General features: G+C 37.7%; 2 protein-coding genes across 3 annotated transcripts; one reads left to right on the forward strand and one right to left on the reverse strand.

Annotated features, from left to right (window-relative positions):
- Positions 1-27,367: 27,367 nt before the first annotated feature.
- Positions 27,368-186,760, forward strand: LOC114648332 (inositol-trisphosphate 3-kinase B-like). 2 transcript variants are annotated; one of them, XM_028797310.2, is made up of 8 exons: positions 27,368-27,612; positions 35,374-36,648; positions 163,776-163,875; positions 168,663-168,876; positions 175,982-176,186; positions 179,006-179,107; positions 180,935-181,006; positions 183,589-186,760. In XM_028797310.2, the coding sequence occupies exons 2-8, from the start codon at positions 35,566-35,568 to the stop codon at positions 183,799-183,801; spliced, it is 1,989 nt and encodes a 662-aa protein (XP_028653143.1). In that variant the 5' UTR covers positions 27,368-27,612; positions 35,374-35,565; the 3' UTR covers positions 183,802-186,760. The 2 variants fall into 2 exon arrangements, with proteins under 2 accessions (XP_028653143.1, XP_028653145.1); XM_028797312.2 differs by having other exon boundaries at positions 27,368-27,603.
- A 13,273-nt stretch (positions 186,761-200,033) lies between these two features.
- Positions 200,034-233,236, reverse strand: ccsapb (centriole, cilia and spindle-associated protein b). Its single transcript, XM_028797314.2, has 3 exons — positions 232,824-233,236; positions 202,270-202,568; positions 200,034-200,442 (listed from the first exon to the last, which is right to left on the reverse strand). Exons 1-3 carry the CDS (start codon positions 233,140-233,142, stop codon positions 200,275-200,277), a joined length of 786 nt encoding a protein of 261 aa, XP_028653147.2. The 5' UTR covers positions 233,143-233,236; the 3' UTR covers positions 200,034-200,274.
- Positions 233,237-277,862: the final 44,626 nt, after the last annotated feature.

Here is a 277,862-nt window from a genome sequence, read left to right on the forward strand (position 1 = left end):
TTGGTGATGCTAAATTGGTCCTTAATGTGTGTGTTCCCACTGTGACGGGCTGATGCCGTATCTGAGAATTGTTCCTGCCTTGCACTTGATACTTCCTGAGTTAGGGCCTGCCATGGATAAGTGCATTTAGAAGATGGATGGACTGAAGTCCTATACTGTAGAAATAAGGACAGACCAATTTTATTTTATACTATCTATTTTCCTGTATACTCATTCAGTTCAGAGTTACAAAAAGATAATAGAAAATAAATAAATGGAAATCATGTTTTATTTTGGGCGGCACGGTGGCGCAGTTGTAGCGCTGCAGCCTCGCAGTTAGGAGACCCGGGTTCCCTCCCCGGGTCCTCCCTGTGTGGAGTTTGCATGTTCTCCCCGTGTCTGCGTGGGTTTCCTCCGGGTGCTCCAGTTTCCTCCCACAGTCCAAAGACATGCAGGTTAGGTGGATTGGTGTTTCTAAATTGGCGTTTGTGTGTGTCCTGCGGTGGGTTGGCACCCTGCCCGGGATTGGTTCTTGCCTTGTGCCCTGTGTTGGCTGGGATTGGCTCCAGCAGAACCCCGTGACCCTGTGTTCGGATTCAGCGGGTTGGAAGATGGATGTTTTATTTTTCAGTCAGTTTTATTCCTTTTTTTCAATTTTTTTATGTTCTACTGCTTTAACCCCCCACACACCCAACCCCCCCGTTGCTATATTTCTGATTTTTTTTTGGTTTTCCTCATTCATTGTTTTATGGTTGATTTTATTCTTTTATGGTTGGAGGGATGTAAAACCTAATATACCCTCTCCTTGAGCAGGTAATTTAAAAGTCATAAATTTACCTCTTTATCAGTGAGTAATCAAGGAATTTGATGTACTGTACCAAGTGAGAAAAAATATCTTTGTAGTGTTCTTTACAGATAGTAATAGAAGCAATAGCAGTACTGGTAGTATTGTAACATGTACAAATTAATATTAGAATTCTGCAGTTCTCTTCACTGATCCTGACGTATAGATCTTTGTTAATGCTTTACTGATGTATGGATAAAAATAATCTATCCATTTTCTACATGAGTTTATTTCAGTTTCAGTGTTAGTGTATGTAAAGCCTATTCCAATAATATCTGAGACAGGGCAGAAACTAACCATGGACAACATCACAGACATGCCCACACACACCACATGTGTAGATTTGTCTGTTAATTGGAATGCGAGGACGAAACACAGACATACATAAGGAGATTCCAGACAGACAGTGACTGGGTCACAACTGGAATCCAAACACCTAAAGTCATGCCTTTTGGATGATCCTCAGTAGTAAAGTGAGTGCCCTGAAAAGTTCCCAGTGTTTGAGTGTTTGGCCAGAGCAGGAGTGGATCAAGTTATCATTGTCCATACTAGAGAAAGTGACATGGGTAAGGACAGGCTATCAATTCAGCAAGATGAATTCATAGATTTAGACACTAAGCTGAGGTAAACACAGACTCAAGTTATTCCAAATGCAATGTATGCATCTCTCAGTTTTCTCAATTTTCTATCGCATCACCAATGATACCATTCATGTAAGATGTCAACCACAGAAGAAAAAATTCAGCAGGTAAGGCTGAAGTGGTTTTGCCATGAGTGCAGAATGGGCACAAATAGGCTACCACACAGACTCCTCTAGAGACTGCGACCAACCCAGAGGAGGATATAATGGACCGTGCCCAAGAAAACATGGACCAAACAAGGGGAGGAAGTTCTGAAGATCTGATGACTCAACCTGAACAAGTCCATCATGGGCTGTAAAGCATGGGAAAGCATCATGAAGTGAGTCTAAAATCCTGTGGCACCCACAGCAACATACTAGTAGAGTGGCCAACTGTCTGCTCCAGCCACCTGTTAGGGATCAGAGAGAAAAACTCTAAGCTGACGAGCAGAACTGACAGGGTTGTCTTCTCTAAAGTTCTTCTGTTCTATGCACCAGTGCAGGGGGTACAGGTTTAATGCGTAGCTTAAATTTAACACATGCTCCCACCCTCTCTCTCGCTCTCTCTCCCTTTCTCTCTCTCTCTCTCTTAAATTTAACTGATATAGCAGCACCTTTTAAGACAAGAGTTTTACTGGCAGGAAGGGTTACATTTGAACAGGTGAAGCACTGATCTATTGAGAAGGCATATGAGGTAGGTTAGATGAGGATTGTTTAAACAGGGAGTTAGAGCTAGCCAGATATAATGGTTTATGTAAATTATTAAGCAGTAATATGGGCAGCAATAAAAATACAACTCTGAAAAGCAAACACAAAATCAGAAATAGACTGCAAATTGTATTATTGCTAGAAGTAACAGATACAATAACATGCAGTTCTATAAAGTTGCACATACAGTGTAAATATGATTCCCTTTTCAGTTTGGGCAACATTTTTGCAGGAAATATGATCTTAATGCAACATTTACCATGTCATACAGTGTTTTGGCAGAAAATACAAAAAAAAAAGAAATAGGAATGACCAGTGCTTAAACTGGGTCATTGCTCACTGGGTATAATTACAACCTTTCGGCACTATTAGTCTTTCAACAGACCTCTATCTCCTGGTAATTTTAGTGAGGGGTAAGGGCATCCCGCCAGGTCTTCAAACTTTAAATCTATTCAATAGGAAACCTCAGTAAATATGAGGGATGACTGAGCTGAAGAAGCCATCTCTAACGTTTTTTACTTAAAGCACTGGAAATGTTGATTTGTAGGAAAGAATCATCCATGCTGTGTTATAGTCAACTTTCTTCTGTGCTGCAAGTGGGAATTCACTGAGTACATGTCTACAGGCCTGACTCTGGGTCACAAACTCCTTTTGACTGTGAACTATTGAGGTGTGCTTTTAGAGAAGAGACAACCTATAGATGGAAGGAGAATGTGAGGAGAGGTAAGTTGGTATGAAAACACATCTGTCTTCTAAACTTAAATTTAGGGGGTAATGCACATTGTGATCTTAGGCTTCCATGCAGCTGCTTGGCCATAGAAACCCATTTCATGAAGTACCCAATCCACAGTTCTTGTGCTGATGTTGCTTCCATACCCAGTTGGAACTCTGTTGTGAGTGATAAAACAGATAATAGATGTTTTAATGCGCTATGTGCTTCAGCACTTAGTGGCCTCAGTTTGTGAGTTTGCATGGTCTACCACTTAATGGATGAGCTGTTGTTGCTCCAAACGCTCCCACTTCACAGTTTGAGTGGGGGCAGATCTACTACTGCAGAAATTTCATGTACTGACTTGTGGGGAAGTTGGTATCTAATGACGGTGCCATGTTTAAAGTCATTGAGCTTTTCACTATCATTCATTCTCTTGAGAATGTTTTTCAATGGAGACTGCATGGCTATGTTTTGTGCACCTGTTAACAATGTCTGCAAATTAAACACCTGAACGCAATCATTTCAAGTGTGTCTACATTATACTATACTATTGACAATGTAGTGTATAAGACACTCATGGAATGTGCATAGTTCTCAGTCGAAAGTAAAAAGATTTTTTAAATAAAGATGATTTATTGTGTCCCCTACTTATGAGGCCTAGTTGTCTTTTGAATAGACACCGGGGTCAGATATATAGAACTTCTGTATGCAGAAAAAGAGGCCCAAAATGTGTGTATGCAAATTTCCATTCAATTGTTCTGATTTATATAAAAGAAAAGAAACTTGACAGAAGAACTTGTGTATATTTATGGCAACTCTGACCCATCTATATGTAGATTTTGCAGGAAGCCTGAAAATGATGACAACCTTGGTAAAGTAAAGAAATGTATCCAGACCAGTTAAATGACAACTCACACGCATAAAAATTCATATCACATGCTAATATTATAATATACTTTGATGTGACAAACCTATTAATCCTAGAAAAAGATTAATATGATCTATAGACTCTGTTTAAGTTCCCTTCTATGAGGACAAATGCTGTATATGTCACTGAAGAACATTTTTGGTTTTTCCTCAGTTTATGTGGGCTACTTGTTGTTATATCTCAAGATTAGAAACCAATGTGATCACTTGTTGTAAGTAATTGCATTAAGTAAAGTCACAGCTGTGATTTACTTCATGTGTACAGAAAGTTATAAATATCTCCCTATAGTGAGAGTGTTCAGCTCCAATCCTGGAGGACTGCAGTGGCTGCAGGTTTTTATTCTAACAATTTTCATTCTAAAAATTTTCCACTTCATTTAATTGACTTATTGTTTAAGACTGTGTGACTTTTATGCTTCCAAAACCTGACACATACAGACACAAGGCCCAAGTCCGGCACAACACAGGCTTTTATTTACATGGGAAACGGTTCCCAAATCATTCTCACAACACCAATGTACACAGCACAGTACAATAAAAGCACTCAGCCCTTTCTTTTCTTCTTCTCTCCTCCTCTTCTGTCTCTCCTTCCATGTCCACTCCTCCTCCAGCAAGCTTTGTCTTCAACCTCCCGCCTCTGGCTCCTGGAATAAAGGCAGTGGGCTACTTTTACATTATCCCCGGAATTATTTCTAGTGTTCCCAAAGCTTGGCCTGTGAGCACTTCTGGGAAGTAGGACTCCCCAGACCCTTCAGCACCCCCTGGTGGCACCCACAGAACTCAACATGGCTCAGTCGAAGAACTCCAATTCCCATTGTGCCCTGCAGGTATTCGTGGTGCTGTAGCAACCCTGGGAGGCTGCCATCTAGCGATCCCAGGGAGATAATGCCCTGTGCATGCTTTCTCCATTGCTCCTTTCATTATAGGTAAAGGCATTGGCTGTCCGCCACAACTGAGACTCCTTAATGATTTCATTTTTACCTTAACTGGCCTCCACATGATAATGAGGCACAAAATGAGACAACACAATACCTGTTAACATGTATTCATCATTCAGTATCTGAAAATAAAGGTAAACCTCTCAGTAATATTAATCTGCATTTTGACATTTCTCTTAGGAAAGAAGAAAAGCAACAGTTTTGGAAGTGTCTGCTGTAGAAGAATGAGAGCACCAACAAGCCACCATCAAGCCATAGAATTAAATAATATGTTTAATTAACAAGAACCAGGTTCTGATCAAGAATCTGGTTAAAGTCTGAGGCCCCGACTTAACTGGTCATCTGTTGGCTCACTTCATATTTAATTTTTGTTTGGCTCACTGAAGGCTTTGCAAATGGTCCTATGTGGAGGGAACGAGCTTTTAGCAATTGACAGGATTCTTTTGTATATGATGATGATTGGCTTATAAGAAGATTTAGGTTCCCAAGTGTCAGTCTGGCATTTTAAAGTCAGACAAGTTGCATGAAATCATACCTGCTTTCCTGGAAGCCATAAACTTACCGACGAAGAACTATATTCATTTTCTGTATGTAGTGGGTCTATAGGTAAATATAAAAAGGCAAATTAGAAGCAGTGTCTGGTCTTCCTAACATAACCCACTTGCACACATCCCAAGAAAAACAACACAACACTTTCTTTCCTCAATTTCAATTTTTTATTCACTTTCAACTTCTCACAAAACTGGGTATCTTCTTATCAGTGAGCCTTATCCCCATCCTTCCAATTATAGACTCAACTATTTCTTTGGCATAATGTGACTTTACACAGCGTACTCGGGTCATTTTTAGTCAAGCCCCAGAATGTAAACCTTTAATACAAATATACCTGCAAAGGTATGATTATTATTGATATTGTTTATGACCAGCAGGGGACACTACTACTACAGTACAGAATCTGGAACAGGCCAGAAATTAATAATAACAAAAAACCTTTATTAATGTTTTTATCTGTTCTCCAAGTCACCAAACAGTAGGGTAATGTAGCCTTGCAAGACTACTAACGAGAACACAGTCAGTCTGGTACTTCCTAGTCCAATATCTTGGCAAGCAGGAACACTTGATACCTCTAGTGGAAACTTCTCAAGGGTCTGGAAGTACTTGTACAGGGTTACTGCTGATGTATTTCTGGCTGCAGACTAAACCTCTTCCGGCCAATTTCAAAGAGGGATTGGGAAGGTGATCAAAGAAAAGTATAAGAGTGGATAAGTGAAACAGCCACTCCTACAAGGCAGATAGGGTCTATTTGTTTTTGTTTAGGTAGGCCAGAAGGCCTAGGCTTTGTTAATCTATCCTTGTGTTTATAGTACATGTTACCCTTCTCCATTTATTCCTTTATTTTGTTATAAATTCCTTTTTTTTGTTACTTTGATCTTATTAGTTATCATTTCGACTCAAGTTCAGCAGTAGAGCATCTCTTAAAGTCCACATTTATAAACTGAAAATAATATTATTTGACAATATGAATATAAACCATACCACACAGTTTTGTACACCCATTTTACAACGTTATGAATTAATACCAAAAATATGGACAGAATCTTCTATTTGCCAAAACAGGAAAGCAATAAACAATTTTCCAAGTCCAGAAAAATCTGTAAATTCAGAAAGATCAAATTCCTATACAAACATAACTTCTCAATATAGAGTTGCTTAAATGTTCTATAGCTAAAACTGAATCTGCATTAGTTTGTCTTAATCCAAGGTTTGACTGTCTTGTTTCCAGAACCTAAGCATTGCCTTTCCCAGGGAGGCAGATGAGTGTAACTTCTCTATACACACAAGGGGCACCCTCTCCAGTCCTCCTTTTGAAACCGGGGCCCATTGCTCCAATATCAGGTCAGTCCCATTACACATTGAATCTTCACTTCCTGTTTGACAAACAGGATTAATTCCTCTTTGGAATTAAGGTGGGGGTTGGAGTGGTGATTTTGGAGTCATCCGTGAACCCCGATGCCCTGCACTAATGCAAGAGGTTATTGCCTGGTGACATTAAACAATGGATTTAGAAATATGTAATGATTAACCGTAGGACAAGGACACTCAAAATGTAATCTGTTTGCGGTAATCAAATGGTAAAAATAAACCAAAATAAAGTTCCAAATGAGAATGTACCGTATATACTCGCAGATAAGTTCTCCCGCGGATAAGTCAGGACTTGATTTCATCGAATAATTTCTGATATTTTATAATGTCGGTCGTATAAGTTGAAAGTGGCACACTCATGCTATTGGTCCAAGAGATTATGATATGCTAACGCCCACCTGAGAGAGTAACCACGGAGCACACTGCTTTTTTTTTCTATGTGGGTGCGGCAATGCGCTGTATCAGTGTGCGCTCCTAACCGCTCTCTCTCTCTCTCTCTCTCCCTCTCTCTCTCTCTCTCTCTCTCTCTCTCTCTATCTATCTCTCTCTCTCTCGTGCCTACATGACCACACAGTAATACCCAAACTATTCCGTACCAACTTTTGCACTGATCTATGTTTTTTGTATCTCACACCCTCATACACCTTTATCGTAAGAGCATCCCTTTTCTATGATGGAGCATTTGCTCAGAAGAAAATATGAAGCTGGTTTTAAATTAAACGTCATCGAAGTAGTGAAAGAAATTGGTAAGTGTGCTGCTGCAACAAAATTCAATGCATCTGAGAAACTGATGTAAGATTGGTGGAGGCAAGATGTAAAAAAAAATGTAAGTGTCGCATTTTTGAATGGGTATATACGTCGGGTCTGATTTTATGATCTTTTTTTTGGTTTAAAGATCCAACTTATACGTGAGTATATACGGTAGTCAAAAAATACATCATTCAAAAATAATCTCAAAAATATCTGAATGCTAGCACAATACTTTGGCAAAACATATTTAAAGAACACAGAAAGTGATGAAAAGGAACAATGATACTAGAATAGGCACTGAAACTTAGAATATAAAGAACTCACTAACTGAGCACTAAGGGATAATCAGGAAAATGTTTAAATAATAAGATTACTGGAATCTTCTGGTGTTTCAGGTCTTTCAAGGACATACATCGTCTGCCAGGCGATCCAGCTTGATCTGATCAGACTCAAGGTTGTGTCCAGATGACAAACTAGCTACTCTGCTTCCCATGGCTTTCCTCTCTTGAGCTACAGCTGCCTCTGCTGTGTCAGCAGTGATGTGGATAGCGCTTCTCCTCCTCTCTGCCTCTGCTAATGGCTCTAAATAGGTAGTGGGATGCAAACCCTCTGGGCCCTGCCTCTATTGGCAAACATCTTGCTCTCCAACCACTTTGCCAACATCCTCTAAGTAGACAGTAATACTTGTTGAACTTTCTTTCAAATTCCTCATCCAGGTAGTCTTGACTACGTTTTGTTTTTTTTTACTTTATGTTTACCTTTATAGTTTGAATCTTTGTTGTCAGTCTGAGCTGTTTGTGTATTGACCTCTGTTTTTTTGTGTGGTGGCCTTGTCCTCTTTTCCATGGAGTGGGATATTAGACTTTTACTTTACTACAATCCCCCACTTTAGCCAAAATGTGTGTTTATGTGTGGAACTGCTTATCTGTGTAATATAGAATATGGACATCTACCTGACAAGTCTTTATCAATCCTCATTGAATAACACATGTTATGGCTCAGACACATCTGGTCTTGTACTGTTTTGATCTGTTACAAAAATGGCAATAACTCAATGTTTGCCAATCTTATTATCAATTAAAAGGTTATGTTTATGTTTATCCAAGAAACCAATGGCAAAATTCAAACTCCTTCCTTTATAACTCAGTGTCACTATTTTCCCACTCTGTCAGCAACACTGAAGCCTTGAGTTTAATGTCTGCTCCACAGAAGAAACCCTATTACCTAAGGTAAAAATTGCGATGAAAGAATGGGGTAATCCTTATCTTACAACTGATAGACTATAAGAGTGGAAAACATTTTTAGAGTTGAATGTGAGTGCCACATTGAACTTGGCCTAGCAAAATGAGGACAGGAGGCCATGCAGGTGAGACAGGAAGCAGCACATTCGTTTTGCTCAAACAAAGCGTTCACTCAACCTTGTTTCCTAGTAGATGCAACTTATGCTAGCAAAAGAGGACTTTAGTATATGACCATCCACCATATGGTTCAACCAAAGCTAGGGGAGAAAGAGAGAGAGTGAAAAGCATCTACATAAATGTAAAGAATGCACTTCATCCTCATCCTTCACCTTCCATATGCACCAGTGAAAATATCTCCATGGGCCCTGAAAAAATCAGGACAGAGTATTGCTTACACTCATTGAGATGAGCAGAACCCAATAAAAATAAATGTATATTAAGTGCATATTATTATAGTCTTTGTTTCAAGATCCATATTTCTTTTAAACACCAGCTAGGTTAAAACCAGTGGACTATTACCATATGTATTTCTGGTTGTTTGTACATTCTTTCAGTAAGAATGTCTTATACCTTACATATAACGCTTATTTCATGTTTCCCAAAGAACACTAGCAGTGGTGTTTCTGAATTAAGAGCAGGTGGGACATTATCTCCTAACCCCAGTAGATGGCACCGTTGCACAAAAATGAAATAGGTAGCAACTTCACCTCAAATAATTTAATGCACTGTATTATTAAAGCAAACTTGACTTAGTGGTTATAATAATTTTTTTCAGATTTTCCACAGTGCCCTCAATCCAATTTCTTTTCATGAAAAATATAAAATTTTGTGCTATGTTAAATTTTCCTTGAGACTGGCAATAACAGCATGTTTCCAGGTTGCTGGGACAGGCCCTTTGACTGTACAGTGTTCTAGACATACATTTGAGCAGCCTGAACTTTTTAGTTCTGTCTTGAAGCTTGAAGGCTAGAGCCCTTTTAAGTGACCCATTGTCAGATTTTTGTGATGTATTTTGAACTGTTCATGAACTTACACGTCTCACTATTTCACAGCAGTCATCACCATTATCATTAATAAATTTAATTACTTATTTGTAATATGATTTAGCACTTCGCCCATTCATTTGGATTTCTCTTTTTGGTGTTGATGTTGAAATATATTTTAATACTGTCCATTGGGGGCTGTACTGAATGACAAAGTATTACTGTATATTGATAGGTTTTCATTTTGTGTGATTTTTCTACAGCTGATATTTTATAATAAATGGTGCTGGTATCTTCTGAAACACAGTGTCTCTCCCTCTTTCTGTCATGTAGGGTTTAATGGCATCTGCCTCTTTCTTTGGCTGAGCTCCAACACTGCTGCCATTGCATCTATTTTTTCCTACTTCCTTCCAAGCAGTTCCAATTATGAAGATTTTTCATGCCAAAAACTCCACTGAACATTAATAAATATTAACTTTCAGTATATTTTTAAGTGTTCATGTGACAAGCTTGTCATTTGCAACAGCTGTCCACTTTCATCTAATCAGCTTAAAGTCAGCCTCTGACAAAATAATACAGAAACAGTATGAACATAAATACAAATCTTTAATAACAATGTACTTCCAATAAGAATTTATATGATGAAAATGTATTTATTCCAAGCTTTGCATGCATTCTTGTCTTTTTTTCCCTTTGGACAAGTGATTTTGTATATCTTAAAGGTGAATGACCATCATGGAGTGAAAAGTTTAATGTGCTGCCAGGACCAACATAAACTCTGTGACATAACATCAACAGTATTTTAAAACTAAAGCAATAATAGCATTATAGTTAATTTTGCTACATTTTTAATTGCACATTTGTCAACACTGAGTGAGCTTCTTACTTCCATTTTCTCATTTTCATTCATTAAAAACAAGTTCATTATTGGCTTACAATGTAGTACACTACAGTGTAGTATAGTATCTAACTTCATAGATACACTATACATTTGTTATGATATGTGGCATTGTTCTTAAACTAAAACCATCTGTATCTAACGACTGTATGTATGTATATATATATATATATATATATACTGTATATATATATATATATATATATATATATATATATATATATACTGATGAAATAAGCTCACCAAACAAAGCATAAAGGTTTGGGGATTAGCCCCTTGTAATAATTTTGCTGGTCAAGATGATAGATTATGAAATTTGTCAGACATTCGACGACAGTTCTTGTTTCTGTCGTCCTTTATATAACACAATACAACAAAATGGCTACAGGAAATCATTAAAACAGGAAGTGATGTCATCAATGATGGCCAGTCGTGACGTCATCACTGGGGGACCGGAAGTGACGTCATCATTAATGGCCGGTGGTGACGTCATCACTGGGGGGACCGGAAGTGACGTGGTAAACAGGAGCCGGAAGTGTTATGGATGTTGAAATACGTTCGGTATCTTTGTCTGTAAGGAAACTTATCTCAGGTAGTTCATTATTTTTCTTCTTTATTTCTGTAAGGTCAGAAAGAGAGGCATTAATACCATCATACAACCCCCCATCTGATAACCATTCACTCACCTCTGGGCCTTTTGATTGCCTCCTAAGCACACGTGTGTGACATGACCCCCCCTCCAGCCCAGACCCATCGGGTCGGGCGGCCTTAACCGAGAAGTCGAAGGTCCGGGAGAGAGCATCAGCGTTGGCATGAAGAGAACCACGTCGATAAGTGACTCTGAACCTGTAAGGCTGTAAATCCAAGAACCACCTGGTAACACGAGGATTAGACTCTCGATTCAAGGCCTTCCACTGTAAAGAGGCATGATCCGTCACAAGAGTGAATTCTTGTCCCAACAGGTAGTATCGAAGATGTGTCACAGCCCACTTAATCGCCAAAGCCTCTCGTTCCACAGCCGCATACCTGGTCTCCCTATCCGCCAGTCTCCGGCTAAGGTATAAGATGGGATGTTCAGCACCATCGATGCATTGGCTCTACACAGCCCCGAGTCCGGTATCCGTTGCATCGATCTGGAGAATAAAAGGAATGGAAAAGTCAGGAGATTTTAAGACAGGTGCTGAAGTAAGGGCCAATTTCAAGTCACGAAATGCAGCTTCAGTAAAAAGATCCCATACCACTTTAAGAGGAGCCTTTTTCTTTGTAAGATTGATAAGAGGTGCAGCCCTCTCGGAGAAACGAGGAACAAAACGACGATAGTAACTCGCCAAACCCAAGAAAGCCTGAACTTTCCTCTTCGTAATCGGACGGGCCACTTGATAATGGCATCAATCTTAGAACACTGTGGCCATACAGACCCACCACCCACCAGATAGCCTAAATATTTGGCCTCATGTAACCCAAAAAAGCATTTCTTCGGGTTAATACGAAGTCCGGCTTTAGCTAGTGTGAGTAGGATTGACTGCACATGAACTACATGATCCTCCCATGTGCCGGAATAAATGACTATGTCATCCAAGTAGGCAGCACTATATGAATTGTGGGGCCGTAACAGTTTATCCACCAGACGTTGAAAAGTAGCCGGTGTCCCGTGCAATCCAAAAGGAAGGACCCTGTAGTGCCAGTGTCCACTAGGGGTACTAAAAGCGCTTTTTTCTTTAGCAGAATCTGTTAAGGGAATTTGTCAGTACCCTTTTGTCATGTCAAGAGTAGTTATAAACTTGGCATTCCCCAACCTCTCAAGAAGGTCATCCACTTGAGGCATGGGATATGCGTCAAACTTAGAGACCTGATTGAGACGACGGGAGTCATTACAAAACCTCCACGACCCATCAGGTTTAGGAATTAAGACGAATGGACTAGACCACGGGCTGTAACTCTCTTCAATAATGCCCATGTCTAGCATTCGTCTTACTTCCAACTCAACTTCAGCCTTCTTTGCCTCTGGAAGTCGATATGGTCTTTCCCTAACAATCCATCCAGGTTCTGTGACAATGTCATGCTCAATCAGCATAGTACGCCCTGGGATCTCACTAACCACTTCACGAATAGACTGGATCGTTGTACCCAACTCCAGTTTCTGTTGTTCTGATAAATTATCACCGAAATTAAGGGGTTGATATTCTACAAAAAGCGAGTGTGGCTGACTGGCGAGAGACGCTAGGTCCCTGTCCTTCCAGCGTTTCAGCAAATTTACATGATAAACACGCTCGGCAGGTCGGCGATTTGGTTGTTTAACCAGATAATCGACCAGCCCTTTTCATTCCTTAATCTCATAAGGCCCTTGCCAATGGGCTAATAATTTAGAATGCGAAGTGGGTACGAGTACCATAACACGATCTCCCGGATGGAATTCCCGGATGGTGGTGTTACGATTATAATAGCGTGCCTGCGCTGCTTGAGCCTTATCCATATGCTCTTTTAGTACAGGTCTAATTTTATTTAATCTATCGCGTAACTGTGCGATATATTCTAATATATTCGAGGAAGAGAGGATCTCCTCTTCCCATTCTTCTTTTAACATATCCAATAAACCTCGAGGTTGTCTTCCATAAAGGAGTTCAAATGGGGAAAAACCTGTGGAAGTCTGTGGAACTTCACGGTAGGCAAAGAGTACGAGGGGGAGCAACTAGTCCCAGTTCCTTCCATCCTCGCTAACTACCTTACGTAGCATCTGTTTAAGCGTCTGATTAAATCGTTCAACCAGCCCATCAGTTTGAGGGTGATAAACCGACGTCTTCAGATGTTTAATTCTGAGTAACCTAGCAATTTTCCTGAACGTTTCTGAAGTGAAGGGAGTTCCTTGGTCTGTTAATACCTCTTTGGGAATCCCAACACGCGCAAATATCCCTACTAATTCCCGTGCGATTGTCTTAGTATTTGCTGAACGTATAGGGACAGCTTCTGGAAATCGCGTGGCATAATCTACTAACACCAATATATATTTATGACCTCGGAGCGAAGTTTCAATGGGTCCAATGAGATCAATTCCCACTCTTTCAAAGGGTATATCAATTAGGGGAAGAGGAATTAAAGGAGCACGAGTCCGTCTAGGAATCTGACGAGTCTGACACTCTGGACAAGACGTGCAGAAACGTCGGACCTCCTCGTTAATTCCTGGCCAGTAAAATCGGAACTTAATTCGTTCTAAAGTTTTTTCGGTCCCCAAATGGGATCCGAGTAAATGAGCATGTGCCAATTCACACAACTAACGACGATAGGTACGTGGAGCCACGCAATATAACAAATCATTTTTAATAACAAAGTAAGGCATTCGTGGCATAGGTTCATTAGGCTCATGGCCGTTAACTGAAATTACTGCATTTCTAGCGAATTTCAAGGAATCATCGTTCCATTGCTCTCCCGTTTAAAAGAGGAAGGGGTAAATTTAAACTGAGAAGTCAAATTACTAATGGGATCTTGGGCAAGCTCAAGGGGTGGAGCCTCGGGCACCAGGGGTCCTACAGGAGGTGGGAGGGCCCTCGTAGTACCTGAGGTGCCTTCGTCTCCACTATCTATAGTGTCCGTTTCGCTATTTTGGGAGCTATTACACAGCGTGGAGGCAATCGGAGTAAGTTGTTGACCTTCCATTATCAGGCCCTCATTTGTGACCTATCTCTTCCCAATATTACGGAATACGGAGGATCCGTCATAACCGCCACTGTTATGCTGTTCATGACGTCTCGTACTGTAATTACACAAGAAGCAGCTCTGTAGTATCGGGTATCCCCGTGAATACATTTTAAGCTGATCTTATGATGCAGCAACTGTCGGCCAAACAAAACGGCGAGCAACAATAGATATGTTTCTCCCGGAATCAAATAAGGCCATCAAACTATATCCATTCAAAATTACTGCTCCGGTACATGGGGAAGATAAGGGGTTAACAACAGCACAATACCTCTCTCCCTTTCCAAAAGAACAATCCATTGGCTCCGGGGATGGACACGCAGTGAATAGATGACCCAGGCCTCCACATTTGAAACAACGCGGAGGTAAGGCAGTTTTTTCTTTCTTCTTAACAGAGACATCCGGAGTGAATCGGGTGGGCTCGTTATAAGGCACACGAACCTGTCGGGGTAGGCGAGAGAACCGTTCTGATCCGCCTGATTTACTGACCGCCCAATGTCGATCTACTACCTCTACTAGACTATCCATAGAGGACACATCTTGTCTGCGGACTAGCTAGGCGAGATTGCCAGGTAATGCGTGAATGAATGTCTTGATAGTTAACAACTCCGCCATTCTTTGGGCGCTATTTACATCTGGCCTTAACCATCTGCCCACTTTTCCCCAGACCTCGTACACTTGTGTACGTACGGATCTATCGGGGTCAAATTTCCACTCACGCCATTCCCTCGCCTGTTGAGCCACTGATACGCCATAGCGTTTATATATTTCTTGCTTTAAGAGATCATAATTGGAAGCCTGCTCCTCTGGCAGATCATAATAGGCCCTCTGCGCTTCCCTCTTCAGATAAGGGGCCAGAATGTATGCCCATTCAGATTGTGGCCAGGCATTTCATTTGGCATTCCGTTCAAAAATCAAAAAATAGGATTCTACATCATCTCCTTCAGTTAAATAGGTTAACAAAGGTGGCACTGACTGGGATGTCTCTGTTCTCACCGCAGCAGCTGCCCTTGTTTCCGATTCCGCCAAACGGGTCTGGGTGTCTCCCAACTGAATCTTTACTTGTTGCAATTCTGTCTCCAAAGTGTTCAGGACTGCATTCAGGTCTTGTCCTTCAGTCATGATTAGACAATTAGTATCCTGCCGACTACGCCAATTGTGATGAAATAAGCTCAAGAAACAAAGCATAAAGGTTTGGGGATTAGCCCCTTGTAATAATTTTGCTGGTCAAGATGATAGATTATGAAATTTATCAAACATTCGACGAAAGTTCTTGTTTCTGTCGTCCTTTATATAACACAATACAACAAAATGGCTACAGGAAATGATTAAAACAGGAAGTGATGTCATCAATGATGGCCGGTCGTGACGTCATCACTGGGGGGCCGGAAGTGATGTCATCATTAATGGCCGGTGGTGACGTCATCACTGGGGGACCGGAAGTGACGTGGCAAACAGGAGCAGGAAGTGTTATGGATGTTGAAATACGTTCGGTATCTTTGAATGTAAGGAAACTTATCTCAGGTAGTTCATTATTTTTCTTCTTTATTTCTGTAAGGTCAGAAAGAGAGGCATTAATACCATCATACAACCCCCCATCTGATAACCATTCACTCACCTCTGGGCCTTTTGATTGCCTCCTAAGCGCATGTGTGTGACAATATATATATATATATATATATATATATATATATATATATATATATATATATTGAGGAACATATGTATTTGAACACCCTGCGATTTTGCAAGTTCTCCCACTTAGAAATCATGGAGGGGTCTGAAATTCACATTATAGGTGCATTCCCACTGTGAGAGACAGAATGTAAAAAAAAAATTCAGGAAATCACATTGCATGATTTGTACAGAATTTATTTGCATTGCACTGCTGCACATAAGTATTTGAACACCTGAGAAAATCAGTTTTAATATTTGGTACAGAAGCCTTTGTTTGCAATTACAGAGGTCAAACGTTTCCCGTAGTTCTTGACCAGGTTTGCACACACTGCAACAGGGATTTTGGCCCACTCCTCCACACAGATCTCCTCTAGATCTGTCAGGTTCTGGGACTGGCGCTGAGCAACACAGAGCTTCAGCCTCCTCCAAAGATTTTCGATTGGATTTAGGTCTGGAGACTGGCTAGGCCACTCCAGAACCTTGATATGCTTCTTACGGAGCCACTCCTTGGTTATCCTGGCTGTGTGCTTCGGGTCATTGTCATGTTGGAAGACCCAGCCACGACCCATCTTCAGTGCTCTGACTGAGGGAAGGAGGTTGTTGCTCAAAATCTCACAATACATGGCCGTATTCATCCTCTCCTTAATACAGTGCAGTCGTCCTGTCCCCTTCGCAGAAAAGCACCCCCAAAGCATGATGTTTCCACCCCCATGCTTCACAGTAGGAATGGTGTTCTTGGGATGCAACTCCTCCTTCTTTTTCCTCCAAACACGGCGAGTGAAGTTTAGACCAAAAAGTTCTATTTTGGTCTCATCTGACCACATGACTTTCTCCCATGCCTCCTCTGGATCATCCAGATGGTCATTGGCAAACTTCAGACGGGCCTGGACATGTGATGACTTGAGCAGGGGAACCTTCCGTGCAATGCGTAATTTGAAACCATGACGGCATAGTGTTCTACCGACAGTGACCTTTGAAACTGTGGTCCCAGCTCTCTTCATGTCATTGACCAGCTCCTCCCGTGTAGTTCTGGGCTGATTCCTCACCTTTCTTATCATCTGTGATACCCCACGAGGTGAGATCTTGCATGGAGCCCCAGTCCAAGGGAGACTGACAGTCGTCTTTAGCCTCTTCCATTTTCTGACAATTGCTCCAACAGTTGATCTATTTTCACCAAGCTGCTTGGCAATTGCCCCGTAGCCCTTTCCAGCCTTGTGGAGGTCCACAATTTTGTCTCTGGTGTCTTTTGACAGCTCTGTGGTCTTGCCCATGCTAGTAGTTGGAGTCTGACTGACTGTGGGGTGGACAGGTGTCTTTAAAGAGCTCAGACAGGTGCTACTAATTAAGATTACTAAGTGGAATAGAGGTGGACTTCTTAAAGGCAGAGTAACAGGTCTTTGAGAGCCAGTATTCTTGCTGATTGCGAGGTGTTCAAATACTTATGTGCAGCAGTGTAATACAAATAAATTCTGTACAAATCATACAATGTGATTTCCTGAATTTTTTTTTACATTCTGTCTCTCACAGTGGGAATGCACCTACAATGTGAATTTCAGACCCCTCCATGATTTCTAAGTGGGAGAACTTGCAAAATCGCAGGGTGTTCAAATACTTATGTTCCTCACTGTGTGTATATATATATATATCCATTCTTAAGAAAGTGACTATTGGAAAGGTCAAAGGTTTTGATAACACCTTGATTAAAAAGTCATCCAGGTCTTTGGAGCTGTGGGACTTTTTTTTAAACTTTTCTAAACTTTGTACATTTTCAGTGCACCATAAGGGAAAATATAGCATAAATACCTTTTATATTAGATCACAATTTTGCTGGCCTTGCATGAACTTTAAAGACTTTAATTTCCAGACATTTCAGTAGCAAATGGAAGTGAATCAAACAGCTATCCTGAGGACTTCTGCTTGGTGTTCCACAATTTTTCCTGCTGTTTCCTCAACCACAAACTTAATGATAAATCCTTTTGGACTTATTTTTATCCTTTATGTGTAGATTTCAAAGTGACATCCAATGGACATACTTATTAAGCATTATTAAATCTGATTCCTTAGCATGATAATAGTTCTGAGTTGGATCTTCTTAATGAAAACAAAACAGAATATTCAAAAATCAAAAATAATTTGAACCACCTTTGGTTGGAAACATGATCTTCATATATTCAATTCAGTTTTCTAGTCATGAATGACAGATCAATTCTGAAATCATGTTTTGCAATTTATGAAGACAAACTAGCTAATAACCCAAAATTCAAGAGGCATTTAATTCAAAACATCAAGAAATGAGTACAAAGCCTTTAGAGTGCCTTGAAACAATGTTTATTTGAAAAGCAATCAAAATGGATTTTCAAAATTTCACACATAAATACTTCTTATAGAATAGTGGATGTAATTGCAACACCTAAAAACCACATAAAACTTTAGAGAACCAGGATAAAGTCTGTATGTAAGAGGTCTACTTGGAAATGTTAGGCAAGCTGTTGGGAAAGGAAGTCACTCAGGTGCAGCTTTCAAATTACACTATAGCTCAATAAATCCAATATTCAGGGATAGGATATGGAGGATAACCTCATAGATTGAGATAAATTGACAAAATACTTTTTCTTTCCAGCTAGTTATGTCTTTCCAGATGCAAGTCCATTGACTATCTTGCTGTGGTTGTGGTTGGTCTTTTAAGATGGTTTCTTGTAGGACGAGGAGGGTCTAGGTTGCTTGAAACAGAAGTGACACTACAGCTTGTCATGCCGCTCATCATCCATTCTGAAGGTAAAAATAAAGAAGAGGCACTAAGAGACAGTATCAACCCTCAAATCAGGGTGGAATTACCATCAGATGAGCTCTGAGATTGTCTCACAATCACATGTGACAATATCGTGTTTAAAGCTGTCTAAAATGAATCCAAAATCATAATTTACCTTGTTAGATCAAACGTTTTTGGCAAAACTCGCATCAGTTCAAATATCTGTATACAGTATCTGACAGACAGCTTCAGATCTTAAGTAATTTCTAATTTCCTAGCACCATTATTTTGAGTAATGTCAGATGGAGTAACATTATGCAGCAGAAAATATCTATATTGATATTCTATACAACTGCTCACATGAATACTCATTTTGCTTAATGAAAGAGCCCTACATCAACTCAGCATTCCTCCAACTGGGAAGAGCGTTTAAATACTATTCTAGAATATGGATGCCAAATCTCTTCTAAACCATTTTGGCTGTCTTAATATATATGACAAACTACTTTAGATTTGACTCTGTTATATAGCTTTCTGAATCAGGTGGGGAAGGTAGGGGAAGGGGATTGAATACTGATTTTGATAGAAATTTTTTGTGACACAATGTCTACATTAATGTATTGATGATATCATTTTCTGAACTGTGTTTTACTGTTTGTGATTTGTTCTCTCACTTAAATATGGCAGGCAAGATTTAAACGATAACTGCTGCTCTATTAGTTATCAAACCAGAACACAATTAACAATTGTTTTCGGAGTATGGCGCCTGATGACCCTGATGCTATTAGCTCTCTGATCCAATGTCTTACTTGTATTTCTAATTGGATGATTAGTCATTTTCTCAAACTAAACAAGTAGGAAACAGAAATCTTAGTGATTGGCAAACATGGATATAGCCAAGGGTATTAGAAATACACTTGCTCCCCTAGGTTTAAAAGTCAAGATGGAGGTAAAACATTTAAGAGCTATAATTGATTCTGACCTAAACTTTAAATCACATATTAACCAGAATACAGTGTCTGCATTTTTCACTTAAGGAATATAGCAAAGGTTAGACCTCATATAACTTGAAAAATCAGTACATGCATTTATTTTAGTCAACTAGATTACTGTAATGCACTCCTTATAGGACTACCTAAGAAAGACATGAATCAGTTGCAATTAGTGCAGAATGCAGCAGCCAGAATCTTAACAAGTTTTAGTATCGTTACATTGGTTATCTGTATCAGAATTGACTTTAAAATACTACTAATGGTTTACAAAGCCTTGAATAATCTTGCTTCATCCTATATTTTGGAATTCCTGTCCCCTTACACCCTAAGTTGTAACCTTAGATCTTTGTGTGAAGATCTGCTTATAATTCCAAGAGCCAAATTTAAAAGAAGTGGCGAGGCAGCCTCTTGCTATTATGCACCAAAAATCTGGAATACTTTAGGCTAGTACTGTGGATCATTTTAAAAAACTACTAAAAACCCATTATTTTAATATGACTTTTTAGTAGCTACACTTTAATTGTACTTCCTGATGTGGGCATAGAATTATCATATTCTTCAAGGTTCCTCATTCTGTACTAATCTCTACTGTTCTCTGCTGTCTTTTCTGGTTCTTCTGTGGTAGCGATCTGCGCCACCACCACCTTATCAATGCATCATGCAGTCACCTGTGTTGATGGATTGAAGGGGGTTGTCCCAGCTGTCCACAAGATCTACATCATCAAATACTTTCATGTGAAGTGTAAAAACAACGAGGACTGATTTATGACCATTTATTTTAAGGTAGAATGCCTAATGGGGGCTGAGTGGTCTTTTTGGCCTTGGGACCTCTGCAGATTTTTTTTTCTCCAATCTTACTGGTGCTTTTTTTTTATTTCTTTCTGTCTTTCTGGCCATCTGACCTTACCCTTTTCCTTTGTTACTTATTCTTTAATATTATTGCATAATCTTTTTTGTTTTTCATTTCATATACTGTAACTATCTTTTTGTCATCTTCTTAAGCACTTTGATCTACATTGTTTCTATGAAAATGTGCTCTATAAATAAATGTTATTATATGAAATTGGATTAATAAATATAGATCTTTTCTAAGAATGTTCTTTTAACTCTATACACACTACACTTGACACAAAGTAAACTTGAACATACCTGTAAGTCAAAAGTTAGTGGAGAAAACCATACGATTAAATATTAAGATGTAACTGTGCATGTGGCACAGAGGTAGCGTTGTTGCCTTACAACAAGGAGACCAGGATTCACATGCTCCTTATATGGAGTTTGCATGCTCTCCCTATTGTCACATGGATTTTCTCCAGGTTGCCCCAGTTTTCTGCCACAGTCCAAAGACATCCAGGTTAGATGAACTGGTACTGCTAATTTGGATTGTGTGTGTGTTCACCCTGCAATGGACTGGCACCCTGTCCATGGATTATTCCTGCCTTGTGCCTGAAACTTGATGGGGATAGGATGCCGTTTCCTCACGACTCTGCCTTGGATAAGTGGGTTAAGAAATGGATGGATGAAATTGTGATGATTTACGCATGAACAACTAATGCCGACTAACCTCTGATAACAGGAAATTAATATTTATGGAGACTTCAATTTTTCTGTACTGCCTGCAAATAGAAAGGTAGATGACCAGTAGACTATTATTTTGGGCAGTGTTATGTTAAAAGATTAAACTCAAACAATCTAACCAACACAAACATGGTCAAACTCATTAGTAAACTGATTTAGACTAGGAACCTTATGAGTAGCCTGGAAACCGCTTCCAAAGTCAACATGGAAAGAGTTGCAGTCTAGTTTTTAGGCCTTTAAAATATGAACTATGCAGTGCTTAGAATGAAACACCTTTGATCATTAATTTTGTAGATTTTGTAATTTTGTAGATTTCAGCAATACAGCTGGTAGTTGTTTTATTCAGATGGGTATCCCTTGTTTCTTTAATGCTTCAAGTACACAATGTTCTTTATGCATGATGGGGACAGAATTATAAAGAGTGGGTATGGCCTAAAGGAAGTCAAGCATTTGAGGGAATAAACAAAACAAAAATATGTGTTGTTCATAGGAACTCTCTTAGAAGATACTGCACACTTACAGAATTTCATCAAATGTTTTCATGACCTCCAGGATATTTTATAAATACTTAGTATTTAGTTTAAATAAGAACAAAACTGTCTTGAATGTTTCCCCATGAAATCAAGAAAGGCATGCAGTGGAGCATTTGAAATATATCAAGTAGTTTCTAAAATATATAAAAAATAAATTGAAAAACATGTACAATATGGTTAACACGTTTGTCTAATTCTATAATTAACACTTTATTTTGCTCGGTAAGAAAGATTTGTTTCATGTTTGCTGTTTTTGGTTTGCACAGACTCTCAAGAGACAGTTTTAAACAGGCCAAAACCAACCTGTAAAAAGAATAGAAAGGCTCATTGGCTTTTTTACCGATCTTAGAAGATCAAAATTTCATTTCTGTTGTTGCTTCCACACAGAAGTCATTTTAGAGTACCAAAGGTACAGAAGTACAAAAGCACTCACTTTTACATTTTTTCTGCCTGATAGCAAACAATATAAGTCAGATTAAAGACAGAAAATCTGCTTATAGTGAACCTGAATTTGTTATTTCATCACAAGGAAAATTACTCTAGGGCGGCACGGTGGCGCAGCGCTACCTCGCAGTTAGGAGACCCGGGTTCGCTTCCCAGGTCCTCCCTGCGTGGAGTTTGCATGTTTTCCCCGTGTCTGCATGGGTTTCCTCCGGGTACTCCGGTTTCCTCCCACAGTCCAAAGACATACAGGTCAGGTGGATTGGCGATTCTAAATTGTCCCTAGTGTGTGCTTGGTTTGTGGGTGTGTGTGTGCCCTGCGGTGGGCTAGTGCCCTGCCCAGGGTTTGTTTCCTGCCTTGCGCCCTGTGTTGGCTGGGATTGGCTCCAGTAGACCCGTAGGATATAGCGGGTTGGATAATGGATTAATGGATGGAAAATTGCTCTACCTATATGACCCTATTTAGGAAATTTACATTCAGAGGTTTAAGAACCCTGGACATCAGATAATATACACCCCAGCTCAGTGTTTAATTTCAAAAGCACACACACCATTCTTGAACTATTTGTCATTGGGATAATATTTGCCTCAATGATTTAATTAAAACCATTTTTGGTGGCTTATTGGATCTGAGAACATAACACAACATCTACTGTACAAATATATAATATAAAGTTGAGTTGCTGACTGATTCACTCCTCTCTCCTATTTAGTTAAAAAAATGAAATTTGGCAGGATTGTACAACTTGGGAAGTAGGTAACTGCTAACAAAAGATACTTCGGTGTATCAATATATATAGGTAAACCCCTCCTACAATTGGAAAACTAAATACTCTAAAATCTAAAAAGTGCTTTGTCTGATTTGATTGAAACTTGTTGACGTTATAGAATAAAGAAAATTAGCTAATCCATGTTTTTTATTTGTTGATAAATTTTGTATTTGTTGATATTTCTTAATATTATGGTAACATACATCCTCTGTGTTGTGCATAGAGCAGGCTTTATGCAAGCAAAGTATGGAGCAGAAGCTATTTACAGGCCAAGCAAATTTCACCACTAGCTAATAGGGTGGACAGACAAGTGAAGAAGAGGCGGTGTTCTGGACAGTAAAAAAGAGATGTGATGACGTTTGATGTGTAAAGTCAGGTGTGACATTGAATGAGAAAGTTTGGCAAAGCTCAATTAAGATGCAAAGCCCAATGGTTAGCAAGCACTCTGAAGCTCCAGTGAGGGTGTCAGGGACTGTGGCTGGGAGTTTAGGTGCAAAGGGAGGTAGGGAGAAAGAAACTGAGGCAGAAGTGGTGTCCTCAGATCCAATACAAATCTGGAGAAATGGCATCAGTTTAAACTTAATGCCCCCCCTCAAACTATTCCACAGCAATATACATTTGTACCTATGGTCTTTGAAAAAGAACCTCTACCCAGCCCTCTGAAATCATTTACATTCACATGCATGACTGCTTATATTGTACAGGGATCCCCCACATTTGCATCTCCATACAACTGATGAGAAACACAAAAAGAAATATTTGGGTGTACAACATAAACAGATCAAAATAATACACATCTAATAATGATAATAATATATAGTATAATCAAATTTTACATTATTCCTACTGATGATCCATTTCAATTCAAAAGAATACACTTTCCTGTAAAATTGTGTAACAATATTGTTATTACTTATTATTTGACTGTTGCTTGTATCCAAGGTGACTTGCAGCATTTGAGATACAATTGCTTACATTTGTTTTTGTCTTTTATCCAGTTGTAGTGCAGGCATGTGAAGTGACTTGCTCATGGTCACACAGTGTCAGTATCAGGATCTGGACCCATACCTTCAGGATTTGAAGTCCTGAGTCAAAATATTTTATCCTCTGCACCACACTGTCTGCCACTAAAATAATAATTTAAAAAAACTACAGATATTGTATACTGAAAAATGTTTAATTAGTTACAGAGTACTTCTGATACATCTGATTGTCTCATGAAATACTCCAGGCAAAGCTGGGTAACACTCTAGTACTATATAAATATGTAAAATAACTTATTGCTGTTGTACAGGTCTTCTGCCCTACCACAGAAGATCACAGCCTTTTTAGATTTTATTACTGACATTCTAGTTCCTTATATTAGTACTGTGCTATCATTTTAGTTGTTTTTTAATTATCCTACGGCACACACATCAAAAACATTTTCCTACAGCATGTTTATAGATTCAATGAGTTTCCTACATCCATTTTCTTGGCAGAGTTCCCCTATTTCTCTCATGATTTTAGAAGGCATTTTTTTCTAGGTATGAGGATCTTGGAGGTACGTTGTCACTTCTTGTATTAACAGTATATAGAGTACTGGTTATATAGCTTTGTAAGAATACACTGAAATGAAACAAATTAGTATTTATTGTTGTGATGGGATGCCCACATCCCTTACACTGAACATCACACACTCTTAGGGTCTTGTAGAATAATTTAGGAAGTGTAAGAATGACATAAGCACAAATCAAAAAGGGCTGGGGCATGTTTGTGATCTCCATATATTCTGAGGAAAAACAAGTGATGAGTCTTTTCAGACCAAGATCAGACTGAGGTGATGTGGAGTAGGAGGTGCTTACATGGGATCCAGGCAAGAAGACATTTGATGGAAGTGGCATCAAAGGTGGAACAGGTGTAAAGCTTCCATCCTGCAGAAAGAGATGAAGAAAAGGCATTAGGCAGCGGTGACTACCTCCTAGCCTAGAGGAAAATTACCATCATCTGAGCCCTTCAGCTGTCGCAGAAACACATAAATGTGACAGAAGTAAGATGTGAGGCATATGCTTTTCCTCTAATATGTTTTCTACAGGTAAAACTTCATTCCATTATTTACATTACAAAAGTGTGACACAAAAATTCTATTGTAAGTTGCAAAGTTATTCTCCACACTTGCTTAGAATACTACGGATCGGTCTTCTAAATTGTCTCGTAGCAAGAAACACTAACATCAGGAGTGGGCAGGAGGAGGAGTATAGGGACCTAATCAATGACTTTGTTAAATGGTGCGACTCAAACCACCTACACCTGAACACCAGCAAAACCAAGGAGCTGGTGGTGGATTTTAGGAGGCCCAGACCCCTCATGGACCCCGTGATCATCAGAAGTGACTGTGTGCAGACAGTGCAGATCTATAAATACCTGGGAGTGCAGCTGGATGATAAATTAGACTGGACTGCCAATACTGATGCTCTGTGTAAGGAAGGACAGAGCCGGTTATACTTCCTTAGAAGGCTGGCGTCCTTCAACATCTGCAATAAGATGCTGCAGATGTTCTATCAGACGGTTGTGGTGAGCACCCTCTTCTACGCGGTGGTGTGCTGGGGAGGCAGCATAAAGAAGAAAGATGCCTCATGCCTGGACAAACTGGTGAGGAAGGCAGTCTCTATTGTTGGCATGGAGCTGGACAGTTTGACATCTGTGGCAGAGTGACGGGCGCTCAGCAGGCTCCTATCAATTATGGAAAATCCACTGCATCCACTAAACAGTGTCATCTCTAGACAGAAGAGCAGCTTCAGTGACAGACTGCTGTCACTGTCCTGCTCCACTAACAGACTGAGAAGATCGTTCCTCCCCCAAACTATGCGACTCTTCAATTCCACCCGGGGGTGTAAACATTAACATCAAACAAAGTTATTGTCTGTTTTTACCTGCATTATTATCAATCTTTAATATTGTTTTTTGTATCAGTAAGGTGCTGCTGGAGTATGTGAATTTCCCCTTGGGATTAATAAAGTATCTATCTATCTATCTATCTATCTATCTATCTATCTATCTATCTATCTATCTATCTATCTATCTATCTATCTATCTATCTATCTATCTATCTATCTATCTTCTTATCTATCTATCTATCTATCTATCTATCTATCTATCTATCTATCTATCTATCTATCTATCTATCTATCTATCTATCTATCTATCTATCTAACAGAATAATGGACCTACAAGCCCATACCTCCCAGCAGTTACAGTGGAATTTGATAACTCATCTCCTACCTAAAAAGCCCTGAAAGTGAATGTTCCACATTACACAAGAACATTCTTACATCAAGTAAAATTGCAGGCCAACTGGAATCCTTCAAATACATCCATTTTAAAACCATTCTGCATTACCCATATTAAGCATATATTTGGTTTCATCTTTGTGAAGAGGTCTCTGATAAATCAGACTGAGTAGAATCTAATAACATAATATTCTTAACCCCACTGAACCGAATAGGGGCAGAAAACACCCATGGACATAACCTCAGTCCATCTCACACTCACCCACACCCACAAAGAGATAAACTTAAATTGTGGGAGAAACACATACGTTAATGCATGGTGAACTTGCAAACACAGCAGACTAGATTTGTAAGGCAGCAGGTCTAGCCAGCATACCTCCCTACAGAGAACAATACTATTAAAAGTATATCCTGACTGCCTAAATCATGAACTGGGCAGGGAGTTTTGGATATACAATACGAAAGGCTATTCATCTGTCCATTTTCTGTACTGGCTTATTCCGATAAATCTATTCCGATAAATTCATAGGGCAATCTCACACTCATATTCAAGTCCAGTTACCTCCAGTTGTGAAGTAGCATCACTAAACACTGCAGGACTATTCCATCCTTTACTCAAAAGCCTGCAAACCAGTGAAAGCAATAGCACACATGGGCCAATTTAGATTTGGCAATCAACAGAACTTTATGCCCTGCAAGCCTGCTCTAGATAAGAAGGTTAGAAGTGCGTATATGTTAGGTCCATGTTTTTTCTAGTTTAGGAGGAAATGGAAATTGCCTTGAAGGTGTCCTAGTCATACCAAAAAAATAAACACTTTCAAATATGCCTAATCCATTTCAGGGTTGAGCATAAATCATGCTTACTTTCATACAATTACTCAATTTTAGTAAAAGTTTATAGGAAATTTCATACACTAAACTGTTAAAAGTACGTTAATAATAAATAACGATAATAAATATATACAAGAAAATTGTCATAACTTCTAGATTCCGTTATTTGCATAACAGCAATACACGCGCAGTCATTTATTAAATGTATTATGTCTTCAAGGGGTTCCCTTCTGCCAAGGAATAAAAAAGAAAAGAAAAGAAAAAAGAAACCCTCCTCTTGTTCCGCTCGATTCAGCCCTGCAGATATAGTCTAACTTCCTTCCTGCAGTTATTAAACAAACAAGCAAAAGCTACTAGAAGCGATCTGCTGCGAGGTGAAGCAGTGCTACAGAACTGAGAAGACAGACGGACGGAGGTGCAGAGGGAGAGGCACAAAGCCCGCTGCCCTTTCCGGATTCCAGTCCGTTGCTGAAGCTCAGACTTACAAAGGCTGACTTAAAGAAGAGCGGCGCTTCGTTCGTTTTTGACAGAGCTTGTCTCAAAGATCGGAGGTGACTGAGGTGAGCTTCTTAACTCACTGAGTTGAGCTTCTTTATTCTGAATCACAGACGATCACGCTGTTCTTACAAAGTTTTTGCGGCATACTTTCTAGCCTACAAGCGAAACAGAACAGTAAGAAAGAGCGAGCCGAAAGGATGCTTTACAGTGGAACGAGTACTTTGGGTCTTTTTCTTGATTGTATGTGTGGGTGTGTGTTACTATAAGTGAATCTAGAGTTATTTAACTTGCAGCAACAGGGGCTAAAGGTCCACAGGCGTGTCGAGGCTTGAATGAGAAAAAATGCGATCAATGTGCGTTTCGCTAAAGGTGTTTTTATTATAATCACCTTACGTTTATCTGCCAGCTGCAAAGGTAAATGACCAGATGTTTGCAGTGGCTCATCCAAATCAAACAAGCAGTAATTGAGCGTTTGAAGGCACTCGTAGCTCTCATCAGACACCGTCCGGCGCGACCTGCCAGTTTGTCAAACCATTGAACATTTTTATTACTTTAAAAAAGTACATGTTCTTTAAAGGGTCTGAAGTTAGAATAAAATAAGCAAAAAATTATTATTTAAGTCAGCAGAATCGTGTCTAGCTTTTGTTTGACGACACTGCCTCGTGCTTTTGACAAGCTCATCTAAAACTGACTGCATGCCTAAAGTAATGTCGTAGTAAATTGACATATGTTAAAGTACTGTCTGTATTTGGCACAGTACTCCAGAAGATGGAGGATCAAGCACGTAGTTATAACGATATGCATAAAGGTGAAGAGTAGGCAGAGTAGGTCTCGGCTCCTGAACACCGAATCCGATGCTTAACTTCTGCTGTCTCCTTAGGCCGCGGAGGGAGAACATTTAGTCAAGAGGCCAGGCATGACTTCACCTTGGCATTCTCAGAGGAATGCAGAACCCCTGGGAGATAACGATTTCTTTTAAAGCCATCAACTTTTATTCAGTGATGTAATTTACAGTGGAATTTTTACTTTTAGAAGCATATCGTAATGTTAGGTAATATTACACTGGGACGAAATACAAAATCAGTCAGAATAATATTTTTTTTAATTTTGAAAGCATTGGAGAGATGCTTTAATAAATTGTAATGTAAAGTAGTGAGAGATGTTCAGCAAGAAATGTATAATTGGCCTCAGGCTTGATAAAGCATTCCAAAAAGGGTATTACTGCTCCAAAGAAGAGAAGTGAGATCACCGGTGGAAATATACCAGAATCAGGCTAAAAAGGGTCTCGGCTGTGTTGGAATTGGCATGCAATCTGTCTTTTTTTAACACATCATGCCCTTCATGTAATATATAGGTTGGGAGCATGTGGTAATAGTGCGTTGCTGAACCCACCACACAACAAACCACCTGGATTGGGACCTGAGTGCAGCAGGTGACACCTCAGCACCACACTGGAACAGTGTGAGGTTTTTTTTTTTTACGATAGACACAAATATTTATATACTGCATTGTGAGATACAACAAACCATTAGTGCTACAAAACAGCATACACTCCGTATAAAATTAGCGAATGATCGTCAGCAATATTGAAAATCAATATCAGTTAGTATATTTCATATGCATTTGCATATATGTGTATTATGACTTACCTACTTAACCCTTAGCACCTTTCTATGGTTGGCTCCAGTCATGCACTCAGTTCTGTTCGCATAGGCTCCAGCTTCCCAAGATCCGGATTAAATGTGTTTAGTAAATGCATGAATGGGTGGATGTTACCTTTTCAGAAAGTCTATATACTGTACTTGTTTGACAGTAGCAATATGACAGATGTCAAACAGGTCGCTTTCTCTCTGTTTATTTATGAATGTCAATAAATGTTCTTCCTGTTCATTTTTTTTTGCAAGCAGATGAACAAAATGGATAACACCTACCACCTATAAAGATGAAAGTTAATATAACACAATAATTCAGGCTGTTAATGCATTTGTTGGTATTTGTTAATTTATAACTTATTAGCACTATGGTGAAGGCTGTGAAGATAACACTTTAATACTATGGAAGACCCAGTGGCGAGGCAGGCTGCTCTGTTGTCATACAGCACCTGGTCAGGTCACCATCTATGTGGTGCATGTTGTCTTCACTGTGTTTATTTCAGCAGAGTGTGTATGTGTGAGACTAGCATTCCCATTCAGGATTTCTATCTTATTTCTTGGATCTCTAAGTCCCAGTAGACCTCTACTGGAAAAAAAAATCTGGCCTCCAAATATGTATAGTTTATAAATTGTTAAAATCAGTGGTAATGTTCAATCATTTTGTTGTGTTGAATGTGATGCTGAACTAGACCTTTTAGGTGTTTACCATTATTCACATTATACACTTCTATAAATTATTCTGAAACACATTAATGAAATAAAGGAATTCAGAAGACACAGGTGTATGAGGTTCATGAGAGGGCAAACTAGCAACATTACTTAAAACATGCAAAATAAGCGTTTGTACATATTTCAAGTGCTCCGTCACTCTCTGCACTTTGCACTCCACTTGTGTCAATTATAGCTTTTATGCATAATGTTCTGAATGAGACCGGTGAATTGTTTTTTGTTTGGTGTTACTAAAATCTGTATTTCTGCCAGCAGCAGGACTCAGCATTTGAGGAGTGTGGAAACATGTAAGGGTAAAGAAAGTCAAGGCATCTATAGACCTTCAGGGCATGGTGCTGCCTACACATTCACTGACAATGATAGTGGGACTCTTTGAATAAGTGTCTACAAAAAAGATGAAAATAAATAATAACCCAGTCCATCTCAATATAATAAAAGAATATCCCATTCTTAAACCCACTTAATTTAGTAACTGTTAATTGGTTGTGTTGGTGCTGGACTTAATCCTAGCAGCCCTGGGTGCAAGGCAGAAACTAACTATGGACAGGGACCAGTACATCACAAGGCCCACACATACACAGCGAGGATCAGTTTGGTATTGCCATTTAATCAAACATGCACTTCTTTGAGGATGTTGGAGGAAAACCACAGAAACATAGTAAGAATGTGCAAATACTACTCAGACAATCACTGGGCGTGAGATCTGAACCCAAAGCATTTGATCCATATAGATTAAGTACTAACAAAACATTTCCAAACTGTTTAACATAAAAGGATCCTAGCAATATATGCATATTAGTATTTTAATTGGGCTATGGTTGTTGACAATGGAAGAGAGGAAAACAAAAACTCTAGTCAGCAGCATTAACACAGGAGCGCCACAAGGGACTGTACTTTCTCCGGTCCTGTTCAGCCTATATACATCGGACTTCCAATACAACTCGGAGTCCTGCCATGTGCAAAAGTTCGCTGATGACACTGCTATCGTGGGCTGTATCAGGAATGGGCTGGAGGAGGAGTATAGGGACCTAATCAATGACTTTGTTAAATGGTCCGACTCAAACCACCTACACCTGAACACCAGCAAAACCAAGGAGCTGGTGGTGGATTTTAGGAGGCCCAGACCCCTCATAGACCCAGTGATCATCAAAGGTGACTGTGTGCAGAGGGTGCAGACCTATAAATATCTGGGAGTGCAGCTGGATGATAAATTAGACTGGACTGCCAATACTGATGCGCTGTGCAAGAAAGCACAAAGCCGGTTATACTTCCTTAGAAGGCTGGCTTCCTTCAACATCTGCAATAAGATGCTGCAGATGTTCTATCAAACAGTTGTGGCGAGCGCCCTCTTCTACGCAGTGGTGTGCTGGGGAGGCAGCATTAAGAGGAAAGACGCCTCACGCCTGGACAAACTGGTGAGGAAGGCAGGCTCTATTGTTGGCATGGAGCTGGACAGTTTAACATCTGTGGCAGAGCGAAGGGCGCTCAGCAGGCTCCTATCAATTATGGAGAATCCACTGCATCCACTAAATAATGTCATCTCCAGACAGAAGAGCAGCTTCAGCGACAGACTGCTGTCACTGTCCTGCTCCACTGACAGACTGAGGAGATCGTTCCTCCCCCAAACTATGCGACTCTTTAATTCCACCAGGGGGGGTAAACGTTAACATTTAACATTATACAAAGTTATTGTCTGTTTTTTTTTTTTTTCACCTGTATTATTATCATTCTTTAATTTAATATTATTTATTGTATCAGTATGCTGCTGCTGAAGAATGTGAATTTCCCATTGGGATTAATAAAGTATCTATCTATCTATCTATCTATCTATCTATCTATCTATCTATCTATTCCTAGAGAAAGTAAATCTCTGGAGGAGCCTGTGGTCGGTTATAACACAAAGGTGAAGACAAAGTTAGATGCAGTCACAGTATTGGACATGTAGTCCAACTGGCTGCCCATCCCTTTCTGGGTATTCTACAGTATAAGCTTACACTGTGCAGTCTAATATGATGACGGAAACATTTTATCCTTTGATTCCAAGGCTCCCTGTATCTTCGATGACTTTCCATGGTCAGAAAAAGAAGTAGAACAGTGGCACCAAGCGTCACAGTAGGCCACAGAGAAAAGAAACAGAACAGAGGACAGTTAGTAATGGTTCTTAATTATTGTATTACATTTTTATGTAAATTATGAACAGCGATAGAGCTCTGTTCAGGTTAAGCTAGACTAAAGTAGTAAGACTTCAGACAGGGGTATCTCTTACATATGCAGGCAGATCATTCCACAGATTTGTATCAAGTCCAGCATCAAGTCTAGTCACTTTGATGAGTGAATTGTGCAGATGATAATAACTTTATAACCACCAAATAATTTATTAAGTGTATTTTTAGTACTCAATGTATCATGCATTATATTGTATCTCTGTTTATATTAGTTTTATTGTTTCTGTAATTTCAATTTCTGCAAAGTTAACCCAGTGATAGATTGGTAACAGTAAATTGGCCCTGTGAGAGAGAGTGTTCATGAATGGATACCCATCTATGGTTGATGCCTGACTTATATCCAGTACTGTAAGTACTTTTACCCCTAAAATCTTAAGATGAATTATTGATCGTTAAAATGGGTGGATGCATGGTTTTCTGTATCTAGCATTGTAGTGTGTTATATCATGCACATTATTGTGATAAATCGTACACAAAATTAAAATGTGAGACTTTTATTTAAGACAAAGGCCACACTGCACAGATGATTTTTAATAAGGGGGGGGGGGGGGGGGGGGGGGGGGGGATTGGCTGGCCTGCTTCCTCATGACCACAAAGTCTTCCCGTCACCTCCACTTCCCTTTGTCCAAATAAGGCTATTCATTCTCTGACTAAGGAATCATTGTATTGGCCACCCATTCACTTTTTGTCTTAGTCTGAGATGGTCTGATTATTTATAACTTGCTTTGATGTAATTTTCAGACTATGCCAGGGATCTTTGTAAAAGTCTATAAGCTCTTGGGCAGTTTGATCCCTTATCTCTGTCTGTCTCATTTATAGAGTAAGTGCGTGCTTAGTGATTTTCTAGTATCACACAGACATGTGGCTAAATTTTGTTGTGCTTGCTGCCTTTGATCTAATAGTAAGTCAGCCTGAGTAAAGGCACATGCCTGCTATACAATTCTAATAATAATGATGATAATTATCATGGTAGTTTTAGCATTTCATGAAGGAAAATCACTGTGTACTATGTATCTTGAGCTCATTCAGCAGTATGTGATTAACAACACATGCAGTGCAAGTGGTGCATTGCTAAGTGTGTGTTAGTAGCGTGACTTAGATGTTCAGGTCTGATTACCTTCAGAGAGCCCAGACGAGAATGAGTATGAAACACAAAATATGATATTTTGTATTTTGACTTAAGGAGAAAATGCTAATAAAATAATGCAGACACAAAGATCAAACATATTGATCAGGTCAAACTCCAAATTTTGCAGATTGCTAAATGACAGATTAAAAGTTTTTTTCATGCCACTGGCAATTGGCAAGAAATGTCAGAGGTGCTAAATGATTATGGCACTCTATCATAAATATTGTTATTGCACAAAGTTGTGTGTGTACTGATAGGAGTTCATGAAGTGATTCAACTGTAGTACTAGCAGCATAGGAAAACAAAACTGAAACCAGCTGTATGGTACAGGTACAATCACAACAAACATATTGTGAACCCTTTGGAATTACCTGTATTTCTACATTAACTGTTCATATGAATGGTGTCTGATCTTTAACAAAATCACCATAAACGACATACACAACTAATAATGCACAAACAATTATACTTCTTCTTGCTGATAAACCCCATGTGCTTATGCATTACGGGTTCCAAGCAGATGGAATGAATCAACAGCTATAATACATTACTTGATGCTGGAATGATTTTATACTTTTTCCATGCCTCAGAGAATTGTTTCAATTTGCAGACACCTTTTCTTTTTGGGGCCTTTTCGTCCTTGAAACTGTAGGTCCAACGTCTGTTTGAAAAAGAAATATAATATTAATTATTGTTAATAATCTTTTTTTTTTCTTTGCTACATTGTCCATTTTGCTTGTTGTTTTAATATTATTTGTATGCTTACATTTCCTTGGAAGCATTTTCATTTTCTGTTTGTTTTATCAGCAATTCATGTTAGTTATTGTTTTTATTATTTTTGTACCTTTTTTTTAAGAACAGTGTCTTAAAAATACTGTATGAGGCCTTGCCATTGAAGCCTCCACCATAGTGTTTAATGTTTGTTAATGCATTACACTTTTCTTGCATCATTTAGGGTCCCATTCAGGAAATAGTTATACTCTTAAATTACATTGTAAACCAAACCTCTGTCAAATATTACTCATATTACAAGATAAATGGTAAGGTAAGATCAAACCTCACATGTGATATACTCAGCATGCACAAATTCTGCTTTATTTAATAATAAAAATAATAATAATAATAATAATAATAATTCTTTATATTTATATAGCGCTTTTCTCACTTGAAAGTGATGTTTCACATACTGTAAGCTCATAAATGATTTAAGTAAGAAATTGGGCATTATGCTGGAGTGTCATTCCATCCAGAGACGGTTCCTGCTTTGTGCCTCATGCTGAATGAAAAATTTGACTTTCCATGACCATGGAGGTTTTAATTAAGGACTTACAAAAAATTTGTCAAAACATAAACATTTCCTATAAGCTGCTTGTGCAGACATGGTCAAACAGAAAAAGCTCACTTTGAACAAGAGACATGCTAAAACAAACCTGAGTAATCACTTAAGATAACAGGATTGTGGACCTGAGTTTATATCAAGGAAATGGGAGTGCTGCTGGAGCAAAGAGAATCTGGCTCAATGCAGTGTTACTGATGCAATCAAATCACTGTAAGTTGGTATCAATGGTTTCAAATTCTGGGAATGTTTGCTTCACTGTTTGCCCTACATCCTTTCTCATTGGGAACTTTACACATTAATGGTTACAATTCGTAAGTATGACCTTACTATAAAGTGAACAGTATAGTACCTTTAAGCTGTGATACTACGTTAACTTCCCACATATATTTATGGTTACTTTAGTATCATTCAGTGACTCTTCTTATTTTATGATTGAATATCCAGTCAAATTTCCTGGTTTATACTCATTTGGTAAATCGGATGTCACATTTACATACAGGTTTGCCTCTTGTTCTAGTTTATGCTCTTATCTTTGGCTGCTCCTTGAACAAGGACAAAGTGCTTACAAAAGAAAAAAAATGATTCCCAAATATTTTATCTAAAAAATAACAAACACAGTAAATTTTAAACCATATATCATATTAATGACTTGAATATATGCATAGTCTATATCCAGTCAGTTAGCCGGAGTGAGGTATGGTATTTTGTTGTATAAGCGTGTAATTGTCTGTTTTTTAATATTTTTACAGCTGGCTTAGTATCAACACTTGAATGCTGAGGCATAGCGACTAAGTCTTAAGACAGCTATAGTGGAAGTCTCCTCTACCTACAGAGTATTGTCACTCAACGGTTTGTAGAGCCATGCTGGGAGTTTCAAGAACACAGACCAACAAAGATCAAGACTAAATGGAAACTCTTCAGGATCTTTACAACAAAGTACTATGGCTATTCATGCCTTAAACAACTTAATTATAATGAACACCAACAATCTGAAAAGTGGCAGCACACAACCTCGAACTGGGAGACCAGTCTTACCTGTGCCAGTCAGATTGAGTGGAAGATTGCAAAGCCCTAGTAGCCCTACCTGTTCTATGCAGCGGTCTATGTTTGTGTTTCCAGATGGCACTAATAGCGAGAATAGCAGCTCTCCTGTGAGACAACAAGAGACACTGGCAGTGGAATGTTTGAGCTCCACAAGAAGGTTTAAAAGCCCTGTTAGGACAAAGGTAAGGGAGAACACACAATCTCCCAGTCCTGGACCTTTTGAAGAGCTAAGCTTAAAACTTGGTCTTTCAGATGAGAAACAAATCAAGAGGACTGTGCAGCTTCCACAGATACACAGGGAACTGCAAAATGTGGAGGTTAATAAAAAGGTTGATTTATTTGAGGCCCAGATTTCAAATCTACGTACCCAAGTTCAAAACTCTGAAATAATACGCAGTCCCAGGATTGGACGCAAATCCTCTAATACTCAAAACTCTGAACTATGTCAGCCAGACTCCCCTTTACAATCTAACTATGCTATTCCACCCGAATTACGTAATGGTAAAGAGGTAGAAACTTTCAGTTTTGATGAAAGTAAATTGAACAGTAGGAAAAAGGAAGAAGAAAGACCACAAATCAATATCTTAAAGCATGTGACTAAATCAGATACCTCAAACAGCATACTTTCCTTGGGGGGTTCGTCCAGAACCTACCAGTCATTGGGCGTGCAAGTTCCAGTTGCCAAACAAGACCAGGAAGCTAGTCAGTCATCGCTTACTAGCAGCAAAGAAAATTGTTTGGAACAGGGCAGCATTCCCTTTGTTATCATTACAGATCATGGAGTGGAAGAACCTGGAGATGGAACTGATTTGCCTCCCATTGGACAGATTTTAAGAAAACTCTCCTCTTCTTCGGCTTCTTCAACAGGATTTTCTTCCTCATGGGAAGAATCAGAGGATGATGTTTCAAGTGATCCAGATCGAACTGATTCACCTTCACGTAAATTCCTGGAAACGAATCAGCAAGGATACCACAGAGCAGTAAGTCTGATGACCTTAAAATAAATATAGAAGAATATGAGTAAAAAGTTGAGTAGTACTAGCATTGTATTGATTTTGGTCAAGGAATATTTAATATGTACATACTGTATGTTCATGTCAGATATATTGTATAAGGAAAACTCAAATGTTTAGGCTGTTAAAGCTTCAGCATTCTTTGCATATATATTTAATATATATATATATATATATATATATATATATATATATATATATATATATATATACTATATATATATATATATATATATACAATGGAATCTCGGGTCACAAACGTCTCGGACCATGTACAAATCGGGTTACGAACAAAAAGTTTGCCAAACTTTTGCATCTGTTCACGACCACACACTCGGGTGACGAACAAGCCAGTTTCCCTCTGGTTTGTACGTGCTGATGATTTCCGCACGTGTTCAGTCTCTCCCTGTGCATTCCCTGTGCAGCAAGTGAGCGAGCGGGAGAGAGAGCGCAAGCGAGCGAGAAAAGAGAGAGAGAGAGCGCGAGCGAGAGAGAGAGAGAAAGCAAGCGAGCGAGTGAGAGAGAGAGAGAGCATGAGAGCGCGAGCGTATATATATTTACATAAAATCCTATGGGGGAAATTACTTCGGGTTCCACTGTATGTATGTATATATATATATATATATATATAATATATATATATATATATATATATATATATATATCCATCCATTTTCCAACCCGCTGAATCGAACACAGGGTCACGGGGGTCTGCTGGAGCCAATCCCAGCCAACACAGGGCGCAAGGCAGGAAACAATCCTGGGGCAGGGTGCCGACCCACAGCAGGACACACACAAACACACACAAGCACACACTAGGGCCAATTTAGAATCGCCAATCCACCTAACCTGCATGTCTTTGGACTGTGGGAGGAAACAGGAGGAAACACACGCAGACACGGGGAGAACATGCAAACTCCACGCAGGGAGGATCCGGGCAGCGAACCCGGGTCCCCAGGTCTCCAAACTGCGAGGCAGCAGCGCTACCCACTGCGCCACCGTGCCGCCCCATATATATATCAATTAGATACTATATATATATATGGGCGGCATGGTGGCGCAGTGGGTAGCGCTGCTGCCTCGCAGTTGGGACACCTGGGGACCCGGGTTCGCTTCCCGGGTCCTCCCTGCGTGGAGTTTGCATGTTCTCCCCGTGTCTGCGTGTGTTTCCTCTGGGCACTCCGGTTTCCTCCCACAGTCCAAAGACATGCTGATTAGGTGGATTGGTGGTTCTAAATTGGCCCTAGTGTGTGCTTGGTGTGTGGGTGTGTTTGTGTGTGTCCTGCGGTGGGTTGGCACCCTGCCCGGATTGGTTCCTGCCTTGTGCCCTGTGTTGGCTGGGATTGGCTCCAGCAGACCCCCCGTGACCCTGTGTTCGGATTCAGCGGGTTGGAAAATGGATGGATGGATATAAATATATAATATATATATATATGCTGCTCAAAAAATTAAAGGAACACTTTTTAATCAGAGTATAGCATCAAGTCAATGAAAACTTCTGAGATATTGATTGATCTGGTCAGTTAAGTAGCAGAGGGGGTTGTTAATCAGTTTCAGCTGCTTTGGTGTTAATGAAATTAACAACAGGTGCACTAGAGGGGCAACAATGAGACAACCCCCAAAGAGGAGTGATTTAACAGTTGGAGGCCACTGACATTTTTCCCTCCTCATCTTTTCTGACTGTTTTTTTTCACTAGTTTTGCCTTTGGCTACGGTCAGTGTCACTACTGGTAGCATGAGGCGATACCTGGACCCTACAGAGGTTGCACAGGTAGTCCAACTTCTCCAGGATGGCACATCAATATGTGCCATTGCCAGAAGGTTTGCTGTGTCTCCCAGCACAGTCTCAAATACATGGAAGAGATTCCAGGAGACAGGCAGAGGTTGCACAGGTAGTCCAATTTCTCCAGGATGGCACATCAATATGTGCCATTGCCAGAAGGTTTGCTGTGTCTCCCAGCACAGTCTCAAATACATGGAAGAGATTCCAGGAGACAGGCAGAGGTTGCACAGGTAGTCCAACTTCTCCAGGATGGCATATCAATATGTGCCATTGCCAGAAGGTTTGCTGTGTCTCCCAGCACAGTCTCAAATACATGGAAGAGATTCCAGGAGACAGGCAGTTACTCTAGGAGAGCTGGACAGGACCGTAGAAGGTACTTAACCCATCAGCAGGACTAGTATCTGCTCCTTTGGGCAAGGAGGAACAGGATGAGAACTGCCAAAATGATCTCCAGCAGGCCACTGGTGTGAATGTCTCTGACCAAACAATCAGAAACAGACTTCATGAGGGTGGCCTGAGTACCTGACGTCCTCTGTGCTCACTGCCCGGCACCATGGAGCTCGATTGGCATTTGCTATAGAATACCAGAATTGGCAGGTCCACCACTAGCGCCATGTACTTTTCACAGATGAGAGCAGGTTCACCCTGAGCACATGTGACAAATGTGAAAGGGTCTGGAGAAACTGTGGAGAACGTTATGCTGCCTGTAACATCGTTCAGCATGACTGGTTTGGTGGTGGGTCAGTGATGGTCTGAGGAGGCATATTCATGGAGGGACGCACAGACCTCTACAGGCTGGACAACGACACCTTGATTGGCATTAGGTATGACAGGATGAAATCCTTGGATGCATTGTCTGACCCTATGCTGGTGCAGTGGGTCCTGGGTTCCTCCTGGTGCACAACAATGCCCGGCCTCATGTGGCAAGAGTATACAGGCAGGTCCTGGAGGATGAAGGAATTGATACCATTGACTGGACCCCATGCTTGCCTGACCTAAATCCAATATAACACCTCGGGGACATTATGTTTTGGTCCATCCAACGCCACCACGTTGCACCTCAGACTGTCCAGGAGCTCAATGATAGTATAGTAGTATAGATATCCAGCAGTATAGATATCCAGCATGATTTTTTCCCATTGAAATCTGATGTGTTTTCAAAGTGTTCCTTTATATATACAGTATATATATATATATATATATATATATATATATATATATATATATATATATATATATATATATATATATATATATATATACAGTATATATATATATATATACAGTATATATATATATATATATATATATATATATATATATATATAAACAGTATATATACAGAAGGGATTCAACAAGGTACTGGAAAATGTTTTGGTACATGTTGACTAGATAGCATCAGATACTAACTGCATATTTTGACCGCACATTTATGTTGTAGACCCCTTTTCCACCTTATTCCAATGTTGTTATATTATCTGGGAATTGTTTAGATCATTGGAATTGAGGTCATTGTCATGTTCGTGGAAACAGCTTGAGATGACTCATGCTTTTGACATGAACCTTTATTCTTTTGGAAGTATCTAATTGATAAAAGGTAAACTGGTGCAGTACAGTAACAGATATACAATAACAGATATGGCCAGTAGCAATACTTAGATACAACTTGGTATTCAAATGTCCTTCAGTTGGTAGTAAGAGGACTAAGGTATGCCAAGAAAACATTTCCCATAACATTAAACTTGCATCACGAGCCTGTACAGTTAACTTGAGGCGTGATGGATTTGTGTTGTTCATGCCAAATTCTGACCCTAACATGTGCATGTTGCAGTAGATATCAAGATTTGTCTCCAGGTAACATTTTTCCACTCCTTCATCCAATTTTGTTGATCATTTGCCTGCTATAGAATCATCTTCCTTTTCTAGCCGGCAGTAGTATGTTTTGGCCTTGTTTTCCATTGCTTTGAAGGCTGACATGTTGTGCATTCAAATATGCACTTCTGCACATTATTGCTTTAAAGAGCTGTTATTTTTGTTAACAAGGTGTTTGTGCCTATAGTGCTTTCACATTTTTTGTTTATTGCCCTAATCTCTGCCAAATCTTGAGACTATAGTACTTAAAATCCACAATGTGTAGCTATTTCTGGATGCCGGAACCACTACATGTGGTACCAATAATCATAACATGGTCAAAGTTACTTAGATAACACATTTTGCCCATTTTGATGTTTACTCAAACAACAACTAAACCTCTTGACCGTGACTACTTGCTATTTATATTGAGTTACAGCCACATGAAAGGTTATTTGTGTTAAAAAGCAGGTGTACTTAATAAAGAAGCCACTGACTGTATACTGAAATCCAAACGAGAAAACTTGGCCAAAGCACTCAACTTCAGACTTTATCTTTAATCTCTTTGTTTTTTATTTATTAACTTATTCTTACCTCTTGCCTAACATACCCCAGAATTACTGATAAACTAGTTTACTTTGCAGTGCACACATTTTGCAATTTTCTGAAATTTTGTGGCTCTTTGTCCAAAAGTGTTTCTAATTTGTTATTTTATCCAGTATTTCAGCTAATGTTAATTTTCTCTGTAACTAGAGCATGTGTTCCAGTACTTAACATTGAATCCACAACCTCATGTTCAAGATCATTTCAAAGGATAGCTCAGTAGGCTTGATGCTTGTTTTTGCAAACAGCCCAAGCAATTTGGATTACGGTCGAGGGTAGTGTGGAGGTGGGACTGTACCACATGTAATAGAATCTATTACAGTATGTAACATACATATAATACATAGCATTGAAGTACTATACATCAAAGTCATTTGGCAGACACCCTTTAGTGACTGATGTTCAGAATTAAAACATAAGTTGGTGTCACTTACTTGAAAATTTTGTAGACACCACCAATAGTGCAAATAAATGTGTTTTACTTAAAGTAGAACACTGTATTTGTTAAATATGACTGTTTGCGTGGTTGCAACACAATGGAGGAGATTGGAGTGAAATCCTGTTTTGAAATTGCCGTAGCTGAAGCATGCCAGATAGTCATGAATGAAGATGACTTATGCATCTACAGTTAATTCAATGTTACAAAATTATTCATGTGTAGACAGTCACTGGCTTACAGTGTATCACTTTAAAAGTTACATTTTTATTTTATCTTGAATAATGTTATATCAATGTTATCTTCTATTTACAGTGCTGAATTTGTCACAGAATAATGGAAGCTATGGCTAAATTAAATTTACATTTATATTACACAAATGCATCATTCCAGCAATGTGTATCTTTCAATATGTCATTGCAGTATACATTTCAAACATCCAAACCTTTTTTTTTATTTATGCATTGTTTAAAATTTTTTGCAGCCATTTGCTCTTATTGTGTAAATGTGACTCTTAAGGAATGACAATGGTCATCTGCAAATGGTGGCGGGTTTAGTCTTGGGTAGACTTCTAATGATCACCTTGTGTGGGTAAACTGAAACTGACACAGGAGGCAACAGGTAAGGCACAGAGACTGAGTAAGTGAAAAAATGATTCTAAGGAAAGAAAAGGTGCACGTTCAGTTACAAAAAGTTTCCCCTGTGATTTTGAAATGTGCTTGAAATCATTGAGCTCATTTATGGAATCTTTCATTGCAGCATATAACTGACCCTCAATAGATAAATAAAAATAGGACTTTTCATGTCGTAAATCTTGCTCCGCCTTTCTTTTCAATATACGGTAAATTATTCATTGTCCAAGCAAACTGGAAACTCTAATTTGGTGCAGTATGTGTGAGCGTGTTCTATAATGGATTGGTATCCTGCAACCATAATATTACAGGAAATATAGTAAAGAACTACATTGCTGCAGACATGAGGGAGGTAACAATAAAATGAGAAGATGGGTGCATGAGAGGATTATTAGGATCATGTAAGCATTCAACAAAGCAAAAAGAGTTATTTCACTGTTCCAAACATCAGTTTAATGTGTGTTTAATAATAATACACTCTCCATCACCCTTTATGGGTACAGTGACAGTTTTATTCATCATTTCAATTTCTTAACCCACTTTTCCCACTCTAGGGACAAGGGGTGCCAAAGAATAACCAGGAAACCCAGACACAAACAGAAACTAACCCAGGATGTGGTGCACATTCACACACACACTGTCACTCACTCATTCCAAGCAATTTCTAGAGTTACCAGGTAATTTATTACTACAGTGCTTTTCTAAGGATTACAAAGATCTTGTGTGAAGGAATACATTCAAATTATTGCCAAGAAAAATGTACTATAGCTTAGCTGCCTTGAAAGTTATTGTTATTTTTAAGATGATTGAGGAAAAATATTGATATAGATGCAGCAAACTTAGTGTATACACCATAATAGAGGATAAACTCAAGTTGAAATTCAAATTCATGTTTATTGTCATGTGTACATGCTAGTATAATTGAGATCTTATCTGCATACAGTATCTCTCTTTATAACATAATAGCATTCTCAGATCTGCTTAAACCAATTCGGGGTCATGGGGGACTAGAGTCTATCCTGGCAGTAAAGGATTCCAGGCTATGGTATGGCCCACTCACATGCACATGCCTACACAAGGCCTGCTGGTGTACATCAATGGGAATGTTTCCAGAAAACTGGACTAACCAAAGGAAACACCCAACTCGACACTGGAAGATGTGTGAACTCCAAATAGTCCATGACCAGATGAAGGATATGCTGTAACCTGTGGATCCTGGAACCATGAAGCTGCAGCACAAACCACTGCACATCCAAGCATGAAATCAACCTAAACACTTTAAAATGTATATGCCAGAAAACTGCTTTCATAGAGTTAAAACAAATCGTATTTGAGTTTGTCATTTCATAGGTGAAAAGTGAGGAAAAATATGTACATATAACGATAATGAACCCATAAACCTATAAGTGGGTGTTATATATAGGCAAACATCTAATTACTACAACATTCTTTTCATTAAAAATGTTACTGTGTTTCACAATATTGTGTATGAACAATTTATCATTTAAAAAGGAAGTCTTGTAAGTCCTGTGGTTGGAAAAATACTGTGTTTGGAACCAAGGAGGAAAAAGCTGTCCGCCCCAGCCATGTCCAAATTACTTGTTGAGCCAGCCAATACATGCAGGGAATTGTTTGGTAATTTTGTTTATGACTTTGTGTGCTCTTCCTTTGCAACTCCTCCCATATTAAAATAAAATAAAACCTTTGCCTTTTACAACTCTAATCACTTCCTTGTTTTGTGGCTAGCCACTACACACTGTAAAAGGTGGAAAATGACAAACCACTTTATTTAGGGATGTTTTGAATATGAACTGCCCTTTTATTTAGCTTGTTCTTTCCACTCATTTCCCAATTTGATATATTTGAATATATTTAAATAGATTTTAATGTGTTTTCAAGACCATTGGAACATTGTTCACTTCATTTGATTTCTCTTTCCAGATAGAACACTGGGTTAATAGATTGTGACTTTATCAAAAGAGGTGACTCCACACTGCATCACTACATGGATATTCTTGACTTCATTATTTTGCATTTGTGGAAGTGAGCCTGAAGACTGTACAACTGGAGCTCCTTCTAACTGTTCTAGAGCTCTGTTCTATGTATTATTTTATTTCTGCTACAAAATGCAAGAGAAATTAATTGGGTCAGTTAGACCTGCAGGGGTTGTGTGCATTTGCTGTGAAGCTTTAGTAGAGTTGGTTAAATAGGTAAAATATCAATTGTTTCACTATGTAATATCTGTGACTCAAAGATAGCCTTTTGTAAAGGGAGCAGTGACGTCACATATTTCAATATTCCTGATGTGCCAAATGGTTTTATTAGCTGAACAGACTTGTCTTTTACTTTTCAAAAGCTGGAAATCTCAGGGTCATTGGCTTCAGTCCAGGAAAAGGCTACAATGTGCACACTGTATTCTGTAGTGCTTTTCATATGTTTAACATATTTACTTGAAACAGAAGTGACATTTTTCATGTGGATTACGATAATCACATCATCAGTCTATTCCAACAGGAGTATGCATGATATTGAAGTTCTAGAGTAATGAAAGCCTTACATTCAGCCAAAACAGATTCTGTCGCCTCACCAACCATGTACATGATAAGCAAAAAATAGAAGCTGAATTCATATTTATTCAGAATTCTAAAGTACTTCACCTGAATAAATATAAAATGTTTTAAAATTATTGTCAGCACAATTGCAAATTTCTTAGCAATGCTTTGCATTTGGGTGCACTTTGGTTGGTATATGTAGGAAGTTTGTATTTTTTCTGTTTCTGTTTGTATATTCTCTATTTCCATCCATCCATTTTCCAACCCGCTGAATCCAAACACAGGGTCACGGGGGTCTGCTGGAGCCAATCCCAGCCAACACAGGGCACAAGGCAGGAAACAATCCTGGGCAGGGTGCCAACCCACCGCAGGACACACACAAACACACCCACACACCAAGCACACACTAGGGCCAATTTAGAATCGCCAATCCACCTAACCAGCATGTCTTTGGACTGTGGGAGGAAACCGGAGTGCCCGGAGGAAACCCACGCAGACACGGGGAGAACATGCAAACTCCACGCAGGGAGGACCCAGGAAGCGAACCCGGGTCCCCAGGTCTCCCAACTGCGAGGCAGCAGTGCTACCCACTGTGCCACCGTGCCGCTCATATTCTCTATTTCTCTGTGTTAACTCTGATTTTCATCCTTAGCTTAAAGATGTACATGTTAGATTGTTTAGCAATTCTATGTTGGTCTCATGTGAGTGCGGGTATTTGTATATGTGTGAACACTACAATGGACTGGCACTTCAGGGTTATGATGATTCATGCACATCCTAATGTACAGTATCTAATGTACTTCATAAATACCAGTATGCTGCATACTATCTTTACATAGACAGACTCATTTTCATTTAAATTCATGTGATTTTCTGTCTCATTAGATAAGCAAATGTGGATTAGCCAAATGCTAATCTTATACCAGCATAAACTAGGAATAAGGTACAGATAAGAGATCTGATTCATCCTTAGGAGTGTTCAGTCCCTTTGATCAGATGGTAGTTTAGTAGTGTGCATTTTTGTCACCTTAATAACCCATTGGGCAAGGCTTATTATTCCATATTGAATCCAGAATTCCATTCTTCCTTATTGCAAACTTTTATGTCACACAAATGGCCTTTTAAGGGCTCTGTTTGAGTGCTTGGGCATGTTTTTGTTTTTGAGTATTTTTTTTAATTCACTTTTTGCCCTTTGCAGTAGTGGCAGCACAGTGGCGCAGTTGTTATCTTTCATGTATAGTTCTGGATTTGAATCCAGTCCCCTGTCGATGTCTGTTTGGAGTGTGCACATTCTCCACATGTCTGTGTGGCTGTATTTGTGGTTAATTAGATTTTCCACTCACACCCCCAAATGTTAAGTCTATTGGTGACTTTATATTATCCCTATGTGAGGATGTGTGAATGGACCTTCTGATGGACTGGTGGTCATCCAAGACTGGTTCCAGGCATTTTGCCAAGCATTGCCAGAATAGACTCTGTTGCCTGGTGTGTTTGAATGAATGACAATGTTATGGTATATAAAGCAATAAATTGTTTGATTTATTTTAGCTAGTAATATTAAAATGAATTTTAAAAAATCCAATATTTCATTCTTAGATCCTACTATCTATTGATAGTGTAAGGATATGTGCATATGTGACTTTGTCTTGCAATGAATAAGCATAAGCATCCCTTGTTTTAGTGGTTCAGATTTGTGCCCATTCCTACCAAGATATGTTTCAGATTCACACAGTACTGCCATTTAAAAAGCAGATCTTATAAATGTTTGGATGGATGTCTTAGTGCGATGAATTCATCAATAGATATTACCATTTCCTAAATATGAAAAAAATAATTACGTATATCATACTTTGTTAACAGAAGGATGTTAGGAAAAAGAAGGATCTCCCATTATTTGTGTTTAGGTTTGTTCCCTAAACGTCATGAATCAGATATCAGTAAATCAGGTAAAACATTTGCCATAAAGAAACGCACAAGCTGCTCCAAGAATTTCTTTCTCCCAAGGGCCTTATGACTTTTCAATGTAAAACGTAGCAAAAGTAGCAAATAATGAGGTATAGACAGTAGTATGAATATGCCTAGGTGGAATCTTTGATGATTGTTAAAAGTTGTTATTAAAGGATTGTTTTTAAATGTTATGAAAATTTCTGTCTTTTTTAAAATGTTAATCTGTTGTCTTTATGTGCTTTATGTTCTTTTCTATATGGTGGCGACTGACATTTCATATATTCTTGGGTAAACATGACTAAATAAAAAAATAAGCTTAACTTTTAAAAGTTAAATTTAAATACTATTTCAAAAATCAATTGAAGTGAACAATGTTCCAATGATTTTGAAAAAGACATTAAAATCTTAAATATATTCAGATTTATCAAATAAGGTAATTTTTTATAGGCAACTGAATCACCTTGTTGATATGATTCAATTAGTAGAGTGTGGTTTAATTGATATCTAAATCATACACCTTTTCTAACACAAAAGAAGGACTGTTGTAAAAATAAGGATTATTCCGTCCTATATATTTGCCTTGGTGAGATGAACAATGCACAATTGACCATTTTCAGTATATGCATGGCAGATTTACAAAACAGCTTTTTGAAGGCCTTATAATTTATAGTGTTGGAATTCTATTTGATTTGAACTTTTTCTGTTGTTCTTCTTAACTTGTGCATTTTTTGTTAATTCTATGTACACATTTTGAGCTATATCATTTCACTTCCTTGCTAATTTGAGAGAGGTTTGAGCTGTAGAAATTGTGTAAAAAAGCTGTTTGGTTGGTTAAAACAGCTTGCTTTATGTGAGCTTTCATTGCTGTCATTTTATTATCTAATCTCTGTTGGATGTCTGTCAAATGCATTGCGTTTTTATTACTTTTTCATTTACAGGATACTGCAGTACCAAATGATGCGTGTTTGTTCTTAAAACATTGAATTGCCTATCCTGGTTTGCACAACAAAATATAAGTGAAAATATAAACCTATTTGAACCTATATGTAGGCCGATCAGACCATTGATGTGCTTTTCCTTCTCGTAGGTCAGTTCTCCGCTTCTACACTGTTAAAAGGTGTAAATTTGTTATAGCGGCATCATTTCACCAGATTTAGCTAGCTATGTGGACTTTGCAGGCCTGCAAGCCCTCGGATATGCTGTTGCTCTAAATACAGTACCCGGCTGTCATCTTAAGCAGTTAAACAAGCCACTTAAAGGCACTTCTTTAATTTAAATGTAAACACTATCCAGGGAACCATGCCAATACACTTACTTTTAAGATCTCCTTTTCTGTGTCCTCTGTGTGTTATCCAGCCAAGTGCGGTGGTATAATGCTATGGTTTCTATTCTGTAGTTTTATTATGGCTTTTTGACTAAAAACTTTATGAATAGAATGCTTTGCTGCATATCATTTTCAGAGCTCAATTGCACAGCCAAGCTAAAAAGGAGCTGGGTGCAATCCAGCAGCAGACATGTGCTAATAAAGTATTTGTTTAGTTTTAATCCGGTTAAATTTGGTGTTGCAGCTGCAACTTATCACCCCTGGGCTCAGATTCGGGATGGAAAAAGGGGGTTGGATATCATTTACTTCACAAAGGACTAAACATATTTTCTTAATTTAGAAGTATCACTGACACATTTTATGTATTCCTTGTGAAAACAGGGAATAATACTCAGTTCAACATGCTCAGTGATACCGATCAATCCAGAAATGCACAGGCACATGCAAATCCCATATGGCACTGTGAGGAAAAACTCTGTGCTCAAACTCTGCCCGTTTCTTGAAACATCTGTACAAACTGTATCCTGATTAAAACTAAATGTATACCTGTAACTTTTGTTGAATTCTTAACACTTGATTGCAAGCAAAGTATCTTAATCTGTTCCTCAACAGCTGTCACTATAAGAGTGATGCACGTACATGCACAGCGACACCAGTTTTTTTTTCTAGTTTTAACTAACTGCTTCAGCCAGGAAAAGGCATTGATTGCTTGAAAAATGCTCCCAAAAACGCTCTTTTTTTTCTTAGCAGTGCTTTATGAGCATTACCATCAATTTCAATGGCACAGGCGTTTGCCCTAAAAATGCTTAAAAACTGCTGCATGCAGGTGTTTTTCTGAACTACGTTCTGCTGAAATGAGTAGATGTGAACAGTGTAATTGAAAACAATGGTAATTAACTTTTCAAGCAGTTTTAGTAGCATTTTGTTCTAGAGCTAAAATGCTAGAAAAATACATACTGTAGATATGAATGGACCCAAAAGGTCTAGATGTGAATGGACCCTTATAGTTGTCAAACTGTATATCGTTCATCTTGTACCTGTCAACTTAATACATACAATTTTACTATTTGTAACAGAACTCAATTTTCTCATGATGATGTGACAGTTCAAGTCTTCCAGTATAATCAAAATATGCAATATTCAAATAGGTAGTATGCTGTTTTGGTAATTTTGTTACTTTAACTTGCAATATTGTTTAAGCAAAAGGTTAATTTCAAAAATAGTAAGATTACCATACACATTAACGCTTATTTTATATGTATTTTTTATATTTGTTAATGCTTACTATATGAACGTGTATTTTTTCTGGCAGTTATTACTTTGGCCATTGTTTCAAATAATGTTAAAAGTCAGTACTTGAACTGTATTAATACCAGTAATAACAGAAATGAGTTGAGATGAAAATTTCTCCATTTATAGTGTGCATTTCTACAAGAATGTTATTTATGTAAAATACTGAACATCTGTTATAGCAACATCTTGGATAATTCAATTAATAAGCAACATGCAAAACCTAGGGAGCTCCCTCTGAGCCTAAACTGGGTGGATGTAATTTAACAGCACATGTAGGAATAAACATATTTTGGCAATTGAGAATGCTTAATAAAGCATTTCCAATATTCAGTTGTAAAATAGCCAATCTGCCACACTCAGTTGATGAATACATGGGGAAAATATGAAAAATCCTTACAAATACTGACAAATCTAGCAATCAGACCTGAATTAATGGCACTGTGTGATATTAACTTGATCTGAAACACCACACTTCCCACATTAAAACATAGTACTAATAACCTGATTAAAGCTATTTATTATTTATGTATTAAAACTAAATATATACGTGTAACATTGGCTCAGCTAATAGCACTGAATGCATGCTGCTTAATCTTTTACTGCAATGATATTGCTGAGCAAGAGATCATTAGTCTGTGAGCTGAAGAAAAAGTGCATCTTGGGTATCCAGCAAAACAACGACAGAAAACATACAAACAAGCGTATATATACAGTACGATGGATTGAAGGAAGGGAAATTTTGACCAAAATTCCATTGAGATATGATAGTTAGACCTGAAACAAGCAGTTTATTGTGAAAAATATCACCTAGTGGACACACAACTTCAATGGAAAGATAATGAGTGAGACAAAGTTCTTTAACCATGTTGTGAAAAACTCATCAGTAACTACAGGAAATGTATACTTTTGAATATTGCTGCTAAAGGTGGCATAACAAGTAAGTCAAAGTCCAAGTGGGAGAAGGGCATTTAAAAAAAAATTAAAAATTGTGTTAGCTATCAAATCAAACAATACTTGATAAGCAGGACCACTTTTATGTAATATTAAGTCTTGGTTGAAGGTCTGGTAACACTCTGTTGCAGAAATCAGATGGCACAAAGGCACTGCAGGTTAATATAGAGCACTTTTTACCATAATGAAAGCATTTCGATAAGTAAAAAACAGTATTTGTTTTTGTAAATTGTGAAAAATCAAACACATTTTTTTGGTTCTACGTAACTGTAAAAATTTGTTGTCATTTTGTCCCTTTAAAATATTTATCTACATTAGTTTATTCTGCCTAGTAAAAGCAAACAGGAGAAGCAGATTTTTATGGTTGACATAAAGGTTCAACTCGCAGACTTCTCACTGTCCATGTAGCTTCTTTTTATATTTGTGTAGGTTTCCTCTGTGCCTCCCATGTTTGAAAGAAATTAACTTAAAAAAAGTTAGGTTGATTCCATCACTCCATTTATTTCAAATCCACTTAATCTAGTTAACATCACAGGAGATGAAGTTAATGGACCTGATTTGAGTGAGTGTAGGCATAGGGGGCATGTCCCATTGGGGGTGGTTCTTACTTTGTGCCAGTTATAGACTCCCACATTGTCTTGGAACACAACATTCAAAAATTAATGAAATAATGTATTGAATTAAGTACTTATTTAATTAATCTGTGGAGACCTGTAACAATATATTTTTCTTTAAGTAGCTGTGACACATTGTGAAAGATCTTAAATAGATTTCATGTTGATCTTATGAGAATGTATTGATGGAGAGTTTTAAGACAGCAGCCAAGCCTCATATTTTCCATACAATAAACTTTAAAATGTTTTTAAATTAAATACTTAAACTTGATTTCAATTTATGGTGTGGTTTAACCCCAGATTATATTGCCTTCTTGATAAGGGAATTCAAATAAAACAGTTACATATAAAATGCGATTTAAATGAGCTTCTCAGCTAGAGCAATTTTCATTAACATTTTTTTCCGTTTGTATGATTTTTTTTATTTAACACACTGGATACTGCCATTTCCAAACTAGTTTAAACTGTCTTCTTATACAGATAGTAAATCACTTTTTTTCTTGGTGGTGAACAAATTGTGAGATGATAATAGGTAAATTTCTCCTGTACTACAAGTACCTTGCCTCTGTACAATAGCAATGTTTATTTGCACATCCTGGAATTAGTTCAACAACAAGAAGTAGAAAAACTCCCCTTCATTAAATATTTATCTATTTATAAAGGAGTCTCCTTCTGTAATGACTTTTAAAAATGTAGTAGGTGTAGAGGTGCCATACAGGGTTTCCTAAAAATCCTACTGCCAACTAAAACTTATTAGAGCTGCTACCCTTCTGCACAATACAGTTCCAGAAACTGGGTATCTTTGTCCCTTGACTTGATGTTTGTGGTATGCAGTATCATTTGATGGTGACAAGCCTCTGACCATTTCATCCAGTGGGAGCAAGCTGCAGGGCAGCATGATCCTTCTTGACTTCATTAAACTGGAGGTCCAGGTGCTAAGAAAAGGAAAAAATGATGATCTTTGGAAAACTCCTTCTGCAAAGCCAAACAAATGAGGAGTCAAGAAATGCAAAAACGTAATTTCCAAATATATACATTTTTTAAATTAGGAAGAAAAACTTCAGAAGAAGTTCAACCTGGCATTTACAGTACAGAAGATTTTATTTACCTCCACTTGCCTGCTATATACCTCTATATATCCTGTGTTAGGATGTCTGGGGCTTCCTAATAAATTCTTTGGACCCCTGAAGTCTTGAAAACTAAATTGTTAAAGGTGCCTAAAAAATTAAAAACTGTTTATAGTTTTATAAATTACTCACCATCCATTACTGAGTACCAATAAATGCTCATTCACTTAAACCCTTTGTTTGTATGCAGGACTTAAAGCAGAAGAAATTTGATAAAAGAGAAACCAAGTCTGCACAGTGTCACGTTGGTTTTGAGTCAAATAAAACTTCTGAGAGATATTTTTTTATTTATATTATTCATTCTTACAGCTGAGTTGTGACACACATTACCCAATACTGTGTGTTTATTTACTACATGACAGCATCACTACCTATTGTCTTTGTAATTGCCACTACCCACAAGTTACATTATTTTAGGTATGTTTGCACAGATGTAGGTTTGGAGTAATAACAAAAGACTAATCATTACTGTCTTAAGCTGGCAATAAAGCTTGCATTTTAATTGGGTTGCCTGGTTCAACAAGTCCTATAGTAATGGAAGCCTTGCCTGTTGGTGGTGGACTAACTACTTGCCTTATATTATACCAGACATGGTGGTATTTTGTGTTTTTTCCTTTACCCATTCAAAGCATACAGAAGCTCATTCATTCAGTATGAAATTTGCATTTTCTATCTGTATTTAGGCAGATATCTTTTTTAGCTCAGGATAGCTTCAAATTACCACTGTCTGTGCGTGTGTGTAGGTGCACACTGTTAAAAATCAATATTGTTTTCAAATTATGTTCCCTGCTTTTCTCCCATTGTTGGGTTCAGCTTCAGCTTGGGGTCTAGAATAGATTAAAATATATGAAGATGAATGGATGCAGGCTTTTTTAACAGAAATGATAACTGAATTACACAAGACTGTGTTGTGCTAGTTAAAAACTCTGTAGACTGACTCCCTTTATTTTGTGATAATGGACTGATGATGTTGCGGGAAACTTCACCCTTTGGTTCTAAGTATATAGATTGAAATTCAAGTGTGTGGAGCTTTGAATGGTAACATTTTCAAAAGGAAATATCAACTTTGTTTTTGAATATGTAAAAGTGTTGCCTTCCTCATGACACTTTCAAGATGCACATACCCTCTAAATGTTCTTCTAAAAAGTGAAACTACACTACGTACTTCTTGTTTTCTGAAAGTATTTTACCTTTTTTACCATTTGATTTTGTGCATCCAGCCTCCATCCATAACTGCTGTGATTGCCATCTGCAAATTGTGCGTCTGGAAACAAACCATGCATCATGGTTCCTCCAACTATCACTTTTCTGAGGCAAATGGGTGGAGTTTTAGCAACATTTCCTCCTTTGGTTAGATGTGGTTTTCTGCAGCAATTACATTGTTTAATAAGCCTTTCACACTTGGGGTGTCCCAAATGATATTTTTGTTACAAACTTGGTGTAGTTGTATTTGGCACTGATACTGCACACCATCTTGCATAAGTAACTGCACAGGGAGTGCAAATGTGAAGAAAGCAAAAGAGGAAAAAAGATCTGCAAGGTGCACAATTACTTAGTTTGTGAGGAAATATTCAGCAGAGTACAGAAAGCTCTTCACAAACTGGACTGAAAGGTGGCTGTCTATCTGCAGACACTTCACAGGCACGACGGGGAGAGATGAGCTTCTGGGTTTAGGCTGGGTGGGGCTAGATGCTTGAGTGGCAGCAACTTTCTGGCAAGGAAGGTTTAAGAAGGAGACTTTCTTAAGAAACGAATAAATCGGTACCCTCCGCAGGTGTTAGTGCTTACCTGTATGAGGCATCTCAGTGATGATGGAGAGTGTACCAGCAATTGCTGATACTCTGATACCAACAATGTTCAGAGTGAGAGCAGCCTAAGACATATACATGTAATGTATATGTGATTTGTTTAATTAAAACGTATTAGCATTTATTAATATGCTAGCTGCCAATATTCCCCATATTTAATTTATTGCATATTGTGTTATTCCAGATTAAGATTTCACTGTTCAGCCAATGAGATCCTCCAATTCTTAGAAGGTATTTTGCAAACTGTAGGATTCACCCTAATAGGTGCATTATTATTGAAATTGCCTGTGGCCAACTCATCTCTATGGTGACTCTAAATTCATTTATCACAATCGCATGTATTGGTTCTGTCTTTCAGAAGCTGAAAAGTTGAGAAGATAATGTTGCAGTTAATGTTTCACCTCAGCAAGCATTCTGAAATGATACCATTTATTGAAGTGTTATTTGATCAAACTTTATATCTTTCTGATCTGTCTCTTGTGAGTTCATAGTGTTTAAATGTGCTATGATACAGTCACAGACATATGATCATCAAATGGAAAATATGCCAACATAATGATTCAGTCATCCATTTTCTTAATCTGGTATTTCCAGTAAATGCTTGTGGGAAGTTGGATTTTTCCTGACACCATTTGCTACAAGGCAGAAGTTAATTCTGTAATGGGAAGTCAGTTCATCACATGGCACCCTCATGCACACACAACAACACTATTTCATACTGGGCCAATGTAGAGTCATCAATTAAACTAATATTAGAATGTGGGAGGAAAGCACTATAAACAATGAAAGCCAGATGACACAGAGAGAATGTAAAAACTTAACAATTTGGTGTCACTGGGCCCAACTAGACTCAGCAATCAGCATGTCAGCAAGTCTTTAGATTTTAAGTAGAAAATATCTCAAAAAAGAGAAGCACACATAACCCTTACAATGAAGGCACACTGAAGGCACCTAAGCAGAGAATAAGTTGGATGTACAAGCCTTTTGAGGTTGTAGATTTTAAGAATCGGTAAACCTTGAATATCTTGTTAAATTTTTCTTTTGTCTTAAATACACTTTTTCTCTTCATTTGTTGTGAATATTGTTAAATGTTAATTTTCAAGAAACATGTCAATCTTGTCATGTTTTATGTCTCTTTTGTTCATTATTCTTTGTTTTTGATTTTGTTTATATGTGTAAGCTGCCCGTGTTACGTTCTACGTGTTTTGTGGATGATCCTCAACATGCGGGGCCATCCGCCAATCACCGCCAGGAACAGCCCTCCTCCCTATCAATCCAGAAAGTCATCCACTGTTCTTGATGGTTCATTTTGATTACACTGAGGGGTGGTGAGCCCTTGTGCTTTTGTGAGTTTGTAGGATTTCTTTAAATATGTGTATTTGTACTTCTTTGTTTGGATTGCCTTATTGCTTCAGGTAATTCCTTTTCCTTTTGTGCTCTGTGGAGCTTGCTTTTTTTTCTTTGCATTTTTATGAAGATAAACCTTTTAGTTTTATGAAGACCCTGTGCTTGCTGGGGTTTGACTGTTAATCCCCCCATAGTGGTCATTTATGGAAGTACTTTTTGAACTTTTAGGAACTCTTTACTACTTTGAGATGTTTTATTTTTTTAACGAATGCTTTAGTTTGAGAAAAATACTTTTTGTTATTTAGTGTGTCATTCTACCTGTTTTACTTTAGTCATGGTTTTATCCCTGGTTCAAATGAAGCTGTCTTTAATGTAATATTTGTGTTGTTATTTCTTAAGCTTCCTATCTTTCATTATTTGTGGTATCTTTTTTGTAAAATCATGTTTTCTAGGAGTATATTTTATGTAATTCTTTAATTTGCCAATATTATGTTAATAATGGATGTCTTATTTTTAATTCTCTGCCCTGCTTCTTTAAAGTGAAAATTAAGAAGGTATGGCCGCCTGATGACACAGGTGGGTGTGGCCATCTCTGTATAAAAGGAGAAACTTCAGTTTATGCTGAAGCTTTGGTATTGTGATTGTGATCTGTATTCTCATTTAGTAATTTCTGATATTCTTGTAGATTTCCTTGATTTTTGCCCCTTGCTCTTGTTCAAGGAACTGACTTCGCTTTGCAATATTGAATTTGTTTGCTGAAGGTTTTGCCATTGGGCAAAACATATATGTTTGCTCCTTCTTCCCTGCCTTGCCCTATTTGCTACTTGATTTGTGAATTATTTATATAAGTTATTTAATTATAAAGAAACTTTGCTTTGTTATTGTTATTGCATGGGTTTAGGGAATATTGTAAAATTAAAGTAATTAGTGATGAGATTGCTTTTTCTAAAAAATAATGAGTAAAAAAATCATGTTACAATTTATGAGAAGTAATTAGTAATTTGTAATAGATTACTTTTTTGAGAAATTATTCGAACTCTAGTCATTATTAATCAAGTCATAATCCAGACACTGACCTGAGTTTCAAGGAACATTTATTGGAATTACCTTTTACATGTACATGCAAGTAAAATTTCACTGTCTTCTGTACATTACAACCAAATACCACTACTTCTGCTACTATTACTACTACTACTACTGCCACTACTACTACTACTATTACTACAACTCTAACAGGACCTCAACAACCTAGTAGACAGGATCCCAGGAGTAACAGTTAAAACTAGTCCTGCTGTTTGTGTTTATTTATAGTTGTTCAGCTCTAGACAGAAGGTCAACTCTTTGCATACTGTCCTTGAATATGGCTAAGGCTGTAGATCTCCTCTTGGAGTGCTTTGAGCAATCTCACTGGCAGAGTTCCATTCCCTTTCTGGTCCAATGCCAAACACTTCTGTTGTTGGTTGTTTAAGATGGCACCAGAAGGAATGAACCTTTGGGGCCTGCCTTTTCAATCGTAGACTTGGTTAAAATCTCTGACTTTTGATATTCTTCCTGGGCTATTTCCTGGATTATTAGCTTATTGTGTCAACATGAGAAAAGAAATGAACAGACTTGGGAGCGTGTCAAGGTGTTTGGTTTATCCTAAGCTCCTTGGAAGGCTTTTGCCAACAGCAGGCAAAACTAACTATGCCATTTTAGTTTTATATATTTTTTCTACAATGTGTACACAAAACATATATAAACTTAAAACTGAATTTTGATTATTATTTTAATATATTAGTATTATTTGGTTTCATTAAATACATTTATATATGTGATGGCCACCCTTTTTAAGAACTATTTAAACGCAGTTCCTTATTAAAAAATATTGGACAGTTTTTTCCATTTGGAACATAAGGTGACTGTGGTGGTCTGGTGCCCTGCCCAGGATTTGTTCCTGCCTTGCTCTCTGTGTTGGCTGGGATTGGCTTCAGCAGAACCCCGTGACCCTGTGTTAGGATGTAGCGGGTTGGACAATGTCTGACTGACTGACATAAGGTGAGGCAAACATCTGCTCATCAGTTGGAAAATTAATTAACACACAGGTTTAGATTTGTTTACTTTTGTTACAAACATACTTTATTTCCTAAACTGGTTTTCTATAGTGACTGAAAAAACTTTTCAAGCATTTAACAATAGGCTTAAAATCAAGTTGTCATTAATCCACACTGAATCCTTCAGTCATTCATTCTACAAAGACCTATGTAAAAGTGAATGCTTGTCTATCTTGAAGACTGCTTCTACCATGTGCCTAAAGTCGTCATGCATCTATATTTTTAATTACTCCATAACACTCTCTTTTTTAATTAGTATTGTTGGAACAATGGACAGCCCAAACTCTATGTTCTTCCCTTACAGTGTATGTTCTTGAATGGGTAGTTCAGACCTACAGTACTTACTCTGCCTCAAGTTATCTATTTTCCTCCATTTGTCTCAGAGAGTTGTCCCTACAAAGACTTATGTCATACTATGCTATATACAAAATAACAGAAGGACCAAATAAGCAGTAGGGCCACCCTTTGCCTTCAGAACAATGTTAATCCTTCTTTGAATGCCAGGATATACTCTATCCAGAACTATATATAATGGGATATTCACCAATCTTTGAAAAGAAAGGCCTCCAGTTCTTTTGGGGATGGTGGTGGAGATATCCACATTGCCCTTGGCACCCCAGAATGTCTTATTCAGATTCAACAATGTTTAGATCTGGTGATTAGAGTGGCCTTGGAAATTCATGATCATGTTCATAGCACCACTGTTGAATTACATTATCAATGTGTATAAGGTATCAACATTCTGGATTACTGGGACATCATGAGAGAGCAGTATTTATGCAATAGGATGCACCTGGTCCTATAAAATGAGCTCATATTCCTTAGTTATTATATGACAATTTAGAGCCAGCCTATTCAAATGGGACAATGCAGCCCAGGAGCGACCTCTGAGTGGCCCAGCTCATGGTCCAGCTAGAAACACATGGAAAAACTGAGAAAAACACATTTTGTGAGCCTTCCTAAGTTCCTACATAATTTCCTACAGTAATACAGACCATGAATGCCAAAAGGCTCTGTTGGGCCCTTAAGCAAGGCCCTTAACCTGCAATTGCTGAGCGCTTTGAGTAGTGAGAAAAGCGCTATATAAATGCAAAGAATTATTATTATTATTATTATTATGAATGAAAAACTCTGCGTAGACATTTAACCAACAATGCAGCACCTTGTTGTGTGTCTAGAAGTGGTGATAGTAGTCTATGATACAGTAACTTTTTTTGTGATGGTACACACTAGTACGTGGTTCAGACACCTCGGCCATGACAGCTGGTTGTGGCATTGACTACATATTAAAGGACATATTAAAGGATTCTATGATTAATTCTATGATCTGGGTGTTAGTTGTATTCCAGTTTCATCAAGTGAATGCAAATGTGGGTTTTCGCAAATGAATCCAATTGTTACTCCAATCAGAGCCTTGTTACTGACAAGCACTGTCTCCATACTTCTCTTCATATGATTGGTTGACCCTGTACTCACACGCTTCAGTCCTACTTATTCATGGCTGTTACAAGGACATTAATCAGCTATTAATACTCAAAGCAAATAATGAATTGGAAAGGCTGCATTTGATAAAAACATACAGAAAGTTAGGAATTTTCTTTAAAACTCAATCAAATTAAGCATTGATTGCTTTGCAGGACTACTTAACAACTTTTTTGTAGAATGTAGAACTTGTTATTAACCTGCAGCTAATATTCTTTGATTTCAGAAATGCTGTATTTGTAATGGGGCAGCACGGTGGCGCAGGGGTAGCGCTGCTGCCTCACAGTTAGGAGACTCGGGTTCACTTCCCAGGTCCTCCCTGCATGGAGTTTGCATGTTCTCCCCGTGTCTGTGTGGTTTTCCTCCGGGTACTCCGGTTTCCTCTCACAGTCCAAAGACATGCAGGTTAGGTGCATTGGCGATCCTAAATTGTCCTTGGTGAGTGTGTGTGTGGGTGTGTGTGTGGGTGTGTGTGTGTGCGTGTCGTGCCGTGGGCTGGTGCCCTGCCCGGGGTTTGTTTCCTGCCTTGCGCTCTGTGTTGGCTGGGATTGGCTCCAGCAGGCCCCCATGACCCTGTAGTTAGGATATAGCGAGTTGGATAATGGATGTATTTGTAATTTTAAATTATCAAACACAATATTATGCAATACAATATGACTACGCAGGAGATCATGGGTCTTTCTTGCGTGGAGTTTGCAAAGCGCTTTGAGTAGTGAATAAAATGCTATAGATTCTTCTTCTTATTATTATTATTATACTTGATGATTTGTCAATTTCAAATTTTAAACATGTTTTTCCATCAAATAAATAAAACATGTAGCACTAGGACTCTCATTTTCTATATACCTTCCCAGTAACTCAAACTTGAACATTGTTCCTACTGTCACCTTTTTGTTTACAAAAAAGGCACTGCTAATCACACATGATGGTGATTTTAAATGAACCTGTGTTTCCTCAGTGTGCAGTAGACATTGTATTCATGTGTGTCAGCTACTGTTGTCACCTGTTATGGGTTTGTGCACTTATAGCTTTGACAGCATTGAAATCTCTTTTTTATTCTGTTAAATGCACTATGTGATGTGCCTGGGTCATATATGACCAAAATATTTATTTTATTTTAAAAGGTAAACAAATGTTATTGCTAATATTCTGCACTTTTTTGATTTTATACACTTTGAGATATGCCTAGATCAGATATGAACAAAATGTTTATTTTTTTATTTCAAAAGTAGAAAAAAGTATTACTACTACCTCAGATTTTGTTCAGTTATAGCTTTTTTTAATTATTTTTATGCACTTTTTGATGTGCATAAATATTACTTTTATTATTTTTGATGTACATAAACATTACTTTTGTTACGTATGTCAATAAACATTACTTGTTTTTCAATACATTCATTTGTGCATAAAATTTGTTATTACCTTCTGCTTACTGGCTACTGAAAATGTCTGGCCCTGCTAAATTTCTTGGCTTGAAAATCTGGCCCAACTGAATTTGTACTGTAATTAAATAGCCTTGATTTCTAGCAATCATAGCTTCCACAAGATGGATACCAATGCCATTATGAATTCCACACCATGTTTTACAGTTGGAAATTGTTGGATGAGAGCATACCTTTTTCCGAATGTAAACCCATCCAAATGTTGAATATAGGTTGAAGGGTGAATCAGACTATGATACGATTTTCTATTGCTAAGGATTCCAGGGTTTACGCTCCTTACACCAGGTTGTCTTTGTGCATTGATCTGGATAAGAGTGGTTTCTGAATATCAATCTTACCATAAATTCCATCTTTGTAAATTTCACTATGTACAGTTTTTGATGAGACAGTGATGGTGATTCAGTTCTGTGTTCATTTATAAGGTTGTACTTTTGTGGTATTAAGCAAGTGTTCTGTGAAATGTCCATCCGTCCCTGTCAGTGAGCTTTAACTTGTGACCATTGTTTGTGTTTGTTGATGTAGTGTACCTGTATCCGGCAATGTTATCACTATTAGTCTGTTGAAGCATTTTGTGACCACTGCACCTATAATTCAAGCACTGACTATTCGACTTCTTTGTAGCTCTTATTAGCTCCCTCATGATGCTTTGAAGGTTTCTGAAGGTTTCTGCTCACATATAAAAGTCCTAATTTTCAGACCTATTTTATCGCTGACACATATTGCTAATTAGCAAACAACCTAATATAACTCACTGCTGCCTTACAGCTGCATTTCTAATTGTGATTTAGCTAAGCTCCTGTTTCATGGAAATGTTTCCATTGTTTTGTCCACCATTGTACTTAGTTTATATTGTAATGCCAGATGATCTATTGGATCATCATGAAATTTATGTTATGAATAGATAGCATAAATGAATAGTCAGAGTGATGAATAAAACTTACTAATTAAAAGTAAACTTCTACAAAAACTGTTACCAAACCATTTACTGTATGTTAAAAATGTCTAAGATATAATATGATAAGTGGTCATCCAATTATATAATAATGATTAAAGAAATCATTTGGGAAGGGATCACTAATAGCTGCTTACACTGCTCCACTGTTTTAAATTTACAAGTTGCAATAGGCCATGATAGCGTAGCACTTAGGGCTGTCTCAAAGCTCCAGGAGGCCAACATTGAATCCCAGCACAGTCTCAGAATCTTCTTCAGGTACCTAGACTTTCTTCCCTTGTTCTAAAGATGTACTGTATGTTTTAGGTTGATTGGTTAGTGGAAACTGGCTCAATGTGGCCAAGGTGAGTACATGAATATGCTTTATAAAAGCTTGTTTGTGCCATATACCCAATAACCCCATATAGACTGTACCTATCCTAAATATTTGTTAAGCAGGTTATCAAAATTAATGAATGGATGAAAGCTGCTATAGAAAAGGCACAACCAAGGTTACTGATGATTTCTGACTTTAATTTATGAGAGTACTGACTATTGGTCATAGTATGATGCAATGTTTATTGTTGCAGTTAAACTGTTTGAGATGTAGATTATATAGGCTGAGATGCTTTGTGTATAGTGTTTGCAAGCTTTTCATATATTGCTTGTGATTTTAATTCAGAAGCTCACGTTTCTTAATCACAAAACAAATTCTGTTAGGCTGAATGGGAATGATAAACTTACTAAGTGCTTGTGTAAACAGGAGTGTTTATGTGCTTTCTAATGGAGTTGCACTCTGTTCAAAGTGTACATTCTGTCATGTCTTTTATACTTGGGCTAGGTTGTTAAGCTGAATGTTCTAAACAGTATGCCTAATACAGGGAACACCAAGCATAAAGACTAAAAACAGTTGAGGTGGAAGTGAATGAACACATCAATACAAACTGTAAATTGCAAGCAAGGGTAAACAGAGGATATGCAGCTATTTAAAACATTATATGACTTATTAAAGCTACACTACAGATTCCAATATTATATGGTATACAGTAAACAAAAAATAAGAAAGTTATTATTCTCTATCCTTGCAAGGTTGACAAGTAAATGTTACTGGCATCCCAATAACGTTCTAGCAATTGAATTACTATTTGCACTGGCCTCTGAATTTTGCTGCGCTCTATCAGAACTAATGAAAAAAAATGACAGGCAGCACTTGAGTGTAAGGGGAATGGCTTCATAATGCTAGCCACCAATCTCTGTTCTACCTCCATCCTTTCCTGAATATGTGTACAGTGAATTAAACAATCCCAAATATGACCCTTAGACAGAGTAATCAGGACAGACAATATAAAGGGGTTTCCTGGATTTTAATTAAAAGAAACATTACACAACTACATTGCCAGATGGGATATCTCTATGCAGTGCACTAAAGGATGTGTCTTCCACCCTGAATTTGGGCAAAGCAGGAATTGCCATACTAGTGTGAAGCACAAAGTCAATGACAATATCATATGTACTATACAATAAGTATCATTATTGAGGGGCACAGATGTTAACTTCACAGAAAATTAAAATGAGTAGCATGTCTTAAGCACAAGAAACACACAGTTTTATTAACATCTCTCTATGATATAAAAAAAACCTGGGACGAGACAAGACTTTTTAGCCTGGGACAAAACGTGACTTTTTCAGAGAGATACTTTCAAGTCCCGCGAAACGAGACTTTGTGCCAAGATATTTAACCACACTCGGGGCAGGTAATAAAAACATTGGTGCGATACACATGCAGAGCATGTTAGAGATAATGAAAGTAGTGAAATGGGCGGCACTGTGGTGCAGTGGTAGCGCTGCTACCTCGCAGTAAGGAGACCTGGGTTCGCTTCCCCAGTCCTCCCTCCGCGGAGTCTGCATATTGTCCCCGTGTCTACGTGGCTTTCCTCCCACAGTCCAAGGACATGCAGTTTAGGTGCATTGGCAATCCTAAATTGTCCCTAGTGTGTGCTTGGTGTGTGGGTGTGTGTGTGTGTGTGCCCTACAGTGGGCTGGCGACCTGCCCGGGGATTTGTTCCTGCCTTGCATCCTGTGTTGGCTGGGATTGGCTCCAGCAGACCCCTGTGACCCTGTGTTAGGATATAGCGGGTTGGATGATGGATGGAAGTACTGAAATTTGAAAGTCTCAAAAACATGACAGTAAAGATCGCATTAGCGCAAACAAATGGAAATTATTACTCAGTGAAATAACGGAACAGCGAAAAGAGATTGAATATATTGTTCGGATTTAAACTTTAAGTCGGAAACTTGCAGATTGTCTAATTCGTGTTGCCATCAGGGTAGTGTTTCTTCCCAATGAAGAGGTGTATTCACGAGAATTAAAAGATTTGTTGTTTGGTGAAAGTGAAATCCGCATACGTGAGCAGCAGAGACGTAAAGTGGCTGGTGCGTAGCCCAGGCCGGGGGGTTGGTGAGCGAAGCCCCCTAGTTTGTTTAATATTTTTCATGATCTCTCATGATACAAATTAATTGGTGAGAGTGAAGGTAATATCATAGTGTTGGTAATATGATTGAAATTATGAATGAGGACTTTGAAATGGACTGGCATTCCATCCAAGTTAGACCCTTGAATTACATCTGTATCTGGTAGGATAGACTCTAACTTGGATTAAGGAAAAACTAGATAAAATGAATTGAGTGGCAGATAGAAATACAATAGATCTATTTTACTTTATGTGTATATAAATTTAAAGTTTAGACTCCCATACACTATATCAACAATCTCATTTTCATTTTGTATACCACTCATAAAGAGTTGATTTTTGTTAGTAAAACTCCAATAATAAACAAAATAAATACAAGGAAGTAAAATACATATTGTCTAGGCCACAAACATTTTACTTATATTTATCTGTCCATTTTGTAAATACAACCTAAGGAACAGCCAGGTCATTTATCAAACATGTATGTCGATATTATGTACTACAGGTTCACATGTACCTAACCTCCACTTCAAAAAAATTATTTCATTATTAAAGAAGGTTTGGTATATTCGGATGGTTTTTTGTTTTATTGTTTATTTAGTCTTTGACTGTTTTTTTCATATTTTTTGAAGTGAAACATAAGAGGATTCATATATATAAGCTTTTAGCAAAAGGTTTATATGCTCTGTTGCGATTTTTGGGTGTTCATTGTTCAACAAGCTTTTAATTTAATTTAATTAATATTTGGCTTATGGGCACACCAGAACATATAATCTATTTAGTGCTCTTTAAATAGAGGAAAGGTCAATTAATCAGTAAAATTACAGATGCTTTGCCTGAGACGTATTCCAAAATCTTGTGCATTTTTGAAATGTTTAATGTGAATACCCCTTTCAGAGTATGTATTTATATGGATTATGTAATGTCTTAATGAAATGTGGAATTTTTGATCTAAAGTTTCCATTTGTCTGGCCCTGATGAAGGGTTATAGTCCTGAAATGTGTCAGCCTGATGGACAACGGTGTGAATACAGTATTCATTGGCAGAAGTGTAAATCCTGGATACTATGGCTTTATTGACCCTTTGAACTTTGTTATTTACAACATTTAATTAAGGGCTGGTTTCCTGACCTACCTATATTTTGGAAAATGTTTAGAAATTTGGAAACCTTTGTGCTCGAGCAATAATGTTTGAAGCTTTTGCACTTTAATAAATAAATCATTTTTTGAAGTGGAGGTTGGGCATATGTGAACCTGTAGTACATAAGGACAGCATAAATTTTTGATGATTACCTGGCTGTTCCTTAGGTTATATGTTTATTTAATTGCAGCTGTTTTTTTTATTCTGACGATTTTTTGATTTATCATTTTGTTAACACACCTAAACAGTTAATGTGAAGTAAATTAGAACACCCTCCAACCCTGGAAGGGATCTCTGTTCATCACAGGATATGTTCACTTGCACACTCTTATTTACTCATACAGATCCAGTTTAGAGTGGACAGTTAACCTAATATGCATCTTCATGACATGAGAAGAAATTGGAGTCCCTTGAAAAAACACATAAGAACCAAATGAGAACTTCACACACAATCAAACAAATCATGGTGCCACCATATGAACAATTTCCTTATATGAAGTGTACAGTACCTTTTTTATTATTTTAGCATTTCTGTCATCTGAGAGATTTCCACATTGAATTCTGCATTGAATTCCTTAGAAGCAAACAGCAGATTTACATGCTGTAATAAGAAGGGATCATATTTCTTGACAATCCTATAAAGAATAACATCTAGGAGGCAGAATACACAAAAATAATTGATTTATGAAATATATTCAATGTTGATATTAACAAATGTAAAACATAAAATAACAAACAGAATCAAGCAAACTAGTAAAACCTTTAGCCTTGCTGGGCTTTATTATAATAGATGTTAACTCTTGCCTATCAGGTGGTCCGCTCATACACTGGAACATGAAAGTAGAACAAAGCACTCCATTCTTCAACATGTATCTCTTTATGTCTCTCTTGCTTTTTTCCTAATTCTGTTCTCTCTTCTGCCTGAGAAAATAAGTACTTACGCTAGCTCATGCCTTATATCCTATACATGTTCAGCATTAAGGCTGCTTCCCAGAGATACTACTAGCCAATTTCTGGAGTCAAGGATACTTTAATTTTTCCAAAGGAGTACTATTTTAATTAGATCACGATCCCCCCACTTCTTTCATGGCCTTGAATGGGCTACATCTGTTGGCACAGAGGTTTTTTTTAATCCTCATTCCGGTTTCCTGTGGTGTCAGTTAGATTAGGTTAGGTTAAATTAGGTAGAATATGTTTTCAGCAGGAAAGTACCTAAAGCACCTAAGATCTACAATCTATCATTTGTCTTAGAGGTATTTACTGTAAAAAGGAACAATCACACTATTGAACAAGCATCATTAACATCAGCTCCATTGCTGTCTTCCTTATCTTGTAGAAGATTCATAATGACAGAATCATCTGCAGATTTCAGGATATGTCTTTCCTTGTTTGAGCTCCAGCAGTCATTTGTGTTTAAGATAAACTAAAGAGGTGACAGACAGCAACCTTGCAGTGTCCCAAAAGATGCATTAAGGCTATCAGAAAAGCAGCCGTTAATACTGACTCTTAAGTATTCTGTTAGTTTAAAAGTCCTGAATCCACCTCACCATGTTAGTGTCCAAAGAGAATTGATCAATCAGTTTGTCATCTAAAATGTGGGACTGGGTTCTATTAAAAGCTGATGCAGAATCTGTAAGCAGCAATCTTACAGTAAATTCTGAAGTGTTACTTTGTCATCTTTCTCCATCAAGGCATCTGTGTTGCCAGCTGTGTTACCAGCCCTCCACAACCAAGCGGAAGCATTTTTAATCTGTTTTTCTACAACTCACCCTTTCCTAGTCATTCTAAAATATCCAGCATGATTACAGGGCTTACTAACTGGATTGACATAATGAGGTGGTGGCATTGTCACCACCTTCATAAGATTCCCTTCCTTGCTCCTTTCTACCAAGGCCTGTATGACCCTTTGATGTCTATATTCTTTCTCTCCACTAGGCCTCCCAATACTGACTTGCCTTGATCATTACTAGATTATAGTACATTATAATGCAAATGTTCAAATGCAATTTTTCATCAAAATATGCACCAGACAAAAAAGATTTAATGAAAATATTGAATTGCAACCAAAAAATATATTTTTTTACAGACTATGTAACCTTGATCAATAAGCCAAATTCATGCTGACTATATAAAAATTATTATTTTTATTGTTATTATTTGAATGCAGTGAAATAGTAGGGTAAGACAGTGGTAACTAAAAAATTCCCATAGTAGATAAAAACAGAAGAAGGAAGAAGCCCTTGCTTGTGTCACTTCCAGGTCAAAGGGCACACATAAATGATTATAAATGCTGTAGGATACTTCCTCCTGCACAATCAACATTAAACATCTTAGAAGGTATAAGAGAAACACTCATAGGTTTTAATAAGAGTGACTGTTGATTAGCCTTTTGACCTAAAGATAAAAGCTGTCTTTGAATCCAGTGGTAATATAATACAAACCCTCTTAATCCAGTTCTGGGTCTTCAGGAGGAGCCTATCCTAGAAGCGCTGGGCACAAGGCAGAACACAGCCCTGGACAAGGCACTGGTAAATCAGAGGGCCAGATTATGCATATCCACGCACACAATTCCATGGTGAAAATTTTGGAAGCCCCAGTTAATCTAACCAGTATGTCTTTGGGGATGTAGGAGGCAACAGGAGTGTCTGAAGGAAATATAATGCAGGACTTCAGTCATTTCCAATGGTGAATGAAGTAATTGAAACTGTAAACTAATTATATTGTAACAGATGCAAAAGGCAATTTTTTATTGTTAAGCAGATGTGCTGTTAACACTTGTCGGTACGGGCTCCCTCTTGGATATCCGTGAGCCACCTAAAGGCTGGTTTATACACTTCACACGTCTGTGCTAGATGTAAGAGACTTGTGGCGAAAATGAAATCAGACTTGGAGACGTGTGCATGAAAATATTTCTAAGTACATGGTGGGCTGTGTATTCAAAATGGTGAACTTCAAAGAGAGGCTGGTTATACTTGTGCCAGAATAATGAAAGAAAGGCTGAATATGACAGAACTGGTCATCAAAACAAAAAGAAGGCAACATTTGAAATTCATCTACCCACCATGTAGGTCCACTGTTATGAAAATATTTGTGCCTCATGGAATTTAGATGTCCATTCTGATTTGGCTCAGGCACAGTAAGGTGTGATTGTAACAGATCTCCTCGTGTTCACGCATCTTTGCGTGTCGTTTATCTTTAACACATGCTTTGTGCAAAATGCCGGCCTATCTGTCAGTAAACATGCACGCTCACGCTACTGTTTCCTCATGCACAGCATGATGTGTTTTAAGGTTGCAGGTGTATTACATGATATAGTCATTTTACAGGTGTGCTCTGTGATTGGTGGCGGACTTTTGTTAAAATGGTATTGGTAAATGCCACTTCATTAGTTGTTACTTCAGTCATTTTTGCATGTGCACTATATGTTCTGTTACCAATAAATTCTTCAACAGGAGCTCATCAACAAAGAAACATGGAAAATAATTTAGCAAAAAATTAATAATATTCATAATTACTATTAATAATTCATTAGCTGAAACTCAAGAACTCTGTACAAAAACATTTTAAAGACAAATTGTTAAAATAACTGTACTAATCCACTATCATGCCATACATGGTGCCTCGCTCTTCAACATTTACTCGGGCAGTTTTTTCCTGGGGGAAAAAAACTGAAGAAAAAAACAATTTCCACGGGAATGGCTTTGATGTGGAACTCAAATTTCACCTCTGTCATATTAGATATTACAACTGTGTAAATGAAATATTTTAAGTTCTATCCAAAAAAAAATCCCTTGCCTGTCATGACCACCCCTTTAAATTGGGGGAGGATCTAATTTTCACAGCAAGTATCATTATCTTATAAAACTGTATTTCCTATATTATATAGTATGTGCAGTTGATTATGACAGATTAAAACTGATCAAACTGTGAACACTGTGTAGTTAAAATGCTGCACAATGTCTTTAATAAGCCTATCAGGCAGTCTTCTATAGCATGTTCATCTCTACTGTGCCCCTGCATCCCTTCCACCAGAGGGTACACTCACTTCCACAGCTGAGCCTTTGCTGTAGAAATGTATGCCCCCTGTAAGCTGCTTGCAAAATGAATACTGTATAGCTAAATTGGTTCAAAATGTATTCTAAAAGACTGTAGACAATCTTATATATCAGATTCCTATTTAATGTGCCTCACCATCCCATCCACTTTAGGGGACACTCATTTTCCACAGATGACCCTTTGTTGATGAAATGCTCTTCTGTTTACCAAATGAAAACTGGACAGCTAAAATTGAGCCATATCTGTTTAAAAGAATCTAGGAAGTCTTTTGTCACTTTTCTCTCTACTGTGCCATTTTGTCCTATCCACTGGAAGGGACACTTTTTTTCCAACTAAAAATGTGTTCCCCCTGTCAGCTGCTTACAAAATGAACACTGGATAGCTAACATTCTTCAAAATATATTTAAAAAAATTGTAGAAAGTCTTCTTTACCACTTTCATGTCTACTGTTGCCTTCTGTCTCATCCACTGGTTGGGGGGCACTTATTTCCATGGCTGGAGCAGAGCTGTAGAAATGGGTGCCCCCTACCTTCTTTGATTTTACCTTAAACTGTAGCAGCTATTGACAGTTGTGTTCTCACAATGAAGGGGATATCAGACAGACCATTAAGGAATGGAATGTTGAAGGAGTTTCTGCAGCACATTGAGCTAGAGTCACTTGCTCAGCATTAAAATGTGGTGCCCCAGGATAACACAGAGATCTGTGAGTAGTAACAATACAGGCATTACCTTTGAGAATATCCAACTCAAATGCCCAAGTCTAACCAACTTTAGACATAATCTTCAATTGCATGTTGAGAAAACAGTGCAGGTTACAGTCAAGGATCTGGAAAGCCAGTTTGAAAATATGAGAGGTAGTACACAGCAAGGAAGCTCACATGTCTGAGAACATTCATTGCTTCTCAGTCTTTCATCATGATTCATGGCAAGATGATTTAACCACTTTTGGAGAAATGAGATTGACACTTTAATTAACTGGTATCAAGAAGACTTGTTGAAGAATGCATGTTATGTCAAGACCTTACAAATGGAATGGAAATTGCTAAAAATTCTGATCAAAGGCCAATTCTCAGACAAGTCTTAACAACAGTTTATGGGAAGTCTTACTGACAAAAGAGCTTTATTGCACAGCTTTCCACAATAGTCTACATCTTGTTGAGATCATGCTTGTTTTGCCTATTTCAGCAGCTCAGTGTGAACTTGGCTTTTCAGTACAGAAGAGAATAACATCAAAAGTGCAAAAGTCACTCAGTGTTTCAGCCTTGGTGGATTTAGTCACAATCTGCACAGAATGCGCTTGAGTATTTTCCAGAGCCCTGTGTCAAACACTGGCTCACTTCAAACAAGAGGAATAGGAGACCAAATTGCACTGGATGGCCCTCTGGCACTGACATTCTGATGATCAGTGGCACAGACTCAGAGCCCGAGTAAAATACACTGTTTTTGATAACTGAACATAGTTTGAAAGTTACCCACATCATCAAGACAGACATAAAAACACAAGGGAAGATGCACTGCACAGGAGAAGGAAAACAATTAGGCACACATCCAAGGATGTTAGGATTGAATACATTTAATTTTTTGGCACCAAAATCAAAACTGTTGACTCCTAATTTTTTTGCTTTCAGGAGCCACTGGATCCTTGAGTTGATTTTTTGTCTAGAGTGCTACTATGTGGACATTAGGAGAATATGCACAATCCACATAACCAAGCATGGGAATGAAATCCTTGATAGTGTAAATCCTAACAATAAATGACTGCACAACCATGCCACCTTGTATCCAGTGGTGTGTGCACTAAGTGTATTTGTTTCCAGGAGGAGGGAGAAAAGTGACTGTATAGACTGGTGTGTTGGCATGGAGGAAGAAAGAATCAGCTTCTAGACTTTTGAAATAAATGCAGATATGAAGCGGCATAATGGCAATGAAATTAAAGCACTCCAAGTGATATACCCCATGTAAATGTTGGGGAATTTTTGATGATTGTTCTATAGACAAAGAAGAAATTTCTCAAATAAATTGAAAGAAGAGAATTCCTGTTGTGGAGAAGGTAAATCTGAAAGAGACTATAATGGCATCTAAATGGTAAAAGTGAAAAGGACTAATAAGCAGACATGAAAAAACACAGAATAGGATAAACCACATAGCTTTCCTAGGACCACTCACTCGTATGGTGCAGTTTACAATGAACAATTATTATTACCCCAGAGAAAAGCCAGTGCAGATACATGGAGAATGTGCAAACTTAAACAGACAGTACCTGAACCAGAATTGATACCCTGTAACCATTCTGGTAGGTGTGAAGTAGCAGAAATTACAGCTATGCTTCCAAAACAATATACAGTATCTTCTTGTTGTCTTCATAGCTGGTATTACGTATCATTTAAAAAAAAAAAAACCAGAAGATTTTAAAAAGAAACCCTTTAGGTTAACAATGTGTGTGTTTTTTCTTAGCATACATTGTGGGTGAAGAGTGAATCAACACTTTCCCTTGAATTTCCTTTATAGACAGTAGATGCTGAGGTTATTTTTCATTTATGTGGAAAATATGTTGTCTGTGTAGCATATGTGATAAAAATGGATTGGTATTGTGTAATTGGGGGTGTAGTTACAAATTCTTCAAAACTAAATGTTGAATGATGTTCAAAGTCACCCATAAGACTTGTACTGTTAATGCATTCAGAGTGAATACAGAGGATTAAAGTAAGGTTTCTTTTAAAACCCCTTACGCCTTGAGAACATTTTTGAGCTATCTCCACCTGAGGGGGGGGTACTGTAAAATAAAGCTTTATTATTAAAAAAATAACGGAAGGACAGTCAATTTTGACAGAATGTGATACAATCTGTGTTTGTGTTAAACTTTAACATCCCTTTACTTAGAAACTGCTGCTAAACTAGAAAAAAAAAACAGGAACTCACAGTAATATTTTAAAATTTTTGTTTTCTGAAACAGTATATCTCATGTACAAACAATGCCAGGGCAGCTTTTTCACCTCTAAGAAGTTCCCAGACATGTCAGCTGTACTTGTCTAAAGTTTCATGTTGATAACACAAGGAAATACATAGTTATAGAATTTGACACCATGGGTCTCTCTCCCCTATTCAAAACCTCTACAAACAGGGATACAGGTTCAGAACAATTTTATTGCACATGATACAGTGAATCATATAAGAAATCTGAACCCCATCCCCTAATGCACTGTTATACCCAAGTAACCCCCCCCCCCCCCCACCTACACATTTCCATGAAACAATTTACATTGTTTGTTCCTGCTTCAAATATTGTATTTTTTCATTACACACTCCATCAATTGTGTCTCATTATGTTCATATATGGACATCTATGCACATATCATTGGAGACGTCACAGTCGCTGCCATCCAATGGTATAAAGTTTGTTGAGTGCGTGACCTATTCAGTTAGAGCTAATGACCTGGAAATGTGAGGTGGTACTTGCCAAAGGTTGCCTCCTGACTCCTCTTATATGGAGGATATCTCATGATTGATGCATCGTACTAAAATGTGCTTGAACTTGTTTTGATCAGGAGAATCTATTGTAAGTACTGGTGTGTTATTTGTGTATTTGCTGTTGTTTTGTGAAGTAGTATACGAGAGCAAACAAAAAATCAGAAGAGCAGTGTAATGCTGTTTCTGGATTTTCAGCCTATAGCTTTCCGTTGCTTGGTAGGTGGGTGGATTCATCACATTGGTTGAAATCTATTGGTTGGAACTTTTTGATTGATGCATAACACTTGGGTATTCCTTTACAGAATAATGACTATGATTTTTTCAAATAGTTTTGTGACAATTTATGAAACACCACACGTATGATTTCATACCGGAATTAAAGTCAGCTGTAAATATTGTAACAATTTGATTACGAGGAGTGTGAAGTCAACACCTGTTTCTTGCAAATGAGGTATTGTTTGAGTTGGTGTATGGCAGAGCTCACCTGTATAGTATAATTTTTAAAGAATTTAAGTCTGGTTTTGGGCCATGCAGGGTGTAACATAGCTACAGCACTATGGTCCTCACTCCGTGTGACATACATTCAGCTGGATATGTGCGCAGGAAATCACCAAATGATTGGTAAGTTTCAAGGTTACCAACAACTTCCAATGTAAGTCAGTACTGATTTAGTAAATAATACATTAGTTATACCTAATTTTGTTGTTATAGTAACATGGTTATGCAGTATTAGGGTAAGCTGGATTAATTGTGTTTGAAAATAGATGAAAGGACGGGTGGGGGCCTATGGTTCTCTGGGAAAAGTTACCAGCCAGCAAAAGCGTATGTCATTCCCAGTTTGTCAGTGTCAGTGCTGTTTAAAGTTCATATAAACTAATGGTTACTTCAGGTGTTCATATTTGAAAAAGTACAATATATGCACTTTGATGTTGGAACCAGAAGAAAACATGTTGTTGTTGTCTGTTCTTCTACAACTATTTCACCAAAGAGTTACTGTTTCTCTTATGCCCAAACAGTTTGTTTACCAGCAGAAGCTCACAAACTTAACTATCTTTTTTTCAATCAATGGCCTTCTACCTATGTACATGTACAGTATGCACTTTCATATTGGTGTTTCTACTAAACAGACTATGACTTTAGGTAGCCAACAAATCTCAGCTATTGCCAGTTGCTTCCAGGCCTCAACTGGTTCTGATATTATCGACTCCCAGGCTATTTATTGCTCTTTCAGTCTCTGACATATCTTGCTAATAAATTAATTGTGTTTAAGGTTTTAAAGGAATTTTGTTTCCTTTTTTTTAGACTAATTGGAATCTCAACTACAAATGGGGTCCCTGGCAAGGACAGGATATGTCACAGTTAGGCTTTCTTTCAAGAGTTTTTGTTGTTTATAGCATCTGTCTGCTGCTATTTCTGGAGGCTCCTTATGGAGGCCTAGCCTGTTAAATGTTATCTTTCAAGGCAGAAGCCTTCTATTTCCTGAGATACTGTGAAGACCTTTGACTTGCATGCATTTTAACTGTGTTCCTAAAGGCCACAAATAGGAGTCTAGATTTAGGCATACTTGTACTATTCTTTAGTTGATAAGATGCAATGAAAAACTACACTTCCAAATTAACCCTACTTTTTCATGACAACTTTGTGACATACTGTTTAGAAACCTGTCCTAGTTAAAAATATTATGGATGTACATTTAGAGTGAAAGCACACCATTTAAAACAGCACAAGCTATTTTTAGCAGATTCAGACTCATTGTATTACTGCCATATCCTTGATAAGACAGAAGGAACAACTTGGGGTAATCCCCATGGCCTATACTTTAGTAAGATTTGCATGATAAAGAGGTCCATTCAGCTGAACACATGAAGCACTTTGAAATCCATCCATCCATCCATTGTCTCCCGCTTATCCGAGGTCGGGTCGCGGGGGCAGCAGCTTGAGCAGAGATGCCCAGACTTCCCTCTCCCCGGCCACTTCTTCTAGCTCTTCCGGGAGAATCCCAAGGCGTTCCCAGGCCAGTCGAGAGACATAGTCCCTCCAGCGTGTCCTGGGTCTTCCCCGGGGCCTCCTCCCGGTTGGACGTGCCCGGAACACCTCACCAGGGAGGCGTCCAGGAGGCATCCTGATCAGATGCCCGAGCCACCTCATCTGACTCCTCTCGATGCGGAGGAGCAGCGGCTCTACTCTGAGCCCCTCCCGGATGACTGAGCTTCTCACCCTATCTTTAAGGGAAAGCCCAGACACCCTGCGGAGGAAACTCATTTCAGCCGCTTGTATTCGCGATCTCGTTCTTTCGGTCACTACCCATAGCTCATGACCATAGGTGAGGGTAGGAACATAGATCGACTGGTAAATTGAGAGCTTCGCCTTGCGGCTCAGCTCCTTTTTCACCACGACAGACCGATGCAACGCCCGCATTACTGCGGATGCCGCACCGATCCGCCTGTCGATCTCACGCTCCATTCTTCCCTCACTCGTGAACAAGACCCCGAGATACTTGAACTCCTCCACTTGGGGCAGGATCTCGCTACCAACCCTGAGAGGGCACTCCACCCTTTTCCGGCTGAGGACCATGGTCTCGGATTTGGAGGTGCTGATTCTCATCCCAGCCGCTTCACACTCGGCTGCGAACCGATCCAGAGAGAGCTGAAGATCACGGCCTGATGAAGCAAACAGGACAACATCATCTGCAAAAAGCAGTGACCCAATCCTGAGCCCACCAAACCGGACCCCCTCAACACCCTGGCTGCGCCTAGAAATTCTGTCCATAAAAGTTATGAACAGAATCGGTGACAAAGGGCAGCCCTGGCGGAGTCCAACTCTCACTGGAAACGGGTTCGACTTACTGCCGGCAATGCGGACCAAGCTCTGGCACCGATCGTACAGGGACTGAACAGCCCTTATCAGGGGGGCCGGTACCCCATACTCTCGGAGTACCCCCCACAGGATTCCCCGAGGGACACGGTCGAATGCCTTTTCTAAGTCCACAAAACACATGTAGACTGGTTGGGCAAACTCCCATGCACCCTCCAGGACCCTGCTAAGGGTATAGAGCTGGTCCACTGTTCCGCGACCAGGACGAAAACCACACTGTTCCTCCTGAATCCGAGGCTCGACTATCCGACGGACCCTCCTCTCCAGGACCCCTGAATAGACTTTTCCAGGGAGGCTGAGGAGTGTGATCCCTCTGTAGTTGGAACACACCCTCCGATCCCCCTTCTTAAAGAGGGGGACCACCACCCCGGTCTGCCAATCCAGAGGCACTGTCCCTGATGTCCATGCGATGTTGCAGAGGCGTGTCAGCCAAGACAGTCCTACAACATCCAGAACCTTGAGGAACTCCGGGCGTATCTCATCCACCCCCGGGGCCCTGCCACCAAGGAGTTTTTTGACCACCTCAGTGACCTCAGTCCCAGAGATGGGGGAGCCCACCTCTGAGTCCCCAGGCTCTGCTTCCTCATTGGAAGGCATGTTAATGGGATTGAGGAGGTCTTCGAAGTATTCCCCCCACCGACCCACAACGTCCCGAGTCGAGGTCAGCAGCGCACCATCCCCACCATATACAGTGTTGACACTGCACTGCTTCCCCTTCCTGAGACGTCGGATGGTGGACCAGAATCTCCTCGAAGCCGTCCGAAAGTCATTCTCCATGGCCTCCCCAAACTCCTCCCACGCCCGAGTTTTTGCCTCAGCAACCACCAAAGCCGCATTCCGCTTGGCCTGCCGGTACCTATCAGCTGCCTCCGGGGTCCCACAGGACAAAAGGGTCCTGTAGGACTCCTTCTTCAGCTTGACGGCATCCTTCATCGCCGGTGTCCACCAGCGGGTTCGGGGATTGCCGCCACGACAGGCACCGACCACCTTACGGCCACAGCTCCGGTCAGCTGCCTCAACAATAGAGTCACGGAACATGGCCCATTCGGACTCAATGTCCCCCACCTCCCTCGGGATGTGGTCGAAGTTCTGCCGGAGGTGGGAGTTGAAGCTACTTCTGACAGGGGGCTCTGCCAGACGTTCCCAGCAGACCCTCACAACACGTTTGGGCCTACCACGCCTGACCGGCATCCTCCCCCACCATCGAAGCCAACTCACCACCAGGTGGTGATCAGTTGACAGCTCCGCCCCTCTCTTCACCCGAGTGTCCAAGACATGTGGCCGCAAGTCCGACGACACGACCACAAAGTCGATCATCGAACTGAGGCCTAGGGTGTCCCTGTGCCAAGTGCACATATGAACACCCCTATGCTTGAACATGGTGTTCGTTATGGACAATCCGTGACGAGCACAGAAGTCCAATAACAAAACACCGCTCGGGTTCAGATCAGGGGGGCCATTCCTCCCAATCACGCCCTTCCAGGTCTCACTGTCATTGCCCACGTGAGCATTGAAGTCTCCCAGCAGAACGAGGGAGTCCCCAGAAGGTATGCCCTCTAGCACCCCCTCCAGGGACTCCAAAAAGGGTGGGTACTCCGAACTGCTGTTCGGTGCATACGCACAAACAACAGTTAGGACCCGTCCCCCCACCCGAAGGCGGAGGGAGGCTACCCTCTCGTCCACCGGGGTAAACCCCAATGTACAGGCTCCAAGTTGGGGGGCAATAAGTATACCCACACCTGCTCGGCGCCTCTCACCGGGGGCAACTCCAGAGTGGTAGAGAGTCCAGCCCCTCTCAAGGAGATTGGTTCCAGAGTCCAAGCTGTGCGTCGAGGTGAGTCCGACTATATCTAGCCGGAACCTCTCAACTTCGCGCACTAGCTCAGGCTCCTTCCCCTTCAGAGAGGTGACATTCCACGTCCCAAGAGCCAGTTTCTGTAGCCGAGGATCGGACCGCCTAGGTCCCCGCCTTCGGCCACCACCCAACTCACACTGCACCCGACCTCCTTGGCCCCTCCCATAGGTGGTGAGCCCATGGGAAGGGGGACCCACGTTGCCTCTTCGGGCTGTGCCCGGCCGAGCCCCATGGGTGCAGGCCCGGCCACCAGGCGCTCGCCATCGAGCCCCACCTCCAGGCCTGGCTCCAGAGTGGGGCCCCGGTGACCCGCGTCCGGGCAAGGGAAAACGCCGTCCAAAATTGTTTTTCTTCATAGGAGGTTTGTTTAACCGCTCTTTGTCTCATCCCTCACCTAGGACCAGATTTTTCCTTAAATTGTTTAAATTATCCGTGAGACCTTAAAGTGGATTAAAATTAAACAACTAAAGTATACCCTGTTTAATATGGAGACTACTGGTCATCAGTGATACATGACACATGACATGACTTGCTGGTAATCGACTAATACCACGACAGATCTGAGTTACAGTACAGAACCATTTTATCTGAAGGAGCAAGTTGGGAGTAGTTTTGGTTGATTTAGCTTATTCTGGTATTTCTGGATAGTCCTGTATTCTTTTTGCTATCCATTGGCCTGTGCCTGTTGTTTCTAGCCTATTTACAAATCCTTCATGAAGCCCAGCTTGAAGAGTGTGGCTTATCATTAGTTAGTGTGAGGTGACCACACTAGTAATAAAATGAGGCGGGTGCATAAATGTCAGACACATAGAGGGAGTTCCAGTATAGCCACATAGAAGCACCTTTGTGTAGATCTGAATTGAACTGAGGCCTAAATGTACACAAGGTGCACTGACCATAAGCACTTGTCTTTTTCTTGTATTTTAAAACTTTACCTTGACTTAATTCATGACCAAAATCTATTTGTTTCTAAATATTTTGTGACACTTTATTTGGATTAAATACCTTCATATTTTGGACAAGGTTTAACTTAGGAATCATTTGGACTGGAATTTTGACATTGAATTCAGCAAAACATTTAGGTGCAGTTAAGGGCTGTCTACATCAGGCCTCAGCCTGTTAACAGGCTATGCTTTTGGATTATACTGAGAACAGCAAAAGTTTTTGTCTGCCTCTTTAAATTCTACAAGATCAGTTTATATAAAGCAAATCTTCCCATACCCTAAACTGGTTTCTTTGAGTTTCAGAATGTTATGTCTATTTTAGCATTTTATTGTACTTATAAGTAAGGTGACATATATTGCATTAGTACTGAACTCTGTTCATCCACAGTTTTACCAGCTAAGGTGTGTCAAAATATATCAAAAAAGAATAGTTAAAACACAAGAAAAAAAAAACTGCAAATAAAACACAAAAAACCAACTCAGCAGTTTCTCTATCTTTATTACTGCATGTGTTGATCCCTGTCAACCAGGTGAGGTGGCTTGTCCACATGCTAACCGGTCCAGAACAACAAAGCACTCACCTCTATCCTCTTAACTTTTTTTCTCTCTATACTTGTTTCTCTCCTGGTGTTCAAATTTTGCCCAAAAACATTTCCAAATCACGGACTTACAAAGAGCCACTGCATTGAGTCGGCAAGTAAAGGAATCAAGCACAGTATCTATAGAAGTTTGGAGACATCATGCTACAGTGTCTTCATGTGACCCCTTAGACCTCTACACCCCTGAGGTTTTCTTAACCATTAAAAGGGCTAGGCTTCTTAAACATCTGATTTGCTGCTTTAAAAGAGCAATACTCTGTCATTCCTTCCAAACTAAATTTGTACAGTGTCACCAAACTTGCTTGAGGTAAATTACCAGCCTCCTGGATGTGTTTATGTTTAAAAATATAAGGTAGTTCCGCTTCTTTTGACCTTGAACCACATACACAACTTTTATTTTTTGGAAAGGAGATGTTCCTGCATAATTTCTGAGGCATCTTTATCTGCTTAAATGGAGCATCAGGCATTCTTGACATATCTCAGATTGCCTGCTCCTTACTATCTTGGGTAAACAATACCAGATTCTGTCCAGGTCATACTTTTCCCATTTTTGTTTACTGGTGTCCCTTCCTATAGCGAGCCTGAGACAACCAGAACATGCACAAGTCATATAACCACCTGGCTGTGTGCATCTTCCCACATGAACAAGCTAGTGTGTATTACCCAATACTTGTTTTCTTATCTTTTTCCCTTTTTTTTTTTTTTTTTGCTGGTAAATGTCCATTTCCTTTGCATTACTTTTCATTTCACTCTTTACTGGATCACCCATCACAGTACCAATATCTAGAAACCAACTCTGAATTCTCTAACACTCATTATGTGGTATAATTCACTTATGTATATCAAGTTGCAATGCAAACAAGAGCTTTTTTTCAGGTGTTGTTTTGCTTTAGGGTACATCAATTTCATTTATCCATCCATCCATTATCCAACCCGCTATAAAAACTATCTATCTATCTATCTATCTATCTATCTATCTATCTATCTATCTATCTATCTATCTATCTATCTATCTATCTATCTATCTATCTATCTATCTATCTATCTATCTATCTATCTATCCATCCATCCATCCATCCCTGGCATTTGCCTGGGGTAATCTCGACAGAATCATATCTGACCTAAGTTCTGTCTCTGTCTTTCACTGGTACACCTAGCTATTTTTTCCTGTGTTGGCCATGGTGATACCCTTGTTTGCTGTGTGCTTCATCGGCTGTTATTTCATGAGCAGTGTTAGAGGGGTTGCGAAGCCTGATTATATCTTACAATTGGGCTGTCAAAAGGATTTCTGTCATGTTAGAAATTTCAGTCAGTTGTCTTGTAGATATGAGCAGTCTCACAAGCCAATTTTCTGATGTTGCATTGAAATTTTGTGAAATTTACAGTGCATCTACTGTAGTAAGTGCATTGTACGTATACTATGAGCACCTCTGTTGTGGCATGTCAATCGAACTGAGCTGTTTGTGCACATATATGACTGGTGAGGCTATCATACAATGTGATTAGTTGCTTGACCATGATTTCTTCCGTGAAAGGTGACTATTCAGGGAATGAGACCTTGTAATAAGCATGAACCAACCAGAGGATGATTGTAGTTGGCATTTTCATAAATGTTTTTGCCTGTCCACACTGAAATGCTGTGCTAGTGTTTTCAAACGTATTCATTTTTGTTAATTTAAAGCAACAACAACAACAAACTTTTTTTATATAGCACGTTTTCATACAAATGATGTAGATCAAAGTGCTTTACAAGATGAAGAAAGAAAAAAGAAACAATATAAAAATAAAATTAGGCAATACTAATTAACATAGAATAAAAGTAAGGTCCGATGGCCAGAGAGGACAGAAAAAAAAAAAAAAAACTCCAGATGGCTGGAGAAAAAAATAAAATCTGCAGGGGTTCCAAGACCACAAGACCGCCCAGCCCACACTAGGCATCCTATCTAACATAAATGACTTTAATCAGTCCTCATGGCTTTCAGGCTTCACATGGAAGAACTTGATGATGATGGTCATGTGGACCTCTGGCCTTCAATCCATCAATGCAGGAGCTGCATGGTGCTTTGATCAGGTGGTGGTGGCGCAGATCACCACCACAGAAAACCAGAAAAAGAACAGCAGAGAAAGTAGGGGTTAGTATGAATTTTGGAGCAATGAAAAAAAAAAGATAATTAAATGCATATACAGAATGTCAGGGTTACACTAAAATGAAGCTATGAGAAAGCCATGTTAAAGTAATGGGTTTTTAGCAGTTTTTTAAAGTGCTCCACTGTATTAACCAGGTGAATTTCTATTGGTAAGCGATTCCAGATTTTAGATGCATAACAGCAGAAGGCTGTCTCACCACTTCTTTTAAGTTTAGCTCTTGGATTTATAAGCAGACACTCATTTGAAGATCTAAGGTTACAATTCGGAGTGTAAAATGAGAGGTATTCTGAAATATAGGATGGAACGAGATTATTTAAGGCTTTGTAAACCATAAGCTGTATTTTAAAGTCAATTCTCAATAACACAGGTAACCAATGAAGTGACATCAAAACTCGAGGGATGTGCTCGGATTTTCTTTTCTTAGTAAAGATTATGGCAGCTGCATTCTGCACTAGTTGCAATTGATTGATGTCCTTTTTGGGTAGTCCTGAGAGGAGTGTATTACAGTAATCTAGTCGACTGAAAACAAAAGCGGGAAGTAACTTTTCAGCATCTTGCAAAGTTATAAGGGATCTAACTTTTGCTATATTTCTGAAGTGAAAAAATGCTGTCCTAGTGATCTGATTAATATGTGCTTTAAAATTTGGATCAGAGTCAAAAATTACCCTTAAATTCTTTACCTCTGTCTTGACTTTTAAGCCTAATAAATCAAGTGTGGTGTAGTGTGGACTAAAGACGACAACATATTCAAATTTATTAGTGTGAACTGTGAACGTAACCTTACAATATCTTTAAAATATATAAACACTGCAGCAGTAAATTACTGCCAATCAAATGTTTGTTTCAATTCATCCCAGTACAGTATATCTTCCCTAAAGCCACAGTATATAAATTGCTTCCGTCTCTGCCTTACCGTGTCTGTTTTTTTATTACCACAAAGACGGCCCAATACACTTAAATATGAGGTACAATGAAATGCTAATACATATATTAATTCTGTTGAGTAGAATTTTTAATAAATCAAATGAAAAATTCTTTTACCATTCAGCCTCACGGTGTGGTTTTGCTGACAACATTAGAGACGTATTGAAACTTCATATGAGTACATGGAGAATGCACAAACTGCACGTGAAACAGCAAGCTGAAAACAGAACTCATGACCTTAAGGTGAGGCAATAAAGCTAACCACACTATCGTCATGCCACTCTAAATAAGACAAATACATTTTATAATGAGTTCATTTTAATCTTTTGTAGCATTGGGAGGATTGATCATAAAAAGATTGTATCACAGTTGGAGATGTGAAGACTGTGATATTTTTAAATTATTCATTTTTGTGATTGATTTATGTGGAATTTTGAACTAATCTAACCAGCACATCTTTAGGAATGTTGAAGAAACCCATGCAAACAAAGCACAAATATGCAAGTAAAATTCAGGAGACAATAATATCATTAAAGTATTTTTTTTTCTTGCTTTTAGCTCTAAACTGAATGCCTGGTTATATCCGTCATAGTTAACATTGTGTCTTTTGTTATCTCTGTTGATGTCTTATCAGCAACTTCATTTTGATTTGTTACAAAACAACCTATAATATTTCGATTATCATAGGATTAAGTCTTGTGGTTTCATTGAAAAAACACATTGTTGTAAATATTAAAAATAGTCATATTAAGTTTTGCCAAAATCATAAACAAGTTTCTTTTGTCAACTACCGGCCACATTTTAATCTGAAACGGAAGACTGCCTTTTTTTCTGTTTTTTTTATTTTGTGGCAGGTTTGGTTTGTAATTTGCTACCTCTAGACTGTGGCCTTTTTGCGAAGCATAAAAACACATCATAGTGTCTCCGTTTGTGACCTAAGTTGAGCTAATCAGATTGAGGAAGAACCTTTTGTGTTTGTATATTAGACAGTGAAGGTAACCTCAGTGCACACAAAGTTAATGCAGTTCTGCAGCAATGTCTTGCAAAAAAAAAAAAACGTTAGTACTTAATGGATGGCATACTGTACACACACAACATATAATGTCCCAGTAAACACACTAACTTAGTGTTATAACATAGCAAAATGCTATCATATATTAACATTCTTACATTACTATCTCGTAATGGGAGTGTGTGTATGTGTATCTGTGTGTCTATATTGTTTATGGTGTGTTGTGTTTTACCTTCTGCTTTTATTAGTCCATTCTGTTAAATTTGTAAATCTGTAAAATATTCTGAGTTTGTTAATATGAACTGTGTAGTAAAGAAAAAACAATACTGAATATTTTATATATTGGAATGTGAAAGGGTGCCCTTGATAGTTTCTTTATACCTGGCACACTTGGCATTTTGCAGGTAACTCTGTTAATTCAAAAATAAAAAAACAAAAGAGATGGATTAATAAAGGTTGAATGCAAAGCACCTAAGAAAAATTAAACAGATCATACCCTAGGTTATAAAAACATAATCCTGACTCCTTCTACTTCACAGCAGACTGTCCTTCCAACTGCATACTCAGTGGGCCATGTGATATGACCATAATTTTATACTGTACTTCTAAGTTGTTAAGGCTATATGCTATGGCTACAGTTACATCAGGGTGGGGCTGTCTGTAAGCATCCTTTGTAGAGTCATGTTTGCAAATATAGCTTCCGAATTCCCATTTTCTTAAAGGAACAACCCAGTGTCCTTCTTGACCATACCCTTAAATGGGCAACGTATGTACATTTTTCCTTTCCAAGCGACCATTTGCAAGCACAGCTAGTCAGGGTGTTTTGAGACCTTTCACCAGGACTCCACTACCTTGCATCTCTCCTTAAACTGCAAATTTACTTATCCAATGAGGAGAAACCCCATACTACAACACAGTAAATTGTCTATCTATCTATCTATCTATCTATCTATCTATCTATCTATCTATCTATCTATCTATCTATCTATCTATCTATCTATCTATCTATCTATCTATCTATCTATCTATCTATCTATCTATCTATCTATCTATCTATCTATCTATCTATCTATCTCTCTCTTTTTCTCTTCCTCTCTACAGAATCATACCTGACCTCAGTTCTATCTCTGTCTTGCACTGGTACACCTAACTATTTTACTTCTGGGGCAACTAACTATGGAATACTATGCTGGCCATGGTGGTACCCTTGTTTGTTGTTAGCCTCATGCTAGCTGGATGCATTTTTCATAATATAAAGCCATGGGAAAAAGGAAGTGTGTTGTTTTTCAGGACAGATCAGAATATAACCATCTAGTCCTAAACATTATGTAAATTTGACAAATAACATACAACAGATTATACTTTCATTGAAATTTATTCAAACAAAAATAAACCAACATATGGTTGCCTCGGTATGTCTTTCGTACCGATTAAGAAGATAATTAAATCTGCTGCTGCTAATTAAGAGCTTAGGATTAGCCAGTGACTAAATGGCTAATATCAGTGTGTGCTTATTTCATTGTGGGTCAGTACAGAACACAAAACTTTATTCAACATGCCCATCAAGTAGGTTACACTAAACAAATCTATTTTCTCAATCCTTCCATTTTATGAACTTGCCTTTTACATTATGGGGTGTCAGACCTCTGAAACCTACTCTAACAGCAGTGTATATTAGGCAGCAACCATTTCTGGAAGGTATGATACACTGCTGACCATACTCACATGCTCACACAGGCCCATAGTTACTCCTACTTTACCAGTTTAGAGTGACCAATTAATTTAAAATGAATGCAGGTACAGGAATTCAAATTCTATTTCCTGGAGCTATAACCATGTTATGACACCAATCTTCATATGTGACAAAAATTAAAAGGAATATTTTCTGTTGAAAACCCAAAACAAAATGTGATTTTACAAAGAAGCCGATTTTTGCAAAGTTTTTTTTTTATAAGCAGTGATTAATTTAAGTAAAGTAACATGCATTAAGGCATTGATACAATGCATAATATTGCAGTATGGAATGTCAGAATTGACTTTAGCTTCATACAGCTGACAGGAAATTGTCTAGGGTGAACAAATCTTTATCACACTGACAACATCAGCCTCATACCTATTCATTGTTCATTTGTGGTCAAAAAGTCAGGAAGTGAAGCTGATAATCTTGAGCATGTTGGTTCAAAACTAATGTGTACTTGAACGTTTCACAAGAAAGATAAAGTGAGTTCATTTTTTTCTGTTAGTCCTAATCTAGGCCGTACATTTAAACTGGTGACCTCCTCAAAATATACTAGACCTGAACTGTAGTGTCTATCAGTGTACTGTTTATCTCTGCACACCACAATAGAAAAAAAAAAGTATTATATCAGGGTTAGTAATTTTTTAGGTTCTAATCGTTTCTGATAGGTGGCAGATTGCTGTCATAGTGTATACTGTATATTGTGCCGGAAGGCCAGGGCCCTGGTCCAGCTGGAACGCATGTATAATGGATAGGCCGAGGGAGAGAGTGTCAGGGCTTTACCTCCCACCAGGAGATAGAGGGCAGTAGGGAAGAGGTGGATGAAACTTGCCTGAGGAGGAGTGGAGGTGGAAAGAGAGACAGAGAGAGGGAAAAAGAGAAAAAAAAGGACTGTGACTTGTACTGTGGTGCATTGTACTGTGCTGTGCTCTGGGGAGCATGAAAAAGCATATCCCCACTGTATATATATACAGTATATATATAGCTGTGTAAGCCAGTGCTGTAAATAGCCCAGGGTCCTAGAAACTATTGAAATCATCAGAAAAAAATTGAAATGTACAGATGTCAGGTAATTGAAAGGAACTACTCTGGGCATCTCTCCTATAGGGATTTGTTTTGCCGACGTGCTCGCATTGCTTGTGTATTAGCAGTGGGAGTAAAACTAAAAGGGATACCGTTTGGCAGATGTTAGTGGCTAAGCGACTTTGTCTTTCTTCTGAGGTTTCATTTTGCTGATGTGCTGGTTCCGCTTGTGTTATTAGCGGCTAAGTGTGTTTTCTGTTTCCTCGGAGGTGGAGCCCTTACCCCGACTCCACCTCTCACTTCCACGTGTAGATATTTACATAGATATTTATATATAAGATATATATATAAGATATATGTATATATATATATATATATACCAAATATATATATATGATAATTATTCACATCAATATTTTACTTCTAATCCTTTATCAGTAAAATACGCCACTTGTCATGAATAGCCACATTAGTTTATGTACTATACCCACCTATCCATTTGTGCATCAATCCATTATCAAACCTGGTTAGGGTTTCAGAACTGGAGCGAAGTTTAGGCATAAGACAAGAACTAAATCTGGACTGCGCAGCAGTTGTAGCATCTATAAATGACTGGCAGAGACATTTTTCTTTAATTAGTGTTTGTGGAATGTTTCACCTGGACTTAAATTATTTATTTGTACATAACATCTGGAGCCAAATTATTTAAAATTATTTAAATTTTACTGAATAAATGATCAAAAATTATTGAAAAGAGTGTGATAGCTAAGGCTTTCTTTATATTCATTCTTTTTTTACCTTTCCAATTATTCTGATGATGGGTGAACTTTGAGGCCCACTTAGCTTAACCACCTTAAATTTATGGTCATTACTTTTGCATTTTATGTTGTTTTATGATGCTGTTTGAGCAGAACTTTGTCATAATATTAAAAATATATTTTGATATACTTTTACTGGTAATGAATTAACTGCTTTTGACCCTTCAAGAAATTGGAATAATCTCACAGTTGGTTGAGATCATATGATGATCTCTGTCCATTTTGATGTGCAAATCAATAGGCAAAACACTTTTATGGATGTTCCTCTGAAGGCAGGTGTATTTTGCATACTTTCATTTGCCTGCTTTACAGTGAAGTACTTATTGGTTTGTCAATCGTGGTTTCTGTGGCCAAGTATACTTTTATATCAGGATCAATCTGCTTGGCTGACAGCATGCATTCATTTTTATAAAGAATTTTCAGGGTGTTTAGTATCACTTTCCTTGAAGCAGATGAACAGGATATAATTCAGTAGAGCCTTTCACATGAGCCATCTGAAGGTAGCTCAGTATTTAAACACAACTTAGCTATAAAGCACACAACACCACGTTTGCCACTCCTATTAACTGACAGTCGTTCTTTGTACTTTGTTAGAATAGCAGTGTATGATAAATAGCTGATATCACTAGGGAAGGAAATACTTTTAATATCTTGCACACCCCAGGTCCTGGGACAACAGGAACTTCATGTCTCTCACTCTCTCTCTCTCTCTCTCTCTCTCTCTCTCTCTGTCTCTCTCTCTGTCTCTCTCTCTCTCTCTCTCTCTTTCTCTCTATATATATATATTTATAGATATATATGGATTTATTAGAAAATGGAATGACCTTAAAAAAGCTGATAATCTCATTTCTCAGTGTAGTCTCCACTCTTCTCAATACACTTGCGCCACCTGCCTGGAAGTGCCTGGATTCCAGCAGAATAAAAGGTTTTGTCTTGTCCTCGCAACCACTCGTGCACTGCTTTCTTCACGTCATCATCTGTCTTGAATCGAAAACCACCCAGATGTTTTTTTAGTGGCCCAATAAGATGGAAATCACACAGTTCCAAATCTAGTAAATTAGGAGACTGTGACAATACCTCAAACTTCAGTTTCTCCAGACAAGCCTTGGTGATCTTAGCAGTGTGTGGGACTGCACTGTCTTGCAGCAAAAGGATTCCTTGAGACAGCAGTCCCCGCCACTTGGATCAAATAGCAGGCTTCACATTGGTCTCCAGCAGGTCACAGTAACTTGCTCTAGTGACTGTAGTACCCCTCGGCATGTAGTTTTCGACAATAACTCGGGTGCACAAGTGGTTGTGAGGACAGTACAGGTGATGACTAGTAACAGCAAGGTAGTAAAGGTTGCAGAACACAATGCAAGTTCAAGTACAGTAGGACACAAAGGAGCAGAAGTGACTTAACTTCAGAGGTTGTAAAACTTGAAATATTTGGAAAAACAGGGTGACAAGGCATTATAAAAAAATACCATAACATGAGAATATAAGTGAGCGTGCGTTAATGTACCTTCTGTGTCTCATTTACTTTCTGAAATAACTTTAGTGATTCACTATATGGGTAAAAGTATTGAGACGCCTGACCATTACACCAACAGGGACTTTAATGACATTACATTCAAATACATAGACTTTAATATGGAGTTGGTCCCCCCCTTTGCAGCTATAACAGGAGTGTTTCTGTGGGAATTTGTGGCCATTCATTCTGTAGAACATTTATGAGGTCTGTAATTGATGCTGGACAAGAAGACCTAGTTTGTAATCTCTGTTCCAGTTCCTCTCTAATGTGTTTGATGGGATTGAGGTCAGGGCCCTGTGAGGGCCAGTCAAGATATTCCACACCAAACTCATCCCACCATGTCATGCTGGAATAGAAAAAGGCCTTCCTCAAATTGTTTCCACAAAGTAGGAAGCATAGTGTTGTCCAAAATGTCTTGGTATGCTGAAGCATTTAGATTGGCCTTCACTGGAAGTAACGGGCTTAGCCCAAACCCTGATAAACAGCCCCACACTATTATCCCTCCTCCACCAATCTTCACAGTTGGTACAATGCAGTCAGGCAGGTATCATTCTCCTGGCATCTGCCTAAACCCAGACTCTCCCATATTCCAACAGAGAAGCGTGATTCATCACTCCATAAAACACATTTCCACTGCTCTACAGTCCAGTGGCGGTGTGCTTTACACCACTCCATATGATGCTTGGCATTGGACTAGGTGATGAGAGACTTGCCTTCAGCTGCTCAGATGTTGGAAACCCATTCCATGAAGCTTTTGTGCTTATCTTAATACCAGTAGAAGTTTGGAACTCTTCAGCAATGGAAACAGCAGAGTGTTGGAGACTTTTACGTACCATGTACCTTAGCAGTCATTGACTCCACCCTGTGACTTTACGTGGTCTTCGTCTTCGTGACTGTGTTGCTGTTTTTCCTTAACGCTTCCACTTTCCAATAATACCACTTACAGTTGACTGTGTCATATCTAGCAAGGATGAAATTTCACAAACTGTCTTATTGCAAAGGTGGCATTTCATCACAGTACCACTGAGGTCTACAGAATGACCCATTTTATTTCACAAATTTTATAAATGGAGACTGCATGCCTAGGTGTTGGATTTTATACACCTGGGATGATGGGTCTGATTGAAACACCTGAATTCAATAATTAAGAGGTGTGTCCCAATACTTTTGTCCATATAGTGTATCAGCAAAAGATCTTAACTTGATATCACAGTTTGTGTTAATTATGTATTGTTAGATGAAGAGCAAGACATCTCACACCTGGCTCATTTTGTTTAAAGCTAAGGGAAAAAGTATATTCCTCTCCTATGCACTAAAAACGCATATACATAGGACATCCTAGTATTAGGCTGAATGCCATGGGGATTTAAACATACTATTGCAAAGGATTTTCTAGTTTATAGCTTTTATGGCATTATTGTTTGGGATACAATTGATTTTGGGTATCAACAGAAATTTCAGAATCTGAAATGCAAATGTTATATTGCACCCTGAACTATCTAAGTCTGTTAATATTCATGTGCCACCACTTCCTAAAGTGGCAGCAAAAAATGCCAGAAAACAAGGAGTCAGAAATATTTCCATACGGACCACTCCTAAAACAATACAAAAAATGAGTGTAAAAATAGAAATATATTAATAATGATAAGACACCATAGCAAAACCTGTTCACAAAATCCCCTGCATTACAGTAAATGATACACAACACTAAACTTCTTCTTCTTCTGCCACAGCAGATCACCTTTTTCCACATCCTTCTGTCTTCTGCATCAAACTCTGTTACACCCACCACCTTCATGTCCTCTCTCAACACATCCGTAAACGTTCTCTTAGGCCTTCCTTTTACCTGGCAGCTCCATCTTTAAAATCCTTCTCCCAATATACCCAGCATCTCTCTTCTGCACATGCCCAAACCAACACAATCTCACCTCTCTGATTTTGTCTCCTAACCGTCCAACCTGAGATGACTCTCTAATGTACTTATTTTTAATCCTGTCAATCGTCATCACACCCAATGCAAATCTTAACATCTTTAACTCTGCCACCTCCAGCTGTGTCTGACTACCGCCTTGTACCTTCCCTTTCACTCTTGCTGGTACCCGTCTGTCATAAATCACTCCTGACACTCTACCACTCCATGCCCTTTCTTGGGATGAAACTCTTTCTGAACCGCGAGGTCCGTACAGGAAAGGTTTGAAGCATTTGCCATGTGAGAAGCAGTTCAAATAGGAAGCATGGCTGAGGCAGCGTGTGCTTGATGCTGTATACCGATAATTCTCTTTCCGATCAGCTGCTCCGAGTGGTGCAGTGAGAGTAATGTGGAAAACTTTGTGAACTTGAGCTTTCGAGTTTCTCCGACACGCTGTCAGTCGATTAGCTTCCTTTTGTTGTTTATATCACTGTTTAAACCAACAAATAGTACGTTTTTCCTTGCCTCCACTTGGTATTAGCTGAAATTCTTCCATTTTCCCTCTTGCTTTTCCCATTGTCTTTTCACAGAACACTGAGCTTGAGGGCTATTTATATTGCTTTGCATATTCAAAGAGGCGTAATTCTTGGAGGAGTTGGGGCGGGACAGCAGGTGCGTGCACGAGCGCTACTTTTCACGCTGATCGGGATTTATGTAGCAGAAGAATGTGGAAGTTTGCATACGCACAGATTCCTGCATCTGGATTTTTCTGTGCGTAAGCACATTTCAGCTTTTGTGCTTACGTCATGTTATAGTGCGAATTCTACACACGGCATTATGCATGAGGCCCCAGGTGTTTCCCTAATACCTAGATCATTCAAGGCTCACAAGCCATTCATCCAATACTTGAAGGAACAAGTCATTTAAAGGAATAATACTTCACTTTTTGTCCTACTATTTTTTGAGGTAACAGTGTTTCAGTTTAAGATCATATCATTTATGTATAAGCTATTTTGTGTTTTCTAGTATTTTAGGTAGCACTATTACAGCACATTGCCTTTAGCATCTAAGTCAGGGGTCCCCAACTCCGGTCCTGTAGGGCCCCAGTTGCTGCAGGTTTTCATGCCAGCCCTTTTCTTAATTAGTGACCTGTTTTTGCTCCTAATTAACCTCTTTTGAATTTTATTTGACTTGCTCTTGAAGACACAGACCCCTTAATTGTTTCTTTTTCCTTAATTAGCTGCCAAATAATAGTGAGATGAATCAAAATATGACCAGTAAACTGTGTCGATCATACAATATTTGAAAATAAAGAAAGGTGAAGGTCTCAGGAATGCTGATCTGCTCAGGTCCCCAAAACATTTTAATAGTGCGCTTAGAAAAGAGAAAATCAACAAATTCAGAAATGTATGCTATTACACAATGAAAGCAGCAACAAGCCATGGAATTAAAGAATGAGTTTAATTAACAACAAGAATCTATGCCTAATAAAGCAACTGGTTGAAGTGAAATTGGTTGGAGTTTGAGGCCCTGACTTAGTTTGTCTTCTGTTGCCTCACTCGCTTCGCATTTCATTTCTGTTTGGGTGCCATTTAAGGAAAGAAATGAAACAAATCAGAGGAATGATGAAGAAATTCAAGGGAAAAAAATCTTAAAAAACACATCAATTAAAATTAATTCAAAAGAAGTTAATACTGTAAGCACGAATTAAAAAAAGGGTTAGAATGAAAACCTGCAGCACTGGGGCCCTCCAGGACCAGATTTGGGGACCCCTGATGTAAGTGATGTAGAACAAGCAGTTGTGGTGTAAGATGCACAAAGGTCTCACAAGTAACAATTGCTTCATACAGCAGTGTACGTTGTGTGAGAGAAGGTGAAAATTAATGTGATTGAAATTAGTTATCGTAGAATAAGTTTTGAGCAATTTCTGATCAATAATTTTTTTGTGAGAAGTAACTGTGTAGATCAGGACAATATACAAGATCCTAAAAAAATAAATAAGTTCATTATCTTCATGTTTAAGGTGCCATAAATGTTCCTTTTGTGTTTTCCTCTTTTTACAGATTTGCCCTTTTCTGGCCTATTATATTTTGACTGACCTCCTTTCTTCACCTCAAAAGTGCTCTTATATAAATATTCAGGGAGCAGCAGTTGTGCCAGATGGGTGTAGTTTGGGGCAGGCACTACTTTACACAGAACATTTATTCATTATTATTTTCATATAAACCATCTATGTGATGTATGACAGCCTTCAACGAAGTCAGTGGCTACATGCACGGTTTCAGTCAAAGTAAAGTATACTTTAAAGTACATCTATAGTCCACCCGATATAGACAAGCTTATACTTAAATTAATTAAGAAGTGTTAAGATTGATGGGTGCAGTGGGTAGCGCTGCTGCCTCTTAGTTAGGAGACCCGGGTTTGCTTCCCAGGTCCTCCCTGCGTGGAGTTTGCATGTTCTCCCCGTGTCTGTGTGGGTTTCCTCCAGGTACTCCAGTTTCCTCCCACAGTCCAAAGACATGCAGGTTACGTGCATTGGCGATTCTAGTGTGTGCTTGGTGTGTGGGTGTGTGTGCCCTGTGGTGGGCTGGCGCCCTGCCCAGGGAGTTGTTCCTGCCTTGCACCCTATGCTGGGTGGGATTGGCTCCAGCAGATCCCCGTGACCCTGTAGTTAGGATATAACAGGTTGGATAATGGATGGATGGATGTTACGATTGATAGACGAACATGTACTGGCATGTGCTGGAATTACAACCGCCTGATGGTCAATTGACATGGAGCCTCTAAAAAACAAAAAGGGTCAAAACATATAACTAGAAGGAATAGATTATTGGATGTCCAGAGCAGTTCCCTTTGTTTTGATGGCATTACATTTTAGTTTAGTAGGGTAAAGAAAAAAATAGGAGTGTGGAAGCAAAAGGGGACCCATATACTTTATTCATTGCATCCTAAATAACGTTCAAGCAGCTGAGCATCTGACAAAAAATAGATTTTCTGGTAAAGGCTGAAATAATTATTGTAGCACTACAAACATTATAATAATATATTTGAAGCAAAATTTTTATTTGTCATAGGATTACTCCAGCTAAAGAGAAAATAAAGCTCTCTTTAGGAAATTAGGAAACTGCTCATATGTCTTTATTTGTTTAAGTTCTATTTTTAACCATTGTACAAAATACCCAGTGGTTGTGTTGGCTGAACATTGCAGTTTTACTCTGGTACTATAGATTGTACTGTAAATTAGGTATGGAGAATGCGTTCAGGTATGATGCAGATATCTTAAGTAGACAAATCACATTATGCATGTCTCCCAGTGCAAATGACCAGTATTACAAAGAACAGTCAACATTCATGAGACTACATTTTAAAATGGTTTACGTGCAATGCTAAAATAGATATTTTATCACCATGCCAAGAACCAATTTGCCACCGTGCCACAGACTACCTTTGCAGTTCTACTAAGTTAAGAGCACAGAGGTCAGAAATACATCATTTCATGGGTAAAGCAGGTCTGTCACTTTATGCTATTCACGGTTACATCACCAAGGCAAACACAAACTCCTCCCTATTTTTTTATTTTCTTTGAAAGCTTTCACTGGCTGGCTGCTGCCAATTAACCGTTAAGCGTCTCCCAGTCTGTGAAATGCTTGCAGACATCTGAGATCCTGTCAATGTCAAGGTTTGAAAAAGAACACTTGCCCGTTAACATGCCTTGTATCATCTAAATAAAATGGGAAATGTAAGGTAGCTGTTACGTTAGACCTCATGAGTGCAGTGGAGGACTTTGAGTTAGGGCAGACGGTGGACATGAAAAAGGAGAATACGGTTGGGTGGCAGAGAAAGGAGTGGAGTCTCACAGCAAGAACACTGTTAGACGGAATGGTGGAATTGAAGCACAGCTGGGCATGGAGACTCCATTTCAGCATCTGTGTAACCAGAAGTCCTTTTAAGGTCAATTTTTTTCCTCTGATTTTGCATACATTCTACAAGCTGCTCACCTACCACACAGGTTGAGAACTGCAGCTACTGTATGCGCTATACTGAAATTTATATACACGTACTTTTAATCAACAATTGCATATTTTGAGTTTTGTTTATTTGAAAGTTATGTAAGGAAATTTAAAGATGATCTCTTCAAACCACACCTGGACTATTGGGTGCCGGCACCCAAGCAATTCATGGCTGCAGTTACAGTTTGAAAACCATTGAAATAGCTCATTCAAAGAATGGATAAATTACTTATAATATAACATCATCTGTCCATGTTCTGTTATAAAGGAAATACAGTATGGGTTCAAAACCTGGATTGAGTAATGAGGTGAAAAGTTTCAGTGAACTTGTCTTCATAAAGGCATAATTGGACAGAACCTAAGCCAGCAAAATTTCAGATCAATTGAACATACTATCCTAGAGAAAATGTTATTATGCTGACATTGTTGAAAATGGCTGCTTCAGCACATGGCTTATCATATTCACTTTCAGAAGTATTAGTTGACAACAAAAAGATTGTGTAAAATGTTATGACTATATACAATACAACACAGATTTTTTAGTGCATAATGAAAGTTATCAGGTAGAGCAGTAAACAGTAGCCAATTAACTATGTTATATTTTACCATGAATTTCACAAAACATCTTTTTGTCTTGCAATGTCTATTGCAAGAAAGACAAAGACAGGTCATAATGGGTTGTGGCATATACAAGATCCCCATATTTTGCAAGGATGCAAAAAAAATAAGAAAACAAGCAATATTGTTTGGGTCTTTTCAGACTGGAGTCCAATACAAGGCTGAGGTTAGGAGGAACAGGAGCTGGCTAGTACGGGTGTTGGTCCTCCATTCTGCAAAGGGAGGAGAAGGGAAGGCATTTAGCAACAGCGTCAACATCTGGTCCAGAGGAGAATTACCATCCCCAGAGGCCTTCAGCTATCCCTGAAATACACGAGTGTGTCACAATAGATCATGCCATATCTCAGCATTTTGTCCAACTTGGCATATTAAAAAGAAAATTAACCTAAATAAAAATAATAACATTTTATCTGATAAATAATAAACTTAAAAAGGCAACTTTTCCAGTGATATAGACAGTAAAGTATCTATCAGTATGATGAAATTCATGGAAAGCACTTTTTCGATGCATTAAATATCACAAGGTACATGAAGTCTAAGTGAAGTTAAAAAAAAATCGCATGCACTAAAATAGTACATTACATAGTTTTTAGAAATAAGTATGACTTACAATATATGATATTTTTCTGAATTTATAAAAAGAGAAGGCAAATTCATTAACAACATAATATTTACTTCAGAAATGTTTTAGTAAGTAAGTGTACTTGCCTCTTTCCACGTCATTAACAAGTGCACATATTTCTGTATTAAAATTAATCACTTTTCAGGTCAGTGTGGGGAACAGCCCGGACACAGACAGGCAGACATGATGGTTTTACCACACACGTATTTATTTATACAATATATAATGCACATACCCAGTGCCTCAGCACCAATCACCCCTTAAGTCCTGGCCACACGCACAATGCCTTTCTCAGTCTTTGGTCCGCCTCCACTCCTCTCCACCAAGCTTCGTCCTCTTCCACCCAACTCTCGCTGTTGACTGGAGGGAGGCGGCCCCTTTTATTCCGCCTGGAAGGACTCCAGGTGGATCCTGAGGGCTCATAGCCACACCCCTGTGTGGCGGAAGCTCCCATGGTGAAGCCGGAAGTCCACCGGGTGTCTTCAAGTCTCTTCCCCCCAGTACTTCCCGGTGTGGCGGAAGTACTGAGGGCCAACACTCCCAAGGCATTGGGGCGCCCCCTGACGGTGACCACGGGCCCCTACAGGGTTGAGCTTCCAAGCTCCGTACCCGTGGTCCCCAAAGCCACCAGGGAGGACGCCCTCTCGTGTCCTGGAGGAGGCACAAGCCCTCCTCCACTCCTCCTGGGCGTCCCGGCCGGGCATGGACGCCCGCCGGGCACCACATCAGCTACAATCAAAGCTTTGTGTGTAGTATTCAAAGTCAAAGCCTTTCATTGCCAAATGTGTTTAATTTCAAAACTCACCAATTTTAGGTTTAATTTTCAAACACTCCATAGAGGCTGCCTAAAAGGTTTTTGTTCATAAAAGAAGTATCGCTTTTAATTTATTTTCTTTCTGTTGTCCTTGAATAATAGATACAAATTATATCAGTACTGAATATCTTATTAGTTCCACACTAAAACAATTTGTTAGGTTCCGTCACATTATCTGGCTTAAATGTGTGAAATGTAATAAACACGTAGATATAGTATGGAAGAAAAGTGAATGGTCATTTAGTGTTTATCCTCTGATTCAGAACATTTAAATACTGAAATGAGGACTTAAGTGCTGTGGACCCCCAGCCATATGCAGAAACCTCAATCATACTGAAAAAAATATATTTTTCATGCATTCATAAATGTAAAAAACCGACTATACCTATTAAATTGAAGGATTATATTTCTAAAATTAGCTCTTTTATCTATTCGCTCTTCAGTAACAAGATGCATAGATGACATAATATCAAGGTAAAGCTACTCTTTCCCAGTTTTGTGAGCTTCAAAGATTTAAAAACAGTAACGTCATGCTTTATTATACACAATGTGATTTGTTGCAATATTAAAAATATGTATTATGAATATTACAGCTCAAAAGTATGCAGAAGATGGTGTAAAAGAAGTTGTCTCAACACATGAAAAAAGGTTTGGGGCGATATATTGTCCCCGGCTGCAAAAGGGTATTAAAAACAGGAATGATCTGGTCGGTTTGAGTTCCAAGACTGAACTGATGAGGTTTTGGAAAATGGCGGCTTTATAAGCAATGAACTGGAAGTGACATCAGTCTGGGCACCAGGACCGGAAGTGATGTTAAATCAGGCAGGTTTTCCTGTATTTGGCCTATAGAGATAACAGAGGTAGGTTTAGTGCACTCCACCACCCCCTGGCCTAGCGGGTAATTACCTCCACTTGGTCCACTCAGCTCCTTCCTAGTTGCACATGTGTGACAATGGACAAGAGTTGTTGACACAGAATTACATTGATTCATTAGATATTATTTAAAAATGCAGGATGGCACATTTAAATACACTCCGTGTTATTTAACTGTGTTTGCATTGTCAAAGTACAACTGCCAATTCAAAAAACAGAACAAAAAAACAATTAATGTAAACACAATAAATATGATATTACTTCCTGGATTAAACACAGAAAGTGCAAGAATTGAAGAATTAGACTATGAAATGCAAATCGGACAATATTCATGAACAAGATCTCCTCAACCAATGTTTTGATGTAGTGGAGTATCCCTAATTATTTTAGAAGTATTTATTGTGCTCCCTATTAGTATGACAAGAGGATGACGATACCTATATGGTTGTTTCATTATGTTATATGCACATTTCTCTCTCTCCCTCTCTCTTTCTACCTCTCCACCTCAAGCACAATCACCATACCTACAGGCAAGCAAAATAAAACAAAAAATAAATTAAAAGTACAGAGGAAAATTAAAACAATAGTCTCTGCGAGTGTTGCATTTATTTTCTTGAATATCTACTTTACAGTATATGTTTCAGTTCAACAATTGCAAAATGTTCAGGAGGAAATTTGAAGCTAATATTTATTATGTTATATTTTTTTAATTGAAAGCAGCACAGATCTTAAATCAAGCTTTTTAAAGTCAGTTGCATCTAGGGCTCACCTGGAGCTGATCAATGAATGCACCAAAACCTTAAGTCAGTTCCACATTAAGGCAGAGAAAGTACTTGTTGTCTAAATCAAGGAATCTTCCTAACTTGTATTTTATTATTTGTTCCTTTGGCAAGCCCTCCCTTAACAGACTTTGGATGTTTGCTAAACCTGCAAACTAACATGAAAGAGCAATTTTAACGTGAGAGATTAACATTTTGAGGTCACAGTAATAAAGGAGAAGAGCATCCAATCATAAGACCAAAGGCTACAAGCATCCCCTTAGATATGCTGATTTTAGGTGTGCACTTATTAAGAAGTAGAATAAGCTGAAATGTCTTGAATGAACAATCGATATAGAAGCACAACTTCTTTGCCAAATTCTGCTTCCTGAAAAATGTAATTAGACTGCGATCAGACATTCTGGCATGCCCAGAGAAATGTCTGCAAGAATTTTAAGATTTTACATCCAAGGTTTTAATATATCTTAGCAAACTTTTAAAACATGACATGGTCAGTGTCACACATCATAGCTTTGAGTTGATATTGATGGAATCAAGTTTTTTTTTTCCTTGGTAAAGGGCATTGTTCTTCAAAACAATGGAGATGCCACACATATTGGCAAAGGGATTGTAAAAGTGTGCCTAACATTGAAGTGGCATCTGCACACACACAAGCTATTTTCCCAAGAAAGAAATGAATAAACACCATTAAAGAGGAATTCCAAAGAGTCGCAGGTAAGGCAATTGAATTTAAACAATGGTGGCATTTCTGAACTTTAACTGCCGACTATCATCCACCATAACGAAGAGAGGGTAGATCAGTTGGGAGACTGTTGTGTATGGATTAGGTATTGTGTATTTGCTTTTGACCTTTGGCTTGCCCTTTGTTTTGACACCTATGGCACAGCTGTGTGCTCTACACCAGGGGTCCCCAACCCCCGGTCCGCGGCCCACTACCGGTCCGCAGCCGTCTGACAGCCGGGCCGCGAGAGAACTGCCGGCAATGGCGACTCACTCAGACTTTTCAGAACGCTTGTCGGGCGGGGCTTTGCAGCGGTGCAGAGAGGGGAGAGAGACCGAGGTGAGAGACTATTACAACAAAGTATTTTTATGGTCCCGACAGTTTCCCCATATGACATGAATCTATAGAAATCACGTTACTACGAAGTACATTCAACAGATGCTTTCATTACAACGAAGTGACCTTGAAATGCTTGAACGAATCATCCACAGAGCAGTTAGATCTGTAGTCGCAGCTCAGATGTGCACGTTTGCACAACGATCCCCAAACAGAAACATTGTAAAAAAATCTCTTTCTTCGAACTTTCCTCGTACTGTTTTTTTTTTTGTTTTTTTTTTGCTGTTTTTGTTGTCTGTGGTTTTCAGTGATTCCTTTTGCTTATTGCTTGTCAACATTTGAAAAACATCCATTGGAATTTAACTCATTGTCACCCTCCTATAGAAACGGCAGACACGAAAAAAAGATTGCAGTGTTAATGTTTGTGATGTGCAATCTGTAGGAATGGCAAATGCAAAGCACATGTCTTTGCTATATGCAAAAAAAGAAGAAAAATCTCAGATTGCAAACGTATGCGAACTGCTTAATAACTTTAATAATAATAGAAATGTTATGTAAATTGTGTATAAAAAATGGCTTTTGAACACTGTTTGTAAGTTAATAGCGTAGAGTCCACTATGACTCCTAAACCCTTTTCTTAAGGTGTACTCTCGATTTTCAGCCCTCCTATTGTGTATTCAAACCTAACATCTTTACTTCCTTTGTATAATACTTCACATTTACTGACATTAAATTTCATCTGCCACAAATCTTCCCACGCCTGTATACTGTCCAAGTCCCTGTAATGAATTAACAGATTCCAGATTATCTGCCAATCCACCTATCTTGGTATCATCCTCAAATTTATTTGGGATTGCTTTAATGTCTAATATACTGTATTATACCATTTTCTAAACCTGTCTAATAATGAGCAGGGTTGCCAGGGGTTGGAGGCTATCCCACCAAGCATAGGGCACAAGGCAGGATCAATCCATGAGCAGGGCGCGCCAGTCCATCACAGGGTGAACACACGCACAGGCCAGTTTAGTAACACCAGTCAATCTATCTACTGTAACCAGCATGTCTCCAAACACAGAGCAGATAGCAGCGCTACTACTGCACTGCCCATGCCTAATATTATCAAACTAATTGTATTCATTTTAATGTATTTTGTTGATATTTGAGAAAAAACTGGAATCATTTTTTGGAGCCAGATGATTCTTAAATATGTTTCCCTTTAAATTAATAGTAGTTAAGTTTTTAAATTATGAAATTTCATTTTACTAAGGGTTTTTTTCAGATTATCTACGCAAAGCTGGGGAAATCTGTATTATTTATTTAATCAATCTGTTCTCTTAACCCGGCATAATTCAACAGAGAGTTGTGGGTAATGGCATCAGTCTTGGATAGGAAGCCAATTCATCATGCCCATATCTACGCAGACTAACACCAATTGTTACGACTGTGCATTTTTGGGATTTGGGAGAATATGGGAGAAAATGACAATATTAGAGTAATCTTGCACCTACGATTATGTGCAAGCTCCATATAGACAAGAATTGAATGCAGGTGCCTAAAAGTGTGAGGTAGTAATGTTAACCACTTTGTCACTATGATGCCCATATTGCTTATTTAATAATATATAATAAATAACTATTTATACTTCTCTGCTCTTTATTTATCTCCATAATGCTTAATATTTTCCTGAGTAACATGGAGGTCATGTGTTGACTTGAGATTTATTTTAACAACAAGATACTAATTTATTGTTTTATTTTTTTATTTTAGTGTATCAGTTTGCCATGAAATGTGCTAGTGACATATGTTTCGTCCATGTGTTCTTTATATTTGTGAACATAAGAAAAGTGGTTCCTAATTTCTCCTTATTTAGCCACATTAATTGATTAAAATTAATTTATTTTAAAAATTACAGTGGAAGTGTAATTTTGTAATATTTTATTTTACCTTATTGGCAGCTCTCTGTTGCCTTGCACTGTTAGTCTGAAGTTACTGTGGTTCATGGGCAAGTTGCATTATGTATAAGAGTTTTTAATTTTCTGTTTGACAGTGGGCGATCTGTCAGTTGTTTTTCTTTTTTGCTTTGCAACATAATTCATTTATCCCATTGGTCCTTTAATGGCTTCAAGGAGCCAATCCCAGTGTTATTATTATTTAGAAATTAATTAACACTTCTGAAAGTAAAATGGTAGTGGTTAAAATTCATATGAGTTAGCCTGTACACGTGTAAGTATTTTAACAAGTGTAGTAAAATTGAGTATATTTACCATTTTGGTATTTCTTTCAAATCACTCAGTACTTACAGTACTACTTTGTATATCTTAGTAAAAAATATCCACCCTGCTAAAAAGTCAGGGCTTAAGTTGATTCAGTAGGTGAATGACAGATGAAAGAAATCAATGAACTGCCAAGGTGGCTCTTCTGGTTGAGAAAAATAATGAAAGCTTAAGAAAAGGATAATCATTGCCATACTTTCCTAAAGTGTGTACATCTTGAGTCTGTAGCCTAGTTTAGTGTGCAGCTTTAGCCCTAGCTGCTGAGTGCAATGGAAAAACTTAATGACTGTGGTAGATGGTTGCTATGATACCACCTGACGTAAAAGTAGGGCTCATTTTAACAGCTGGGCCTGAAAGTTGGCTGTGCTTGTAGGGTGGAGGGAGGAGCAGGGAAGGGTTACTAAGACAGGAAACACAGCAGTAGTGAACTTCACACAGGCAGCAGCATTTTATTACATGACAGTGATAAAAAAGGAACCACATGAGTATTCCACATTTGCATCTCTTAAATTTGGGATGTTTTCTTGATCCTAAAGTGGGCATTTACAGTGCCAATAAAACCACTTACTTAGACCTATTCACATTTTATGGTATACTGTAACATAATGAAATCCTTACACATTTTAATGAAATATTATGCCCTTGATCTGTACAAAAATACTATAATATGAAACAGAAAACAAAATCCAACAAATCTTTTAAATAAATTATAGGTAATAAATAGGAAATATTGGATTCAATAAGTATTTGCATCCCGTGAGTCAATATCAGGTAGAGCAATTCTGGCAAAAATGTAGACACTGTTATATTAGGACATGTCTCAGGCAACTTTGCACATTTGGATGCTGTCATTTTTGCGAATTACTCTGTAGGCCTTTTTAGCTGGCCCATATGCATTTATTAATTATGCATTTATGTTTTTTAATTCTTTATTTCACCATTAAGTACAGTTGTCAAACCAGTTAGCCAATGACAGAATACAGACCTGGGTCTCTTAGTCAAACTCCAATTATTAATATTTAAAGATTACTTTTACTGAAAGTTATAAATTGATTATCAGTTGCTCTATATCCTCTTAGAAGATAATATGACAATGGCTAATAGTCTCTTCTTATCTGTACCCTTAGAGGTTAAGAACTGTTTAACTAGCATGTGCTTGATATTGAAACCTCCGGGGCTAATAGCTATCTTAGCGTGTGTTACATGAATAACTGTTCAAATGCAACCTCAGGGAATAAAGTGCTAACTATTAAAAAATACTCACAAATTATGAATTTTCATTCTGTGAACCTCAGAGACTGAGTTTTTGCCAAATATCAGATGATTTACAGTAATTAACAATTTATTAACTACCAAATTCAAAATTATATACAGTAACAGAAATAATATAATTACAAATAGAGAATATACCGTGGTTTAATGGCTAAGAATGCAGACGTGTACTGGGAGATTACCCTAGAATCTTCCAAATTCTCTTGGTTTTCTAGTCTCCTTATGTCCTATTGTATAGCCTAAAGGGCAAATTACTAACCTGGCATGGAGCGCCAACTGACAATTAAAATCTTTGAGATTAATAGTTTTCAGTTGGAATGACATAAGACTCTTTGATTCCCAGGAATGTGCAGCAGGTGTGATATGTAACTAAACAGCTCTTGTCCCGACAATGGGCCAAGGTGTAAACTGAACTTTTCAGCCTTTCAGGGAATGATTACGTAATCGTCTTTAATTGGTTAGTCACCATTGTGGTTTATCAGAAGCTGGCACAGTTGTATTTCCCATCAGATGGAAACGATTTCTGTCACTTTTTGATCATAGACAAGGTTACTACTGATTCAATGTCTAGAACAGGCATTCGTCCTCAGGTAATTTATGGTTGGTCAATTGATAAAATATTCCCCTGTTCACACTTCATATGTTAACAGGAATCTGTCATTTACTTGTGTTAATCATTGAAAGACATTTCTGTTTTACTGTGTGTTTAATATAAGTCGTGTGCTAATGTATATAAACATTGAATTGCTTAGTAATTTACTATTATTGCATTATAAATATAAATATGTGTGAGGACTCACAACCTGCATTCACTGAAGACCACCACAGACGAATAAATAAAAGTTGAATTCTCAACTCATAAACTCATTACAGTATATAGTTTCAGTAAATATTTTAATGTACTATGTTGCAGTTTAGATAATTTCTCTGATTATTGATTTGAATAGTTTTATTGAAGATTTACTTTCTTTCACTTGGTTTCCATGATGTATTTTAAGGAGCTATACTACTCAATTGTTAAAGACAGATGTATTAACCTGAACTCAGTGGACACCTTAATAAACACAAGTTGCTTTCACTTATCTACTTATGAGGCCTCTATAGATAGCACTGTTGCCTTGCCTCACATCTCTAAGTAACCAGATTCATGGCATGGTTGCTATCTGCACTGAGTTTGCTAATTCTGAATTGGCCTGGTATGAGTAAGTGTTGAAATTCACCTGAATGTGCTCTGCTGTGGACTGGAGACCCAAGGTTAATTACTGCCTTGCGTAGCCCAATACAAACAAAATGCTTTAGTTATGTTCATTTTAAGCTTACTTAGCAAACTTCATATTAAGAGCTTAATAAGAATTATTAAATATAGTATAGGGAAAAAGATATCTCTATTATAATAAAAAAAATCCTAGGATGAGACGAGACTTTTTAGCCTGGGACGAGACATGACGTTTTCAGAAAGATACTTTCATGTTCCACAAGACAAGACTTTATACCAAGAGATTTAACCACTCAAAAAACAAAATAAAAGACAAAGAGTGGGTGACAAAGTAGAATGTCATAAAGAATTCAAAAATGTTAGTGCTATACACATACAGGGCAGGTTAGAGATAATGGAAGTACGAAAATTCAAAAGTCTCAAAAAAATGATAGTAAAGATCGCAATAGCACAAACAAATGGAAATTATTACTTGGTGAAATAAACAGAACAGCACATAGTACAGGCCCTTTGGGGTTGGGGAGTGAAGCCCCCTAGTTAAACATAAATACAAGACATAATTCTGATACATAAACAAACAAACATCATGTAATATATGTATTTCTTAGTATTTTCTTTCAGAAGTGCCTTTTGGCCTTGGCCTTTTATGCACCAATATTTAACAGGAATTCTTCGTTCTTTTAATTATATTGTGCACTGTAGAGGGTGAAATTCCCAAAATCTTACCAAATTCTCTTTGAGAAATGTTGTTCCCGAAGTGATGGATTACTAATTACTAAAGTGCTCTTTAAGGACTAGACTTTGCTCAGAGGGTCTTTATATACTATAACACGATTTCCTCACCTTTTTCACATCACCTTGATATTTCAACTTGCCACATTGTTATTAGTTCTAAATGACTTCTGTCCCATATTGCAGGTGTCAGTTTCAGAATACTATATATGTAAATCTTCAAGAACAATGCAGTTGATTAGGTAAAAGATGACATACCTTGTTTTTATACTGTTTTTGGGTAAATACAAGTCAAAATAAATTTACAAATCATTGCTTTTAGTTTTTGTTGACGTTTTCCATACTCTTCAACATTTTTTGGAATTGGGGTTGTAGAAGATGTGCCAGGCACTATCCAGGTTGGAGGTACCAACCAGTGCTGCCTAAGGAGGCTAAATTTTAGAATGAAACATGGCCTATGGATTTTCTCTGTACAAATTGGGAATCTGTACAAAATTTGGCAGAGACAGATTCAATGGTATGGATTTGCATACAGGACAAACACAAGCACACATTCAGCTTTATATATTAAATTTCAATTAGAACTATCTCAATAATGTTATGTAGGCACAGTGGTGATGTTCTCAACTATGGTATCTCACAGCATCAAAAACTTTGTCTTAGTTTTTATCTCTGGTTATTGCCTGTGTGAATTTTGCACATTCTCCTTGTGTCCACACTGAATTTCATCCAGTTAATTTACATTCCTTCCACATCCCTAGGACATGAATGTTTATTATCACAGTTAAACTGAACTTTGCAGCCATTGGTGCTGGGATAGGCTCCAGGTCCAGCAGCTCTTACGTGGAAAAAACATGCTCATAAAATTAATGGGTGGATATAGATTTTTTTTACACATTAACATTTTCATCACTTTAAAATCACAAAAACATGCAAACATTCAAGGGAGTTTATATTTTATCAGCCAATAAATACAATGTTGTGGATTCTCCTAGTTATAATGCAAAATTAAATCCCTTGTGTATTAAGAGTGGTAGTTTTAAAGGCATTCTTAAACATTAAATGTGTGTTTTCTGGGATTATACATCTGGTTTAAATATGTGGTGACACAGTGGTTTCCTCCCACAGCCCAAGGACATGTTGCTAGGTTGATTTACAAATCTATATTGGCGTGGTGTGAGTAAATACTAGTATATACATACATGTTTGTTGTTCACTGCCAACTAAACAAACGAAGTGGATATTACAAGAGAATCACCTCATGTAGACCTCACAACTCATAAAGACAGTAACCAAACCATAGGAGACCCGTGTCTTTAATTTTAAATGGGTATAGTGATTAATTGACAATCCCAACAAGCTGTAGCGTAATAAAACATTTGTTTAACAGCCTTTTCTGGGCCTTCCTGAACAGACACCTTGAAGGTGCAGCCAAGCTGTGGAGCTGGGCCTGATACCTATCTTGTCAAAGTAGTCTTCTCTCTCTGACTTTTCTCTCTGTCTGTTGAAATATATACTTCTGTTCTACTTTTCCTATCTGACTTGCTGATCCTTTTGACAAGATTCTCATATCCTTTTCCTTTCAATCTACCTACATGCTCCTAATAAGGGACATGCTCTAGGGTTACTCCCAAAAATAAAACAGTACATTCCTGATCCTAATGCACACCTAAAGGTATTCCTTCATGGCTGCCACCCTACTCCATTCTGTGTCTTTCGAGATCCCATTAATGTTCTGGCTGTTTTTAGCTTCTTGTTCTCCATTCAATGCAGAGATACACTGCATTACATTGACAAATACACTAGAACCTAATATGCTGTTTAGACAAGATGTTGTAAGAGTTTACTTCACCTAACTAGTCCAACACAAGCTGGAATTAAGCACCTGCCAGCAGTAACTGTGAGCAAATTAAAATAATGACACAAAGTGCAACAACCAAACACTTATTAGTGTGAAATGAAAGCCCAATGATACCAAAAATGCAAGAAAAGGCGATAATGTCCTACATTCTACAAAAGGCAGAAATCCTAACAATCTACATTAGGACTAGAAACAGATACTGCTAGCGATGTAGAGACATGCATAGCAATTGCCCCTGTAGATATGCCAACAAACAGGACCCTGTGGAAAACCTGCAAAATAATTCACTTAACAATCAAGGAAAAACAAGAAATAAGACCCACATAAATTAACGTAACAAATAACTACTAAACCTGAAAAATTATGCATGCTGCACTTGATTATGCTGTGCACAAATGTAGTGCCATATGACATTACTGTAGTTATTTTGCACATCATAAGGATAGGAACACTTTAAGTATGCTAGATCAGCATTTCACATGTCAATTGAATAGCTAGATCACTGCTGTCTCCAGACTCATAGGTCCTGAGAATTGAGCAAAACCCTTGCAGTCTCAGTGTGATAACGTCATTTAGTTATTTTCTTAACTTCTTGCTTCAGAAAGGCTAATGTTATATATATTTTATTCATTTATTGTCTTTCACCGTTCTTTTGGTGACATTATATCATTTCCATTTTATGCACTTGATTTCATTTGCACAACCCTTTTCAATGTTGGTTTTCATACACAACAAAATTACCAGTGTTAAATTAGTATTGTCATGTGCATAGTAAGGAAACATGTTTCCCTGTACAATGAAATTCTTTCTTTGCTGTCCACACCAAATGACAAAACCAACGTATAAAGATAAACATAAATAATAAGTAGCAGATAGATAATAGGTAACAGAGGCAACATAAAGTATAAAAACAGAATAGAAGTATAAAGTGTAATGTGCAGGTAGGTGTGTGATGGACAAGTCAAATACAGTTGTGTGAGGTAGATAGAATGAGATGAACCATGGTTATAAACTCCAGTCAGTTATTTAGGAGTTTAATGGCCTTGGGAAAGAAAGAGTTCTTTAGCCTGGAATCAGTTATTTAGGAGTCTAATGACCTTGGGAAAGAAAGAGTTCTTTAGCCTGGAAGTCCTGCATTTCATACTTCTATACCTCCTGCCTGAGGGCAGAAGTGTGAACAGTTCGTGTTGGGGGTAGGTGGGGTCCCTGAGGATCGAGGCAGTTCTCCTGTGGACTCTGCAGTTGTAGATGCTCTGCAGAGAGGGCAGTGGGGTCCTGGTGATCTTCTTAGAAGTCTTTACCACTCTCTGCAGGCGTTTTGCGGTCCATAGCAGTAGAGTTGCCGTATCACACTGTGATGCAGCTAGTCAAGATGCTCTCAACAATGCAGCTGTAAAAGTTGCCAAGGATCTTAGTTCCTCAGCCTCCTCATACAACCGCTGTTGAGCCCTCTTGACCAGCTGTGTGGTGTTAAGTGTCCAAGTGAGGTCCTCACTGATGTAGACGCCCAGGTATTTAATGCTGCTCACCCTCTCCACTTAAAGCCCTCGGATGAACAGTGGCCGGTGAGTTCTCCTGTCCTTCCTCATGTCCACTATCATCTCCTTCGTCTTGTCTATGTTCAGGGTGAGGTTGTCCTCACACCATGATGCCAGACTGTCCACCTCCCTTCTGTAGGCCGCCTCATCCCCGACAGTGATACGTCCAATCACTGTGGTGTCATCTGCGAACTTTAGGATGATGTTATCTTTGTGGGAGGCGACACAGTTATGGGTGAACAGGGTGCGTCCAGTTGCTATTATGCTGTGACATTTTTGCTGGTCATGCAATTAAAGCAGTTTCTGAACCTTGTTGGAAAAGAAAGGGAAGATTTTGCAAAAAATACTGTTTTTGAACACTTTTATAAAAATTTTGATTTTTACTCCAGTTTCGATTTCCACTTGATATTTTGCATAATCCCTTTAACTTGTAAATCAGCATCTTGTCCAATTGTGTTTTGACCATGGTTACGACTGGCCTCTCTTCTGAATTCTCTATAAACCTCTGACACTTAAATTAAATAAAGGTGACCTGTCAGTACTACAGTGGAACCTCAGTTCACGACCATAATTCGTTCCAAAACTGTGGTTGTAACCCGATTTGGTCATGACCTGAAGTAGTTTCTCCCATAGGATTGTATGTAAATACAATTAATCCGTTCCAGACCGTACGAACTGTATGTAAATATATTTTTTTAAAGATTTTTAAGCACAAATATAGTTAATCATACCATAGAATGCACAGAGTAATAGTAAACTAAATGTAAAAACACTGAATAACACTGAGAAAACCTTGAACAACAGAGAAAACTAACATTGCAAGAGTTTGCGCTATAGAGCTACGAACCACTCGCTAAAAACACTTTTTTTAATGAGTTTAAAGCGCAGGGAAAAAAAATGAACATTTGAAAAATCCGTAATTTAATAAACAACCAAGAAATGTAACATCGCAACAATGCACGCTACGAACCGATCGCTGTAAACAGAAGTGAAGTGGAGGTTAAAATCCAATAGAAAAAAGTCTTCATTAAATACAACGAGGTTAAAACAATGCTCGAATCAGTCTCTTTAAAAACAAGCCTGGTGCATTCTTTAACTGCCTTCTCGGCCTTATGCAGCCAGCCATCTCTCTCTCGCGCGCACGTGTGTGTGTCTCTCTCTCTCGCGCGTGTGTGTCTCTCTGTCGTGCGTGTGTGTGTCTCTCTCACGCATGTGTCTCTCTCTCTCTGGCTCTGGCTCTGGCTCTCTCTCTTGCTGCACAGGGAATGCACAGGGAGAGACTGAACACGTGCGGAAATCATCGGCGCGCACAAACCAAAAGGGAAACTGGCTTGTTCGTATACCGAGTGTGTGGTCGTGAACAGATGCAAAAGTTTGGTGAACTTTTTGGTCGTAACCCGATTTGTACGTGTTCAGAGATGTTCGTGAACCGAGGTTCCACTGGGGGGAAAAAGGGGGAAAAATGTATCTTCTATGAACTTAGCTTTTCTTGAAAAACTTTAGTTATTTCTATACTTAAAGGTTCTTAATTTCTTCTTCTCTACTTAAAGGTTCTTAGCTTCTTCTTCTGTATGCTTTACGTATGGCACAACACATAAATTAAGTGCTGTTTTCTTACATATTTACTTCACACACTGAAAAGGCTCGTAAGCCGGTTGGCACATAGGCAAGTGCCCAGGCACGGTCACGGTTAAAGACTGTATGCCTCTACACTTTATATAAGGCAAGGCTGTCACTAAGTAACTGAAGAATAATGTTTACTCCAAGCTGTTAGAAATGGCAAGAATATACCAATATGATTCTATTTACGAGGGTTACAGGAACCTCCCATAGTTTAGGCATTGTCATCTAATAAATATTCATAAATTTTATAGAACTAGGAAAATGGCTTTAACACATCCGGCCCCTAATTGTTTATGCTAGGGCAGAAATCAATTACTTTAACTTTACTTACTAAGAGCCTTCACTACTTTATTAAACTTAAGAAACTTAGAACTTAAGAAACTTAGATTCTACTATAAAAACACAAACACTAAACTTGGAATATGGAAAAAAACCCTGGTATTAACAATAGTCTACAGATAAGGTGCTGTATGAAAAAAGACAAGCAGAGGAGTTTATGTAACATCAGATTTTTAAGCCCTTATTTTTATGTTTCTTTTTTTAGAATTTTTTCTCTACTGAAATTCATATATGTACAATATTATAGCAAACGCTGAACTGATAAAGATTTGTAATTTCTGGCTGTTATTGTCCATGTACTCTGAGAGACTGGCCCCTATCCCAGTATTCTTTTCTTCTTTGCTATATAAGGTCTGATGTCATTTGGACCCCTTTAATTGTTTGAAGGTAATTTAATGTGGAGGGTTAGCTTGCTGTCGTCAGCTTCCAGAATTAGCCAATGTGTTGGCAATAACTGCAGAAGTAGTTAAGTTTGCTGAACATCCACAATTTCCTTTATTTCTAATCATTCTAAAACAGACTCCTGAGTTAAATTCCATTACTGTTCCAGTAGTAATCATTTCTAACTAGAAACAGCCTGAAATAATGACGATTCAGGTTGATGATTTTTAACTTAAATGTAAGAAAAATGGCCAATAGTTTTAAAAACTTTAATATTTAGCATATTTCATTCTGCTCCTTTTCTACTTTCTTTAAAAACACTCATGATTTGGGTCACCTTTACAATGATTTTCACATCATTCTTTGTGACTGCGGTGCTTCCTGTGTTCAATTGTTTTATTCAGTCTTTGTAGTCTTCCTTCCATGATGGCTTTGCCACCTTCAAATATTATTGACAAAGTTGCATCTTCTTGTACTCCAGTTTTTCTCCCACCTCCTAAAAGAAGCGTGTGTTAGTTTAAGTACTGGTTCCAAACTAACCACGTGTGGTAATGTGTATGTGTGTGCCAGTGTGCCCTGCGATGGACTGTCACCATTATAAGGATTAGTTTCTGCTTTGTGACCACTGCTGCCAGCATAAGTTCCAGTATCCTGTGATCTTAAATAAGCAGCATTGAGAAACTATTTTCCCATCCAGGGCACTTTGCAGATTCTGACTATATCTGCAATGGTTCACCTCCCAAATCATGTAACTGACAACTCTAATTTGACCTTGTATGAGTGAGTGTGAGTATGTGAGGATTGGCTTCTGCTTTGAATCCAATGCTGCCAAGATAGGCTCTCTGCAACCCTGAATTGAATAAAACAGATTTGCTGGATGGATGCTTTCCTAGCTTTGTTAGACCAGATTTTACTTATATCAATGACTGTTTGTTACAGGAAGAATTAGTTTTCTTTTTTTTTTCTTTTTGTGCTTGTGGAAAACATTTGTTTGAGAACACCTTTTGATTTTTTGATAAAGAATTCAGCCAGTCTTCGTCATAAGTCCTCTGATATTTCATCCACCTTGTTCATAACCACATATTTCTTTGCTATCTCTTCTTTTGCTAAATGTGTACATTATTCTGTAGTCTTTGATTTTTCCTAAATGATTAACTTACCACTTTCCTGATAGATGTTTGTTTCATCACCTCATCTGCTCTTTTAATATGTACAAGTCCACTAGAAATAGTAGGAGATTTATGTTTTTTCAATGTTAATGCCTTCTTCAAACTGTCACCTACTGAATTTGACTTGAATTTGAAAATGCTTTATTGTCTCTTGATTGTGTCTCCTGTAAAAGAAGACCTCGTCTAAGGTTTCTCACTAATTAAACTTGTGATTTTGTACAGTTTCCACTTCATCTGAATGCCTGCAGCAAACCACACTTCATACCAATTCTGTGACCTGACAGGAGTATAATAAATGATCACTATAATGATGGCAACCTATGATTTATAACTTTTGTATTGTATTGTAAATATCCAAAGATCATTACCTATTGTAATATTTATGCCTTTGTGATTATGCAATATGCATTATTTACTGTTTTCAGCAGTATTTTTGTGTAAGTAAACACATTTATTAATCTTCCCTCTGTTCATTTCAATGTAGGGTTTCAGGAGGCTGGAGCTTATTCTGGCAACTCTGCATGTACTGTAAGGCAGTCATTGACAGAGTGTCAGTATACCACAAGGTACATTGCCATCCGCAGAACTAATTTAAAGTGTCCACTCGCTTACCTAACCTGCAGATCTTTAAGATGTGAGAGGAACTTGGAAAATAATAGGACTTGAACCTGTGGATATGTAGGTCAGCAGTACTAATCACTGAACTACTCATTAATATAATGCGGTAAGAGATACGTTAATAGCTAGTCAGATAGTGTTTAATACTCTCTGGAGTATGCATACCCTTATCTTCCTAGAAGCAGAATAGTAGGATTCTCCATTTGTGGTGAGACATCTTAGCTTTACAGATTACAGTATATACACAGATACACAGACACCTACTCCTTTGTTATGGTAGATATATAAATATATATATTGTAAGAGATCCCCGGACACAGACAGACACACAGACCAACAATATCCCAAAACACACACGTTTATTGCTGTCTCCTGTACACAGCACCAAACACTTTAACAAATCAGCACAGAGTCCTCTCCTTTCACTCTTTTCTTCTTCTTCTCTGTCACCCTCACTCCTCCTCTCACAAGCTCTGTCTTCTTCCTCCCGACTCCGGCTTGACTAATGGAGTGAGGTAGCCCCTTTTATAACGCCCCGGATGTGCTCCAGGTACTTCGTAATGATCTTCCAACAGCACTTTTTGGTGTGGCAGAAGTGCCGCATGAGCACCCGGGAAGCAGTCTGGATGTGCCTGGAATTTCTTCCGCCAGCACTTCCGGTTGTGGCGGAAATGCTGCAATCCAGGGCTCCATAATCCTCTGGGTGCCCCCTGGCGGAGGCAATGGGCAGCAACAGGGTTGAGCTTCTACAGGTGCTGGTCATAATATTAGAATATCATGACAAAGTTGATTTATTTCAGTAATTCCATTCAAAAAGTGAAACTTGTATATTAGATTCATTCATTACACACAGACTGATGTATTTCAAATGTTTATTTCTTTTAATGTTGATGATTATAACTGACAACTAATGAAAGTCCCAAATTCAGTATCTCGGAAAATTAGAATATCAATTAAGACCAATGCAAAAAATGGATTTTTGGAAATGTTGGCCAACTGAAAGGTTTGAACATGAAAAGTATGAGCATGTACAGCACTCAATATTTAGTTGGGGCTCCTTTGGCCTGGATTACTGCAGCAATGCGGCGTAGCATGGAGTCGATCAGTCTGTGGCACTGCTCAGGTGTTATGAGAGCCCATGTTGCTCTGATAGTGGCCTTCAGCTCTTCTGAATTGTTGGGTCTGGCGTATTGCATCTTCCTCTTCACAATACCCCATAGATTTTCTATGGGGTTAAGGTCAGGCGAGTTTGCTGGCCAATCAAGAACAGGGATACCATGGTCCTTAAACCAGGTACTGGTAGTTTTGGCACTGTGTGCAGGTGCCAGGTCCTGTTGGAAAATGAAATCTGCATCTCCATAAAGTTCGTCAGCAGCAGGAAGCATGAAGTGCTCTAAAACTTCCTGGTAGACGGCTGCATTGACCTTGGACCTCAGAAAACACAATGGACCAACACCAGCAAATGACATGGCACCCCAAACCATCACTGACTGTGGAAACTTTACACTGGACCTCACGCAACGTGGATTCTGTGCCTCTCCTCTCTTCCTCCAGACTCTGGGACCTTGATTTCCAAAGGAAATGCAAAATTTACTTTCATCAGAGAACATAACTTTGGACCACTCAGCAGCAGTCCAATCCTTTTTGTCTTTATCCCAGGCGAGACGCTTCTGACGCTGTCTCTTGTTCAAGAGTGGCTTGACACAAGGAATTCAACAGCTGAAACCCATGTCTTGCATACGTCTGTGCGTGGTGGTTCTTGAAGCACTGACTCCAGCTGCAGTCCACTCTTTGTGAATCTCCCCCACATTTTTGAATGGGTTTTGTTTCACAATCCTCTCCAGGGTGCGGTTATCCCTATTGCTTGTACACTTTTTTCTACCACATCTTGTCCTTCGCCTCTCTATTAATGTGCTTGGACACAGAGCTCTGTGAACAGCCAGCCTCTTATCAATGACCTTTTGTGTCTTGCCCTCCTTGTGCAAGGTGTCAATGGTCGTCTTTTGGACAACTGTCAAGTCAGCAGTCTTCCCCATGATTGTGTAGCCTACAGAACTAGACTGAGAGACCATTTAAAGGCTTTTGCAGGTGTTTTGAGTTAATTAGCTGATTAGAGTGTGGCACCAGGTGTCTTCAATATTGAACCTTTTCACAATATTCTAATTTTCCGAGATACTGAATTTGGGACTTTCATTAGTTGTCAGTTATAATCATCAACATTAAAAGAAATAAACATTTGAAATACATCAGTCTGTGTGTAATGAATGAATCTAATATACAAGTTTCACTTTTTGAATGGAATTACTGAAATAAATCAACTTTGTCATGATATTCTAATTTTATGACCAGCACCTGTAAGCTCTGATCCTGTGGCCCTGATGCAGACCAGGATGGCTGCCCTCTCGTGGTCCAAGAGAGGTATTGTCCCTCTGGGCATCCCGGATGGGCAGGATTCCCAGCAGTCGTTCACAATATATATACTGCTCAATAAATTAAGGGAACACTTAATCATCACAGTCTAACACCAAGTCAGTTAAGCTTCAGGGATATCAGTTTGTCTAGTTAGGAAGCATAAGCGATTGTGAACCAACTTCACCTGCTTTGGTGCAAATGAAAGTGACAGGTGCAGTGTCTTTGTATTTGTGTATCTGTCTGGTGGCTGGTATTAGGAAAATAAATTTAAATTTAGGCAAAATGTGTGGACAAATGGTAAAAAAAAACCTCAAAAATTATTTTTTGCCACCTATTCTGTTGTTATATGCCAACAACAACAGCATGGCAGCAACTTTCTTGCACCTGCTCAGGCTATATGAATGAGGTTTATAGCTGTAAAGCTAATGACTGATAACTTTGTGTGGTGGGCAATGGATGAGTGAAAATAAGAATAAACCAACATACATATCAGGAAACAAAATCCTGGCACGACTAGGCTAGGCTGTTGAAATTCATTAATCCATCCATCCTCTGGACCTTTCTCGAAACCAAGTCACCTGGGTGCAGCTAAAGAATCAAGGTCACAGTCAACAACCTTGTAATTCTTCTGTACCCAAGACTCTTTACTTTGATGTTGTGTGCCTTTCTTTAAATTGATAGTTGTTTTTTATAACAAGATACATTACAGAAAGTGTAAGGTCACTAATCTCCTATTTTGAGGTGTTTATACAGTATATTTGTATTTTTGGGCATTTGATTAGGCTGTAAGATAAACAACCCCTTCATTCAGGAAGTATGTGCCCCCCCTGAAAAATACAAAGATATAAACGGCTGAAATGAAAGAGATATTTTGCTGCCTGATCAGCTTGTATCTTTGTTATTTGAGCAGGTGGTTCATTCTGTACAACAGAACACACATGTGCATCACAGATTGTTTATTTATGATGTGTATTTTGGAAGCCTGTCTAGAGGCAAAATAAAAGAGACTGGAACCTGAGTTGAGACCTGGAAGCAGGGAGCATTCTTGGAAATGAACATCCTGCATGAACTTCTGTTTTGTTTCTGGTGTAAAGCTGTTTTGACATTACTGATGGAGTCACACAAGTGTGATTGGGATTATATCACCACACTCCTTGTATAACTGTACCTTTACTTGTTGCTTTGTCCCTGTCAGTGCACCTGTTTTTCTCTTTTTATTGTGGAAGACTACCCAGGACTCCCTGTCTTTTAAAACCTTGTCCCTGGGTAGCTCTTACTGGTTTAGTACCCCTTCACACTGCTTGTAGATAGATAAATATACACAGCAAGGATCATCTGCTGTGCTGAACAGAACAATTTTTGGCAACAAAAGAATGCATTATATCATGCATAAAATGCACAAGTGATAGCACTTGTAAATGTGCAAGTCAGATAATTTCTCACATTCTTTAAAACAAGTACATTTGTTTATATTATTTGGTGTATTTAAGTCAAGTGATGCAAAGTGTGAACCGTGTAGTTAAATGTGCTGACTTTTGTACCACTTGTCAACGTGGAAAATACTGCAGTGCAGCGGTAATGTTTTCTTTATTCAAAAAGATGTTCCTCTTCAGGGGTTAAAAACCACTTCCTCTACTGACAGCCAGTGGAAAGTTCTAAATACCAGCAGGGTTTTGTAGTCTTTAAAACAACGGTATCCCTTTCCTCAACCCATATTTAGAAAACCAGTTATTTGAATCATGTCATATTGTAAAGTTTTCTTTTGTTTAGGTGGCCTCTATTTTAAACTATGCATGATTGTTTTCACATTTTCCATTCATTAAAAATATTTTTTAATTTGGTATTTTATCTGTTTGTGCTCAGTTCTTATATGGTTAATAGTTATTTGAGTTGTCAGATTTTTATATGATAAAAGCATTCTATTTAGTTTTATTCAGATACAAGAGGCCTGCTGTTGCTGCTAATAACTACACACTTTGCCCTGTGTACCTAAAAAATACTACATCATCAGGAAAGGAAACTCAGTGGCATTGACTTAAGAGTCTAAACTAAACTAGCTGAAACATGTTGTATGACTACCTCAAAGCAGCAGCCAATGCAGTTACAGTAAAATGAAATCAAAATGTCACTGAAGCCTGACAAAATGTGCCATAACTAAAAAAGCAAAAACAAATGAGTAACTGTTACAAAACAAGGGCGGCACAGGGGCACACATATTCTCACTGTGTTTGTGAAAGTGTATGTGGGGGTGGTTCTCAGGATTCCTACCACATCCTGAAAGACATGTATAAATTTAATTGCTGATTCTAAATTGGTTCCACACGTAAGCATAGGCAAGGGCAGGATTAGACTCTGTGATGGGCTGGCACCCCAAGGTTGGTTCCTTCTCCACCAGCTAGACTTAAACCCCAAGCAACTCTGAGTAGGATTAAGTGGGTCTGTGAATGTTTTGTTACAAAACATCGGTTGTCCAGCCTGACTAATTCCTTTCAGTATGGATTACAACTCAGGTTCAACATTTGGTTCCATATACCTTATACCTTGAACATATCATGGTGTGTTCATACCTGTGAGTACATTTTGATTCAAATAAAGACATTTCGTAAATGCTGATGACATTATGTTTTCTTACCAGAGTCTCAGTTTTTAACCATGAACAAGACACTATAGTCGTTTGTGAGGAATTAATTGTAAGCTCACATTAGGGCACTTTGAAATTGGTAAAATTCTGCCTTTAGCTTGCATATTGTAATCTTTTTAGTTAGCCAATAAAAGGTGTCATTTTGCTTGGCTTTTCTCTACATTCATAATGGCTAACACGGTACAACACCCTAGTACTGCCTTTAGTATTGAAACAGAGGTTCTGAATTGATTCAAAGTAAAAATAGGTAATAGGTCTGTTAGTGTTTTACCAAACACAATAATTTTTCTGTTTGTGGTTTTATTTTATGTTTTAAATTCATTCTTAATGCCATTTTGTTTTTAACAGACATCGCCATTTGTGGGAAACACCAAGCTGTTTGTAGTAAGCATGGCTCCAGGAAGTCATAAAGAATGATGTCATCAGCATGACCTTTTTTAAGCCATGTAATGGAGACACAAACATGGCAGAAATTATCATAAAGCAGGCCAGGAACCTTCCCTGGCCAGCCCCAAACAGGCTTATTTCAGACCAGCTTGGTGCATAAAACTATATGCAAGTTTCTGACATAGTAGGCCCCCAAAAGGGCAGCTGGCTTTGCAAAGTCAAAAACACTACAGAAGTCCGAGAAAGTACAAAATTGTCTTACCATAAAAATTCTGACTAGTAGAAAGAAGTCCCATAAATAGTCTTTATAAATGAAATTATTTATTGCAAAAAGTCCCAATAAGAAATCCACAAACAAAATCTAATAACAAAAGCAAAAATCCAAATCCCAAGAATATCAAAAGAAAACAGTACTTGCAGATTCTCCAAATAACAACTCACAATAATCCACTGGCTGCTTCTTGTGCTCTGGACTCTAGATAAATTTAGATGAGAAGCCAGCAGCAAAGATGTCAGAGTGGCCCCTCCTCCTGGGGCTCCACCCACAAAGTACATGGAATTGTCTCACATTTAAAGACACATTACGTTAATACAAACAAAAGAAAATTCAATAAAATATAATAAATAATAATTTTAAAATGAAAGTAAAACATGAAATATACATAAATACAGATCCATACATGCCACACTGTCCAAGCTTGTGGATTCTTGCTAAAAGTAACTGATGATTTATTTTGACTAGAAATTAGGACAACGTTTATTAACCATAATTCTGTTTATTAATCAGGCTAAATTTAATTTTTTGCCATTTCTCCACCTTGGCATAACAAAATATATACCAAAAACACTCCAACCAGAAACTGAAAAGGAGTTTTGAGATTGCAACACCAGCCCCATTTGCAATGCATGTTAATTAGTGAAAAACTAAGATGCTGAGGGCATGTGTGAACAAAGTAAAACAAAAGCCAAGCAAACCTATCATGTTAGTTTGTCTTGTAAAGGATTAGCAGGAATTTGTCAGGTCTATTGCATTCATGAATAAAGTCACAACATTTCTAAATTGAGCATGCAAAATTTTATGAAGGTCACATGGCTAATCCATATTCAAGAGAATCGCTCATAAGAGATCAGGGCAATGATGACTGAAAGTGAACAACTGACTTGAATATTTTAAGGAGATCTGTTTGCTTCAGACATATTCATACAAGCCAATGAGGAAATGATTAAATCCTTAAACAGCAAAGTTATACACTGCCCTCTTCTCTGTCCCTGTTTCCAATCATTGAAGGAAAAGTGCATTTGGCAGCAATGAAATATAAAACATGGGCGCTAATGTACTTGATGCTGAACTTCAAGCATCTTTTAAAAAAAGTAAAAATACAGTAACATGTGTGTTCTTGTCCTTGAACATTCTGCAAAAAATATACAGAATCAATGAAGTTGGGATGGGCTGGATTATTATCCCAGTCAAGGGGAAGGATTAGTGAATGGACTGTGGAAGGTTGTTTATCAAGAGTGGTTCATCCCACTGTAAAATAGAAGGTAGTTCTCTGCTGGCGTGGACCCAATATTGGATTAAAGAACATGCAGAGAAGAGATGTGCCCAAGTCGGGCAACAGTGAATACAATGAACTGCTTTAGATTTTTATTTGCTGGGATCTGATCATCTTAAGATAAACTGGTGCTGATGTTTTCTATTCACAAAAGTATAATGAGGGAGCACCAGAGTACCTTCACACCAGAACTACTGGACAGTTGTTTATTGTCACCCATTGTACCTATTTGATTTACATAATGTGTGCTGGTGTTTTCCTCTTTTCACTACTATTTTATTATTGATTCTTTAAATGTGAAGGAAATGCAAGGAAGAATTTTTGATGTTATTGTGATATAAGACAAGTGAATAACTAGTTAACCAACTAGTTATCTGTTTCCACCTTAACATGGTATAAATGCCTTAGGAATAAATATAGCATTATTGGTTTATTTGCAGAGGTTCACATTTGTTGAGTTGAGCTGAATTATTCCAAAAGATTAAATATCACTTTTTACTTGGATCAGTAAGTGATTATCACAGTGTGCCTTACCCACGGCACCTGTTCCTAGTAACAACATTTGAAAATCCCCTGTATCTGGCCAGATGTCACACCTAACTTAGTTTACAGCACAGAAGGCAATTCCACAAGAAACCATAAGAGGATGAGTACATCAGAGTCTGTAGTTTGAGAGACAATACCTTACAGGTCCTCAGTTGGCTCCTTCTCCAGCAATACTAATATCATTTGCAACAGTGAAAAGTCAACTAGGGGATGCTGGCATTAATATTCTTTTCCAGTCATCTACTGTCCAATTTCTGTATTGTTTTTCTCTTTTTAACATTTTCTTTTTATTGACACTTTCAGACATGGATTTTTCTTTGAAACACTGGCCTTAGGGCAAGTGTCAAGTTCGACACCGTTCACCTTGTGATTTTTAGCGGACATTAGACAAATATGTACAACAGACAAACAAAAATAATTTCATACTACAAACTATAAAGTTACAAATATTCTTGACAATTGTTGCAGAACTGATATCAGACTTCATATTATTATTTGATTATGTAATTGCCTGTTTTATAGAAGCATTTTTCTCAGTAGATTTGGCTTCTGGCCTTTTCTGTCCCATGCTAGTAGAATTAAAACTTTAATTGCACCCTAAAACTTTGTTGTCCGCTACTCTTGCCACTTCAAGCACTACCAAGTCCTTTGTACTTACTAGTGGCCGCATTCTCAAAATGGAGATTATCTGTAAAAAAGAGAGGGTGAATTGTGGACACGGACAGGATTTGACATCATTTCAATAACTGAAATCATTAATCACAGTCTATTTGTGAAGCAATTAGCCCAGTACAGATTGAGGGATAAAGGCAGAGTCTTGTCCACTTCATTCTATATCCCTCTCTCCAATTAATGATCTACAATGTTTTGTTTATGTCACTTTTATATAACATAAAAATTAATTTGAAAATTAATAATCCACTTAGTTGAGTCTTGCTTTGTATCTGTGAAAATAAAAATATTAGTGAAAAACAGAATTGTTTCCTTTGCCTTGTATTCCTGTTAAAAAAAAATCTTCCTGGACTACAGTAGATTAAATTTAGATATGCATCACAATTGTGATATCTGCTCAGAGAAGTACATATAAAATTAATTTGTATCTCTAGGTATTAGACTGAGCAGTTTCATATGTGTTATTATCCACCTATCTGTCCATTTGCTGAACCCGTTTGGATTGAGGCATAGAGCATAGTCTTATAGTACAAGGAACAAGGCAGGAGCCGCCTCTGGTTGGTGTGTTCACAGCCACTAACTCATTTTGGGTAAATTTATTGCTGTCAGTTAACCTGACCTACACAGATCTGGGCCGTGGAAGGAAAACCAAAGTAAAATTCATGTAGACAAAGGTAAAACATTCAAATTCCCCCCAAAGAATAATCGGGTGGAGATTCAAAACCTATTTATTCATTCAGTTAAAACATAATAAACAGGAAAAAGTGCATTTGAGTGAGGTAGGTCAGCAATCACATTACTCTTTTAACATAAAATCAATGAGAAACTTAAGCATCTATAAAAATTACTCAACCCCTTTGAAAGTTTTCATATTATATTGTTATACAGCATTGATTAATTATTAATTATATTTATATAGCACTTTTCTCACAACTCAAAGTGCTTAGACAGAACTAACACCAATGTGTAGCACCCACCTGAATGATGCAACAGCAGCCATTTTTGTGCCAGTACGCTTACCACACAATACACCGCACAACAAAGTTTTTGCTTCTTGAACACTGTTGGGTGTTTCTTATAGATTTATGGGTGCTGATCACGAATATCACATCAAAATTTACCGTACCATTTCAGAGAAATTTTCAGTTTTGTCATGATTTTTTCTTATATTTATATCCAAACATTTTTGCTCCCATAAGTGATTTATCAACAACAGTTTGTGCAACCTGGGCATGTCCAGGCACAGAATCAGGCCAGGTTGGAAGATGTTCTGTGGAAGTTGACATCCTGGGCATGCCTGGGCAGGTCTGGACGAGCTTGACACTGTCTCAGCATGCTATAAAGGTGGTTTGCATACACCGATCCTGCTCATTTGGTTAATATAGATAGTCAGTGTCTATGAATAGTATCAGTATAGTAATGTATAGTATCTGTAGCAATATAACAGTAAGTAAGCTTGATGCTGTAGATGTTTTGGTGTCGGGCGATATGTCTCGTCAATGTCGTAACAGCCACGATACATTCTGCTATATCTGTGGTGAATATACACTTGCGTCTCAGAGATGTTGGATGACTGCTCTTGTGAAGAAAGTTTATCATCTGTATTTCGGCTGCAAAACTGGTCATCAAGACAAGGAATGGGCGCCTCACATTTGCTATGCGACATGTGCTGTCAGTCTGAGAGCCTGGCTCAGAGGCACTCCAAAGACTATGCCATTTGCTGTTCCGATGATATGGCAAGAACAGAAAGATCATGTGACGGACTGTTACTTCTGTTTGACTAATGTGTCTGGTTTCTCTGCCGAAAACAAGAAGTCAATTGAATATCTGAATCGGCCTTCAGCAATGAGACCCGTGCCACATGACAACAGTCTTCCAATTCCGAAACCACCAGCGGATTAGACCGTAGATGAACCAGATGAAGAAACTGCAATGCAGGGTACTGACAATGACATTGACCCGGATTTTGAACCGTGCTCATCAGGTGATCCACATCTGATAACACAGTCTGAATTGAATGATCTGGTCAGAGATTTGTGTTTGTGAAAAGCAAAAGCCGAGCTGCTGGGTTCGAGACTGCAAGAATAGTGTTTGCTGTCACCAGGTACGAAAATTTCTGTGTTTTGAGGCCGACATCTTGATATAACCAAATTTTTTGCACAAGTCGACAGTCTCTGTTTCTGTTGTGACATTGAAGGATTGTTCTCGGCCTTGGGTTATAATCACAACTCGAAAGAGTGGCGTCTCTTCATTGATTTGTCATTGTTAAGCCTGAAAGCTGTTCTACTACACAATGGCAACGTTTATCCTTCAGTACCTGCTGGCTATGCAGCACACATGAAAGAAACGTATGAGAATATGGAACTTTTGGCCTCCAGATCAGACATGCTATGAGTGACAAGCGGTTTGAAGATCTGTTAGTTGGGCCAGGAAAAAATTGCCTGGAAAGCCTTCAAAGTCATTGTTGACAATTTTCTGGGCAATTACAAAGACAATGAAGTGCAACATGTCACTCAAGATTCATTTCCTCCACCCACACTTGAACTTTTTCCCCACAAATCTCGGTGCTGTCAGTGACGAACACGGTGAAAGTTTTCACCAGGACATTTCTACAATGGAGAAATGATACCAGGTCAAATGGAATCCATCAATGCATGCTGACTACTGTTAGACACTGCACCTCTTCCAGTAGCAACCCAATCTATTCTTTTATTCTCTCCCATCCAAGTACTGGCTACGCCTGAACATGCTTAGCTTCAGGTGGATGACCTGTTCTGCATCACATGTGATTTGGCTGCTTGATTCAAACTGCCTTTTTTGACACTGATCAGCAGAAAAACACTTTAATGTCTTTAAAATACTTTAAAACACTTTTAAATACTTTTAAAAGGCACTGTAGATGCACCACTATCAACAGAGCCATCAGCAAAGGTGTTGCCAATAGTGTTTTTTTTTTCTTTTTGTTTGTCATCAGCTTGCTTTCAGGTTCCAGAAGATATTGCTTAGTTTTGTGTACATAAGGAATAATAGTGTGCCAGCCTGTTATTTATGAAGACATTTTTGTTGTATGGGCCATCTGCTTCACTTCCTGTGTAGATCAATGAAAAAGTCTATTTTCCAATAGTGATTAACCCATCTAGTATGTCTTTAATCATTTGTAAAGTTAAATATTTTTGTCAGTAGTCATCTGTGGCTGATTGTGTCATTGACTGCAAATAAGTCAATAAGTACAGTTCAAGTTATCAGACCATTTTCAGATCCATCTTCATTATGTTGTGTGATGTTAGGTACCTAATGACTGCATTAACTATCTGCTCTGAAGTCTGTTTATCTAGTTAGTAGGAATTCCTCCATGAAACATTGTCTTGTTTGCAATCAGACACTCACAAAAAAGCTTTCTAAAGCTATAAAACTTTGGTAAGATGTATGTTGCTCTGGTTTTAACAGTTCTACTCGTAATTTCTTGGCTTTTTTCATAGAGATTTTTTTCCCTAACATTTAACCATTTTTGACACCCTTGTACAGTATATGATCTCACTATAGATATAATTCTTGACATTGCCATCACATTAACTAATTTTTCCTCAATGACATTCATCTTTTTGTTACTATATATTTATCATGGTATCATTAATATTCTTAGCAGTAATTTTCTCCTATTTTTGTGAAGGGTTTAATTTTTTATTAATATCAAATTATAAATAGAACATAAATGATATAAGCTGATAAGCAAATTCAAATTTTTATTTCCCTATCTTTATTTCCTCTTTTATATCTAGTAATTTTGTTTCTTGTGTAAATTTGAATTTCAACCTCATGTTTTTCTTTCCAACCCCTCCAATAATACAGTATGCAATCACACATATTTATATTAAGTCTTGAACTTGATCCTGTCTAAAAAAATATCACTTGATTATATTTTTGAAATAGTTTTTATCAGACTCCACATTATGGATATCTACCTAATGATTTTTTCCATCCTTATTGTTTTTTTAAAGGCTCCGTTTTGGCACAAGCATGGTCTCTCCTTCCATGTGAGATAGTTGCATAATAGTACACTCGCTGTCCTTTCTTTTCCCTTCAATTTTGGAGAAAGTCTTAAAGATGTAGAAATGCCACAAGATTAAATTATTTCTCTTTAGCTTAACTCTCACAATATCTTCAAAAGGTGACTCAAAGCTGTGCATTCTTGGTCTTTTTTGACCCAATTTTGGCACTCCTTTTCAATAATATCCAGCTGCAGATCCAGAGAGGCATATGTCTCCACAATTTTAGACTGCTGTTTATTGGTGGAAATCAGTTGACATCACCGTAGGTCTAGAGTACCAGTTAAAGGCCAGTACTATACACCGTTAAAATCGGGTTAACATTAGGTTTAAGTGTTGTAAAGGTTAGGCATCAGTGTGGTTATAGTGTGGTATACATGCTTAAGATTAGGGGTAACTTAAGGTAAGGGTCAAGTTTTATTAAGGTTAGGGTTAGTGTGGTTACTGTGTTCTATAACGGTTAAGATTAGGGTAACTTAAGGTTAGGGCAGCGTTTCTCAACCTTTAAGTATTTGCGACCCGAGTTTTCATAACAGTTTTAATCACGCCCCCCTAACGTTTTTTTGAAACCCTAATAAAATTTGTTCCTATTTTTTGCTGCCGATACACCACTACAAGTTTAAAATTTCCCTATGAATAGTGAAATTATGCCACATATGGCAACATTCATGCCCCCTTATTTGTTACAGTTTGAGAACTGCTGGGTTAGGGGTAAGTGTTGTTAAGGTTGGGAGTTTGTGGGGTTAGCATTTAGTACAGAAGTGAAGTAACGTGACTTCCTCCATTAAACTTCTGGTCTAGAACTGCTGTGATGTTTCAGCTGTGCAACTTTGGAGCTGGATGCTTCTCCTCCTTTTAGGTGCTTAGGTGTTTTAAATTGATTGATCATTTTAACCCTTAGTATTTATGATCTTAAGTTTTAAGTATTGTGAAAAAGTTTTTACCACTTGCTGTTATTCTCCTTTTTTGTTTATTAATCATAATCATTGTCTTCAGTGTAACAATGAGTACATTTTATTAATTATTTTGCACCTTTTTCTTTGTTCCTTTTTGAGACTTTTGTGCCAAAACTGGAGTTTTTATACCCAAGAAAACTAATTTTCACATTAGTTTTTCATTATCTGCCCTCCTTTAAAAGTAAAATAATATTATTGTCTTTCCACAACACCATTTTGGACCACTCACAGGCACTGCTGTTTTGTGGCAGGAGCGTCAGTCATTACTTAAGCAAGTTTACCAGAGTTCCACAGGACTGTGTGATGCATGTTGTCATCAGTGTAACCTATAAGTTTCGGTGCTTGCAATTCTAATTTATCCATGTTTAAATAAAATACTTAAATACTTTCTCTGTGCCTTTCGGTTCTTCATTTTCTGACTTTCTTTTAGTGTAATGGTTCTGATTGTTGGCTTATGATTTTTTGTTTTGTGAATGATTGAAATTTATTTTTTTATAATGACCCCTGCTTGTATTTTTGACTAACTTTCATCACTTGCAGAAATTCTCAGATGATTCTGCATCTTAACATCAGCAAAACCCAGGAACTGGTTATTGGCTTTCACCATATTATTCAAGTAGTGGATGTAGAGGTGGTCCACTCCTACAAGTGCTTGGGGGGTCCACATTAATGACACTTTAGATTGGTATCAAAACACAGAAAAACTATATAAGAAAGGGCAAAGCAGGATCTTTTTAATTAGGATACTGCATTTCTTTAATGTGGGAAATTAAATCCTTTACATCTTCTATAACTCTGTGATGGCCAGTGCGATTTTCTACGTTGTAGTGTGCTTGGCTGGTTACATCACTTCAAGAGAGGCCCACTGAATTAACAGTCAAATTAAAAGGACAAGCTTGGTTATATGACACACTCTTGACCCCATGGAGGTAGTAGAAAAGGAGAGAATTAAAACAAAACTGAGTGCCATTATGAACAATGCTGAACATCCTCTCTCTGACACACTAACACTGAGTACTTTCAGCCAACAAATTATTCAGCAGAAGTGTGTCAAGAAATGCTACTGGGGCTCCTTTATATCACCTGCAAAACGTCTGCATAATGACTCACTCTGACTGTGACAGCAAAGTCAGAACTTTTCTTTATTTTAATTTTTCTTTCTTTATACTCATTATGGTGTGTTTTCAGACCATAGTGTGTGTTTGTTTATTTATTTGCCTACCTATTTATTTATTTAAAGAGCTTCTGCAAAAAGCCAAATTTACCCTGGGGATAAATACATTTCTATCTATCTATCTATCTATCTATCTATCTATCTATCTATCTATCTATCTATCTATCTATCTATCTATCCATCCATCCATCCATCCATCCATCCATCCATCCATCCATCCATCCATCCATCCATCCATCCATCCATCCATCTATCTATCTATCTATCTATCTATCTATCTATCTATCTATCTATCTATCTATCTATCTATCTATCTGTCTGTCTCACAAACCTATAATTAAAATCTTTTTCAGTATCGCCTGTTGAGATAGTACATGTACCTCTTTAGATAAAATTTAATATTAAATAAAGGAAATTAGAGTATAATACCAACATTTCTAAATTGCTACTTAATATATTGCTGTAATAAAGTCCAACACCTGTATTGCCCATGCAAAGAAGTAATTGCCTTAGTCAGAGAAATTTCCAGAGGGAAAAAGTGGTTGAAAGTTACCAGTCAGTAAAGGGCTATTCTGCAATAGTTAAAACTGTTGGACTCCATCTCACCACAATGAGAGACATTATCTTTAAATGGAGCACATTTGAAACAAGGAAAGGTAGCCTGCCAAAATGACTCCAAGGTCACAGCTGCAATTGATTTAAGTTATCAGAGAGGATCCAAAAAGAACATTCAAAGAACTGCAGACCTCTATAGCCTCAGCTAGTTCAGTATTCATGACCCCATAATAAGAAAGAAGCTAAATAAAAATGGAATTTGTGGGAGAGCAGGAAGGTGGAAACTGCTGCTATCAAAGAGTAACATCATTGCTCATCTCACATTTGCCAAGAAACATGTGGATGATTCCCAAGATTTTTGAATTAATGTTCTATGAATAGATGAGTAAAAAGTAGAACTCTCTGGACATAAGTATAATGCTAATAGAGCTTTCAAAAGCAAGAACATCATACCTACAATAAAACATAGGAGTAATAGTATGATGCTTTACTTCCTTAGGACCTGGAAGAAGCACCTTGAGCATGGGAAAGGCACTATATGAATAAAATGTATTATTATTATTATTATTATAAAATTATTGAGGGAACCATGAAACTGCACTTTAACAGTATAGTCTTAAATAGAATGTCTGATCATCTGTCCATGGCCTAAAGCTGAAGTATGCTTACATCATGAAGCAGGGCAATGACCCAAAACACAAAAGTCTACAACTCAGTGGCTCAGTAGAAACAAAGTTAAAATTTTAGAGTAGTCTAGTCAAAGTCCTGACTTGAACCCAGTAGAGATGCTGTGGCAGGATCTGAAATGACTGTGGTATAGTGGGTCCACAGCTCCCGTTCTAAGGCCAGCTTTAAATAAATAAGCACCGCGCTCCCGGCTTGGTGAGGGGGCATGGTGGTTGTGTGGCTGAAGCGGTTCTCAGGGCGATTCACGATGTGGGCGTTTCTCACCTAAGTGCACAGGTGGAAAACCGCCCGCATCCGTGATTGTTCCTGGGGCTGCTGATTTGCCACAGCTGCCATGCCCTCTTGATAAATAGAAGCACGAGTTGGCTAAAATGAGAAAAATGAACGGAGGTTGCAGGAGAAAGAAGGAAGTAGTGGAGAGAGAGAATTCCAGTGCGGGAGAGCAAGCGAGTGCAGGCTTGCATGCAGCTGAACAGTGAGCCTGGGTTTAGGACCGAAACCTGGGGAGTAGTAGTAGTGGTCACTCCCACTGAGTGATCATGGAGCGGGAGTGACCAGTGATGAAGGGCGGATGACTCTCCGCGTAAGGCCACAGAAGGCAGCAGGAGTTGGGACTTGGGACGTGGTTTCCCCAGCGTGAGAGCCCTGGTTCGTTGGGGAATCTCAAGTCATTGTCAGGAGGAGACTACCGAAGCCAGGGGTCGATGAGGCTATCTGAACAGCAGAAGCAGGCACAGAGAAGGTCAGCTGCATGTAGAGCGACTCCCCTGTTGAGAAGCCCAGATGGGAGAAGCAGGGGAGCCGCAAGAGGTGCAGGAGACACCAGGCTTGTTTTGTTTTAAGACTGCTTTCTGCATTATTTTAACCTCGTTGTTTTAAAGATTTTTCAAATGGATTTTAACCTCCACTTTTCACTCTTGTATTATGGATTATTTATTTAATGAAAATTTTTTGAATCACTGCACTTTACTTTATTTAATTTGAACATTGTTTTGTTCTGTTGTTCTAATAAAAGCACTTGGCACTTTTATACACCATCCCCTTGCTCCATTGTTGTTGCCTTACTGCCTAGCTCATCGGTAACATTATCGACGGTTTTTGGTTTAAGGGCTCCCGGACAGCAGACGGGAGCATGCAGCAAACTCGCATCGTCACAATGACCAGTTCATGTTCACAAACCTACCAATGTGTTTAAAATAAACTAATTCTGCAAAGAAGAGTTGATTAAAATCCCTCAGTAATGATTTGAAAAACTGATATATTATAGAAAGTGTTTAGCAGCAATAATCATAACTAACAACCTTGCTGCAACCAAGAATTGAATCTATGTGGCAATTACTTTTTCACATGAATGATAGGGTTTTTGGATGATTTTGTTCCCTGAATAAAGAAAGTAATGATTTAAAAACTGTACTGTGTGTTCATTCATATTTCCTTTCTCTAATATTGCATTTTGTCTATAGGTCTGAGGCCATTCATCAGTTACATACCATACAATTGATGTCAACTATAGCAAATACCATTATCTGATCCCATTTTTATAGTGGCAGATAGGCCTGTATGCTCAGTTTACAATAGCATTGTAATTGCCCTATACACTAAAAGTCCAATAGACTGACACAATCATTCTTGTATTAGTTTTCACTTTGCTTTTACTGTTTTGCCGTTTATGTGCACTTTATGTTTTGTCCTGCTCCTGGATTCTGTCTATCTATCTAGGTTGAGGCGTAACAAGACTATTGAATATGCTAAATTATCAAAAGGTAGTATCACACTATATGCATAAGGTAAGGAAACAGAGGTTTTGAGGTAAGTTAGTTATACTTACTAATCTTGCCAGAGAGTGGTGATTTGTTGTATGTTTATTAGCACATGAAAGTAAGAATTTCACTGTGCTGTGTACACATGACAATAATGACTGTGTACTCTATAATACTGGACCATTCACCAAAAATTCTGTCATTTCAGTGCTTAATAAATTATTACATAGAAGACATAAGGTCTTGGTTTTTCAATTAGAAAGCATCAATGTTATTGCAGGTGTGTCCTCACATTACAGAAATTACAATGTGTTATCATTTAGCATAAAAAACTGTTTAAGTCTAATGCAAACAATAAAAAGCCACAATACACTGAAAAACAAATATTGTTCCTTCAAAAAAGTTAAAAGAGAATGTACATCCTTAGGACAAATATTTGCCCACTTGTGCTGCTCCATGGTGCTACTCATATACAATACTGTCCATTCAGCTTGGAAAGACAAGCTTGAAATGATATGCAAATAATTCAAAAAAACAGTGTTTTTTATTATGAATAAATTTAGACAAATAAAACCTTCAGTCACTTTGTTGATGTTAAGAAGAAATAAAGTACCTTCCAACATGCTGAATTATACTTGATTATCGTATGTATATCCAGCCATCTAACCCGCTATATCCTAACTACAGGGTCACGGGGGTCTGCTGGAGCCAATCCCAGCCAACAAGGCAGGAAACAAACCCCAGGCAGGGTGCCAGCCCACCTCAGGGCACTCTCACACACACACACGCTAGGGACAATTTAGAATCGCCAATGCACCTAACCTGCATGTCTTTGGACTGTGGGAGGAAACCCACGCAGACACAGGGAGAACATGCAAACTCCACGCAGGGAGGACCCGGGAAGCAAACCCGGGTCTCCTAACTGCGAGGCAGCAGCGCTACCCACTGCGCCACCGTGCCGCCCTAGTATATATACAGTATATTATATTATATATTATACTTATATTGCTTATCTAGTAACAAAGTACATCATCATGTACCAAATATGCTTATGGAAAAATTAATAAAATACTTTTTAAATACAGTATCTACATTCACCAGTCCTAAATTTCTGGAAGCCAGTCCATTTATTTGAGGAAGTAAATATATACTTCAATAAATTTAAACTGTTGTCTTCATCCATTTATATGCTTGATCTTCATATGCTTGTTGCTAGTAATTAATCATGTTAAAAAAAAATAACTAGACCAAAACACACATATAAAAAGAACAAATATTACATACACCACCCATTCTATTGTTCCACTGTGTAATTGTAAGTGTACTCCTCTGTATATTTTGTGCTTCAAGAAACCTTGCTATACTCCAAAGTTCCAGTCATCCATCCATTTTCTGACCTGTGTATAACTAAAGCCTATCCCAGCAACATTGGGTTTTGATATTTTGTGTTGTTTGGCATTTTGCAGGAATTCATTCTCCTTACAGAAACCTACAACAAAATAATGCAAACAGATATTTAGAGTCAGTGGTGAAAAAATTGCACAATATTTTTAAAATGACTGACATTTGCTCTGTTTAGGCTTTAAGAATGCTGGATTTCACATTAACATGTTGATCGCTTGGACAGCTTCTGCAGGAGGTAGCATTTTACAAGTCTTGGTTAAAGGCATGTTATCTCCATCAAAGCTCACAAAGAACAAACAGCCTAAATGAGAAATAAAGGATTTACAAAAAAAAAAAAAATTCTCATTGTTCTTCCACGTTTCCTCCTCATGCCTTCCTGTCCCCACTCACTCTGGTCGTTCACATGAGTTACTTTAGTTCCATTATGAAATGCTTTCCTGCCATCATGCTTCACATTCCATATTTATCTTAGTTTCTTTACCATATGCATTTTAATTTAGCAGGAGCTGGCGCATTACCTGTGCAGAAGCGAGTTTGGCTTGTGTCTACTTATTTGAATGATAGTTAAGCTTACTGATTATATTACTTCTTTGGTTTTCACAGAAAAAAAAGTTATGTTGTTGAAGCTAAACAGTAACCTCCTTTCATCAGTCAAAACAATTCTGCTACAATTTATTATGAAATTCTTTTAATTCTCTGCTTTAATCTTTGTCAACTGACCAGAACTTTGTTTAGTTTATTTAAGAATTTTGAAAATAACAATACAGTAATAATAATTATTTACATTTATATAGCACTTTTCTCACTAATCAAAGAGCTCCAAACAAGGAGGACCCATGATCTCCTTACTGCATTACCTTTTCAGATTTCTGATCTTAACCTGTATACCGACAACATCTTTTCAATTTCCCTTTTTTATTGCAACTGATTTTTTTTGTCTCTTTCATTTTTGGCTTTACATCCTAACTTAAGTCATAACATTGTATAGAAAACAGCAAATACAGTATAATAGCATCACCAGGGCTCAATAGTAGAATTATATATAATGTATTATTAAATAAAAGGAAACACTTCAACTGAGGTTTATAGAACCATAAGGCCAGTACCACACCTGTGCCTGGTCCTAATCTGAGAGGCTAGCAGAATTATACCTCTAGTCCTGAGCAATGGAGACCTAATATGAGTCTTCATAATCCCTAAAGGCATCAGTAAAATTCAGTCAGTTGATTTTTTCAAGTTAAAATAGTGAAACATGTATTTGAGCGTACCATTGGAAATGAAAAGGAAGAGTGTTTAAGACTTTACACAGGGAGAACTTGAAAGGCTATGCGAATCTAGGAAAATTGAGGGAATTTTCAAAGTTATATACTTGAAGAAGAAACCTTAACACATTTTATAAAGTATCTGAGTTAGGCACAAGGACAACTTGGTGCTTACCTAATAAATAAACCTTGATGGACTAAACTGTCTCATTTTGTTTGTCAAAATTTTAATTCTTTTATGGGTAATAGGGATATTTAAAAGAAAAAAATGAAAAACATTGCTTAGGATATTAAGTTTACATTAAGGAACTATATTCAGCCATGGAAAATTCAATAAACAATCAAAAATAAGCAATACACTGTACTTCCCACACCATCATAAACTTTCCATTTTTGCATGGCAACATTCAGCCAATAATGAATAAAATCATATAATAGAAAGCTACACAAATATTCATACTTAAAAAGTAGTGAACATCTCAGTAAAGAATTTGTTCCTAGGGTGTCCACTGCTTGCATAATAAGAGTAGAAAATTACAAATTAATAATCATTCTGTGCCTTCCAAAGTAGCTTACTTTGAACTTTGACCTGAATATTGCCAGGCAAAGTAGTTGCTAGGAATTTTTTCTCTTTTCTTTTTCTATTGACATAACAGATGTAAATACAATAGCAGCACATTGTACAATATATGACATAATCACAACCGAGCACATAAATAAGAATTGTTAGATAAAAATTTGTGTTCTGAGATTTGTCAGGTAAAGAACACAAATGATTCAAGGTAAGATTGTTATACTCACTAACCATGGAGCCATGGTGACATGTTACGTGTTATTAACACATGCAAGTAAGAATTTCACAAAACTTTATATACTTGATAATGACAGTGATACTATAATGAATAATAAATACATTGTGCAAAATCACAAATGCAAAATTGGAAAATGGTCAATTGCACTCAGTGAGTATAATTTAGTTTGGATAGAGGCATTTGGAGATCAGGATGAGACAGAGGTGCAATAGAGACTTTTTAACTACAGTGACTATAGTAGGAACCTAATACATTAATACACTCACAGGCCACTTTATTAGGTACACCTGTTCGACTGCAGGTTGACGCAAATATCTAATCAGCCAATCACATGGCAGCAACTCACTGCATTTAGGTTTGTAGACATTGTCAAGATGACCTGCTGAAGTTCAAATCAAGCATCAGAATACAGCAGGAGACCATACCGGGTGCCACTCCTCTCAGCTAAGAACTGGTAAATGAGCCTACAGTTTGCATGGGCTCACCAAATTGGACAATAGAAGATTGGAAAAATGTTGCCTAGTCTGGTGAGTCTTGATTTCTGCAGCGCCATTTGGATGGTAGGGTCAGAATTTGGTGTCAACAACATGAAAGTATGGATTCATCCTGCCTCATAGCAACAGTTCAGGCTGGTGGTGGTGGTGCTATGGTGTGGCGTTATATTTTGTTGGCAAACTTTGGGCCCCTTAGTACCAATTGGGCATTGTTTAAATGCCACAGCCTACCTGAGTATTGTTGCTGACAATGTCCATCCCTTTATAATCACAGTGTGCCTATCCTCTGATGGCTACATCCAGCAGGATAACATGCCATGTCACAAAGTTCAGATCATCTCAAACTGGTATCTTGAACATGACAGTGACTTCACTGTACTCAAATGGTCTCTACAGTCACCAGGGGCCTCATGCATAACGCTGTGCGTAGAACTCACACTAAAACATGGCATATGGACAAAAGTAGAAATGTGTGCATGCACAAAAAAATTCAGATGCACAAAATCGTGCATAAGCCACCCTCCACGCACTTCAGCTCCATAGATCCTGGTCAGCCTGCAGTCCCACCCTGACTCCTCCCAGATTTTTGCATATTTTAATATGCAAATCAATATAAATATCACCTTCCCCATTCAGTGTTTGGTTAAATACAATGGCAAAAGCATGTGAAAAAACAGAATTTCGGCAAATGCGATGTGGAGGCAAGGAAAAACATACTACTTGTTGGCTTAACACTAGAATTACCAGAGCCTACAAAAAAACTCATAGATCCGTCCCACCTTAAAACGCTTCGCACCTCTCCGTCAGCGTCTTTTGTCTTCTAAATGTGTGGATAAGCAGCAAACAGCAAGCAGCCTACTATCACATCCCCCCACCTCGCACAGTTGTCTCAGCTGAAGTCTGTTTACCTGCGTGTCAGTTGCTTAGAGCTGTATAGAGTGAGAAGTCAAGCAAAATGACACCTTTTATAAATACTATATCGCTATTTGGAACACTTGCATTTCATGTGTGTCCCGTGTCTACAACAATCCATGTACAGTAAACACATTGTTAAAACAGAAATGTTTTTCATGTTTTGGTAATAATTGACAAAATGTAGACATGAAGTATATAATGTGTGAAGCCTGAATTCCAAATATCAAAGAAACACTTTCACAAAAGGTACAAATATAACAGAACAAATGCACTTTTATTCAAAAATATAACTGCAGAAAAACAACCCGCATTTACCTGTGACATTGACACACATTTGCTACGACAGCTTCGGTGGCGCAATGGTATCAGCTATTGATTGGTAATCAAAGCTTCATGAGTTCGATCCCAGACAAATCCGTTTTGAGAACTGAGCTGTTCGTATTCTTACTATTTTAGAATAAAAACTTACATTTGATTCCAGTCTGTAACAGCCGGTGTAATCTATACATATTAATAAAAGGCAAAGCCCTCACTGACTCACTGACTGACTGACTGACTGACTCATCACTAATTCTCCAACTTCCCGTGTAGGTGGAAGGCTGAAATTTGGCAGGCTCATTCCTTACAGCTTACTTACAAAAGTTAGGCAGGTTTCATTTCGAAATTCTACGCGTGATGGTCATAACTGGAACCTATTTTTTGTCCATATACTGTAATGGAGGAGGCGGAGTCACGTATCGCGTCATCACGCCTCCTACGTAATCACGTGAACTAAAAACAAGGAAGAGATTTACAGCACGAGTCAAACGCGGGAACGAAGGTAAATGACATTAATTTTTGAGTGTCTTTTAATACTGTGTAAGCATACATATTAACACATGTGCAATTAAACGTGTGCATTTACGGGGTGATTTCTCAGGCTTAAAAGCTCGCCTTTTACTAAAAAGGTAAATGGAAACTGTTTTCATTCTGAAGGGCACAAACCACGTTAGATTTCAGACGTTAAACGCGCAAAAATGTCGGTACACCAGATAAATAAGTGCAACATATTATCAGTTGTATTGTATGCTTACAATACATATAGAAATGTGTTAATCGTTAACTAATATTATGGGATGGTGTTTTTCGACTCGCGCCTTGATTTAAACGATTGCATTTCTTGGTGCGTTTGCGCAGCTTATTGTCAATATCTTTACACCTCTTTTTAAGACTTAATTTAAAAAGGTTTCTTTTCTTCTTATTTAAAATTTAAAAGAAATACTTTACCGCTGCGAAGCCCCTCTAGCGCTGATGTCCGAGGTTCGATTACTGTAAGCGAGTGCAGTGAGTGTGTACACCTGATGAGCCAAGAATAAGGGGGAAAGACGTGTCGCGTACTCTTTGCATTATTTGACAGTAAACTATTTTCAATCATTCTCTGATCTGCTTCTCACAACTGAAGGCACCGTGGCTGATGTTACCTCACTTGCTGGCCAACCATAAGCGTTACCTGGTAGGTAACCAGCCACTCACTTCACTCCCTTATGGGAATCGAACCTCTGAGGTTTTCTTTTCTTCTTAATTAAAATTTAAAAGCAATACTTCACCGCTGCTAAGCCCCTCTAGCGCTGACGTCCGAGGTTCGATTACCGTAAGCAAGTGCAGTGAGTGTGTACGCCTGATGAGCCAAGAATAAGGGGGAAAGACGTGTCGCGTACTCTTTGCATTATTTGACAGTAAACTATTTTCAACCATTCTATGATCTGCTTCTCACAACTGAAGGCACCGTGGCTGATGTTACCTCACTTGCTGGCCAACCCCTTACGGGAATCGAACCTCGGACGTCAGCGCTACAGGCAAAGCCCCTAAAATTGCGCCACGGCGTGTGGTTCGTTTATTTGGCAACATGTAGATCGGGGTAATTACATTCCGCGCCACGGTGTGTGGTTCGTTTATTTGACAACATGTAGATCGGGGTAATTACATTCACGGCATTCGTAGTCTGATTCACAATCTGATTGTATGGGTGGTTACCTACCAGGTAACGCTTATAGTTGGCCAGCAAGTCAGGTCAAAGTGATCACTCGAGTGAAGGCAGCTTCACAAAAAAACAGATCCTTAACAAACTGTTATTAGTATATTTTCCCTCAATTTAAAAAGGTTTTCTTTTCTTCTTAATAAAAATTTAAAAGCGGTACTTCGCCGGTGCGAAGCGCGTGGATTTGACCGACTGACACATACAGACATATTCATGAGTGCAGGTACTTCGGAAAGAAAGCACCGTGTAAACCTAAAGTTTAAATTAATTTCATAGACCTACAAAAGGTTGCCATTCATTTGAGGCAAGATTGCTTTTCTTCTGTACAACTATACGTTGCATTCTCAAGAGTGTGCTTGCACGGCTTCGGATATAGATATATATATATATATGTATGTATTTCTATATATAAATATGTAAGCTTATAAGTACTGCCTTACTTCTCTTTAAGAAAGGAAGATGTAATGATACTTGATTTAAACGATTCCATGTCTTCCTGGGTTTGCTTAGCTTATTGTCAATATCTTTACACCTTTTTTTAAGACTTATTGACTGAAACGGGCTTTCACGAAAAAAGTTAGGGCTTTGCTACAGGATACACCCTTCACAAGTTAAGCAAGTAAAAATAAAATATATATTTCTGTTTTATTTAAACCTTTTAAGTTCGTATGCATAGCCCCATTAAGCTGTTTTATTTTTTTTTTTCATTCTTCAGTAATATTTAATCTCCTTAAAGAAAAACAACATATCCATTTTACTTTTTTTGTATCTCTTTAGTAATATTTTAGTGTAAAAGGATAACCAGTATTTAAACCTTTTATGTTACTTTATAAATTTATTTTACACAATGTTGAAAAATTAATAAGAAAGCTACATATTTTGGCAGCTGCTGCTTTAATTTTCAATTAAATGAAAAAACCTCTCCAAGAGAAAACGTCAATGAAGAAGAAACAGTTTGCACTATCTAAAAAGGAGAAACCCTCATTTATAAAGGTTTGCTGCAGATGACTTGACTGAAAATAAATTAATACTTCCTATGTGTATAATACATATTTATCTATTTGACTTATGCCTTTATTCCAGCAACTTGCAACATCTGAGGTACAATTTGTTACATTACTTTTGTTTTTTGCAGCACAGGCAGGTGAAGTGACTTCCTCAGGGTCACACAGTGGTGTCAGTACCAGGATTTGAACTGACAAGCTCCGGGATTACTGAAATATTACTGAAGAAAGAAAAAAAAACGAAAACGGGCAAATAGGGCTATGCATACAGATGTCCATCCATCCATTATCCAACCCACTATATCCTAAATACAGGAGCCAATAAGTAGATATGTATATATACAGTATATATATATATATATATATATATATATATATATATGACTGTATGTATGTATATATGTATGTCTATATTTATATATATATATATATATATATATATATATATATATATATATATATATATATATGTGACTGTATGTATGTATATATGTATGTCTATATTTATATATATATATATATATATATATATATGTAGATATGTCAATTTGTATATGTATATATATATGTATATGTGGATGTGTATATGTATATATATGTATATGTAGATATGTGTATATGTAGATATGTATATATATATGTATATATGTTTATGTATATATATGGTTACATAACCTCTTTAACACACTACTTCTCCGCTGCGAAGCGCGGGTATTTTGCTATATGTAGATATCTGTATATGTAGATACAGTGGTGTGAAAAACTATTTGCCCCCTTCCTGATTTCTTATTCTTTTGCATGTTTGTCATACAAAATGTTTCTGATCATCAAACACATTTAACCATTAGTCAAATATAACACAAGTAAACACAAAATGCAGTTTTTAAATGATGGTTTTTATTATTTAGGGAGAAAAAAAATCCAAACCTACATGGCCCTGTGTGAAAAAGTAATTGCCCCCTTGTTAAAAAATAACCTAACTGTGGTGTATCACACCTGAGTTCAATTTCCGTAGCCACCCCCAGGCCTGATTACTGCCACACCTGTTTCAATCAAGAAATCACTTAAATAGGAGCTGCCTGGCACAGAGAAGTAGACCAAAAGCACCTCAAAAGCTAGACATCATGCCAAGATCCAAAGAAATTCAGGAACAAATGAGAACAGAAGTAATTGAGATCTATCAGTCTGGTAAAGGTTATAAAGCCATTTCTAAAGCTTTGGGACTCCAGCGAACCACAGTGAGAGCCATTATCCACAAATGGCAAAAACATGGAACAGTGGTGAACCTTCCCAGGAGTGGCCGGCCGACCAAAATTACCCCAAAAGCGCAAAGATGACTCATCCGAGAGGTCACAAAAGACCCCAGGACAACATCTAAAGAACTGCAGGCCTCACTTGCCTCAATTAAGGTCAGTGTTCACAACTCCACCATAAGAAAGAGACTGGGCAAAAACGGCCTGCATGGCAGATTTCCAAGACGCAAACCACTGTTAAGCAAAAAGAACATTAGGGCTCGTCTCAATTTTGCTAAGAAACATCTCAATGATTGCCAAGACTTTTGGGAAAATACCTTGTGGACTGATGAGACAAAAGTTGAACTTTTTGGAAGGCAAATGTCCCATTACATCTGGCGTAAAAGGAACACAGCATTTCAGAAAAAGAACATCATACCAACAGTAAAATATGGTGGTGGTAGTGTGATGGTCTGGGGTTGTTTTGCTGCTTCAGGACCTGGAAGGCTTGCTGTGATAGATGGAACCATGAATTCTACTGTCTACCAAAAAATCCTGAAGGAGAATGTCCGGCCATCTGTTCGTCAACTCAAGCTGAAGTGATCTTGGGTGCTGCAACAGGACAATGACCCAAAACACACCAGCAAATCCACCTCTGAATGGCTGAAAAAAAACAAAATGAAGACTTTGGAGTGGCCTAGTCAAAGTCCTGACCTGAATCCAATTGAGATGCTATGGCATGACCTTAAAAAGGCGGTTCATGCTAGAAAACCCTCAAATAAAGCTGAATTACAACAATTTTGCAAAGATGAGTGGGCCAAAATTCCTCCAGAGCGCTGTAAAAGACTCATTGCAAGTTATCGCAAACGCTTGATTGCAGTTATTGCTGCTAAGGGTGGCCCAACCAGTTATTAGGTTCAGGGGGCAATTACTTTTTCACACAGGGCCATGTAGGTTTGGATTTTTTTTTCTCCCTAAATAATAAAAACCACCATTTACAAACTGCATTTTGTGTTTACTTGTGTTATATTTGACTAATGGTTAAATGTGTTTGATGATCAGAAACATTTTGTGTGACAAACATGCAAAAGAATAAGAAATCAGGAAGGGGGGCAAATAGTTTTTCACACCACTGTATGTATATATATGTATATATGTATATGTATATATATATGTTTACATAACCTGTTTAATACACTACTTCTCCGCTGCGAAGCGCGGGTATTTTGCTAGTATATATGTATATATGACAGCAACACTCATAACAATGACAACACAATTACATATATATATATGTAGATATGTATATATATATGTGTCAATCTATCTATGTATGTCTATATATATATATAAATATATATGTAGATATGTATATATATGTGTATATATATGTAGATGTGTATATATGTAGATATGTAAATATTTATGTATATATATGTGTCTGTGTATATATATATATATATGTGTGTGTATGTATGTATGTATGTGTGTATGTATGTATGTGTATATATATATATGTGTGTGTTTATGTATGTGTGTATATATATGTTGATATGTGTATATATATATGTATATATATGTGGATGTGTATATGTATATATAAATGTAGATATGTGTATATGTAGATATGTATATATATGTATATATGTATATGTATATATATGTTTATGTGTGTGTGTGTGTGAATATTATATATATAAAAGACAGCAACACTCATAACAATGACAACACAATTACATTGACAATCATGTTACGTTATTTTTAAAATGTTTCCTTTTCTTTTTCATAACCTCTTTAACACACTACTTCTCCGCTGCGAAGCGCGGGTATTTTGCTATTTATGATACTTGTAAAGGTTAGCTTTGTTTTTTTTATTCTGTTATTCTCTCTATTTTATATTATAAATAATATAGTATTTATAAAAGGTGTCATTTTGCTTGACTTCTCACTCTATACAACTCTAAGCAACTGACACGCAGGTAAATAGACGTCAGCTGAGTCAACTGTGCGGGGTGGGGGGATGTGATAGTAGGCTGCTTGCTGTTTGCTGCTTATCCACACATTTAGAAGACAAAAGACGCTAAAAGAGAGGTGCGAAGCATTTTAAGGTGGGATGGATCTACGAGTTTTTTTGTAGGCTCTGGTAATTCTAGTGTTAAGCAGTGAAATAAACAACAAAAGGATGTTGATCAAGAGATACAGAGTGGTGGAAACACTTGAAGTTCAAGTTCAGAAAGTTGCATAGTGCTCGAAATAAAGTGGTCAGGTATCAAAGTTGCTGTGAAAAGGCCACTCGTAGACCACCATCTTAGTGTCAAACAGAAGTGTATTATGGTACAGAAAAAAGAAAAAAATTAGTGACACAGTGAAGAAAAAAGGTTGAAATGCCAACTTTAATTTAAAAATTTCCACTTTAATCTCGTAGTTTATTTTGTCATTAAAATAGAATGTTGTAAACTTCATATTACAATGTGACACAGTGAAGAAAAAAGGTTGAAATGCCAACTTTAATTTTAAAATTTCCACTTTAATCTCATAGTTTATTTTGTCATTAAAATAGAATGTTGTAAACTTCATATTACAATCAATGTTTAGTAGAGTTTCTCAGATCCCATCGTAACTAAAGTAGCACGTTAAATGCTTTGTATTCTATTTGCTCTATGTGTGTGAATCACTAAGTGCTTCTTAAACGAGCTTTCTCTTACGGCACTGATCTCCATTTATAACACATTACATTCATGATATTACAGCTCTCTAAATACATCAAGATGTATACTTGATATCATTTTCATGATGAAATGCATTAAAGCATGTATTAAATATGGGGATATGGTGGCTCAGGGATTGTTCCTGCCTCACACAAGATGCTTACTGGGACATGCGGGAACTTTGATGAAATAATTTATTGCAGCAGTACTGTGTCTGTCAATGTACCAACCTCCAATTCTTGTTCTTCCTTTTCTTTATCCATGTAACCAATCACTACAATATAAGCTCTGTAATAAACGTAAAACCAGCTGTAAGCTTAGAGCGACAATTCTTCAAAACTTTTAAGGAACATTGAAAAATCTTCATAATACCTGTTTAACTATTCCATCCATCTATCCATCAAGGGTTGCACCAGTCCCAGCAAGCATGGAGCGCAAGGTAGGACTAATCTCTGAACGGGGCACCAGCACACCGCTACTATGGCGCCACCATGCCCACACGTTTATTAACAGTATACATTATCTAAATGAAGTTTAAAAATTATCTGTATAATGTAATATACATACTTTAAGTCATTTCATCCTAAAAATGATATCAAGAGCTCCAAGAAGATAGCTCATGGAAATCTAAATTGAGCCAGTTATCATCTGTAAATACGCGCTCTCTTCTGTTGAATTGAATTGAATTCCTTTATTATTATTGTATGGTACAATGAGATTCAATATGCAAATCCTCCAAACTTAAAAAACAATAATAATAATGATACGATAAAAAATGAAAAATATACAATATGAAAGCATAAGTAACAATATACATATAGTACAGATAGTGCAAATGGTTCATAAAGTGGCTCAGGTTGTGCAATATTACAACTGTAGTGTAAGTTTACAGTGAGGTAATTGTAATTCTAAGTACAAATAGTTCTACCCAGAGCACTTGATGGACTTTTTGAGTGTGTGTAGAGCTCTTGGGATGAAACTGTTTCTGAACCTCGTGGTTTGTGCAGCAAAGGCTCTGAAGCATTTGCCAAATGGGAGAAGTTCAAATAGACTGTGCGCATGGCTAAGGCAATGTATGCTAGATGCTGTATCCCGATAAACCTCTGTGATCTTGACATAGCCCACAGTAGAGCTTTCTGGTCAGCTGCTGTACAGCTGTGATTCCACACTCAGATACAGTGGGTTAAAATACTCTGAGTGGTGCTCTGAGAGTAACAATGCTAAAGCAAATATGGGATTTGGAATAGTTTGGCCATTTTGTGGACCATTATACTGTTACAGGTTGATTACAATCAGATTCCTTAAATTTATTAACAAAATGAAGTTAATTTCAGTGTATTTGATAAAGCTGCATCAAGGATATGAATCTAAAAAAGAATGAGAAACCACACAGGAACAGTAGCACTATTTTGAGGCTGGGTGCCGCCAGTTTGCAAAACCGAGTAGAACCTTGTACACACACAGAGTAAGGCTGGGGTGAGAATGTGTGTAGCTTTATGCCAAGTTTAGTTTTTATACATCTCAAAGTCCGTTTGGAAATGGGAATATGCAACATTTTATGCAACATTTTTGTGCGTAAGCACCATTTATACATGAAGCCCCAGATCTCAATCCAATGGAACATCTTTGGAATATGGTGGAATGGGAGATTCACATCATAGATGTGCCACCAACAAATCTGCATGGGATAGGATAATGTCTTCATGGACCAAAATCTCTAAGGAATGTTTCCAGCACCTTGTTGAATCTATGCCGCGAAGTACTGTGGCAGTTCTGAAGGCAAAAGTGGATCCAACCCAGTACTAGCAAGGTGTATCTAGTAAAGTGGCCAGTGATTGTATGTTCCAACACAGTTAACCAGGTATGATTTGTGTTGTAGCACAGAGTGCTATAAAATGTTATATTTAACAATTAATTATATTTTTCTTAAGCTAACTGTGTAAGAGTTGTTGTCAATGAAGACTGCACCAGTAAAGTTGTTACTGTATATACAGTAGCATTAGTGATACACCAGGATGCTATGATAACTTAGGTAATACTCAAAAAATAACAACAAAATGCATTATTTTAAAACTGATGCAGCCTTTGGTGACATAATACTTAATAAAAAAATTTGCAAAGCATAATTCTGAGGGGGCGGCACTGTGGCACAGTGGGTAGTGCTGCTGCCTCGCAGTTAGGAGACCCGGGTTCACTTCCCGGGTCCTCCCTTCGTGGAGTTTGCATGTTCTCCCCGTGTCTGCGTGGGTTTCCTCCAGGTACTCCGGTTTCCTCCCACAGTCCAGAGACATGCAGGTTAGGTGCATTGGCGATTCTAAATTGTCCCTAGTGTGTGCTTGGTGTGTGTTTGTGTGTGTGTGTGCGCGCGCCCTGCGGTAGGCTGGCGCCCTGCCTGGGTTTGTTTCCTGCCTTGTGCACTGTGTTGACTGGGATTGGCTCCAGAAGACCCCCGTGACCCTGTAGTTAGGATATAGCAGGTTGGATAATGGATGGATGGATAATTCTGAGGGAGCACTATCAGATATAAATTTTAAAAATACTGACAAAATTACAGCCTATTTTCCAGACTAACTGGTTATTATTGTACTTTTTTCAGATTCCGTATAGTGTGATACAAATTACATATGTGGGCATGCTAGTTATTTTTTTTTTATTATTTTTCTTAAAATGTTTTACAAAGTATTTTATTTTGATTCAAGCATTAAAAAAATGAGGCACAATTTTAATCTTTGTTAAAAAACAAAAGATCTGTATGGAATTCACTAGTTAGTGATAACCTGTATTGGCTTCATACTTTTACAGTCAGCATGGGAAAAATGAGACCGGAAAATATTCAAATTTCTTTTTAAACCTGGGCTGTGGAAAACAAGAATTAAAATAATTTAAATACATTTTAAATGTAAAAAGGCTGACCACGGGATTGTAGGAGTCAGTATAAACATTATAAATTGAGTGAAAGCATAAGACTCTGCATGCATAAAATAGGTTGCGGCTTGCCCCAGACTACAAAAGAACTTTTAATGTTTGCTGCTTAAATTGATAAAGAATTATACATGAAAAAGCACACCTTATTTTCATTGCATTCTGTCCTTTTGATCTCTACTTAGCTGTCTCACATGTCTTAGGATTGAACTGAATTTACTGAACATTGTTCTTTTCACAAGAACATCTTGTGAAACTGATTCTCTTAATCCAGGGGTCAGTGTTTTCTGAAAATAGCAACAATCGTCATTCTGAGTTTGGGAGTTTGTAAAACTGAAGAAAGAATCACCAAGACTTGTGGTAAATTGTCATACTTGACTGGACAAGTTATTAAGCAGGCTGTGGCTTGAGTTGGATATTCACTTTGCTCTGTGGAAATCATTTTAACTATACTAACACAGGGGCAGATGTTTTCTTTTTTGACTCAGATATGGGCTCTTTTAATCTGTGTGCTGCATGTTTTAAAAGAGACAGCAAGTAACTTCAACAGACTGATTCAGGTATGAAAATGTAATCACTTATATAATTTATACTATGATAATTTCTTAATACTGTCAAAGCTATTTACTTTTAATGATTTTAAGGAAGGGAACAACAGTGCTATGCAAGTTTTTCCTCATTCAATAAAATGTTGAAAATGCTAATTACTTAAATATTCATCCATTACCCTGCTGAAGACCTGAAGATGTTTATAATATTTAGCAGGCCCCAAACTGGGATATAAGCGTCCTGGCTTGCTTGCTGTCTCTGTGGAGACTCTTTGTCCTGTATGGGGTGTTCCCTTAACCCCCAAAGGCTTTCTGCGTAATACCTGATTCAAAATTGTCCATATGAGAAATGGCATGTGTATGTATGAGTGTAGTGGACTACTGCCCTACCCACCATGTTTTTTGTATTGTATCCATTGTAGCTGTTATCAGAACTGCATCAAAATGAGTGTGAACTGCATAACATAAAATAATATTTTGTTTTACTGTTTATTATATATTAATTTTGCGTGTTTTAATGTTTACTGCTTCAAATGTTATCATTGATCATGAAGAAAATAGTGCCATGCTAGGTCATTACCATACACATACACACAGGTATCACTGCATGGTGTCACAGCACCAGCTGTGGAAAAGAGCAATAAAGAGGGAATCAGCCTTTTCAAGGCAGAAACAATTGGGTGAGTTGGAGAGTAAATAACATGGTGGAAGGTAAAATGGAAACAGATATGTTTATAACCCAAACAGTATGGACTGTATGAAATACAAAGAAGCTCATGGATGTGGAGAATAGTTCTTTGAAGGAGCAATAGTAGACTCTACTTAAAAGGCCCTAGGGCATCGAGAATAACTTAGTTTTAGTTCTGTTTATCTTCCATGTTGCCTTGTCCCTGTTAAATAAGTTTTCTTCTCACCTCTTCTGAAAGTCTGTGCTTTGATGAAACTAATAATTTGGACTTTCAATGGTTTGGCCCTCTTTTAGTTGCAGCTTGGTATTTTCAGACCTTATGGTTATGAAACTTGTTTAAGAATTTGGTTGTGGGTGTGTCTAGTGTTGCAGTTACATAACATCTGCCATTTAAAAAAAGGCAGTATTGCAGTGTTTAAAATATGTAATGTATATATCTAGGATATGACACTTGTGCACTGAATCAATAATTAGCAGCACTCTGTGCTCAATTAACAATTTCCTATCAGATAGACAGCAATGATTGAAGTTAAGTGCTGGACAGTCTTCCACCATCAGAACAAAGACAGTAGTGACACAGGGATTGTCTTTCTCCCCATTGCCTTGAATTTCTATAGTAATAATTTGACAGTCCTATCAGGCTTACTATGTGGGTTTTTCTCATTCAATGATAATTCTGAAAAAAAGAATGAAATAAAGGAGCTTTCCTGGTGATGACTAAAATTTAATTATTGTTGATGATCAGGGAAATGGTTTTACATGAGACAGAAACACAAACACACCCTTTTTTTAAAGTAAGTTTTATTTATACAGTACAATTTACAATTCACCCTTCTTCTTCATCTTCCTCTTCTTTTTCTGAGACATGGAAGAACAAACACACCCCTAAGCCTAATGTCATTGTAAACAACAATGACACCACTGACAGTGCACTACAGTGGAGTGCACATAACATCATATAATTGTAAAATATGACAATGACAAATTTAAAAGCTTTTGTGCAAACTGGATATTTCAAGAAGTAGTCCCATATAATGGCATAATAATTTTTATCTGAGCAGTCTACTTACAGAAGGTGGAATGAGTCAGCAAATCATAAGAATGCAACATAACACCTTTTCCCTCTAACATAAAAGGCTGTTACTGACTATTACATTATATTTTTATATTTAGATACTTATCACAAAATTTGACATCATTTTAAACTATTGAAATAATTTATTGATCAGGGCTACCACCTCACAAATCTGGGTTGAATCTGTTCTGCATTGTTTCATGCGTTATATCCAGTACTGCTGAGATATGCTCTGGCTTTGCTCTGTTTAATTAAGTGGGTTTAGTTATTGAAGAAGTGATTTAAAGAAATGAAAATATAGATTTAATAATTAATGCCACTGAACACACATCAGATACAGGTATGTTGAAAAGACTCCTAAGATGGGCCTTAATATTAATTAGCTTTGAGTTTGGAACAGGGGTAAAAACTGGATGTAGTATCTGCAGTGATTCTGGTTAGTATGATATTGAGCTTGTATTCCAAGTAGGTTGAACTTCCCCTATCAACTTCATTACCTTTTATAAAGCATTTGTAGAGTGGTGTGCTCATCTTCATAATTCAATGGTATGGTAGGGGTGTTACAGTGCAATATTGAAAGAAGTCAAATAATATCAATATAGTAGGTGGAAAAGCTTGTAGTAAATCAAGTAGCTGGCTATCAGCAACAGAAAAGTGACAAGGTGTAAGAAACTGCAGCTCTTGTCTCTGATCTCCACATGTAGCCCCTCAGAAGCATTAACAGGTTATGCTGATAATGTTAACATGGTGCCTGCTATTTCTGTCTTTCTTGCTTATTGTGCTTCCTATAATGAACAATCCAGTTTCCATAAGAGCACTGTCGATACCAATTAAATAATTTTGAAAAATAAATATCAACATATCATTTTCAATATATGTTACCTTTATTTGTTAATATATAATGGTTGCAAGTAAAGCTGTATGGATTTGTTAAGATTCTGTCAAAGTCCATCTGTATTTATTTTTGAAATGCATGACTGGAATCATTTAAAGAATTTTCCAAATATTAGTTGGGAACAAGGTTAATATGCCTCAATGTGGAATAGGCTTGTGCTTGCCAGAATCTTTCTGGCAGTGAAATAATAATCTTCTATCAGATAAAATAAATTGTTTCTATTGAATTTTTATGTCATTCTGATGTATGATTTATTCATCATACAATAATGTGATAACTTAAATCTCACTAATATGTTTTATCTTGAACAAGCATGCAGATTCCCATCTCCTGCTTTCCTAAATCTGATATTGGCCGTTTCCCAAATGCCAGTTTATACTCAATGATTCAATTTTAGAAATTGCTAAGTGGAACAGAACAGGCTGCTTGTCACGGTTTGACTTTTTCTTCCTGCAGGGACTGTCTCACTTAGTCAGACCTATCTGGAATATTTAAATCTGACTAAAACTCAAAAGAAAACATGTTTGTTTTGATTTTTTATTTATAAAACAATGGGTCTTGTTTCCAAAAAAATAATAAGGAATTCCAAAAAAATAATAAGGCTTAGGTGGAAAAAATTAACACAGACCTAAGGTATAGGGATGTTTATTTCTTCCTTTTCAGATTCCACACAAATTATTAAAACGTTAAAAACTTAAATAATATGTGTTGAGTTCTGTGTTTTGTGTTTTATGACTATTGGAAATATGTGGGGCGGCACAGTGGCGCAGTGGGTAGCGCTGCTGCCTCACAGTTGGGAGACCTGGGGACCTGGGTTCGCTTCCCAGGTCCTCCCTGCGTGGAGTTTGCATGTTCTCCCCGTGTCTGCGTGGGTTTCCTCCGGGCGCTCCGGTTTCCTTCCACAGTCCAATGACATGCAGGTTAGGTGGATTGGCGATTCTAAATTGGCCCTAGTGTGTGCTTGGTGTGTTTGTGTGTGTCCTGTGGTGGGTTGGCACCCTGCCCGGGATTGGTTCCTGCCTTGTGCCCTGTATTGGCTCCAGCGTGACCCTGTGTTTGGATTCAGTGGGTTGGAAAATGGATGGATGGATGGAAATATGTGGTTCAGTGGTTATCACTACTGCCTAAGAACTCCAAAGGCCTGGATTCTGGTGTGTGGAGTTTGCCTGAACTTCTTTTTTTCTGTTAACATAATTGATGTTTTTAAGTTGTACAGGTGTAGTATGCAATAGGTTTCCTTTTACTTTATTATTATAAATGCCCTTTTGCACAGAGTAGCACAGTTAGTGATTCTGTAATTCAGCACTACAGTCCTGAGTGAAAATTATGGCCAGCCATTATCTTTTTGGATTTTGCACCTTCTTCCTTAGTCTGCATTGATTTTCCTCCCATTTCAAACACTTACAGGTTAATTGGCAACCGTAAATTTACCAGACATGAGAGAGTTTAAGAGTGTATTAACTGGATTAATTGGGTTCAGAAAAAAGATTAGAAAGATCCAATATTATCATATATCTCATATGCAACAACTTACCTTTATACCTTTACATTAATCTTAATCTTTAAACTGTATACATATATGAAGACTTGATTAATCTTATGATTGCAGGGTTGAACACAAAGGTCTTTATCAGCTACTCCATTTTCCCACCATAAAACAAAACAATTTCTAGTATAAAAATACATTTAAAAAAAATGAAAATAATTATGCTAAAAAATGTTAAGGATGGAATATGATATCCTTAAATAAATGAGAATGAAAAATATTGCTGACATCATTACATTGTTAACTGTCAACTCACATTCTTTATTTAACAAAATGAAGCCAACCAAAACGATTCCATAGTTTAGTACAAGGATATCAACATTCCTAAACGTGCGATCCACTTGTAAGAATTGTCACTAAATACCTCTTTGTGACAGAAAAATTTTACAAAAAATTGCACAAAACTGCTTGGATTAAGTCCATGCTAAGTCTGAGCTGTAAAACTTTACCGGATGCATGTATATTGGTCTTAGCCTTGGTACATTCTACTCCAGTTGCAGTATTGGGGAGCTAGCATTCTCAAACTTCTGCTGTTGTACGTGCTTTTTGCTGCCCTTATAGTCCATGCTCAGGTTCTGGAGGTTCTGTATGAGCATTCTGTGCCAGGTAATACAAGGGAGACTTCTGATTTCTTTCAGGGATCCAGTCCATTGCTTTATGGGCTAGACCCCCACCTTCCTATTTCTATGGTATTAGAAGATTATACAGTATATGTTGGTATTAGAAGATTATACAGTATATGTATGTTTTTTATAAAACTTAGGAAGAATTAAGTAAAAATATAATTTGTACTTATTGTTAAATTTTACCTCTTTATTTAATTGTTGAAATATTAAATATTAGCCAAACTGCCATAAAAATATTCCACCTTAACACATAGTAAGAAATCACTCTAAATAACATTCAATTTCTATGGTATTAGAAGATTATACAGTATATGTTGGTATTAGAAGATTATACAGTATATGTATGTTTTTTATAAAACTTAGGAAGAATTAAGTAAAAATATAATTTGTACTTATTGTTAAATTTTACCTCTTTATTTAATTGTTGAAATATTAAATATTAGCCAAACTGCCATAAAAATATTCCACCTTAACACATAGTAAGAAATCACTCTAAATAACACTCAAGGTTTGGTAGTATTTTTCAAAGAGGTCTAATATAACAGGACATAATACAAGCTGTACTGAGATGTTCCAAAAATCACTCCAAAATGCATGTCAGGTTAATCAAAGACTGTAAACTGACCTAGTCTGAGTGTGAGTGCGGCTTGTGAACTGCCACCTCCCAAACACATCATCTTTGTTTCTTTAAGTTACTACATACATATGTTGGTGCATATATTGATATGTACAGTCAAAAAAACTGTATGCTTCTTTACCTTTACATTTACAAACATATAACTATCTAGCAGCTCATGTTCTATCTAACTGACTGATTGTTACATCAGAATTTAAGTTGAGTATCAGGAAGGTTTCATTAACTTGTTAGCTTACAGGGGATAAAACATAATCTTCCATTATCTCTGTAGCTATATAAAACTTGTATGTCATTATAATCAAGCAAATACTTGTGTGACTTTAACATTAACACTAACTTCCTAGGACTAGATCTTAAAACTTCACTAGTCTTTTACAATTGGCTTCGCTTGCCAACCCAACCCCCCCCCCCCCCCCCCCCCCCCCCCCCAATCTGCACTTCGCGCCAGCAACTTCGCGTCTCTGTCACTCACGTATATGGATTTCACTTTCACCAAACAACAAAACTTTTAATTCTCGTGGATAGACCTCTTCATTGAGAAGAAACACTACTTTTCCCTGATGGCAACACGAATTAGACAATCTACAAGTCTCTGACTTAAAGTTTAAAGCCAAACTATATCTACATACTTCTGTCATATCACCTATGTCCATATATTCGATCTCTTTTCGCTTTTACCTTTTCATCAATATCGCATTTAATTTTGATTTCATGTTTGGAATTACATCCTGACAACTCAACGTATAACTGGCCATGAGTGAATATTGTTTCTTTCTCTCTACAAGAAATGTGCCTGACAATAGCATTCACACAAATGAGAAATGATTGAACTGTGTGCATGGTTATGTGGGCAGGACTTTTTCAAATCTCTTGCATAAGCTATTGTCTCACGAGGCTTGAAATTTTTTCTTGCAGGATTTCACTTTCACCAAACAACAAATCTTTTAATTCTCACGGAGATGCCTCTTCATTGGGAAGAAACACTACTTTTTTTTTTTCCCTGATGGCAACATGAATTAGACGATCTACAAGTCTCCGACTTAAAGTTTAAATACAAACAATATATTTGATATCTTTTTGCTGTGCCTTTATTTCACTGAGTAATAATTTCCATTTGTTCGCGCTAATGCGATCTTTAGTATCCTTTTTTTGAGACTTTCAAATTTTTGTAATTCCATTATCTCTAACCTGGTCTACATGTGTATCATGCCAACGTTTTTGAATTCTTTACGACATTGTACTTTGTCATCTACTCTTGGTCTTTTATTTCCGGCTCCGGGCGTGGTTAAATCTCTTGGCACAGAGACTCGTCTCGCGGGACGTGAAAGTGTCTCTCTGAGAACATCACGTCTTGTCTCCTTCCAAGATTTTTTTTATAATAGAGAGATATGAGCAGGTGAAATGGCTGTCAGTTCTATGTTAGAGCAATCAAAACTGTTATTTATTTGAAAGTGATAACACATTCTCATGTTCATTTATTCAAGTGTAATATAATATATTTCTCTCAGTAGTTTTTTTTTCTATATTGGATACATTTATTGTTCAGTATTGAATGTTAATGGAGTGTGTGTATCATTTACCAGTAGAATAGAAGATGAAGGTGAAATGCAATGAGCTTAAATAGGAAACTTAAAAACTCTGATACATCATTAAGTCAAAACTCCAACTATCTAATCAAGAACTTTATTTCTATAGTGAAGCTTCTAAAATCTTTAAGTTATGATTAAACACTGTAGCAATAAAAGATATTACCTCAGAGCCTGTTGCTTTAATTTTAAGCCATATCTGCATTTCTCATGTAGTAGATGTTATTTTAACAGATGTTGTCAAAACTGAGTTGTTTTATTCATACTGTTAGGAAGTGGCATTCTCTTTGCTTGATGAATAATATTTAAAAAGCTCTCTGTTTCAGTTGACAAAACTCTTCCAAAACAATTAAAGAACCCATTTATTTAGAGCAGAATGAGTTGCCTTTATAACAGTTGAGTTCTGTTTAATTCTGCTGTTTCATTCATTTATTTGTTCTATATACTGACATACTTTAACATACTGTGATGTTTTTTATTAGACTGGAAGTTTTTGTGATTTATTGTATAAGCTGACTTTGACCAAACTTAGTAATCACTCCCTTCTTAAAAAATAAATAAGTGATTTACTTTTTAAAAACTAATAATGACCAGGCATGAAGCTACAGTTTTTGTAGTTGTCTTTTCAGCTGCTATGACCTCAAACGTATTTTTATTCATAGTATTTAAACCCTGTTTTATGTTAACCTTTTTATGACCGTTTTAAAATTATTTAGTCTAAACACTTTTGAGTTTTATTAGCATGCTTATTTATTATAGGAAAGCATAAATTACACAGAGTAATACTTTAAAGTGAAGTGTGTTGAAAGTATAAAAAGTAATATAAACTACATTTATGCCAAGAAAAACTAAGTGTTTAAGAACATTTTCCCAATGGATAAATGTTGATTTTCGAAATGTCTTGTTTGTAAAATGAAAAAGAGCAAAGGGACAAACGGATAATTACAAACTTTCTCCATGTTAAGATCAATGAAGGTGTTATTGTAGTCTTTAAATAAAACAATAAAAAAATTTTATTTTGTATACCCCCTTAAAGAAGAAGTGTGGTTTAAGGGAAACCCAACCTTCATATTGCCAAGTACTGTAATGTGCATTTTGATTGCTTGTTTGCATTTCCTGCATGTCAAACATGCAAGCTGCACTACCACTTAGCTCTCCAAGTCTGGCATCTCCTTAAAGGTTAGTGAATATCGAGCTTGGACTTTGAATCAGCTCAAGTGCTCTATCACCAAATGGAGTTTGAGTCTACTGAAATGGGAACTTTTCAGTCATTTTGATGTACCTGTTTGGATAGTCCCAGGTGGCCATCCTCAAGGTATGCCCCTATCCCAAGACAGTTCTCGTATCTCTTCATACTAAGTCCAACTTTAACTTGGTTAACCTTGCCAGGTGTTGACATTTACCTGGCTATTTTGTCAGTGATTTAAATGCATTTGCCTTTCATTCTCTTACCCCATTTGTTGCTTTTTCAGTATGGCCAATCATTGCAAAAAGATTCCATCCTATCTCAGTCTTAAGAATGTAGTCAAAAGTTTGCACTCTTCTTTTCTCCTTCAACATCAGGAGAAGTGGCACTATTTTCAATAACTGTCTGTGACATCAAATAGTGGGTACTGCAGGCTAATTTCTGCTTACAAATAACACAATTACACAGGGATATATACATATATATATATGGCATTCGTAGTCTGAATCACAATCATACTCTTTGCATTATTTGATAGTAAAACTATTTCAGCCATATATATATATATATATATATATATATATATATATATACAGTATATATATATATATATAAGCTAAATTTTCCAGGTATACAAATACAGTGCTGTCTATCTATCTATCTATCTATCTATCTATCTATCTATCTATCTATCTATCTATCTATCTATCTATTACACTGTGTTTCTCTTTTTATGTTATAGTATTGTTCTGTGCTTATTTTCCATGCATAAATACATTAAAAGATTAATTATCGCTGACAAATTTAATTATAGTGGTGCCAGTGCTAACCTAATCCAAAGCATATTTCTTTCCAAAAATAGAAGTTAAATTAATATATGTTAATGTTGTCTTTATACTCCTATTTGTTTTTATAGTTATTCGTTTCACCAAAGTTGAATGTATTATTCATGCAGCAACCATTATTAGTGTTGTTAATTTCACAGATGTGTTTTGGTAAATTAGTTCTCACATATTCTTCTTCTGCTTTAAGTCCTTGGTTTGAACTTTCAGTTTCATAATTAACATTTATTGAAGCAGTTCCCAAAGCACATAAAATTTCTTTGGCAGTTTTATTCATTTCAGCTGTTTCAATAAAATTTTATTTCATTATCAACACTGTATGAATATACTGTATATATACATACACACATAGAGGTTTATATGGTTATCAGTGTTGCATGTGCTAATCAAATTGCAATATACTGCAATTAACTTTAGCTGTGATTAGTGAGTATAATTTCTTTACCACAAAACGTCTGTCCTCGTTTCATGAAAAATTTATATAAAATATTCAATTATGAAATTACCCATGCTTTTTATTTTACAGTAATTGAAGCATAATCTTTCCATTAGGCCTTTTTATATCCTGAATATGTTCATTTTTACAATTGGATTGGAGTTTGCATGTTCTCCCCGTGTCTGCGTGGGTTTCCTCCGGGCACTCCGGTTTCCTCCCACAGTCCAAAAACATGCAAGTTAGGTGGATTGGTGATTCTAAATTGGCCCTAGTGTGTGCTTGGTGTGTGGGTGTGTTTGTGTGTGTCCTGCGGTGGGTTGGCACCCTGCCCAGGATTGGTTCCAGCCTTGTGCCCTGTGTTGGCTGGGATTGGCTCCAGCAGACCCCCGTGACCCTGTGTTCGGATTCAGCAGGTTGGAAAATGGATGGATGGATGGAAATATGTGGTTCAGTGGTTATCACTACTGCCTAAGAACTCCAAAGGCCTGGATTCTGGTGTGTGGAGTTTGCCTGAACTTCTTTTTTTCTGTTAACATAATTGATGTTTTTAAGTTGTACAGGTGTAGTATGCAATAGGTTTCCTTTTACTTTATTATTATAAATGCCCTTTTGCACAGAGTAGCACAGTTAGTGATTCTGTAATTCAGCACTACAGTCCTGAGTGAAAATTATGGCCAGCCATTATCTTTTTGGATTTTGCACCTTCTTCCTTAGTCTGCATTGATTTTCCTCCCATTTCAAACACTTACAGGTTAATTGGCAACCGTAAATTTACCAGACATGAGAGAGTTTAAGAGTGTATTAACTGGATTAATTGGGTTCAGAAAAAAGATTAGAAAGATCCAATATTATCATATATCTCATATGCAACAACTTACCTTTATACCTTTACATTAATCTTAATCTTTAAACTGTATACATATATGAAGACTTGATTAATCTTATGATTGCAGGGTTGAACACAAAGGTCTTTATCAGCTACTCCATTTTCCCACCATAAAACAAAACAATTTCTAGTATAAAAATACATTTAAAAAAAATGAAAATAATTATGCTAAAAAATGTTAAGGATGGAATATGATATCCTTAAATAAATGAGAATGAAAAATATTGCTGACATCATTACATTGTTAACTGTCAACTCACATTCTTTATTTAACAAAATGAAGCCAACCAAAACGATTCCATAGTTTAGTACAAGGATATCAACATTCCTAAACGTGCGATCCACTTGTAAGAATTGTCACTAAATACCTCTTTGTGACAGAAAAATTTTACAAAAAATTGCACAAAACTGCTTGGATTAAGTCCATGCTAAGTCTGAGCTGTAAAACTTTGGATACTGTATACACACATATATGTATGTGTGTACATTTCAAACACACACACACATACACGCACACTGTATATAGAAAAAGTTTCAGTAGTCAACAAAGAACTCCTACATATAATAATTAACCAAACTTCAGAATATTTTAGAAGTTTAATAAGTGAAACAAACTCTTTTATGCTGCTCTTCCTCAAACACCAGGACCAACTGGAAATCAGAATGAGGCTGGAGGCCTGCTTCCAGGTGTTTTCCATTGCAAACTAGAGTGCTACAAAAGCTGTAATTTGAACACTGATTTAATCAATCATTAAGTGACAGATATTTATACTGTATATTTACCCAGATGAAACTTAATGAAGAAAATTTACACAGTGCTACAGTAATTGCTCGTTTGGCTTAGTTTTTGTTTTTTTTCTCTGCACAACTTTACACTATACAGCATTTATTTTCCAATTTATTATATCATCAGGGAACTAAGTTTCATACTGTGATCAATACTGTCATCAGAACCAAACTACAATAATTTCTTGCACTTTGTCTCTACGTAGTCAGTACACTTATGATGTTATTTTGCCCAAAAAGTATGTGTTTTGCAAAACAAAGCAAATCCAACCCAAACAAATGAAGTGACTAATTAAGGTGTCATGCTGAGCAGCAACCACACGGATTTACAGTTACCATATAGGCTAGAATCAGTCAGTGACCATGATACTTTCATACCCTTGTTGAACGTTTTTCTATTGGCACAACCACCACATGTGGAGCCGGAACTACATGAGACATAAAATTTCACATTTGGTTTCAAGAATTTTCAGAACAAAATAAAACAGGAGCCAAGCTTTATCCTCATCAAACCTGGCTCCTGTAGATAGTGTAATATAACATTATTTTAAAAACTAATAAACGCAATATTTAAAAAAAAACTAATAAACGCAAAGCTAAAATGTTTGCCAGTTTCTTATTTTTAAAGCACTGGCACCTCTTTCATTTGATTAAAATTCTATACCATATGAGAAGACAACATGGTTGTTTGTTCAGTACAGAAGTGTAGAATGATGGTATAAAGTGTAATCTTCATAATGAATGAGCCAAGTTAAATTATGTATTAGCTATTCGCTTCAAGAAATTTTGGGTATGTAAAAAAATAAACTTCTCTTCCTCCAAACATTGAAACAGAATTCATCATTCTACTTAAATCATGTATCATCTTTTCAGAATAGGGGTTTTAAGGCCATTAGACAATAATTTTTATATTACACAAACAGTGCCTTGGTTAGAGTCTTGCTACATAACAATAAGTGGTTTGTAAATGCACTATTAGGTGTCATGGGTGCTTTGTAAGTCACATTAAAACTAAACAAACTATTATTTAAGATCTTGTTATTTAGGAGCAACTGACTAGTAAAGGCACCAATGTAACATGTATTTTGAAGTATTACCAGTAATATAGTCGAGTAAAAGCTACCCGTTTTTTCAGGCTAAAACTCAAGTAGTCAAATGGATGCTTTACTTTCCTCAGTAGCTGTAGTAGTGTGGATATGAATAAGTAGAAAGAAAAATATACATCATAATGCCTGGTAAATTTTCCTTCATCAAACTGGACTTACAGAAGGTGCTAGTTTCAGATGGTTGAAACAAATGAGGGCATCATTTACTTATATGAGCTTGACTTTTTTAATCTCTTTAATCTCTTCCCAGCAGGTAAAACAGAAATTCAGTATACTTCTCCATTTAAGAACAGTATTTCAATCCTGCACCTAGTCATTGTCAGAGTTGGAGTTTTCACCATATCTGTGTGCATTTTATTCCTACATTGGTTAATTGTTATTTCCAAATTGGCCCTTGTGTAACTGCAAGAGTGGCTGTGTGCTCTGGGCCCTGCAGTGAACTGGCACCTCATCCTGGACTGTTTCCTGCCTTGCACCCAGTGCTGCCAGAATAGGCTCTGGCATCCTGCAACCATGAAATTAATTAAATAAGTTAATGTATGTTATGTTATGAGAGAATCAGTCAGTCAGAGTCAGTCATTGTCCAACCCGCTATATCCGAACACAAGGTCATGGGGGTCTGCTGGAGCCAATCCCAGCCACTAGAGACAATTTAGATCACCAATGCACCTAACCTGCATGGCTTTGGACTGTGGGAGGAAACCTGGGTCTCCTTACTGCGTGGCAGCAGCGCTACCATTGCACCACCGTGCCGCCCTATGAGAGAATGTTCAGTAGTGATTAGTGCTTTGCATGCTTAGCTCATATTTGGAATTTAAGTTTATACAGTAAGTGAAACCATAATCAATACACCCAAATTTTTGTCATATGTTTCATATCGACAGTTTAAAAAAGGAGTCATCAATAAAAAGTCTCTGCCTAAAATAAAATCCTAGCCTTGTCCTTTAAATAAATCTGTAAAAGTCTTATATTTAGGATATTTTGAGAAAGCTGAACATTTCAGTTTTGTTATCCCAAAAATAGTATTCCTGAAGGTAATTATTTCTAAAGCAATAGTTGTGCAGTGCTTTATGATATACTAGGTCTGTAATGTAATTATATTAGAAAACATAACCTTATGCCATAAATCTTGGGAAGCCACTCATTTTATTTAAATTGATAGGTTAGATGGGCTTCTCCTGTTCACACAAGATTTCCAGCCAGCGACATGGGATTTGAATGTGTCACCATATCTTTCAACATTTCTCTTAATATTCCTGTAGCCTGTTCCCATTTACATTGTTTCCATTTGTGGTGTATTTACCATATTCAAAGCTCTCTTTTCCTTCCTTTAACAAATCAAAAGCTCTACTGTCTGTTTTGTCAAATCTGTTTAGAGCATGTTTGCATCTTTTTCCATTGCTTCAGTGGCCAATAGCTGAGTCCAAAATGTTATCAATTTGTGCTGCATAAGATCCTTCATTATTAAAGTTATCATATTTGCTACCTATCCCAAATAAGTAATACAGTCTGACAATGCTATATGGTTTATGGCACAGTGATTTTCCTTAATACATTTTTTATCATATAGCTACATGATTTCCATATGGCTAAATGGTTATTGAACTAGGAGGCTCTAGGAGTGTATGTGGAGGAGGTGCACTGCTACATCTACTCGGACATCCAAATTAGTGACAGGCTGAATTGGTCTAGTAACACAGAGGAACGTCAAAATAAAGAGCAAAACAGACTCTTTTTTTCTTAGGAGATTGTATTCCATTAATATGTGTAGTGACAAACTTTATATGTTCTACAACTCTGTAATGACCAGTACAGTTTTGTATACTGTTGTCTGCTGGGCCAGTAACTTCACTTAAAGAGAGGCCCACCAAATCAACAAGCTAATTAAGGCAGTCTCAGTTATGGGACACACTCTGCTGGAGGTAGTAGCAGAGGAGAAAATGAAGACAAAAATGTCGGCTACTATGAACATTCTGCACATGCTCTCTCTGTTACACTAGCAGTGAATAATTTTAGTTAACCGATTATTTAGCAGAAGTGTGTCAAGAAATGCTACTTGGGCTCCTTTACAATAACAGCAAAATGCCTTTATAATGCCTAATGGTATCTATCTATCTATCTATCTATCTATCTATCTATCTATCTATCTATCTATCTATCTATCTATCTATCTATCTATCTATCTATCTATCTATCTATCGATAGGGCATGTCTCCACCGTGATCTCATGAAGGACTAAGCTGGTTCAGAAAATTGATTGATGAGTTGGTAGACTTTGTTGTTTCTATGGAGTTGCTCTCTTACTGATTAGGAATATTTTTGATACACCCTGACATTATTTTTAATTTAATTACATCTTTAATCACTAAATTATACAGTGATCCCTCGCTATATCGCGCTTCGCCTTTCGCGGCTTCACTCCATCGCGGATTTTATATGTAAGCATATTTAAATATATATCGCGGATTTTTCGCTGCTTCGCGGGTTTCTGCGGACAATGGGTCTTTTAATTTCTGGTACATGCTTCCTCAGTTGGTTTGCCCAGTTGATTTCATACAAGGGACGCTATTGGCAGATGGCTGAGAAACTACCCAACTTACTTTCTCTCTCTCTCTCTCTCTTGCGCTGACGTAGGGGGGGTGTGAGCAGGGGGGCTGTGTGCAGCTGCTTCCTGAAGGACATGCTGCACAGTGCTTCGCATACTTAAAAGCTCAAAGGGCACGTATTGATTTTTGACTTTGTTTTTCTGTGGCTCTCTCTCTGTCTCTTCCTGCTCCTGACAGAGGGGGTGTGAGCTGCCGCCTTCAACAGCTTTGTACCGGCGGTGCTTCGCATACTTAAAAGCCAAAAAGCCCTATTGATTTTTTTTTTGACTGCTTGCTTTGCACTCCTTTGAAAAGGAAGATATGTTTGCATTCTTTTAATTGTGAGACAGAACTGTCATCTCTGTCTTGTCATGGAGCACAGTTTAAACTTTTGAAAAAGAGACAAATGTTTGTTTGCAGTGTTTGAATAACGTTCCTGTCTCTCTACAACCTCCTGTGTTTCTGCGCAAATCTGTGACCCAAGCATGACATTCTAAAAATAACCATATAAACATATGGTTTCTACTTCGCGGATTTTCCTATTTCGCGGGTGGCTCTGGAACGCAACCCCCGCGATGGAGGAGGGATTACTGTATTCTTAACCCTTTGCGGTCGTTAGGCCAGAAAACTGGCCTTAGTAAAAAGTGCGCTATAGGTCGTCAGGCCACCGCTGGTGGCCCTGCAAGTTTCTGACCGATTTGCACAGTCGCCTGGTCGAGAAAAGTGGCCTGTGTTATTCCTACGTGCTTGAAAAAAATAACTGCTGTAATTATTGGCGTTTTTTCAATAATTAATTACGACTAATGTAGCGTGACGTTGAAAATTAAATACGACTGCAAAGGGTTAAGTAAAATTGTGCTTTTTATTTTATTAGGAATTTAAGCAAACTTCTTTAAGCTATATACATAATCAGGTATTTAAGGTGGAATGCAAGTAGCACTTTTTCACTTAAAGATGGGCAGATGTAAGGAACAAAGTACAGAGTCATAACTCTGTAATTGAAGTGGAAATCTTAACGTTTAAAAGGAATCTGAATTAGATATCAGGACAACTTAACTATGAGCTAACCAAATAAGCTTGACTGACTGAATTGTCTCCTATTGTTTGCAAAATCTCTCATGTCCTTCTCTAGACAAAATCTTACATGTTCTCTCTAGACAATTAAATTTAGAGACTCTTTAGCATTTTGTAGCCTTTTTCATGCTTCTGGTGGTTGTAATGTAAGGTAAATGAATGTTGGAAAACTGAGGCCTCTTGGTATTTAATCATACTAGATTAGAACTCTAGCATACACCCAAAGCCTTTGAGGATAGCTGAAGTCCATCTGACTATGAATATTGGTCAACAGCCCTTTACTGGGTAAATCTACGATATACTGTTGTGCAGAGTATTGTTTTATGATTTTAAAAGGGTCTGTCTCCTGATGGCATTGAATTCATTCACTCTAAGGCCCATTCGGGTGTAACAATGGCACCACTTGCTGCAACAGGACACCTAAAATGTAAAATTACTAGAAAAGGCTTTATAAAAGCCAATCATCTCCACTACCAAAAATTAAGGTCAGAGAACAGAAATTTATCAGGAACAGTCATACCTCTAAATTTATGAAATGGTTTGTGCTGAAATAGTGAGAATTTAGTTTTTGAATACTGAGAATATTGTGACAGATGAGACAGGGCTTATATGGGCAAGTGGCTCTTTTGGCTTCATATGCACTACTTTTAAATTAAAGTATATTTAAAAAGATATAATTTAGGGAAAATAAGCTAACAGCAAATGCAGCAGGAAACTTAAAGTTTTATGTATTAACCTACAGTGCAATTAGAACATTAGAACAGGAGAACATTAGAACAATCCAGACAAGAACAGGCCATTCAGACCTACAATGCTCACCAGTCCTATCCATTTAATTTTTCTAAAATAACATTATTTCCCTGAAGCCCTGTCTACCACACTACTTGGTGGCTTATTCTAAGTGTCTATGGTTCTCTGTGTAAAGAAAAACCTCCTAATGTTTGTGCATAATTTACCCTTAACATGTTTCTGAGTCCCCAGTGTTCTTGATGAACTCATTTTAAAATAACAGTCTCAATCCACTGTACTAATTCCTTTCATAATTTTAAACACTTCAGTCATATCTCCTCTTGATCTTCTTTTGCTTAAGCCGAAAAGGCTCAGTTCTTTTAAATTTAAATTATAATTCATGCCCTGTAGCTCTAGAATCAAAATTCTATACTGGAGTTTTTCTAGCGCTGCTATTCTTTTGGTAGCCTGGGGACCAAAACTGTATGCAGTACTCCAGATGAGACCTCACCAGTGTGCAATAAACCAAACTTGAGCACCCTCATTAGACTTGTACTCTACACATCATGATATACAGCATAACTTAGCATTCTGTTAGCCTTCTTAAAGGGCTTCTGAACACTGTTTGACAGTTGTTGAATCCAGTACTACTCCTAAATCCTTCTAATAAGGTGTATTTTCGATTTTTAGACCTTCCATTGTGTATTCAAACTTAACATGTTTACTTCCTACATGTAGTACTTTACATTTACTTACATGAAATTTCATGTGCCACAAACCCACCTAAGTCTGTATGCTGTCCAGGTCCCTCTGTAATGATTCAAAGGATTCCAGATTATCTGCCAATCTACCTAGCTTGGTATCATCTGCAAATTTAACCAGCTTGTTACTTATATTCCTATCTAAATCATTTTTATATATATATATATATATATATATATATATATATATATATATATATATATATATATATATATTAAAAATAGCAACAGCCCTAGTATTGACCCCTGTGGAACAGCACTCTTAATGTCAGCCAATTCTAATAGAGCTCCTTGCACCATAACCCTCTATACAATACAATACAATTTATTTTTGTATAGCCCAAAATCACGCAAGAAGTGCTGCAATGGGCTTTAACAGGCCTTGCCTTTTGACAGCCCCCCAACCTTGACTCTCTAAGAAGACAAGGAAAAATGCCCAAAAAAAACCCTTGTAGGGAAAAAAAATGGAGGAAACCTTGGGAAAGGCAGTTCAAAAAGAGACCCCTTTCCAGATAGGTTGGGCATGCAGTGGGTGTCAAAAAAGGAGGTAAATACAATACAATACACAGAACAGAACACAAGTAATCCTCAATACAATATAATAGTATAACAGAAATATTACAAGTACAGAGCAGAATTCAACAATAGATGATATCACATATTACGATTTGGATTTGTTCAGAGTCCTGGAGATCTCGGCCATCAATCTACCTCCCCCTATTGGCCATTCCAAAGCTGAGTCAGTGCTAGGCCAGCCAATCCAATGAAAGGACCCCCCAATGATTCCTGCGACCCTCCATCAGAGATGACTTTACCTTAGGCAGGCAAAACAACTTGGCTGGTAGGCAGTGGTACCAAGTGCCACATTTGAGTACTGAGAAGTGAAACAGAATACTTGAGGGTTAGTGACAAGTTGTAACTATCATATTACTTATGTTTTAGTGCTAATGACCAACAACAGAGATACAGTCTGTACAGTTAATCAGCAGCTGTAGTCAGGATATGCTAAACTGAAATAGTGAGTCTTCAGCCGGGATTTGAAAGCTGAGACCGATGGGGCATCTCTTATAATAGCAGGCAGACCATTCTACAGTTTAGGGGCCCTGGAACTAAAAGGTCAACCTCCCACTGTTAGGTTATTAATCCTTGGAATCATAAGCAGACTGGGATCTTGAGATCTTAATGTATGTTCTGGTTTGTAAGTCATGATAAGTTTTGACAAGTTAGCTGGACCTTGCCAATTTAAAGCTTTATATGTTAAAAGGAGGATTTTGAAATCTGCCCTAAACTTAACCTGGAGTTATGTGTTTTTATTTTCTTGTTCTTGTAATAATTCTTGCAGCACCATTTTGGATTAACTGGAGGCTGTATAAAGATCTGTTTGAACATCCAGTGAACACTGAATTTCAATAATCAATCCTACTAGAAATAATTGCATGAATGAATTTCTCAGAATCCTGCTTATTTAGAAAACACCTTAATTTCCCAACATTTTTAAGATGGGAGAAACATGATTTAGACAACTTTGTAATGTGCACTTTAAATGACATGCTAGAATCATCTCCTAGATTGCGGGCTGGTGATTTGTTTGATTTCAGCCTATTTAATTTGAGCAGTATTTTCTCCCCCTATAATTTCTGTATCACTCAGTACTTCCATAGTATTCCCTTTTGTCCACTGGGAGGTCATCCACTTCCTCACATGTAAAGACCTCAGAATAATGCAAGTTTAGAGCATCTGCTACATCACTGTCTGTATTGCGCAGTTTTGTGCGTCTCGATTTTTTGTGTGTGTGTGTGCACATTTCCAGTTTTATTTGATGATTGGGTCATTTACTGATAAAAAATCTCACAAAAGACAATGGTGGATTTTATTCTGGCTATGAGTAACCACTAATGATAATAAATATTATCCTCATGTAGTTTATAATATAAAGGGCAAAAACATCATCATAACAGTTATCCTTTGTTAATCAATTTAAAAGACTCATGTAAAAATACTCATACATTAATTTTTTGAACCCACCTATCAACATCTTAACAACTTATCTTTACAACATAGGGGAAAAGGCTGGAACCAAACCTAAACAAGACACCATTCTTTGTCAAAACCAACTCATATTCACACCTACATTCACTCATAGGTAATTTACAGTCATCCCACCTCCACATCTTTGAAATGAGGGACGAAAAATCACTATCCCAAAAAAACAAGGGAAACATAAAAACATGCAGACTGTACACAGTCAGTGACTCAGGAACCTTTACTTGATAAAAAATAAAATAAAATTCAACAATATATAAATCATGGTAGTCCACATAAAAGAAAGGTCAGTGGTTTAAACAATAACTTAGAAAGCAAGTCTTAACAAAATGCACGCATAATATTCTCATATTAGCAACAAGATAATGACTCATATCTTTCTCTTTGTTTCTTCTAGAGCAGATCATGGAAAAAGATCAAGAATATGATGCACTGGTCACCATTTGTAACTTTCTTCAAAAAGAAATATCCTTGGATTCAATTGGCTGGGCATGCAGGTAAAACAATCCTCTCCTTATATATAAAGGAAAACTTGATTTGTTGAAAGATTAGGTATTTGTTCAAACAAAACTATACTTTATTATTTAAATACATCTCTTTTACTACAAAAATATATATACACATATATTCACATACTGTACAGTACATACTATATATATAAATACACATTCCAAAAAAATGTATTCACACAAAAAAAATCAATTCTCTGGTCAAGATCATCTTCATTGAGGGTGTGGACTGATGGTGGAATAATAACTTTTCCAATGGGAGCAATACAAAATTCAATGGACGCTTGCCACTTGCCAAACAGATTTTTTAGGAGATCAGAACAAAGTGTGTATATATTGTTTTGGGACACCCCCTCTCTCTCTCTGTTTCTCTCTCTCTCTCTCTCTCTCTATATATATATATATATATATATATATATATATATATATCCATCCATCCATCCATTGTCTCCCGCTTATCCGAGGTCGGGTCGCGGGGGCAGCAGCTTGAGCAGAGATGCCCAGACTTCCCTCTCCCCGGCCACTTCTTCTAGCTCTTCCGGGAGAATCCCAAGGCGTTCCCAGGCCAGTCGAGAGACATAGTCCCTCCAATGTGTCCTGGGTCTTCCCCGGGGCCTCCTCCCGGTTAGACGTGCCCGGAACACCTCACCAGGGAGGCGTCCAGGAGGCATCCCGATCAGATGCCCGAGCCACCTCATCTGACTCCTCTCGATGCGGAGGAGCAGCGGCTCTACTCTGAGCCCCTCCCGGATGACTGAGCTTCTCACTCTATCTTTAAGGGAAAGCCCAGACACCCTGCGGAGGAAACTCATTTCAGCCGCTTGTATTCGCGATCTCGTTCTTTCGGTCACTACCCATAGTTCATGACCATAGGTGAGGGTAGGAACATAGATCGACTGGTAAATTGAGAGCTTTGCCTTGCGGCTCAGCTCCTTTTTCACCACGACAGACCGATGCAGAGCCCGCATTACTGCGGATGCCGCACCGATCCGCCTGTCGATCTCACGCTCCATTCTTCCCTCACTCGTGAACAAGACCCCCGAGATACTTGAACTCCTCCACTTGGGACAGGATCTCGCTACCAACCCTGAGAGGGCACTCCACCCTTTTCCGGCTGAGGACCATGGTCTCGGATTTGGAGGTGCTGATTCTCATCCCAGCCGCTTCACACTCGGCTGCGAACCGATCCAGAGAGAGCTGAAGATCAGGGCCTGATGAAGCAAACAGGACAACATCATCTGCAAAAAGCAGTGACCCAATCCTGAGCCCACCAAACCGGACCCCCTCAACGCCCTGGCTGCGCCTAGAAATTCTGTCCATAAAAGTTATGAACAGAATCGGTGACAAAGGGCAGCCCTGGCGGAGTCCAACTCTCACTGGAAACGGGTTCGACTTACTGCCGGCAATGCGGACCAAGTATATATATATATATACTAGCAAAATACCCGCGCTTCGCAGCGGAGAAGTAGTGTGTTAAAGAGGTTATGTAAACATATATATACATAAACATATATACATATATATACATATCTACATATACACATATATATACATATATACATATATATATATATATATATATATATATATATATATACACATATACACATCCACATATAAATACATATATATATATATATATATATATATATATATACACATATCAACATATATATACACATACATATACACACATATATACACATACATACATACACATACATATGCTGCATTCAGTCAGTTCACGTGAGCCGCTCTCTTGTGCCTTCTCAATTGTGTAATGAATGTTTTCTTCAGCGCTCTTTGGGGCTCTTCCTTGTTTTCAGTTCACGTGATTACGTAGGAGGCGTGATGACGCAATACACGACTCCGCCTCCTCCATTACAGTATATGGACAAAAAAGAGGTTCCAGTTATGACCATTACGCGTAGAATTTCAAAATGAAACCTGCCTAACTTTTGTAAGTAAGCTGTAAGGAATGAGCCTGCCAAATTTCAGCCTTCCACCTACACGGGAAGTTGGAGAATTAGTGATGAGTGAGTGAGTGAGTGAGGGCTTTGCCTTTTATTAGTATAGATTAAAACAACAAAACAATAATAAATTCAAGTATCAGAATCCATAAATGATAACACGATGAGCCTCAAACTTCATTGAGGACTATTTATTGAAGAAACAATTAAACTAAGAGATAAGATGCAGCTTCAACACCCAAGTTTAATTAATTTATGTCAGAGTGTAAAATTAAAAAGTACTAACTAGTCAGCTTATCAAGTAATTTACCTTCACGATCTAAACATTTGTATCACTATCACTATATCTGATGTGAGATTCAGAAAATGAAACATTTGGATCATCTTTCAAGTGTCTGCAACTCTCCTTCCTTCCTTTTTCTATACCCTTAGTTTCCATTTAAGAGTCTCTGTAGGAGCCAGAGCGAATCCTGGCACTAACGGGTACAAAGCAATAACCAATGCAGGATTGCACTCCAGTCAATGGGTCCTCAATCATGTTCCTGGAGGGCTGCTGGTTTTTGCTCCAACCTAATTGCTTCATAAGAAGCACTTATTGCTCAAGTAACATTTCTACTTTACTTTAGTTGTCTCGCTCGTTAAGATTTTGAACCCTTAGTGATTATTTTAGTCTTAAACAGCTGTATTCTTGGTTTTTAATTGCTCCTAATTAGCAATAACATGCAAATGACAAAAGAGACCAGCATTTCTCCATTTAGCTTGTTACCATTTACACATGTGTGTAAATACCATGCACTATTAGGTTTAATTAAATACATGGAAGGAAAGTGAAGAGAAAAAAGTGAAGGACTGAGAATTAATCATCCATTTTAGCCTTCAAATCATTTGGATTATATCTTTAGAAGGGGGAAGAAAATCTAGGATGAGATTTACCTGACATAGCAGAGTTAAAGCACTAACAAGCCATGAAATTAAATTATTAGCAAGAATTGCTTTCTAATTAAGCAACCAGGTTAGAACAAAAATCTGCAGCCACTGGGGCCCTCCAGGACTGTGATTGAGGACCCCTGCTCCAGTCAATCACAGGATACATTTATGCCCTCACTCATAATCACATATTCTGCAACAATTTTAGAATCTCAACCAACCTCACAATATTTTGTTTTAACTAAGAAGTAAGTCAGAGTATCCAGACTGAGGAAGAACATGAAAACGTTTACACAGAAATCCAACAAAAATTATATGGAAACACTTCCTGCTGTGTCTCAATGCTCCAACTTTTAATATTTTTTCTCAAAATTTCTGTTTTTTTATAGTTATAATTAGCATCATAAATGGAACAGTACCTAATTCTGTCATCTCACTTGGTTTGAATCCCACTCCCATCTATGGTCTGTGTGGAGTCTGCACATTTTTTTCGTATCTGTGTGAACTTTTCTCCAAGTACTCTGGTTTTCCTCCAACATTCCAAATACATGGATTTTTTGTTAACTGTCCACTTTAAATTAGCTCTATATGAGTTTGAATATGTGGGTGAGTGGGCACAGTGAGGAAATGGCATTTCCATCTTCTTTTTTCCCATGCTGTTTGAATAGCTTCTGGACCCCTATGAACCTGAGTTGGGTTACGCATGTTTGAGAATATTGTATTATTAGCATCACATTACTTGGGCCTTTGTAACATGTTGAATGTCAATCATACATGCAAGTAAGAATTTCAGTGTGCTCTGTACACATAGACGAGCAATTTGTACTTGAACTGGAACTTGAAGTATGAGTTGTATTATCATTTTGTGTAAATGCTCTCATAAAAACCCTACTATTAAATTCTAGCATAAAATTTATATGAAGTGTACAAGTAGTGTCTCAAATATTTTACTACATTTAAGAAATACATGATTTAGTAGTAGTTGTAGCAGTAGCAGCAATTGTAATATCATCATCAATATAGTGAAACTTTTACTTGCACTTTTCACATTCATTGTGATTTACCAGTAATCTATGGTTATTTTTCATTATTTTAATAAAATACGTAAATTTATCTGGTATTATTTAATTTGGGAAATAACATTTTTTATTAAGTTTATATTTAAAAAATTCTAAATGCACGAAGCAAAACCAGAAATAATTTTAAAATCTGCTTAGCCCCAAATAATTTCCAAAATCGCTGTGGTAAGAAGTGTATTTTGTTAGTCTTATAGCTGGAGACCACGTCAAAGTTAAACTTCATTGAGCTATTCGGCATCGCAAGTTGACGTCTGATGAAGAATGGTTTATACTGGCATACTTGCATGTCTGAGCACTAATTCCTACTTTGATGCCACTGAACATTTTAAGGAGATATTTCAATGAGTGTAAAATGTTTATATTCCTTTAATAGTAGTTTGTGCTGTAGTAACTGTTAGAAAGATTCTTTGTAGACATTTTTATTTTATTTTGTATTATAATGAAAAGTAATTACAAGAACATGTATCATGAAAAATAAATGCATACAGGAGTCTGTAATGTTTTGGAAGTACAGTACTATACACTGTAAATGTCCACCTATACATGCATTTTCTCATATAATTGTTCAGTCCAGCATCATGCAGAGCCAGTGCCTGTTCAGGCAGTGTTGTGAACCATGCAGAAAGCAGCCCTTGAGTGATACAGCAATAATGAATCATAACTGCAAGCAATACACACACAACTTATGGGACTGCCAAGTCTAGCATACATTTCACACACTGTTCATGGTTTTATAGCAAGTTGCTAAATCTGTTGTTAGAGATTAAATGCTCACACGTTTTCTTTCTTCATGATACAGGCAGCTTCAAGGCTGGAGTTAATGGCATGATTCTGAAGAAACACTGTGAATGTGAGCAGCGCTGCCTTGGCAGGCTGATGAATGACGTTCTACGACCTTTTGTCCCTGCCTATCATGGCGATGTGGAGAAAGATGGCGAGAAGTATAACCAAATGGATGACTTACTAGCTGAATTTGAGCTCCCATGTGTCATGGACTGCAAAATGGGAGTCAGGTCAGTTGCTCTTACCTCTCACTGGATCCATGTTTTCTTTGTAATGTGATCCTGAATTGTATTTAAAAGGTCTGAGAATGTTATTTCCCTCTTTCCCACAATAATGTTAAGTATTTAATTATGTAATAGTGTATGTAGATTCAGTGAAAAGATTTGGATGTAATTTTTTCCCATTTTATTGAATTTATTAAAACCAAGTAACATTTCATACAAGCAAGTCAAACTTGACGAAACTAAATTCAATTCAACCCCCAAAAATGAGAAAGAGAGCAAGGCCAACAGCCAGAGTAAAACTTTTAAGAGTAGAGAAAAAGGGGGAGTGAATCATTTCCCCCAATATAAATGCTTATTCTGAAATGTTATTGATTAGATCCTGCCAGGTTTTAAAAATGTTTTGAACAGATCCTCTAAGTGAGAATTTGATTTTTTCCAATTTCAAATAGTATATAACATCAGTTACCCACTGACTTAAAACAGGTGGGTTAGGATTCTTCCAGTTGAGCAAGATAAGTCTACGTGCTGTGATATTTGCCCGGACACCACCAGTCGGAGACCAAATCTTTATCAAATGTACTTTTATTTTTGTCTGTGCCACACAACAACATGACTCAGTCCCGTACAACAACACAGTATCTTCAGCCCCAGTCACCTTTCTCCTGGGCCTTCTCTCTCCTCGTCCCTGGGCCACCTGTCTCCTCTCTCCAGGAGCTTCGTCCTGCTCCTGCTCCCGACTTCAGCTCACTGACAGGAGGGAGGCAGCCCCCTTTATCCTCACCCAGATGAACTCCAGGTATTCTACCTGACGTCACGTCCTGGTGTGGCGGAAGCATCAGGAGAGCTCCCGGAAGCACTCCAGGTGACCCTGGAAGGACTGTCCTCCATGGGTGTGGCGGAAGTGAATAAGTCCCGGGCTCCATGAGGCTCGGGGCGCCCCTTGGCGGTGACCAGAGGCCCCAATGGTCTTGAGCCTCCCTGCTCCCCTTCCGTGGGCCTCTTCTACTCCAGGGCGGTTGCCCCCTCGTGGCCCGGAGGATAAGTATGCCACGACCCCATCCTTCCAGGCATCCCGGCCGGGTCTGACCCCCAGCCGCATACCACAGTACCAATAATGAAGTAAAGACAATTAGAGTTTGTTTGTCCTTCTCCACTTTAAGCTCATCTGTGAGTACACCAAACACAGCTGTTAATGGGTTAGGAGGGATTGTGACACCAAGGCTGTCTGAAAGGTTTGGTGCACACCTAAAACATATGGCCCAAAGAGGCTAGAGCTTGATTGCAACATTTGCTGGTTGGATCTTGCCCTGGAAACATTTTGGACAATTTTTAAATGAGATAGATGTGCTCAGTAAAAGATTTTAAGTTGAATAATTGTATGCCTTACTCATGTGGAGCTAGAGTGAATTCTGTGCATGGCTGCCTTCCACTCCTTTTCTGAAATGTTGACTAAGAGATCCTTTTCCCACTGTACTCTGGGATCTTTGAAAGAAAGGGACTTAAAATGTTAATATATTATACAAATGTTGTCTGAGTCCTCAAGACTGATAAATATTTCTTCTGGAATAGAAGTAGGTAGGAGGTGATGAATACTGGGCAGATTTTGTTTAGCAAAGTTTCTAATTTGGAAATAGTGGAAATAATTGTGTTGATGGAAAGTTACATTTGGAGTGTAATTGTTCATAGGATGCAAAGACATTATATATGTACAAATCTCTAAGTGATTTAATCCTGTGTGTTTTCCAAACATTAAAAACTGCAGTAGTTTGAAAGGTTAGAAAAAGGTGATTATCATGCAGAGCTACCACAGATAAAAGTTTCTCTGTCTTAAAGTACTTCCTACATTGGATCCATATTCTGAGTGAATGAAGCACAATTGGGTTGTTTGGATGTAATTTTAAATTTCTTTGTAATACATTCACCCCAGCAACCCTGCATTATGCTAAGCAGGCTTGAGAATGTTATATTTGTCATTTTACCCTCTTTCCTTGATTGTTACTAGAGTGGCCCATTGCTTAAGACTGTTGATTTAAGGACCTGGGATTGGACTCCTCCTTTGCACTGTCTTGTGGAATTGGCATCCTCTTCTTGTCTTGTCCCACTTATGTAGGATACACTCAAGTCAGCCACTCTAAAACAATATTTATTGTTCAAGCCACAAACTCTTAATATTGCCTAAATGCTATTCCATTCCTCCTGCCTCCAGGAGAAATCATTCAAAGTTCATATAAAATTAATAACAAATCTGTATTAGAAAGCATAAAAGCAGAATATCTTCACTATTTTATGAAGTGGAATAAATGTGTAATGAGAAGAAACAGTAAAATTTACTAATTATTGTGTTTCACTCAAACACACCATCCTCAGTCATTCTTTTTCTCTCTACAATGCTCACAGCATGACAGACTTAGTGTGCACTGCAAAAAAAATAGTAATTGGGTCATGACACTTCATTCTGTTTCTTTAAGACTTGGCTGTATCACATTATCTGCATTTTTTTGTTTCCTCTGTATTTTTCCATATTACACAGATAACAGTGAAGCATGGTACACATTTTTGCTTGGTTTTGCAAACTTAGTAACAACATGTGGCCAGTGGTGTTGACACTTGCAAAAATCTAAAGTTCTGATTTGGCAAAATATCTAAAGTACTATAATCGGTTCTGTTGAGATTTAAATTCTTGTTTGTATGCTTGACCAACACACAACATACTCCACTCTCCTGTGCTTCGAATCTTGGTCCTGGATAAGAAGGTTAGGAAAGTGTATCAATGGATGGATAACAACACGGAATGCAATTGGCCAAAAATAGACCAGAGATTCATGAATATTTCCTGTGAAAGACTGTATCTGAGTGCACTCTTCAGTATGGCAACCGAGTGTGTGAAAGACTTGGATATAGGGTTAAATGTCACCACACAAATGACCAAGTATTAGTGTGTTAGTGTGTGTGCCCTACTAAGGTCTGTTGACTCATTCAGGATTGGCTTTTGGCATGTGCTCAAAGCTATCAAAGAAGACATGGCACTCTAATTAAAAAATAAAACTGTTTCAGTAAATAGGGAATACTGCATCATATTAACAGATTGTTCACAATATTGCTTCTAAATGTGTGACTATACATGATTATGTTAAAAGGTTTTATATGTTGACAGAAAAGAAGCAATGGAATAGCAACTTTGAAAAAGATGAACAACATTTTAAGACTATGTTGTAAGCTGAAGAGTCTTATTTGGCACATGACATTTCTGCCATTAACTGTGCCACTAAACATACAAGTACTGTATAAGAATTGTCCTTGGACAAGTAAAATGAAATAAGACGATTTAAATCAAATGTGATTTTAAATAATACCAAAGAAAGTATTCCAGCAAAAAGCATACATTAATTACAAGTTAAAACCATGTCATGCTTCAAAATCACTTCTTGTACTTCATAATAACACTTCTAAAGAAACACATTGCACAGTCCCATTTCTTCTCTTGAACACGGGTACCTCTGTTCCCCTCATGAGCACTGTCTCCACACTGATATTGGTTATATTTACAATTGACTTACAAGAATTGAGAGCCCCCCCTTTCCATGTGCAGATGGCAGGGAAGTGATTAAGAAGGCTAATCAGATGCCTGGTTAAATAGCATATCCTGAGTACAGTACAAAGAAGGTCCTTATCAAGCTGTGCAATGCATTAATCAGGCCTCATGTACTTATTACGGGATCTATTTATTACGAAAAAGATATAGTAGCACTAGAGAAAGTCCACAGAGGAGATACAACACAGATTTCAAGACTGTGGGGTATGAGTTATGAAGAAAGATTGAAGGAGTTAATTCTTTTCTGTTTAAGCAAGCAGAGTCTAATAAAAGGTGACATTGAAGTTTTTAAAAATCATCAATGGAATTAATAAGCTGAATGCCACCATTACCTTAAAGTGAGTTTTGGAGACAGATAAAAGGTGGCTATGGGTAATTTCAATACTAAAATTACAGCGTTGTGACACTTTAAAGCAGAATGAGCACTATAATGAGGTGAGAAAAATAAAGGACCAGAACATGAATTGCCAAAAGAAGCAGACTGAAAACAAAGCCTAAGGCTAGTTTTGATATCTAAATTTACCAACAAAATCAGAGGTCAAAAAAAAAAAAAAACCAGGAGCCTGTTGCCAGAAATACCAAAACTAGGATGCAATGTATACCATGCCACCAATTTAAATAGGGTCTGTGTCATGTGACAGGCAATGAGTAGAGCGACAGTAAACAATATGGCCACAGATAGAAAAACAAGCATAAAGTAGTGTTGGGAACTGCCATGTGGCACAGAACTCATAGTGCTGGTACGTATCACTGTCATAATGATAAAAATAAACAAATGCTTCAAAACAAAATATTTACTGTACATACAAAGCCCCTCAGAAAGTATTCAAAACAGAAAAATAACAGGTTTCATGACAGAAATTATTTTTTGAAGCTGAGAAAGCCAGACACATGGAAAAAGTTACAAAGCATTGTAGTAAATAGTAGAATTTTGGCAACGTTTGCAAACATTGTGTGTATAGCAATAGCCATGCTGGTAAAGTGGACTGTTTTTATTAAAACACATTTCTTATGTTATTTTTCAAATTAGATGCAACATTGTATATGGGTCTCCTATCAAACTCTACTACTAGTTCCTTTTTTTCTCTTATCTATCTGGTTTACTCTTATACATTTTTCAAGAGTATTGTTCCAGGATCACCTTTGCAGTATTAAAGATTATAGTTATGAACCACAGAACTAACAAATTACTAAGTTATAAAATAATAATAAAGACCAAAAGACAATGGATACTGATATGTGAATCAACCAGTAGTTTAAGTACTGCTTGCGTACTCTATGGTATCCTACTCTGGTACTTCATCGAATCTGATGTGGACCTCAAGCAGATGGTCCATACAAATGCTACCTACAGTATTTAAAAAATGAACATTAATGTTCAACCTTCCTAGACCCTTTTGTGCTTTAATTTCAAATATGTAGCTACTCTTATAATTTGGAAAATCCATTCCAGATTTCAAAGACCTCAGACTCTGCATGGAAGTGGAAATGTTGACGTCAGTCCTTTTGCCAGCAGCACTTTCCATTTTTGCAGTTTAACTTTAACTTGTGGTATCTTAAATTGTAGTTTGGCATACTTTCTGATAATTTTATTAGAACATTGGTATACAAATATACTGCACAGCTATATCCAGATGTCCAGGATTTTAATCCAAAGAAAACAATCTTATGTAAACAGCAAACATGCAAAAATGCACATGTATAACTGCTGCTATATAAGCTGGATGAGGTCAAGTACTTCAGATGAGTATCTGCATTACTTCTTTCCAGCAGTCCATTTTCAAAAGTGGGCTGTAAATATTAATAAAACTGTTAAAATAGTTTTTTGTTTATGTTGTTGTATATTGCAACTTTCTCCTCGACATGTTTTTCAAAAGCTCTTGCTTATACTACCTTCAGTTAAATCTCAATACACTCATCTTTGATAATTCCTTACCTGTGCTCACAGAGAAGCCAGGTAGTGTGGTGTTTACTGTTGCTTCCTCACTCATCCAGATTCTCAAATCTTGACCAGGTTATACGTCGTTAAAGGTTTTTCTCCAGTTACTACGGTCTCATCCAAAATTTCAAACAGGAGGAGTTTAAATTCTCTATTGGTTTAGTCTGAGTGTGTGTGTGTGCCCAGTAATGGACTGACATTTTACCAGTCTTCCTGCCGTGCACTCAGCCTTGTTGTAGTGATGTGGTGTCTGTATTTTCTTCCTGTGAGTTTTCCTCTGGGTACTCAAGTTTTTTCTTCATCATCAGGAGATGTGCATATCCGATTAACTATCGATTCTAAACTGGCACAGTGTGGGCCCTATGATGGGCTAATGCTCTTTCCTACATGTGCCCATTGCTGGTAAGACACTGAATTGAATTAAACTGGTTTGAAAGATACTATATTATGTTTCTAATCATTGCAGTTTTGGTTGTACTTCTCTTTGTCCTTTCTTTGGTCATTGCTGTCTTAACTAGACAGCTACTCTTCACCATCTAATGAGAGGCCAGAGTGTCTGAGTAACTCTGGCATCAGGGCTCAGATTACCAGATATACTAAAGTTATAAACTTTAAGCTGTGGTCTGATATTCTGGGATGTCTTGAAGGTGGTTGGTAGTTAATCTTACTCTTAATGTGCTTATTCCCAAGGACTGCAGCTCTTACAGATGTTTATCATCTCCTGAAGTGCTGATAACTGTTGATAACTGGAGTTACAATTTTCCTCTCTTCTAATATTAACTGGATAGATCATTTCTGAAGTGGATATTATGTTATCCATCCATCCATCCATCCATCCATTATTACATCTTACTTTAGTTCAGGGTCACAGGACTAGGGGCCTATATTAGCAATGCTGGATGAAAGACAACACCAATCCTGGACACAAGACACACACAGGCCCAATTTGATTCATAAAGGGCCAAGTTACATGCTACACTAAAGTACCTGGAAGAAATGCCCATGCAGAAAAGGGAAGAGATAGCTGTCTCCAAAAGGACAATGACTAGGATGGAATTTGAGTTAAAGACTCCATAGATCTGAGGCAACAGTCATAACCACTATGCCAGTCTAAAAACGAAAAGGGGAAACAATTTTTTTTTTAAAAATGTTCAGAAATGTGCAGTCTAGTTACTAAGGCTTTGAACTGTGAACATTAAGGCTGTGTAACCCTGAGCAAGTCATTTAAACTGTTTGAACTGTAATATGCACTTATCTGTTGTAAGCCACTTTACATGAAAAGCATCCTATAAATAAATACAAGTAGCAGTAAGAAACAAATAAGCTAATACTAGAAAACTACTATTGCTAAACATGTCTGGAAGATATAGACTCAAACAACACTGTCAAAAGAGGATGTCAGGGCAAAATTTTGTATAGTCTGGTTACTTTATATGTTGCTACAAATTGCTGAAAAAAAAAAATCAAAAACCTATATTGACAATTACAAAAAGTTCAAAAGTTTAGACAATAGGTAATAAAAAGTAGGAATTGCTAAATGTGTTGTATAGTAAACTTTGTATGTTTTATGCTAAATTTAGGACATATTTGGAGGAGGAGTTAACTAAAGCTCGCAAGAAACCAAGCTTGCGAAAGGACATGTATCAAAAGATGATTGAGGTGGACCCAATGGCCCCAACCAAAGAGGAGAAAGAACAGCAGGCCGTTACCAAGCCTCGCTACATGCAGTGGAGAGAGACAATCAGCTCTACATCAACATTGGGTTTTCGAATTGAAGGCATCAAGGTAAGAATGGTTGTTCATTTTATTATTTATTAGGGTTTGTCATCCATCTAGCGTCATATAGAAGGTAAAGTGTTGGACTTTTATTAACTAAAAGTCTTATCAGTTCAGTTTTCTCTGCTGAATTGATGCGTGACTCCACATCACATAACCTGCATGTGCAAGAACTGTACAAAATATACAAATATTTAAGTGAATGTTCCTGATGTTGTAAAAAGCTTTAAATATAGGTACTCATGCCATTATTGTTTTACACCCTACTGTTAAAAAGTGCTGAATTAGCACTTTTTATCATTCCCAATAAGGAAAGTAATGCATTTATGTGTTATTTAATATTTTGTCATATACATCAGGATTATGTTGAAGTATACATATCTTAAAATAATAAATAGCATTCTTTTTAAAGGGTGGTGGTATCTCATGTGTCCCATAACCAGCTTGTGGCTGAATGGGTTTTTGTCCAGGTACACCAACTTTTACTTTCACAGTCAACACAATGTGCGTCTACATTGGACCCACATTAATGAGGTTCTTGCGCAAAAAACTCCAGTGTTTAATTAACTGTTATAGCATTAAAATGATTTGTATACCTGTATATACCCAAAATGTTATTTTAACATTAACAATGCTGATATACTGTTATGACTAGCGTCTGATTGTGCAGGGATGGGCCTCTGGCTTAAACATGATTAAGCAGATGTTATATTTTATTTATAAAAAAAAAAGACTTTGAGCAAGGATAGTAAAAAATTTATTTGCATTTCTCATTTTAATTAATACATCAAACAGCATGCTGCTTTAGTGTTGCAAATTTGGTTCAGTGGCTTAGTACTGCCACCTTCAGATCCAAAGTCCTAGATTTGTTACCATGGTTCACTGTTATCTGTGTGTAGTTAGAATGTTCTCCCCATGTCTGCATTAATTGTCCCACTTGGCACATTTGTGAGTAAATCCTGCATTGCAGTCAAACCCAGCACAGTCCTGTTTTCTGCTTTGCACCCAGTGCTACCTGGGCAAGAGCTAGACCCCAGAACCCTGAAATGGATTAAATGCGTTTGAGAATGAATTAATAAAAATGCTTTTTTATCTAAGGCTCTCTGTGTGTTATATTAGTGTTTCTTGACCACTGGGTCCCAAAAGTGGGTCTCCTAAGGTATCATCATATTTATTGACATGTACGCTTGTCACACCAAGGGGATATCCTCAGCTCACCCCTCTCCGCTCTGACATTTGTGCTCATTTCACTAAGATGTTCACACTCATTATACCTAGGGAGATAACCCTGCTTTTACTTTCATGCTAATTTAGATCACAAACACACTTAAAGAGGAACATTTGGGTCACAAAACCATAAAGGTTGAGAATCACTGTGTTGTATGACGCACTAGTGTCTCAAATGAGACACACGAGGAGTAGTTTACCACACTCTTCAGCGACTTCATACTTATGCTTGTGATTTAACATTATGCCTCATTAGAAATGGGAAAGAGTGCCATGATGATTATGCAGAGGAGGAACAATGTCAATGCAAACCTGGAGTGTTGGGGAACACTTCTGTTTTTGTACTTTCTCTCCATTTTTTTTTAATTTATCCAGAATCATTTCATTCAGATTCATTGAACTTAGCCTGGAAGTCGTATTCTTTCCTGCCACATAAAATATAAAAAACAGACATCAGTGAAACTGTAAATGTTTCCAACAAAACTTTGAAGAAGGTTGAACCACCTGTAAAGACCCAGGGTGCTTGTGCTGCCCCAACCCGACACAAATAGACAACGCCAGCAGCTCAGTCCAACAAAAGCCTTTATTTCATGGAAAAGCACTCAGATCTAGAGTAGACCCAAGGACCGATACCAAGTAATCCAAGCAGAGTAAAACTCTGTCCCTTTTCTCACCAGCCTTATCCTCCAACTCTGGCTCCTTTTGAGAGGTGGCTGGCTCCTTTTTAAGCTACACCCGGGAGCACTCCAGGTGATTCATTAAGGAAGTCTGGAATTGCTCTCAGGTGTGGCTGAAGCCCAAAGTAGGACTCTGCAGCTCCGGCAGTTCCCACAGCTGCCCTTTGCGGTATCCACAGATCCCAACAGGGCTGTGCTGGCAAATAGTAATTTCCGAGGAGCCGTTGCAACCCAGGGGTGGCTTCCAAATTACAGTTCGGGGAAGAGAGTGTCCCCTGGAAGTCCTCTCCGACTGTCCTTCCACCTCGGAGGCATCCCAGCTGGGTAATGGCGCCAGCCACCATCTGTCACACATCGTAACCCTGTCTGTAGGTTGATCTATCCACCTTCCCATACTCTTGAGGGGACACTCATGAGTTAGATGGAGGAAAGATCTGTTTGACAAAAAACTCTCTCTCCTGACTAGCTGAAAGTTGTACACGTTCAATATGAAATGGTATAATTTTTATAGCTTCTTTTAATTTGGTTTTTCAATCGTATGAAAATGAGTACTTTCCATATTTGACTGACAAGCATTGCAACATTTACAAAGTTGGCTTTTCAAAATATGCATAAATGTTACTTTCCTTCTATGCAACTAAATACATGTGTCACTGAGAACATAGCATGAAGTGCTTGTCTGTTGTGTAGTACTGTAACCCTAAAGGTATTTTAATTTACATAACTATCAAACAAACTAATAAAACTACTAAAAACTAATGTCAATAACCAAAAGCATGTGTCTTGGCATGTTCAGGGTCCACACAAATAATGACTGTGCTGGAGCAAGAGTAACCACCATTCTATTTAGAAGACTTGAATTAACTAAAGTATTGTCATTTCCATTTAATTCATCCCTAATCATTTTTCTTGTCTTTTTTGCAGAAAGAAGATGGCACAGTAAACCGGGACTTTAAAAAGACAAAAAGCAAACAGCAAGTTATTGAAGCCTTTAGAGATTTTGTCAATGGAAACCAAAATATACTGGTAAATGTAAAAGTGTGACTTGCTAAGATGCTGGGTATTTAGGATTAACTATTAGTAGCATTGTGTGTTCTTAAGGAATCATGTATTGGTCCTCTAAGGAGTTGCAAAACTGTTATAATAGGCACTAACTAGATGAGAGATAAGAAGGTCTCCTAACAGACCTTATTAAGCAATAACTACAATAACTTACCTGTAAAGCAGTGTGGGGAAGGAGGTACTGATAGGAACCTTACTAAGTATAGCTAATGTAACACCCAGGAAAGTCGGTAAAGAATAGTAGGTTGTCAGAGGTGTGATGGTGGATTGGGATGAGCCAACTCTGTTCTCACAAACTGGCCTGTCAAGTGAGGATGTTTTATAGCACCTAAAGCTACAAGTGGACACCCTGAATGTGAGTGGGTTTCCCTAGGATTTATCAGTCCTCCAGTGTTTGCATTCCTTAGTCTAGAGCAGGGGTGGGCAATATCAGTCCTGGAGAGCTGCAGTGGCTGAAGGTTTTTGTTCCAACCCAGTTCCTTAATGAGAAGCCAATCATTGCTGATGAAGAAGCACTTACTGCTCAAGTGACATTTTAGTGCTCTCGCTTGTTAAGGTTCCCCAACCTTAATTGCTTATTTCAATCTTAAACCGCTGCATTCGGTATTTTAATGGCCCCTTATTAGCAATAAGATGTAAAAGACAAGCAGCCAGCAGTTCTCCATTCTTTTTTTTTCATTTACATCTGTGTGTGTTCATCATGCATTGTTTGATTTAATAAAACACTTAATAGAAAAATGTAACAGACTGAAGATTATCTGTTTTAGGCTTCAAATCATTTGGAGGATATCCTTGGAAAGGAAAAAAATCTATGATATACTGTAAGAACCTAACATTGCAGACTAATAAGCCATAAAATTAAATAAGGTCTGAGACTGGCAAGGATTGGTTTCTAATTAAGTAATTGGGTTGGAATGAAAACCTGTAGCCACTGCGGCTCTCCAGGACCGACATTGCCCACACCTGGTCTAGTGCAACAACACTTACTTTTTTTTTTTTTTTTTTTGCTAAAAAGGAGTGTCACTTTGGCATCAGCAGCTAAGCCCCAACATTTTAAACATGTTGTGCATTTTGAAATGCCTCATATAGAACAAGGATTGACACAGCTCTTTGTTGACTGACTACCTCATGTGTTACTGAACACAAGTTTTTTCAAATTCCATCAACTATGTTCATCAACAGAGTGTTTCTGACAACAGGACCGTATTTGCTGGATGATTTTCCTATCCTTAATACATGTGTGATAATGTTTTGCATGTTATAGTCATTTGCTTTCGGGCTGGGGGTTTGACCTTCACTACAATGCTTCTTTCAAACTTACTTCAAACTTTAGCCTTGATTATTCTTCTGCTCAATTGCATGCACACATAATCACACTGGCTTTAAAAACATTGTGAGCACATATGACATTTCTACTGATTGAGTAGTAAGTTATATTGGAAGACTAGTTATATCCAGTTGGTTTGCATGCATACTATCTTGATTACAAGGACAATAATGATTTCACACTATTTATTTCATTCTCACCCACCACATATTTACTTATCATTCTCACCAAACACTAAGTTTTAGTCTCCAGTTTCCAGCTTTTTCATTTTAAGTGAGCAGGATGATATAACAGAGGAAAAGTGACACTTGCTTTTTTCCCTTTTCCAAAAGTGACACTGCTTATTGGTATGATTTTGATAACAGTCTTCAGGTTCATATGTTTCTTTAATTGGCTGCAGTTAAATAGTTCATATAACAAAAACAGATGTATCTAAAATGAGTAACTGTTTGTTTCTTTTCTAGATTAGTTATGTTAACCGTTTAAAGGATATAAGATCAGCGCTGGAGATTTCTCCTTTTTTCAAATCTCATGAGGTAAACTTTATTTTTAGTAAATGATTCTAAAACTCTAGTATGCATCAAGTTTGACATCCATGACACCGTAACAATGCTTGTTTGGCGAGCCATGTGGCTAAATGCCCACAATAGGACAGTAAATAAGGCTAGTATATGTAAAGAATAAAATGGCAGAGGCTTTGAAAATATCACAAAGGCTTTCAAGCCTGTATAATAATGTTTATAAAGGACCACTATTGTACTAAATATTACATAACTTTAATTTTACTATAAAATTGCAAACATTTGTCTACTCCTAGAGATGAGACATGGACAGCAAAGGGAGCATAAAGATGTTGCAGAAATTAGAATGTGGAGATGGATGTGTGGAGTTACAAAAAAGAACAGAATAAGAAATGAGACAATCAGTGGTACAACAAAAGTAAGGCCAGGTTTATACTTCACGTAGTGCAACGCATGCTCCAGTGGACACTACTGCTATGCAAGCATTTTACTGTTTATACTTGCGTGCGTACCTTACGTAAATCTGGAAGATTCCACCAGGTGGCAGTGCAAGATATCATCACCGTGAGAAAATGTTTGGCTTCACTGTGTTGTGAATTGCCTGAAACACCCATTAAATTCCGAGGACAACTTGCCGCAATATCTCTGAAAAGGATGTTTAATGATTAAATCCATCAATCCAGGGATGCACTCATTCCAGCTAGCACTGAGCACGAGGCAGAAACAATCCCTGGACGGGGCATCAGCGCATCACAAGGTGAATACAAGCACTCACATACACTGGTGTCATTTTAGTGTCACCAAATCCCCAAATCTGCATATCTTTGGAAGGAAACCGAAGCACACTGTGGAAACCCAACAGGAAAACATGCAAACTCCAGGAAGGGAATATCAGTGACGTGACTCCCTGCGAGACAGCAGTGCTACCCCTCCGCCACCGTGTCACCCCCATGTGTGTAATTATTAACAGTATTCATTATTTAAACAAAAGTAACAATTTATCTGTAAAATGTAACATACACACTTTAATGCATTTCATCATGAAAGTGATATCAAGTATAAATCTAAAGATTCTAAATGTGTAGAGAGTTGGAATATCATACATTTAATGTGTTCTGTGTGGTGATCTATTACTGTTTACCGCTGCTGTCAGGTCAGGAGGAAACCCCAGAAGCATGTAGAGATTAACAACTGGGTTTATGATGGTCTACTTTAATGATAAAGTAAACTATGAGATTAAAATGGACATTTCGATATTAAAGCCAAAATTTCCACTTTAATCACAAAATACACCTTTTCACTGTGCAAATGAGCCCTAACGGGAAAAGAAAACAAGAGAGGCCAAAGTGGGGGTGGATGGAAAAAATAAAAGATTTGAAGGAAGGAGGTTCAGGATTAAGCTGTTTGGAGAAGGCCCACAACCCCAGATAGAAGAGGTAAAAGATGAAGAGGATGAAGAAGTTTTGAAGTTTGACCCATTTCAGTGTTTGGGTACTGCTGTACATACACCCTACAGAGGTACTGATTTTCATCCCAGCTATGTCACACATGACTCCAATGGACCTAGAAGATCACTTTCCAAAGAGGCCTAGCAGACAAACTGCAGAAATGCAACCTTCCGCAAGACACCCACTAATCCCGGGTAGCAACTCTCTGTGAAAATCAAGAACTGGAGTGGCCATGAGTGGCCATTAGTCACACACTCGCCATTAAAGTGGTGTATAAAATGCAAACACATCTTCTCACTGAAAATGGAGAACATCTGGCATACAGCAGTAATTCTGGAGCCCTACATTAATGCTGCAGTTTCCTCAGTAAACACCATGGTATGTAGTCAGAAGCATTCTCAGAGTTTGTGCAACACGTGTTGATGGGGAATACACACTGCTATAATTTGTGAAATAGTTGGTCCAGTGTTTCAGAGACACTGTTGCAGACTCTGTGCTGTACCTTGTGATTTCACTGTACTCTGTACATGTGACAATATAGATCCTATAAACTTTTAATTCTTGAATGTTGACCCCAATGTCTGTTTGAGCACCTTTCCAAGGGCAGGGTAAACAATTTGATCCCATGGTGACTGCAAGAAATAAATGATGATCAAGTCCAACATTCATTCCTCAGCTTCCTTATGTTATAAGATATGTATTCTCTGGGGATTATTGCAAGGGAAATAAAAGACCAGGAGATGAAAATTATAAAGGAGGCCTAGTTGAAAAAACTACAACTAACAGTAGTGAAGATGTAACGTGTATCCAACAAGGGACTACATGTGCTTTGACTACCATCTGCCATATTTATTTTGTTGCCTAACATTACATTAGCAATGCAACAGATGTGGTCACATTACAAAAAAATCATTAAGTTAACCAAAACAATTGAAATAAAAACTGTTGTAACCCTTGACCCCAAAACCTTGGACTGAATAAAAATGTACATATTAAAAGTATAATATCACACCCAAACTGTTTATATGTATGTATCTAACCCAGTGGATGGCATTGAGATCCAGATTAAAAATGAGATATGCTTGTTAAATGTACGGAAATGTTGAAATATATACAGTATTTACTGGTATTTGTTTTTTTTGTTTACAGGTGATAGGCAGTTCCCTACTCTTTGTCCATGACAAACGAGAACAAGCCAAAGTGTGGATGATTGACTTTGGAAAGACAACCCCATTGCCAGATGGGCAAGTGTTAAGTCACCGTGTTGCCTGGCAAGAGGGAAACAGAGAAGATGGCTATCTTTGGGGACTCGACAATCTCATTGAGATTTTAGCAGGGATGGTGGAAAGTGATGACCTGTAAACTGCAACCTACTGGCATCAGGAGCTAAAGCCTGCACTACAAAGTGAAACGCATGAAAAAAGCTATATGTTCTCTACATTGTGTAGATTACTTTACATTATATCTTCATAACAGTTTATTAAAATTTTAAACTTTTTTAACGATCTTATAAGGTCTAGACCCACACTATTCAGAGTAATTATATTTACTTCCAGATTTAAGGCCATTCCTTGTTGGTATTGCCTTCAGTGCATCTGTGAGGGAGCATCATCACTTGTCCAACTGCATCCTATTGATGCCCCTCATGTCGACATATAATGACCATTCTCTAATTTGGAAATTGACAATGCTACCATCATTTTTGTAAAACTGAGGAGCTCCATGAATAATAAGGATAGTTACTAGTTTAATAGAACAGGATGTATTCTTTTCGTACTGTTACTTTCTATACAGCAGAATATTTTTGTAATAGCTTGGATGAGGAGTAACAACTTTACTGATGCATAATGACTGGGACCAATATGCTTATTTGCATGTAAGTTTACACATGTATGGGCGCAAAGTTTGGTTTTGATTGGGACTGAACATATTAGTTAGCTTTTATATTTTATGTTTATGATATTTAACAACTTTTAATGCAAATTTCCCTTCAGTCCTTTTTGTGAAAAATTCTGCCCAATTTTTATAATTAACAGATTATCATTTTACTGTGGCCGGACTGAGATTCAGGCTTAAAATATATGCCATTCAAAGCAGTCATCATTTATTATTTTCCTCTCTCCATTTGCCATGTAACACATGACTGCACTCAGATTTAAGGAGCCATTTCACATTTATAACTGTGAGAGCATGTCATCATTTTTATTCACTACAAATCTATCTTCTGACTGTGAAACTTCAACTTAACCAACTCGTTTTATTTTTTTATCAAGCACTCATACAAGCACAAATATGTGAATTTTTTTATGAAAATGGAGAATGTAGAAGCTTCATTTTATACCATAAGAGTAGGAGGTGCAGAAATTAGCACCCTGCATTCAATTTCCAGAGCCAGTGCACTCTGTGTGAAGTGTCTGCATGAGTCTTCCTCTGAATACTCCAATTTTACTTCCACATCCCAGAGTTATGCCAGTTAGGTTGACTGGCCATTCAAAACTGGCCCAGTGTGTGTGAATAAGCTCAGTGATGGCCATATGCCTCAATCAGGGTTAGCTCCTTCTGTGTGCCTGATAGAGCCAGGCTAGGCTCCGTCACCCCCGTTACCCTGGATTAGATTAAGCAGGTTTCAGATTACAGTTTACAATACAATACAGTTTATTTTTGTATAGCCCAAAATCACACAGGAAGTGCCTATGTAATGTTATCACAGAAGGCAAACTTATACAAGCAGCAAATATCAGAGTATGTCCTTTGTTTGGTAAAATGTTAAATGATGTTTTTCCAACGTAATCAAATAGTAAGAGCAAACACTTTGTTTCTTATGACTAAAACTGTAAAGCTCTGCTCCATTTAGACTATTTTTAGTCATTAAAAAGTGAAAGTGAATATAATCATAGGAAGGAAAAAGAGTGTGCTCTTGTAGTTAATATTGGACAATAGCATGGTGAGTGATGGTCAATGCCTAAGCCTGAAGTAGAACATTTTCTCTGCTATTGTTTCCTGTTGGATGGTTGAACATTGGCATTTACAATTCAAGAGCTGCCATGAAGTCAAACATGGAGTAAAATATTGTGAGGTGTGATATTTATATTTGCTCTTTGAAAAATAAGAATATTCTCTGGCTAATTCATTACTTTATGTATCACACATTCCATCTGCTAACTGGGTGTCATAAATATTGACAAATACTATATGGTCAAAGTAAAATACCAAATAACATTTAATAAAAATATTATATCTTAGTGCACAGTACATATGCCAATGTACTTATATATAGGGGTCGTCACAGTGGTTGCCAAACAGTTCCGGAGACCTGATTTTGAATTTCTGTTTGAAAACTGTTCGCTGTAGCTTTTCTGCAGGTACTCCAGTATTCCTCCCACACCCCAACAACATGACTATTAAGCTAATTGACGGTTCTAAACTGTTCCCATGGATGTGAACTCTTCAATAGACCAATGCCCCATCCAGGACTGTCTCTTCCTTTGTGCCCAGTAATGCTGGGAGAATTTCTATTCCATGTGGCTGTAAATTGAATTATCTGGGTTTGATAATGAATTAGTGAGTGGATATATTTCTACAAAGTTTTAAATGACATTTCCTTTCATTATTACTCTCATGGTTCCAAATGAGCATTCCAAGTATTAGATGTTTACACATAATAATAATGACTCTATGTACCCAAAATATCTTTTTGTTTATTTTTTTTATATATATCTATGTTTAAAAGACTTAGAGACATTAATTTTGGGACAGTCACTGTCAATCCCAGAATATGAAAATAAATATATTTCTGAAGTAATATAAACCAGTAAAGCTAAAAGTACAAGTCATATGAAGCAATACAATGTATAAAATAATGAGCAGTTATGAAATTTAATAACTGAAGGCAGAGCAGCACTGGGTGCTTTTTTATTTATGTCTTGGTTATGTTTCATAGTGGGTCCAACTTTTGTGTTGAGTGTTTCAGATCTAAATGGAATATAATGGTGCATTTTGTGTGACTTCTGATGCACTTTTTGAAGAAATATTAGAGATTAAGAGCAGTACTCAATCTCTAATTCATTTTCCCTTACTAGAAGGAATTTATTGTATGGTTGATGTATTTATTATTTTTCATACAAGAACACTAAACATACCAAAATGCATGCTTTATTGCTTTTTGAACCTGTATGTAGAAGCTTACATGTCAGATAAATTCTTTTACGTAGCTGTAAGTAAAGACTAAGCATAACTTAAAATGGCTAAATACAGTATATTTTTAATGAAGAGATTGTAGATTATGATTTCATTTGAAACAAATAAATATTTTAAAAAGTCATTGCGGTGATTTTTGATTTTTTTCTTTTAAATAATGCATGAATCATGACTTTATGTTAAACATATGCAATTATAAAGTATATTTTAAAATGCTCAAACACTGATCATCACTAGATGTTTGTTTCTCTAACTCTTCCTCCTTCTTGTAGTAGAACCACAAAGTACAGTTGGGTCAGAGGCTGTTGAATTTTATTCTGTTTCTAGAATGATATGATGTTTAAAACCAAGACATGTTTTTCGATGACCCTGTTTAACACTTTTGTAGAATGAAATGGTAATGGGATGAAAATTTATATAATATTAATTTCTTTTTATTTAAACCTTGTTACATAATATTTGCATGCTGAGTTGTCATTAATGAATTGCGTAACAAAATAAGGCAACAAATGATAGAGAAATACAAAACAAAGCTTACAATATAACATTTCAAACAACATTTTGCATTATTTAATGTGTTTTTTAAACATTCATTTAAATTATTATTTATATTAGGGGGCTATGCCCTCTGCTCGCTTCGCTCGCCAACCCCAGTGCGGGCCCTACGCGCTAGTCATTACCAGGATCTGCCGCTTGCAACGAATCGTGCTGTGCTTTTGGATAAACACGAATATCAACTCTGTCTTTGATATCTCCGTCTTTCAAAACTATTGTCTCTGACAATTCGTCACATGTTGGTTTATTATATATGCGAGTGTGATCTTTCGGATTCATATAGAAATCCAAGAAATCTTCTTTGTCCGTATTTTTTCAGATAAATTTCGGTAAAATGTGATACTTTTGGACATATGGATTTGTATCCATTATTGGCTGTCGAATTTCTAGTAGGTCCGATCATTTAACTCTTTCAATTCTATGTAACATCATTTCTCCGTGATCATAAATATAAAACCTGACCGAATTGTGGTTTTGTTTGAAATTAAACTTGCAGTAGCTTTAATTGTTGCCGGACCACAGATTCTCATAGCGTATGGTCCTGAATCGTGTAAATTTACGTTATGATGATTGAATGATGCGAACACAATATCTACATACTTCTGTCATATCACCTATGTCCATATATTTGATCTCTTTTCGCTATTACATTATTTCACTGACTAATAATTTCCATTAGCGTTAATGCAATCTTTACTATCAGTTTTTTCAGACTTTCAAATTTTAGTACTTTCATAATCTCTAACCTGCTCTGCATGTGTATCGCGCCAACATTTTTGAACCTCTTTACGACGTTCTACTTTGTCTTCTACTCTTTGTCTTTTCTTCTTCTACTGTTTGTCTTTTATTTCCATTCCTACTTGGACCTGTTAGGTTTTCAATTTGTCTCTTGGCACAAAGTCTTGTCTTGCGGGACTTGAAATTATCTCTCTGAAAATGTCTTGTCTCGTCTCTCTAAAAAGTCTCATCTAATCCCAAGATTTTTTTATACAATAGAAATATTATTGGTGTTATTTTTTAATATTAGTCAGTCAGTCAGTCAGTCAGTCATTATCCAACCTGCTATATCCTAACACAGGGTCATGGGGGTCTGCTGGAGCCAATCCCAGTCAGCACAGGGTGCAAGGCAGGAACAAATCCCAGGCAGGGTGCCAGCCCACCATAGATTTTTTAATATTAATGTAGTATATTATAGTACACGTGTTATAGTCACATTTTTAAAGTGCTTAAACCTGAAGTATACTACTAATAATAAGCTATTTTGTTTAATCAGAACTAAGGTGGAAAAACTAAGTAAAAATTATTTAACACAGAAAGTGTAAAAACTGGTGATCAAAATTAAATTCAGAAACAAGTAAATGAATAAGTAAATGAAATTCAGATGAACAAAGTAAGTTCAGTTTATAAGTTACCATAGTTCTGTAGGAGTTTAAAAAGTAAAAATGGCAGACATCGTAATTCCCAGCCAAGTGTGTTAGGATGAATGGCTGTATATGTGGACAGCGAAATTTTATCTAAGGCTGAACAATTCTAACCAATCACTGTTGAAGGATATTTCATAAGTGTAAAAATGAATCTTTGACTGAATTAAAGGAGGTGTTGCACTCTGTTGACATGGGAATGTCTCTAAATTCCAACTCCTCTCTCCCAATCTTTTCTCAGCCTTTGGGGTTAGTGGTCTGTCCTATTGTTCCAGGTGGTAAATGTCAGCTTTTCTTCTACAAAATTAATTCCTCAGTTAATATAGCCATGATCACACTTCTTCTAGTACACAGCACTCTAAATAAACTACAATAAGAGTTCCCTAATGAACTCTAATTTTGAGGTACTGGAAAAGCTACTTGTTTAGAGCCTAGAGTCTATTATTTACAAATTAATACTCCAGATTTGTTTGATTCCTACCATGCTAAAGACAACATTCATCACCTCCTTCATATTATCCTAAAATCGGTCCGTGATGTGGGGAAGACTTTTGACCACATCAATTTGACATTTCTCTAGTATGTTCTGGAGTTTATGAGTACTGACTTGGAATTATTTCATTTGATTCAGACTCTCTGTTCTTCTTCAAAGAAGTCTTATTTACTAAGTTCACCATCTTCCAGGTATTTTTTTATTTTTAGGTATCAAGTAAGACTCTCTTTTCTTCTTTAATTTTGAATACATACATAAATTAAAAAGGCTGCATAAGAAATTTTTTTTTAACTACATTGGGTATTATAAAAGTTCCTAAAGAGGGAATATTTAAATAATATACAGAGGCATTTGATCAATGGAGACCTTTGACAGAATAGAAAGTAAGAAAGACAAAAGAGAGAAAATCAAAGATGATCTACAGAACAAATGTATGACCTGAAGAAGCAAAGGTGACAGGAAGGAAAGCTGGAGACTTTTTCAACAAACAAGAATAGCAAGTTATGTTTAAGGGAAAAGGGCTAAAGAAGTATAGTAAGTTAAAAACGATAACAATTAGTCCTAAAGACATTTTAAAAGGGAAACCAGAAAAGGCAAAATAATAGAAAGTGTGACAAAAGGGAAAATAAATCATGAAAATAATGTGGAGCCAACTAAAACCTTTTTGAAAGGAATGGCATAGGCAAAGAATGCTCCAGTCAAATTTAACTCGTGCTAGCTATGTTGAAATCTAAGTAATCTATATAGACCTCATGTTTTGTATTTCATACATGGTGTAGTAATACACACAAAATTCCTTTTCCTTGTGACAATCTTTTCCCCTTCGGATAGAGATGCCCATTTTCGGCACTTTCTTTCAGCATTACTTGTCAAACTGGCCACTCTTTCTTATATTTGAAGTCTTTTGCTTGGGAAATACAGTGTTGGTCATACCGCATTGGCCTAGCCGTCGTGTCAGGGCTTTGTTTTTGCCCACTCCGCACCAATTTCACTCATTCATTACCCAGTACCCAAAGTTATCACACATTAGCATTATAGCTATAAACCTCATTCACTTGGCCCAAGCGAGTGCAAGAAATTTGCAACAACACTACTTTTGCCGGCATATAAGATCAATTTTCTTATTTTTAGACTCTTAGTTAGTATTTTTATTATTTGTTTTTATATTTTTCTTTCTAACTCAGAAACTGGATGGACACACAGACACACACACTGACAGACAGATAACGTGATTTCTGTCTGTCCTTCAGTTACTCTCTGTTGGACGTATTAAGTGCTAACATTTTTAGTGCACCATCTGTTGAAATGTATTTTGCAATATATTTGATAAAAAAAAATGCATTGCATTTTTCATTTTAAGAGATGGTACATCACAAACATTACTGTACAATTACAGTAAATGTTTTATTTTTTTTAATGAATCCCATGCTAAATCTCTTTTAATAGACTGACTCTTGTCCTTTTATTAAGGTGGATAAAATGCTTCACTGGGTACAGGCTTATAGTGCTTAAACAATTAGAATGAAGTAATATCTATTTAACTTGTTTGCAAAGAAAACATTTAGCAGAAAGAGTAGGTTTTGGATATTACTCTGATATATGAATTAAAAGATGGACTTGCCTCAAAGATGACACTTTTTCAAATAGGTTGCAGTCATTAAGGTGAGAGATGTTATGCAACTAATAAGTTAGCTTCCATAGTTTAGCTTATTATTAATTATTAAAATGTTGAGAAAAATCCTCAGCTTTCTCTTCTTATGCAATTTTGTCAAATTTTCCATTATATGCTCAATGGAATTTCTTATCTATAAAAATATTGCTTTTTGTAATACAGTAGATGAAATTTCCCTTATGCTGCGTGCTACAAGTCTTGTTCTGAATCGGAGCTAGCATTACTGATTGACCCTGCAGTGTTCTAGGTTTTCACTCGGGTGTAGGCACACTTGTGCAACCTGAACTTCCAAGTTTAGCAATGGGGCATGAAGGCTTTACCCCTTTACTCTCTGCACTTTTTAAATCAGGTTTAAAACTTCCACTTCTCCCAAAGTTAGGAGGGAATGGAATGGAATTTGAAAAAAGCCACCAAGGAAATCTTATGCATGATTCTTCCACTTTATAGAAAAGAGGCCACCAGTACAGTTCCCAGTTCAGAGAAGTATGTAGAAAATCATTTTTTTCAATTGGCTGCCAGACTCACAATGTCCAGCAATCTTTGGCGAAGTTGGCACTCATCAAAGAAAGTTCTGTGTGGCCCCAGCAAAATTTGTATACCAAAAACAATACTGAAATTTAGTAATAGTTTTTAAAATACTTTAAAAAGAAAAATAAATTTAAAGTTGGTCTATAATTATTAAGTAAGTTTTGATCTATGTCTAGTTTTGTTTTTCAATAATAGTCTGACAATAGTCACTTTTAGGACATTTGTATCTTAGGCTGTCATTACAGATCTATTAATTCTGCTATGAATTTGCACTGTAAGTAGAGTGCTCAAACTTTTCCCTAACTTAGCTGGAACTGTGCTGAGGTTACATGGTACATTTTATGTCAACAATCACAGCAAGAATTTGGTGTTCTGTTATTAAATTAAAATAACTATGATTGTAAAAACAGGAGACAGAGCTGGAGGTAGCAGAGTTAAAGATGCTAAGATTTGCATTGGGTGTGACGAGGATGGATAGGATTAGAAATGAGTACATTAGAGGGTCAGCTCAAGTTGGACGGTTGGGAGAAAAAGTCAGAGAGGTGAGATTGAGTTGGTTTGGGCATGTGCAGAGGAGTATATTGGGAGAAGGATGCCAAGGATTAAGCTGCCAGGGAAGAGGAAAAGAGAAAGGCCTAAGACAAGGTTTTTGGATGTGGTGAGAGAGGACATGCAGGTGATGGGTGTAACAGAACAAGATTTAGTGGACAGAAAGATATGGAAGAAGATGATCCGCTTTGGCGACCCCTAACAGGAGCAGCCAAAATAAGAAGACAAAATGGTAATATTTACCCAAAATGGAAAGTTTTAAAGATGACTTTGAAATCTGGATTCTTACGCTATCTGCCCTACCATTAAAGAAGTTTATAAATCAAAACATTTAATGATTCCAGGGATTTTCCACATCAGTTCATAATTCACAAATATCATATTAGTCTGTTCTAAACAGTTGACAAGTTTTTTTTTTTCTGTTTTTATCCATTATTATTGAATAATAATTAGGGCAAGATAGGATGAGCATTTGTGCATGTTTTAAAACTGTTATGATCAAGGTGAGCTTTGGTTCCTCTTAATTCTTTAATTTTGAGACAAGCTACTATAGCTCTGGGTGCTTATCTTGGTAGAAGTATTTGAACATTACAAACACTACATTATACATTATATAACTACATTATACAGATAAATTGTAAATTAAAATAAACATCTAATTGAAACTCAGTAACATCTGCCCATTAATAGGAGGTGACTAGGGTACTTCAATAGTGAAAAGGGTATCAGACCTCCTGAAAGCTTCATAAGCCACACCAGGCTTTCCCAGTCGTCCTGAAACTGGCGTCACCAGACAGGGTTTGGCCTTCTCTCTCCAGAGGAGGCTTCAGCCCACTCAGGCTTAAAACGAGGCACTGGCTTTCAAAGTTCCAAAACAATCTCTTTGATATTCCAAAATCTACAAAATACACAAAAATGCCCTTCTAGGGAAAGGAGCTGTAAAAGGTTTTGGTTTGGTTAGGAAGAACTAGACCTAGAGCAGAATCTTTGTAAAAGAAGATATTTACTGTATTTCTAGAAATGCAAGGAGCACGAAAGGTAGTAAAAATGCAATAAATATATAAATAAATAAGCAAAAACGGATTGCCACAGGTCCCAATGCACAGTCCAAATGATGTATAAGAAGCAAAAATTTAGAAACCAGAAAATTCAATACATGTACTTACGAAGCAATGCACTCAATGAAACAACAATGAATCACTGAAGGATTCACTCTGCAGGCTGAGGGTGGTCCCGCCTCTTAGGGTTCCACCCACAAAATACAAGGTACATAGCAGAAGAACTCATTATGCATATATAGTAAATAATAAACAAACAACACAATATTAACAATAAACAATTATAATAATCATATGAAATTCTGTACTTTAAAATAAACAAAGAAAACACAAAAAAGGAAAATAAACAGAAGCCAGGGAACACACCCCAGCTGACACATGACACAGCCATTTTTTTTAGTGTTGAATGTGACACTTTAATAGTTATGGGGTACTCTTGACACTGACCATTAAAGATAAAAAATTGTTAATCAGTAAGAATATAAAAATGCACACAAATATAAATCACATAACTAAAGACTTAGTTACAGTCATGATTAACCCTAGCATGACACGATTCCTGAGAAGATCAAACTCATATAGGCATGAATTTCTTATAATCAATAAAAATGCCTAAAAACATGGAGTACCCACTATTACCTTGTTGAACCTTGTTTCTTTTTTTTTCCTTCTCTAAAGAAATATTGGAAATTTTTTGATGAATTGTTGGTATGGTTTTGCTATCTTATCATTTGATACACAAGAAACATCTCTCTGTTATAAAAGAAAATATTGAGACAAGACATGACTATTGCCAAGAGATTTTTTCAAGATGGTAGACAGGGTCCCACCCTCCTCTCAACCGTTTCTGGTTAACGGCCCATGCCCATGGTCCTCTCACCTCTCATTGGTGTGAATGCTTTTGTCAGACTGAGTTCCTGCGCTCAGCTCTTTGACGTTCTAAATTTTTACGTTTTCCTCACTTTAAGTTCCCAATAAAAGAAGGCTTATTATGTCCAAATCATATTGAAGAATTTCATCCCAAAGGGTTATCAACAAAAGAAATGAGTACATGGGTAATCCTAGCACAGAAAAACGATGAAGTCAAATGAATTAACGCGAAAATTGTCGATCGGTTACATGGCAAATTGGTTAAATGCATGTCAATAAACTATGCTGAAACAGTTGGTGGTGAATTGTTGGTATAGTTTTTGCTAGTTTATCTCTTATCATTAGATATATAAGAGCAACCAAAAATTGATTGTGCAACTTGTTAGCAGAAACAAAGGTCCAGCCCTGTCATTGCTAAATATGTATGAGTAATGCATTCTAAACAGTAGTTCATTTTAAGTATTTACACCTGTAACAGCTATCCAGATCACATTACGGCAGCAAAATGGCAGCATCTGAGAGATGGTAAGTAAGCTAGACAGAAAGTAATGATTACTGTGATTTAAAAAATGTTTTGACTTAAAACAAACATTCAAAGAGAGTAAGACAGCAGTTTAACATTGTGTGAACTAAGGAGCTATGTGAAATGGGGCTGAATTCTCCATTAATTGGATGTTCTACTTAAAGTAGGCATTATTTGTTATCATTTGTTGGATATATAAATAGTTTTGGGGTCAAGTACTTATTAGTAGCTTAGAAGGCAGCACTATTGATACACTTACTTAGTCCAACTCTGACTCTTATTATATAGTACCAGTAATGGCGCACTGCACGATAACGTGCAAAGAATACACTTGACTTGAGCATTCATAGTTTTCATCCTCTTTCTCTGTACGTTTAGCATTCATTTGCTCAGAGGTTGATGCGCTTGCTGCTTCCTGTGCAGCTCTTCTTTTGTCGGCACCTTTTCGCGTAAAAACTGATTAAGTCAGTGTTTGTCTTGCAATTACTTAGTACGTTTTTTTACTTAAGCTGGCACTTAAGTCTTCAATCTGCCTCAAGAATGATTTAAGATATGAAGAGGTAGAGGAAGTGATGGCGAAGGTGGCAGGGATGAGAACAAAACCCGGCTGGCTGCTGCCGAGAGTTGATTCTACAATAAAATAAAATAAAAATAAAAAGAGGAATAACCTAGGGGGTCAATCATCACCCCAAAAGCAGATAGTAGACATCACGTAGTATATGTGTACCAAATTTCAGGTCAATAGGTCAAACAGTTTGCGAGCTACAGGTGATTTAAAATCCTGGACAGGCAAACGAACAACCACGGTAGCGCATTATATAAGAAGATAGCACAATTTCTAACCGAACCTTTGTTAGGAGACATTGCTTTTAAGATTTGTTCATTTAATATTGTGAATACATATGGGGATTCTGCAGTACCCAATATTAAATTTGTGGTTATGGCACATTTTCACTCTCATGCAGGCAAGAATTGGCACTCATCATTGAGAAATGTAGGGTAACAAATCATGTATGTTGTAGCAAAACAACAATAAAAATGTTTTGCTTTGGATGTTAACAAAAAAGTATATATTGTATATTGATTAAAAATCCAATCATATTACCATTTATGATATTATTTCATAGCACCAGATATTCAAAGCATATGGAGAAAATGGAATGGGTAGATGGGCAAAGATCAATCAAAAGCAGCCAGTGTAGCACAGTACAAAAAAGACAAGGAAGTCAGACATTTGGAGCAGGTTATCATTGGTTTTAGATTTAGATGGAAAAGAACTCAACTCTCTGAGCTGTGATTAATGCTCTCTGGTCAAAGCAATTAGTGTTGTAGACAGAAGCACGATGTGCTCCTTCAAGCATTAAACAAGAAAGAAAAACAGTGAATTGTGTTGAACTTGTATGTAAAGACTTTCTGAAGCTTGCTCAGTCCATATTTGACATGCCTGTGAAATTCATAAGAGCTGTTTTTACTAAAATAAAAATTGCCTGTTAACAGATTTTAAATTATTTTTAATCAGGCATTAAGGGCGGTTGGGGGGCTCGTAAGGAAACCAACCAGAAGACACTCTTCAAGTGCCACTAAGCACAGCATCATTAGACCACAAGAGCACTTGTACTTCGTATTTTTTCCCACAAGAGGCACCACCACTTTATCCCTTAACTTGATAGAGCAGAAATAGCTATTTATTTGTGTTCTGCTCATTATTTCTATTTTTTTCTCATTAAACAGGGTACTCCTGGTCGGAGTCCCAAACCTTCATCTGCACATGTCATTGTTTTATCCACATAGCCATGTGTGTATGATATCCTTACACCCAGTAGTTGCCCAGCCAGTCAGGATTACAGTGATCCCTCGCTATATCGCGCTTCGCCTTTCGCAGCTTCACTCTATCACGGATTTTATATGTAAGCATATTTAAATATATATCGCAGATTTTTTGCTGGTTCGCGGATTTCTGAGGACAATGGGTCTTTTAATTTCTGGTACATGCTTCCTCAGTTGGTTTGCCAAGTTGATTTCATACAAGGGATGCTATTGGCAGATGGCTGAGAAGCTACCCAGCTTACTTTCTCTCTCTCTTGCGCTGACTTTCTCTGATCCTGACGTAGGGGGATTGAGCAGGGGGGCTGTTCGCACATCTAGGCGATACGGACGCTCGTCTAAAAATGCTGAAAGATTATCTTCACGTTGCTACCTTCTGTGTGCAGCTGCTTAGTGAAGCGACATGCTGCACGGTGCTTTGCATACTAAAAAGCTCAAAGGGCACGTATTGATTTTTGACTTTGTTTTTCTCTGTCTCTCTCTCTGTCTGTCTCTCTCTCTCTCTCCCTGCTCCTGACGGAGGGGGTGTGAGCTGCCGCCTTCAACATACTGAAAAGCCAAACAGCCCGATTGATTTGTTTGCTTTCCTCTTTGTTTCCTTTGAAGAGGAAGATATGTTTGCATTCTTTTAATTGTGAGACAGAACTGTCATCTCTGTCTTGTCATGGAGCACAGTTTAAACTTTTGAAAAAGAGACAAATGTTTGTTTGCAGTGTTTGAATAACGTTCCTGTCTCTCTACAACCTCCTGTGTTTCTGCGCAAATCTGTGACCCAAGCATGACAATATAAAAATAACCATTGTAGCAGATATAGCATTTGTCCCACCTCTTGAACCCTCAGGTACCACTCTTCAGACCAGGTGAAAGTATAATAACTATTATTTATTTTATTATACTGTGCACAAAGCACTACACACACCACACTATTCATAAATCAATAAACTACTCTACAATAACCAATCCTCCTCGCCCAGACACGTCGCCACCCTACCTCCCAGCTCAGCTCAGTGTTCTGGGCTTCCCATAGTCCTTTTATAGTTCCTGACCCGGAAGTGGTTCCAAGCACAACCCACAAGTCCATTTCCTTCCGGGTCAGGGCAAACAGTCTTCTTCTTCATCCCGGGAGCACGTCGCTTCCTCCAGTCACGTGACTGTGACGCACTCCCGGGTTATAGGGCACGCAAGAGCCCACTAGCCCCCTTACAGCGACTCCTGGCGACCCCCAAGGTATCCAGCAGGGCTGTGTCACAACACTACAAAGTCCATGAGGCCCTGCTGGAAGTCGGGGCACGAATATGCTGTCCGGAGGGCTCCTCCTAGCGGCCTGGGGGTGAGGGCCGGACTGGAAAGCCGGCAATCCTCCACAGTTCCCCCCTCTCAGCGAAGCCAACTGGGGCGGAGCGTTGATCCCCGCGAGGGACTTTCTCCTCCAAGAGGACGTGTCGTCCGGACCCTGGCAACGATGTTGAGACCCCCCAGCGAACCTTGGGGGAACAGTGTATCTGTTATCCCACCGCTCCCCTGTCCTCCGGGGACAACTTCGCCATAGGTGGCTCGGTTGACGGCAGTTGTAACACCGCCGCCGTCCTCCTGGTCGCCTCTCTTCTTGGGACCTAAAACACCTTGGGAATTCCGTCAGGGTTAGCTCCGCCCTTTCCTCCGCCAAGGAGGGAATTATGGCCGCTTTGCTGCTCTCTGCCCTTTTCTTTATTTTGTTAGGAGACCCGCGTTTTAATTCGGGGATCTCCTGCTTTCTCTGGGGCTTGTGCACAGTGTGAGGCTCTCTATGGAAAAGAGAGAGCCTCTTTGCTGTTTGCACGCCCGTTGTCCTATGTATTATTGGAGGCGGCGTCATTAGTACCACATCGCTCCGGGTAACAGCACTATCCAGCCGCCCCGGTTCGATTGGCACTTCCTCCGCCCCTCCAGTAACCAACGGCAACCCCTTTATCACGCGGGTCGGGCTCTTAAGGTCCGCATTGGTCCAGAGCGGCGTCTGATACCGCCGCCCCGGTTCTATCGGACAATTGCCCGACCACTCCGTCATTGTGCCACACTCCAATGTTGGGTTCACAGCGCTTTGGCAACCGCTACTTTTTAAACGCGGTGCCGGTTCACACTGTGTCCCCTTATTATATACGGTACAGGGGGCACCTACCTGCACCGCCGCATTAATCGAGGCCGGGGCTTCATGGCCTAAGCGCCGAAGGTATTCTTCCAGTCTTATCAACGGCGCTTTGACTGTAGCTCCCAGCTCCTCCAAACGTCTTCTTAAGTCCGCAATCCCCTGCAAGAAAGCCAGTACGGGCTCGAGTACCTCCTCGAGATCCCGTATCATATATTCAGTTAATTCGGCCGTAGGTATGTACCTTTCATTATTTTGATTACCTGCCAACCGGGAACCAATGAGCACGTCCACTCCTGGCACGTGCTCCGCTGGGCTTCGCAAGGTCTCCTGGGAGTTGGAGTCTTCTGAGGGACGGGTGGCTGCAAGACGCCGACAGAGGTCTGCCTTTTCACCATTAATGGCGGATCCTTCATTCACATCCCGCCCCTCTTTCTTTTTATTTAACATTGGCGCTGCTTCGCTCGCTGCCCCCTTCCCCTTCAGGGAGCGCAGACGCGTTGGGGAATTATTGACCTCACCGACGGCTCCAAACTGACCTTCTTCCTGTCCTTTTATAGTTCCTGACCCGGAAGTGGTTCCAAGCACAACCCACAAGTCCATTTCCTTCCGGGTCAGGGCAAGCAGTCTTCTTCTTCATCCCGGGAGCACGTCGCTTCCTCCAGTCACGTGACTGTGACGCACTCCCGGGTTATAGGGCACGCAAGAGCCCACTAGCCCCCTTACAGCGACTCCTGGCGACCCCCAAGGTATCCAGCAGGGCTGTGTCACAACACTACAAAGTCCATGAGGCCCTGCTGGAACTCGGGGCACGAATATGCTGTCTGGAGGGCTCCTCCTAGCGGCCTGGGGGTGAGGGCCGGACTGGAAAGCCGGCAATCCTCCACACCATATAAACATATGGTTTCTACTTCGCGGATTTTCTTATTTCGCGAGTGGCTCTGGAACGCAACCCCCGCGATGGAGGAGGGATTACTGTATTCCATAACTTTACTTGCTTATCTAGCAGGTCAAACCACAAGGCATCCTCTGTGTAACCATTGCAGCCACTTTTACCCAGCTTGGTGCTGGCATCAACACTCTTGTAAAGGAATTCATTTTGAAGCAAATTACATTTGCACTTGACATACTGGTATATTTTTATTAGAGTGTTAGCCACTAAAAACCAGAATACTGTATGTCACAGGCACAGTTATTAAAGTATTTAAGACTCAAGTGCTGGAGTTGGGGTGGGTTAAGAATTTTGTCACTCCAACTCCACAACTCCAACTCTGATTCCACAGGCCTATTTGTGTCCCAGAGAAGAAAATGTGTGGAATGAACAGCAGCCAATTTCCCCTTCAAAGAACTTGAAGAACAGACACCTTGCTACTCAACTGCACATGGCTATCACCAACCCCTGCAAGTAATACTTCTGTAACACAAAATGCAGGGAGAAAGTTGAAAACCTTTGATAGAACAACATTTCACTGTAGAATACATTCAAGCAACAGAGCTGTGGTTTAACATAATAAGCGTACTTTTAGAATGGAAAACAATAATTGGAGGAAATTCATAAATCATTTTTTCTGTTAATTTTTTTGTTTTACACTTTTTATGAATTTTTGGCATAAATAAAAAAAATAAATAGAGATACATAAGACTTTTTTTAAAAAGATTTTAACACGTTTTAACATTAAACAGGTTCAACATGTACAACACTCCTAAAAATCATATACATTTGAACAGCTTTAGCTGTTTATGTGAAAAACAGTAAAAAAGTAGAAAATACAATTTATGGTTGTAAAAACACACTATACAAACAGTTCTGTATTTATTGTGTCTTTTTGCAAAGTAATATCTGCAAATCATTGCCAGTAAATAATTTAAATTACACTTGAGGTAAGTGTTCCTGTGGTTCACAGCGAATACCAGGACAGAGCAATGTTATTAACATGGTCCACATGTTACATCCCAGCCAATAATCTAACAGAATTTGCTGGTCAATTTTTATTTTATGAGTAATGCCTTTTCAAAAAGATTATGCAGAAAAGCATCGCATATACTCAGAGATCCATGGATTTTCTGCTTGGGAAGGTCTCCATTGTTTCCTCTCTAGATGGTTTAAATGAGTTTGTGGATTCTCTAGTGCTTTCAGTTTCTTCTCAACTTCTCTTCGCATTTTCGCTCTTAAAGCTGAATTATGAATCTGAAGAAAACAGGAAGAGACACATTCTAAGCTATTGAACATTAGAATAGCCACTTACACATGTGGCGCTGTTTACAAAGAAACAAGAAAAGGAAGCAAAGCTATCCATCCATTATCCAACCCACTGAATCCTAACACAGGGTCACGGGGGTCTGATTTTTGATTTTGCTATACCATGAAGGCAGTGGAAAGCATGGATGACTGCTCTTATAGTTTGGCTGTATGAAAATATGTCTTCAGAATCAGACAACAGAACTTTGCAAGTAAGGCACACAGAATAATTTCATGCTGTAGATAAATTGGTTTTGATATATTATTTCTACTAATGACATATACTACTTTAGTAGTAATAAATGGCAAAGTTTAGCTATAATGAAATAAACTACATTTGTGTTTATAAAACACACTTTAACCAGCCTGGTGTATGATAATGCCAAGAGAGGCTCTAACTTCCTGTGCTCTCAATTTTGGCTTTATTGGGTATGAAAGGCTGATTAAACATTAAGAGATATCTTAAAATGCAATTTAAGATAATCTGGAAATATATTTATGATACTTAAAAATGAATTACAAACATCTGAATATAGTCTATTTCAAAATATTTTAAATTCATTTTAAGATAACCCATTTACATTTCAAGATAATCTTAAATCACATCTGTAGGCATTTTAAATATTTGAAATGCAATTCCAGATTACTCAGAATGACTTTCTGTAAAATTGTCTCTGTCTTCATTGGTATTTCCTGTCTATTTTAAGTTATGTTGAAATTAATTTGTAAAATCTCAAAACGAACAGGAGGCTATTTTGAGATATCTTGAAGTGCATTTCAGATATCTTAAAACAGATTGGAAGCAATGTATGAAATGTATTTGATATATCTTATAATGCACTTCAGATATCTCATAATGGTCTTGATGCTAATTTACAATATCTGGAAATATAATCAAGATACAATAAATTTATTTCAGAGATATTTTCATATTTGCTCATGTTTCACATATCTGAAACTGATTTTTTGATATCTCAGATTCGTTTCTTGATATCTTGAAGTGTGTGTCTTGTCCATTTCAGATATCTAAAAATGTATTGCAAGCTATCTGAAATGCACTTTAAGATACCTTTAAAAACATTAACTTATTTTAAGGTATCTGAAAATCACTGTCAGATATCTACAGTAACATTTCCAGACACCTGAAAATAGTTTCCCGTCTATTTTAAGATATCTGAAACACATTTCAGGATATTTCAAAAAAACTTCCTGTTCATTCAAGATATTGCAAATGCATTTCAAAATATCTTAAAATAGACAAGAAGCGCCATTAAAAGAAGACAAAATTTTACAGGATTCAGATATCTTAAAATGCAAGAAAGGTCAATTTAAGCTGTCTGAAAATGTACTTGAGATATCTTGATATACATTTGTGATATTTCAAAATAAATTACAATCTAAATTACAATGTTAAAATCTAAATGAACACATTTTGAGATACCTGGTAATAAGTTTCACATACCTTAAAAAGTGAGCTGCATTTAAAGGTATCTGAAGTTCATTCTGAGATAGTTCTAAATATTACTGTGGCTTGTCATAAGCAGGTTCAGACTAACTTTCGTTTGCAATATATTAATTCTACTAAAACAGTATAACCCGGCACACATGGTGCATTAATGATTATTTATTTCATTCAAGATACAAACAATACTATATACCAAAATTCTTCAAATTTTGCATCCTACACCTGTCACACAATTTTTAAATATTTGCATACAGCTATTCAGCTATACAGTCCTATTCATTACCATATTAGGAAAAATATTTCCATTGTACCTCTGTTGTTGAAGTGGAAGGCCGGACATTATATGTTTTCTTATTCCCAGTCTCTGGCTTTTTTTCTGCCCAGCCATACAACAGAAAGGGGTGTTTGTTTTCTTTGCCTTGCTGTGGAACTTGCTTTTTCTGGGTCTTTTTTCTAGAGGGCTTGCAAACTATGTTATTCTTAGTTTTAACAGTTCTATTTGCATTTGGCTCTTGAGGAGTTTGGGTAGAGGAGTCTTTTCTAGGTGAACTAATTGGCAACATGGGATCTTCGTTCTTTAACTCAGGCTTGCTTTCCACATCTGTTGTCCCTGTTAAGGAAACATATGCACTTAATGAAAACAGGTCAACATTATATCATGCCAATGAGTCTATAATCATAGACTTCTTATCATTCTTATCATATTTTATAAATCATTTTCTACAATTCAAAAAATACCGTGATAGAAAAAAAATAAGACAGAGCTGTTTTATCAGAACACTAATCATCTTCATACCACCTTTACTTTATTATTAAAAATATTAACACTCATAGTACTGAAAATGAAGCTGTACTTCAAGGTGATAGAATCTTGGGGTTAATGACGCTAAATTGGTCTGATATGATTGAGTGTGTATGCGATTGTGCAATGCAATGGGCTGAGGTCCATCCAGGGTTGACTCCTGTTTGCTTGTGATGCTACCAGAATTGCACCTGGTGATACTGAACTGGATAAGTAGGTTAAGAAAACTGATTGATAAATGGAAAGATGCTAAAAAAAAAACGGACAGCCGATCAATTAGCCAAATGCTAGAAATAAAAATCTTTACATGGGTAAAGATTACACAGTAGTGGAGTGAAATATTTAAAGGATCTGCTATTATAATGTAGTTGCAATATCTGTGATGTTACTGCATACAAAACAAGCAGCTGTAAGATAATCAACACAAAAGTTCGGCAGCTGTTATCATTACAGGGAAGGTCAGGAGAACTTTATCATTTTTATGTTTATTTCATGCCTAATACAAAACCTCTCAGTATGATGTCAAATGGACTGAATTGCTTTTGCATTAATAATTGTGCTAATGTGTTAGCAGACATAATATGGCATGCGGACATGCAGTTTAAAAGTAACCCGAATTAACTCTACATCATTCGCACATTTATTGCAGAAGTGCTGCTTATATCACAGAATGAGTTTTTTATTTCATATTATACACTGTATTATTCAGGTTTTGGTAAGGCTAAAATAATGTGCAGTACAATATACCTATTAACTTATTAAATTTAAAGATATCTGAAATTTGTTTTGAGATATGTTAAAATAAGTTTCTTTGCATATTAAGATTTCTGCAATAAATGTTGAGATATCTCAAATGCATTTCAAAATATCTCAAATACATTTTCATATATCTCAAAATAACTGCGTGCATTTCAAGATATCCCAAATGAATTTTTAAATATCTTAAACTGACCCTGCATGCATTTTAAGATATCTTGAATGCATTTCAAGTTATCTCAAAATCGCTTTCTGTAAAATTACCTATTCTTTCAATGGGATTTCCTGTTTAATATAAGATATCTTGAAATATATTTGAGATATCTTAAAATGAGCAGGAATTGATTTTCAGGTATCTTGAAGTGAATTTCAGAAATCTGAAACTGAACAGTGTCACACATGTGTGCATGGGAGGCAGCTAAAGGGCTTTAGTAAGGGCAATTCCGAATCAGACCAGGATGTGGCAGAGTGCACTGACTCTTTTTCTCCCTTTCTTGCAGACAATTCACAGGAGATTCCACCTGGCCCTCTTGACGTCACTTCCGGGTCCGAGCCTATGGAGGAAGACCTTGCTGGCTCTGGCCCCTGTGATATCACGTCCAGACTCGAGCCTATGGCTGAAGACCCTTGTGAGCCCAACCCCTTTGACATCACTTCCTGTCTTCCCCTTTAAAAGCCTCCACCTACGCCAGTGTCACAAACTCCACTCTGAGTCATAGCAAGGTTTGGGACAGCCACCCGTATATTTGGTATCCTGGCTGCAAAGTTGCAATTATGTAAACAGCACTGATGTGCACAAAACCGAGTCCAAAACAGAACTGAGGGAATAGGGAAAAGGTGGATGCTTTTAGAGGGGAAGACAGGAAGTGAGGTCAAAGGGGTCGGGCTCACAAGGGATTTCAGCCATAGGCTCGAGCCCGGACGTGACATCACAGGGGCCAGAGCCAGCAAGGTCTTCCTCCATAGGCTCAGATCCAGAAGTGACGTCAAGAGGGCCAGGTGGAATCTCCCTTGAATGGTCTGCAGGAAAGGGAGAAAAAGAGTCAGTGCACTCTGACACATCCTGGTCTGATTCGGAATCGCCCTTATTCAAGCCCTTTAGCTGCCTCCCATGTGCACGTGTGTGACAACAGTAAGCTGTTTTGAGATATCTTGAAATGTAATTCCTCAAAAGGTATTTGAAATATCTTGAAATGCGCAGAAAGTTATTTTGGGATATTAGAAAATGTATTTCAGATATCTTGAAATTGCAGGAAGTTATATTAAGATACCTGAAAATGTATTTCAGATATGTTAAAATGCCTGCAGATGTATCTTAAGATATTTTGAAACGTATCTGAGATATCTCAAAATGCAAACAAATTTATTTCATGATATCTCGAATTGCATTTGAGATATCTTGAAATGCATTTCAGATATCTCAAAATGTACAGTGTATCATTTCTAGATACAGTATCTTGTAATCTATTTGAGATATCATAAAATGCATTTCAGATATCTTCAATTCAATTCAAATACATTTCCAAATATCTTAAAATGCACTTTGAGATATCTCTAAATGTTAATTCAGCTTGCCATTCAGAACAGAAGCTACTGTTTCATTAAGACTTATGTCAGAAAAGCAGGCATAAATTTAAGATAATTAAGCACTGGCTCAGATTACTGAAATTCTAATTGTGTAAGTAACTCTAACAAGAGGCTGCCAGGTGTGAAGATAATTCACATTAAAACAAACTACACAAATATGAAATGTGCCATATTTGAAAGTATTGCAGCATACTGCAAAACAAGAATAAAATTAAGTCATACAACTTGGAGTGCACATAATAGTAGGAATTACCTTTAATGAATTGGAGGAAAAGAAAGCTACCACAGGGGGTACTCATGAGGCAGAGTTGAAAGTTCCACTAAACTAATACAGAACTTGCACAAATGCTGGTATAAAAGTATCTAACATGGTGTTATGGTTATCTTCTTGGAAACTTTGCAGTCATTATCCTAATTTTCATATAAAATGATAACTGTAATTGAATAAAATATTTATCTGAAAAAAAAAATCAAACATCATAAACAAGAAGAAACTTTTGTAAATGTAAGAATAACCTTTAATGTATGGAGAAAAAACTATTTCACATTCCAATGAAATTAAAACATTCTAATCTTACTTGATTTTGATTCACTTACTACATGTTTAATCAACAAGGAATAATTTTTTGGAAATAAATAATCACATTCTCTTATTCATATGTGAATTCAACTATATGTTTAGTTATGGCCTTCATCAAGAAAGACTGACTTGCTCCCTGTAGTGTAGTGACATGCAACTGTTCCAAGTGAGTCAATTTAAATGTCCTGGGGTGCTTTTTCCCCAAACACAGACATGAGTTTGGTCTTACAAATTGTGCAGTGATGCTAGTTTTATAAGTCAGACTGTGGTGGAAACGTTGGACATCCCCACCATCATCTAAGATTAAAAGCTCTTGGTAGAAACCAAATAAAATAGATCAAGATTAGAAGCAGCTGAGATGTTGCTCTTCCTCAGGACTCACAGTTCATGATGGAATGTGGAGCAGACAATTCTTGGATAACCTAATAATAATACATTTGATTTATCTAGTGCCTTTCTCATACTCAAAGTGATGATTTTGAGGCATAACCACTGCTTCTCCAGATCAGGAGGTGTCAGTTGAAGTAGCTTGGGTCCATAATGGAAATGCATATTAGGTTTCTAATACATTGTTTTTACCAAATATCATGAAAGACCTGTGCAATAATCACAGGAAATACTCACTTATGCTACACAAGACACAGGTGGGTACACTGTCTAAATTTATCTCTGCTTGAGCTCATGTGGGATGAGCTCTTATGTTTCTAGTAGGGCTGTCAACCAATATTTTAAGTTATAATGCTTCTTATTTAAAATACAGTTTGGATATAAAATAATGTGCTTTAAAATTATTTGGGTATACAAAAATGTACATTTTCATTAGGTTCATGTAGACCATTAGCTTAACTCGATATTCAAGTTCCAGCAATTAAATCATGACATTAAATTCCCATTGGTAAGGGTGAATGAAAAGTGCCATAACTGTCCTGATTTTTTTCCACTGTTAAATAAAGAATAACTTGTTGATTGGTCATTTTTTCTTAAAACTTTAAGGTTCTGCCAAGTGTTGGTAAGACTTTCCTTTTCTAGTTAAAACTATATCACAGCATTTCTGTCAAGTTCACTTTTTAAGCTGATGATGCAACAGTAGGCCTGCTATAACCTGCAAAAATAATAATACTGTACGTTACAAAACTGTTTTATTAAAGTGAAAATCATGCTAGGGACATAGTAAATTTTATTTATTTTTAAAGTTGTGTAGCTTTTCAAATACAGTCAAAAATGGCATGTACTTATAAAAAGACATTTGAATTTGAATTTCCAAATTGTATTTGTAGGCAATCAAAATAAATTGCTGAACAAACTTAAATGATGCCAATACACGTAATCTTGCAATCAATTATGTTTTCTGGGTTCTTTAAAGATAGTTTGTAAAACTGCAGCACTTATTTGATCTTCTCTTTGTTGAAGTACTTTGGATATGCAAAAATACAAGGCATACTTTCCACCTGACAATTGTTTACCTCTCTGCAATCTGATATAATGTGAAGCACCATGGTAGCCAATGAATGAGCCATTACTGTGCCAGATTCCTCACCAATGAATGAGGTGTTGAGGCAGGTCTGTGATTCAGAAGATTGTTATCGTTTGATCACGTTACCCATGAGAGGACTTTCCAGAAGTGACTTATGTAACAATATTTTATTCAACAAACATGTTTTGGACATTGAGAGCATTTGACTGGATATCTTACACTTAGATTATGCAAATATACTGAGACTTCCTTCACGGACATTTTGATATTGTTTGCCATCTGTTCAGCACTAATCTAGATTTTTTTTAATTAAATGTGCCAAACAATATTCATCAGATCAGTCAAGGTAAGTTAGTCAAAAAAGAGTTATATAGGGGATGCAAGTTTACAGAAATTTGGCCTATATGTTATTGTGTTGAAATGTGCTGATGGAGTTGCTTGGATGATATATTGGTTTTGTTTTTGGTTTTATTATATTCATGGTAGAGAGGCCATTAAAGAAGTATGTTGAACCAAAAACAACTTGGAGATTGGTACTTTTTGAATCCTTTCTCAGAAGTAATGTTTGACCAGAATTCTGAAGGAGCCACTGTGGTGGACAGCTTGACAAACTAATGTTGCTTTGTCCAAAACAGGAAAGAATGACTTAGGCTTGGTGGTCCACTGACCTTTTGAAGAAAGAAAGAAAGAAAGAAAGAAAGAAAGAAAGAAAGAAAGAAAGAAAGAAAGAAAGAAAGAAAGAAAGAAAGAAAGAAAGAAAGAAAGAAAGACAGTTGTCTAATGAAGAGGAAAATGTTATTTGAATGCTTTAAATGTTCGAAATACTCTGTAGAATCAGGTACCATTTGTGTTAAGAACAAATGCAAGGCATAGATGTAAAATCAATACATTTTCTGTGGTAATGGAGACAGAGAGAATGAAGCAGTCTGTCTCTCAAATCTGGTTAAAAGAGTGATAGTTTGCTGTGAAACACTGACATAATTGGTTTTGGCCTTGGAGCTGCACGTTCAGATTATTCAGATAGGCAGTAATATCATGAAAAAAATATTCCCATTGCAGAGTTGTCACTGTGAAAATGGACAAACAATCGATCCATTGGGCTCTTCTATGTGCTCACAGAGACACAAATCTCTTCCAACAGAAAGCAGACCATCTCCCTTTCTGATCTGATGAACCGGCAATTCTTGGTGACTGACATATCATCTAGGATAGCTTTAAGCAACTGATGAAGAACACTTCATTTTTCACAATTAAAATTAACACATTATTGTTATTTCATAGTTTTCATCTCTCCATAGTGTTTGGCACAGAGCATTCACGTATCTATAATAAAAAACACCTGGAATCACTGATGGGGTTTACTATAGATGGACAGCTTACTAAGCCCTTCTGTTAGCCCATCATAGATGGAGCTACATCTGTTAAAACAGAACTAACTTAAGTCAAAATTTTCCTGAAAGAAAAGAGACAGCTTTTTAAATAAATCTTTCCACTAATGTACCCCTTTAAAAGTAAGAGGCATAACAGCTCCTCATGAAAAATATGGTCATCAAGAAATGGACTAATAGAAATAGGAAAGTGGAAACTGCATTGTTACAAGACTCTTTGATCATCAGTGACATGCTTTCTGTGCTTTTCAGACTGCTAAGAAGAAATGTGAAAAAATGATTCTCAGTAAATTCTTCTCTTTGGATTATACTGTTTTTGGATAATGCAATTTACCCAACAAGTGTTGTTACTGTGTTTTTGGTTTTGGTTCTGTGACTTGGCACTTCATCCAGCATTTTGATTACACACAACCCAATTGTCTCTGACACATCAAAAAGTCTTTTTACTTTTAGCAAGTTTCCAAGCCATATAACAATAGTTTAAATATACCTCTTATTTAATGCCAATTTCTGTACTAGGTTTACTAGCAAGTTTTGTCTCAAAATGCCTCTATATGTTTGTCAACTTGCAGCGGTCAGACTGTAGATTAATCATATTAGCTTTACACATGAATGCATCAGTACTATGAATAAAAAATGTTGTCAGTCCATTCCCCATTATACTGCTTGTTCTTGTTACAGAATTATTTTTTCTAAACCATTATTTCAGTTAATTTATTGAAAATGCATATACTGTACTACTCAGCTTCATGTTGTATTGTGAAGTAGGGCACAGATATTTAGCTTTTACATTTTTAGCTTTTATTTTTTATGAAAAAGGAATGCTTGAATGTCTACCCTTATTTCATGATACGTTTATTAACTTTATTCTACTAACCCTTGATTCTGTGTTTGTGTGAAATGTCTGCAGGCCAGATTGAAGTGCTCTATAAGCCATGTATGCATTCCACAAGCTGCTCATTGAGAAAATCAATGTACTGTATTGTATCTACTCTGCCAATTCTGGTATCAAACCCAAATAAGAAAAGAGGACAGTTTGGCACTGGGTCAATGACCTAGCCCCGTAAAACTCACTCACACTTCCTGGTAGGTCGAAGAAGCAAGGAAGACCCAAACTGTACTAACACAGTACCTTTCACATAATACTGTGGTGGATGGCCCAGGCTCTTACCTGGCCAGGACACCTTGATTATGAAAGAACCGGGGGAGAGAGTATTTCCAGGACAGTTTCTCCCCCGGAACCAGGGGGCCCTATTTGGCAGCACTTCTGTCACACCTGGAAGTGCTCCCGGAAGAAGCTCATTAGGCACCTGTAGCACTTCCAGGTGCAACTCAAAAGGGGCCTCATGACTCTATTCAATTAGCCAGAGTTGGAAGGAGGTGGACGAAGCTTGCCAGGAGGAGTGAAGGCGGAAGGAAGAAGAAGTGAGATGTGTACTGAGGTGCTTATGTACTGTGCTGTGGGGAGCAGGTGAATTAAAGCTCCCCAGTTGTACATAAACCAGTGTGCTGGACTGGATCTTGTCTGGCTGTCTGTGTCGGGGTTAGGGTGGCTGTACGTGCCTGGGCTTCACAATGCTTACAAGAGATTAATACAATCTGGAAGGAAGGAGAGATACCTACAGTCCACGGAGAACGCTGTAAAGCACTTGTTACCTTAAAATATGCATAATGCATTGGAAGAATATAATATGGGATTTTGTTTGAAACAACATGAAAACAAAAACCTTTTAACTTACTGAATACATCCGTTTTGAAGCAGCAAAGGTTTTGATTTATGACAACATGGCTTCCAATGTTTCTAAGATATGCATATCATAACAAAAGTAAGCGGAAAATGATCAATTTTATCACAAATTCTTGGTACTATTTTCTTGAAGTAAGGATAAGTCCATTGCTTGTTTGTCTGCTCACCACAGGCATAATAGTTGGAGTATTGACCAAAACCCAACCCAAATAATTTAGCAAACTCTGGAAGCTTTGGGCTATGTATTAAGCTAGCTGAGTCTCTTCAATTCTGTTTGTTCAACAATTGTGTTCTGCGATGACTTGTAACTTTTGTCAGCGATTATTGTCTAGTTCTCTCTCTCAACAGTTCACATCTGGGCACCAACATTTAGTAATGTCAGTAACAGTGCTTGGAGAGGACTCTTCAAAGGTAAAACCACGCCCCTAGCAATGAAGGGTGACGTGGAGGATGACAAGCAGGAAAGTGAAGTTCACAGCTGATCTCCTTTTAAAACAGTTGAATCTCACAAAAATGTTTTTCTTTTTTTTTCCCTTCCTAAAATGACAATGGATATGTTGTTTTGAAATATGTGTGCATTCAAGATGTATATTAATACTCGGTAATACTCTTGAAAAATTAACATATCTGATAAGATATAATATTTTTGTTTTAACGTTGGACACCCTTTAACGTACACTATAAAGCGCACATACAGGCTTGGTATTTTTTTTTTATGTATAAAAAATGCTTCATTTTAGAACACGATTGTATGTTGCAAATTAATATATACCATGGTTGTGAAGAAATAATACAAACATATCCTTTAATATTTCTTTGTGATTTCACTGCAGCTTTTAACAAGTAACACTTCAATATTTCAACACTACTGAATTCAACACTTCTGAACTGCACACAGAACTATACTGCTTCTCCTGGAAGATTTGCAATCTTGTACACAACACACAAACAGTCTACTGTGGTGAATACTGTTCTTTACAGACTTTTACTTGTAGGAAGATACCCTGATTTATTTCTTTTCTAACTATAAACAATTCCTTATGCTCCATGAAGCCTATTCTTGGATGCAGTTCAGGTTTTGACAAGAACACTAAATATCTAAATGACAAGGATGCCCGCAAAAGTATTTTTTTAAAATTACAAACCAGAGGTATTAATGAAATTCCAACACACCTAAGGAAACCTGATCCTTTCTTATTGTTGTTTCTTATCTTATCTTATCTTATTGTTGTTTGTGACTAACCTTGGAGATTTTTATGATAGCAAACTTTATACTGCAGTTAATATTATCACAGTCTGATGCTAGGGCAGAACAGTTAGTAAAAGTATTCTTGCAATGTATTTTCCACCATCTCTGTTTATTTTATATAATATTAGCATTTATTATAAACTAGCAAAATACCCGCGCTTCGCAGCGGAGAAGTAGTGTGTTAAAGAGGTTATGAAAAAGAAAAGGAAACATTTTAAAAATAACGTAACATGATTGTCAATGTAATTGTGTTGTCATTGTTATAAGTGTTGCTATACACACACACACACACACACATAAACATATATATACATATATACATATCTACATATACACATATCTACATATATATATACACATATACACATCCACATATAAATATATATATATATATATATATATATATTAACATATATATATATATATACACACATACATACACACATATGTACATACTGTATACACATACATAGATACATATATACATATACATATACATACATACAGTGGTGTGAAAAACTATTTGCCCCCTTCCTGATTTCTTATTCTTTTGCATGTTTGTCACACAAAATGTTTCTGATCATCAAACACATTTAACCATTAGTCAAATATAACACAAGTAAACACAAAATACAGTTTTTAAATGATGGTTTTTATTATTTAGGGAGAAAAAAAATCCAAACCTACATGGCCCTGTGTGAAAAAGTAATTGCCCCCTTGTTAAAAAATAACCTAACTGTGGTGTATCACACCTGAGTTCAATTTCCGTAGCCACCCCCAGGCCTGATTACTGCCATACCTGTTTCAATCAAGAAATCACTTAAATAGGAGCTGCCTGACACAGAGAAGTAGACCAAAAGCACCTCAAAAGCTAGACATCATGCCAAGATCCAAAGAAATTCAGGAACAAATGAGAACAGAAGTAATTGAGATCTATCAGTCTGGTAAAGGTTATAAAGCCATTTCTAAAGCTTTGGGACTCCAGCGAACCACAGTGAGAGCCATTATCCACAAATGGCAAAAACATGGAACAGTGGTGAACCTTCCCAGGAGTGGCCGGCCGACCAAAATTACCCCAAGAGCGCAGAGACGACTCATCCGAGAGGTCACAAAAGACCCCAGGACAACGTCTAAAGAACTGCAGGCCTCACTTGCCTCAATTAAGGTCAGTGTTCACGACTCCACCATAAGAAAGAGACTGGGCAAAAACGGCCTGCATGGCAGATTTCCAAGACGCAAACCACTGTTAAGCAAAAAGAACATTAGGGCTTGTCTCAATTTTGCTAAGAAACATCTCAAGGATTGCCAAGACTTTTGGGAAAATACCTTGTGGATTGATGAGTCAAAAGTTGAACTTTTTGGAAGGCAAATGTCCCGTTACATCTGGCGTAAAAGGAACACAGCATTTCAGAAAAAGAACATCATACCAACAGTAAAATATGGTGGTGGTAGTGTGATGGTCTGGGGTTGTTTTGCTGCTGGAAGGCTTGCCGTGATAGATGGAACCATGAATTCTACTGTCTACCAAAAAATCCTGAAGGAGAATGTCCGGCCATCTGTTCGTCAACTCAAGCTGAAGCGATCTTGGGTGCTGCAACAGGACAATGACCCAAAACACACCAGCAAATCCACCTCTGAATGGCTGAAGAAAAACAAAATGAAGACTTTGGAGTGGCCTAGTCAAAGTCCTGACCTGAATCCAATTGAGATGCTATGGCATGACCTTAAAAAGGCGGTTCATGCTAGAAAACCCTCAAATAAAGCTGAATTACAACAATTTTGCAAAGATGAGTGGGCCAAAATTCCTCCAGAGCACTGTAAAAGACTCATTGCAAGTTATCGCAAACGCTTGATTGCAGTTATTGCTGCTAAGGGTGGCCCAACCAGTTATTAGGTTCAGGGGGCAATTACTTTTTCACACAGGGCCATGTAGGTTTGGATTTTTTTTTCTCCCTAAATAATAAAAACCACCATTTACAAACTGCATTTTGTGTTTACTTGTGTTATATTTGACTAATGGTTAAATGTGTTTGATGATCAGAAACATTTTGTGTGACAAACATGCAAAAGAATAAGAAATCAGGAAGGGGGCAAATAGTTTTTCACACCACTGTACACATACATATATATATATACACACATACATACGTACATACACACACACACACATATATATATATATATATATATATATATATATATACATATCTACATATATATACACATATACAGTATATATATACATATCTACATACAGTAATCCCTCCTCCATCGCGGGGGTTGCGTTCCAGAGCCACCCGCGAAATAGGAAAATCCGCGAAGTAGAAACCATATGTTTATATGGTTGTTTTTATATTGTTATGCTTGGGTCACAGATTTGCGCAGAAACACAGGAGGTTGTAGAGAGACAGGAACGTTATTCAAACACTGCAAACAAACATTTGTCTCTTTTTCAAAAGTTTAAACTGTGCTCCATGACAAGACAGAGATGACAGTTCTGTCTCACAATTAAAAGAATGCAAACATATCTTCCTTTTCAAAGGAGTGCAAAGCAAGCAGTCAAAAAAAAATCAATAGAGCTTTTTGGCTTTTAAGTATGCGAAGCACCGCCGGTACAAAGCTGTTGAAGGCGGCAGCTCACACCCCCTCTGTCAGGAGCAGAGAGAGAGAGAGAGATAGAGAGAGAGATAGAGAGAGATAAAAAAAATCAATACGTGCCCTTTGAGCTTTTAAGTATGCGAAGCTCCGTGCAGCATGTCCTTCAGGAAGCAGGTGCACACAGCCCCCCTGCTCACACCCCCCTACGTCAGCGCAAGAGAGAGAGAGAGAGAGAGAGGGAGAGAGAAAGTAAGCTGGATAGCTTCTCAGCCATCTGCCAATAGCGTCCCTTGTAAGAAATCAACTGGGCAAACCAACTGAGGAAGCATGTACCAGAAATTAAAAGACCTATTGTCCGCAGAAACCCGCGAAGCAGCGAAAAATCCGCGATATATATTTAAATATGCTTACATATAAAATCCGCGATGGAGTGAAGCCGCGAAAGGCGAAGCGCGATATAGCGAGGGATCACTGTATATATATACAAATATATATATATATACATATCTACACATATATCTACATATATCTAGACATACATATATACATACATACATTGACATATATATGTGTATATACTGTATATATATATATATATATATATATATATATATATATATATATCAAATGAATGTGAACCTTTTGTAGGGTCTGTCCCTGAGACTTATTAATTGTCATTGCGAAGCAGAGCCTTAGTGGAAATTGGAGGCGTTTGAATTGAAATGGGAGATCAGAGGGTATAACGGGGATGCGAGGAATAAAAACTCTCTCCCCTGAGCCACCGCCAGTAAAAATAGTTGCCTGAATGAGGTTCTTTTGCAGACACGTGACCTGAAGTCTCGTGCCGTCACAAAGTTTCAGTGGCTGTACGCAAATCCACAATCGGTTTCATATTGTTTTCTTACGTTAGCAATTAGGTAATGCGTTTTTTGAACAGGTTTGATTATTGAAGTGATGACTCCTGCTGCGTTCAGTCAGTTCACGTGAGCCGCTCTCTTGTGTGATGTTGCGATGTCCACGGGTTTATTTAAAGTTAGCTAAGACCCGGCAGTTAAAAGTTTCTCGCTACAGCAATTTTAACTCAGTCACAAAGTGATCCAAACTGTCGTTTAAACCTCGTGTCTTCTCATTAAACTTGTATCTCGCGAATATGGCATTGCAAAGGGCAGCGGGTCAGTTCACGTGCTTACATGGGAGGCGTGATGACGCGATATATTTTGATATATATCAAAATACCGGCGCTTCGCAGTGGCGAAGTACTGCTTTAAAATTTTTATTAAGAAGAAAAGTAAACCTTTTTAAACTGAGGGAAAATGAATCAATAATTATTTCTTAAGGATCTCTTTGTATACCATGTTGTTAGTTCGCCCTTCCAGTTCTAATATGACTAAGATGTGTGCTGAGCTTACTCTTGAGCATGAAATCTAACGTGGTTTGTGCCCTTCAGAATGAAAACAGTTTGCATTCACCTTTTTAATAAAAGGCGAGCTTTTAAGCCTGAGAAATCACCCCGTAAATGCACACGTTTAATTGCACGTGTTAATATCTATGCTTACACAGTATTAAAAGACACTCAACAACGGAGACTTATTAATTGTCATTGCTAAGCAGAGCCTTAGTGTAAATTGGAGGCGTTTGAATTGAAATTGGAGATCAGACGGTATAACGGGGATGCGAGGAATAAAAACTCTCTCCCCCGAGCCCCCGGCAGTAAAAATAGTTGCCTGAATGAGGTTCTTTTGCAGACACCTGACCTGAAGTCTCGTGCCGTCACAAAGTTTCAGTGGCTGTACGGAAATCCACAATCGGTTTCATATTGTGAATTTCCCATTGGGATTAATAAAGTATCTATCTATCTATCTATCTATCTATCTATCTATCTATCTATCTATCTATCTATCTATCTGTTTTCGTACCTTATCAATTGTGAAATGTGTTTTTTGAATAGGTTTGATTCATTGAAGTGATCACTCCTGCTGCGTTCAGTCAGTTCACGTGAGCCGCTGTCTTGTGTGATGTTGCGATGTCCACGGGTCTATTTAATGTTAGCTAAGATCCGGCAGTTAAAAGTTTCTGGCCACAGCAATTTTAACTCTGTCACAAAGTGATCCAAACTGTCGTTTACACCTCGTGTCTTGTCATTAAACTTGTATCTCGCGAATATGGCATTGCAAACGGCAGCGGGTCAGTTCACGTGCTTACATGGGAGGCGTGATGACGCGATATATTTTGATACATATCAAAATACCCCTGCTCCTCAGCGGCGAAATACCGCTTTAAAATTTTTATTAAGAAGAAAAGTAAACCTTTTTAAACTGAGGGAAAATGAATCAATAATTATTTCTTAAGGATCTCTTTGTATATCATATTGTCAGTTCACCCTTCCGGCTGTAATATGACCAAGCTGTGTGCTGAGCTTACTCTTCAGCATGAAATCTTAACGTGGTTTGTGCCCTTCAGAATGAAAACAGCATTTACCTTTTTAATAAAAGGCGAGCTTTTAAGCCTGAGAAATCACCCCGTAAATGCACACGTTTAATTGCACATCTGTTAATATGTATGCTTACACAGTATTAAAAGACACTCAACAATTAACGTCATTTACCTTCGTTCCCGCATTTGACTCGTGCTGTAAATCTCTTCCTTGTTTTCACTTCACGTGAATACGTAGGAGGCGTAATACGTGATGACGTGATACGTGACTCCGCCTCCTCCATTAGACTATATGGACAAAAAACAGGTTCCAGTTATGACCATTACGCGTAGAATTTCGAAATGAAACCTGCCTAACTTTTGTAAGTAAGCTGTAAGGAATGAGCCTGCCAAATTTCAGCCTTCTACCTACACGGGAAGTTGGAGAATTAGTGATGAGTGAATCAGTCAGTCAGTCAGTCAGTGAGTCAGTGAGTCAGTGAGGGCTTTGCCTTTTATTAGTATAGATAGTGAATACCAGTTGACAATAAATTTTTATATGAATATGGACTATTTAGATACAAACAAGTTATCAGTGAGGACTGTCAGGAGGAAAAAAAAAATCAGGAGTGGTCTCCCCTAGACTTTTTCATATACTCAGATATGGGGATGGATATTTGAGGAGTAAACCACAAGACAATGATTATTTTTATATTATGTACATTAAAGAACCATCAACAACAAATCAAATCAAATTAATAATACAGTATATTGAACAATTATAAAAATAAAGTGGAATAATCTGACTGCATGAATAAAAAAATGACTACTTCCAGTTAGCGGAAATAGCTCAAAAGTTAATAGATATCTACGTTTTGTACCAAATACTTGTATGCAAAATTTGGTTGACCCAACTGAAAGCGTACTCGACTTATCATGTTTACACACATACACACACACACAAACCCACACACAGACGTAATTACAAAAGTTGTATTTTCAGAGGTCTAAAACGTCGAAATTTATCAAAATCTAATTTTGAGGAGATTACAATACTTTCCCTATGAGAAAGTAAATTGGATTCAAGGAGGTCTAAAACCTCAAGATTCATCAAAATCTCGAGGTCGAATTTTTGGACGATTACAATACTTTCCCTATACTTCGTATACAAGAAAGTAAAAATATTACCTGAGTGAGTTCAGACTATTATCTCCGTGACAAAGAACAAAGAGACTGGAGAGGAGTATCTGTCGGCATTATGTACTTAAGAGATAAGGGAAAATTAAACATTTTACATTTATAACCATACTGGACAGAAGGATTGTGAAATGCCAGCCAAAAAAAATCTTCTAGAATTTTGTTGAACACTTCACTAATGGTATGGAATGGTATGCTGCAATAAATGGTACTTCCCTTATTTAAGAAGTTAATAACGTTGTAACTAATGTTGTAAGGTAATTGAATTATTGTTTTTGTCACCGCTTCACTGTTTTTCTATTAAGATCATAGATAGCATTTATTTAAATTAATGAATCATTAGTATCCACTAATTATGGCAGATCAGCTGATACTCCAGATATAGCGAACTTCCTATTAATATGAACAGAATTCACAATCGGCAAGTCTGGGGCAAATGACGGTGCAAGAGAGCAATTTGAAAACTGTCTGTGTTAAAACAAAAATACAGGGTGAGCCAAAAAGAAGTACCACATTTCAAATATTTATTCTACAAAAACGCTACAAGATAAAATAAATTTAATTACAACATAATAAAGGGTATACAAAATAGATTTTTTTCACTGTGTTTTAAAAATTATGTCTTCAAGGTGGTCGCCATCATTAGCAATACACTCTTCAAGACGATTTCTGAACGCTTGCTTTACTTGTTTGGATATTTCAAGGGGAATAGCGGCGATTTTGTGGTGAATAGCGTCCTTGAGGGCATCAAGGTTTTGAGGTCAGTGTGCGAATACCTACGACTTGAGATAGCCCCACAAGAAGAAATCTCATAGAGCGAGATCAGGTGAACATGAAATCCAGCTGACAGGGAGATCAGCTTCTCCAGAAACATCACCCGCAAAACTTGCATGGATCTCCACTCCGTATGAGCTGTTGCTCCATCCTGTTGAAACCAGGCATCCACCACATCCATTTCTTCCAGCTGGGGCCGCAAAAAGTTTTCCAGCATTTCAATGTAGCATTCTGAAGTGATGGTGACTGTTGCTCCCCCCTCCTCAAAAAAGTACGGGCCTACAATGCCAAATTCTGCAACGGCGCACCAAACTGTAACACGCTCACTGTGCAGGGGTCTCTGATGAAGTTCACGATGCTTGGTTTCAGCCCAATAGTGAAAGTTTTCTTTATTTACAGAAACATTCAAATGGAAGTATGCCTGTCGCTGCACATGACAATGGCATCTCGATAAACGGTTTGCACAATGTTTGTACATAACTCTCTATAGCTCTCCCAGTCTCTCTCAGTGAGTTCCTGCACTATCATCATTTTGTATGGATGGAAATGAAGGTCCTCATGCAAAATCCTCCTCAAAGACGTGTTGGAAATGCCTAAGGCAGATGCATGTTTGAACATCTAGGAGACTGCAAAATTGATGCCCTTACAGCTTGGATGTTTTCAGGCATTCGTACACTCCATGCACGGCCTGGAGATTTTCTGTTCAATGTTGTACCTGTCTATCTAAATTTAGCCACCCACTGAAGAATTGTTTTTGAATTTGGGACATCACTGTTAGGAGGAATGCTGAAGTACATTCATAAGGCGTGTTGCATAGTGATGATGGATTCGTTGTTTTTGAAGAACGATTTGACAGCAAAAGCATGGTGCACACCAGACCAAGGCATGTTACTGACTGAAAACTACAAGGGATCGACTATCAAAACACCCCCACCTCAACCAACTCAGCTGCTTCTACCTAACGCAATGACCTTGAGAAATGTAGTACTTCACTTTGGCTCACCCTGTGTGACATGTACTTTACAGAATCAATGGGGTTTTAAGAACAATAACTGAAACTATACAGTATTAAAAACAGCCCTAAGTAGACTTGGTGCTACCCACAACCAAGCAATATACAGGCATGTTAAAAAAACTACAGTGTTCTTGGAATATGCAGTGTGCTGTCTGAAGTCAGAACATAAGAGGCTTTCTTCAGGTGCTCCAGTTTCTCTCATATTCTGGTAAGAACTGGACTAGGTTCAAGGCATAAGCCAATCTGGAGTTTGCCAAAAGGACTTAAAATTAATTTTAACTTTATCTTTACCTCTGGACCACAGTTTGATTCCATACTGGATGTACTGCAGCTTTTGAGGTTAGTATGTTCTGCATGTATTCATGTGGACTCCGTTCATAAACATTTTTTCTCCAAGAGTTTTAAAGACATATTGTTAGATTAACTGGTTTAGTAAAAGTGATTATGTTATAAAGCATGCATACTGTCCAGGGTTGGTTTCTACCCTGATCCTTGGTTCTGTTGCACAGGCTCTGCCTTTTCATGACTCTATAGGACAAAAATAAGTTTAAAAATGGTTGGAAGTGTGAAGACATACATTTTTGTATAAAAGCAGACATGGTTATTTTTAATGCTGACAACTTTCAAATATTTTTTCAATGTAGGGGAAAGACACTAAAGCAAAATACAACATGTGTAATACAGAAAACAAGGTCTTTTGTAACATTGTTAGGGTCAATGGATTGAAAAATGTAGATAAAAAGTGCAAAAGCATATCCTATTGAAATAGAAGTAAATAAGATAACCTCATTAAATATAATTAAATCTCTAACAAGACAGGATTAATAGTTCATTCTGAAGAAAGAGGTGTAAAATTTCAATCAAGATCCATACATTTCATTTTTAAATTTGTATTTTTGATTTAAAAAATATTTATATATTTATTTATAACTTGGAGCTATTATTCCTACAGTAAAAATAACAGATTAAGAGTACAGTATACTTTACTTTAGGAAAACAAACAATTACCCCATAATGTAATGAATTTGTTAGATAACACATTGTCAGTTTTCTTTCTGAAACAGAAAACAATTATGACATAGAAAATATAATGTGGAGATTATGATGGATAATTTATTGTCAGTTTTTATTCCTGAACAGAAAACAATTATGGCATTGAAAAGGACACTAGAGATACTGTAGACAAAGGACAGAAATCAAAAAACACTTTTTTTCTTTTTATTTCTTTTACATGGATCATTCTCTTATAGGTGTTCTGCATTAAATATACCGTACATTCTACAATAAACATATTGATTTAACATATATAAACATACTGTAACAATAAGGGAGGGGGTAAACTGACTTCTCATGTTGTATTCTTTAGTAATAGTTTCATTTCTCTGAGATTTTGTATTTATCAACGAAAACTGTTTTTCAAAAAGGTTTCACTGTCTTTTCAATAAATTTGTGCATGTTGCATGATATAGTCTACTTTAATTAAGAATGATTCAGGGAACACTGTAGTTTATTTTGGAGGTTAACTGACCATTATTTATCATGGCACTGGGGAATGGCAATCTATTCCACGTTAGTTGGACATGCAAATAAGAATTTTTTACTATACTCTGTACATGTGGCAATATTAACAACTACTTCTACCACTAGAAAATTCACATATATACTGCAGTATTCATCACGCAATGGATTTTAACTTCATAGCATATATTTTGATGTTTCAACTGATTTCAGCTTAACTGCAGGCCAGAGCAGTCTTATCATACCTGAAGCACATACTGCAGCAGGGTCTGCAAGTCAGCTGGCTCAGCTTCAGTCAAAAAATGACAAAATTCAAAGGATGTTGCGTGCAGATGAGTTTCAACACAAAATAAACTGCATTGTGGTGACTGGAATGGTATCATGTTTACACGGACACAGAAGTATGGTGCTGCTTGACCAGACACACTGTCATTCGCATTAGCTCTTGGAGCAAAACAAGCACAATTGGTGACAAGCACCTGCAGCACAGACAAAGGCAACACATTTCAAAAACACTGCGCAGCCAATTTTAAGAATTTGCATATTATAATTAAAGTTGAGGATACATATCCATCCTTATTTTATTTCAGAAACTAACATTATTTGATCTTTTTAACAAAGATTTATTAAACACTTCTGATATTGACAACTTTATAAGACAGATAATATTTGATGAGCTTTCGTTACATGTAAGATGGATAGGACAAAAGGCAGCAGTCAGGCCATCTATGCTCTTTTTATGATTTTTTTTCCACAACAGTTAGTTTTACTCTCCAATATCTGGACAGGACAAAGGACACTTGATGCTTTGTCCCCAATGATCAACACATTTAGACAGGACAGGTGCATTAAATAATGCTGCCTTAGGCAAGATACATTTTGCCTTCTTCTTCTTCATCTTTTGGCTGCTCCTGTTAGGGGTCACCACAGTGGATCATCGGTTTCCATATTTTCATGTTCTCTGCATGTTGCTCTTTCAAACCCACCACCTGCATGACCTCTCTCACCACATCCATAAACCTCCTCTTAAGCCTCCCTCTTTTCCTCTTCCCTGGCAGCTCTATCCTTAACATCCTCCCAATATACCCAGCATCTCTCCTTTGCACATGTCCAAACCCATGCAATCTCACCTCTCTGACTTTGTCTCTAAACTGTCTGACCAGAGCTGACCCTGTAATGCATTCATTTCTAATCCATCCTCGTCACACCCAATGCAAATCTTAAAATTTTTACCTCCAGCTCTGTCTCCAACCCATAAAACATAACTGGTCTCAATACTGTCTTGAAAACCTTCCCTTTCACTCTTGCTGATACCTGTCTGTCACAAATGACTCCTGACACTCTTCTCCACAAACTCTATCACTCTGTCTGACACTCTTTTCACTTCCAAAACACTCTTGACATACTGTTCCTTCACTATAACCCCTACCTCATTTCTCCTCTCATCCACATCATGGTAGAATAATTTGAACTCACCTCCAATACACCTGTCCTTACTCTCCTTCTCTCTGGTCTGTTACACATGAAATATATCAGCCTTCCTACACTCTGTCATATCCAATAATTTTCTCCCTTTATCGGTCATACTTTCAACATTCATAGTTCCTACCCTCACTTCCACTTTCCTACCCTTCCTCCTCTTTTCCTGCCTCCAAACATGTCTTCCCCCTTTTCTTCTCCTTCAGCGAACAGAATCCGCATTTCCCCCTGCACCATGTTGGCTAACAGTTGGCTAACAGTACTGGTGGTGTCTGTTGTTAACCTGGGCCTTGACTGATCCAGTATGCCACCCCTAAAAATATCCTTGCTAGGCTTGAGCAGATATACTTAGTCTGCATATAATATACAGTATATTGCTATACAAGCATACCATTAATCCATCCATCCATCCATTATCGAACCCGCTATATCCTAACTACAGGGTCACAGGGGTCTGCTGGAGCCAATCCCAGCCAACACAGGGCACGAAGCAGGAAACAAACCCCGGGCAGGGCGCCAGCCCACCACAGCTTATCAATATCATCTCTCTATATATAAAAGAAAATCCTGGAATGGAAAGCACATGCAATGCTACGATACGTGATAATCTCATAAGACATTTTAAAGACCCACAAGACCAAAGACACGCCCTACTTACAATCTATCAAATAGGACAATAGGCAGCAAAACATTCAGTCTTGTGAAGGATTTGGGCACACACAGATCCAGGGCTCTCAGCGCATAAGGACAGTATGTTAGAAATTAAATGTCAACATCTAAATGAAGAAGAGAGCAGCGCGGAGAAAAGAGACTCAAATGCGTTGGACAGAAAAAAGAGCAAAAAAGAATAATCAAGGTGCAAATTCAGAAAATAAGGAAAGTAATTATCAGCCCGGAACAAGTGGAATTAAAAAAAAAGCACATCCAATCCGGCTCAGAATTAAAAGACAATGAGTAAAAGAAAGTAGAACTTCATAAAGACGTTTACAAACGTTGGCGCTAAACACATGCAGAGCAGGTTAGAGACTATGAAACCAGGGAAATTAGAAAGGCTCAAAAAATAATAAAAAATTTAAAAAAACGGCGCTATACACATGTGGAGAAAGTTAAAAGATATGAAAGTAGGAAAATTAGAAAATATAAAAAAAAGTAAAGACGCAGTAGCGCAAACAAACAAACTGCCTCATTTAACTATGCACCAGTCTAACTTTGGTTTTGCACAATAATTACTACACTATTGCACCTTAACACTTAATTCTACTTTATTCACATAATTTTACTTATTTATTATGTTATACTATACTGTTACTTTTCAATCTATGACTTTTTGCTAATCTAACTGATATTCTTCTAACTTTGCACAATTTTTGATAAGCGGATCAGAATGCATTTCACTGTGTGTTGTCCTGTATAATAACTACTATGCATATGACAAATAAAGAATCTTGAGAATTTCAAAAACAGAGTTTACCGCACATGCATTTATTGGTTACTTTGTTTGTGTATATATATTTATCTGTCTGCTTATTTAAAAAACTACATTTACCCCAGGAGTCAAAAACGTTCTGTCTAGCCCTTGTACAAAAACCTAGACAAAAGCTGGGGTACCACCTTGGTAACCCCATGTACTTTTGGAACTGTGAGAGGAAAATAGCACAACTTTACAGACAGGAGTCCAATGCAGAACTCTACTTACTTTTTTACTTTGTAAAAAAAAAATTATTAACTGCTGATGATGTAGATTGTTTTGTCTGTGCTGAAATTCCAAACAGAGAAACTTGTCCTGACCTCATTAAAAAGATTCAGCATATTGGGACTTGCAAGATTACAAATATTGTTTTTACAGAAGTTCTGAAATAAAAGTGAAACTAATGAAATAGCAACAATTCAAAGAAAAAAAAATCTTAAAAGTGTGTATCCGGAAAACCAAACACGGGGGTTGGCGAGCGAAGCGAGCAGGGGGCGAAGCCCCCTAGTTAAATAAATATTATTTTTGGAAAAAAAGATATGAAACAATGAAAAGTATTAGCTTTAAAAAGTACCTTTTCTGAAGCTGCTTGGTAATCCTGTTGTATACTTCTTGACCAACAGATGTCACCATTGATTTACATGTTTTAACCTTAGGAAAACCACTTCAGCAGAACAGGAGTTTAGTCAGTCAGTCAGTCATTTTCCAACCTGCTATATCCTAACACAGGGTCAAGGGGGTCTGCTGGAGCCAATCCCAGCCAACACAAGGCACAAGGCAGGAACAAATCCCGGGTAGGGTGCCAACCCACCGCAGGGCACACACACACCCACACACCAAGCACACACTAGGGACAATTTATGATTGCCAATGCACCTAACCTGCATGTCTTTGGACTGTGGGAGGAAACCGGAGTACCCGGAGGAAACCCACGCAGACATGGGGAAAACATGCAAACTCCACGCAGGGAGGACCCAGGAAGCGAACCCAGGTCTCCTTACTGTGAGGCAGCAGCGCTACTACTGCGCCACTGTACTGCCCAACAGGAGTTTAATATAGGTTTATGTTATTGATTTGAATGAATGGCCAAACTGCTTGTCTTGAATACAGATGCAGTTAACCTTGAGATTGTTATGTAATTACTTTGGATCTGTTACTCTCTTTGTCAATAAATGTGCAGGTTATAACCAAAACAAAGCAGTGCTCCAATAATAACAGTATTTAAAGCTACATTAATATTTGTAATACCTTCAACCTTAACTACAAGAGTAATGTAATCTAAAAATAAAATCTCTGAACTATGTGGCACAACGTCTCCAAACAATAACTTTATAAATGTTTGCTGGCTCGTAGCTCAAGTGCTAGGCAGAGTATTACTGAATCACTGAATAATACATTAAACTTAAAATACAATCATGGCAGCACATGGATGCAGTGGTTGGCATTGCTACCTCACAGCGTCAGAGTCCTAGAATCAAATCTAGAAGGTGTACTTTTCATATTCTTTCCATGTCTGCTTGTTGTTTTCTTTCCTTTAGTTTCTTCTTTCACATCCCAAAGATATGTTAGGTTATGTACACTAGAAATTAAACCTGTCTGGGTGTATACACACTATGCCCTGTAATTGACTGGGACACTGTCCAAGGCTGATTTCTACTTTGCAGTCAATGTTGCTGGAATGTCCTCCAGCTTAAAGCAATTTTAAATTTAAGTGGAAGCATTAAAAAAAAAAAAAATCAATGGTTGATTCACTAAGCTCACTTTTTTCCTCCTATATCTCCTATATCTCCAAAAGTTCACTTTTTTACCTCCTATGGTCACAACAAACTATAATAATAAACAATTTGCATAATTACAAATTGTGTATTATTTAATTGATGATCACAAATGTAACATTTATCAAAATATGTATAATGATTTCTGATAAATTATTTTTATGGATGATTAGTAAAGATACTTAGAATTAAATTCAAAGAAACTCAATGCCACCACGTTTTGCATTATTGTTAAATAATACTTTGTCAATTAAATATTAAACAATATAACTCTTGTATTTTCCAGTGTCAATAATAATGCTTAATCACATTTTCAACATAATGTCCTCCACTTCACATGCAAGAACATATGGAACTTCTTCAGTGCTGAAAGACATTGCTACGTGAATCCAATTCAATATACATAATATCTGGTTTGGGACTGTATTTTGGCATAACTATATTGATGTATATATTATGATCCTAAAAAATACAATGTTTATTTGATATTTCAAAATATAACCAAATTTTCCAGAGTGTTGTTTAGGTGTTGTTCACTGTGTCTAACCCTAACACAATCACTCAGCATAAGGATACAGTATTTCATCTTTCAAATATACTAGTTCACTTACTTCTAGTTGTACTAGTACTCAATGACCTGTTAAAAATGTAAGCTTACTAAACTAAGTAAAAATCTGTTGTTTAGTTTAGTTAAGCCTGTAGATACATTTCTAACTAATGCTGAGGATTACTAGAACCTGAAATAAAGCTTAAGAAAAAAGGCAAGGTTTTATAGATGTGGAACTGCATTATCCACATACATTACTGTGTGTATTAAGCACTTCCTCAACACATAACACACAGAAACAGCTCATACAGTAGAAGAGATCATCTATTGCTAATACAGGGGAAGACAGAGGACTACAGGTTTCAGAAACTGTATGATTAAATATACATGCTTAAAAATATATTTTAAGGTTATAATGTTGAACATGTATTTAAGAATGTGTACAATTTCATATAAATTATGTTTAAGTGGTATTTTACAATTTAATGTAGAGATGTATAATTTTTACTAGTTACTACTCTTAAACTACTAGTCATAAAATTAGCTTATTTCCAATATGAAATGATTAATGGCACTGACACAGGACAAATAATATGTAATGAAAACATTTTAGTTTTTGTTTTACCCACGCCATACAGTATTTGATCTCTGTTTACTAAAGTATATTACATGATACTCATGTAGCATTCAAATGCTATTTAAAATTAAATAGCTCTAAAATGTACAAATTAGCACCTGACCAAGCTGGAAATGTGTTCTGAGATTTTTCAGGTAAAAAAACCATTAGCTTCAAAATAAAATAGATACACTCGCTAATCATGGCATCGTAGGCTGGTAACATGTTGCCATGCTGATTAGCACATGCAAGCAGGAATTTCACTGTACTTTGAACACATTGCCAATAAAGACAGTATAAACCTATATTGACCTGTGCTTTCAGAAAATATGTATGAAATTTAAGAGAGAAAAATCAAAACATTCTGTGGTAGCAGGAAGACAGACTCTGTTTTCTTCAAATAAATTTGCTGCTTCAGATGATAATATAATTTTACACAGGTAAGAAAACATTAATATTAATGCTATGTTTTGAAACCAGGCTCCAGTGCTAAAACTAGATTTCCCTTCGTGTCCATTTCTTTAATAATGTCATGGATTTACATGGAAATCAGCCACTATCTCGTAAACTTCACTGAAAGATGAATAAATATAGCCCCAAGTAGTACTGAAATGATCATATAGTTTGGGATTTGGGAACAAAATTGGTAGGATTGTCTGTCTAAACATAGCTTATTAAATTTTCTTTTGCTTAAACTACTCACATTTTAATCCACTATTTGACATGCTTATATGTCACATGGACAAATAAAGCATAGAATTACATGCAACAGTATCTATTAATGTTGTCTGTTTACAACTGTTCTACTGGTCGAATGAATTAACAACAAATTTTAAAAAGATAAAATAAAAAACAGGGGCTTTATACTAGTATTTATTAATATATGAACATTGTAATGCTATTAGAAAACTGAGTGTTGACAGTATGTTAAATATGACTCATAGTATTTTATTTGTGTGTTTTATTTCAGAATTATTTAGATAATGACTCTTAAGTTGTGGGCTCAGAGCTCATGTGGGAAAGGTTCAATAACTGAAAGGGCAGGCAGGTACAAATTACCTCATTATTCCTGAGGTAGTTCCCCAAGACAGTCAAAGTTTAGAAGAAGATCAAATTCTGGGATGTATGCAAAATAGATTTAGACAAGATTTCTGGGAAAATAAGTATAAATTGTTAAAGAGTGTCATTGTTTATTAGAATGCATATGTTTAAGCTTAGATAAAGAGACCAGTGTGTGTGCTTGTAAGAATATGTAAAATGGAGGCTTTGGACGTTAAGATGAACACGTTTCATGTCTAGCTAAAAGTAACTTAAAATCAACAATCAACGAGACCATGGGAACTGATCGGTTATCACAAACTTGATTGATGCAATATCTGGATTATATTGTGAAAAAGGGCAGTCAGCAAGACCCTATAAACTGAAAGGTTTTAAAAAGGCACTAACACACAGACAGCATAGGAGGAGAGAGTGAGAGAAACAACTGCCAAAGAGAAGACAACTTGGTCTGACTTTGACATCTACACACCATTCCTTTGCTCCCAAGTGTGATGGCTGGATTAAGAAACCAAAGAATGCAACAACCAAAGCTTTAACCACCTAAAACGAAGCTTGTTGGGTGACCCTGATTTAAATCGTTCAGGTTTTATGTTTTCAACCCAGCCACATGGGATGCACAAGCCAGTGTGTTTCTTCATGCCGGTCCCAAACCCGGATAAATGGGGAGGGTTACGTCAGGGAGGGCATTCAGTGTAAAATTTTGCCAGATCAATATCCACCTATCCATCATCCAACCCGCTGTATCCTAACACAGGGTCATGGGGGTCTGCTGGAGCCAATCTCAGCCAACACAGGGCGCAATGCAGGAACAAATTCCCGACATGGCACCAGCCCACCGCAGGACACACACACACACACATACCCACACACCAAGCTCACACTACGGACAATTTAGAATCGCCAATGCACCTAACCTGCATGTCTCTGGACTGTGGGAGGAAACCGGAGCACCTGGAGGAAACCCACGCAGACACCGGGAGAATATGCAAACTCCATGCAGGGAGGACCAGAGAAGCGAACCCAGGTCTCCTTACTGCGAGGCAGCAGCGCTACCACTGTGCCACCCCAAATCAATATGCAGACAACAATACAAATTTCCTCAAGAAGAGGAAGAGTGAGGGCAGAACCAAGGATCAAATGGTGGAAGTTGAAAAAGGAAGACTGCAAGGTTGAGTTTAGGGAGAAGGTGAGACAGGCACTGAGTGGTAGTGAAGAATTACCACAGTTGGGAAACTACAGCAGATGTAGTAAGAGTGACAGCAAGAAGGGTACTTGGTGTGACATCTGGACAAAGAAATGAGGAAAAGGAAACCTGGTGGTGGAATGGGGAAGTACAGGAGAGTATACAGAGGAAGAGGATGACAAAGAACAAGTGGGATAGTCAGAGAGATGCAGAAAGTAAACAAGAGTACAAGGAGAAAAGGCGCAAGGTGAAGAGAGAGGTGGCAAAGGTTAAAGAAAAGGTGTATGATGAGCTGTATGAGAGGTTGGACAATAAGGAGGGAGAAAAGGACCTGTACTGATTGGCTAGACAGAGGGACCGAGCTGGGAAAGATGTGCAGCAGGTTAAGGTAATAAAGGATAAAGATGGAAACGTACTCAGAAGTGAGAAGAGTGTGTTGAGCAGATGGAAAGAGTACTTTGAGAGGCTGATGAATGAAGAGACCAAGAGAGAGAAGAGGTTGGAGGATGTGGAGATAGTGAATCACGAAGTGCAACAGATTAGCAAGGAGGAAGTAAGGACAGCTATGAAGAGGATGAAGAATGGAAAAGCCATTGGGCTAGATGACATACCTGTGGAAGCATGGAGGTGTTTAGGAGAGATGACAGTGGAGTTTTTAACCAGATTGTTTAATAGAATCTTGGAAAGTGAGATGATGCCTGAGGAGTGGAGAAGGAGTGTACTAGTGTTGATATTTGAAAATAAAGGGGATGTGCAGAACTGTAGTAACTACAGGGGGATAAAATTGATGAACCACAGCATGAAGTTATGGGAAAGAGTAGTGGAAGCTAGGTTAGGAAGTGAGGTGATGATTAGTGAACAGCAGTATGGTTTCATGCCAAGAAAGAGCACCACAGATGTGATGTTTGCTCTGAGGGTGTTGATGGAGAAGTATAGAGAAGGCCAGAAGGAGTTGCATTGCGTGTTTGTGGACCTGGAGAAAGCATATGACAGTGTGGCTCGAGAGGAGTTGTGGTATTGTATGAGAAGGCCAGGAATGGCAGAGAAGTATGTAAGAGTTGTACAGGATATGTACGAGTGAAGTGTGACCATGGTGAGGTCTGCAGTAGGGGTGACGGATGCATTCAAGGTGGAGGTGTGATTACATCAGAGATTGGCTCTGAGCCCTTTCTTAATTGCAATGGTGATGGACAGGTTGACAGACGAGATTAAATGGGAGTCCCCGTGGACTATGATGTTTGCTGATGACATTGTGATCTGCAGCAATAGTAGGGAGCAGGTTGAGGAGACCCTGGAGAGGTGGAGATATGCTCTAGAGAGGAGAGGAATGAAGGTCAGTAGGAACAAGACAGAATACATGTGTGTAAATGAGAGGGAGGTCAGTGGAATGGTGAGTATGCAAGGAGCAGAGTTGGCGAAGGAGGATAAGTTTAAATACTTGGGATCAACAGTACAGAGTAATGGAGATTGTGGAAGAGAGGTGAAAAAGAGTGCAGGCAGGGTGGAATGGGTAGAGAAGAGTGTCAGGAGTGATTTGTGAAAGATGGATATCAGCAAGAGTGAAAGGGAAGGTCTACAGGACGGAAGTGAGACCAGCTATGTTATATGGGTTGGAGACGGTGGCACTGACCAGAAAGCAGGAGACAGACCTGGAGGTAGCAGAGTTAAAGATGCTAAGATTTGCATTGGGTGTGACGAGGATGGATAGGAATTAGAAATGAGTACATTAGAGGGTCTGCTCAGGTTGGACGTTTGGGAGAGGTGAGATTGCGCTGGTTTGGACATGTGCAGAGGAGAGATGCTGAGTATATTGGGAGAAAGATGCCAAGGATAGGGCTGCCAGGCAAGAGAAAAAGAGGAAGGCCTAAGAGAAGGTTTATGGATGTGGTGAGAGAGGACATACAGATGATGGGTGTAACGGAACAAGATGCAGAGGACAGAAAGGTATGGAAGAAGATGATCCGCTGTGGTGACCCCTAATGGGAGCAGCTGAAAGTAGAAGAAGAAGGTTGTATGTTTTCATATCTAACATTTACACCTGGTTTCTCCTTCAAATTCACATAATTAATGGTTGAAATTGTTTTAAGTATTGCTTTGCTGAAGATGCCCTGTTGTTTACTGACATTTAGCAATGACCGACAATTGTTAATGAAACAAACTGTGTCCATTTAGGCATGGTACTGTTAGGGGTAGTGGTTAGCCCTTGGCTTCTGTATGACTGTGTAGTTCTTTCAAAGGTAGCCATCGGGATACAATGCCCAACAGGAGTAGTCGTTCCCGGTTTTGCTTGAGTATTTTGAAGTGTACCCTTTTCAGGGGATGCAATCTGAAGATGGACTGAAACACAAGTGAATCCTGGCAGGATAAGTGGATTGGCTTCTAGCACCTGGTAAGGTATTGAAGCTGAGGTAGTTAGACTAGGCCAGAGTTGAGATATTCGTGCTAAGTATTTGAGATTATCTGTGATGAGTGAATGTTGAAAAATGAAGTTTTGCAAAACATGTGTTTTTCAAGGTTAATAGTTTAGTCAATTCCAGTATTGACTTGTCCATCAATATAAAAAGGACCTTAGAGGTTAAAGTGTCCTTCCTAGACACATTTAAACCACAAAACAGAAATGTAAAAGGAATCACTAATATTTTTAAAATGCTTGTATAGTTTTTTCCTACATTTGTCTGGTACTGTACATAAATGAAAGCTACACCCCTAACACTGTACTTTATTATCTTCAAAAACAAACAACACGGAAGCATTGGGTATAAACACAGAATTAATGGATATAGTTTTTCTAAAAACTGTATCATGTTTATATACCAATTTTGTTATAGAATTATTAGAAGTATTATTATAGTGAATTGCATACTGAGCAAATCAAAACCCGAAAAGGCATCTTAGAGGCACTGGACTGATGGCACTTTTACTTCGTATTTTCCCCAGTTTGTAAAGGAAAGTAGGAAAAAGTAAGGAAAGAAGTACCAACAACAAAGTCCTCTTTTAGGATCTCTAAAATGCTGGAAATTAAAATGAAATTTTCTAAGTAGACGTATTTAATAAACATTTTTTTCCTGTATCAAATAGTGGTTTTACAGTTTTACCCTATTTACAAACTGAGCTGCAAGAAATGTGCCAAATTAAGCGTTATATCGTTATTTCATTTTGCGTGGCGTTGCCACTATAAAGCCTCATTGACTGCGTGATCAACATAATTTCTGTGTTCATGTCTGTAAATACATGGTTTCGTTATTTCTAACACTGCAACATAGATGCAAATGTGAGCATTGACTCTGAAGAGTACTATACAAATCTCATTTAAATCAGCTTTTATGATGTCATTGTCTTCGGTTGTAATCAGGCCTGCAGATTCTGATTGGTTAAACGCCCGTGGCGACGATTAACATTGACCCTCCCCCTGATATGATTGAGTTGTAATTTTGAAAATTATCCTCTCTAAATTATATATATATGTATATATATATTTCGTTCTAATTATGTTAGACATTTGAAAACATATTTGGAGAATTATGTTTTAAATCTGTATCTTACATTCATTCTTCATTAATTATAAATAAATGCCAACAATTACAATGCTCCATATGACACACCTCCACGACAATAGTGAAGGGTATCAAACGCTACCACACCTGGTATCTTCAGCGTGAGGGGTGCGTCGTTTGTTTCTTTCGGTGTCTCAGGCGGCTCTCCCGATTTTCGCTTAATTGGGGTAGTGCTACCGCTAGAATCTGGACTTTTCTTCCAGTCATCCCAAATCCAGGGGTTGTGAGTCTGTTCCAGAAGACGACGGCTTAGCCTGTAACTCAGCATATCCTCGTAGCAGCTGTAGTAGGTCTCCCATTTAGGGGCTTTAAATTTCTTCATGTATTCGGATCTAAGCTTCTTGGTTAAAGTCTGTTTCCGCTTATTTGATGCTTGTTCCGCTAAGGACTCCGCCATGCAGCTCATACTCAATCACAGTTATAAAAATAAAGCTCAGCGTTTAATTTGTCAGTTCGGATTGTTGATAAACTGGTGAAAACGTCAATGTAGTTTTAAGGCGGAAGTTTGTATGCTCAAGACGGAAGTTTTATACATACGTAAGATTAATCGAACAGCAATGGCGGAGTGAAATGATAACTTGTTCGCACAAGATAAACAAATTTCACCTTATGGGACTTCAGGCGCTCTATACATTTCGTGTAAGTTTTCGGTTGTGATTTTTTTGTTTGTTTGTTTTTGTAAAATGTGTCAGTTTGACAGCAAGATGAAATATACAGTAGTTGTAAGCCAGGTACATGTCGATGTGAGCGTATTTAAGTCAGTTGCAAAGTTTATGCCATGAACGTTCGAAATAATATTTTAAGTACTTTTGGTAAAACTTAGCCGTAGATTCAAAGTGAAAAATGTGTAATGTCGCTGAAAGACTTTTGGGGGGTAGGGGGGTGTCACTACCCAATCTGCGATGCGGACGCATGCGCACAAAGACAACCCGAGCCGCATGCGCAGAACTTTACTATTACGACCGTGCCCTGTTTTTTTTATTTTGCCAGCGCTCTCGGTTTAATAAAAATTGTTTTCACGACGCTGCCCGATTTGTACTGCGCATTTCTGTTTTATTGCACTTGCAAGTCATTTTTGTTTTGCCCTTTTATCTTCGTCAATAAGTGGACATCTTACTGGAAAAATGGCAACTTTCGAATTTTATGACGTCTTGGAACAATATTTGTCACCTGAAAAAATGTAACTTTAGTCGAATGAAGAGGGAGCGAAATGAAATGCGACGTGTCTGCGAACTTTATAATGGATATGTACAGCTTTTTGTAAGTACATGTACATTGTATTAACGAAAAAGACAATAAGGATTTTAATTTTCAGTTGCAAAACGACCTTCGTAATCTCGTGGTTTAAACGTAAAAGTCGCAGCATTTTCCGTATTTGGGTTAATGGATTAATGGATGTATGTCATTCTTTTCGTAACACCCTATTAACTTTTGGTGGTGTTTCTTTTAACATTTGTAAACTTTTTAAGACCAAAAAAGAGTGAACGGTATGCTTATAATTAAGCACAACAATGTAATCTAAGTGTCGAATTAGGAATGGCATTAGGAGAGCACGTCTGGCACTCGACCGGTGTAAAGTGCACTCTAAAACCATCAGTATTTTTTTTTTTTTTTGATGTTAGATTACATCAATACAAGAGTATACCTATAATAAAGTTAACATATATAATGATTGCTAAATTACATACAAGAGTAGCAACAGCTAAGTTATTACAAGAAAGCGGGATGCAGATAATAGCATTACAAATTATTAATGAAGCAGCTCAGAATCTTGCTCGTTTTAGTTGCTTTAGTGTTTTTTCAATTTTTTTTTTTTTTTAAGCTATTTCTAGCATATTAATGTCCATACAGAAAGATGTAATAGACGGTCTAACATTCTGAACTTTACACTTATGTGTATGAAATTTAAGAAGCAAGGAAACCACGGTTACTGCATTTTCTAACATTTAGTCTCAATTCTATACAGAAAAACAAACGGTGAAATTGTTTTGTTATTCAAGACCGTAACAAATCTTTATAAAACATTTTAGAGTAGGAGCAGAAGTAAAAGAAAATGTGAACGGGGATTTGTGTTCATTTGTACAAAAACTACATTTTTGTGATATTAATGTCGTATTAATTTTGTTAGTTGGGTACTATTTGTATTCATAATTTTGAAATGGATTTCTTTAACCTTGTTTGGTAGAAAAACGTCTATGGCACAAAACAGGCAGTTTTAAAATTTATATCCAAAGCCATCGGGGTAAGTGTGGTGTGCGTCTGATGTGGCCCAATGACAGGCTGGGCAACTGCTGTTGTCGCTTATTAGCTTGTTGTTTAAAATGTTGGTTTAGTAGTACACACACATTTAACTGAATATAATGGAGAAGGCTTGCTCCTTAGAAATAACATTTCTTATTGCTGCAGTTTAGAAAAACAATGCCCCTTTATTGTATTTTTTTTTTTCTTGACCCCCCAGGATATACCCGGTGGTAACCAGCCTTCCATGTGGCTGAACAGATGCCAGTGTACAGTAATCCCTCCTCCATCGCGGGGGTTGCGTTCCAGAGTCCACCCCCCGCGAAAGGTGAAAATCCGCGAAGTAGAAACCATATGTTTTTATATGGTTATTTTTATATTGTCATGCTTGGGTCACAGATTTGCACAGAAACACAGGAGGTTGTAGAGAGGCAGGGGCTTTATTCAAACACTGCAAACAAACATTTGTCTCTTTTTCAAAAGTTTAAACTGTGCTCCATGACAAGACAGAGATGACAGTTCCGTCTCACAATTAAAAGAATGCAAACATATCTTCCTCTTCAAAGGAGTGCGCATCAGGAGCAGATAATGTCAGAGAGATAGAGAAAAGCAGCTACACAGAAGGGAGCAAAGTGAAGATAATCTTTCAGCATTTTTTGACGAGCGTCCGTATCGTCTAGGTGTGCGAACAGCCCCGCTGCTCAATCCCCCTACGTCAGGATCAGAGAAAGTCGGCGAGAGAGAGAAAAGTAAGTTGGGTAGCTTCTCAGCCATCTGCCAATAGCGTCCCTTGTATGAAATAAACTGGGCAAACCAACTGAGGAAGCATGTACCAGAAATTAAAAGACCCATTGTCCGCAGAAATCCGCGAACCAGCAAAAAATCCGCGATATATATTTAAATATGCTTACATATAAAATCCGCGATAGAGTGAAGCCGCGAAAGGCGAAGCGCGATATAGCGAGGGATTACTGTACTCAAATTCTGAGAGACAATTGGATGTCCTTTTCTTCTGCTTTTAAGATTCCCAATTTGGGATGATGTGCAGTTCATGTTAGATGTGCTATTTCTACAGGCAAGACTACCGAGTGTCAGTTTAAAAAATAATTTTTGCACAATTCCTGCAAAACCTTCCCATATTTATTACTTGATCTATAATATTTTGCTGCTTTGAATACTGTCCTGTATGTTTTCTTACTCTGTCCAGTAACTAACACTGGCATTTTAGTTTTAGACAGGAAAGCCTCAGTGTGAATCCTCAGAGTGAGGCACGTCACTAACAGCAGTCACTAAACAGGGATGTTGTTCCATGTTGCAAAATAACATTTTTCTTAAGTTCCTGTGCTGCTTTGTTGGATTTTGAAAGAACCAAGTCTTAATTTTAACATACAGCTAAGGCAGGAGAGAAACAAATGTTTTCATGTAAGTACCAACACCTAAACACTTCACAGTAGAAGTTCAGTTTGTATAGAGATTGTAACACAAGGTCTACTGTATGTGTAATGTAAAAAAGAAGCTACATATAATGACAAGTTGGGATTCTTTCAAAATCCATCAAAAAAAGTACAGTAATTAAAAAATATATATTTTATTTATTGGTTAGGCTTTACTCTAAGCAGACCTTTTATTTATTGTGATGGTTTACTTTGGTGGTAATTGATCTACAGGTGTATCAAGAAAGGAGGCAGAAAAAGAAGGGTACACTTTATTAATGTTTGAACTCTGTGAGTGAACATTGTTTATCTACTGTTTTGTTTTTAAGTTACAGTGAGGTGGAAGAGTCTGGTCTTGTTATGGGGCAGCAATTAAACAAGGACAGATGTGTGCCATGTTGAAGCAGTGGGTGGCCCTTCTGCCAGGCACTTCTAGAATCCTCCATCTCAATCTCTGATCTGTTGTGCCTTTTCCAAGTGATCACAAGGTATTGGCTTTTTTTTTTTTTTTTTTTTTTTTTTTCTTCAGAAAATTGTTTTGGTCTCAGAGTGGCTGCCTGTCTCACACAGAATTGATTTCAAGGTTCTATTAAATATATCGAAGTCTTAGTATTTTAGACCCTGCCTGTATTTTGGAGTGTCTGCTCCTAACATGTCTTTTTCTCAAACATTGCTTTGCTTTTTATTCCAAGATCAACCATAAAAACCAGCAGCTTTCTGTACTCGTGCAACAAAATCTGGAATGCTTTGCCAATAGTGAAGTGCCAGACTACAAATATCAAGCATTTCAAAAAACGTCAAGCCCACTTTTCTAATTTGGCTTTTTCTTAATTCCTTGCACTGGTTCTAAAAGATTAGAAATAGTACTGTGTACAGTTTGTAAGATCTGCACTAGGCAGTAACTTCTGCTGTTTTTCACTTGTTTTCTTTTTCCAGTTTATTGCAATGTTGCCTCTTTGCATCTCCACCGTCTGTTACATCAACTCCATCTGCCTGTGATGCCAGAGAGAAACAAAGTTCACAAGATGTCCTGAAATGGAATTGTGATTGAACAGAGGGCCACAATTATGTATGCTGGGATGTGCAGGCTTTGGCTTGGGGACCACCAGAGGTTTATTAACTCCAGCCTCCTTGAAGGCTGCAAGTTTGTGTTTCTCTCTGGCCATTTGACCATGCAGTGTCAAAAGGGACAAAGACAAACTTGCAGCCTTCAAAGATATTGGAGATAATAAACCTTTGGGGGGTCCCAAGCCGAAGCCTGCACAGCCCCCTCTGCACATAACAGCATACATAATTGTGGCCATCTCAGTCCAATCACAATTCCATTTCAGGACGTCGCTTGAACTTTTCTTCTTTCCGGCATTAAAGGCAGTTTGAGCTGATGTAACAGATGGTGGAGATGCTGGAAAAAGAAAACAAGTGAAAAACAGCAGAAGTTACTGCAGATCTTACAAAGTGTACACAGTACCATTTCTAATGTATTACAACCAATGCAAATAATTTAATTAAAAACCAAATTAGAAAAGTGGGCTAATTGAAGTTTTTTGGAATGCTTGACATTTGTAGCCTGGCACTTCTCTATTGGCAAAGCATTCCAGATTTTGTTGCAGGAGTACGGAAAGCTGCCGCTTTGCTTTTTATTCCAAGATCAACCATAAAAACCAACGTTTGAGAAAAGAAAAATTTGGGGAGCAGACAGTTCAAAATACAGGCAGTGTCTAAAATACTCAGACTTCTAAATATTTAATAGATCCTTGAAATCAATTCTGTGAGCCAGGCAGCCAGTGTAATGAGACCAAGACAGTCTTCAGGAAAAAAAAGGCCAATACCTTGTGATCACTTGGCAAAGGTACAGCAGATCAGATCAAAGCAGAGATTGAGGTGGAGGATTCTAGAAGTGTTGGGCAGGAGGGCCACCCACTACTTCAACATGGCACACATCTCTCCAACCTTCTTGTTTAATTGCTGCCCCATAACACGACCGGACTCTTCTACTTCACTGTAACTGTTAAAAACAAACACAGTAGATAAACGATATTCACTCACTGAGTTCAAACATTAATCAACTGTACCATTACTTCTTGTTCTTCCTTCCTTTGGGGGAGTTTGGGGTTGTGTGTGCACCTTATAAATAGTGATTGTGAATAAACGTGTGTTGGGTGATTTAAAACCATGTCTGCCTGTCTGTGTCCGGGCCAGCTACCTGTGTGTGTGTGTATATACACTGCCTGGCCAAAAAAAAAGTCGCCACCTGGATTTAACTAAGCAAATAGGTATGAGCCTCCTGTTGGATAATTACTGCATGGGCGATTATCTTTCAGCTGGCAACAAGTTATTTAACCCCAACTGGTGCAATGAGTTGCTTCTCATTTCTTAAACAACCATGTCGAAAGACGCATCTCGTGGTCATGGAAAAGAGGTTAGTCTGTTTGAGAAGGGTCAAATCACTGGCATGCATCAAGCAGAGAAAACATCTAAGGAGATTGCAGAAACTACAACAATTGGGTTAAGAACTGTCCAACGCATTATTAAAACCTGGAAGGATAGTGGGGACCCATCGTCTTCGAGGAAGAAATGTGGCCGGAAAAAAATCCTGAATGATCGTGATCGGCGATCACTTAAACGTTTGGTGAAATCAAATCGAAGAAAAACTTAGAACTCTGTTCTATGTTTAATAGTGAAAGTAAGAGCATTTCCACACGCACAATGTGAAGGGAACTCAAGGGATTGGGACTGAATAGCTGTGTAGTCGTAAGAAAACCACTAATCCATGAGGCAAACCGGGGAAAAAAAGGCTTCAATTTGCTGGGGAGTATAAAGATTGGACTCTGGAGCAATGGAAGAAGGTCATGTGGTCGGAGTCCAGATTTACCCTGTTCCAGAGTGATGGGCGCATCAGGGTAAGAGAGGCCGATGAAGTGATGCACCCATCATGCCTAGTGCCTACTGTACAAGCCTGTGGGGGCAGTGCTATGATCTGGGGTTGCTGCAGTTGGTCAGCGGACTACCTGAATATACTGAATGACCAGGTTATTCCATCAATGGATTTTTTCTTCCCTGATGGCACGGGCATATTCCAAGAAGTCGATGCCAGGATTCATCTGGCTCAAATTGTGAAAGAGTGGTTCAGGGAGCATGAGACATCATTTTCACACATGGATTGGCCACCACAGAGTCCAGACCTTAACCCCATTGAGAATCTTTGGGATGTGCTGGAGAAGGCTTTGCGCAGCGGTCGGAATATACCATCATCAATACAAGATCTTGGAGAAAAATTAATGCAACACTGGATGGAACTAAATCGCGTGACATTGCAGAAGCTTATCGAAACAATGCCACAGTGAATGCGTGCCGTAATCAAAGCTAAAGGTGGTCCAACGAAATCTTGTGTGACTTTTTTTGGGCCAGGCAGTGTGTGTGTATATGTGCGTGTGTGTGTATATGTATATATTATGTATGTGACATCTTCAGTTAAACCAGTGTTTGTGTCTTTGAATACTTTTTTACTGCAGTGAAGCTTGATTAGATTTTAGGCACAAATGACCCAGAGGAAACAATTGCTCAAGATGGGAATACCATTCTGGCCATCACTCTTTGGTAGCTGATCTACAGGTAAGTTCAAGCAAGCACACAACCTTGGATATTTCTGTTTTGCTTTTGTTGTTTCTTGGCAATTGTATTTTATGTTGTTGTGGCAGAATGTACTTGAAGTTGATGTCTGATGTGGTTATTTTGTTACCTCCACTTAATTGTTACCCATCTTTATCATTTCCACAAAGTTGCTCATTTCCATTTATGGTAGATAATAGTCTTAAGTAAATGCCTTACACAGTACTCTGATTCTCATCTTTGCTTGTTTTTTATTACCATTAGGATAACATCACATTGAAGGGGGGTTACACATAGTTTCTTGCGTGGAAACCAGGGGGTTATTCCCCAAAGCACGCTTTTGAAATTGAGATTACCTCAGTAATCTCTTGAAGTGTAGTTTTCCAATTAAGGCTCCGTTGATTCCATGAATACCAAGCATTTTTTTAACTGAAGATGGGTTTGGGCAACCCCTGATTATGCATGCAAACATGAAATTTAAGCAGCCCTGACAACTGTGCTTTCTGAACTAAGATAGATGTTGTTAACAGAGGAGATTGAGTGCTGTGTCTGAAGATTGGGTACCTCTAATTTTAAGCATGAAACTGATGTATCATGGGACAGCCTGGAAAGTTCAGTTTTGCCATAGAATAAAACCATGTAACAGATGGTCTTTTTAGCAGTTGATAAAGAAATAACCGCCGATTTATAAAATCGGCACACAAGGAAATGTCTATAAGGTGAGAGGCTCTGTGGCAGAACAATGTCTGAAGTACATTATGGTTCTGAATTTGTGCGTTTTGAGTAAGTTTCAAACTGGGCATTTCAAATGATTGTGAACATCATATTTCAAACACTTAAGACAAGTAATATACATTAGCAATATGGAACACATTTGGCAGCAGTTGAAAGTTGTATACATAAAATAACTTATGTCAGATGTTTAACCAAATTAAATGAAAATGTGTAACCCCTGAGTAAGCTGAATGTGAAAATGTTAGTCAGTTGATTCTGGGAAAATAATTAACTTTTAAAATAACGAGTAGCTTAACATAGTACGTACTTTACTGATGTAAAAGTACCTGCATTCTTTAAAGAAAGAAGAGATATGCATGACATTGTTACTAGAAAAGTCCTTTTGCAGGGCACAATCATCCTGAGTGTGTTGTGTATAATCCGCTAATTCCTGCCACAATCTGAAGCCCAGTTTGCCGTCACAGACTCCCAACGATACAGTGTAGTGTGTGTAGTCACTTGAACATGGTTTAAAAAAATTTCACAGTGCATGTCCAACTTAACAGAAACCTAAAAAGTAAGTTCTCAGTCTAATTTTGTTGTTTACTTGACAGCATATTTAATTACTAAATATAAAACACAAATTTCAGATTTGACTGATCTTAGTCAGTTTCATGAAGATTCCTAAATGGACTTGAGATTCAATATTAGTTTCTGGATAGTGAAATGTTTTTTTTTTTTTTTTTTTTTCCTCTGTCTCGTGCTAAAGAAAATAAAACATTTTATGAGTACTTACAAATAAATGTTATAAAATTGAGTAATGTAACTGTTACCTTTTAAAAAATGTTCCTCATCATTGTTGGTGTATGCTTTTACTTTAATAATTTAGTGACTCAGCGGTAAACTACTGTGCATGTGGTGGCAGTGCAGCACCAAGATTAGGATTTGTAATTTATACAAGTAAAGAAAGGTATACAAATGAGCCACCTGTCACATGGAGCGACCGCTCATGCCAAACTCCGCCAATGAGCAAAGGTAGGAGGCCATCTGATGAGGGAGGGCAGTGGTGAATTTGAAGCAGCAGTGGGGATAACGTGGTCGAGTGAGAGAGAAACAGAAGGGCAAGCGGTGCCTTGATCAAAGAAAATGCTGAGAGGGATTTGTGAGTTAGTGGATGGGGAAAGACCCCATTTTGTCTGCTTTATAGTAATGGCTCTTCTAATGGGAACTAGCAGCAGCAAGCACAGGTCTGTGTAGAGGTGTTTCCCATAGCCAGAACAGTGGGGAAGACTACCCTAATAAACTGTTGTTGTTTTAATTACTTTCCATTTCCTGTGAAAAGCAAGTGCAATTTTGCATTATATTCATAATACTTTTATTGCAATCTTAGAAGCTTAGTTTATGCTTGAGTAATGGTACTATTTCATCAGTTTCACCTTTACATAAAGTATCCTTAAGGCTTTCCATGTAAGCCCCAAAGCAGACTAGCAAATTATTTAAGAATTGAATCTGTAGCATTTTTCGCAGTGTAAACTTTTCTGTGAAATCTCCTTTACCTGATATGCAAAATGTTTGGGTCATTTGCAGTGTTCTGTGAGCTGGAGATGGTCCTGTGCTGATCTGGTCTTACTCTTGTTACTGTAAATACATCCTGACGTTCAGGTTTAGTGCTGCTGCAGTGTGCCCCAACTCTATTGTGATGACTGTGATGAAATTAGACATTCTTTAAAATTACATTTGACCCTCTGACTTTTTTTATATACTTTTCTGACTGTTGGATTAATTTAGTTATTAGGAAAAAATTGGCATATAATGAATGGCAACTTTTAAGTTCTCTATGTAATTCAGTGTTTGGGGGTATGTTACAGTGAGCGAATTTTGCTTCAGATAAGATTCTTTAATGTGTACAGTACCTCTTGTGTTATTACTTTATGTTCAGGGTTTTCCGGGCATTTTTTATGTTCTCCACTTTGAACATTTTAAAATTAAGCTCTGGTCCACAATTTTGTTTTGGTATATTTTGGATCCTAAAATTGTCATCTTATATGCAAGCATATAGTACTTATATAAAAACATATTGCATATTTAGCAACCCAAAAGAAAACTGCAGCTTCTGCCACTGGTGTGATGAGCCTGATGAGAGTATACCCTCCTCAGAATGTCTGATTGCACAATAGGACATGTCAATGTCATTTAAAGGAGTGACCTGTGCATTTATTCAGTGATTTGTATTTAAATACTGTCTCCACTTAGCTTGGTGCTGCAGCTGTTCACACACAAGTGAAGTTCTGTTGCTCCTGTGACATTTGGAAAGTCTCTAAATTACATCTAGTGTCACTGATACGGTATGTACTGATATTTGTCGAAATAGAGAACCATTGGTGACGCTATTCGGATACTGATATTACCATCCAAGTAATCTGTTAATGTCACATGGTGGGACGTCAGACACAAGAAAGAAGCCGGTTTTAGCAGTGTGTTTTTTTTTTTTTGTTTTGTTTTTTTTAAATGGAGAGCAGCAACATTATCTGCAATGCTTAACCTTCCTTCCTTCCACAGTTCAACCAGAATAATGCTCAATCGTATTGGTCTAAAGCATCCTGCAGAAACACTTAAATTAACAGACAGGCTATATCCAGTTATCGTGCTTAAGTTACTAGCACACCTCAAGTAAGATTCTATCCAAGCAGAAAAAAATTGATGGCAAACAAGACAGAAAAGAACATGCAGTCCATCAGATGTGTTCAAGCGAATGGCTTCAGAGAGTAAATTGTTAAGCCAGAGTATATTATACCCTCCTGAAAAGCTTTAAGAGGAAAGAACTGCAGTTTGACAAACAGCCTTTTAAAAAAAAAAAAAAAAAAAAAACAAAAAACTCCAAACGACAAAGTATATGGCAATTTAAACATGGTTTTACTGCATTAACAATGTAGTCTTTCATGACAATCTCCTGCCGTTACATAAATGACTGGAGAATTTGAAATGTTGTCTACACAACTGATCTTGCAACAGTCATTGATGTCTGAGTCTTGCAAAGCAAAGTCAATGCATGTGTGCAGGATATTGCCAGTAATGTAATTTCAGTCAATACATTGTTGGAGTCGGAGACTGAACCATGTTTCACTCCTATACTTCAACTTAATAATAATGATAAATTCAAGGCTAACTTGAATCGTCTAAGTTTGTGGCAAATTAACAACATACTTTTAATCACAGCAATGTAGCTGGTAATGCACTGAAAAATGGCAGACTCTGGCAGAGCACAAATTTATACAGTGTTGTTGGACCCACTGGAAATATGTTAATGATGTGTTTGAGTGCACACATGAGCAACAATGGGCAATTTGTGCTCTGCTGTCTGGGGTTGGACCAAATTGATTGATTGAGGCCAGAACGCTGGAGTGAATGGATGATGACTGTCAGACTCTAGAAGACATACTTGTGCTATGCACAGTTTAATGTATAAATGGGTATCATTAGGATTTTATCGATACTGATACTTATTGATACTTTTATAATCTGCTGAATTCATACTGTGACAAAAAAAATAATTTTAACCAGTTAACTTAATAATTTAAGTAACTCTGCCTTGAATTGCTCCCCTTGTTACTAAAGCTATTTAATAATACTTTAGCCACAAGCTAAATGGCTAAGCCAGTTATCAAAAACACATAAGAACTCAAATGTTTAACTGCATGAATTATTTACATACATCCTACATAGTGTTTGTTCAACAGTTCTTTCTCTGAAAGCGTAAAGAAAAAAAAGTGAAATTCCCTTCTTAAACCTAAGCTGGCAAAAAAAAAAAATTGGTACCACATAAATGTTGCTGGCCTGGTACAGTGGAACCTCGAGATACGATCACCTCTGTATACGAGAAATTCAAAATACGAGGAAAGTATGAGCGAAAAATTCAGATCTAAATGCGAGCATTGGTTCACGTAACAAGCCACAAGCCAGGCTGTGGGTATAGCTCGCGGCTTAGCGAGGGGGCGTGGTAGCAGTTGCGAGCCGCGATCTGCGGTGTCTGCGTTTCTCACTTAAGTGCACAGGTGGGAAACTGCCCACATCCATGATTGTTCCTGTGGCTGATGGGCTGCAGCTGCCATGTCCTCCCCGCATATATAGAGAAGCGCGAGCCGGTTAAGGGGGAGAAGAAGTAAGAGAGAGAGGGGTGCAGGCAGGAAGGAAGGAAGTCGGTGCGGGACAGCGAGCGAGTGCAGGCTCGCGTGTAGCTGAACAGGCGAGCCAAACAGCTGAAGCAGGACGGTGTAGAGAAGGTCAGCTGCATTAAGAGTGTCTCGCCTGTTGCAGAGCCCGCAGGTGAGACGCTAACAGAGAAGAAGCACCGGGGATTGTCATCTGTTTTTTAAAGACTGCTTCCTGTTGACGTTTTAACCTCGTGTTAAAGGATTGTTATTCTTGTGTATTTTAAACCTCCACTTCACAACTGTTTTAAGGATTATTTATTTAAAGATTTATTGAATGCTCTACTGCACTTTGGACACCTGTTTTGATTCTTTTAATAATCAGTTATATTATTTACCAGTGTTATTTATTAAAGGTAGACTACAGTATATATAATTTATCAGTGTTATTTGTTAGGAAAATTGATTTTTATGTTAATATATTTGGGGTGCAGAACGGATTAACTGGATTTCCATTATTTTCAATGGGGAAGTTTGTTCTAGATACGAGAAATTCGCTATACAAGCTCAGTGCTGGAACGAATTAAACTTGTATCCAGAGGTTCCACTGTACTTGCTTGCAATTGTATTCTTTACTTGGAGACCGACATCTTCGCTCTAACACAGCATGTGTGAAATTTGCTCATTCCCAGCAGAAGCAAGCTGACACCTTAAATCTGTCGTGGCAGGTGTGAAGTCAGCTGTGATGGTTGGTCAGTTGTAACAACATCCAATCTTTTGGTCAGCCTTTCATGGACGGCGCCCCGCAGCTCACCAGTTTGCCGTTCTGTGCACAGTACATCCAACTACCAGCACGCCCACGTATGTATTCTTTCATGACAGTTAACTCCGTGCTGGAATCGGCGCTTTGTTAAATAAACTTCTAGTTGAATGTTTCCATTGATATTAACAAATTTGTCACGGTAAAAGTTCACATAGTTATATTGTCAACCACTTTACCTACACCATTACTTGCTGCTTCCCTTTTTTTCCTTTGACTTTGTGGTATAGTGAGTCCACGGCTCTAAATGAATGGCCAGTTTTTTAAATTGGCGCACTTGCTTGATAGTGTGGCCAGAGTGGTTTCTGGGTGTGATACGGGCATGGGTATTTCTGCACTGAAGTGCACAGGTGCGGGATCGCCCATGTCTGTAATTGATGCCGGGAGCTGTCAATCGCCACATCCCCATTCTAAGTAGGAAGAACATGAGTGCAGAGGAAAGAAGAAAAGAGAGGAGGACGGAGGTTAAGAGAGGAAGAAGGCAGTGAGCGAGAGCAGTCTCGCTGGGTATGGCAAACAGCTGGGAGGAAAGCCCCTGGAATGGGTGTTTGGCTGACACTCGGAGGGGGGCTGAAAGAAGCGGTCACACCAGCTGAGCGGTTTTTAGGAGCTGGAGTGGCTGGTGGTATGGAGTACTCTCCACGGGAGTTGAGGGGGCTTGGGAGGGTGAGCCTCCGTGTGAGTGCTCTGGTCGTTGGGGAACTCAAGCCTCGGTCCAGAGGGATGAGCTGTACGTAGCCAGGGAGCGGAAGGCAGCTGCACCTGCAGGTAGGGCAACTCCCCTGTTGGGAGAAGCAGGCGAGCTGCCAGGTAAAGGAAGAAAGCACCAGGTTTTTAAAAGTGGACTTTTTCCAGCCTGTTTTTTTAAACTCATTTTAATTGGATTTCTTTATTTGGATTATTTATTTTAACCTCCACTTTTATTCAACCTGTTTTTTTATGGATTTTATTTATTTTTTTTTTATTCATAACATTTTTTTTTGAAACACTGCACTTTGGACACTTATTAAAAACCATGAAAAAAAAAAAAAAAAAAGCACTTGTACCTTTTTGCACCATCCCAACCCCATCTGCCAGTTCATCCGGTTACATTACTGATGGTTTCTGGATCGAGAGGCTCTCAAAAGGGATGTGGAAGCAGGACCCAAACTGTCACAGACCTGCGCCTGCATTAGCTACCGTCCAAACCAATAAGTTAACATAAATACCAGCTTTTATTAAGTTTTAAAACATTCTAAATTAAGTTTAACAACATGCATAATAAGCTGTTTTAATTATATCATGAACATTGCTATTACCACCTCTTAACTCATGTTTTAAAGGGCTACACCTGTTATGGTTATAAATTAACTTATCCTTTGTTGTCAAGAAGGCAGACTCAGTTCAAACTTAAGGAATTTTCCTGACAGTTAGTGGTTTGTGCTAGGCTATGCATACCTAATCCCACTCGACTCCACTATGGTGAACGGCTGTAAATCTTCCACAAATTTTTTTTTTTTTTTTTTTTTTCCTCCTCTGTTTTTCCTCGTCGAGCAATGGAGAACGGGGTGGATGTGGGTGTCTGAATTCTGGTATCCACTGACAAAGCTGCGGCTGCTGCTTGACTGATGCTGTCTGAAATTTAAAACTGATGCTCACTTTGTATGTCCTGAGTGAATAACTACTAACTTGCATTTATAATGATGACTGGTGTTACCTTGACTTAATGATGTCTAGACAGTCACATTTTCAGTGTAGCTAATTCCAGCAGCGTCGGAGCTAGGAGGCTGCAGTGGGAGTATGTTTCAGCAGATGCTTCTTGAAGTAGTCACATGCTGCACTGCTTCACATTTATGTAATGTGTTTTCAAGAGGTTGCTAGTGTTACCCACCTTACACGCAACTACTTGTTTACACATAATACATTTTGCTGCATTATCATTACCTTTACTAAACTGAGCCCACAGTTTTGAACTCTAGCCGGTCTGTCATTATGACTGGAGATCACAGTATGTAAACATGCAGCTACGAGACTAAAATGTGATCGCCTGATGTCGTCCTCATTAGGGAACGGGTTGGAATTAATGTTACAAAAATACCAAAAAACGCCGTTTTAGCAGGAGCTCATTGAGAGTTTGATATGGACAGCCTAGAACCGGGACCAATTGAAAATTGGTATTAAATACCCATCCCTACTTAAATGTACTACCACTGCTTTCTACAGTGAATTATGTCTGCATATCTGTGGTCTATTCTGTGCCAGCATACTCCTAAATAGGCATCACACACCTAAGGATAGAGAATCTGCCACAGAAGAACCGGAGTTTAAAAACCATGGCAGAGTCACTTTGTAGGTAGATGACACCTGATTCTGAGGGAGCAGTAAGGTTTGGGTTGCTCACCAGTGCTGTTTCTAAGCTTCCTTCATTCAGCAGTAAAACAATGTTTAAAGCAAGCAAGTATATATGTATATGTAGTTTGTTTTTGTTTTTTTTGTCCTCCTTTTGTATGTCCTGGTTACACCATTTGACTTTCAGTGAACTTTCAGGTTATTTGTTCATACTTAAAAGAAGTTTCTGGTGGTTGGTTTTTACCATGTTTTGTTTGCTTTCCTCCCCTTTTCTGGAGTTTTCTTATTGTTAAGTCACTATCTGTTCTCCATTTATAAAATATACCGTACAACAAAATTACTCTCGACTTTGGTTAAAGAAAAGGGAAGAAGCCATAGATGCCAGAGTATAGGAAATGGAAAGCAGTAAGTATAAAAAATAATAAAAAAAAAGGTACAAATGCTTGTAAAGGCTGAATTTAGATATTTGTTGCATGTAAATAATGTTTTTTCTCTTTGGTTCTTCTCTTATGAAGGAACCATATGAAGGATCTCTGTACGGCAGTGAGTGGGTGCAGAATACAACAAAGCTCCTCATTGGAACAGTACCTGAGCCAAATGTTAAGTAGATGGAAGAAAAGGACAAGGGCTCTTCAGGAGGACTTTAAGGCTACCAAGTTTGATGTCATTTTGGGCTATTTTTGTTTGTTCTCCAGTTCAAGGATGACCTGAAATGGGATTGTGAAAATCTAAGGATAAAGGTGATGTTGCACACAATGGAAATCTGGGAAAGAAAATCTGCAAAGTGCAGTATGGGTTGTGGATGGAACAATTGGAAGAAGGTATTGGGAGTATTGTGTGATTTGAAGAATCAAGGCAAGGATTAGAGGTAAGGTTAAGACCAGCAATGATGTATGGTGACAAAATGTGGACAGCACAGGAGATGAGTAAGAATTTTGGGATGGATATGTAGAGTTGCACAGAAGTTCAAATTCAAAAACAAAGAACAGCAATTTAATTTTTCAAATAAATTACTTTGCTGTTCATTTTTTTTTAAATTGATTAGAGGTACAAAGGACAGAATAAGAAATGAGACAATCGGAGGAACCTCAAAAGTATGAGTGAAATCTAAGAAGGTACAGAAAGTAGATTGAAGTAGTCATTTTTGGCACTGTTAGTGCAGGAGGTTTTTACTGATAAGTATGTATGCCATTTTTAGTTTTAATATTTTTGGTGAAATTACATATATACTTTTTGTTACAATTTTATATTTAATTAAACTATCATTTAAATCCCAATTCTTAGTTTGTGTCTTTTTCTTTTAACTTTTATATGCAGTTTTATGCAAGTAAGTATTAAGCACCAATTCACTAATACAGTAAAAATAATTGCTTGTGTTTATAAACAAGTACTGTGAGGTCTCTCCTGCAGCCCTGTGCAGTTTACAAAGTTAGAAGAATCCAGATGTGAACAGACAATTCAGCCCAACAAAGCTCACCACTCCCATCCACTTAATTCTCAAAATACGTAGTATAGTTTTTGAAAGTCCCCAGAGTTCTTCTGTTTACCAAACTACTTGGTAAAACTTACTCCATGTGTCTGGTTCTGTGTGAAGAAATACTTCCAAATTTTTGTGCAAAAATCTACCTTAGGTTTCCAGCTGTGTTCTTGTTGAACTCCGTTTAAAGTAACTGTCTTGATCCACTGTACTAATTCCCTTCATAATTTTAAATTCATCAGCCATGTTTCCACTTAATCTCCTTTTGCTTGAACTGAGAAGGCTTTGCTCTTTTTTGTAGCCCTGGAATTGGCCTAGTCCACTCTTCTCTGGACCTTTTTCTAGTGCTTTTCTTTTTTTTTTTCTTTTTTTTTTGTAGCTTGTAAACCAAAACTGCTCACAGTACTCCAGATGAGGTCTAACCCAGTGCATTATATAGTTTCAACCTAACCTCCTTTGACTTGTACTCTCCATATTGTGCTATATAACCTTTAAATTGTTAGTCTTCATAATAGCTTCTGTATGCTGTCTGGATGTTAATAGTGACAAATCCTAAATCCTTCTCATAGGGTGTACTGTACTTTCAATTTTCAGGCCATCTATTGTGTATTCAAATCATTATTTATATAGCACCTTTCCCATGCTCAAGGCACTCACAGAATACAAGAACAGCAGGGTATATTGCATTGTACAAACCAAATAAATAAATGAAGATTACGACAGTGAATTCAGAGAAAAAAGACAACATAATTGATGGTCTTGCACACACATACAGGTTACATGAGCATCTTGACAGAGAGGTAAACTGAGAGAAGGGTAATAAAGTCAAGTAGAGCTAAAAGACTTCCTGAACAGATGGTTGTTTTTTTTTTTTTTTTGTTTTGTTTTTTATTATTAAAGAATTCATGGAGTCAGCTGACAATTTCGGTAGGTCATTCTAGAGTCTGGGCGCTATACAGCTGAAGGCCCCGTCACCCATGGAGTGTAGATTAGTGTGAGGTACAACAAGATTGCCAGAATCAGAGGACCTTAATGGGCGGACAGGCACATAGTGATGGAGAAGGTCACTGATTGTAGTTTGGTGGGAGGTTATTTAAGGCTTTGTAGGTTATTAGTAGGATTTTAATTTCGATTCTGTAAGACACAGGGATCCAGTGAAGATGGAGCAAGATGGGTGTGATGTGATCACTGCTGCTGGTTCAAGTTAGGACTCTTGCAGCTGAGTTTTGAATAAGCTGGAGCTGTGTTAGAAGATTAGAAGGGGCACCTGTCAGTAGAGAATTACAATAATCAATGCGGGATGTGATAAAAGCATGGACAAGTTTCTCCGCATTAGAGAAGGAGAGGAAGGAGCCAACACAGGATATGTTACGGAGGTGAAAGTAAAAGTTTTCTTAATGTGATTTATGTGGGTGGAATAAGAGCGGGAGGAATCAAAAATGACACCAAGATTTTTTACAGTAGAGGCAGGTCGGATGAGATCACCAGCAAGATAGAGTGGGAAGGAGCTCATTTTATTAAATTGCATTTTAGTCCCAATTTGCAGGAGTTCAGTTTTATTGCAATTTAATTTTAAAGAGTGCGGCTCCATCCCGGCTTTAATTTCACTAAGGCAGGTTGTGAGCTGAGAAAGCTCTGATGAAGTTCCACTTTTAACATTGAAGTAGAGTTGAGTATCATCTGCATAAAAATGATAACCCAGTCCATAGCTATGGATAATATGGCCAAGGGGAAGCATGTAAATATAGAAAAGAAGAGGGCTGAGGACAGAGCCCCGAGGAACTCCTTGTGTGACTGGCGCTGAGCTGGATCTTCTTTTGCCAAGACTAACAAACTCTCTTGCCTATCGGTCAGATAGGACTTGAACCACTGGAAGGCAGTGCCAGAGATACCCAGCATGTTTTCCATTCTGGACAGTAGAATGTCCTGTCTGACCGTGTCAAATGCTGCACTGAGGTCTAATAGAATTAATATGCTGGTTTGTCCAGAGTCTGCTGCCATAAGCAAATCATTGGTTACTCGTAGTAGAGCAGTTTCACAGCTGGGCTGTGCCCTGAAGCCAGACTGAAAGGGTTCCATCAAGTTATTAGAGGTTACATAATTGGTGAGTTGGGAAGCTACATCACACTCAAGATCTTTTGACAGAAAAGGTAAGTGGGAAATAGGCTGAAAGTTAAGATTGTCAGCATCAAGACCAGACTTTTTTTAACATTGGGGTTACAGAAGCAATTTTAAAAGTGAGCGGCACAGAGCCAATGTCAAGGGATGAGTTTATTATTGTAACAGTCGGGATTATGGCATGAAGGCAGGATTTAAGTTTGTGTGTATGTATGTGTATATATAAATATATACACATACACGTGTGTGTATATTAATATATATTGTGTATGTATGTGTATATACAGTACTGTGCAAAAGTTTTAGGCAGGTGTGAAAATGCTGTAAACAATGCTTTCAAAAATGGAAGTGTTAATCATTTATTTTCATCAATCAACAAAATGCAGTGAATGAACAAAAGAGAAATCTAAATCAAATCAATATTTGCTGTGACAGGTTCACTTTCACACAGTTTTTGAAGGAACTCGGCTGGTAGGTTGTTCCAAACATCTTGCAGAACTAACCACAGATCTTCTGTGGATGTAGGCATCTTCACATCCTTCTGTCTCTTCATGTAATCCCAGACACTCTCAATGTTGAGATCAGGGCTCTGTGGGGGCCATACCATCTCTTCCAGGACTTCTTGTTCTTATTTATGCTGAAGATAGTTCTTAATGACTTTGGCTGTATGTTTGGGGTCGTTGTCCTGCTGCAGAATAAATTTGGGGCCAATCATACGCCTGCCTGATGGTATTACATGATGGATAAGTATCTCCCTGTATTTCTCCGCATTCTCCAACTCCATTTGCAGAAATGCAGCCCCAAACGTTCAAGGAACCTCCACCATGCTTCACTGTTGCCTGCAGACACTCGTTATTGTACCACTCTCCAGCCCTTCGACGAACAAACTGCCTTCTGCTACAGCCTAATATTTCAAATTTTGACTCATCAGTCCAGAGCACCTGCTGCCATTTTTCTGCACCCCAGTTCCTATGTTTTCGTGCATACTTGAGTTGCTTGGCCTTGTTTCCACGTCGGAGGTATGGCTTTTTGGCTGCAACTCTTCCATGAAGACCACTTCTGGCCAGACTTCTCCGGACAGTAGATGGGTGTACCTGGGTCCCACTGGTTTCTGCCAGTTCTGAGCTGATGGCACTGTTGGACATCTTCCGACTTCAAAGGGTAATAAGCTTGCAGTGTCTTTCATCTGCTGCACTAAGTTTCCTTGGCCGACCACTGCATGTACGATCCTCAACGTTTCACGTTTCTTTGTGCTTCTTCAAAAGAGTTTGAACAGCACATCTTGAAACCCCAGTCTGCTTTGAAATCTTTGTCTGGGAGAGACCATGCTGATGCAGTATAACTACCTTGTGTCTTGTTGCTGTGCTCAATCTTGCCATGACATGAAACTGTCTTCCACAACCTCACCTTGGTAGCAGAGTTTGGCTGTTCCTCACCCAGTTTTAAGCCTCCTACACAGCTGTTTCTGTTTCAGTTAATGACTGTGTTTCAACCTACGTGTGACATTGATGATCATTAGCACCTGTTTGGTATAATTGGTTGATCATACGCCTGGCTATAATCCTACAAAATCCCTGACTTTGTGCAAGTGTACCTGTAAGAATTAATGCTGTTTTGAAGGCAAAAGGTAGTAACACCAAATATTGATTTGATTTAGATTTTTCTTTTGTTTGCTCACTTTGCATTTTGTAAATTGATAATTATTTATATTTCTGAAAGCATTCTTTGTTTACAGCATTTTTTTCACACCTGCCTAAAACTTTTGCACAGTACTATGTGTGTGTGTGTGTATGTATGTATGTGTGTATACAGTATATATAATATACACACACAGTACACATACATTTTTATATTACACACACATTTATTTATATATATATATATATATATATATATATATATATATATAATATTTATAAAATGTGTATGTAATAAAAAAATGTATGTGTACTGTGTGTGTGTGTATATTGGGATTGGTGGCAGTCCTTGCGCTCACCCCTGTGGAACACCACTCTTACCATCTCCCAATTCTATTAAGGTCCCACCATCACCATCTGCTTCCTGTGTTTGTGGATGGATACAAATGTGATTCAATCTACAGCCTAAAATCCCACTTCTTTAGTTTGATGCCCTCCCCCTCATGTGGCACTTTACCAACTGCTTTCTGAAAGTCAAGGTAAATATCGTCATCATCATCATGCTCCACTCTCTAGTAGTATCCTTTTCTTGCTTTAACATAGAATTCCAGTATTTTAGTAAAACACAACCTCCCTTGTCTGAACCCCCACTGACTGGTGAGTAAAACTTCTTGCCATGTGTTGCTCAATTATATCGTTAATTTACCTGCAATATATGTTATGCTTACTGTCCTATACTGCTCTGATCTGCCTGATCACCCTTTTTTATGTAATTGCCATTTTCCAGTCTTTTTTTGGAATTTCCCTGTGCACAGTAACATCCTAAAAATGTCAAGGGTTTATATACGTATTCACTAACCTCCTTAAATTGAGGATAAATTTTCTGGTTGTGGCGATTTGTTTGATTTCAGCCTATTTAATCTAGTGAGACAGTCCTGTTTTTATAATTTCCAAATCCCTCGGTAAATCCTTAGTGGTCCCTTTTACCACTCAGTGGTTATCCCCTTTCTGGCATGTGTAGACTTTAGAAAAGTGCATGTTTAGATCATTCACGATTTCACTGTCGGTATATTTTAATTCCCCTTTACCATTCCTGATGCACTAAACCTTTTCATTGACTGTTCTTTTACAAAAATGCTGGAAGACTTTCGGCTGTCTTTAAACTTATCTTCTACAAGCTGTCCCCTGCGGCTTTGCCTGTGCAGTAGTGAAACAGGACAAACTTTAAAAATCGGTAAACGGGTATCTCTAACTAAGTTGAAGGCAAGGTTCGCTTCAAAATATGGCTAGAGAGAGACCGATTTGAACAGAGGCTGGCGCTTGAGTGAAGAGGGCCCCACCAGGCTCCCCACTCCTGACATCATGTTTCCTCCTACCATCGGCCTGCTGCCTCTGTGTTGGATTAGTTAGAATAAATCGCTCCTGCAAACGAACTGTGATACTAAGCGTGATGACAGAAGTCACAAAATCAACTGGAATGTTCAAGCAATTTATAGGAAAATACCCAGTCTAAATCCGTTTTAAGTAGTTCTCTCATAAAAAAAACAGACCAACCTAAAATAAGGACTTTTTCTCCTTAATGCATTTGAGACAAATCCAGAAACCTTCACTAAGATATGGCTTTTCAGCCAGCTGAAGAAGAAAAGTATTTACATTTTTTGCAACATAAACAGCAACACCATTCTTTTCTATTCTATCCTTCCTAAAAAATGTGTTCCCATCTGTTATTGCTATGATATTTATAATTATGCTTGGCTACATACAACTCCAATTCATCCATCCATCCATCCATTTTCCAACCCGCTGAATCCGAACACAGGTTCACGGGGGTCTGCTGGAGCCAATCCCAGCCAACACAGGACACAAGGCAGGAAACAATCCTGGGCAGAGGGTGCCAACCCACCGCAGGACACACAAACACACGCACACACTAGGGCCAATTTAGAATCGCCAATCCACCTAACCTTCATGTCTTTGGACTGTGGGAGGAAACTGGAGCGCCCGGAAGAAACCCACACAGACACGGGGAGAACATGCAAACTCCACGCAGGGAGGACCCAGGAAGCGAACCCGGGTCTCCCAACTGCGAGGCAGCAGCGCTACCCACTGCGCCACCGTGCCGCCCACTCCAATTCACTTTATTTTTATACTTCTAATATTAAGACAAGCTATTTTTAATGTGTTAATCATTTTACTTTTGTAGGAGGAGACACTTGATGTACTTTGTTGAAGGCATGCTAAGGTATTTGCAAATAGGACCTAGGAGGTGAAGGCCCCCTTTAGTGAGGAGGTTAGGCCAGCCTTCTGACTTAAAAGAAACTTGATGTTTGTTTTAACATATGCAATGGATTAAATAGGAAGAAACATGTTGGTAATTGACCTAAATTAACTTTTTTAAAGTGATAACAGACAAAACAAAGTATTCAATAAATGCAACTTGCATTAAAGCAACAGCCACAGTAGAGCAAACGGTGTGTAGTGTTCAGTTTTGTACATGTAAAATACTTTGAATATCAAATGTGGTTATCAGCCATAAAGAAATACTTTGGGGGGGGGGGGGGGGAAATGTTATTAATTGTTGGTAATACTCATGAAATTCAATTCAACTTTAGAAAGTCCTCTTCCTGTTGAGAGTCCAAGTGGAATACATATTTATAAAAATACAACAAAATTACACATTTCTTTTTCCATTTGGTTTCACATTCTATAAAATGACAGATGGGATATTTATCTGTAATAGAGATGAAAGAGCTTTTTTGACAGTTTTTTTTTTTTGTTTTTTTTTCTTCATTTACTGAAACGTTTTTTTTTCCTGTTATGTGTTTCCAGTACAAGCGCTCAGAATTAATAACACTGCATGACTTTGTTTGTTTTTTAGTGCCATGCTATCTGTATTTAGACTTTAAATTTTACATAAATTAGTTTCTCAGATTTGTGCGTCTTAAGGCAAGTGAAGTGTGACATTAGTGTAGCTGAAAATGTTGGAAAAGAGAAAATCTAACTCTTAAAATATAAATGCAAGCTATGAAAATATGGTTCATCTGGAAAAATGGCCGTATCTACAGTATGTAGAAAATCTTTTTTTCAAACTTGATGGTTGTGAGCAACAATTGGGGGGACATTTTTTCAAAACACAGTCCTATCACCACTTCTCTCCATGGCTAAGAAAAATGCAGGCTGAAGAATTACATATCTTTGCTATGAGATACAAAGGAAGTAAGAAGGCAACAATGACATTTCTTGCTGTAACTTTGACATTTAAATAGTAACAGGCATGAATACTTTCTAAGACACTGAATAAGGAGGTCATTGTGGTGTGTTGCACGATTTTGTGTTTTATGAATTAAAATACTTTTTTAATGTGAAATGAATGTTATTTTGCCATATGCATTGAAATAAAAATATGGTTTTCTATTTACTGTACATTGAGTTTGTAATAAATACATAGATTGCATTTATACTATATAGATCTATACCAATATATATTGTAATTTCTAGCAATTTTATTTTAAAAGATTTGATATACCTAATTCTTAAAGACAGTGGTCTATTAGGAAATGGTGTTGCATGCCTGTTTTTAAAAATTACAATAGATTCTGAAATGTTATCACACCAAGATCATAATGCCCCTTTGTTGTACAATATATTTTGTCAAATCACATCTTATTACTGCATCTCCTCCCATCTGGTTGGTGTGCGCTGGCCTAGTACTGGGTCAGGTCATTTTAAAATGTGTATTATTAAATTACATAAATAATTGTTATACATACATCTGTTATACAGCTACAATGCACTGAGCCTCCTGTTAATAAAGTGCTTCCTCCAAACTTGAACATTTAATTTAGATTCTGTAGCCCCAAATTCCTGAAACCACTTTCTTCAGTTTCATAACATCATATTGATAGTTTAGACTTACTTACACTCTTAATTACTACTTTTTGAAAATGCTTTGCTGTTTGTAGTAATGATACAGATTATAAATTGCTTTACTTATTCTTACATTTACAGATTCCTACTTATTTTATTGATTTGCTATAATATAACCTTAATACTGTATCACTTTTACTTCCTTCTGAAACATAATACATTCTTACTGAATTGTGCAGTTTAACTTGTAAATTGTGCATGTGTTAATTTGCAAAGCAATTGTGATGTTATTGTGAAATATAAAATATGGAAGAAATATTGAATGTCACTTAAAGAAGAGAAGACTATTACAAACACGCAAGAATCCTGGGTTCTTTATTACAATGGAGGCTTCACTTTAAAATGAGTTTCAAACGAGTCAAGCAATATTTAAATAGAAATAAGGATGCATGGTGCACCTGTCTGTAAAATACCATTGAAAATGAAATACCTGCAAGGTGTGCTTTGTGTACAATGCGTTAAATAAACACAATAGATCTGAGACAGTAGGGTGCCGGCACTTATTTTAAAATGCTTATACAAAAAAATAAGCTAAATAGATATTTGATAGTTTTAAATGCAAACTCCATGTGCATATGGAAGTACGAGGCGTGTGTGTGTGTGTGTTTTTTTTTTTTTTTTTTAAATAAACCTGTGCCTGGCAATGTCATCCCTTTTATTACTGATGGCATGTAACCTTAATCGAGTAATTTACCCAAAAATGACTCTGGTCGTGTGAATGAAATAAACTCATGAAAATGTCCCTGTTGAAATTACCAAACACATTTCTTTTAGCTGTAAATAATCAGAGCACTGCATCTATTGATTATTTCATTACAGTGTCGTAAGGTACTTTTTTCTTTTATTTTATAGACAACATTGTGTGACAAGGTTTCTTTTCTAAGATGGATGGAATCTTTTTTAGGAACAAAAAACTGGATAGAGGGAGATTTCTGTTTTTAAAAAAATAAAAATAAATAATGCTGTATTCTCTGCAGGTGCTACCACAAATCAAAACAATAACAACCTCGCTTCCTCTCACATATCCTCCCAGATCTTGAATGTTTAACTTTATAAACACTAACACATTACAACTTAACAGGGAAATGAACATTGCAGGACTAAGTGTAGGTATAGTCCTGTCCTCGTTCTAATATAATAAACATTTACCTTTCTAATTTAATCCTTAAGTGACAACATAACATTACAATTGTAGAACTATGAAATTTACTTGTTACATTCCGGAGACAAATGTTTATAGGGATCTGTATTTCACTTTAAAATCTTGCATTCATTTAGTACTGCAAAACAATCTAAAGTATTAAATCATCATTAAATCAAATTATGACAATGCTGTTTGAGATTTTTGCATGATTTCCTTAGTGAATGGACCTTCGATAGAGAAGACAGCTGGTGTAAACACCTCCGACTCTGCGAAGAGAGGGTAGAAGGGCCTTGGGGCTCCATGGGAAAGGAGCAAATCATGGGGCTGTGGCCAAATCTGAGCCCAAGGGGCGTATCACCAGAGGGGATCTCTGACTAAGGTCTTCAGAGTGTTACGGATACTGAAAGTGTTTAGGCTTCGACAGCAACATTCAAGTAAAAACAAAAATCCGGGGCAGACTCTACGGCAAAGCTGACCACCCCATTTAGTCATTGTATTTTCATTGATCCTGTCAGGATGCACGCTCGAGGTATTTAACGTTATGTTGTGTGAAAGGAATAGCACAGACGATGATTAGGCTTCTTTTCTTATTAGCACAACAGCTGAGTGGACTAAGGTGATTGTGGAGTAAAGTGAGGTGACCGCTGGTGAGATATGAGTAAGGAACACCATAAGTGTCTCTCAAAATACAAGTTTTAGCACAGGCGTGTTTAATTACTGTATACTGTACTGCTATTGGTTTTGTCAAACTCGGCACAGAAATGCGCTCTTTTCTCTGCTTTGTGATTGGCCAGTATGCTAATAAATGTTAAAATGGCCACTGGGCGGCAGAAGTGTTGCGCGAAAATGGATTTAGGATTTTTTTTAAGATTCACAATAATTTTGCTTTTATTCACGAAGACTTGTTTAGGAAATCAAACGTATGAAGCACTCCTTTGGAACATGAATTGCTCCCAACAGCACACACAATAAAATATACCAAAACGCATGAATTTTATACTGAGTCGCACACACATACACTGTATACGCAAATACAGCCACATACTGAAGTGCAAGCACTTGACCTTGTACGTTAAACGTACACTCTTTTTGCATACACCACTTTGTATACTGAGACACATACAATATGTTGTAAGTGCACTGACATGTTCCATCAGCCAGGGATGAGTCACCACAGTATGAAATGGCAATCCACCATGTAAATGAGCAGCTTCACAGCCAGCTGCAGGGTGACCAATAAAAGTGGCAGTGTCACAGGCAGAATCGCAAGTGTAGGGCTGCCAACTGTCCTCATTTTTAACGTGCCATGGGCTGTCCGGGAGGAATTTATAAAATTTTGAAAATGTCTGGAATTTTGGCTCCTAAAATTTGAAAATCTCCATATCCTTATCATTGGTAAAAATTGAAAGCCGTACACCAATCAGTAAATGCGGGAATAGTGCACACACTTTTTTCTCCAAAATCTTCACTTCCATTCCAGTAGTAAACCGCAGATATTGAGGAGAATAGTCAATATCTGTCCAACTTGGCTCTTTCTCTTCATCTTTTGAATTTAGCTTTATCTTTTTGGTGAGTAGACAGTTCATTATAACTGTTGTTTCTTTCCTTAATTATTTGTAATTGTAATTCACCATAACTAAGTGAATTTATTCAAAATCGAAATTGCAATTTCACGTTGTCTATGCGAGATCTTATTTTCAATTCTTCTTTCAACAGCTTGGTTAAACAATACAGTATTATTATTACTATCCATTTTTCCAAAATGGATTTATAATTGTAACTGAATGAGTTAACTATTAAAGTTTCCGTTAATTAAAAAAAAAGTGGCACATTTTATTCTGTCATATAAATGCAATACCTTTTTTAGTTATCAGTTGATCAAGTAATAAGTCACTTCAAGTAATCTAATATTTTCATAATTCTTTCATTTACATAAATTCAGAAATACCCATTATGCTGAAAAGAAAGTGCAAGTTCACAGACTACTTGAACAATAAATATCCTTGTTTTCAAAAGGGTAGAACAGATTCAATTAAGGGGCTAGTGCTCACAAGATTTCTTTTCATATTTGTCCAAGAACCAAGATTTACTAAGAAATACAGTATAGCTTCAGTGGAAAAATATAAAAATGTATATAAATACAAATAAACTAAATTGAAAAGAGTAAAATTTATTTTTATTTTACTAGAAGTGAATTTACCATATGTATCATTTTGTAACTGTTTACAACAGTTAAGCTATCCAAATAAGAATGGAAGGAATGAAGTCTGTTAATTTTAAAAGGCTTGACATTTTCAAAATATTTAATGGGTTATTAGTTTGCCAGTAACTGTGATTGTGGCCATCATATCATAATTATAGTGATAAACTGCTACTAAAGGTTTATATAATTTAAAAAAAACCATAAGACGGTATAAAGGTGTATTATAGCATCATAAGGAAAGACGTCCTCAAAAGTCCTCCTTTCCAGAGAAAGAAAGTTTGCAGTCCTAGGAAAGCGGCCCTTTTAAGAATATCAAGCCACATGAAAGAATCCATTTAGCTCTTGTATACCTCACTATATTACAGAGATGGTACCATTTTATAATGAAATGCCTATACTATTAAACCCTTTTGTTGTAAAGCATGCATTCTAAAGCAAAAAGCAAGTATGCTGCAGTAAAATGCAATTACCACATATTGAAACCTATTTATTGTATGTATGCAGATTGTAATTCAGTAATTTATTCAGTAATTTCGTGCTTTAGAGGACTTTATAACTGGGCTTCAGCTTTGAGCCCAGTAGTGTGGGCACTGCACTCCATTCAATGACTATGAATTGGATTTGCTGGACTTTTCGAATGGAATAAAAAAAATAAATGACTATTATTTGAAGCATCTGTTATTTGGTCCATTTTAAGGTGCTGGATTTAATGCTGTACATTAGTGCACAAGGTGTTGTAATGTGCCAAATTGGCAACTTAATAGTTTTTCATTTGTCTTTTACCTGGCAATATATGCATATTTAAGCATATTACAAGTCTGATACATTCAGTCCAATACGTCTTCAGCATTAAAGGTATGTGTATAGTGTATGAGACATAATCATACTGGTGTTTCATTATAGAGTGTTTGCCTGCGAGTATTACATTTCAGTATAAGTTACACTACCTGTCAAAAGTTCTACTTCAGAGGGTGTAGTAACACAGTCTGTTCCAACTCTGCTTTAAGACAGACAGAGGGTTTTTAAATAATCATCAGAAGTTGGGACACCTGTGCAAATTGTTTGATTCAACTTGCAAGGCTAAATTAACCTTAATTGTTGCAGAACATCTGTAGGTTGTAACCTATTAGTTGTTCCCTGAAGAAAGCCTATTTGTAACATTATGAAATTTTCCTTTTTTTTCAGTTTTTGCTAACCTAAACTTTAAATCTCTGTCAGTTTACCACTCATGTTTTCAACAATTTAAGTCATTCATTGCATTTAAAATGATTAAATTGGAAGAAAAACTGGGAAAAAGAGGTGTTCTAAAAGTTTTGTAGGCAGTGTATGTGTACTGTTGAAAATTGTTTCTGAAATAGCACCTCATGGCAAACCTCCATAACAGTTTAATAAAATAGTTGATCTTTTTGCAAACGTGAAAATAGAAGAGTCCCGTGTGATTTAATATGTTGGCAGGTCAATTAAATAATGTTGTTTGTCCCATAATATACTGTGGTTGTGAGAGATAATTTAACTAGTACACCACCAGAGAGTCAAGTAATATTGAAATGCAATTAAAATGTGGATTTTTCTTTTGTTTTGACTGTTGATGGGATTTAATAAGTCAAATTAATCTATACATTTTTGCAGAGAGCTGTGCGAGTAAGTAGCTAACCTGTGTTACTGTGGCTTTTTAAACTTGGATACTGAATTAACTGTTTTGGTTTTTTTTTCCTCTCATAATATTTCTTTCTTACATTTTGCACTCAAAAATACTTGTCAGGGTAACCATTTCTCCAATAAATGTTAATTCAGTATTCATGTGGTTTGTGAGATTTTTTTTTTACAATACAGGGATGCATTTCAGTTGTTCGTTTTGCTGTTTATTCTTGTGTGAAACTATTTACAGACATGGCAAAGGTCATTTTTTTTTTTAAAGACAAGTAGCAGGTGAAACTTTAAAGTGTCACGCCTGCTTCAAGGAACAGCACATTCCTATTCACACCTGTTTCTTTGCAACTTAATCATTCTTCGGAATAAGTGACCAGTCTTAAATACCCATCTAGTTTCTAAATCTCTTATCTAGTTTTGGCTGGTAGCCTATTGCAGGGCACCTTCATTCACACATCCAATAGCGGGTCGATTCTGAGTTGCTGTTTAAAATAAGCCTCTCAACAATGAGTCTGTAGTTAATTTCCCGTCTTCTCTTTGTGTGGAATTTGCATGTTCTCCTTGTGTCTGCATATGTTTCCTCCCACAGTCCAAAGACATTCAGGTTAGGTGAATTGGCGATGTTAAATTGGTGCATGTGCAAGTCTGTGTTCACCCAGTGATGGACTGGTGCCCTATCAAGGGATCGTTCCTGACTTGCACCCTTGTGCTTGCTGGGACTGGCTCCAGTTTTCCCACAACCCTGCAGAGGATAAAGTGAATTTAGAAACTGGACAGATGGTTGGATTTTTAACATAACTCACAAATTTTTACAGTATCAGGGAAAACAGCCTCAGATATGTAATTTAAAATGCTTACCAAAGACATCTCACTCTTACAATTACTGTTTAATTTAAAGACCTGGACTAACAACAAAATAACTGCCTGTTATCAGTGAAAACCACCAGTCACTGCAGTGCTCTAAGAGCCGGTCTGGATGGGGGTATACTATATGCTATGTATCAAAATCATTTTGATGTGTTTAAAGCAACTAGAACAAAAAAATTACAAACATTAAAATTTCCTTTTAAGCAAAACAACTAAATTCACATGCACAACAATGGCAATTACTGCATAAAATTACAAGAAATAAAGTTGCATTTTGGATTAAAATGTCTTCCATACTGCGGTGGGTTGGCACCCTGCCTGGGATTGGTTCCTGCCTTGTGCCCTGTGTTGGCTGGGATTGGCTCCAGCAGACCCCCGTGACCCTGTGTTCGGATTCAGCGGGTTGGAAAATGGATGGATGGATGGATGTCTTCCATAGTGAGGCTATGTGTATTCAAGTGTTGCTGATATCCCTTTCTATTTAAGGTAAAGTAGCATAAAAACTCTGCAACTGTAAATGATGGATGATGTCACTACAGAGACTTTCTGATCCAGGCTCAAAATACGTTTATACCTAAAACCAATAAACCAGAAAGAATAAAAATGAACGAAAATGGATAAAAAGTGCACAATTTAAAAATATACTTAAAAAAAATGGCCAAACCCTTCAGACTTAGGGGAATTCCAGACACTACAGCAGGAGATTGAAAAAGCATTTGGAAGGTCAAAGGAAAGAACAAAAAAAATTACTGAAGTCCAAATGGACAGCACGTATTTTTCATTGTTTCCAGTAAAAAAAAACAACAGAGAATTTAAGAAGCCTCAGGGACCCAATACGCAAAATCATTGAAAATGAGAAGAAAATAGCAAATGAACTAAACAAATATTTCACCCAACTATTTGTAAAGGAAGTAAGAGTCAGAATGCCCCATGGAGAAGTAAAAACAGATTTTAAAATTGAAGTGTCAGATGTGTTTCAAGCTCACAACACATTGAAAACTAATCAACACCCTGGACCTTTTGGGATTTCACAAATTCAGCTGAAATAAATAAAAGGCATCATCTATAAAACTTTATTAGGCATATTTGAGCAGTCAGTTGTGAAAGTAGAAGAAGTAGCTGAAGACTGGAAAGTTGCGAGTGTGATTCCAGTCTTCAAAAAAAGAGACAAATGGATGATACTTAAATAGAAGGAATGGCTGACACTAAGGAAACAGGAAAAACATTTCAAGAAGATCTGGACAAACTTCAGAACTGGGTAAACATTTTGAGAATGCAGTATAATGTAAAATACCAAAATGTGCTATATGTGGATGAAAGGAACGTCACTTATATTTTATATACACACTTAGACACTGTGTGATACAATAAAATATGGACTATGGTAATAGCATGCTGTGGAGTAATTTGCTACTCAGCTACTGAGCTAATTGAATACCATGAACCAGTTTGCTAACTTGAAATAGACCAGTGCTGCAGCTCTATTTAGATGGAAGCATGTCATTTTATGAGTAAAGCACTATTTTCCTGCCAACGTGAGCACTTGTCGGTGGTATAGCAATTTTCGTCACCACCTGCTACTAAGCATCCCATTCCCTCTGCATCACTGAGATCAAAACAAACACCGTTTCCTGAATACTCCTAAAGCTTCTGAAAGTACTGTATGTGCTTCCATTCCATTCTGGAGAGCTTTTGCCACTCTAGTTCCAACTGGCCTATGATGCACTCACAGACAGCTGATTTCCCGCCCAAACACTGCATTATTTAATGGGTAGAGAAATGTGAGAGAACATTGAAAACCGGCTGCTACAATACTTTCCTGCAAATCCTTTTTATGGTCATTGATTGATTTCAAACAACATATAACATTTTCTGGGATGTATTTTTAGAGATCTCCATAATTTTGATTACCAGAATGGACTCCTGGTTGTTGTGTTTTTGTTCCAATAGCTCTTGGCATTACAGAACTTTTGTGAGCTTGCTTCAATATTTTATGATTTCAATGATTTTCAGCAACATTTTTCTTGTATTATTCACAGAAATTAAATAGTTCCATAATGTTGTTTCTTTTATTTATTTGTTTACCATTTCTGTCAAAATATTAATAACTACTTAATGATGAGCACATAAATTTCAGTATGTTCAAAATAACAGCTCTTATTTTTTGCAATACTATTTCTATTGAAGCTAGAGTCTCATTTAAACGAGAACCAACTTTGCACAGGAAACCAGTCTCGTGCTGGGTACACTTGCAAAACATCCACCAACATGCACTCATACAAGGCAAAATTACAGTTCCTAAGTTCCCCATTGTGTGTGGGACATAGGAGGACAGCCAGAATATCAGGAGGAAACTCTGTGCAGATACAAGAAGAATGTGCAAACTCCACACAGAAAGTTCTAAGGCTGGATTTCAAGCCAAAGACACTTGCTGTAGCTGTAAGGCAGCAGCTATAATCAATGCACAATCATGTTGTCTTGATATCTGTTGTCAGTTATCCTTATAATGAAAATATTTCAAAGTATGTAATAGAATAATCTTGTAAGAAGACAATTAAAGAGACCATAATAATCATTATACATTTTATTTATCTAGCACCTTTCCCAGGCTCCAGAAAAAGTGACGTGGGAATACACACAAGGTGAACATGCAAAATTCTTCAAATTCATTTTTCTCACTTCTGTTTTGGGTTGATGTGCCTGATCAACCTTCTCCATACAGCTCAGTCCTGCACATTGTCCCCAGTCAAACCCTTTTCCTTCAAATCTTCTTAAACTTTATCCACCTCCGCTTCGGCCTCTTGTCACTTTCTGTTCCTCTGTACTGTACTTCCATTCTGAACATCTCCCTTCTCATTATAAATGGGTGCTATCAAACTGTTTCTCCACTCATACATTATTCTCTCCTGTTCATAGATCTGCATTAGATCTACTTCATCTTCCCCTAAACTCTTCCACACGATCCTAAACTCTTCATCTGATCCTGTTGCCTTTCCATTCTTCATTCTTTTCAGTGCTTCCTTGGATCTTCTTCATTTAACAACTCATCAAAGTACCACTTTAATCTATTCTTGATCCTATCATGCTCATTTAAGACCACACCTTGCTCATGTTTCATCTGCTTTATCTGACTACAATCCTTTCCAGCCTTGTTCCTAGCCTTTACTATTCTAAAAATCCTTCTATCTCTTTTGTCTCCAGTTTTTCATACACCTTCTCCAAAGCTTATGCCTTTGTTCTTGGCACTGCCTTCTTTGCCTCCATGCTTGTCTACCTGTATATTTCTGTGTCTTCTTCCCTCCCTGATTGGTACCATGTCTGTTTGCCTCCTTCTTAGCCTTTATCACATCCTGCACCTCACTGATCCACCACCTTGTCTGTTTATCTCTAGGTGGTCACCTGCCATCCTACCCAACACCTCTTCCTACTCTCAATACAACTTTGTTGTTCTTCTTCTACCATTTCTCCACACTCTCAAATGACTGCACATGATTTAAAACTTTCTCCTTAAACTATTCTTCCTCCCGTTGCTTGCTCCCGTTTTATTTTCCTGCTGATTCTGATCTCCCAGTCCATTATCAGCACTTTATACTTATCTCTCATACTCTCCCCATTTATGACCTTACAATTCATTATCTTTTTTCAAATTAGATCTTCTGCACATTAGAAAGCCTATTTGACTTTCCCTTCCTTTACTAATGTAAGTCACAAATTGATTTACTTTCTTTTTAAAAAAGCTATTACCAAATCAAATGCTATGGCAAAATCTACTATCCTCTCCCCTTTCCCATTCTTCTACCCTACTCCCCAACCTCTATATACCCTCTCTATCATCTTTATACTCTTTCCTACATGCCGTTTAGATCACCACCAGCAATCCCCTTTCCTCCTTCAGGTGTCACCCTAAGTTCTTCATTTATTTGTGCCCAGAAAATGTTCTCCTCCTTCTCACAGCCCACTTGAGGAGGATATGCACAAATGACATTAACTATAGTCTCACCAAGGCCCAGCTTGACACTCATCACCCTATCAATCCTCCTATTCACACTTAGGAAACTGTCTTTCAGTTCTTTGGATACTACTACACCTAAACTGTTTCTCCACTGCCCATTTGCTTCACTGTGCAACAACTTCCAGCCTCCTCCCAATTATCTTGCCTGGTTCCCCTTCCGTCTAATTTCCTAGTTTGCTTCTTTCCATCAAATCTAGGCTTATGATTTGAACCCAGGATGCCGGTTGCCTTAGCTGGCAGAACTAACCACTGCACTACTCGTTCAGACAACATGTTGTTTTTTTATTTTACAATTGGAACCTGTTATCTGACACTTATTAAACAGGAAGTAGAATGTTGAAAACTGCTTATCACAACAGTGCAACTTGTGAAAACATGAAGATTTGATTTTTTACAGTATAACTCTCATGGTAATGTAATGCATAATATAAGAGACAGCTTAGCAATTACAGTGTGTATAGAAAAGAACCCCACCCCTTAAAATATTCACATTTTGCAGAAATGAAGACGCACACAAAACTATTACTCCAGCTATATTTACTCAATGCAACTTATAAAAGCCAACTGAAAGATATAATGGCAACAATTTAGAAAAAAAGAATCACTGAAATGGTTAAAGGATCGCCCCCCTGTGTCATTACTTTGTGAAACCATCTTTTGCTTTGATTACAGCCATGAGTCTGTTGGGATACTTTACAAACTTTGCACATCTAGACTGTGCAACATTTGCCCACTCTTCTTAACAGAAGTGTCAAGCTCAGTCAATTTGGATGGTGAGCGTTGGTTGACTGCAGTCTTCAAGTCATTTCACAGATTTTCAATTGGGTTTCAGTTTAGGCACTGACTAGGCCACGCAAGGACATTCACCTTTCTCTCGTTCATCCACTGTGTGGTCTGCTTTGCTGTGTGCTTTGGGTCATTGTTACTTTGGAAGGTGAACCTTCTTCCATTGACAACTTTCTGGCAGAGGACAGCAGGTTTTCTTTAAGTATTTGACAGTATTTTACCCCATCCATTTCTTCTTCTATCTTGACAAGTGCCCCAGTTCCTGCTGCAGATAAACAATAGGCACAATAGGATGCTACCATCTCCATGTTTTATGGCAGGTATGGTGTTCTTTGGATGGTAAGCTGTATTGACTTTCTGCCAGATGTACTGTTTGGCATTGAGGCTAAATAGTTTGCCTTTGGTCTCATCTGACCATAACACCTTTTTCCATTTGGCCTCAGAAACTTCAAGGTATATTTTGTCAAAGCTCAATCAAGACTTGATGTGGCCTTTCTTGAGGAGTGGCTTTTCACTTGAAGCCTTCCCATGCAAGCCACATTTGTGGAGCATTTGTGAAACTGCTGTCACATGCATACAGTGACCACTCTTTGCCAAAAATTCCTGTAACTGCTTCAATGTTGCCATAGGCCTCTTGGTAGCCTCTCTGATTAGTTTCCTCCTTGCTCTTCCATCCAGTTTAGAGGGATGGCCTGATTAGGGAAGGGTCCTAGTAGTACCAAACACTTTCTGCTTCTTGATTATGGACTTTACTGTGTTCCTAGGGATTGATAACGCCTTTGAAGTTTTTTTTTTGTATCCATCTCCTGACTTGTGCCAGTCCACAGCTTTATCCCTGAGATCTGTTGACAGTGCCTTGCCACCCATAGTTGACCATTTGCTTTCAGTTGCAATTCCAAGCACTGAAATGCTCTGTTAATGCAGAACTAATCAGGAATGATTACAGTTGATCACCAATTAGCTTGGTGTGTAATAGAAAAGGTGATTAGTTACACTTGATTGAGTTTAGATGTATTTTATGGGGTGGTGGGGGGTGTATTGTGACCCTTTAAACATCTCGGTGGTTCTGTTTTTTTATTTATTTATTTTTTTCTGAACTGTTGCAATTATATCTTTCACTTGGCTGTTATAAGTTGCATTGACCTAAATACAGCTGGAAAAGTATTTTTGTGCATGTCTTCATTTTAGGCAACAAAGCAACAAAATCTGAATATTTTGAAGGGGTGCAATTCTTTCCTATACCCACTGTACTTGTAAATGTCACTCATTGTAAGAGAAGAGCTGTTTAAAGCAAATTTTAGCCTGGTGGGAAGGCAACATTTAAAATCTACAGTAAAAAAAATAAGGTACAGTACACTGGTGTGGAGAATGTGTTATTTCATTGTATGTTACTTCAGTGATGCTTTATAAAGAAATATGCATTATTTCTTAAAATTTAAAAAAGGGCATGGCAGAAAGGTAAAATTTCTGTTTCTAAAGTTTGAACAAGAAAAACACAATCATTATTGTTTTTTACAAATGCATGTTCTGAAAGCGGGCGGCACGGTGGCGCAGGTCCTCGCAGTTGGGAGATCTGGGGACCTGGGTTCGATTCCCGGGTCCTCCCTGCGTGGAGTTTGCATGTTCTCCCCGTGTCTGCGTGGGTTTCCTCCGGGCGCTCCGGTTTCCTCCCACAGTCCAAAGACATGCAGGTTTAGGTGGATTGGCGATTCTAAATTGGCCCTAGTGTGTGCTTGGTGTGTGGGTGTGTTTGTGTGTGTCCTGTGGTGGGTTGGCACCCTGCCCAGGATTGTTTCCTGCCTTGTGCCCTGTGTTGGCTGGGATTGGCTCCAGCAGACCCCCGTGACCCTGTGTTCGGATTCAGCGGGTTGGAAAATGGATGGATGGATGGATGTTCTGAAAGCTTTAACATTGTGATTATGCATTATAAAACATTCTGTTCAGTAAAAGAAGTAAGTTCTTGCATTCAGGTGCAATACATTTTAGTATTAATATACAGTACTTAATAATTCTGACCATGATAAAGCTGCTGACCATTGTTTTTTATTATTATAACCATGCTTATTTTAACTTCAGCTGTTTGTTTTCTGGTACAAATCTTGTAATCAATATTTAACCCACTTCCTATTGTACAAATGACTTGAAATTTTGCACACTTACTCACTTCTGATGAAAAGAAATGAAATTTTCATATGAAGAATAGTTAAAGATTTCACCAATAGATGGCACTAGTAATGGATAGAAATATTAAAGGAAGTGTTAAAATATTGATTACAAAATTATACTAAAACAAACCCAAGACTGAAAAGTTGAAAATAATATATATATAAAAAATACTTTTTAAAAACCACGCTTATATTAAGTTAAAAATTGTACTAAAAAGTAAAAAATAAGTCTCTCATACATCACTTGTAAAATAAAAGCGTGGGCGCTTTTCATCAATCAACATTCAAAAAACACTTCTTAAAATCTTACCTTTGATTTGATTTTACCTTAAAAGCCTACGTTTTATTTTACGAGTGATGTATGAGAGACTTATTTTTTACTTTTTAATACACTTTTTAACTTAATATAAGCGTGGTTGTTAAAAAGTATTTTATATATATATATATTATTCCTTTTCTTGTCAGTTATTCATTTTTTCTCTTTAATTTTTATTGGTAAGGATCCCACTTATTAATATTTTTCTCTTTATTTTTATTGGTAAGGATACAATTTTAACAGTATCTTCATTTTGATTCATTTGTTGCAAATTTTGCTCATATTTCGTGACTAAATAAATTGTCAGTTTTCTTTAGTGAGCTTCTAGAAATGCACATTTCTGTTTTTGTTGATCATCTCATTTTTTTTCTTAATGTGTTTATTAATAATAACACCAGGACTGTACTGACATCCAAATTAAAGTTGATTCTTTCTATATACTGTAATATGAAATATGCTTTCAGAATATTGCTAATCCGATCATACTAGGTATACTGTGATATAGACAATGACCATTTTAACTAATAAGAGACATGTTTTTAAAGACAATTAACACTATTATTTTTACTTTTTGGAACTTTATGGACCAGAAAGAGGCTGTAGTCCATCCTGCCTTAGATTAAATATTTAGGAGACCGTGAGTAGGAGTGCCTGTGACTGTGATGTAGTATTGTTTTTTTTTTCTTTAAATTTTATTGATTTTATTGTCATCATTCCATACAAATAGTCAATTTTTACAAAAAATACGATTGAAAACAAATCAACCCCCACCCCTGAGAAAGATAGCATGGCCAACGGAGTAAAACTTAAAGCTAATAAAAATAAATAAATTGATGAGTTTAATAGGCGGATAAAGATAAATGGAGAAGAAAAAGAAATGGGAAGAGAATCTGCTTCCTCAGTGCTTTAAGAGCTTATTCTAAAATATTATTGATTAGATCCTGCCAGGTTTTGAAAAAGTTCTGCACAGATCCTCTAAGTGGGAATTTAATTTTTTCCAATTTCAAATAATATAAAGCATCAGTTATCCACTGACTTAAAAGAGGGGAGTTAGGATTCTTCCAGTTTAGCAAAATAAGTCTGCGTGCCAATAGTGTAGTGAAGGCAATCACAGTTTGTTTGTCCTTCTCCACTTTAAGCCCATCTGGAAGAACACCAAACACAGCTGTTAATGGGTTAGGAGGGACTGTGACACCAAGGCTGTCTGAAAGGGACTTAAAAAATGTTGTCCAGAATGATGTTAATTTGGTGAAGACCCAAAACATGTGACCCAGTGAGGCTGCAACTTGATTGCAGCTTTCGTAGGTTGGATCTTGCCCTGGAAACATTTTGGACAGTTTTAAGCAAGACAGATGTGCTTGATATATAATTTTGCGTTAAATAATTGTATGCTTTGCGCATATGAAGCTCGAGTGAATTCTATGCATTGCTCCCTTCCACTCCTTTTCTGATATGTTAAGTGAGAGATCCTTTTCCCATTGTCCTCTTGGATCTTTGAAAGGGAAGGACTGTAAAATAATTTTATATATTGCAGAAATGCTGTCTGAGTCCTCGAAACTAAGCAATATTTTTTCCAGCATAGAGGAAGGTGCGAGATAAAGAAAATTGGGCAGGTTCTGTTTAACAAAGTTTCTAATTTGAAGATAGTGAAAGAAATGTGTTGCTGGAAAGTTAAATTTGGAATGTAATTGTTCATAGGATGCAAAGATGTTGTCTATATAAAGATCTCCAAGCAATTTAATCCCAAATGTTTTCCAGATATTAAAAACTGCATATGTTTGCGAGGGTTGAAAAAGGTGGTTCTCATGCAGAAGTGCCACAGATAAAAGATTCTCCATCTTAAAATGCTTTCTACATTGGTTCCATATTCTGAGTGAGTGAAGCACAATTGGGTTGTTAGTATATTGTCTGGTACCACGTTCTAGTTTAAAGTAGATAGATAGATAGATAGATAGATAGATAGATAGATAGATAGATAGATAGATAGATAGATAGATAGATAGATAGATAGATAGATAGATAGATAGATAGATAGATAGATAGATAGATAGATAGATACTTTATTAATCCCAGGGGGAAATTCACATTCACAAGTAGTCTGAACAAATGTTGTTAATACAAACTGAAGCTTCTGAATTGGTATACAGTAGTTTGATCCATGCACAAATGTTCGGGCCAAACCCAAATTTCTCTAATGTAGTGAAAAGGTAGTTCCATTCAACCATATGAAATGCTTTTTCTGTATCCAATGATAATAATATCTCTGGGGTGTTTGACTTTGCAGGTGAATATATTATATTAACCCTTTAACCGCCAACTCCCTAAATATTCCCCACGCCAGGCGAAATCTGAACAATTTTCGTTTTTTTACTTTTTTACATTTTTTACATTTATTCAAGCAGTATTGACCACTAAATGTTGTGCAAGTTCTAGAAATGGGCAAACACATAATAAAACACAAAATGTACCTTTTCTCAGGCTTCCACAACAATAAACTTTCATCAACTGTAACTGACGGTCCTGGCATGTAGGGCAACTGAAATGCTTCAAATAAATGGTCAATCAAAGGACGTAGCTTGAACAAGCGGTCGTGGTTTGGATCTTTCTTATCTGGCTCATTTCTGTTGTCATTCAAATGAAAGAATTTTCAGCAGCAAAGAGAATCGGTTACGTGTCATGATACCTGCAAAAAATAGGTGTTGCATACATAGGATCTGTAGACCAGTACATCTCGATATCTGGTTTTCTGATTATTCCCATCAACATCAAAATCCCAATGAATTTTTTCATTTCGTTTTCATCAGTGTCTACCCAAGCACGAACATGGGAATGTGGAGGTAAATTGGGATTTTTCTCAATAAACTGTGCTGCATACAGATTTGTCTGATGAGCAAAATGTCTGATCAAATCAGGTGACACAAACAGCTCATAAAGCTGCTCAGCAGTGTAATTGTTTACATCAACAATAAAGCCACACGTTGCCTCAAACGGATGCAGAAAAGGTAGTTCACCTCGGGCAGCAGTCCAGTTGAGATGCTGGGGATACACCCACTCATCGCCATCATCCGATGCGCCGTCATTCACAGTATCATGCAGCGCACGTTGCTGATCATCATTGTCGCTAAAATCTTCTTCAGAACTGCTACAATCATGATCAGAATTATTGTCCAAAAATCGCCTGCAAAACCTCACTTGAAGTCAGTTTACGTTTCGCCATATTCACAGCTTTCACTTTCGAATCACATCACGTGATTGGCCAATACAAGCGCAGAGTTGTTGAAATACAACGTAGTAATAATACCCACGCCAAACTGTCAGTTATACTACGCGCCAGGCATTCACATAACCACAGGCAAATGTGCCGGATAATTCCGGCAGTATGGCGTTAGCAATAAAACAATGATGCCGGATATATCCGGCAGAGGGCGGTTAAGGGGTTAAACAGGCGTTGAAGATTGGAAGCTAAGTGTTGGCCTTTAATAAATCCAGTTTGATCTTGTGATATTACCGAAGGCAGCACTTTCTCCATCCTTCTAGCTAGGACTTTGGAGAGTATCTTAACATCATTATTCAGAAGTGAAATTGGTCTGTATGATGCACATTGTAATAAGTCCTTATTTTGTTTAGGAAAGATGGTGATTAATGCTTGGTGAAAAGTTTGAGGTAGAATTTGATTGTCTCTAGCTTCTGTAAATGTTGTTAATAAGATGAGTGGAGAATTTCTTATAAAATTCTACAGGGTAGCCATCAGGGCCTGCTGCTTTCCCACTCTGAAGTGACTTTATAGCATCTAGTAATTCTGATAGCGCCAGAGGTTTATCCAGTTCCTCTGCACTAAAAGTATCTATTTGTGGTATCTGTAATGTATTCAGAAATGCATTAGATTGTGTGTTGTCTTCTTTAAACTCAGTAGAATATAAGGATTTATAGTAGTATCTAAATGTGTGCATTATATTTTTATGTTCAACGATTTTATCTACGTTCATGTTGGTGATTGCTGGGATTGCACTGCAAACTTCTTGCTTGTGGATTTGTTGAGCTAAGAGCTTATTAGGTTTCTCTCCATGTTCATAGTAATGATGTCTTGATTTAAAAATGAGGTGTTCCGTTTCTTTGGTTATTAAGAGGTTGAGCTCTGAATGTAGAGCCTGCCTTTTGCTATGAAGAGCCTCACTTAGACACCTGGCATGTTCTTGATCTATTCTAGTAATTTCACTGGTTAGCTCTAATACCTTCTTGGTTTCTAATTTATTTCTATGGGAAACATATGAAATAATCTCTCCTCTTAAGAAGGCCTTTAGAGTTTTCCAGAGTATTCATGCAGAGACCTCTAAGGATGTATTTGTCTCTAGGAAGAAACTGATTTGTTTTGATATAAATTCTGTATAGTTCTCGTCTGCTAATAGAAGTGGGTTAAGACGCCATCTTCAAGATGAGTATGTGGGTCATAATGATTTTAGCTCCAAGATCAGATGGGCATGTTTGGAAATAACAATAGCGTCGTACTTGCAAGATTTCATAGTAGGCAAGAAATTATTATCTATAATGAAATAATCAGTTATTGAGTAGCAATGATGCACTGGTGAGTAGAAGGAATATGTTCTTGAGATTGGGTTTAGAAACCTCCAGGGGTCTGATAAGTTGTGGTCAGTTACAAACTGTGTAATTACTGTATCTTTGCATTGTTAGATGTCATCCTCCCTGTGACAGGAGACCTATCTAAGAGTGGATTTAAAACACAATTAAAGTCCCCAGCCATTATAATTTTATGAGTGTTCACATTGGGAATGGATGCAAATACATTTTCCATGAATTCCCTATCATCGACATTGGGTGCATAAACATTTATCAAAATCACTTTACAGTCAAATAAATTGTCCATGACAATCACATACTTCCCTTCAGGATCAGATACAACATCTGATACCACAAATGAGACTGTTCTATGTATAAGAATTCCCAAACCTCTAGTTTTCTTTGTAAAGCTGGAATGGAACATTTGGCCAGTCCAGTCTTTTTGCAGCCGGAAATGATCCTTGCTTAGTAAGTGGCTCTTCTGTAAAAAATACAATTTTAGTGTTTAGACCTGTTAGGTGAGAGAATACTTTCTTTCTCTTTAATTCGTGATTCAGGTCTTTAACATTCCAGCTCATAAAGTTAACTGTCCCATCATGGAAACATTGATTCTGAATTTTTGATGTCATTTTGTAGTCTTAATTGGACGTGAGACAACTTTAACCTTAAGTTCCAATTTTCCCAGGAGTTATTGCCATGCAGCCTATTGTTACGTTGGTAGTTATAATTATAAGGATTAAAAGGATAGATTAGTTGGAGCTTGCTCTCACTCTCCCCCACTTATCCTCCCCCCCCCCCCCCCCCCCCATTTTGCCTCCCAACGTGAGGCTGGACCCCACTTCAGAAATTCCCAGTCCTCTGACATACAGTTAGGTCCATAAATATTTGGACAGAGACAACTTTTTTCTAATTTTGGTTCTGTACATTACCACAATGAATTTTAAATGAAACAACTCAGATGCAGTTGAAATGCAGACTTTCAGCTTTAATTCAGTGGGGTGAACAAAACGATTGCATAAAAATGTGAGGCAACTAAAGCATTTTTTTAACACGATCCCTTCATTTCAGGGGCTCAAAAGTAATTGGACAAATTAAATAACTGGAAATAAAATGTTCATTTCTAATACTTGGTTGAAAACCCTTTGCTGGCAATGACAGCTTGAAGTCTTGAACTCATGGACATCACCAGATGCGAGGTTTCCTCCTTTTTAATGCTCTGCCAGGCCTTTACTGCAGCGGCTTTCAGTTGCTGTTTGTTTGTGGGCCTTTCTGTCCAAAGTTTAGTCTTCAACAAGTGAAATGCATGCTCAATTGGGTTAAGATCAGGTGACTGACTTGGCCATTCAAGAATTTTTCACTTCTTTGCTTTAATAAACTCCTGGGTTGCTTTGGCTGTATGTTTTGGGTCATTGTCCATCTGTATCATGAAACACCGCCCAATCAATTCGACTGCATTTAGCTGGATTTGAGCAGACAATACGTCTCTGAACACCTCAGAATTCATTCGGCTGCTTCTGTCCTGTGTCACATCATCAATAAACACTAGTGTCCCAGTGCCACTGGCAGCCATGCACGCCCAAGCCATCACACTGCCTCCACCGTGTTTTACAGATGATGTGGTATGCTTTGGATAATGAGCTGTTTCACGCCTTCTCCATACTTTTTTCTTGCCATCATTCTGGTAGAGGTTGATCTTGGTTTCATCTGTCCAAAGAATGTTTTTCCAGAACTGTGCTGGCTTTTTTAGATGTTCTTTAGCAAAGTCCAATCTAGCCTTTCTATTCTTGAGGCTTATGAGTGGCTTGCACCTTGCTGTGCACCCTCTGTATTTACTTTCATGCAGTCTTCTCTTTATGGTAGACTTGGATATCGATATGCCTACCCCCTGGATAGTGTTGTTCACTTGGTTGGCTGTTGTGAAGGGGTTTCTCTTCACCATGGAAATGATTCTGCGATCATCCACCACTGTTGTCTTCCGTGGATGTCCAGGTCTTTTTGCGTTGCTGAGTTCACCAGTGCTTGCTTTCTTTCTCAGGATGTACCAAACTGTAGATTTTGCCACTCGTAATATTGTAGCAATTTCTCGGATGGGTTTTTTCTGTTTTCGCAGCTTAAGAATGGCTTCTTTCACCTGCATGGAGAGCTCCTTTGACCGCATGTTGTCTGTTCACAGCAAAATCTTCCACATGCTAGCACCACACCTCAAATCAACTCCAGGCCTTTTATCTGCTTAATTGATAATGACATAACGACGGATTTGCCTACACCTGCCCATGAAATAGCCTTTCAGTCAATTGTCCAGTTACTTTTGAGCCCCTGAAATGAAGGGATTGTGTTAAAAAAATGCTTTAGTTGCCTCGCAATCGTTCTGTTCACCCCACTAAATTAAAGCTGAAAGTCTGCAGTTCAACTGCATCTGAGTTGTTTCATTTAAAATTCATTGTGGTTATGTACAGAACCAAAATTAGAAAAAAGTTGTCTCTGTCCAAATATTTATGGACCTAACTGTACCTAGAGACAGAGCAAAACAAAACAAGCCCCCCAGCAGCGGTGTTTGAAGATTAAAAAGTAGAGATATCTATTGCTGATAAAGTCTAAATACTATAAGCATAAAATATAATCTTCAACAGTCTTGAAATATTAAGACAGTAAACCCAGGGAATGGTGTTAAAAAGTGGCCCTGGATAAGCATAGTAAACCTTAATGCAATAATAACAATAACAATAAACCAAGGGTATGATGTTAAACAGTCTACTTCAGAATATTAAAAAAAAAACAAAAAAAACACTACTTTAATTTCTTCCACACATACACCTATAATTGTAATTAAAACATAAACAAAAAGTGTCCGAGAAGAGAAAAGGATGTATAATTATGGTACCCATATCGTTGCAAGCGGATCAGACAGCAGGTAATATCTTCTTGCCATGCCATGACAGGATGCGACTCACTATTGTAT

The sequence above is a fragment of the Erpetoichthys calabaricus genome, chromosome 3, assembly GCF_900747795.2.
Source record: "Erpetoichthys calabaricus chromosome 3, fErpCal1.3, whole genome shotgun sequence".
Classification (NCBI taxonomy): domain Eukaryota; kingdom Metazoa; phylum Chordata; class Cladistia; order Polypteriformes; family Polypteridae; genus Erpetoichthys; species Erpetoichthys calabaricus.

Bases quoted from the DNA above. Each gene is read 5' to 3' on its own strand.
- LOC114648332 (XM_028797310.2), top strand. From the start codon at position 35,566: ATGGCTATTCATGCCTTAAACAACTTAATTATAATGAACACCAACAAT. The intron at 176,187-179,005 runs GTAAGAATGGTT...TCTTTTTTGCAG, and splicing joins TTCGAATTGAAGGCATCAAG to AAAGAAGATGGCACAGTAAA. The intron at 181,007-183,588 runs GTAAACTTTATT...TTTTGTTTACAG, and splicing joins CTTTTTTCAAATCTCATGAG to GTGATAGGCAGTTCCCTACT.
- ccsapb (XM_028797314.2), bottom strand. From the start codon at position 233,142: ATGAGCTGCATGGCGGAGTCCTTAGCGGAACAAGCATCAAATAAGCGG. The intron at 202,569-232,823 runs GTGTGGTAGCGT...TTTCCTTAACAG, and splicing joins CCTCACGCTGAAGATACCAG to GGACAACAGATGTGGAAAGC. The intron at 200,443-202,269 runs GTACAATGGAAA...TGTTTTCTTCAG, and splicing joins CTTCCACTTCAACAACAGAG to ATTCATAATTCAGCTTTAAG.